The sequence below is a fragment of the Miniopterus schreibersii genome (assembly GCF_964146895.1).
Source record: "Miniopterus schreibersii genome assembly, chromosome: 10".
NCBI classification, from domain to species: domain Eukaryota; kingdom Metazoa; phylum Chordata; class Mammalia; order Chiroptera; family Miniopteridae; genus Miniopterus; species Miniopterus schreibersii.
The window spans coordinates 48,908,380-49,163,551 of record NC_138110.1 but is presented as its reverse complement, the minus strand read 5'-3'; the positions used below and the strand labels follow the sequence as shown (position 1 = coordinate 49,163,551).

At 45.6% G+C, this 255,172-nt stretch overlaps 3 protein-coding genes across 4 annotated transcripts; 1 reads left to right on the top strand and 2 right to left on the bottom strand.

The window, feature by feature from the left end:
- Positions 1-13,198: 13,198 nt before the first annotated feature.
- Positions 13,199-195,170, bottom strand: CHCHD6 (coiled-coil-helix-coiled-coil-helix domain containing 6). Of its 2 annotated transcripts, XM_081149946.1 has the most exons (8): positions 195,003-195,170; positions 183,526-183,646; positions 179,840-179,912; positions 177,786-177,930; positions 103,547-103,627; positions 54,467-54,537; positions 14,757-14,892; positions 13,199-13,410 (listed from the first exon to the last, which is right to left on the bottom strand). In XM_081149946.1, exons 1-8 carry the CDS (start codon positions 195,087-195,089, stop codon positions 13,405-13,407), a joined length of 720 nt encoding a protein of 239 aa, XP_081006072.1. In that variant the 5' UTR covers positions 195,090-195,170; the 3' UTR covers positions 13,199-13,404. The 2 variants fall into 2 exon arrangements, with proteins under 2 accessions (XP_081006072.1, XP_081006073.1); XM_081149947.1 differs by lacking the exon at positions 103,547-103,627 and having other exon boundaries at positions 195,003-195,127.
- A 7,830-nt stretch (positions 195,171-203,000) lies between these two features.
- Positions 203,001-238,979, top strand: TXNRD3 (thioredoxin reductase 3). The gene is made up of 16 exons (XM_081149945.1): positions 203,001-203,434; positions 209,427-209,487; positions 210,509-210,618; positions 211,868-211,972; positions 212,209-212,281; positions 213,738-213,857; positions 217,857-217,999; positions 219,400-219,515; positions 220,492-220,717; positions 221,878-221,970; positions 224,524-224,600; positions 225,179-225,335; positions 229,193-229,300; positions 232,864-232,959; positions 235,065-235,199; positions 235,405-238,979. Exons 1-16 carry the CDS (start codon positions 203,396-203,398, stop codon positions 235,465-235,467), a joined length of 1,722 nt encoding a protein of 573 aa, XP_081006071.1. The 5' UTR covers positions 203,001-203,395; the 3' UTR covers positions 235,468-238,979.
- Positions 238,980-240,675: 1,696 nt separating this feature from the next.
- On the bottom strand, positions 240,676-252,971 carry CHST13 (carbohydrate sulfotransferase 13). The gene is made up of 3 exons (XM_081149948.1): positions 252,837-252,971; positions 245,264-245,346; positions 240,676-242,360 (listed from the first exon to the last, which is right to left on the bottom strand). Exons 1-3 carry the CDS (start codon positions 252,931-252,933, stop codon positions 241,515-241,517), a joined length of 1,026 nt encoding a protein of 341 aa, XP_081006074.1. The 5' UTR covers positions 252,934-252,971; the 3' UTR covers positions 240,676-241,514.
- Positions 252,972-255,172: the final 2,201 nt, after the last annotated feature.

Here is a 255,172-nt window from a genome sequence, read left to right as displayed (position 1 = left end):
TCTCCACTGTCTCCCAGGGTGACGCAGGAGAGATGCTAGGCTCTGGGTGGCAGCCAGCTCACAGTTAACATGGCATCCTCACATCCTATGGTTACCCAACCAGGAACCCCAATGTCTTCCTGAACAGCCTACCCTCCCACAGGGCCCCTGTATCACTGAGCCCCATGGATTCTCTTCGAAAACTTATTATACCAGATTACACTGCTTCCCTGCATCCCCCCTCTGTCCCCTGCTCCTGCTAATATCACAGCTCTGTCCACTCCCCATACAGCAAAGGCAAGGGCTTTCCAAGATGGAAATTTGATTATATAACGCTGGAGCATCACATACAACCATCAATTCCAGGAGAGCCATAGGCCCAAGCACCATGAAGAAAACTGCAAGACTTTTAGAAGACAACAGAGCAGATTATTTTATGACTGTAGGCTAGGGAAGATTTCCTCAACAAAACATCAAAAATAAATAAAGGAAAATATGAATCAATCTGACCACCTTACAACTGGTTATTTTTGTTCATTAAAATTAGAGTTCATTAAGAGGAATAAAAGAGGAAATGACCAGACAGGCCAGGATTTAGGAAAAGATATTTGGGACACACACATGTTTGATAAAAGATGCATATCCAGTATATAGAAGGAACTCCCAAGAATCAGTAAGGAAAAGACAACAATCCAATAGGAGCATGGGGAGAAGACCCCAACAAGCAGTTTGTTGAAGAGAAAATGGGAAATAACTGTTGCTCCAATGAGCCCAGCGCAGCAGTACCTGCGTGCTGGAGCTCTGTCTAACCCAGGGACACCTGCCCTCTTCGCTGCGCATCCCGGAGTGTGTGTGTGTCCTGACTCTGCCCTCCAAGGAGGCCGCCACAGTGCAGATGGAGAGGTGGGAGGCTCAGCTGAATTCACACAAGGCACCATGGGGCTAAATGCATCAGTGGGACAGCTTGGGCCCTTTGTCTCTGGGTTTCCTTTGTGTTTTTGCTTCTGTTGACCAAACAGTTCAGAGGGCACTGGGGTTGTTGGATGGCATGGAACAATTCCTAGGAACGACTCTGATCAGGGCTTAGGAGGAAGTTCTCATCACAGGACCAGCTCCAGGGGCCACTTCTGCATTCTAGCAACTCAGAGCTTTGAGCAAAAGTAGGCTCAAGGGTGCCTTCTTTCCTCCCCAGGGTGGACCTCCACTGCTGATGGGTGAGCAGGAGGCCAGGGGAGGGAGCAGAGGATGTCCAGGGTACCCAAAACCCTTGGGGCATGCCCACTGATCCCCAGCCACCAGGTTCCTGCCTGTCCCTTGCCCCCATGTCAGAACCATTTCTCACCTCCCCCATTCCTGTCACCTCTGTCCTGAGGATGTGGAAACTTCTTCAGTCAGCAGCTCCCACCTGCCCCTCCCCACCCTGCTCTCCACATTGGCTGAAAGCATCTGAGAGAGGAGAGAAGGTGGAGACCCTCCCTGCACAGACCTCCAGGGGTTCCTTTAACACATGGAACACCTCCGCCCCTGACCCCATGGTATGAGTACACACGTGCAGACACACTGGGGGCAGGCTCAAAGCAGGTGCTCCCTGGAGGCTCCTTGATATTTGGTGGGGACTTGCCCTAGGCCTGCTGACTCTGAGCGTCTAGCGCTGTGGGTCATCTTGGCTCCTCCTCACACATCCCTGTAGAGTTGGTGCGACCAGCCTCAGCCCACATGCAGCCACTGTGGACACAGGGCAAGCCACAGTCACTGCTGCAGTCCACAAGCCCACTCTGGCCACTGGGTACAGAGAGGATTGTGGGGCCTCCCCAGGGCCAGGAGCCATTCCCCACACTCCACGCCTTTGGCCTGTTGCTCTAAAGCTGGAGGAGAGGGGCTCACCTCAGGTGCCAGCACTCCGAAGAGAAGACTGCCGAGCCCACCAGCCCGGCCCACTCTCCTGCGACCCCTGCCCTCACCAGCCAGGCACTATTGGTTGCAGGAGACTGAAACTCAACTGGGCTTAAGCTCCAAGAGGCTTATACTAGCTCAGGTGAGCAGCAGGTAAGCATGGCTGGGTCTCGGGCACTGCATGGTCATCGTGGGCTCTGGCCTTGGTAGCTCCAGGCACTTCTTTGCCAATAGGTCCAGGGAAATTCCTCAAATGGAGCCTCATGAAGTGGGCTGGATCAGGTGACCCCCTCAAACCAATCACCGAGGCCAGGGGATAAAACCTGACACTTGGTGGGCCAGGATTAGGGAGGTCTCCAGAGCCAAGGGGTGACACTGGGGAGTGGCTCCCCTGAATAAAATCCAGGTGCAATTATCAAAACAAACAGGCCTGGATGAAGGTAGGTAAAGCATTCAGGATCCCATGGTGCCAAAGGACTACCACCTATCTAAATGCTTCTCCCGTAGTGTGACCAGCATTTTTACCATGCTGAGATTATTATTTTTTCCAGTTTACATTCAATATTATTTTGTATTAGTTTCAGGTATACAGCACAATGGTCAATCATACACTTCACAAAGGGCTCCCCCTAATATTTCCAGTACCCAACCGGGCTCAGTACATACTTCCTACAATATCATTGACTATATTCCCTATGCTGCATTTAACATCCCCGGGACTATTTTGAAACTGCCAATTTGTACTCCTTTCACCTTTTCCACCCAGTCCCTTAACCCCCCTCCCCGCTGGAGGTATCACCTCACACTTGTCAGAATGGCTACCATCAATAAATCAACAAACAAGTGTTGACAAGGATGTGGAGAAAAGGGAACCCTTGTGCACTGCATCGGTCTGTTCTCTGTATCTATATGAGTCTGTTTCAATTTTGTTTGTTTATTTTGTTCTTTAGATTCCATATATATGTGAAATCATATAATATTTGTCTTTCTCTGACTGGCTTATTTCACCATAATACTGTCCAGGTCCATCCACGCTGTCACAAATGGTAAGCTTTCATTCATTTTTTATAGCCGAGTAATATTCCAGATGTACCAAAACTTTTATCCTCTTGTCTGTTGATGGGCACTTGGGCTGCTTCCATATCTTGGTTATTGGAAATAATGCTGCTATAACAAAGGGGTGCATTTACAGGGTGGGGCAAAAGTAGGTTTATAGTTGTGAATATGCAAAACACAGAGTTTACTTTTGCATTATTATATATTAATAATAAATAATAATAAACCTATAAACCTACTTTTGCCCCACCTTGTATTCTTTCGGATTAGTTTTTTTGTGGCTTATTCAGATCTATACCCAGAATTAAAATCACTGGGTCATTTTTAATTTTTTGAGGACCCTGCATACTATTTTCCACAGTGGCTGCATCAGTCTTAATTCCCACCAACAGTGCTCAAGGGGGTCTTCATTCCTCTTGAATTTTCTGCAATAGTTTGAGAAGGATAGCTGTTAATTCTCATTTGAATGTTTGGTAAAATTCACCTATAGAGCCATCTGGTCTAGGGCTTCTGTTTGTTGGGATTTTTAAAAATTACTTCTTCAGTTTCATTAGTTGTAATCAGTCTGTTTATATTTTCTGTTTCTTCTTTAGTTTTGGAAGATTGTATGTTTCTAAGAATTTATCCATTTCTTCTAGATTGTCCAATTTTTTGGCATATAGTTGTTTGTAATATTTTCTTATAGTCCTTTGTATTTCTGTGGTATTGTTACTTCTCCTCTTTTACTTCTGATTTTATTTATTTGGGTTCTCTTTTCTTGATGAGCTTGGTTAAAGGTTTATCAATTTTGTTTATCTTTTGAAATAATCAGCTCTTGGTTTTATTGATCTTTTGCATTTGTTTTAGACTTTCATTAATCTCTGCTCTGATCTTTATTATTCCTTCCTTTTACTCACTTTGGGCCTTGTTTGTTGTTCTTTTTCTAGTTCCTTTAGGTGTAAAGTTAAGTAGTTTATTTGAAATTTTTCTTGTTTCTTTGGGTAGGCCTGTTAATGCTATGAATTTCCCTGGTGCGGGATGTGCGGAAAGCAGCTGATTGATGTTTCACTCTCACATCGATGTTCCCCTCTCTCTCCTGCTCCCTTTGTCTCTCTCTAAAACATAAAAGTCAATAAAAAAAAAAATCTTTAAAGAAAAAAGAAACAAAAAAACCACAGCAACCATTTATTCTCTCTTATGGTTTCTGTGGGGAATTCAGAGAATACAACAGGGAAAGCTTGTCTCTGCCGCACAGCATCTGAGGCCTTGGCTGGGACATGCCCTCTCCCAGCCATTCAAATGAGACTTATCTCCAGAGACCTCTATCAGAACCTCCTGGCTGTGCCCAGCCCCATGCACATCTCTCTGTGGCTGTGCATTGCCTGCCATATGGATGTGGGTGGGTTTAAGGGTGGGAGTGGAAATGAAAAGGGAAGTTGAAATGCCTGGGGAGTCTTTTTGAACTACCTGTGCCCCCTTCCATGACACCCCTCCTGGGAAAACCCTCTCCTGGGGGAAATGGCCCCACCCAAAAGAGCAAAGGCTTTGGAGGCAGAAACACAGGGTGCAGCCCTTCCTGGGCTCCACTCCAGTCATGTCTCCATCCCTCAGTACCTTTTCTGGCTCATGCAGCAAATGGCACCTTCTCCCAGGGTCACTGTGAGGACCAGAGAAAATACTGGGCACCCTCCAGACAGAGAATTCTCCCTGAGGCACCTTGTTTGGCTCTCAATATTACTGGGCAGATAGGGGCTACCACTATCCCCTTTTCACCAATGAGGAAACTGAGGCATGAAGGAAAGTGCCAAGGCCCAGGGGACATGCTGAGGATGCTGTAGTCCCCGTGTTTGACCACTACAAGCCAGGCCTCTGCAACAGCCTGGCCTTGCCGGTTCCCCCCTCCACCCCCTCCATGCCTTCTCCATGCTTCCTCGTAGGGGATCTTGTGATTTCCTTTATTTACCATGAACTTTGCACACGGTGTTTCTTTCCCCTGTCCCTATGAATTCACTCTGCTGATCTTTTCTGAGCAGCCCCAGCATAGGCTCCTCCTTTTCTGGGAAGACTGCCCTGAAGAACCCACCCACCTGCCTGATCAGAAGCAGCCCTGGGCTCATGGGCCCTAGACCTCAGCACTGGATGTCACCGTTTCTGGGCTTGCATCTCCACCAGGTCAGAAGCAGAGGTGTCATGGGTCCCTGGCAGGGAATGTGTCAGGTGTGCACGAGACCAGCCCTTCTCTCCTGTGTCTCTGATGGGTAAGGCTGCAGCCAGCCATGCAGCTGGCCATTTTGGTCACCAGCCCGGAAAGCACAGGCACAGGCCCCACAAGGAAGAGGGGGCAGCGAGGAAGGCCAGTGAGGGGGTGGGACCTGAACACATGCCACCTGGCTCAAGTCCCACTCACTGGAAACCCCCTCTAGGGCAGGCAGGGACAAACACCAGGGGCGACATTCAAAATATTTAACAGCTAGTCATAGTGGACGCCAAACATGAACAATGAACAGGACCAGCTTCAACAAAAACCTAACTTTGCTTCATCCAAAGGGACATTCAGTGACTTGCTTCTCTGAAAGGTCCAAGGACATCTTGCTTAAGGACCCAATAATGTCATCAGCCACCTATTTCTTGGCTCCACCTTCCTCTGTGTGCATTCTCAGGTGATCTCTGCCTGTCTGCTGGTGAAGACCCTGCCAGCTTACTGGACTGATTGGAGTCATATGACTGACCCCTCACCTCTCCTCAGCAAAGTGGGGGTCAGGTGGAGGCAACCCCACTGGTGTGGCAGCTGCTGCTGTCTCCAGACCCTTTGCCTTTCAAGAGGTCTAACCTTTTGGGGGTTTTTAACAACTAAATAGGCTTTTTAGTTATTAAAATATATGCTCATGATTTAAAAAAATCCAAGTAGCGTGTGAAAGGACACACAATGAAAAATCAGTCTCCCTGCTGGGCCCTCAGTTCAGAGACATAGTACACGGCTACAAGCAAATGCAGACACCCACAGATATATTTTTTCTTTAATCTTCACCTGAGGATATGCTTACTGATTTTAGAGAGAAAGGAGGGAGAGAGAGAGGTAGAAACATCGATGAGAGAGAAACACTGATCAGTTGCCTCTCGTACTTGCCCCAACCGGGGATCAAACCCACAACCCAGGTTATGTGCTCTGACCGGGAATCGAACCCACAACCTTTTGGTGTACAGGATGATGCTCCAACCAACTGAGCCACCCGGCCAGGGAGTCCCATGGATATTCTTGCCTCTCTGTTTTCTCAAACGATACAAACTATACACCCTGCTCTGGACCTCCTCCATTTTCTGTCCTGTTACCAACAGATTTTTGGAGATCATTCCACAAGAGCTACTTCAAGATACCGCCCTCTCACTCTTAAACTTGGTAGAAATGGAATCCTCCAGGACTTCCCTCCAGGGAGTCACACTTTTGTGCAACTCTCCCCAAAAGTGTGTGACTCGCTTCTTACCAACAGACTAGGGCAAAGGTGAGGGACCTCTCTCTCAGGGGCACATGAGAGACGCTTTCACTGGCTTTGAAGAAGTCAGTGCCCCGGGAGGGAGGGCCTGTGAGTGAGTCACGGGGCGGGGGCCTCGCCTTCACGCTTCAGCCACGGGGAAGTTCTGCCTGCAGCCAGGGGAGCTCGGGAGAGGAGCCCAGGCCGGCTACGCCTTCTGTTTCCTCATGAGTCCCGAGCTGCGCTGACCCAGGACCATGTGGTTGGAAGCAGCTGGTCTGTGGTCATTTATTAGGAATTGAGAAGCGTGGACTCCTCTCTATGTGGCTTTTCTCGCTCCATGAAATGCGAGAGTCATCCTTGTCATTACGGGACTCCAGTTCGCCCTTTTCATTGCTGGTAGTATTTTGTTGTGTGAATTAAACGCCAGCCTACCCATTCCACTGTCCGCGGACACAGGCTGTTCCGATGAAAGCCTTGTGAGCATCTCTGCCTACCATCTAGACACCGAGCACATTCATTCCCGTGGGTACCGGCCCCGGCGGCAGCGTGAGGGCCCGGGTGTTGCTCGTGCTCCCCAGCACCTGGTATTGTCTGTCCAGGGAGGTTCAGCCAGTGGACGGATGTGCAGGAGTATTTCTTTGTGGCTTTATTGTGCATTCCCCTGATGAGTCATAAGGATGGGAAGCATTTTTTCATATGTTTATTGGCCTCCCCCCAGAGGTTCCTGATATCACTTTGTCAGCTCTAGAGCGATTTATTGTCTTTTGCCTTTAAACACTAAGCTGGAGCTAGAGGGAAAGAGAAACTCTACAAGGCATGAATCACTGGGGCACTTCATGGAGCCCAAGAATGAAGGCCACACAGAGGACAGAGCTGAGAGATAGACGGAGAGAGACCAGGTCCAATCACGGTTTAAGCTCTTAGATCCACTTCTGGACTTTTCAATCACGAGCCAACACACTCTTTTCGCTTAAGTCCGTTTGTAGGGTTCTGTGACTTGTGCTAAAAGGGTCCTGACTGACGCCAGGCCTGAGTCAGTCCCTGTCTGGGTTCCAGTCTGCCCAGTTCTCCAAGACACTGACTTTCTTGAGGCCCACTGAGCTCTGGAAAGGGAGTGGGAGGGGTGGGGGCTCCGAATTCCAGGCCTTCCACCAGCCCCCACCCCCTGCTGTGGTCTGCGCCCCTCATCGCTGTGTGTTTTGAGGCTGAATAGCCATGTAATTGGCTTATTCGTTCCATAGTCGAATTCAGCAAATATGTTTTTTATAATTAGTTGATGTTTATTTAATGGGAATAACTGGCCCATTAAATTTAATGGGGCAGGTTGTCAGGTATGCAGTGGAAGTGTTTTTCCTTAAGAGCAACCTGGGTTCGACTGTGCTGGTTCCAGGGCCACAGAGATGCTGGCAGCTGCCTTGTCTGGGAAGGGGAACCCCAGGGAGCCAGGGTGCAGGCATCCTGTCCTCACCAGAAGTGGCAACCTCCACCTCTGGCACTCCTGGGCTCCCTACTTTTCCCCCATTGCAAAATATCTTATAGTATTGATTTTATCTTGTCAGTGTCCCTTACCGATCTCCAAGGTCCTAGGGACAGGGTACCTCTGTTTGCTCAATGCTGTACCTCCAGCTCTAGAACCATGACTATACAAGGCAAGCATTTGATGCCAATGTTTGTGTAACAAAGATGGATAACTAAGGAGACCCTTCCTTCCCTATGTGTCTGGGGGCCTCCCTCCCGGGACACTTAGGGCCCTGTCTTGTTCCTCTCCTAACTCCACTGCCCCTGCTTAGCAGGTGGAAAAGCTCCTTATTCAAGGAGATCCGGACTCTGTCAAGGGGCCACCATGGGGCCAGAAAGCTCTAGTGAGCCCAGGCCATGGAGGGATGCACCCACCAAGGCATTCAGGAGGAGCTGAGCCTGAGGATTATTTTATAAAAATGTTCAGGTAAATTTAGAACAACAGAAAATATAGTTAAGCATATTTGTTATACACACACACACACACACACACCAAAACACAGCCATAATCTTGTCCCTAGAGAAAACCACTTAACATTTTGGTGTATAACTCTGGCCTTTTTCTTTGTGTGTGTATATATTTTTGCGTATGTCTAGGTGATAAGTTTTCATCCAAAAAATGGGTCATACCAAATACACTACTTACTTTCTTAGAGTATGTGCAGTTCCATGTTAATAACCATACTCCATGTCACTGCTGTTAGTGGCTACAGAGCTATCTTACGGATGCACCACATTTTATCTAATGCATCCCCTATTGTTGGACATTTAGGCTGTTTCTAGTACTTTGCCCTTGTTATAAACACTATGATAAACATAGCAGTCACTTTACCTAGCCAACTCTGGTTCAGCCCTCAGATCCCAGAATAAGTCTCAATTCAGAGAAGCCCTCCTTGACCCCACAGCCTGGGTACCCTGGGCCAGAGCTCCCAGAGCCTCTCCCTAGGGGCCTGCTCACAACTGAGCTCCAATGTCCGCTCTCCTGCTAGACTGTAAGCCCAGAGAGCATGAATCAGGGGTTGTCATAGTTTTCACAGTGCCTAGGATATAATAATAGTAACAGAGAAGCCAAGTCTGAGGCAGAGGCGAGCCTATAGGACATTTATTAGGAGGTGCCCTTGAGGTCAACATTTACCAGTAAGGGGAGGGAGCAGAGGGCAAGGGGACAAGCTGAGCTGCCAAGCAGTCTCACTGAGGCCCTGCTCAGCTTTCTGGTCTGGACAGCCCTGCAATAACTGAATGCAGCCCCTGGCCCCCTAGGGTGTGGCTTTGGTGAAGTGGCTGCTTAGTGAAGGCACTTCTCAGAGGGAGAGAACTCAGGGTCGAGGGCTGTCTAGGCCAGCCCAAAAGGGGATCTGAGTGGAAGGCCCCCTGCCATCACCCTAATGAGCCCTAAACCTGGGACACCTGTCATCACCACCCCCTAAGAGATGGCACCTATAACTGTCTCCCTTTTGTCGATGAGGAAACAGACTTAGAGGTTCGGAAACTGTGCCACTCAGGCACTCCAACTCACGCTGCCTAGCGGGCACTGCAGAGACCCAGCAGGGGCCAGGGCAGACAGCCTGGGACACATGACCTGTGAGCTCTGGTTTCCTCTGAGCTGTTGGCCTGCCACAGCTAGGCAGAGGGGTGCACACTCTCAAAACTCCTATGACAATGGGGGATTTGGCCCTTTCTCCTTTCTGGCCTGTCAGTCTTGCTTCGTGTGTTTTGCTCTTGCACCAGGTGTACACACAGTCGGATTTTTAAGTCTCCTCGCAAGCTGTCCCTGCTACCATTTGAAATGGCCCCCGTGCTGCTCACAGCACACCTTGTCTTGTCCACCACGTCTGATAGGAACATGACCATTCCAGCTTCCTCAGCGTTTGCAGATGTATCTTCTTCTGTCCTTCTATTCTCAACCAACCCACACCCTCAGCATTAAGGTGATGTCTCTCGTAAACAGCTACAGGTGGATTGGGGGGACATCATTTCCTTGCTTTTGTTTTGGGTGTTTGTACACTTCAAAAGGCGTTTGCTGCATTTAACCAAATATGTCCTCCTGAGAGGTCACAATGAGTCACCCCCTCCAGCAGTGGCCACAGTGCAGGGCCCTCTCCATATCTGCAGTGACATGCTGCGCCCTCCTGTGCCCAGTGCACATCGAACAATCTCTCTATGCCCTGCTCTCGCCCCCACCCCAGCTGCCTAGAGTGACTAGGAATGTCAGAGGCTGTCATGGGTAGATAAGGTCGCAGTGTGTGTCTGAGGCAGGGCCCTTCTCCCAGGGGGAAGGAATTGATACCTCAAAGGAGGTCCTGCCCCAGGGCTCAGATCCTGCTCTGGCATTGCTGGGCTCCCCAGTTCAATAATGACGTTGGAAGCAATGACTCTACCATTTCTTCTGCCAGGGGCCACACTCCCTGTCTGGGAAGCCAGGCGAGGAGAGAGTACAAGATTGTGCCCCTTTCAGCTGGGTCCTTGGAACCTGGCCCAGCACATAGCCGGGACCTGCCCCCAAAGGGAGGTGCAGTGCCAGACCTGAGCACTGTGCAATCCGAGGCTAGTTACTCCCATTCTCTGCACCACAGGTCTCTGGTCTATAAAGTGGGGCAGTAACAGTGGTAACTGTTCCGTAGGCCTGTGTGAGGCAGGTGTGGGAGAGTACCGGGCACATGATTAAGTGTCTTATAGGACTGACTGATAGCTGGGACTATTCTTTGCAAGCTGGCCATCATGTGCCAATACAAGCTGCAAATGCACACAGGTGTGTGTACACACTGCCACTGGCACCCACCACTCAGACCCACCCAAGCACAGGCACACATGCCTGCCCAGTGCACCCCAAAGGTCACACTGACGGCCTTCCTGCTGATCTGCTTGCCGTTCTGGGCCTCAGCGCCAGTCCTCCAAGCAAGGGGCAGCTCCGGGGCTGCCTTGCCCTCCAAACCCTGCTAGGTTCAGCCAAGGGGAGACACGAATGAATGGAGGCTGGAGGGTAGGAGGAGGGGAGAGCCTACAGGCAGCACCTATCACAACAGCTGTGTCCCCTTGGTGGCTCCTTCCACTGGGCAATCCTGCCTCTTCCCTTTGTCCCACTAGACCAGGGGTGACAGAATCTTGCTAATTTCTGGGTTACTACACCATCCCATTTGGGGTTTCAGCTCCTCCATCTCCTTTGTGATCAACTCCCTGCATTCAATCCCCTATGTTTAAATAATTATAGAGTGCTTTCTAGTTTCCTGGTTGGATCCTGGATGCCACAGCCAGCATCATCATATTTAATCCCCCACAACTGGGTGGGATGGGTATTAATACACCCTTTGAAGGTCGTGCAGCTGGGACCTGAGCCCAGGAATATCTGCCTCCAGGCCCACACCCTGCTGGACATGCCCCTCACCCATGCAATGCTCTCTCAGGCCTTTCTATTAGGTATGGCGATGTGGAGGGACTGGAGATGCAGGTCCACACATAAGCGGGTCACGTACAGGTGTACATACATATGCACACAAAGCCTGCACCCTGAGAACATGCCCCCTCTCTGCCCCCCACACTGACACTCCAACACAATGGTACAGATGACTCTGGATATATATACCTTAAGTCCCCAGTAGGGGAGGGGTAGACATCAGGCAAGGGAAGCTTGGTTCTGACTCCAGAGGAATCAGAGAAATGAGCTGAGATCCAAGTAGAGAGAAGCTGGGAGCATTAGCAGGTAGTGAACATGGCTGGCTGCCTGTGCACAAACACAAGTACATATGCATACATGTGCACACACACAGAGGCACCTGTATACACACATGCACAGATGAACAGGTATGCATGGACTGTGCACACAGAGCCGTACATACACACACACATGTGCACGCACATAAAGGCACCTATATACCCACAGGCATGGGTGGATAGGTGCACACAGACCCATGTGTCCACACAGCTGCCCCCAAGTGACTCCTGGGTAGGAGTTTGGAGTTATTCTTGTGAGATTTGGATGCTGGACAAAGCCCTGGACACTAGAGGCTTCTAAGAGTGTCTCAGAAGAGCCTTAGCAGTTTCTGGCTGAATGACTGCTCTGATGACACTTAAGATCAGTCAGCCAGGTGACCTGTGAGTCTACCTTGCAGAGGGCCAGCCCCTCCCTGGGCTGCCAGGAGGAGGTTGGGAAGGGCTCAGCTCCTGACCACTCACCTGTGTGGTTTGGTAAGCTAACCCAGAACTGCTAGAGACGGCCACCAGTATGTAGCCTGGCTGAATAAAACTGCTTTATGCTACCTGCTCAGACAAGGGGACACTGCCAAGCCTCAACTGCCCACTTGAGCTTTGTGTATGAGGATTTAGGGAATGAACAGAGATGTTTGGGCCACAAAGCCTGAGTTAAGATTGCAGTCTGTTAGCTCCAGATGGCTGGGGGCTCTCCAAACAAACTTTAGCAGGAAATCCAAGGTCACCAGCAGAGTGGTCAGCAGACCAGAAGCCCCGCCTCAAATTCCTCTTGCTGCCTCACAGAGCGCAGCCCTGGGCTCTCAAAGCGCCTTAGCCTGGGGTGCTGCCAAAGGTCAAGGACTAGTAGGCCAGTGTTTGGACATCAACTGAGCACAGCAAATCTCAAACCCAGCTGTCATCTGCCCCTCTCAATCTGTGTCCCTCACTTCAGTCTGTAGAATCAAGAGCACCCAAGCCAGAAAGTTGGAAATCGTCCTTGATCGCCCTCTCTCCCACTCAAACCCAGAATGCTGTCACTTTAGCTCCTGAGCTCAGCCCTGGTCTGTCCGCTGGCTCACCCCACCAGCCTCTGGTTTATCATGCCTTCAGGTGTCCTGCACCACTTGAGCCCACCCTCCCCTGGGAGTGCAGGTGGCATCACTCCGAGGGACTGAACAGTGCTGCTCCCTGCTAGAGACCCCCAAACCCCACCTGGCAGTTTGGCCTGGCTTCCATCCCATCCTCTGGCCCACACTTTGCTCTCTGCAAACGCCCAGCTGTGCAGAGTCTGTGCTCCCCCAAACCCACATCTAAGCCCCCACTCTAACCAGCCTCTGGCTTGTCCAGCAGGCATCCATTCAGCTTTTGAACTGGAGCTCAGGCAGAGCCTCGGTCAGGAAGCTGGCCTGTTCTGGCTCTGTCCAAGAAACAATCCTTTCCCCTCATTTCGTCTCATACCTGCCTCTGTGGCTGCAGCAGAATCATGGTCCCACCTGTCTCCCCTGCGAGGCTGGGTGCCCCTCAAGGTGTGCAGCCTGTCTCGTCAGCCCACACTGCAGGGCCCAGTACAGGGCTGCACAGAGGAGGCACCAACAACTGTCTGCCAGCTGTAGAAATGACTGAAAACAAAGACAGCTGCTTTATTTGTTTTCAGACAGTAGCACATCCTCCATTTCTTAAGCACATGGTGGCTCCAAGCACACGGGCATCGTGGGCACCCGGCAGAAAATGGCTGTGTCCCGGGGGTCTGCAGGCTGTGGTCCCATAACTGGTCCCTTCAGGGCTCCAGGTCACTGCCAGGGCCAGGAATGATGGCTGCTTCTCAGCCCTACAAAGGAGAACAGGTCAGAGTTCAGTCACAGCCTTCTTCTCCCAGGAACCCTGTTGATCTGTCAGAGGAAAGGTATTCTGTGCAAACTTTTGCAAAGACCTCAGTAGATGCACAGGGGCAAGGAAGAGCCTTCCGCTCCATGAACCACCCGGTGTGGTCTAGCAAGCAGGCCCAGCTTCAGGTTCCTTCTGCCAACAGAGCTGCAGCAATGGTTAGCAGTGTCTTTTCTGCTCAACTTGAAGTCGAGCAAACATCTCTCCATGCTCCCCAGAGAAGAGGAAACTTGACCTCCTACCCAGGCTTTGGGCCTACCTGATCCCATGCAGACATGCTGCTGGGTCCGCTCTGTCTCTGGGCAGGTGTGAGCTGGGTAGAGCCTCAGACAGGATGACACCACTACTCACAGCAGCTTGTCTCCTACTTGAGCAAAAGAGGCTTTTCCACAGGAAAAAGGCCCCACCCCACAGCTCTTTTAATAAACACACCAGTGCTCTGGTAAGTTCAAACCAAGGTGCCCCTAGGTGTTTGTGTGGGGGGCTATGTCCAGTCTGGAACCGCATACTGCTGGGCTGGGAAAGGGGGATGGAATGGTCTAGAAGAGGGACAGGAATTGGGGCAGGTGGGAGGAGGGGAACGGGAACTGGCTGGGAGGGTCAGGAAAGGAGCACAAGGCCTTGGGACCATGTCTCAAGGGAGGGATGCTGCCAGCCTCAGATGTCTAGGATAACTACAGCCCCCTGAGGCCTGGGCCCACTATTACCCTTCCCACTCACCAGAGGCTGGGTCCTACATGCCCCGTCAGGCCACCACAGAAGTAGGGCGGGCAGTGGGTACCCTCAGTCCCCTCCTCTAAGGCAGGCCACACCCGCTCCTTAACCTTGGGGTTCTACCTCCAGAACCCCAAGGCTCTTCTCCTTCCATAGGGCTTCCCTGCCTTTTCCATGACCCCCACCCTACACCATGGGCCCTCCTCCATGCTCCCACCCCCAAGTGCTCAAAGGAAAGAAATGGGTGGCACATGCCTGCTCTTAACTAGGTGGCTGGCCCCTGAAGGTGGGGCCTGATTTTACCCAGTGCTGCTCCTAGACTCGGCCTAGTGGGGCCCAGTGCCCACAAGGCCCTTTTCCTAGCCCAGATTTCCAAGAGCACTGGTGGGAACAGCCAGGCAGGACATCTGAACCAGGAGGTGACTGAGGGAATCTAAGGCCTACTGGTCCCTCACTGTGTAAGAGGCAGAGACCTTGAGGTTAGAATGTGTGGTGTGGCAAAGGTGGCAGACAGCTGTCAGCACTGGCGATGCCCGCCCCCCCACGCCCTCAGAGCCCAGAAGCCCGGGGCTTTACCTTTTGGGCAGCGCTGACACAGTGCTGGTAGGCTTTGACCAGGTCCGAGCACAGGAGCACCTCCTGCAGGTTGTCACGGTAGCAGTGAAGGATCTGAGTCTGCAACCCTGAGCACACGGGCTCCAGCCTGCGGGGCCTGTGGGACAGAGCAGGCAGTCCTTGGGCTCGGTCCCAGCGGGCAGGGGAGGGAATCGGCTCATTCGCACAACACCGTGGGTCATGCAGCAGGCTCTGCACCTCAGCTTCCAGTAACTCCTCAGAGGAAACCAGGGGGCCACAGGGTCTAGCGCTGCGAGGGCGGAGGCTCAACAGCAGCAGACCTCAGGGGGCCTGGGGTCATGCCCTATGGGGACAGGGCCCAGTAGCCAGGCCGGGGACCTTGGTGCTGACGCTCTGCCGCCTCCCAGGGCAGTTCTGGCCTAAGCTGTAAACCTGATGGTGACCGTGTGATTATACACACTGTAGCTACTTTCTCATACAAAGTTGTTTTTCTGATTTCAAAACTATTACACACACAATGAGGAGAACTGGAGTACTGTAGAAATGTCTAAAAAAGAAAACTGTTCAGAATCTCACTTCCTAGAGATAACCACTAGAGTATTTTGGAAGTACTTTATTTTTTCTTTCTTCTTTTTCAAAGGAGGTTTAGAACCTACAAAAACTTAATTTTTTTCTTTTTTAAAATAGGAAACCAAAAGAAAAGTGAAATAAACATTACACTCCAGTTGGTCACCAGTGTCCTTGGGCGCCTCTGACTGGTGTCTCTTCCCGACTCCTTCCCGCCGCTGCCTTCGTGCCAGGCCCACCCTACTCACCTGCTGCTAACAGCTCTGTGCACTGTGCGCTATTATTTATCATCCCGTCACAAATCGGGAAACTGGGGCACAGGCGGGTTAAGTAACTTGCCCAATGTCATACTGAGGGAGTGGGGGAGGCGGGACATATTTTTTTATACAGCTTGGGTCCCACTGGTTCCACAAAGGATTTTCTGACTTGGTTTTCAGGCCAGGTCCACCCAGGAACCTGCGCAGCTCTAGACAGAACCGAAACACCTGCCGCTGCCTTCCAGCATAACCACCACCATGGCTCCGGCGTTCAGTGGGAGCTGTAAAAACGCGGAAAGCCTCTCCCCAAGGTTCTCAGCAATGAAAGCATCACTATATGCTTTATGCGCTCTGCTCCTGTCGCACGGGAGGACTTGTAGGTGGACAGTTCTCCCAGCCCAGGATCTCTATTTTATATTATTTATTTATTTGGTTAATCCTCACCCGAGGATATTTTCCCACTGATTTTTAGAGAGAGTGGATGGGAGGGAAGGAGAGGGGGAAAGAAAGAGAGAGAGAGACTTGGATGTGAGAGAGGCACATCAATTGGTTGCCTCTCACCTGAGCCCAGAATGGGGCCAGGATCGAACCTGCAACCCAGGTACGGGCCCTGGACTGGGAATCGAACCTTCTGTTTCATGGGCCGATGCTCTAACTACTGAACAACACCAGCCAGGACTGATCTCTGTATTTTAAAAATCTAGCCATGCAGTCAGTAGGTGCTGGAACAAAATAACACATTATTTCTTTTAATTAAAAAAAAATATATTGAACTTATAGAGGTAACATTCATTAATAAAGTTATATAGTTTCAGGTGTGCAATTCTATTAATACATCATCTGCATAATGTATTGTGTGCATGTTCACCACCCAAAGGCAAGTCTCTTTCCATCACCATTTACTCCCCCTTTACCCTCCCCTACCTCCCCCCACCCCCTTTCCCTCTGGTAATCACCACACTGTTGTCTGTGTCTTTGAAGGTTTTTGTGGGGTTTTTTGCTTAATCCCTTCATCTTTTCACCCACTCCCAATCCCCCTCCCCTCTAACAGCTGTCAGTCTGTTTTCTATATCTATGAGTCTGTTTCTATTTTGTTTGTTTTTTTATTTTGTTCATTAGATTCCACATATAAGTGAGATCATATGCTACTTGTCTTTCTCTCACTGGCTTATTTCACTTAGCATAAGTCCATTCATGCTGTTGAAAAGGTATGATTTCCTTCTTTTTATGGCTGTGTAGTACTCCATTGTATAAATGTACTACAGCTTTTTACCCACTCATCTACTACACCATTATTATTTTAAGATAACTCAAAGATACTGAGTTCATCAGTTATAAACATAAAGGAACAGAATTCTCAGCTGCTTAGGAAGACAACCAGGATTTACTGTCACACCAAGAGTCTGGAGGTGGCACTTCCAGTGCAGCTGTACCATCAATGACGCCATCTCAGCCCAGATCTCGCTCCTTCCCCTGCACCAAACCAGCACGGTGGCTGTCACCTCAGGTCTGTTGTTTCATGCACATCAGAACTGCGTCATACGCCCACCCCTAAAACCATCACTAACAAGGGGAGTGAAGAGACTATGTTTAGCTAAGACCAGGCCCAAAGCTTGAATAAAAATGATGATTTATAAACTAAAGAAGCTATGCCACGCCCACCTGAAGGTTTGCGACTCAGAAGGTAAAGGGTGTGTGGGGAGAAACAGCCTTTCCCTTTCCAGGAAGGAGGGGGCAGAGGGACAGCCCAGCAGGCCATGATGGCCAGGCTCTGCCCCAGCAGCGCACAATCCCACCAGGCTGCTTTCTGAGGATGTGACCACAGGGAATGAGGCCGTTCTCGCCCCTGAGGACACAGTTCTGGTTCATGTCCACACAGCACAAATGAGGTCTTAGAGATTTCTTACTGGAAGAAGACATGTGGGGTTTCTTCTCAGCACTGGGAGACAGATGGGCTCCTCAGATCAGGGGATCCTCTCACTGGGCAGTCATTTGGGACAGTCAACAACTCGGGTATAGTGGGGTGACCACCTCATTCCTCCAATGCTTGTAGAATGTCTCTCGATTCTTGTATGTAAAAGTTTTTTGACATGGATGTGTCTAATTGCAGGCCTTTAAAAAGAGACCCTTTTCCTGAGGATGCAGGCAATGGGAGGGTAGTCCACCTCAGTCAAGTTCTGCAAACTGCTTCAGTTTCAGCTGTCCCATGCTCTCCCTTAGGAACGCCATGAAGGTATAGATCTTTGCTTTCTGCCCTCCATCCCACTGCCTTCCCCTCTGTGTTTTAATCTCTGATTCTCCATTCTTGGGAGGCAGAGGCCCCTCCTTTCCCATTTCAGACCTGTCCCGCACGGTGTGGCTTATGAGACCGTGTCTTTCCGTGGGCTCTCCTTGGTACCTCTGTTGTCCTTCACACCAGCCCACCTCTGCTCTTTCTCATTGGGTGCTGCCCCTAAAGCAGGAGCACCTGAGGGCACAGGTTTTACTGCACCCTCCTTTGCATTCCCTTGAAGTAGCACCCACCAGCATGTGACTGCCAGGGGGCCCTGTGCCTGGCCGCAGCCTGGTCGCTGGCAGGCACAGCGGGCCTCCTTGGTCAGGAAGCACCAGGCTCAGTAGGGGCAGAGCTGTTCTGAGAGCAGTCCTGTATGAGGCTTACAGGTCTACACAGAGAGGTGTCCTGGAATAGGTCAGGTGGGGCCCGTGGGGCCTGAGCCAGGCAGGGCAGCCGAGTCATCCTAGAACCAGAACCCTGACCCTGAAGAGCCTTGCCCTCTCCAGTACTACAGCAGAGACATGGCTCTCACTTTGCAGGCTGTAAATGGGCAGATCAGTCCCTCTCCCTCTGTCCCCTCCTCATTTGGTTTCAGGTCCCTGAACAAGGGCCACTGTGCGTTTTGAGGGCAGACCTCACCAAACACCTAGCAGGCTCCCAGCTCAGGAGAAACTGGGCCACGTCGAAATCCATCCCCTCTGCACCAGCACCACCTCTGGGACTGCAGAGGCCTCTCTCCTCAGGGATTTATCAGGAACAATATGAGGAGACAGGACGGTAGGCAAATGTCAACTGGAAGAAATTTCACCCATTTGCCTGCAAAACAGCTCTGAATGAGATCTGACAGGGAGAGTACAGCTCGACAAATAAAAGGCTTTCTCTCTCTGAGCACGGCAGGGTTAGGCCTGTAGTCAAACCCTTCATGAAAATAGGCGCATTCTACCCAAGTACAGCTTTACCTGGCCCTGGTCCATGGTAACCTGCATAAGAAACTGCTCAGATTTTCAAAACATTCAGTCTTGTGAACAGTTGCTCTTCAAATGCACACGAAAATGTATCTATAGTGTTCTGTAAATTTTCCAGGGATTGAGATAAGTCCTGTGCCCCTTTCTGAGGGTGTCCGCTGGTTTTGGGGTATTTAACATCACCCAAATCAGAAGCCTCACATGCATTGCTAAGGATGTCACTCACCTCCTTAGCCTTTACTTTTGTCATCTGCACACTGCGAACAGTGCCTGCTGGAGGCTGAAGAGGACTGAAAGAGGGTGCTGTGAAGGACCACTCTCACCAACAACCTGGTTGTCAGTGCGGAACACAAGGTGGGGTAGGGGTCAGATGAACTGGGAAGAGCTGAGGAAGGGAGGCTGAGGTCCTGGTGGCACTTGGTGGAGCAGAGTTGAGACAAGGAGGCTTTGGGGGTTGGGACTCCAGATATGAGTTTGACAATGGAACCCTGTCTCAACATGTCTCTCTCCCTATAACCTGAGCTTCCATACCATTCCAGACCCAGTCCAGAGCTTGCCTAGGCCTCATTGGTGCCTCTTTCCCCAGGAATCTTGGTACCTCTTTTCCCCAGGCACCAATCATGGCATCCCTTCTCCAAGGAACCAGCAGACCTGAGCATGGCACCCTGTGGGGCAGCAGCGAGAACACAAGTTTTGGGGTCTGACAAAGGAGGTCAAGACTCTAGCTCTGCCGCTTTCACTATGTGGTCAGGAATCAGATGGGGAAAAGAGCCCTACCACGCAGAGCAGCTCAGGACTTGGGTCCAGTGGAGTCACGAGTACTCAGGAAACTGGCTGAATATTGCTCCAGCTGCACAAAGGGCATCCACAGCAAGCCCCACCAACAGCTCCGAGTGTGGGTGTGGTGGCTACACGTGGGCACAGGTTAGCAGAGACCACCCGATCCTGCCCTGTCCACTCAGACAACAGCCCTTCTGCTGATCAGTCACCAGGGAGATGAGGCAGATGCTGGGGAGTGTGGGCCCCCAAAAGGCTAACAGGCTGCATTGATGACGTGATGACCTCTGGACATTCAGTATCATGTAAGATGCCTCCTGCCTCCTGTGCCCCCGATTCCATCCCCAGAAATGCTGCCCACGAACCAGAGTTCTGCCTCCTTGGTGGTAATAACATGTTTCCATGGTAAGAGTCATGATAAGAACATCAGAAAAGGCAAAGTATTAGCCAGGAATATAAACACACTCCTCCCTCTCATCCCACAGCACCACACACAGGCCCACGAAGACAGTGAAAAGCTGCCCTTAAACCCTCGAGACTGCAGCCCAGTTCCCGGGCTGAGAAGCGAGTGTCAGTCTCACCACGAGGTATTGCGCACTGGGTACCATTCCACCTCCTAGCTTTTGTGCCCCACCCTACCCAATTTGGGAACAAAAACCCTTTGCTCCTTTCCCTTGCCAAGCAAATCCCTGGGCTAACTTATTAACTACTCCTGCCAACCCCTTAACTTCTCCTCTCCCCATTAAAACAATTAACCCTCTGGATCATAAGTCCCCTGTAGTCCACAGGTCCCTTGAGCCTTCCACCCGAGCTTCCCATGTCCTCAATGGAATTCACCATCTAGCACCAAGGAACCAACTTCTCCTCCCTAATTCCTGTCTTGGTGAGTTGCATCACTATCCCTCCAGTCATCCACCCCAGTTGGACACCTAGTGTCATTTTAGATGTCTCCCTCTGCCTTCATTCTAGATGTCTCCCCTTGTCGTCATTCTAGATGTCTTCCCTTGTCGTCATTCTAGATGTCTCCCCTTGTCTTCATTCTAGATGTCTCCCCTTGTCATCATTCTAGATGTCTCCCCTTGTCTTCATTCTAGATGTCTTCCCTTGTCGTCATTCTAGATGTCTCCCCTTGTCGTCATTCTAGATGTCTCCCCTTGTCTTCATTCTAGATGTCTCCCCCTGCCTTCATTCTAGGTGTCTTCCCTTGTCTTCATTCTAGATGTCTCTCCCTGCCTTCATTCTAGATGTCTTCCCTTGTCTTCATTCTAGATGTCTCTTTCTTGTCCTCATTCTAGATATCTCCAGAGCTCTGCCTTTGTTCTAGATGTCTCCCTTGGCCTTTGTTTTATGTCTCTCTCTGCCTTCATTTTCCCTCTACCTTCATTCCAGATGCTTCCCTCTACCTTTGTTCTAAATGTCTCCTTCTGCCTCCATTCTAGATGTTTCCCTCTTACTTTCTTACTATTCTAGATATTTCCCTCTTACTTTCTTACTATATCAGCCCTGCGTCTCTCCAATCAAAGTGAAAACTGAAGCTTTATCCATTCCAACTCTCAAACAGCTAAGAAACTCATCCTCTTTATCCCTGGTGACTTAACTTACCCTTACCTGGGTTGCTCTAGATGCCCCTTCCTTCTGTCCTTGCCTCCAACTATCCTCCATCCTTCATCCACAGGGACCTTCTATTCCTCTCAGATTTATAGAGGCCAAACCTGCCTGTCTCCTGCCTCCTCTGTGCCCCCCTTCCTCCAATTCTGGGTGGTTCCCAGAGCAGACTCCCCAAGGCTTTCCAAATGGCCAAGACAATCTTTCTAGAAGGTCTTACTCCTTCCTCTAGTGCTCAGGCCTTCCGAGGCCCAGCTCTCCTTGAGCTCCTCCACAGCCTCTCCCTTGCCCTCCCAGCTTCCCTCCCCCACGCCATTCCCTGCAGTCTTAGGATCTGCCTCCCTGGGCTCCCTACCAGGGGCCATCATGCCCTGAGGGCACAGAGGAACCTTGGCATCCCCACCTTCACATACTCCTGCCTCCGCCTAGAGGAGAAGTCCTTCTACAGGGCCAGTCAACAATTCCTTCTCACCCCCAGCACCTGATGGTTTCTCCTACTGGCCTTTCTCTCTCAGACCTTTGCCAGTTCACTTTCTCCACTGAAAACACACTCATCTTTCCAAAAAGTCTAAAATGGTTTCAAACCCAAACAGCTTCTGCTTCTTATCCCTTCCTAAAACGAGGCTTCCAATAGCCATGGCCATGGCCAAGAAGGAAACAAACACATCCTCACACCACCTGAACTTCTTGAACCATTTTTTGCTTTACTGTGGCACAAGCTAATACACTCAATCATTGGCTTATGTTAGCTGGGACTAGGTGTCTCTTACTTGCAGGCAAAAAGGGTGTCTAGAGAAGACAGCGTGGTGAGGTTATGGAGACAAGGGCTCCTGAGGACTATCTGCACACATGAAGGTCAGTGGGTTGGAGAGTCTCACCCCCCTAAGATCATGTCTTTCTTGAAATCTCAGAATGTGACCTTAATTGGAAACAGGGTCGTTACAGATACAATTAGTTAGAATGAGGTCATTCTGGGGCAGGGAGGGCCCTTAATCCAATATGACTGGTGTCCTTATAAGAAGAAGAGAGACACGGAGACACACAGGGAGAAGGCCACAGTGATGAGGAAGGCAGGGACTGGAGGGATGCATCTACAAGCCAGGGAATGCCAAGGAGCTTGGAAAAGAGCACAGGACAGAACCCACCTCCTGCCTTCAGGGAGAGCCAGTCCCATCTTGGCTCTTTGTCACAACAGCCCTAGGAAACGCATGCTGTCAGCCACGCAGGAAAGGGATGTGACCAGGCTTCCAGAGGCAGAGCTGGAAGTGTCAGACTGGTGGGAATTGGTGGTAGGCAGATGAATCACTAGTCACCTTCTAACAGAGCAACATGCTACTTCTATGACATAAGGCTCCTTGGCTACAGCAGCTACCCTTTAAGGAGTATCCAGCAAGTGCCAGGTTCTATGGCCTGCACAGTGTCTGGTCTCTGCCACCCCTGTGGGTTACTATCTCCATTTAGAGAAGAACTGGTTCCTCTGACTTGCAGTCCTTCACCTAACTGGCAAGTGAAGAAGCTGTAATTTACAACCAGGTCTGTGGAGCTGCGCCCTGTGCTCCCACGAAACCATCCCTGGAGGGAGAGATCTGGGTGAAGATCAGGCTACGGGAGGAGAGATGACAAGGGGCACACTTCTATCTTGATAAAGAGTATAGGTGGAAAATCCAACCTCACCTGAGATTACATCTGATGGACGTGTGGTCCTGGTCATTTGAGAACCAATACCTGCCAGGGCCTACTGCATGCCGGGTCCTAGGCATATCCACAATAACCCTGTGAGTGGGGCATTACCGTCCCTTTCTGTAGATGGGGACACTAGTCTCAGAAGGTTAAGTGATCTGCCTGAGGTTGCACAACAGTGAGATGGAGCCAGGATAAGAGCCCTTGTTTTCCACAGTGTGTCCGTCCTAGCTCCATTCTGCCTTTGGGAAATCCCAAAATACTCCAAAGAAGGAACAATCAGGAAAGAAACAAAACAACAAACAAGAAACAAAGGCACTTGCCCCAAATCACACAGTAGTCAAGGGCTCCTGTATGGAGCCAGGAGTTTGCTAACTCAAAGTGGGGAGTGGAAGAGGGGTGGCAGGCCCGGATCCACAGGAGGAGGAGTGAGGGAGGATGGTCATGAACGTGCGGCCATGCAAGGAGGCTGAGAACAAAGGGCAGCGTTACCTGGAAAGGTGAGAAGGAAATAGCACAGGGAGCGAATGGTCCCACCGGTGCAGCTGGCCTGGGCAGGGTGGGGACAGAATGGCCAGCCTCTGAGCTGGCAGGAAAAGGGTCTGCCGCCTGAGTGTGCACAGCATCCTCTTGTGCATAGCCCCAAACTCTTGGTGTGCTCTCTTATTTTATTTAATAAATGAAATCACATCAACTTCTCCTTCTTCTATTATCACTGCTGACATCAATCTGATAATATTGGCCTGGTGTGGAATTGGGCTATTATATGTCCTCCTGATTATTTAATTTCAGAGAAACATCGGCAGGGGATGACTCTATAGAGCAGGCTTTTTATTACACGCAGCACTAAGGAGATTGCAAGTGAATTAGACATTCATCTTCGTCAGCTCCAATCTAGCTGTTCAGGAAAGGTTTCTGCTTTAACCCATAGCTAGGGCTGAGGTGCTGACGAGAGCAACTGGTTACGAAGGACTTGGTTAACTGGCTGCTATCGACGATGTGCCAATCAGCCTGGGTAAGTGGAACCCAAAGATCCCACCATCGATCGACATGTCACGTGGGATCACTATCAGCTGCTGAACGCCGGCCTCCAGCTGCCCCCATCCCGCAGGCTCGAGGCAGCTACTCCAAGAGCCAAGGCCTGGCTAGACAGCCCTACCGCTGAGAGCCGAGGGAGAGCTCTGCTCACAAGAGGATACAAGACACAAATTGGCCCCTTGCTGCTGCTCAGTCAATGAAGGAGAGGCTGCCTGTGACAGAATTCTTCCTGGGACTATCACTTCATGCACACACGTGCATGTACACACACACACACACACACACACACACAGAATGGGGAAGGGCCATTCCTGGCTTTGTTCCTTTGTTGAAAAGACAACAGAGGATTCAGTTTCCCTTAAGGACCCCTCCCAATTCACTAGACGTGTGGGATGGACACAAGCTGGCACCCTCTGGAAACCTGCGATGAGGAAGGAAACAGCAGGGTCACAGTGGTGCCTGGTGTCTGAGAAGCACCATACTGACACCACCTGGGACTGAAGAGCTGTCTGGCACTGTTTCTGCCAATTAGAGGCCCATATTGTAGTCCCTCGGCAGCCTTGGCTATAGAGTGGGGGGTCCCAGGGCCCCAGCCGTGTTCTGCCTGGATCTGCTGAAGGCTTTCAAGACACCACCTCCCCCGGCACTGGCCCTCAGCAGAGGCAGGAGCCAGCATTGTAACTGCATTGAGGGCCTCCAGGACCCCAGTCTGGGAGATGTCACTTCTTTCCCCATCCTTTCCCTCTGAGCCCTCACTGTCTCCCATCAGGACAACTTCAGTCAGCTCCTGACTAGTTTACAACCCTTCTGCTAGTCTGCCCTCCAGCCCACCTCCTGGCCAATGTCAGGTGGAGGGCCCTCTCTAAGCAGAACAGTGCAGGTGCACTGGCCCAGGGCTTCCCTCGGAACGGTGGCCAAATGTCTGGGCCTGGCCCTCCAGCTCCATGCTTTAGCCCCAGCCGTGCCCACAGGCAAGGCTGCTAGAACCAAGGCTGACCAGCTAGCTCCACTCTCCTTGCCCTGTACCTCCCTCCTCCCACGAAGCCTCATGGAGCCTCTGAGGTAGTGAAGCAGAAACACCACACAAACAAATGTGGAGCTATAAACTGGAGGGGAGGCACGCAGCACAGACAGGACTCAGCCTGAGAATCACCCTGGTCAAGGGGACCAGGGCAGGAGGAGGCTGTGCAGGGGGTAGTCCCGCTTACCTGGTTCCCAGCCTCTTAGGTACCTGCTCTCACTTTCTTGTGTCCTCTGTTCTAATTCAGACTCCTCACCACGTGTCATGGTTTCCTAGAGTTTCTCTACTCCTTCCAGCCCACCTTCCACCCAGCCGCCAACGTGACTAACAAGTAATTAGACTGTGAGCCAGTCCCTAGCTTGGCTCCTACTGATGGAACCCAGTGCCCTTTATTAAACGGTGCTCAAAGCCCGTCTGCCCTACTGCCCGTCTGCCCAATCTCCCTACTGCCCTGCACGGGCTCTTGCCACCCTCCAGCCATCGTGTCTGCTCTAACACAGGGATCTGCTGCTGCCCACTGAACACGCTCACTCTCTCGGGCCTCAGGGTCCAAGCACGCATGGCTCCCTCTGCTCCCATGCCCCTGCTTGCCAAGCTCCTGGGCAGCAGGCCGCCTGGCAGAGGGAGCTGCCTTCATGGCACAGCTCCATCCATGGCACAGCTGCAAAGGCCCAAGCCCCTAAGGAAGACCAAGGTGCTTCTGTGCTGGGAACGGCATGCTACAGATACCAGCTGAGGGCCTACTGTCTGCCTATGCTGTGCTTGCGGTTATGCCTGCCAGGAGCCTGCCCATGTGACTCACAGTATGCAGAGCTCTCATGGGCTATACTTCTGTTTGTTCTCTGGCCTGTAAACTCCTCTCACTGCTCATTTATTCCCAGCCCTGGCCAGTGATGCACACAGTAGGTGCTAAATAAACAGGTGGTGAGAGGATGCACTGTGGGCCATCCTCTCCTTCTCTCAAAGTGTCCCACATTTCACCAGTCTACACCTTGGCTCCCACCCTTTCTTCTCCGGAACAACGCCCCCACCTCAAGGTTCTACACCAGTGCAATTTCTGTAGCACTGCTAGCCAAGCTGCGCCTCTCAGCAGGCCACGGTGCACTTTCCGCTGTCTCACGGGCGCCTGTGTCAACAGTGGTCCTGTGTGGGCATGCTGCCAGCCTCCTTTCGATCCAGTGTGCACTCTGCTCTGCTGTCCCACTCGCCTGCAAGGGTGCCGGCCCGGACCATCACCTGCTAGGGCACCGAGCACTCGTGGCCAGGCCTGTGAGGAGCGATCTCCCATTGGCCCGGGAGTGCCCTGAGGGCAGGATCACAGTTTACTACCTCTGTTTCCACAGGCCCTCACCAGCGTAGCATGTGAAGCAGATATTCCACAGATCAGTAGAAGTAGTCAGGGCTCTTCATCCGTAATGAAGAGTCTCTGGGGCTTGTTCTTGCAGAGTCTCTGCGCAGAGCCCATAACCTCCTGAACCGCTAGATGTCTGCCTGGCCTGGCTCGGTGCCCTTGTAACCTGGCAGGCTGGCCTGGGCTGTCCACCCCAAACCTCCTGAAAGAGTGTGGCTGTCCTTAGCCATACTGCGCCCCACTTTCCAGCCTCCTCCTTATCCTGCCTGCTCCCGATCACAGTTCACTCTCCTATTGCTGGCCTCCCTCACATCCAGTCTGGACCACAGTGCCCCACAGAGCTATCCTGTGATTCCTTCTTACCATCCCAACCCCCCAGCTCTGAGGGAAGGCTCCCAAGGGCCTAGCCCTTGCTACTCCTGCTGCGTTCACCCAGCCTCACGGTGGGGACCCGCAAGGCCCACGACACCTTCATAGCAGCCAGGTGCTCAGTAGTGATGGCAAATGAACAAACCAAGGAGCTTCCATCAGGGCTGGGCTGGGCCTCCCACAGCCCTCCCACCTGTCCGCAGCCACATGAGCTAAGACACTCCACCTGGACATAGGATGATATTGCCCTCGCCAGCCTGTCACTCGGGTGCAGGAAAGAGCTTACAGTGTTATGTGCTATAGTGAAAGAGCTGCCCCCACAAGTGACACTGGGACAAAAAGGCCAGAAATGAACTGAGGCTGGGAAGGAACAAGGTAGTCCTGGATCACCTTGTGTCAGAAGGTAAAGAAGTGCTCAGAGAATGAAGAGATGTGTCAAAAGGACAGAAGAATCTGTTTGAAGGACCAAATCTAGGGCATTTTGAACATCAAAATAAATTATAACATATACTACAACTCAATGATTATGAATTGTGAATCCCTGACTCTTTACTAACATAAACAAATAAAAGAATACCTAACTAAACGGGGAAGGAGAGAAAACTCCTCCTTTTATAGAATGTCAATTCATAAATGTAGAAGAAACAATGGAAATAAATAATCACCGTTTAAAGCCATTATTGTGGTGGCTGATTCAGGCAATAGTCATCGCTGGGAGAGGAGGTTGACGGGTAGAGGTCTGCTGAGGATCAGAATGCTGGCATACTATGGAGCATCCACACACAAAATACTAAGCAAACACAAAGGGAACATGCAGGCTTTGTACCACAGAGACCAGGCAGATACCAAAGTAACCAGGTCAAGGTCAAGATCACTAGTGGCAGGACGGGATGAACCGTAAAGGGCACAGCACCAGTTTGGGGGCTTCCTGCCAAGAACACATAGCTGGAGTCCGGTCATGAGAAACATTGGGAAGATCCAGGTTGGGGTCACCCTACAAAAAAAGAGGCTGTACTCTTTAAGACTGTCCAAGTCACAAGAGTCAGGGAAAGACGAAGCAACTGCTCCATACCAAATAAGACTGGTAATGCGTGACCAGTGAGTGCAACACGGGCGCCTGGGCAGGATCCCGGACCAGAAAGGGAAGAGATGATGCTGAGCAGCGGGCAACATGTGCACGCACTTTGTGGCTACATCAGCGCGGGTTTCCTGATTAGAAGAGGTGTGTGCGGGCTGGTGTGTGTGGGTGTGGGTGTGGGTGTGTCCTTGGGAGGTAGGTGATAGACTAGAATACTCAGGGCTGATAGGTCACTGTGTCGGAATAAGACAGTGCTTTTATCTAGAAGGAAAGGTGATAAAGCAAATTCTGTAACATGTAAGCAGTTAGGGAATCTGAGTTAAGGACAAGCAGGGATTCACTGTATAATTCCTGTAAACTTTTTATGGGTTTGAAAATATTTCAAAATAAAACAAACAATAAAGTTGGCGATTTGAGAGGATCTGAGTGCATTTAAAAAGATGCACTTATCCCAAAAAGAGCCCACCATTGCTGCATAATATGTTTTAAACATATTTAAAACAGGCGGATGGGCGCTGAAAAACAGTCTAGAAATAGACCTGAGAAATTTAGCATATGATTGGGTGGAATTTTCTATCATTACTGATGGGGCAAAGGACTCGACAACAAAGGTGGATCTGTGCTTCATATCGTATACCTAAATAAATCACCGGGGGGTCCTCTGGAGCAGCAATTTAATGACAGAAAGTAAAATCAGAGAGGTACTAGTCCTAAAAATACGAATACTGAGGGAAGTAGGTCCCTGGTAATGTAAGTCACAAACAGAAAAGTGAACAACAAGAATATATTTGATCCCTACTCCCAAATCAACCTGCAAAGGGCAAAAATTAAAATATTAACTAGAAAAAAGTTACAACAAAAAATGATACAAGACTAGTAACACCATTATACAAAGACCTTTTAGAAAGGAGTAGTAAGAAAAAATAGGCAAAGGCCATGTAAGGAATTCACAGAAGAAGAAAGATGAATGGCCAATAACATAGAAAAGGTTAAGTTTACTCTAACTAACACTCCAGAAAATGAGGAGTTTCAAAAGTGAGAGGTTTTGTTGATTTGTTTTTGTTTTTGTTTTTGAGATTGGCAAAGATGTTTTAGAAAAGTTATAATCCTGTGCTTGGGGAATTTGGGGAAATGGACACCCTCTAGCATCGCTGTGTAGAGTAAAAATTGGTACAGAACCTCTCTCGTCCAGGAGGGCCAGTTGGTAAGATTTAAGTATATAAATACAAAGGTAGATACATTTTTCTGTGTATATATCCTTTGAACCAATATTTTCCTCTAGAAGGATTTAAACAAGTAAGTGCACAAAGATTAAGGCTGCTTGTCACAGCATTCATATATTGGTGAGAAAATGGGAAAACACCCAAGGATCCATCAATAAGGGACTGGTTACATAAATTCTGCTATAATCACACAGAAGAATAGTATACTAATTAAAAATGAAGATGTAAATATACTTTACCTGATACAGTAAGGGATTCATGGTATGTGAATGAGGGGAAACAGAAGACACTGAACTGTGTGTTTCTCAGGAGCTCATGATCCCACTTCTGTGCAGTTGTGTATCTGTGTTCTTGTGAGCAGGGTGATGTCACCAAAACATAAGCATGGAGAAATTTTGGATTCTCTTAAGTTTATATTTTTCTGCATCATTTCATGTTTTTACAATATTCATATATCATTTTTCAAATGAAAATACAAAACTATTTTTCATTTTGGAAAACTGTGAAGATATATACTCATCTGATTTTTTTTATCAGTGATCATTTTAAGATGCTACAGTAAACAGCAAATCAAACAATGTGTAAACACCAAATGTACACATTGTATATCTAAAGTACTATGCACAGTACCTGGATGGATTTTAGAAGTTTTCTTACAGTGTTATCACATATACGTGCACACAGAGATAACACTGGCAGAGGGTGAAGACAGAAGGGCAGGAGGCGCAGGGTAAGGAGTACTCGCACACCGTAGGAGCTAAATATTTGTTGAACCAGGAGCAAATAAAGGGTGTTTTATCTCTGAAATTCTAAAATAGAAGTTCCAAATCAATTTGCTTACAGATAGAGTAAACAGAATAAGTGTAAATTCTGGCATAGTTGTTAAAAGATCAGTCATGTTATTTTGGCATCCTATCTTGTTCCATCACTGCCCAGGTATGTGAGAGATAAATTCCTGCTTTCTACACTGCCGCAAGTCACAGTTGTCACAAGCCAGTAGCTGCATGGCAGGAAGCCATCTCAAGGCATTCTCCTGGCATACACACCCCCTTCCCCCACCCTACACACACACACACACACACACACACACACGCACGCACACACACACATGCACACACACACGCATAGAGTGAGAAAGGAGCTGAAACAATAGGCAGAGATGAGCACGAAATTGGTAAAGACAAATGTAATTTCCTGCACTGGGGTTTAAAAATAACTGCACAGGATAGGATGGGAGAGTTTGGCTTAACAGACTTAATATGCTACTACTAGTTATCTTCCTAAAACACACATCTGATCATATCATTTCATAACTCAGGTACTTCTGATGGCTTCCCAAACTCCTGGCGCTCAAAATTCCACCACCTGGTCCCGGCTGTGCTCCCTAGCCACACCTCCCTCCGAGGGCGGGCTCTGGAGGCGCCTGGCAGGGGCTGCAGTCTGACTCTCCTGCTCATTAGCTTCATCACCTTGGGCAACTATCTTTAGAATAGGGGTAATAAATGAGATGATATATTCAAAGTGCCCATGGTGCTAGGCCACAGGAAGGGTCTGATAAACAGAAATGCCTTCCAACCAGTCTTCCTCTTCCACCCATGGGAATATTTGCAGGAGCACCAAGGAGCAAAGGGAGAACAAGACAAAGGCAGTGCAGGGAGAAGAGGGGAACCAGACGCCTCCCTGACCCCTTGAGCTGGGAGGCAGTGACGCCTATCCCTGGGGGCGCACAAGCAGAGCTTTGGGAGAGACTCTGGATGTGGGACTGGGGAGGCCTAATGTGCAGGCAGCCCTGAGGGAAGCGGACCCTGAGGAGCTGCAGACCAGCCAGCAGGGCTAACCTCTCCTCCTGTGCCTGGTTGTACTGACTGATGGCCCCAGGGGAAGATGCACTCTCCCGACTAAGCACCGGGGCGTCTTGGGTACTGGGATTTCCTCTCTTATTATGAGAGGCATTTCATTTAAAACCTTATTGGCATGAGTCTTTTAATGGCACAAAAAATTGCAACTTGGAAGTCTGAACTGGCTGCTGGATTTTAGTGCAGTCGACAGCAGTGATAAATAAGACGAGCGGCATTGATCGAGTCCTTACTGTGTGCCAGGCCTCTGCCTCCTCCGTTATATTTTCACTCTCACGTGACCTAAAGGCCAGCGTACTGGGTGGCTGTCTCACCTCCACTTTACAGCTGACAAAATAGGCCCGGGGACACGGTTTAATTTGCCCAGTGTCACAGCACTAGCATGCAGTGGGTCTGGTAGTGAAGTTCAAGGCTAGTGCCTGGACTCCTCTCCCTGCAATGCTGGCCATGAAGAGGGTCATCGTCTTCCTCACACCTAGGCCAACAGTCACAAGCTAATGGCCCCTTGCCAATATGCCCTGATGAAAATGGATTGTTGCAGCCTGTACTTTTATAAGACAGGAGACCAAGGACACAGTGACCTGGATAAGAAGAGCTGTTTCTCTGGGTTCTTAGGGAGGCCCCACGCCTTGCTGCTAGCCATCGGCAGAGCAAAATCATCTGCACCCTGGCCTCTGTGTAGAGCGTGGGGATCCCACACTTTCTCAGTCATGTGGCTTAGAACTCTAGACTTCTGGATCCTTATCTGGGTCTGGGCCCCAGAGGTTATTGCAATTCCAGCTCCCCCAGCAAGAGACTGCAAGGGCCCTGCAGTACTATCTCGCTATACATGCCCCCCCAAACCTTTCAAGCCCATCTGCCTCACACTGTGCTCAAATTCTTACCGATATATGCCCACTGGTTCACCTGAGAATGCAGAGCATGCAGAGCCAAGCACTGTGATGAGAGACCAGTGACTCACAGCACAACCCATGCAGAGATTCTGAACCTTTAGAGGGATGCTACCATGTCCTGAGCACCTGCAGAGAACAGAATTCAATCTTCACACAAATGAAGGCCCTGAACTACAGCAGGTAGAGCGTGCTTGCTCAAGGTCTCCCAGATCAGACTCCCAAACCCACACAGTCCCAGGACAGGGATTAGGAGGTGCCACCTTCCCCCACCTCCCCTAGGCCAGCTGCAGACGCACTGCTCCTGAAGGTTGCACCACATGTAGCTCTATCTCTCATCCAAACCTGCAGTCCATTGCTTGGCCCAAGCTGCTGCTTAGAAGCTCAGTCTCTCCGATTCCACATGGACAATGAGCTCAGTGCCACCTTAGACCCTGCCGCACGTCAGCCAATAAAACGGGGGGCATAGCGGGTAGGGAAATCCCAGGGGACTGGAGCCAGAAAACTTAGGTTGGTTCCTACTCGACTACTAACTGGCTTCCGACCTTAGCAAAGGCATTTCATTTCATGTGGAGCTTCCTCATGTTTAAAATGGGGAAAGAAAAGGGTGTTTTGCAAGATCACTGGTGCCGCAGTTTTCTACTTGCATGACCCAGATCGAATTCCTCAGTTTACGTTACTGTCCAATGGGGATAACACCTGTCCCTGCAAGTCTGCTTTGCAGATGAGGAGGGGGGCTGTGTGAGGAGGCATGGGGCACAGGGCTGGCATCTAGCAAGCTGGGCACCTGTGAGGTGGTGGAGCACTAAGAAGGAAGGGAGGTGGGCAAGGGATGAGGGAAGACAGACCAATAGTAATATGCAACAGAGATAGAATGTAGGCCTTATATGGAATTTAAAATTGTCTAGCATCCACAATAAAAAGTAAAAACAAATGAATGAAGTTAATTTTAATAATGTATTTTACTTAACCAAGTATTATCATCTCAACATGTAAACAACATGTTGAGATATTTTATATTATATTTTTGTGCTAGGTCTTTGAAATGCAATGTAATAGCCACAGGTGGCCAGTGGTGATGATAGTATCTAAAGGGTCCAGGGCTAACAGTTTTGAAGGCCTTGTTTTGTGCCAACCTCTGTACCAGGTGTTCTATAAACATCATCTCCTATTATCCCTGCTCCAGCCTGCAAGGACAGTATCAGCACAACTGAGGAAACTGAGATTCCCAGGACCCAGAGCTAGGGATTCACACAGGAGAAGGATCTGCACCCAGGTTTGCCTGGCTATGGGGCTGCCAGGAATGCTCTGGGGGCTCTGCTACCAGAGGAGACAGGAGAGGCTGATCCAGGGCATCACAGGGCACTATCTGGGTTTCCTGATGCAGGCAATTGTTTGGTCTGGGAGTGCCTTGTACAATACACTTTACATAGGTCAAGTACATCCATGCACTACAGAGGAGTGGCCAAGGCCTTCCATCCATGTGAATTGCTGGGCCATGAACCAGCAACTTCCTGCCACACCAGCCCCAAGTGAAAGCAAAAGCACAGCCTCCCAGCCCAGCACTGTTCTTCCCTCTTCAAAATGCATGTGGACGTGGTATTTTACCTCCTAAACAATTCAGCTTAATCCGTGTTAGAGATTTGCTACGCTGTATAATCACCTTTTCATAATTTTTAATTCCTCAAGATGCATTTCTGCTACTTTTGAAAATACAAACACAGCTTCACTACTCTTTTTTACTGTATGGAAAGTGTCACAAATTTTACATTCATGACTAGCTGCAAGCTTTGTATTACGAACATCCTATTTGTTCCTTTATATCTTCAAACAGACTTTTGGCCTTTGCTTAAATAGGCATTTAGACTAAGCTGCACAGGTTTTGAGCTGATGTGGCAAGAATCTGTACAGTAACAAAACCTGAATGCAAAGAGCCTTTTGTTACATTTGTTACCAGTCTACAATTTCCCACATGGCAACCCAGACTAGGATCATTTTTTTGTGCTTCACCCATGCAGTGTTGTCCTCATCTCTGGAACTTTAGCCTGGGACCTACAGGCCAGTCATCCTGTGAGCCTGGGACTCGAGTACTTGTCACTGAGTGAGCCTAGAACTTAGGGACTAGTCATCCTGTGAGCCTGGAACTTACAGTCTAATCATCATGTGAGCCTGGAACTCGAGGATTAGGCATCAAGTGAGCCTGGGACTCAAAGACTAGTCATTGTGTGAGGTTGGGACTAGAGGACACAATGGTGTGAGTCTGAAACTCCAGGCATCTAGTGAGCTTGAGACTCACGAACCAGTAATTATGTGAGACTGGGACTTAAGGGCTAGTCACAGAGTGAGCCTAGAACTTAAGGACTAGTTGTCATGTAAGCCTGGGACTCTAGGACTAGTCATTGTGTGAGTCCAAGACTAGGATTAGTCATTGTGTAGGTCTGGGACTCAAGGTCCAGTCACTGTGAGGCTGAGTTCAGGTAAGGCGGCATGCCCTGGCAGTGTTCCTAGTTCAAGATCACCCTAGTACTAAGGCTGGACACAGACTGATGCCACACCTCAGACACACTGCCATCCTGCTTACAGGAAACTAAGGCTCAAGGGGCAAACACTGCCAATGGCACTGGCTGAGTGTCTTGAATAGTCCGAGACAGAGCAGGTGATTTGCAGTCACATGTGAATCCCAGAGCACATGGCAAGATACATGCTCTTTCCAAAATGATTCCTAAACTGGCTAGATGTGTCTTAAAAACTGTTTTCTCATCCAGCATCAATGTGGCCACTTTTTCAATCCCCGTTTATAAAAAACAAACACACAAAACTCACAACCACAAACCATTATTTCTAATCCACATTTAGGAACTCACATCCTTTTGAGGTAGACATCAATTCACCTGACCCAAGAAGACAGAAAAGGGCAGCAGTAGTGCAAGGGCTCCCAGCAAAGCCTGGCAGCACCTGCAGCAGTGACACTGTGCTCCCCCCAGCAGTGCCAGCATGCCAAGGCTAGTAACCCAGAGCCAACTGCCATTAACCAAGTCACTGATTAGGGGACTGCTTGCAGAACTAATGGGAAGGGTAGTCATTTGTTAGCTAAGTAAAACTCCCAGGCATTCCTGACAGCTGTCAACTCGGAGAAGTCTGGAAGGCAATTCATCTGTCCCTGAGAAATTCAAAGGAAGAACCTAGAAAGCCAGAGTCATCTTTGACAATACAAAAGTGAACATAACCTCCTTAAGAAATTCGCTGGTAGGAATTTCCTGTGTTTGGCTCCTAACAGATCCCTTTAGCAGCAAATAAATATGTATACATACAAGGGCAGGCACATTTCTATGCTTGCATTCCAGTGGTCTGATTTCTGTGGAGTCAACCTAGTTTCTTTCAGACTTTGAGCCTAGGGAAAGTCCCAGCTAATGTCATTGACAGGAGAATAGCTCTGGAATCCCAACACGAAATGTATAATCTCACTGGGGGCTGGGTGAGCGTGTGTGTATGTATGCGAGATGGTGTGTGTGTGTGAGTGCATGAGTGAGCGAGTTTGTGTACGTATGTGAGTATGTGAGTGTATGAGTATGTTAGCATATATGTGAGTGTGTGTGAGTGCATGAGTGAATGTGTGTGTGTGTTAGCATGTATGTGAGTGCATGAGTGAAAGAGAGAGAGCGTGTGTGTGTGTGTGTGTGTGTGTGTGTGTGTGTGTGGGGAAAGGGGTATTTTGATGCTGCAATCAGCTTTACTTGGTTTGTGTGTTAAAAGGCCAATCAAACTAGCAAAGTTTTCTAAAGATGATTTTATTCGCTCCTTAAGTAAGTTTTAAAAAGCATGAATTGTGAAAAAGAGTATTATTGTTATTGTTGGGGGGGATATTTTTAGGGACAGGCTAAACCAATGTCTAGAATTTAGGGAATTTTTTAAACTCATGAATGTGAGACCTGGAAGAATGAACTATTCTTAATTGTTGTCACCACCAGGATAAAATTTAATTTGCCACCCAAAGCTTCCTGAGCCCTTCTACCTTGGTCCTGCTGGGTACAGGGCTCACCACTCACAAAAGCCACTGGGATGGCCCAAGGGAACGAGGCATCCCCACAGCAGCAGTACAGAAGGAGGCTGCTCTGCAGGCATCACCCAGCTTTCCTGATGTCCCCTCAGCCTGAGACCCTGCCCCCTGAGAAGTCTCCCAGATGCTAACCCCATCCCACTAGGTTGACTCTCCTTTAGGAGGCAGTGAAAGGCAAGTCCTCAAGCAGGGGACCCAGGCCCCTCAGAGGGCAGGAGTTCAGTGATGGTGGCTATACCAGGTGGCTGCTGAACCAATGCCCAGATGGACAGCTCATCACAACCAAAGTGGCTATGCGGCCTTTCTGTCAGTGCCAGGTCTGAGCATGCCCATTGGTGGCAGCCTGGTGTTGCCTGGTCATGGGGTGTACTGGCTGCTCTGCAGTCCTACAAGGCAGCAGGAAAGCTTGGGCCCACCTACGGAACTTGTGCCAGGTCCACAGGCCTCAAGGTACTTGGGGACAGTGTCCCCTCCTGCGGGGCTGTCAGTGACTGCAGGCTGAGGAGGACCTTCTCTTGGGCCTGACCCTGGGGAGGAGTCTGAGCCGGGGGGGGGGGGGGGAGGGAAGGAAGGGCATACTCTGAAGTTGGGTAGAAGAGCTCAGGCCTTCTCTGCAGGCCTCCACACACCAGACCCCTCCACGCAGCAGATCCCCCCTCCCAGCCTCTAGAGCCGTTGGAGCTATTCAGAAACTGGGATGGATTTACTGGCATTCTCTGGGGGCTTTTCTAGGAAATCAAATGTGAGTAATTTGTTGGCTGGAACACATTCACTTTGGCAGCTAATCTGAACTGCAGGGCTCATAACAATCATTAGGGAGCTTGTTTAAAATAATGCAGATTTCAGGCTACCAGCTTGGGGCAGGGCCCTGGACTCTGCATTCCACGGGATTCTGAGATAATCCAAGACTATAGTACATGGGTACAAGAAGATCTATACAACATTGTGCCATCAAGGCTACTGAGGGCCAGAGGGCAGAGCAAAGGCCTTGAAATGACTCTCTCCTCCAAATGACGACACAGAGCATCTTGCCAGAGTCTCTGGATCCAATAAACAGGCACCTTAGTGAGCCTGAGCTCTTGGTGGCTGCAAGATGACACCAACACACCTGGGTTGGGAACAAGAAAGACCAGGCCCTGAATTCTGGCCCTGCCATTTCTTGAACCAACAACCTCAGGCAGGTTACCAGGGCCTCAGTTTCATCATAAAAATGGGGTAAGAGGTTTCTCCCTATTTCAGGCAGATGTCAGTGCTCCATGGAAGTAGAAGAGGCCCGTCTATCTGTGTGGTGTCTGTCCTGGCCCCTCTTTTAAAGGGTCTCTTACCTTTTGGGACAGCATGGATGGAACTGGAGAGTATTATGCTAAGTGAAATAAGGCAGTCAGAGAAAGACAAGTATCACATGATCTCACTCATATGTGGAATCTAATGAACAAAATAGATCCAGAGACATAGATTCATGGAACAGACTGATGAATCTCAGAGGGAAAGTGGGGTGAGCAGAGATTAATTAAAGAACTTATATGCATATATGCATAACCCATGGACACAGACAGTATGGAGGGAGCAGATGTGGGGTGGAGGGGATCAATGGGGGGGCAACAGGACATCTGTAATACTTTCAACAATAAAGATAAATTTAAAAAATAAATAAATAAAGTGCAGAGAACACCAGAGGTCTGTGAACTGGTATGGGAATTAGATACCTTTCTACTTGGAGCAGACAACTGAGAAGGGGAGCTCTAAGAGCTCTGGAGGAGGAGATCTAGAGGGTGGGGTATGGCAACTAAGAAGAGAGGGGAATATTAGGCATGTCCACCTGAAATGCTCTGAGGGATTCTGGCAGGAGGAAAGGCTTCCTGGGCTGATGGAGCATGAGGTCAAAGTTTACCTGCTTCTCAAGCTGCCTTAAGCCCTGAGTTGGTCACAAGGGCTGCACAGTGAGGCACATGTGTTACTGCACCAGTCGTCCTAACAGGGTCCAAACAACAAGCAGGCCTCCAAACACTAGCCTAACCAACCAAGACCAGAGGGAGGGTGGTGATGAGGCTTGGAGTCAGCCATGAAAAACCAGGCCAACTCAATAAACAGGTCTTGAGGGTTTGTGAGATGGACCCAGAATGAAAATGAAAGACATCTAGAATTTTCACTTCCACATGCAAAACTCCAATTAAACTAGTTTAAGCAAAAAGGGCATTTCCCCTAGGAAATCCTGGGGTGACTAGATGAGGGATCCAGGGCCTGGACTTTCCAGTGGGAAGGGCAGAGAGGTTCCAGTCCCACAGGGGCTAGGCCATGCAAGGCCTTGACTGCTGGGCACAATCCAGTGGGAAGCAAATCCTTACGTTTCCCTTGTGCCCTGCTCCATGGAGACCTGTCCCATGTAGCAAGAATGGAGCCTGCAAAGCTGGTTTCCTGAGGACAAGGTGGCCTGGTCTGGGCAGGTGAGAATGACCAGGCAGCAGGAGGGGTACAGTGGGACAGGAAGTCCTTATTCTAGACACTCCAAGCTGGGAGGCTGTAGGGGGCAGGAATAGGCAGGAAGAGCTGCACTCTTGTTTGATTTCTGTTTTGCTTCCAAAGGAGATGGAGCTGTGGGCTGCAGAGGGAAAGGGGATGGGCAGAGGCTTGCTTCCTCCGCCCTTGCAACAGCCCTGCGAGCCCTGCATAGTCACCCTGTTACAGAGGAGAGGACTGGCTCAGAGAGTGGACTTACTGGCCAAGTTTCATGCAGCAAGAGCGAGGCACAACCTGGATTTAAGGCCCATGACTTTCCACTATAACCGACAACCTCCCAGAAGATGAAATGGATGCTAGCCCAAAAATGGAGGTCTTCATAAGTGGGAAGTTGAGCAGAGGGGACCAAGCTCCTATCTGTGCCTGCACACAAGAACACCAAGAGAACTTGAGGTCTCAACCACCTAGGTAAGCTTTAAGGAATCCTCAAGAACCAGGAACACTGGGGTACTGTAAAGGAATAGTCTTCCACTTCATGGTTTTCAAACGGGTACATTCCCTAAAATGTAGGCAGAACTCAGAGAAGTTTCTAGAAGGGTCAGTAAGGAGACTGGTTTAGGAGTGCTTAGAAAAGGAACTGGAGGTCAGTGGAAACCTTCAAGACCACTGGAAACATGTCATTTCACTCCCACCTGTTCCCTGTAACAGATGTCCTGGGTAGGAGGCCAGGGGCGTGCAATGGCCTGCTAGCCCCAGCCTCTACCTTCACAGTCCAACCTGGTGGGAGGGAATAAGTAACATGGGCTGGATGTCCCAGGAAGCACATTAGGATCTAGTTGTATCACTGAACCCACGTGTCGGAGGGGAGCTCTGAAGGAGGTCTCTGCTGGCGTTCTGCCTTCAGCCTTGCGCAACTTAACATTTTCATCAATGACGTGGTTGAAGAGGAGAAGGTACTCTTAGCAAGTTTATGGAAGACTGAGTTGGGAGGGATGGTGCATATGCTGGATGACGGAATCCACATATCCAAATAATCAGCTTGTAGGCTGGGCTGAATCTATCCAAAGAAGTTTATTGGGGATAAAATACAAGGTCCTGAACCCAAGTCCAAATAGAGCACTTAGTAGCTGTGCATGGAGATGAATTTGCAGAAGCTTTATATGAATGGTCGGTGGGGTCCTGCTACAAGACGGTGCACAGTCAAGCTAATACGGTGCTGCAGCCTGGTGAGTGTGCTGCTGACAGAGCCCAGTGTCTAGATAAGGGAGATGCTGGTGCACTGCATTCTGGCTGGTCAGCCTGCTCCGGCTCCCAGAGCCTGTTGCTAACAGGAAACACAGGGAGAGGAGATAAAAACTGGAAGCCCAGATGGAATGGACATGGACAGCTTGGTGAGGAAGAACCCTGTCCACATCTGGTACTGGATTAGATGACCCCAAGGGCCTATCCAGCCAGGGGTCTGTGGTTTCAGGGGTCTGCTACCAGGCAGAGTAATTCAGACCCTAATCTCATTTGTGCATGGGGGGGGGGGGGGAGATGGTAATGCTGATTAGTCATGGCCTAGTGTAGATATCCTCAACTTCCCACAGAGATTGGACTTTATGGGGAAGTCTTAAAATCATGAATCTTGAATCTCTTGGATCTTACTATACCAGAAACAAAAGCCCTTTCCTGTACAATAAAACCAGCTATCAACAGCTACAAGTCAAGTTGCATCTCTCAGGGTACACTCTGGCCTGGACCACAGACTTGGGGAAGGCATGAGTCAAGTGCCAAGTGTCCCATGTGGCCAGTGTATATTACACACACCATTTTGCTAAAGGTGAAGCCTTTAGGGCAGGCCCTCCTGCTGGCACTTGCAGAGACAGAGAGCTCTTTGACAGCAGGGGCAGAGACTCCAACTATTCAGACCCTGCATCATCCCCACCATGGACTTTCTTCCTATGCTCTGGAGACTCAAGATCTTCAAACATAACCACCTGAGATACCTGCTTCCATTAAATGTCAAGGTCTGTTAAAGTGAATACGCTTTTATGGAGTGCTGCAGAGGAAATAAATCTGGAACATCCACCTGATCCTGGAAGAACTAGATACCAAAATGCAGTATGCAGCCTCTGCGATGGTGGGTCCTGCAGGCAGCCTCTTGGGAGCTCAACAGAGCTTTGGTGTTTGCAGAGAGACGTGTAGTGTGGTTAACCATGATCAGATCTGATCATGGGAATTCATCAGCTCTGCCACCATTTTACCACCTAACAATTTCTTGACCCCTGGCCAGGGCTACCTTCTCGGGAAGAAATAGTGTGCACACCACATGCCGCATTGCAGGGTGGGCCCAGGGCCAGGCAGTGCTAATGCCAAGGCCCATCTCAAGTTAGAGAGAAAGGCCCTGCCTCTGACCAGACTGCTACTTCCCACAGCAGAAATAACCACAAAGTAAGCTGAGCAAAGCTTTCTCCTAGGAAGCAGGGCAGGGGAGGCAACAGTACTTGGAAAAATCAATCTAAAGTGCTAGCCTCTTCACTGATTAACACCAAAAAATATTTTTCTCTGTAATAACAGTTAATCCCCAGAAGTTAATCTAAATGTAACAAAATAAAAGTGGCACAAAGGAAAAGAGCCCTAGCTGGGCTTGGGGACGTTGGCTTTATTCCCGAAGCGAGTCCGTTAATAGAGCTGAGAATGAAATGCCAGTTTCACCTTTGTTGAGGGGAGGGGATTAACAAATTGTCATGTCTAAGCCCAGTTTCCCGAGTCATGGATCTCTAGGCAGTATGAAAGCACAGGGTGGAGGCTGCCCTCCCCGTGGAGCCTGCGGCTACCCTTGTCAGAACCCCCTTCAAATTCCCCAGTTTGGGGTCAGGTGTCAGCCCAGGACACTGGCTCCAGGCACTTCAAATCCAACAGGACTTTCGCTGAGCCCACTGTCCCACCAGCAGCTGGGGAGCCCCTTGTCGCCGGCAGCACTGGGGGAGGGAGAGGTGAACAAACCTTTGTGAGGCTCATGCTCATCCCAGCTTCAGCCAAGAGCCCCCTACTCCTCACCCACCCCCCACTGGACCGGGGCCTCCCAGCCTGGTGCGGAGTCTCCCAGTGATTGACTGCGCCCGTGTCAGGTATCTGCACGACCCCTTCTCATCACTCAGTTCCACTCCAGTGTCAGAGACAGTCCCTGATCCTCCATCTAGAAGTTCCAGTCACCCTCTACATGTTACCCTATTTTATCTTCCTCACACCACGTTGTATAATAATCTTATTTCGCTGCTGACCACTTGTCCATCTCACTGCTCTGAGCACAGGAGCCCTCTCTGCCCAACCCCCACTGTACCCTGGAACATGCCCACGCAGAGGCCCTCAGAGTGTGGCTGCTGGCTGGTGGGTCCTCCTGGCTTGCAGTACAGCAGCGGGTCCTAAGTAGGCTTCCTGCCTCCCACCCAGCACCAATGCCGTCTCATTTCCCAAATGCGGTTAGTTATCTTTCTAAAACACAAATCTGATCATGGCAATTTTTTTCCTTAAAAGCTTTTTTATGGCTCACCACTGCCTGTAGGGTGAATTCTAAGTTCTTTTATATGCTTAGAAGGCCCTTTGTATCTGGGACCAGCCTGCCCTTCCAGCCGCATCCAAGCCTCATCCCTACCCCCTCAGATATCTGCTTCTTCCCCCCGTCCCCCGTCTCCACGTAGGTGCCCTACCTTCCTTTAACACCCCACAAGGAAAGACCCCACCCCGAGTCTCTGCTCACACTGACCACTGACAGCAGAGCCTGCCTGGATCCAGCATAGAGGTGAATTCATCTCTCCAGCCCCAGTGCACTCGGGTGGAACTCACTGCTCCACCACCTGTGCTCTGGGAGGGCTTTATTCATACTGCTGTATGATTATCACATGTTATGGCAGATTTCCATTTATTAAATATGTATGGGGCCCTGGGGAAAGGTAAGTAAAGCAAGGTGACTGCCCACAGAAAGTCTGTGTTCCAGTAGAATGTGGTGCTTGAACACAAGTGCAGAATGGTGCTACCAGTGGCCCAGAGGATGTCCCCAGGGCCCCAGGTCCAAGGGGCACAAAGGAGGCATTCTGTCTTAAGGTGGGCAGAGAGACACACTTGAGACAAGGCCAGATGGAGAGAGTGCTGCCCTGGGAGATGGGAAGGCTGCAAGCAAGGTGCCTGGGGAGTGTCTGTGCTCTCCAGTGGAGGCAAAGACCATGTCCATGTCTTATCTGTCATGCATGTGTCCTGTCTGGTTCCAGCCTCAGGAGAGATTCCAGATCACCACCACCTAATCCTCTTTTTAAAGAGAAATGCATATAAAAGACATTAAGGGAAAATAAAGTTACATACAAATACAACCAAGCCTCCTCACTCCCTTCTGTAGATGGTGGCCCACAGTGCCAGAGCTGGTACTTGGGGAATGAGTCACTAGAAGGGGGATGGCCTCCCTGCCCTAAGCAGCGGTCAAGAGAAACCACCAGGAAACTCTTCCCGGGAGAAACCTGGTGGCCAGCTGCCTGCCAGCCAGACGAGGCCGAGACAGAATGTGGACTCCGACGCAGAGGAAGTAGCCCTTCTGTTGTTTGTGATAAGATGGGGAAGAGGGCTGGTACAGCACATTCCAATTACAGTTACACTGCTGCTTTTCCTTAAACATCTCCAGAGGAAGATAAAGGCTGTACAGCTTCATTCCCTCAGTTATCACACTGTAATCTCTCATTGCAAATCAGGAAGTCCTTCTCTAGATCTAACTTAAATTTTCAAACTGCAGCAAGGCCCTAGCCCTGCTACAAGTGGGACTTCTCAGAGGAATAGTTACATGCTCTGGCTGACCTGCTCCCTCCCAGGAGGCATTTACCTACTCAACCCTTCAACCACTGTGGCCTCTCTCCCACTGCGGCCTGCCAATCTCTCTACTGTGTGCCTGAATGGCACAGCAGGAAGCACCAGGCGCCCAGCACTTGACTGATGGTGACACATACAGAATGCAGAACAGAAAACCACTGGCTAATTCCTAAGTTTCCTTTGCTCAATAATTTCATTCTGGATGGAACATTTGGGTATATTTGCCAGCAAAAAGCTACATTGCCTGCCTTAAGGTTCATCTTTCATGGTCTCCCTACTACTATGTGAAATGTTACTTTGGCCCAGACCTGGACAGCGGCACCTGCAATATACTGCATGAGTGTACTGGGCCCTAATGAAGGCAGGGGGCAGGGGGCAGGGGGCCTGGGAGGAAAGGAGCCTACCTTTTACCCAGACTTCCAGCCTCCCAGGAATAGGGTTTCTGACCTAAGGACCTCAGAATGTCCATTCTGGCTTCATCTAGAATCATAGCTTATCTGCGCCTTATGTGTTCACATGTCACATCAGATTTCTTCTGAACATGAGAGCCATAGCTAAAGGACACTTAAAAACCACAGATCTAGTCCAACAGGCTTAGTCTTTGAAGGAACGAAAGTTCAAGGAAAGGGCACCAGAGAGAGTTAGAGGCCAAGCTTTGACCAGAAGGCAATACATGCACACACGCACACACATGTGAACATGCATGTACTCACACATGCACACACATGCTCACATATATATGCCCTCACACCTGTACATGTACACATACTCACACATACAACCCTTCCACACACTCTCACGAACACACACACACACATTTACACACGGACATGAGCATACACACTCACATATATACTCACACTCACAGCCAGGAACACAGTTCCAGGGCCAGCTCTTGCTTCTGTGTGGTCACTGCCAGCTGCAGATTGGGGATCTGATTCCCAACTATACTGTGAACCTCCCTCTCCCTGGGCCCAAACCATCATCATTCCTTCTATTATAATTGTCTTTACATTCTTATTACACAAGCTATACATAATAACATATTCTTTACAAAATCAAAAACATACCAGATAAAGCTAAGTCCCCTTTGGCCCTTTTTATAATTCTGAACACCCTGGAACTGCCCAAGGTAACTACTGTGTTCGTTTGGAGTGTGTTCTCCAGACTTTCTTCTCTTTATCCACATAAATCACACAGACCTACAGAGCAGTTAGAGTGCCAGTGTATATGTGTCCAGTATACATATACACAGTAAACCACAACTTGCTTTTTCACCCAATGAGATGTCTTAGGCGTCTTCCTGTCCCAACATGCAGAGTTCCAGAACATTGTTTTTAACTGCCGTTTTCTATTCCAAAGTCACAAGGATAATGCTTATCCACTGACTTGTTCACAGGCAGTGGGGCTGTTTCCAGTTCCTCACACTTGGAACCAGGGCCACAATGCCTCCTTGCCTGTGGCTGCTTGTGCATACATGGAGGGTCTCTGTAGGACACATCCCCAAAAGGAGAACTGTGGGGTCCCAGGGTCTCCCTTTCCTTCATGGCTCCAGATTCAGACAGTCATTGAATCGCTCTATGTACCTAGGATAGTATCCTCTTTTGGCTACTGCATTCCAATCTCTTTCTCACTGAAATGTGAGTTTCTAAATAATAATACCTACTGTTTATTGAGTGCTTATTATGTGCTTTAACAAATTATCCCCTGATGCCCTCAAAACAAACTTCCAAAGCAAGGGAAGTGTGTCTCAGACAGTTATACCATCTGACACAGGCCACACACCAGGCAGCACTGCTGGGATCTGCACACTCACCGGTTTAACCTCAAAGCCCTGCTCCACACGGGGTCCCTACCCCACACAGGGCCCTGGGCATGCTACAGAAGCCTCCACAGGGAAGGTGCTTAAACAGTGAACTATTTGTTTTTAAATCTTACCCCTAATGTTCATACAACAGGCATCAGCTCATCAGTCTGTCCAGAACATGTTTGGTGGGCATCTATCACAGCTAAGTCCGGAGCTGGACAGTGGGGACGCAGAGAAAAATAAGATATTGGATTGACCTCTGGGTAAGACAAATAGTAAGCAGAAAAGATGCTTAGGTTGAATTTTGAAGTGAGCATAATGTGTAAGGGAAAAAAAGGGAGGATATTCTGGACAGAACATGGGATGTGCAAAAATAAACAACTAAGTAGATTCTGCGTTCTGAAATCAGGAGCCAAGCATAGTCTCAAATTTGAAAACTATCTTTAGGACTCATTGGGTCCACACATAGCAAATGGGTTTCACCTTGACTGTCAACCCTGAAGAGTTGATACCAGCTGCTAGAACATTGCACTGAGGATCCTGAGGCCATGACCAGGTTCAGCAGGAGACTGCTGGGATCCACAGTCTGTCAGGGGTCCGGATGGGGGCGGAGGCAAGAAGCCAACTCCCTCTCCCAAATGACGCCAGTGAGGCTCTACGCAGGTGAGCCACACTCACTAACCCACAGAACCAGCTCAGGGCTTTGGCCTTAGGGAGCACTGTCACCCCACATCTTCCACTTGGACTTTCCATTCCCACACACACACACAAACACTACCCCTGTTCATCCGCTCTCTCTCTCTAGGCATCTTTGTCTCTCAGAACTCTGCCAGCATTGGTATGGAAGTAAATGCCTGCAAACACACACACACACACACACACACACACACACAGTTGTAGGCAGAAATGTTACAGCTCAAGGGAAGTAAGTCAGTCTACTAATCAACAAACAGCTAATCCTCTGTCCTCTAACTTCCTGAGAGAGGGTAAGCATCCCTGTGCAGCAGGAAAGAGCAAATGTAGACTCATGCCCACTTGGTTCAAATCCCACTCTGCTGCCACCTGGCTGTGTGTCCCTGAGCACTTCTGAGGATTTTCACACTTAGTCTTCGGGAGAACCTGAGAGAAATAGGCATCATCACTGTCTGTTTTAAAGACCAGGAAAACGAGCCTGAGAGGTTAAGTGACTCAGTTTCTACATCTGCAAAATGGGACAATGATAGCATCTGCCAAATGAGCTTCCTGTGACCACGAGGCCCTGAGTACTGTGTACACACCTAGCATAACAGCTGTACGGGGTGATGGTCAGTAACTGGTTTTTTAAAAAAGAAATGTATTCACCGAATTTTGATTTGTTCAATAAATTATTAAGTGAGATTTGATTTTTTTAACCTCTCAAAGGGCCACATACACAAGTTTAAACCATATATTTTGGTAAATTTCTGAATAGAAAATGCTCCTTTAAAAAGGTTAGGTAAAATAGGGAAGTAAGAGATAGAAACATCTTTTGAATTCAGACTAATTTGAACATTTTCTGCAATAAAGAATGTTTAGAATGCCATCTTGTTCAAATAAATGACCACAATTTTCATAGGTAATCAATCTGTTATTAGCACTAAATAGATGCAAATTGGGGAAGCTCAAGCCCCTGAAAATAGTTTATTCTTTCAGGTGGGTCCAAACCCCTCCCCCACAGTTTATTTAAGAAGCCTCACTTGCAAGTGATGGTGAGAGCGTATAGCAGCAGCTCGGCTCCAGCAAGTTCCAGTTGGTTGTGTCCACATTAATCAGATCCCTTTGGATCAAAGTCCTTGGAGAACAATGACTCAGTTTCAGGAAACAGTTAATACCCTTCTTCCTTCAACTCAACTGTTCTAACTTCTTTGAGGGCTGGCTCTTTGTGGGGCCAGGGAGGACTGTACAAGTTTCCCGACAGGAAGAAGCCGAGACAGGCTCTGAATGAATCCCACAGGAAGAGGACTGAAGGTTGTCATAAAAAATAGATGTGACACAATAAATGCAGGATGTTCCCTGGGGTCTTAATCTCTTCTTTCAGAAAACCTGAATAATTCCACCTGCTGTGCTGTTGTGAGGTAGAGGGGTGTGCATGTGTGCATGCGTGTGTGGGTGCATGTGCATACATACTCTGAATATTCATTTCCACCCCAACAATAGGATTTTTCCAAGACAAGAGTCCTCAAACTGTTAATGTCAGCCTCACCAACAACACCCTTCAGTCATGAGTTCCCTATCGACCCTCAAATCGGGCAGCCATCTTCTGTTGTCCTGCACATATGCTGGGCTTGACAGGCTTCAGGAAAGCTTGGAGGGCACAAGAAAGGTTGAGATAAGTCACCAGTGCCATTGGTGTCCAATGCTGCTAATGTAGCCAGTGTTCGATGGACTCTACTCTAGTACTTAACTGTTTCTTTTACCTGGCATGGCTATTTTCTGCTTGGCAAACTCTAATCATTCCTCAAAAGCTAAGTCAGGATTTCTGCTCCAGCTACAGTAGAGTAGCTTATGAAAAAACTATGCTCTACTCTGAGAAAAAAATTTTTAAAGCTGGAATAGAAAAAATGTGTTTGAAAGCATCTAAAGACTAAGACAAAGTAGGACTTAAGGGCCAAGATTATGAAAAGAAGGGAACTGTAGAAAGGTAAGCAGTCATTCCCAGAGTCACTTCTACCCTCAGAGTTTTTGCCAATTCTTGGTACAGGAAGGGAGACTGAGAATAGGGCAAACAGCTTCAGCTAAAAAGCAGAAAAACCAGCAGGGCTTTTGGCAATTTCACAGGACTGTAGAGAGACAACATTCCTTTGGAGGCTGAGGCTGCCAAGGCAGCTAGGATTTGAGGGATCAGGAATCTGGAGAGAAGGGAACTAAAAAGAAGTGAGCCAACACTTAGTGGTTTTCCTCTTTTAAGCATTTGTCAGATTCTTGAGTTACTTAATGCAAGACACTAAGGAGCTACGTAAAACGCCACTGAAAGAGTAGTATTTTCAGAAGTCTCACAGAGCTGAAAAAGTAAAAATAGGGGTTCAGAACTCACTAAGAAAGAGGAACCCTGGAAAGCCACACCCTAGGAATAGGGGTAAATCAGAAGTAGCCTGAGCTTTACCAAAACTGCAGTCAAACCTCCATTCAGCTCAGTCCTTCATGGGTTTAAGGCGATCTGCCTGCATTCAGGTGGTCAACAAGGAACAGGGCAGAGCATCTCTGAGTGAGATAACATACTCCAGAACCACTGTACAATGTGTGACATTCGGTCAAAAATTCAGGCACACAAATAGGACCAAGAGAAAAAATATACAACAGCAAAAGACCCTCAGATGACTTCAAAATAACTATAATTAAAATGTTCAAGAAAATAGATGACAAAAACCAGAATCTCACCAGAGACTGAAAAAAAAAAAAAAAAAAAAGCAAACGAAACTTCTAGAATTGAATAAAATACAATAATTGAAACTTAGAATTCAATAAATAGGTTTAAGGCAGACTTGACACATTAAAAAGAGGATTAGTAAAATGCAAGGTCAACAGAAAAAACTCAGGCTACAGCATGGAGATGACAAAAAAAGTGATGAAAATAGAAAAAAAACACACCCCACAAAACATGTGAGACACAGTAATACATGTAACTGAAATTCCAGAGAGGAGGAAAGATACAATAGGGCAGAATGTTATTTGAAGAGATAATGGTTGAGAAATTTCTGAAACTGACAAAAGAAAATCAAACCCCACGACAATAAACCTATGGTGGGGTGTGGAATTTATATCCAGATATAAAGCTATTTCCAGACAATTAAAAATCTGTAATCAGCAAAGCTGTTAGCGTAGGTAGCTAGATATTAATAAAGGAAGGAAGCAAAGGGAATCAGACATAATTAACTGGGGAGCAAGAGCCATCTTGCTTCACCAGGAAGTCAGAGCTTCACACACTCTCCTGGGAACCACCCCATCCCAAGATCACTGGGGAAGGGACAAAACAGTGAAGGGGGAGGTAAGCACCTGTGCAGCAGGAGCCAAAATAGCGACCTCAGAGGCCTGTCAGTGTAGCCTGGAGACAGAATGGATTGGCCAGGGGGTGGTCCCATCAGAAGCCCACCCCCCTTCCTCCCAACCTTGAGAAGCTGATTGGTTATTTTGAATAAACTCTTGGTCCTTCCCAAGCCCAAAATAATCTAATCTCAGGGAACAAAGCCTTCTCTGTGTGTGTGTGTGTGTGTGTGTGTGTGTGTGTGTGTGTGTGCCTCCTCTGTAGCATGAGCTTGTCCCATTCGTTCTCACATTCTCTCCGTAGCAGCCCTGAGGGTCTAGCAGCCATGCAGCTGGCAGCCAGCGGGGCAGGCTCTAAACACAGGCTCGGAGAAAGCCTGGACACAGCAGCACGACGACAGATTGCAGCGGGGAACAGCGCTAAGCTACCTGGACGGCGGCTGAGACGCTTAGTAGCCACCTATGGCCGGGAAGACCGTGTAGGCTCCAAAGGACTAAGCTTTAGTATGGCACAGGATGTCTGTACACTGGCCCTGATTTTCCATGGCAGGATGGACAGAGATGGGACACTGGGAACCCAGGGGCCACCTTCTATTTTCGCCCAAATAAATCTTACTATCAAACCTCATCCTCCCTTGTGGGTCCCCAAAAATGCTTTTTCTTGTGACATGACAAGAACCCTACTTCCACCAGCAGTAAAGCTGCACTAAACTAAATACTGAATGAGTTTTTCAGTCAGAGGGAAAGTGATCTCAGAAAGAAACCATAACTCCATCAATCAGTAATGACACAGAAAATTTAAACACAATGGACTGCCTGAACCTAATAGACAAACACAGAAGATTATACCCATGAACAGAATATACATTCTTTCCAAGGGCACATGGAAGGTTTACCAAAACTTGGTCATAAACCAAGTTTCAAATTTTAAAAGAGGGTTTAGAGTATCTCTGTGGACAAAAAGGGGCCTCATGCTAACCTGACAAGCTCAGGGGAGGCCTATGTGGTGGCCTTGCAAACTCAGAGACCTAAAGTAACCACAAAGGGTGGTCCGAAATCAAACCTTTTTTTTTTTTTTTTTTTAACTAAAAGCAGTTTATGGTGGGTAGTCATGTGCTAGGCTGGTATCTTCTCTGACAAAGGTCAATCTTTACCTTAACTGAGCCAGTCTATTGTCTTTTTGCACCTACGATAACACATCGTTGGAATATCAAAGTAACTTTCCTTTTTTCGGACCCCTTAAAGCACAGGCACCGCTCTAGAGACCACAAATCCCCTCGCTGTCACTGAGTTCATTGTTGACTGGTAACTATCCTGCACCTACCTAAGTAAAAGAATTATGTCGATCTTTTTACTTTTTATCCAATCCCAGAGGTTTCTCTGCTTTGCTTTCTCCTGCCTCCCTAATCTATCACCAATGGATTTCATGTAACCCACTTACATCTCCTCTTTTGATTGTAATGCATAAAATAAGGTGCAAAACTGCCACTCTCTGGAGCATTATCTTAATCTGTTGAGATTTTGCCTCCCGGCAATTGTAGACAGTTTTGGCTCAAATAAACTCACAAAAATTCTTTACAGGTTTGAATGTTTCTTCTGTTGAAACCTCTAATCACAAAATTAAACTAGAAATCAATTATTAGAAAGGTAACTAGAAAATTACCAACTGTTTGGAAATTAAGCAATGCATTTCAAAATACGCTATGAGTCCAAAAGAAATCAGAATTAGAAAAAATCTGAACTTAATTATAACGAAAATACAATGTATCAAAACTTGTAGGGTGCAGCTAAAGCTGTGTTTACAGAGAAATTAATATATCAAATGCATATATTAGGAAAGAAAGAAAGCTGAAATGGTATTTCACTATTCCCAGGATACAAGTAAAACCCTGCCCGGGCTTCTGCTGACTTCTTCCAGCTTCACCCATGTCTCTCTTCATTCATTTCTCTCTAGCCACACTGTCTTTTCAATTCCTTGAATATGCTAAATTACTTCCTGCCCTGGGGCCTTGGTACAGGTAATCCTATTTGAAATGCTCTTTCTCCTTCCTTCCTCTGGCCAACTTCTCATTTTGCATGAGTCAACTGACTCCATTTCCTTAGAAGCCTTCCCAACTTCCAAGTTTGGGTTAGGGGACTCAGACATGGGCTTTTTAATCTAAACTTTGTCTTTCTTTCAGGACTCATTATTGTAATCAATCATTGTTTGGGCAATTGCTTTTTGTGCTATTAATTTAAAAATACTGGTCGTCATTCCCCAAATGCTACAAGCTTGCTTGCTGGTAGAACCGAAGCTGTCTTGTTTGTCATTACATCACCAGCACCTAGCATGGTGCCTGGCAAATAGTAGATACCCTATACACGTGTGTTAAGTAAATGTGTGAATACATGGACATTAATTAACCATCTAAGTACCCATTCAGTTTACTCAAAGTTGCTAAAAGAAGGAAATGCTCCAATATTATTGCTGTCAGCAGCTGGCACTTATTTCTGTAGCATTTACAATGCAATTTACAATCACTTTTAAATTGGGAGAAATCGCCCAATCAAGGACTCTGCCCCACCCCTAATGTTTAAGTACAATAATTTTAACTCTACACTACTGACTTTAATTTGTTTGGAAAAGGCAATTTAAAAAAAAAAATTTTTTTTAGTAAACTCTATTTATTACATCTGTTCCATGGTATGTCAAGCTAGGTGTTGTAAAGGTGATTCAAATGACTGCCATTATTAGTAACAGTCTGTGGACGAAAAAAGGGCCACATTACTAAACCTGATAAACTGAGAGACTGAAAGTAACCACCCAGGATGCTCTGAATATTAAAATTTCTAAGTAAAAGCAGGTCTTGGCAGATAGTTAAGTCTTAGGCCTGTAGCTTCCTTACAACAGCCAATCTTTACCTTGGGTGAGCCTGTCTGTTATCTTTTTGCATCTATAACATACCTTTGAAATGTCAGAGGAATCCCCCTTTCCAGACCCCTCAGGGCACAACCCCCTGCGCCAGAGCAGGAGAGCACAGAAACCCTCATTGCTATCTGTTCCCTACATACCATCTTTGTGTGCTGTAAAGGTTAATTATTAACTATCCTGTACCCACCAATGTAAAAGAAGTGTCTCTCTGTTTTACTTTTTTATCCAGTCCCAGAGATTTCCCCAGTTTGCTTTCTCCCTTCCCCTTCATCTACCAGCAGATTTCAGGTGGTGCTCCTTACATCTCCTCCTGTGATTCTAGTGTATAAAATGCAGCAAAACTGCCATTCTCAGGAGCATTTTCTCAATTCATAGTTTGCTTCCTGACAATTGTCATCAGTTTGGCTCAAGTAAACTTGTAAAAATTCTCTACAGGTTTGAATGTAAATCAAACTATAACAACAACTGTAGACATCATAGGTCCACTTTCTATGTGGCATCTCACTTTAAAGTGGTTGCTCCTCTTTGTTTTATAGATGAGGAAACCTGAGAGGTTAAGTGACTTGCCCAAGGGCACAGAGCCAGTCAGAGAAGCAAGGCTGAGGTGTGATTCCAGGTCAGCCTGACTCCAAAGCCCAGGAAGGCTTTTAGCTCCATCCTGCTGCCCATCTTACGTCCAGAGAGGGCCTTCAAGGGAGGAAGCAAAGACAAACAGAGGCTCCAAAGCAGTCTCAGCTAAGCTTGACCCCAGCCAGGCAGGTAACCAAGTGTGACCGTGGCCAACCTCTCTAGCTTCAGCTCTTCATCAGTGAAATGGAACCAATGATAGTAGATGGGAGCACACAGTTAAAGTGCCTGCAGAGGACCTATCATTTAGTAATGTGCTTAGTAAGGAAGTCATTATCAAGGGATGCTGCAAACAAACAACCCTTCACTTCGCTCAGACTAAAAATATACCTCATACGCCAGCTCCCCTTTGCCTTCAGAGGATATGAGAATGAGAAAGAATATGATGGTACAGTCAAATTCACTAAGCCAGGGACCAGGAGGCCATGAGTCCCAACTCTCAGGACGGCGGGCCGCATGGCAGGTGACCAAATGCATGTCCAGTGACTAAAGCTGCCTGGCTCCTTCCCAGAGCTGCTTCCCCTCCTCCGATGGTTCCATGATCAGGTAAAGAGGGAGGGGCCTCTGGACTCGGAATCGCTGCACCGCAGACACTCCAGGGGGTGGGCCAGGGTAAGGAGCCAATCCTGATTTTGCCCTGTCCAGGGGTCACACTACTAGGAAGGCTGTCACCTACCTACCTCTGAGGTGTGACTGCTTCTCAACCTCTTTCTCTCACTGACTGTGATTCTGAGTATCTATGAGCCCCAGCTGAGCTGGATGGGCTCTCATCTGTGAGGACAGGGGCTTCTGTGTGTGGGGTGGCCAATATACCCGGCAAGGGCAGCTGGAACATTCCATTCCTCGGGGTCCACACAGCTCATGGTGCTCACTCACCCCCAGGCCCTGTGGGATCCCAATGGACAGGCACAAAACCCTTCCTCATCTCCATCTGCTGGCTGGAAAGTTCTTTTTCCCAGTCTCCTATTGCTACTCCAGGACTTGAACTCTTTGGGATAACTGGTTCTCTTTCCCAACCCCCCTGTTTAGTCAGTTCTACCACAATCTGGTGGTATTTCCCCCAGCTTCAGGTGTCCTGTATACACCCTGAGCCTGTACTAAGTGCACTTCTGTCCCCTAGCCCCTCCTGGCTCCTCACATGTTTTTCATCAGCAGCCATGTTCACAAGAACTGTGTCACCTCCTAGTCACCCAAACCTTCTGTTTCCTTCTCGTGGTGCCAGTCCCAACCCCTCACCACTCCGCACTGTGACTGGTTTGCCTGGAAGTCACCTCAACTCACCCTTGAAAGAGACAGACCCATGAGAGAGGAGGAGGGAGTTGGTCGGAGCCCCCAGTTACATTACGAAGGTCTACAGGGTCCCTGGAGACCATCTTCACACAAAAGAACCTTCCCCACAGGAACCCCTCAGACCTTCCCGTGACCTGCACCCTAAACTAAGTGGAACTGCATCTATACTGGACACATTGCATGCACCTCCCATCCCGACGTTCTGGCTCTGAGGCCTCCCCACAGGAGCACAACAGACGGGGGACCGAATGGGGGACCAAACACTACCCTCAATGTTGTGCGACTGGAGTGAGCCATCAGTGTCCCTGAGCCCCAGTCCTTGTGGAGGAAAGCAGGGGTCACCCTGAGTGTCAGCATACAAGAGCTTGTGGCACAGGGCCAGGCACACTGGGATGCCCACAGGGAGCAGACCCACCCCCTGACAACCACCTCCACAAATAGGGGACCAGCAGCACCCCTTCCTTGACTTCCCTGGGGGCCTGATGCTCAGCTCCTGGGCCAGCTCACAGGACACCCGGCCTAGATCAGCCCTGCCAATCTGCCGCAGCCCTGCTCCCATGCTCAGGGTTGTTAGGGGAGAAGTGAGTGCTCATGTGGCCAATTACAGATGACCAATGGCTGCCTCAGAGCCAGGTGAGGGAGCTGAGTAACAGATGGTCCTCTGTGTTATTAGAGAAACTTGAAGTCAGCCAGGTGGTGGCAGGTTTCAAGCCATGTGTGGGAATTTTTACAAACACAGGCAAAGTTTACGAAGAACAATAAATAAATTCTTACTTTATCGTGCCCTCCATTTTCGAAGCTGCCTCATGGAACTGCTGGGAAGATAGTTTATACATCTCAGCATTCTACAAAGAGAAAAAGAGAACTGGTTACCAAAGAATGAAAATTCCCTCCGGCCCTGTCACGGAATGCAGCTGCATTAAAAGTGACGATGCTAGCCCTGGCCACGGAGCTCAGCAGGTTGGAGCATCGTCCTGAACACCAAAAGGTTGTGGGTTCAATCCCTGGTCGGGTTCAGTCCCTGGTTGGGGCACATACAGGAGGCAGCCGATATTTCCATTTCTCTCTCCCCTCCTTCCCTCTCTCTCTCTAAAACCAATAAAAATATATCCTCGGGTGAGGATTTTAAAAAAATTGAGAGATGCTAATTTCTTGACCAGTATCAAAGTAGACTGGTGACTGATTCACAGTTTGAGTCTAGCTCCCACTGTGGACCAACCACAGCTACAGATCCTAGAGGAGCAAAGGATGGAAGGACATGGATCCTCCAGTTTGGTGGCTGGCAACCCACCATCCAAGAGCAAATCCCGGCCTGCCACCTGGTTAGGTACATAAAGTTTTATTGGAATATGACCACACTTAGGATTTGTTTACACACTGTTTGTGGCTGCTTTGTGCTGCAATGGTTCAATTCAGTCTTGGTGACAGAGACTGCATCGCCCACAGAGCCTAAAAAATTTACCATTTTTAAAGAAAAAGTTTTCTGAGTCTGGATCTGGTCCAAGTCTTATATTATAGGTAGACTCTGCTGCCCAGAGAGATGAAGCGACTTACCCAAAGTCACACAGCAAGTGGTTGTGACAGGGCTACAGCCCAGGTGGTCTGATCCTGAGTCAGGCATGTGCCCTGCTGGCTGCCAACACCAAGGTGCTTCTTGGCACCTTGGTAACCATCTGCCCAGAGCCTTGCAGGGGGGTTCCAAAGGCATGTACTTATATCCTTTCTGAGGTTACCTAGTGCATGTGCATGTACAGAGCCAGGCTGGTGTGGGGACAGCCAGGTTTGCAACAGGGTAGAGTTGGATTAAACCCCAGGGGCCACTGCAGTATGACTCTGGGTAAGTCATTCCACTTCTTTGTGCCTCAGAGGCAAGTTGCTCCAGGCTACATAGGCCCAGAATCCAGCACTCTCCTCTTGTTTCCCCGAGGAACCAAAAGAAACACACCAGCTAGCCCCACCTGCCACCAAGAAACACACCAGCTAGCCCCACCTGCCACCAAGATACACACCAGCTAGCCCCACCTGCCACCAAGAAACACACCAGCTAGCCCCACCTGCCACCAAGAAACACACCAGCTAGCCCCACCTGCCACCAAGATACACACCAGCTAGCCCCACCTGCCACCAAGAAACACACCAGCTAGCCCCACCTGCCACCAAGAAACACACCAGCTAGCCCCACCTGCCACCAAGATACACACCAGCTAGCCCCACCTGCCACCAAGAAACACACCAGCTAGCCCCACCTGCCACCAAGAAACACACCAGCTAGCCCCACCTGCCACCAAGATACACACCAGCTAGCCCCACCTGCCACCAAGAAACACACCAGCTAGCCCCACCTGCCACCAAGATACACACCAGCTAGCCCCACCTGCCACCAAGATACACACCAGCTAGCCCCACCTGCCACCAAGAAACATACCAGCTAGCCCCACCTACCACCAAGAAACATACCAGCTAGCCCCACCTGCCACCAAGAAACATACCAGCTAGCCCCACCTACCACCAAGAAACATACCAGCTAGCCCCACCTGCCACCAAGAAACATACCAGCTAGCCCCACCTACCACCAAGAAACATACCAGCTAGCCCCACCTGCCACCAAGATACATACCAGCTAGCCCCACCTGCCACCAAGATACACACCAGCTAGCCCCACCTGCCACCACACTCCCTGCAGAGAACTGTGAGAGCCTGGCCTGAGGGGAATGAACCCCTCCTTTGACAAACCAGAATAGGTGACAGATGCCCAGATCAGAGTCAGGTAGAGAAAGTGCCCTGCCCCATCACCCATCTGCAGGGAAGGTAACCAGGGTGGGGCAGGAAGCACCTCCTCTAGAACCTGTAGAACATCAAAGGTAGAATCTGGACATGAACAAGCCATCACCCCCATCCCTGTACCACAGCCTCAGGGAAGAGCCAAGTGGGAGATCAGCATGGAAGGGTGTGCCAGAGGAGGCACACCTGGGGCAGAGCAGTGTAGAAACTCTGCTCTGGGTGGTGCTGGGGTAAGGCCAATGCCAGGCTTCCACTCCCAGCTACTGAGTGAGCCTGGGCAGTCACATTGCCTCTTCCTGGCACATGTCCTCACCTCTGAACTGGGGAGATAGCCAACACCTCCCTCTGATGACCATCAGGCAGGCACATAGCTGGGAAATGAGAAAGCTCCCACCACAGAACAGATACAAAATAAATAGGGAGTTCTCCTTCCCTCCCAGCCAGGCTGCCCTGGCTCCCACATGTACCTGCTCACTCCCAGTTGTTCATCACATCTCTCTCTGGAGCTGTATGTTTCAGCCAAGAGATCACAATTTTGCCTCAACCAGGCTGACATTCATCTGACACTGACTGTTCTGGACCAGGGAGTAAGGACAGAGATGAGTGAAATTAGGGCCTCCCCTCCGCTCTTCTGTGACACCCTGGTGGGGACTGCTGAGACTCAGTGTGTACCTCCAATTCTTGAGCTCTCACAGAAGATTGCACGATCCAGAGGCCCACGTTTTAACTTTCGCTTTGACATGTGCTGGCTGTGTTCTTTGGGTCACTTACTTCCTTGAGCCTTGATTCCTTGCTGTACAGGGTACTCCCTCCCTCACAGAGTGGCTGAGAGCGTGCCCAGTGGTTCCTGGCTCCCTATCCACGGCAGCCACTAACACTGCACCACAGAGCTTTCTAAAGCTAACACGTGCCTTAGCTAAGCACCCCCCAACTGATCCCAATCTGTTTCCTTTCCCATGAGACAGCCTCACAGCTCAGGCCTTCTCTTCTTTGGAAAAGTGTCAGGTTCCCATCTTCCAGGCCCCCCACTCATCAATGTCCCTTTCCAAGAGAGTATCCACGTCCCCAAAGGGCCCAGTGTGCTGTGGGCTGACAGAAAGCTCATTGCCTTTACGCTGACCCTGTATCCCCAGGCACACAAGCCTGCAAGGGTGAACTCAGTAAGAGGTTAAGTTGACTACAAGCTCAGAATGCACATGTGGTCAGCGAGATTTGTCACAGGAAGCGCCCACAGGCCAAGAAGTGGTTATGATTACCCCACTGCAGCTTCCTCTATTGTCTCACAGAATGACTCAAAGGAAGTCCCCTTCCTGCCCTGACTTGCCCACCCTGCCATCTGATCTGCCTGAGCAGACCTGGGACACACTGGCATTGTGGATGCCCCACTGTTGCTCCTCTGGTACGCAAAGGTCCTGGTCAGACTTTGGGAGTGCTGAGCTGGCTTCCTGTGTTCATGGCCATGTCCACCAGGCCTCCCTGAGGCTTCCAGAAAGCACCCAGACCCCTCTGCTGGCAACAGCAGGGCACTCCACAGACTCCTGGATCACACCACCATCAAGGGGCTTCTAGAAGGACTGGGGGCCACAGACATTCATACTGGGAACCCACTGAGTATTGAGACAAGTGTGCCTGCTCCAGGGCGACATCACAATTACAATAGACATTCGACCAGTCACCCCAGGTGACATAGAGGCACCAAAAAGGACAGCCTGGGACAGAGCATCAGCCTGGCTTCTAAGGAGCTGACCGAAGCCGAAACTTTTTTTTTCACATTAAATAATGTTTTTGAAAAAACAATACATGATTTAAAAAGGCAAAAGCAGAAAGGACGGGGGTAGGTATTGGGTGACCAATAAGCCTCTCAACAAGCCTCTCAACAGCCTGGACCTCAGCACTCCCCCTCCTCTGCTGTGCAAGCCTGAGGGGGCTCACCTATGCACACCCACCTTCCGGCACCAGTTCTGACACGCCTCCCCTTATTCTTCACTTACTTCTCAGAGGCCTCATCCATTTTACCTGCCGAATAATACCTCGTGGTAGGACTTGGTGTCCCACAGCTCACTTTAGCAGTTCCCCACCATGCACTTTAGGCTGTTTCCCATCTTCTGCTATTAAAAACAGTGCTGAAAGGCACAGCATACCTCTGTACTCAAGTGAGCATATCTGATGGTACATTCTAGAAGTCAAATTCTTGGGTCAAAGGGTACATCCACTGTTAATGAACTGAGTCTTATAGGATGAGCAGAAATGAGCTAATAATGAGGGGGCCTTGTAAACAGAGGCAGCAGCAAGAGGGAGCATGAGGGCACCCCAGCGTAGATGCTATAGTCACACCAGGTGCAAGGGCGAGGGAGGAGCTGGAAAGTCAGTCAGCCTGGGACTCAGCAAGGGGTGGGGGGCTGGGGTCTCCACTGCAGGCTCAGAGCCTGGATGGACCTCAGCCCACAGTCAATAAGTGGGGAACAAAGGTTTTCGGTTTTCTTTTTTTTTTAACCTTCGCCTGAGGAGTGAGGATATTTTTTCCCACTGATTTTAGAGAGAGTGGAAGGGAGGGGGTTGGGGGGAGAGAGAGAAACATTGATGTGACAGAGACACACTGATGGGTTGCCTTCCACACGCACCCCAACCAGGGCAGGCTGGGATCAGACCTGCAACCCAGGTACGTGCCCTTGATTGGGAATCGAACCAGCAACCCTCCGGTGCGCAGGCTGATGCTTTAACCACTGAGTAACATCAGCCACGGCCAAAGGTTTTACTTTTTAAGCAAGGGAGTGGTAGGGTCGATTTGTATTTCGGAAAGAACATTCTGGCAGCTGTGTGGACAGTGAACTGCAGGACCAAGAGAGTGTCTGGGTTCCCACAGCACAATCCCACGACGCCTGTGCCTGAAAAGGAGGCCTGCTACCCATTCATAAGTTGCTGGGAAGTCATTCTGAAACGCACTGTACTGAATTTGCACACATTAATTAACACCCACTGATAGTGAACTGTTATTTCTGGGGAATTTTTCTTTCTCATCAGACTCTCCTGATTCCTGATTTTGGAGTCTTTTCCTCTGCCCTATAAATGGCCACCCCTCCTCCTCCTCCTCCAGCTGCTCTGTATGCATATCTGAAACCAGGAACCTGATTTCCATTAATTAAATCTGCCATTAAAAATTAAATAACGTGAGCAAGAAGGTGTGTTATCTCTACGGGTTTCAAAAGTCGCAGTGTTTCTTCAATTACTTCCCAAGCAGTTTTCATATTTCATACTGTCTGATTTCTCCAAGGGCCTGGATTTGCAAGATCAAAAGAGAGTGCAAGGGTGAGGGGAAGCACAATGAAAGGGCTCAGAAGGGGAGGACAGGGAAACAGTCGTGAAAGGCCAAGGAAATGGTCCTGCTGCCCCCACTGAGGAGCTGGGACACAGGAGTGGGGGAGGCCTGAGTTACCCACTAGCCCCATTCTTAGGGCAGGTGTGGGCGATGGGGACAGGAAGATAACCAGGCTCATTCTGATGGCCTGCAAAGGAGTGACTTGGGAACGTAGGAGCCCTGACAGGCACACACCTGCACTGGGTGTCATGGGACATGAAGATTCTATGAGGCATTTCTGCCCTGAAGACAGAGTGAAGGTCTAACAAGTGTGTCAGGATCAAGTGAGAGGCTGCTTGGGTCAGTGAGGATGCATATGGGCCCTGCAGCCAGGTGGGCTGAACTAGGATCCAGCTGCCACAAGTGTGTAAATGTGTGCCAGTATCCAGACTGGGTGTCTTGCCTCCTTGGCTTCTTGTCTATAAAATGAGGACATTAATAGAGCCTCCTTCATACAGTTTTGTTGGAAATGATATAGATGCCAATGAGATAATGCATACAAAATGCTCAGAACAGGGCCTGGCACATGGTAAACTCAACAGATGTTTTAAGAACTTAACACCCAAATGCATATCAACCAAGGAATACATCTGGAAGAGAGACCTGGGAGTGCTCAAAGAGTGAGGAAAGGTTCCTTCAGGATGGAAACTCCACAAAAGGAGGGATTTTCACCTGTCTTGCTTGCTGATCTATCCCCAGAGCCTCTAACACTACCTGGGACATAGTAGGCCCTCGATAAAAAGTTTTAAGTAAATGGAAGGAGGGGTCAGAACCACCAGATCCAAAACCACGATACAGACATGGTCATTAGCTTAGTCAATTGAGAAGGTTTGCTGGGCTGCCACTCCGTGACCGTGTGTGCCGAACACACTCTGCACCGTCAGCAGTGGAGAAACAGACCCTACTGAGTGGGAAACATCCAGGACACAACCCGTGGAAAAGTCAGGAAGGCCGTGGGGATATAAACGAGCTCAGAGGAGTAGTGAAGTTCAGGCTATAAATTCCATAGCTTTTGCTGTAGTGTCTACTCAGGAAGTCTCAGCTGAATACCAAAATCCTCTTTGGCCCTCACCAGACCCCAGCTCCATTAATGATCGATTTCATTTAAATTTCCTCTCCCCCTTTGTCAGACACTCTGCCTCCAGAACTCTCCTCTTTCAAACCCTCATCTTGTGGTTCTCTCATTACCTGTCTGCTCCCTGCATTTCCTGCATTAGTAAATACCACCACTCCTCCTCCAACTCCTGCATGGTGGGAGACCTGTCAGTTATCACTCTTGGGGCGCCCATATCAAGCTGGCAACCAAATGTGAGTAACTCTGCCTCCTGCTTGTCTCTGAAGGCGTTTCCTTTCTTTCCATTGTCACTGCTTTCATTCAACCTTTATTATCTTATGAGTAGACTATTAGGAGGATACATCTTATTCATTTGCCACGCTAGTTCCCCACCATCTGCAGAGTGGCATCCAAGATTCCCCCTTTAAAATTGTCCTCTCTAAGAAATGACTCTGTCACTGCCCCTGATATGCTCGGTACTTCACACCATGACTTATCATTTTCCAAGCCTCCATCATGTTCTCTATGCTGTTTTCTGTGCCAATTCTTCCTCATCCACCTGAGAGAAACTCTAATTCAGGCTTTGAGACCCAACAACGTCCCCATTACTGGGCAGTGTCATTCCTCTCCCATATCCCAGGCAAATTAATGATTCCCTTCTTGGTTTCCTGACTGAGACACACTGTTCTGCAGCACCTTCCAGAGTGCACTGCAGTCATCTGCTAATGTGCCTGCTCCCTCACATGGACTGGGAACCTGTGAGCTCAGAGTCCATACTTGAATAAATGAAGGCGTTATTACTCAGCTCACTCTGATCTCTGGACTCTGTGATGAGGAGGAGTCCACATTCTCACAGTGCTGCCTCAGCATTGCTGTCATTACCTCCAACCTAAGTTGGCCAACAGCTTTTTACCTGGTGGGCCTCCAGTCCCCAACCTAGCCTCCTTGAATCTGTCCCCCTCAAGGCCACAGGGATGTTCCACCTGAAGCACATACCTGATTGTGTAAGGACCCAGCTTATGCCCTTCCCTCTTCTCCAGGGCACTCCCAACCTGTGCTTCCAGGCACCCCTCCATCCCTGGACATCTACTCCATGTCCTATTTCCTAACACCTGGCTGGCTGCCATCTGAATGTCACTCGCTAAGGCGTCAACTGCTAAGTAGAGTGTTGTGACAGTGGCTTTAAGTGAGACCCTCATCTAAGTACTTGCATTTGTGAAAAGTCTAAGGAAAGGAGGCTGTCTCTCTCTCTCTGCTATGCCATTATGAGGAGTCTAAGGCCCAGGGCTGGATTTTCTGGACCACGCCTCTTCTGTGGGTTTGGCGGAGTTGCCTAGCATTTCAGTCGCTTCTGGGTGTGTGTGTGATTGGGGGCAGGGATTTGACTGCTTTTTCCTTACAAGGGAGTGAAAAGTATAGAGCCTTGGGCATCTAGCTATAGGTATGCATACACACACACACACACACACACACACACACACACACACACTTTGCATACTATAAAGCACAAGATAAATGTAAAGTGTGGTAATTAGCAGTAACTGCACAGGTTTTTTACAATTTTGATTTACACTGAACACTAACCATTAACCACCAGACCTCTTTACCCAAGAGCTGTTTTTCACTGTGTGTATGTTTCTGGGTGAGAAGACCCACACCTCTGGAGTAGTATTTGTCAAGACTGGAGGGCTGACGGAATCCTACAGTGCCTCACCAACAAGTTGAGAGATCTGCAATAGAAGGGCTGGTCAGAGGTGCGGGGTGAGCTCCTGTTTGAGTCTAATGGGGAAGACTTTGTGTTTGAGTGTACAGGAAGGGGCTAGAAAAAATGAAGTCAGAGGAGTGGGATTATTCAAGAAAAACTTCATGGAAGAAGTATGATAAACAGTTAAGGGCAAAGAGGTTAAAGTGATGTGTGGGGGAAAATGTTTCTAAAATATCTGTGGTATGTGGAAGATACCACATATCATACAGACCTGGGGCCTGTGGATCAGGATGAAAATCCTGGAACCAAACTGAGGCCAGGGAGTGGGCATTAAAGTAGAAAGGAAGGCAAAGAGCTTTAAACAGCTGCTAAGTACAGAGCAGCATTTAACCTAGACGGACAGAAGCCATGTGAGGGCAGACAGTGAGAGAATTCAACAGTATGCTTGCAATAAACAGGACAGACAAGGTAATCTGCCACTGTAATCACTCCACAGGCAGGGTGTGCAAGGAGGCAGGGCCATCTGACGGGCAGCATCGCTGCTCTCACACAAAAGCTGGGCAGCCAGCCATGCCTTGGCGCTGCTGGTTAGTTGTTTTTTTGTGTTGCCGGGGTTTTTTACATTTGCAGAAACATATTTGGCTAAATGACTATCTAAATAGTTTGAAAACAAAATGCAAAGCACAATAGAAAATAAAAAGGAATAAAAAAATCAATAGACATGAATTTTAATTCCAGTTCTGCAACTCACTGGTGATCTGAGTCCTGCTGCTATGAATTGCTGATTCTGTGCAACAAAGAATAGCAGAGTAAAAATCTCAAGGACAACCCTGAAAGCGTGAAAACCTCTGAAGCTGGGAACTCCATGGTTAAGAAACAGGGAAATGGTATGAAAAGGGGTTTGCGGTGCAGGCCCTCTCAGGCCCTAGTTATATCAGACCTTCAGGTGCTGTGCATTTAGGTCACAGAGGCATTAAACAGATGTTTCGCTTCTTTGTGCTGATCCGTGAACTTCTACGTCCAGATGAACTGCAGAGGCAGGCTCCAGGCATGGCACCGCACTCAGCAATTCTCAGCATTAGGACACTCAGCCCTTGGTGAAGGGGCCAGCTGCACGCTCCTGAAAGCATGCCTTTAGTCCCTCTTGGAAGACTTGCAAGAGAGGGAAGATCCCCTAGGCAGGCAGCTACAAGTTTGGACACCCTGCTGCTTATAGCCTGGGCCTCCCATGGAGCTGAAAGCCGCCTCTCACCTCTCCATTACACCTCCACCTGGCCAGTCTGAGGCAGTGTGTGTGTGTGGGGAGGGGGGGGGCTTGCTAATCAAAGGGAGGCTCATGCACCAGCAGAATCAGCACCGCCTGCACACTTGTTAGAAACTGAGAACACCTCAAACTCTGTCCCAGACCTGCTCTGAAGCCAGATGCCAGGTGACCCATGTGCATGGAAAGTTTGAGAAGCACAGGTGTGCAGAGGTAGGCCTAATATGGCCTTTGTTTCAATAGCATTATATTAACTTTTCAAAAATTTGAATGCCCTTGATTGGCTCCTGCCCTCCTTAGTTCACCACAGTCCTTACACATCACTGTTGTTTTATATCTGCTAATCCATATACCTGAAATTCCTCCCAGGCTTCTGAAGGCAGCTGTGCTGAACATCAGGCCCTTAGCCTGGTGTTTATATTCCAGGCCAGCAGACTCACTGTGGTGGCACATGAGAATTACTGGGCAACTTTCAGAAGTTATGCCTGAGCCCACTCAGGAGAGTGTGAGGATTGGTCTGGGTTTGTACCCAGACATTAGTATTTTATAGAAACTCCCCCAGGGGATTCTCATGTGCAGTTAAGGTTGAGAATCACTGTTCTAATGTCAGGAAAATCTGAGCTTGAGACCTGAAATTAAACCCTGGCTTTGCCACCGACTAGTTGTGCGTCTTTAGGCAAGTTACTTAACTACTCTGTGCCTTGGTTTCCTCATCTATCAAATGAGGACAGTAAGAGTAACTACGTAGTAGGTCTGGTGCCTCCCTCAAAATGACTGCTGTAGGAAAGAGGGAGACAGTGCAGGAGACAGTATTGGTACAATAGCTGGCAATGCACTAGCACTCGCAAATGATAGTGGTTAACTGTAAGCATTCCACTCAGGAGATCGTATAGAAGAACTTGAACCTCCAGTTAACACGATGCTGCTGAGTCTTCTCGTACTAGCACCCAATCCTTCCTCACATGGCGTGGTTTCAAACATTCCCCAAATCCAGCAGGCACTCTTTGGAAAGAGTCTCAGTTGATCTATGCTCCAGAATGGGAAGGGTATCAGTCCAAGATGCAGCCTGACAAGGAAGACGACTGCCTCCTCCCTCACACAGATTATCCCCACAGGAACATGGTCATTATTTTTTCAAATAGGTTTTCAATTTCTTGCGCTCTCTCTTCTCCTTTCGGCACCCCCATAATGCAAATGTTGGTATGTTTGAAGCTGTCCAAGAGGCTCCTTACACTATCCTCATTTTTTGGATTCTTTTTTCTTTTTGCTGTTCTGATAGGATGTTTTTTGCTTCCTCATATTTCACATTGCTGATGTGATTCTCAGCTTCATCTACTCTAATGCTAATTTCCCTGTAACTTATTCTTCATTTCAGTTAGTGTAGCCTTCATTTCTGACTGCTTCTTTATTATGCTATTGATTTTCTCACTAAGTTCATTGAACATCCTTATAGCCAGTGTTTTGAACTCTGCATCTAGCAGATTTCTTGTCTCCATTCTGTTTAGCTCTTTTCCTGGAGTTTTTTGTTGTTGTTGTTCTGTTCTTTCATTTGGGACCTGTTTCTTTGTCTCCTCATTTTGGCAGCCTCCCCGTGTTTGTTTTTGTGTATTAGGTAGAGCTGCTATGTCTCCTGCCTGGGCTTGGCAGAGTGGTCTAATGTAGTAGGTATACTGCAGGGTCCAGAGGCACAGCCCCCCCATTCACCCAAGCTGGGTACTCCAGGTGTGCCCCCATGTGGGCTGGTACACCCTTCTGTTGTAGTTGAGCCTTGGCACGTCAATGGGAGGGGTTTACCCCCTTTTCTTCATGTTGCTACAAAGTATCTGTACAATAAGATTTCTGGAACCAAGTGAAAAAGTCCAACATTTATTCCCCAAAATTTCAATGTAACAAGTTAACAAACATTCAATTTAATGAATATGATCTAGTGAGATTTTTGAAGACTAATTTATCACTGTGATAGTTAGGACCCTGTTGGTTGCAAGTAGTGGAAAATTAGACTCTAAGTGGTTTGAACAACTAAAAGGGATTACTGGCTTACATAACTACAAAGTCCAGTGGTACTTCTGATAAGAATCAAGTGGTTATCGCTTCTTGGCCTTTTGGCTAAGATCAAGTGTAGAATCAAGTGGTTAAATAAAGTCACTAAAAACTTGATTATTTCCAACTCCCCATTCTGCTTTCTTTAGGTAAGCTTCATCCTCGTGTTTGCAAGGTGGCTGCCAGCACCTTCTGGGGGCCCTTTGCTTCTTTCCTTGTTCACATATAGCAGGAAAATAGAGCATCCTTTTCAATACGTGATGGAAGGGCACTCTTGCCAACAGAAAAGGTGAACGAATGAAGCAAGAAAAGACAGCATGCTCTGTGAAACCCAAGGCATCATTCTCCAAGGTTCTCAAACTTCTCTCCTTTGGGTCTATACTGGGTCATGTTATCTGAGTCAACCACTAAGGCCAGTAGGATGGATTATGAAGATTAATTTAAGCCAACAAAGGGAAACATTAGAATTGGCACTGGGTTCACTTCACTCAGAAATACATGGGATATGGGGACAGGAAAGGAAGGTATATAAATGAAAATCTAGACACTGAAGCAAAAAAGAAGAAAAGTGGATTCTAGGCAGCCTCAAACAGCAAATGTCTTTGATAGTCATTCAAAACATTCACTATCCATCCAAGCTTTAGATAATTAACAAATTTGGTATGTGGACTTTCTAAATCTTTAAATCACTAATAAAAATGTTGACTGAGATAGGAGCAAGGAGAAGTCTCTGGGTTGATGTTCATCTGTTCCATAGCATCTTCCTAATGTGGTAATTAAACCTATCACAAAGCAACTTGATCATCTTAAATTCAGCCACCTGACTCAAAAAGATGTCATTAGCCCTACACCAAATATTACACAAGAGTGCAGTTCCAATAAATCCAAACTACTTTCATAGTCTACCATTTTACCTATTCCTACAGGAAACGATGTCAATGTGAGACCCTCACAATATAAGGTGAAACCCAAAGCCCTCTCTGCTTATTCAGTTGTCCACTGGACCCAAGTGCCCCACAGGTCCTCAACATACACATATTTAATGTGCTTCTTCCTCTTTTTCCTCTTCTTATGCTTCATATTTCCTGTTGCTTTTAAATAATTTATTGAGATAAAATTAACATAAAATTAATCATTTTCAAGTGGCATTTAATACAGTCACAAAACTGCACAACTACCACCTCTATAAACATACATGTACACACATTTAGTGCCCGTTCTCAATTCATTTGGGCATATACCTACAAGTCGAACCGACAGATCACATGGTAATTCTGTTTTTAACTTTTTGAGGAACTGCCAAACTGTTCTTCACACTGGCTGAACTGTTTTACATTCCCATCAACAATGCACAAGGGCTCCAATTTTTCCACATCATCACCAACACTTATTTTCCCTTTTTTTTTTTTAAATTACAGGTGGGAAGTGACATCTCGTTGTTTTGATTTGTATCTCCCTAATGACTGACACAGGAATCTTTTCATGTGCCTACTGGCCATTTATGTGTCTTCTTTGGAGAAATATCTATTTAAGTCCTTGGCCCATTTTTAAATTGGGTTGCTTGTCTTTCTGTTGTTGAGTTGTAAGAGTTACCCCTATTTCCTTTTAACTCAATTATTATTCTAGTCAGAACTTCCAGAATATCATCTCTTCACTCCCTCTTTACCCTGAGAGTCACCAATTTCTGTTGTTCTGCCTCAGAAATGCAGCAAATCCCTTTCTTCCTCTCTGCCCTCCCTCCCAAATGCCCTACTTCAGGTCCTCATTGTCTTTTCCCAAGATAATCATGATAGCCTTTTATCTTTTCTCCCTAGCTCCAAATTCCTTCCACATAACTGCTAACTTCCACAGCATAAACTTAATCTTGTTTCTCCTCTGCTAACATTTCCCAATCTTGGCATCTCCTAGGAAAGCCTGAGCATCCTGGCTTGGTGGCAAAACCCTTCTCAGCCTGCTTTCCAGTCTCTTGAGTCCATATGCAGCAACTCTGCTCCATGGAAGCTCCATGAAGTTGAGTGCCATTCAGATACTTGCATGCTCAGTTATGCCCTGGCCAGTATTTCCCAGCCTAGAAAACAGTCCCCTCTGTCTTTCTGGAGGTTATTCTAATTTACCCTATCAGCTCTGGCTCCAAATTCATTTCCTTGGAAAGTTTTGGAGGTGCCATAGCATTATTTTTAATATGCCACTTAAGGGGCCCAGCACACCTAGGCTGCCCTTCCTAGAGACAGTGCCCACTCAGGAAGCTACTCAGGATAGTTGCTAATTGGACCAAGGGTGGGCCGGACCACAGGATGGGAATATGGACTGAAGAACACAGGGCAAGTGGGCTAGTTGAGTTCGAGAGGAGAATGGATAGAATGGAGCAGGAAGGAACAGGAAAACACCATTAAAAAGAGCATGAAAGGGTCACAAGGCAAAACAAGAGGCAGTAGGTTCCTGGGAGGCCTTAGTTACCCAACACCTTCTCACATTTGGGCTGTGGGTAGCCTTAGGGTGGCTTGAGCATAGCTCTAGGCCTCATAACCACAGTGGTGAAACGCAGAACCCCCACAGATGCTTTGTGCTGAGCTGAACTGTGTTCCCCCCAAATCCATATGTTGAAGTCCTAATCCCCAGGACCTCAGATTATGTCCTTATTTGGGAATAGAGTTGTTGTAGATAGAATTATTTAGAGTGAGGTCACACTGGAGCAAGAAACAAACACAATCTCACTCTTGAAGAGTTTACGGGCCAGTGTGGAGACAGACAAGAACATAAATGAGTTACCGCTGTTTATGTGCAAAGGCACAGTGAGAGGGAGGAGTGTCTGAAGTGAAGGCCAGGGCAGGGAGGGGCAGGGAGGACTGTGGAGGACACGATGCCAGGGCAGAGGCCATCAGGCTTCATTCCCTGAGACCAGAGCTATGGGAGGATCTGAAGTAGAGGATAGCACAGGTGGATTACAAGGCTGCTGGGAACGAGGGGCATGCAGAAGAGAAGCATTCGGGAAAACCACTTTAGGAGGCTACCGCAGAGGCTTGGGAGAGGTGACAGGGACCTGCCTTAGGGGTACTCACAGTTTTTCTCCTACTAAACCAGGAGCTTCTAGAGAACAAGGACTGTGCTCACAACAGGTAGCCAAGAAGGATGTGCTGAGTGAAAAATGGAACTCTTTAAAAGGCAGTGGTCACAGGAGCCCACACAGGTGTGAGCAGAACAGAGCGTTCCCAAACCATAACTATGTCATTCTAGTGGAAATATTGCCAGGGAGGCCGGCCAGCTTCCAGAGCACACATTAGAAAACCTCTTCTTCCCTTTGAAGAACCAGGTTCAGTTGGCTGGCGTCAGTCTGCAATACCTCTGCACCCCCATCTCACAACTTCTCTGGAAGCCTGGGGTGTTTTCCCTTGGCACTCGGCCTCCCTCAAGCAGTGTAGGCACCGCTTCCCAAGGTTCCCAGGTTCCTTCTGCTTCTCTAATCCTTTCTGGCTCAGAACAGTTTCTCTAATTTCTTCCTCAAACTTCTGAGAGATAAAACTATCAGCAAGTTGAGTTAGGAGCTCTGCTTTCAGATGGCAGATGCAGGCCCATCGTGGTTAGACTCAACTTGTCTCCATCTTTGTAATGGCATCAAGAAGAGAATCTTATGTTAAGCAAAGTAACTGCATCCATTAGGAAAAACTAGTTCTAGAATCCACCAGGAGAGGAAATACACTGGCCTTGCTTCTGAGCACTGGATGAGTTATAATATGATTGGTAATGATAATATTTTGGCTGGTGTGAGAAGATGAGCTGAGCCAAATCGGCTTTCTTTTTGGAAATAAGCAGAGAAGCAAGTGGAGGTAACAAAAGAGGAAGTCATTAGGGTGGGTCAGGGCCAAGACAACCCAAAGCTATGGGAGAGACTCTGAGAGGCTTGAGTGAACACAGCCAGGCACAGAGGGAAGCACCCACCTGAGCAGCCTGCGGCCCTGCCCACTTGCTGGTTGTAGCTGTGAACATCCTTAAGAAAAACTACCATTTTCTTAAGAAAATCTATACAATCTAACTAAAACACTTTTCAACAAAGTCCCAAACAGCAGAGAGAGAGAGAGAGAGAGAGAACACATGCCCTCCAGGGAACAAGAGGGTTAAGTCTGAAGTTGCCAGAGGCAAGGAAGGATAAAACTGCTTTGAAACTGCCTGTTTTATCTTAAAAAGTAACTTAAACTTTCCATGCTATTCCACAATATCAGTGTTTGCTTTAATATAAAAATAGCATTTCTCCCCCTGAAGCTTCATGTAAAATTGATGTTCCAGGAAGATGTGCCCTTTCTAGTCTGCAGTCTCATCTCCCACACCCTGGCACATGAATGGGCAACCCTGGGAGGCACACTCCCTGGGGTGGGACAAGCTGGCCTACCAGATCTCCATTGGCACTCCTGGCTCTGACCTGCACTGTAAACCATAAGGCTCGTTAACATACAAATATTGGCTTTCAGGCACCTCAGAGGCAAAAGATCCCATCTTCACTGTGGGCAGTCTTGCAGCCACACACAACTGCAGCTGGCAGTTCCCTAAGAAGGCTCTCACTCAACCTCCATCTACAAAAGGTAGGATGCCAGTGGCCATAGGCAGTAAAGGGGTGGAGTCAGAAAATACAGCAAAGGAACAAGTTTGGGGCCAACAGGAGTCATAGCCACCTGCCACTGAGTGCTGCTTCAGTGCCTAACAAGAACTACAAAGAACACACTGAAGATCTGAAGACTTCTAGGAAAACCCTTTGCTGTCCAAATGATGGGTGGGTTGTTCTATTGATGAAGATAGGGGGCTTCTCACTGACACCTGAACACACATTTCTGCTGGCCCAGATGACATTTCTACTCCAGTATCTTGTGAATATACTTCACTGTGTGCAGAAGACATCATTTCCAGCTAAAGGGTTTGTCCTTCTGCTGCCAAGAGCACAGGATGATGGACGTAGATGCTGCTGCAATGAAACGCAGCCGGCCAGCAGCGGCCACTCCTCTCTGTCATCCCTGTTCCCAGCCCCGAAGGAAGCGCTCAGAGGAATCCTCCCCCTCACTAACTCACTGTGCCCTCACTCACTGTGCCCTCCGGCTAGTCACCTCACCTCTCCAGGTTCTAGCAAAATGAGGCAATTAGATCACATTGATTGGAAGGTTCTTTTCAGCTTGAAGAATCTATGATTTGAGCTATGTAATCGTTAACAAGAATGAGAAAAGTTTATATAAGCAACAGAGAAAGAACTCCAAGACATATTATTAAAGTGAAAAAAGCAAGCTGTAGAACAATATACTATGATTCAATTTGGGTAAAATATATGTTTGAATATGCATTAAAAGTTTTTGAAAGGATACACAAGACAGTGTTAACAGTGGCTACTCTCTGGCAAGTGGGATAAGGGGTTGGCAGAAAAGTGGTGTTCAACTTTACATTGTCTTACATGTTTAATCATGTGCACACATGACATTTTAAATTAAATAAATAATGGAGCAGAAAGCACTCTTTGTTCCATGTGTCTTAGCATCGCCTCCAGGTCTTGCCTCATGCTGGAAAGACAGCCCTGCCATGCGCATCTTGCAAAACAGCAAACTAAAACCCTTGTCTGGTCACTAGTCTATCAACATCCTTCCAGGTGCAGCCTCTCAAATACTCATTGGTTCCTTCTGGGCAGGACTCTGGATGGTGCATTCACAACAACGCAGCAGCAGAGGTGAGCCCAAGGCAGAGCCATTTGTGGACCAACAGCCTCCTCCTCTGCCAGTCACTGTCTCCTCTGTATGGGCAGGCACCAGGACATCCAGTGCACCGCCCCCCACCTCCCCGCAGGAGTTGGTCCCCTTTCCCACAGCCTTCAGGTACCTATTTTTGGATGGCCTCTTCCTAGGCTTAAAAGCAGAGCTGCATAGGATGCCAGGATAGTCACTGCCTCTTCCCTCAGCTGAAATGAAGTCAGGTGGCCCCACAGTCCCTCCCCCAAAGCTGCGTTTTACACCACCTCCCCTCAGGGGAGTTTTCAGTGTCTACTCCCAGACAGATCTCCCCAGCTGGCTCTGGACGGTCTTTCCCTACGCAGCATTCCCTTTGGAATCAACCCCTCCCAACTGGAGCCCTGCTATCACTGCACTGGCAGCTTTTTACATTTTGTAGCAGTAACAAAGAACTTGGGCTCACCAGATCAATGCCCATTATAACAACTCCTAAGCAATAAATGGGAACTATTAGGCATGCTCAATATCTGCCCCACCCTCATCCAAGGTAGGCTGGAGCACTGGAAGCAGTGCCACCAATCCCCATAGGGCTAGACAAGGGAGAATATGAGTGAGACATCTCAATGATAGAGAGAAGAGAGGAAAAACCACCTTTACCCAGGAATCCAAATGATTCTGAAATGCTTGATTCAAAGCCTACAGATCAGCCAATTAAAAACAAATCAGCTGAAGAGACTTTTGGGCAATAAGAGCTACTTGAGAAAGGGAAAACCTCTTCCAATCAGCAGTACTTTCACCCGAGACAGATGAAGTGAAAGACAGAAGTGTCAGGGGTGAGGAACAGACACTGTATTACATTGAAGGAAAGGGTTACTTTTTAGGCCTGAAATCTGAGAGGAACAAACTACAATGTCTCCTGAGGAAGGTGGTGACCAGGATCACAAAGTTTCTAGAACTCTCACCTCATATGAAAATGAGACTAAGGGGCTGGAGTCTGGAGAAAGCTTCGTATGGACAGGGACAGACCTGTGCCTCCAGAGGGCAGACCCAGGACTATTTAGTAGAATTCCAAGGATGCCCAACATAAAGAAAGTTCAAACTATCAGAGCTCTAAAGCAAAGAAACGAGCTACATTATGAAGTTGTGAGCACCCTATGTTGGGAAAGATCAAAGTCAGGGGCCATTTGCTGGGGATGTTATGGCAGAAAGTTCTGGACAGTCAGAGGCTGGGCCGAATGACTTCCTTGGATGAAGTTTTCATGGATTTTGGCAATGAAGTTTCCATGGATTTTGTACAGGCTTAGCAGTCTCTTTACGACATTGCACTGCAGCTGAAGAATGGCCAGCTCATCACAACAGAGATTTCCAGGCCTGTGCAAAAATGACCCAGCGGTGGAGCTGAGCTTGCGCAGGCTGGCATGAGAAGACTGATGGCAGACCTCCAGAGAAGAGGCGAGCTGAGACAACAGCATAGAATGCCCCCTCCTGTCTGGCCCAGAGCAGAGGACGTGGGCCCCCGAGAGAAAAGCAGGCAACCATGCAGTTCTGCAAGATGTAACAGCTGACGCCAGCCTGGACCTAGGCCCCATGAAGTGTCTAAGCCACGGGATGTTGCTCCTGGGCCCTGGGCTCGGGGACAATTACAAGCACAGAAGCTCCCCAAATGCCCAAGGGCTTCGCTTTCTTTGCTTCAGGATACATGGCCACCCTGGGAGCTCTGAGTGGTTGGGGGCTAAAGCTTCAATGGATGCTCTGGAACAGGGCTAACGCTCACTTCCACACCCCACGTTCCCAGGCCTTCCATCTCTTCCCACACACATTAGGTAAGGACGAGAGCCTAAAGCCATCCTGGACCCACTCATCTCTCCAATTTAATCCCTCAAACTCATCGTGTCTAGTCATTCTAACCTTGAACGAATTTCCAGTTCACCACCCTCACCACCCCGTCCCCATCCCTGGTCCCAGCCAACATCATCGTGCACCTGGATGACAAGCGAGAGGCGCCTAGCAGGTCTTCCAGCTTCCACACTTGTCCAGCTAGTTTATCGTCCTCAGCGTCCACAGCCCTTTTCCCCAAGTATAGTTACATCTGCCTAAAGCCTTCCACTTACTTCCCACCCCTGCAGGTGACGCCAGGCTGCTTTCCCACAGCCCACTGAGGCCTACCTCGCCCGGCCCCTCCTCCTGGCTGGCCTCACTGCCACCCCCACCCCCTATGGGCTCTGGCCACACTGAACTCTCTCTGCCCTGGGGACATGCAAGTTCATTTCCACCTCAGGGCCTTTCGGTGAGCTCTTCCTTCTGCTCAAAACCTGTCCAGGTATCTGATCCAGATCTGTTCCCCAGACCTTTCCAGAGTTCTGACCCAGATCTGTTCCCCAGACCTTCCCAGAGCTCTGACCCAGATCTATTCCCCAGACCTTTCCATGACTACCACCTCCTTCTTATTCAGTTCTCAACTCAGATGTCATTTTCTTAGGGACAATCCCACAGACCAAGCTAATTCAACACCCCCAAGCCCTTCCTAAAACCTCCCTCCTGTCCTCACTAGCACCTGAAATACTGTTTCCTGGAGAAGAGAACACTGCCTTATTTACTGCAAACTCCCCAGCACCCACGACAGTGCCTGAGAGGCAGTAGCTGCTAAATAAGCCCCATCCCATGCCTCCCCCCGGGCAAATCGAAACCCCATCAATATGTCCCCAAAAGCTCCTCCCCTTCTCCTTCACCAAGAAATTCAAGAGCTGGAGCTCTTGCTTTCCCCATCTCCCTAATCCCCTCCCAAAGCCCTCTGGGCTCCTGTCGAAAGTGAGACAAGTCTCATGGGGAAAGGTCATAGCCCTGAGGTGGGTTAGGAATAGAGAAAAGGGCTGGCTGAGAGCTACTGCTCAGTAATACACCTGGAAAAATCAAGGCACTGAGAGAGGTGAAACTTACTATGTTACATAAGTAATCACAAAACCTTATAATGGTTTGGAGTGAAGAGATGTTGTTCAAATGGGCTCTCTTGCTCAGAAGCCCGGCACATTATAGAAATGTAGGGCACTGCTTTGTGCGAGGTCGGGGAAGGACTCCTCCCACCCAGCCTCCTCTCCCGACCCTGCTGTCCCTGGGAGTCTTCAAAGAGCCAGTGCGCCCACCCCTGTAGTAGGGGGGACACTGCAGCCCCTCAAAGCCCACCCCCCTCAAAGCCCCGCAGGACCACGGTAGTCAAGGAGGGGAGCCAGAGCTGACTCTGCCCTGCTGCTGGTGGAGGGCGAGTGCATGCCTGGGCACTGTCTAGCCTGGAGTCCTTGCTCAGCTATTTATTATCTCACCAAATTGCTGAAAACTCCTGCTTCCCTGCTCTCAGCAGGGCTTCTCTCTGTCACACAGAACCACCCATTTTCCAAGCAGCTGGCATACAATCCAGGGAAGCCCCAGTAATGAGTGAAGCATCTCTGGGGTCACTGCAAAGTCCCTGACTGGCCCTCTCCACACAGGCTATGCAAGCTGCAGGTGAAACAGCAGCTGTGAGGAGCTTGTGGCTTTGACAGAGAGCCCACCCACAGTGTCAGCTTGCCTGGTGAACTATCAACCCAGGGCCGCTGATTCAGCTCCTTTGCTGGACAATCACTCCACCCATGTTACCAGCACACCCACAAACCTGAGCGGGGTCCAGCCAGCTGCTCCCCCCTGTAGTGCTTTCTGTGGACCTACACAGAGACTGCAGACCAGGCACTAGCCATTCACTGGGGTTGCTGTGGCAACAGGCTCCTTCCTATAAATGATGTTCCTGACACTCACAGAATCCCTCTGCTCTGGAGAAGCTGCGGGGAGGAGGTATAGAAAAGCAGAGGGAAAGAATGCAGAGGTGGTGTTGCAGGAATATACTGCTCTAAGTATCCCGAGGTAGCTTGTGAGCATGGCAGCTACGTGTGCCCACTGCATGGAGAGGCACCTGGGCTGGGGCTGCAGAACTCTGGTGGAGCCATGGCCATGGCCGATGAGCACTGACAAGCATGTGTACAAAGGGGGCAACGAGCTCCTGAACTGCAAAGCCCAAAGCAGTTCACCCCTTTAAGGCCAGATACAGCAGTAGGGGTGGCCAGTGTCAAGGCCTGGCCACACCTCATCCTCTGAAGGAGATAAAGGCAGGCTATGCTGGCTACTGTTTCCAGCTCAGTCTTTCTTACCAACACCCCAACAGCTGACATAGTGACTTTTCAGACACCTCAGCTCTGCCCCAAAAGGGCCTTCAGTTGAAATATACACCCCTGAGTGCCCTCACAGCCTTGATCTGGGCCCCTCTTCCCTTCTGCCCACTAGAACTGTGCCTTGAGTGGGTTAATTCCTACACCTTCCTCACAGCCACCTGACACCACCTCCTTCGAGAAGCCTCCGTGGCCAGGCACAGAGAGCCACTCTGGGCTTTTATTTTCTCCACCATGGTGTGTACCCCTCTATGCTAAAATGTGCTAATTCCCTGTCCCTTGCTCCCACCAGGAGGCCAGCCCCTTGCAAGCACTGGAATCTATGTCCCTTGGGACCACATCCTGGTACCGAGCAGACCAGAGGTCCTGCCATGGAGCAAAGCCAACCATCTCCCCCCAGGCACTGCGCTTTGATCTCCCGCGGCTGGGCACTTCACAGTGACAGAGGGCTGACGTGCCCGCTTCCTTCCCATAGCAGAAGTCCCAGCCGATTCACATGGCTGCTTCCATGCACACAGGGCCTACTCAGACTCGGGGGGGGGGGGGGGGAGACCAGCCTGGCCTGAGGTAGGTAAAGTAAGCACAGCTCCTGGGATGCACACAGAAGGCAGACCTAGTTCAGTCTCTGCTGTTTTTTTTGTTACTCAGTGAAGGAGGGCGGGCTCCTGTGCTGGGGAAACTGTGGGCACACGTGACTTTCCTGCTAAATTCTAGCACGCCATCTCTCTTGGGTGCCTGAAATGTCCTCACTGTTTCCCAGAGTACCTCTACTTCCCCTCAGTCCTGCCTAGTAGTCCCAACCCCTCTAAAATGGGGTTACACGGAGGAACCCAAGGGGGACTGAGCACTGGGGTTCTGAGACCACCCCCAGCCCCCACACATACCTCCCTCAGGCCTCATTCCTCCATCTCCAGCCCCTGACAGTGTTGGCGAGCTCTCCCAACACTGCCCGGATAGGACAGATACATCACCAACTAAGCCCCTAGGAGCCCAGGGGCACCCTCCTTTCTCCGCTGGTCTCTGCCCCTCCACGTGGCTGGTGGCCTCCAGGAGGTCCTATCCCACACGAGGGGTAAAGTTCCTCAGAACTCAAGATGTAGCAGGGTGGGGCATGATATGGAAATTTGTCCGTTAATGTCAGCAATATTAATTAAAATGCAGCCATTGGTGTAATACCTGGCACAAAAGAGTAACTCAGTATCTTCTGAATGAGCAATGGTTAAATGGATCAATACAATTAGCTGCAACAGGAGGGGAATTCTTAATAGGGCTTTAGCTTCGATGTTAGATAACAGAGAATGCTATAAGGGGCTCTTTATCAGGTAGGACTAGATTTGGCTACAGATGACAGAAAGCCTATGGTAACAGTGGCTCTAACCACACATAGGAGGCCTCTCCCTTTAATAAAAGAAGCCAGATGCAGGCTGACCTTGTGTGGTGAGGAACCCAGTCAGGAGGGTCTCCGGCTCCCACGACCTACCTGCATTCGAATCCTGTGTAGCCTGTCAGCACAGCTGCCTTCCTTGAGGAGAGGGTGCTGGAGCTCTCCCCGATCCACGCCACAGTTATCCAGAGAGAGGCAGGAAGGGAGGACCCCCCTGAGGGAGTGTGCTCCGAGGCCACGCACGTCCCTCGCTCACGGGCGCTGGGCTAGGAGGTCACGAGGCCATCCTCAGCTGCGGAGAGGCTAGGCAGCTGCACCCACAACTAAGCCCCTAGGAGTCTTTGCCACCCAAAATAAAACTGGAGTTCTGACATCAGAGAAGACAGTAAGAATGAATACTGAGTTGGCAACTAGCAGTTTCTGACCAGGCTCATGCTGCTCTGTGCTCGTGATTCTCATTCCGCTCCAAGGCTGCCCTTAGCTGAGTGGACACCGTGGACTGCAGTATGCCCGATTCAAAGTGGCCCAATGCACGGTGTTTCCAGGAGGCCCCTGGCTCGCCAGGGACACATGGACATTACTGGTGCTCTGGTCAGAGTCTGGAGTGATTTGCAATCCAGAACACAGGACCGCTGGACATGAGAGGCGGAGTGTTACCAGGCCTGGGTTTCAGGCTGTAATCCACCCCTGGGACACTGGGCAACTTGCTAGACTTTTCTGGGAGCAAATGCTTGGGTCTTTACACAGGGATAGCAGTAGTAAGCTAGAGTGTCTTGTATGGGAACCGACTTAGGTCTTCTGACAATGGACATTGCTAGGATATCCGCAATGACTGATAAAAATGACACTCCCTTCCAGAAGCCAAGAAATCTCTGAATGCAAAAAGAAATTAATAATGATAACAACAATGAAAGCTACCATTCATAGGCACTTACTGTGTGCTGGGTTGTTAATCCTTATAACAATGCTGTAAGGCAGACATTATTAACAGCCCCTCTCTATAGATTGAAGAACAAATGATGCTCAGAGGGTAAACAGCCTGCCTAAGGAGCATGGCTCGATGCTATTCTAAAGCAGCTAAAACAGCTGTATCTGGCTGATTCTCCTGTGAATGGCTTTCCCTTTTACCATGCCAATTCATAGCAGATCCAACCAGACGGGGTTTTAATTGAACGCTGGGTAGAATAAATCTTCCTTATGCTATTAGAAACAAGAACAATTCCTAGACCAGTTCTAGTTGATAACCTATTAGGCCAAAGCGCAACCAATGAAAGTCCAAAGGAAACTACAGGGTTGTTGAGAGGAGGGGTGGGGGTAAGACTGGGAGGAAAGTGGTGGCTTCCAACAAGGGTGGGAGCACGAAGAACTAGTACCTGCCCAAGGGAGGCTGCGTCCTGTGACAGGGTGCTGTCTTGGGAAGAAGAGGTGAGAAACTCCTGAGGCGCCTTCCAGCTCCTAGATTCTAAGTGTCCGCTCAGGAAGCATTCTGAGGATGTGAGGGCAAAGATGTGCTGAGATGTAGGGGGCAGGCAGGCAGCGGGGAATAGAGCAGAGGAAATGGAGCCAGAATTCGAGCCATCCAGAAGCAGGGGCAGGTAAAAGGTGGTCTCATGCGCCACCAAACTTGTCTGAGGGGACATAAGAGGGGACTTAACCTGGTTACAGTCCAGGCCCTCAGGGGAAGGTGCCCACCTTGGGAACAAACAGCACCCCATGGTCTAAAAAAGTTACCTCCGAGTAGGGGTCCCTGAGGCCCTTTGGGGCATACACAGGATCCTCCTCGTGTGCTTCAACCAAACAGATCACAACAGACTGAATTCAGGGGGAGATATGGGAATGCAGCTGTCTTCCTATTTAACCAGACACTGAGATTGGCAAAATTTTAAAACAGTGCCATTCTCCTCACTAAACTATTTTTTATTTTGAAAAATAATTATTTTTTCATTAAAAACATTACGTATTTTAACATGTGATAGGCTTATCACTGTTACTTTCAAATGCATGAGTACTGTTTCTAAATGTTCTTTTAATTTTTAATATGGTCAATATGTACAGTTATCACCCACATAAACGAAGCTCTTTGAGGTCCTCAGTAGTGTCTGAGTGTGAAAGGGTCCCAACCAAGCAGTGTGAGAACCACTGCTGGGTATTCTTGAACCACCCCTGAAGCAGGTGGGCTGGCTCTCTATTCCCAGCGCGCCAAGAAGTGCAGGCAGAGACAATGCAAGGCAGCAGGGGAAGTGAGGGGAAAATAAAAGACAGCCGGGGGTAGCCCTTGCCATGGATTCTTAGCTGACACTGCAGGGCAGGCTGGGGCTCTGACTGCCCAGCATCCATTTCCATCTCGACTCCCCCTTGGACTCTGTACTAGAACCACTTACTTCCATCACACATGGTCTGGGGGGATTTAATCAGGGAGTGGCCTGCATGACTCTGGACTTGGAACCTTGAGCAAGGGGCACACATTTGGAGAGCAGCTGGTATGCCCATCTCTGATGGTGCCTGCCTCCCCATGGCTGCTTCCGATTTAGGGTTGCCCTTGTCCTCCAACATGTCTAAGTCTTGCTTCCCACCTTCCTGCCCCTCCTAGGAGTCCAGGTGGTCTTTCAGCAAGCCCCTTCTTGTTATGTTAGCCAGCCCATCCCAGCTGCTTACACCCCCCTGCCCTACTTGTCCCATTCTCATGACCTCTGCTTGCTTTCTGCTCCCCCACCCCCATGCTCACCATCTCAAACATGCCACGCCACCTCACACCTCCTCCGGCGTCCCCCTGGGCCCGACACACCAACTCTTCTGCCTCAGACGCGCCTTCTAGCCAACGCCCACACACGCCTCCAGGTTAGGCTCAAGCACCATCTTCCCTCCTGGCCCCTGAGGAAGAAGCCCCTGTGCTTCCACATGCCCCTCCTGGAGTCCTTTCGTATCCCCCACCTCACCTCGTTGTCACCTGTAAGACTCAGTGCTCCTGGAAGGAGCCCCATCAAACGTCTTCTCAGCACCCCTCCTTCAGTCTATCACAGGTGTCCAATAAATGTTCATTTCTAAATGGCCACATGCCCGACTCACTGAATCTTCCAGGCACGCTCGGATGCCGCCTCCTTCCTCTGGGCTGCTCGACCTCCTGCTGCCCGTGGCTCCCTCATCACGTGCTGTTGCGGGCATCTGTTCATGTTCTCCCCACAGACGGTGAACTGGAGGGCAGGGCGTGGGCCTTGTTCATCGCTGCCCACCTGGCCCCTCTCCTCAGCACCTGGCCCTGTGCCTGGCACCACAAAGGCTGCTGAGCACAGGTGATTTGCAGAGCCCTCCTGGCCCCCTGAGCCCGAGGCAGGGCAGTGTGGATGCTGGAGCTTCTGTACCTTGTGTCAAGGGCATGAAAGGTGAAACACAGTTCCTAACAGAGGTGAGAAACTGCATCTGCTTGGGAATGGCTGAGGGTATTGAGAGGCAAACAGGACCACATACACCTTTCCTGTGCCCCCAAGGGACCAAACTATGCAGAAGCAAGTTGCTAAGCCCAGGATCATCCAGCCCATCTGTCTGTGTGGCACAGACCTGATGTGCTTAATCATTTGCAGACTGAGCAGTGACGCGCCACATGAGGATGAGCCAAAGCTGCTCTTTTCACTTCCAGAAAAAACTACTAAAGTGTGGTTAAAGGCAGACTTTGTAAGAGGCAGAAGTATCTCAACAGTCCCAAAGCATGATACAATATGTCTATCAATAGATGAGGGGGCATTCTCCCTGTTTTTGAACACAAGCACAGAACCTAGCAGGCCTCGCCTAAAGACCACCCATAAGTCCCCTGCCTGAACGTCCAGCGTGACGGTGGGTGTGCACAGCCTTTTACAACAGAGGCAGTGCTCACATGTTTCCACTCAGGTACATGGCTTTGTTAATTCCTACCAAAGTTTGTTAGCAAAGGAGCTTCTGTTTTCAAAACAGAATGAGCCTTGGCAATGGTGTTTCAATTCAGGTGTTCAAATAAATACATTCAAAGAGCAAGCTTTTAAAGAAATCAACGCAATTAGGCAGCCTCTCCCACCCAGAGACCTCGCCTTCTTTCCGGCATCACTTAGAATGCTTCTTTCCACTCACGCTCGGTTTCTCCCCCTGGGTTTTCAGTCCCAGGACTTCACATCGTGGCAGCACGGGCCCTCCTACTTCTCATTTTTGCTATTCTCTTTCCACACTTCCTGCTCACATCAGCCCTCCAAGGTTCCAACTCCTTCCAATGCTCCTTCCCTTCATTTGGGGGCAGCCAAGGAGAATGACAGTGGCAAGGAACAGAGGACATTCAAATTCCCATCCATTTTATGTGCGAATCATGGGCAGTAACTTTCCCTTCTATGTCCCAAAAAGAGAAAATCTCTTTCTCTTCAGAAGCTGCTGGCAACAGATGAGGTGCTGCTGGGCTTAAATAGAATATTTGGTTTTTTAGGTATATGCCGCCTTCCTGAAATCTCACAAATTATATTACTCTCTAAAATAGTTCATATCTTTTACTGTAAACAATTACATTTTGAACCATTTTTTTGCAAAATATTTTTCAAACTGTGATTCAAGTGATTTTGCAACGTGTGCTCTAAATTTATTTCCACTGAGATGCTGGATTCTTCAAAGGAGTCTCCAGACCAATGTGCAGATCACAGGTATCTTAGCAAAAGGGGGCTACCAGTTCTTTCTGCCAAGAGGGGGAAGAAGCTGGAGGAAGCTGGAAGAATGAGGGTGTGGGGCTAGGATGGGATTCAAAAAAAGTAGAGGGAAATCTCAGTGTTCCCAGTACCTGAAGGTCACAACTCTGATCAAAGAACAGTTTTCAAAGGAGCTGGCAGCATCTCTGCGCCTTGAAAAAAAGTGTTAAAAACTCAATACTTCACAAGGAACCCCTAATGACTAGAATTAGAAGGATCAACTGGCCATGCACACTCCTGGCTGCCTAACATCCACACCTCTCCACTCTGGGGAGGGGGGCCTGGAGCTGGGTCTGGGAACATGTCTTGGCATTAACTTTCTTGTATCTGCCCCACGATACCAGGGGTGTCAAGCAACTGACCTCAAAGTCAGCGTTGCTCACCAAGCACCCCCTCTAGCCCGCCCACAAACTGAACCGAGAGAAGTCGGGAAATGCAGAAGTGTGGCCCGGTAACTAAGGACGCCACGTGGGCGCCAAGGGCCAAATTCGTGCTCCCCAAAGAACATTGACTTCTGAAAAATCTGACTTTTGTATTTCAAAATTTGGGAACTACAGTGGGACACCAAAATTTGGTCCTTTGTGTTAAGTTTCCTAGCTGTTTGATAGTTTGTGGTTTGAGACTTTCTTTTAAAAAGAAATCAGAGGAGGAAAGCAGGTTGAAAAAAAGGAAGACAAAACCTGCAGACCAAACTTTGTAATCGGCCATGTATACACCCGCCTCTCTCATGGACCCCTCTGCTCCCCAAAACAATTAGAAACAAGTCCAGTCCCTACAGTCAGTTCCCAGGGAAGATAACAAACCCTGCTTTTGTTTCTCCTTTCCTTCACACAGATGAATTTTCTTCATGGTTTGTCAAGTCCTATGGATTCCAATTTCTATTTTTAGAACAGTTTCAAAATGCTGGTGGGTAGATGGCTTTGTGAGGATAACGTAGCTCAGTGTATACGTAGGATATAAATTGTTACCTCTGTTCAAAAATAATTCCCTCCCTTATTGCAAAAATTACTAGTTATCTCAATTCAGTATTAACTACATAGAAGATCTTGCTAAATGCTTACTAAAGGTTGTAAAAGGCCCTCTGGGGAAACATTTGTGTTTTTTTGCAGGATGCTACCTAATCTACAAGTGAGGGAATTTGCCTATTATGAGCACCTACTACAGGCCAGCCCTAAAGTGCTTTTATATAGTTCACACCATTCCACAGACCAAGACCCTGACTGAGGCTGAAAGCTAGAAAGTGAGTGAGCTAGGACTCAAATCCAGTTGTGTCTCGCCCAAGCCTGCTCTTCTCCATCAAAGAATGATTTTGAAAACTTACAGGCATTTATGCATAATCCATGGACACAGAAATAAGGCAGTGAAGGCCTAGGGTGGGGAGCCAAGTGGAGGGGGGAAATGGGGGAAAAATGGGGGACATCTGTAATACTCTCAAAAATAAAGATAAATAAAAACTTTTCATACAAAGAAAAGTAACAGATGCAAATAAGTATTTTGCTCCCTCTAAAAAAACAAATACCTAGATGAGCTAAGACATGAACTCCATAAATGAGAGCAGAAGATGAAATAAATCTGTAACCATCAGTGTATATTTGCTCTCCAAGCGGTGCAAATGCAAACAGGAAATGTCACAAGTATTGAGAAAGCTGAACAGGTTTTAACATAAGCCTAATGTTTGGGGGCTTCAGAAAGGTATTTTTTTAAAGGTTCTATTTTCATATCTGTAAATACAGCCAGCTCAACATATGTAGAGAGAGCGAATAAGCAATATCTCATAAATAAAAGAGGCCTGGACTTAGAAATCCACAACCCACAGGTGGTGCTGGGCTTGGGGACATTCTCCAACCTGGTCGAAGAAGAAAGGAGCCAAACACAAGGGCGCAGTAGGTGATGGCCATGGCTAGCACACCGGGCTGAAAGATTCTAAGAGCGACTTAGAAGGTCAACAGTAGATTACATAAAATGAATTCTAAAGTATTTAAAAGCTCTTCTGTCCCCAGGAAAGCACACACCGACATAGCACACTGCAGAAGCCTTTGGGAGTTGGGGAGCCGTCTCCTAGGAGACAGTGGCCGGTATGATTAGATCCAGTCCTGGATCTTCCAGAAACCCTGGGCATGTAATGCTGCCTTGGAAAGATTCAACTGCTCTTATATGAAATGGAGGGAAAGTCACTTCCTTACAGATTTCTGTGATGAAAAGAGAAGATAATTTCTGATGTGTGTATATGGCAATAGTCGGTGCTAAAATTAAAGGAATTGCAGCTATCATGGTAATTATTATTACCAATTGATTTGTTAAAGAAATTAATTTATAAGTACTGAAACAATGAATTAGAGAGTTGAGGCAGAGGCAGAGTCTATGTTCTAGGGATGTCGGTGATGAAGACTGTCTGCTAGCTCCACAACCAGAATCTCCACAGCACTGCGCCCTTCACAAAGCACTTCTGCAGCATGCTGATTCCATCCTGATAACAGCTCTGTGTGGCAAGCATCTCCACCTCTGAACATGGAGCTCAGAGAGGCTGAAGGGGGGCTAGCAGCCTAACTGCAGGTAAGAATGGCACCTGGGGACATAAGAGGCAGGAGAAACACTAAACATGGATGGAGTGCTTCAGAATCCCCCAACAGCTCCCACACCACCCAGGACTAAAGTCCCAACTCCTAAGTCAGACTCGGGGACCTTCGGTCTAGCCTTATGACCACTGCTTCCCTCAGACATCCCAGTCACAACCAAGGTCTCCCTTCCAGAAGATGCCATGCCATCCACCACCCTCCACCTCTGCACAGGCTGTTCCTTGCTCCTGGAGTAACCACCACCAGGCCTTCCCAACCCAACTTTGCAGCCTTTACAACCCACTTCACATGCAAATGGCTAATAAACTCAGGAACAGACTCTCAGTCTCAATATTGAAACATACAAACAGGGCACGAAATACATTCTGCCTATCGAACTGGCAGAGACAGAAGCACTGCTCTGCAGGTCCTTTCACACCGTGCTGGGGAGGGTGGGATTCTATGAAATCTGTCTAGAGGGTAGCCTGGCAATGTGTATCAGCATTTCAATGAGCATCTCTTGTCATAAAGAAATAGGTAAGTGTAGAGAGATGTATATTAAAGGATTTTTACTACAGCATTGTTTGCAATAGTAAAAAACTAGTGACTATCAGCAGGGGAGAGTTAAATAAATTATGGTACATCCAAAGAATAAAATACTATGCAGGTTTTTTTTTTAAAGTAAGATATATCAGCCCGGCCGGGTGTGACTCAGCGGTTGAGCATCGACCTAGGATCCAGGCAATCGGGGTTCGATTCCCAGTCAGAGCACATGCCCGGGTTGTGGGCTCGATCCCCAATGACTCTCTCATCATTGATGTTTCTGTCTGTCTGTCTGTCTCTCTCCTTTCCTCTCTCTGAAATCAATAAAGATATATTTAAATAAATAAATAAACAAACAAATAAATAAAAGTAAGATACATCATTATACACTGCCAAGGAAAGAGATCTATGATAAAACATCTGCTCCTATAAAAGTAGTTGAATAAATTTATATATATATGTGTGTGTGTGTGTATATATATATATATATATATATATATATATATATATGAGAGAAAGAGAGACAGAGAGATGTGTGTAAAATACACAGATTGGCAGATATGAGCTGCCTCTCAAGTCAAGTGTCCCCTACAGGAGGACTTCCTGTGTTAACCCGGGCTGTTTGGTGCCTCTGTCCCTGGACTCCTCTCAGAGCACTTCTCGACTTTGCTGTATCATTGAGTGATATGTCCAGGTCCCCCATCAGACTCTGAGTGGCCAATCAGAGCTGGCATGGTCTGAACCTTGTTCAACATTGTGACTGCAGCTCCCAGCACACAGCAAGACATATAATAAGAGGGAGGGTAGATGTGACGGATAAAAGGGAAAAAAATTTCTAGTGTGACCAACACATAGCTTTGCCTTGGGTGAGCCCTGGCCAGGCCATTTAGCACTTTCCCAGGTGCTCTGCCGCCCCAGGTAAGGCACTTTTGTCATGAACTGGGGTACTGGCTCTGTCTGGAGGCTGAACTACTTCCTAACCTAGGCCAAAATAGCCAGGCCTCCCTCACATCTGTGAGTCCCTAGGGCCCCAACAGCATGGCAAATTCAGGCAGTGAGGAAGCAGATATATAAGCCTGGCTGTGCCAGAGCCCAAGGGCCTCAGCTGATGCAGCCTCACTGAGGCTTGCTGATCGGTCACCATGAGTGTCCAGGAGCAGAGTACAAAGTGGGTAGTCAAGCACCATTTCACCCAGCACACCTGCCCCCTGACCTCACAACATTGCCAATCCCTAACTCTCTGTAAGAGGCATCTGCAGTTATACCAGGTGTAAAACTTTCTCCTATCAGCAGAATTATTTCATTATTACATATGATGTTAGCCATATGCTTTTTGGTATATGCTCTTTAAAAAGTTTAGGAAGTCCTTTCTATTACTAATTTTCTAAGAGCTTTTATCATAAATGGCGGTTGATGTTTGTCAAATGCTTTTCTGTGTCAATTAACATGATCACATTTTTTCCCTTAGCTTGTTGATATGGTAGCTTTCATTGATTAGTCAGTCAATGACCCAGCCTTGCTTACTTGGAATAAACCCCAGGTTTATATACACATGGTATATATACATAATGTATAATTCTTTTTATGCATTGCTGGATTTGGTTTGCAAATATTTTGTTGAGGATGTTTGTGTCTAAGTTAATTAGAGATATTGGCCTGTAGTTCTCATCTATCTTTGTCTAGTTTGATAATGCTATTTGTCTGTCAAGGTAATCCTGGCTTTATCAAATGAATTGAAAGTGATGGGCCTGAGATGCCCCTGATGAGAAGGTAGGAAGCCTTTCCCTCTGAATGGACCTGTAGGGGCTGGCCCCTTTGTGGGGTAGGCAAACAAGGCCATCGGTCTCCCCCAGGACTTGTGCTAGGGGACTACAATTTCACAGAGTACTTTTCTCCTGCCCCTTTTTTTCTGCTCTGAATTCTGGATCTCTGGTGCTGTGATGGGAGTTAAGAATCACTTTCCAACCTGGAGCTCAAATTAAGGCAAGAGACTGACCAATATCAAGATGCGGTGGCCAATATGCAGCCTAGGAAACACTGAGCTCTGCAAGGAAGAATCCAGAGAGGCTTCCTGGAGCAAGAAATGGCTCAGCTGAGTCTTAAAGGGGATGCAGAAACAGACCAGGTGAAGTATGGGACAGGGTAGGGGAAGCACATTTCAGATAAGACCCAAGGAAGGAGCACTGAGCATATACCAAAGCAGAAGCAGGCCAGTACTAGTGGTGGGACAGTGTAAGGTGGAGCTGCGGGAACTCTGAGCAGGTGGCAGGCAGAGGCTGAGTGCGCGGGACTGTGAAGCTCAGACTATAAGGATGAGGACCATTTTTTTTGAGCATGGAACCAGCAGAGTCAGTTTGTCGCAATGAGGAATCTGGACTATGGGGACTACTTCTAAAGGCAAGGAAACCATTAGGGATGAGTAATCTCCTCTAGGTAACAGATGATGAGGCATGAGGATGGGGGAGGAGACAGATTTGAACTATTTTGGAAGCGTGGTAATGAACTGAATGTAGAAAATACAGGGACAAGGAGAGAAAAGAGACTAGGAGACCTTGAGTTTTCTAATGCGGTGGGACAAATGGGGCCACACTCTGCACATCTCCAGGGAAAGATGGGGGTCTGAGGTGATAGTGAGCTTTCCACATGGAACTGCCTCCACGTGTGGCCTTGCACAGCTCTTGGCACAGACACGAGCTCCCTGACCCTCAACTCTGACTTTTTCCTCCTGAGTCAGTGGCTCATTCTTCTTCCTAAGGGTTCTTCTGGGTTAGACTTCACTATGATACTTTCACTGATCCGCCGAGCAGGAACAAAACTATAGGCAAACACTGTATCTATTATACCTTGTGTTTAGTACAGGTAAACACTAAACCACTATACAAGTGCTCATGCAACCACAGGTCACCAGAGCAGCTAGGAGCTCCCCAGGCAAGTACTTCACAAGTACAGGACATGACATCAGACAATCTGGAGAGGACACAGTGCGGATGCAGAACAGGCAAGACAACATGGTTGGTTCTGCAGGGCTGTGGCCATTTCCATTTTTTAGGGATACCTACCTGCCCTTTACAAAAATAAACATGCTACAGTTTGAACAGAGGAGGCCAGACTAAAGATTCTTAAATTGGCCAGCCCCAGGTATAAATCCCACCTCTACCACTTATGAGTCTGGTGGCCTTGCACAAGCTTCTTGTAGTTCCTAAGGTCCCAAGTCCTGACCTGTCCAATGGGAATAACTGCATCCACCTTACACGACCTGTGTGATGGCAGATAAAGCCTAAGGGGAGATGCCTGGTTCTTAGGCACCTGACAAATGGCCGGTATGGGCGGTCATCTGAAAGCTGGTGTAAGGCCACAGTGGTGGTGGCTGCCAGGGACAGCAGTGGCCAGCAAAGGGGTGTGGACAACCAGAAGGTTTTATCACGGAGCTCCAGTCAGACCTGGCCCTGTGGATTAGTTCCTTTGGTTGACCAACCTGAACCAGCCCTCAGTTGAACTGGCATCTTGCACCCTGAATCAATAGCACTAGGGGAGGACAGGCACTGAGTGTGCCCGAGGTCTCTCTGAGCTGACAATGAAGTCTTCCCTCCTCAGCTCTCACTCTGCCAACACCGCTGGTGATATCAGTGAGGCATGCAGTGAATAATGGACTTGGAAGAACAAACAAATGAAGCAAGGCAGGGAGAGGGCTTCAGGAGAGAGAGGGGGAAAAAGACAAACCTTGTACATAACGCATTTGAGCAATCACCAGGTCCCCTTCAAGCAACACAGGAAGAGCAAGCAGTACTATGGCCCTGGACCAGCTCCAGCAGTTTCTCTTCTAGAGATGACAGAGCTATGTAGCCTCCACCCCAGGCTCTGAACATCCTAAAATGCTTTGCAACCCCTGATGTTCAAAGTGTATGATGGGAAATAGCCAGTGGAGATATACAAAAGTACTCATATGACTGTGGCTACTTATGACCAACTGTGTTCGAGTAAGCAGCAATAAAAGCTACCCCAGGATTATGGACTTCTCTCACAGTCCCGACTAGAACGTAGAGGCATAGTGGCCCCCTTTCAAAAAATATGTGCCTAACCTCAGAGCTCAAACATGCTAAAACACACCTGGCTTTAGGCTGAAGGTGAGGGGGAAGTAAGCAGTGTCCCGCCTCAAACAGATCATGGTAAGGATGGGGCAGTGGTGACGGGGCAGCATCCTCATCTATCATCCACCTGAAGGATGTCTCACTCGTCCCCGAGGCTTCAGAAAATAGGGATGAAAATCTGGGCTGTCCAAAGAAACAAGATGCTGGACCTAAGTAGGCCCAAGGGGGAAAAAGCCCACTTGAGCCCAGAGTTCCTTACAGCTCAGGAGAGGGTGGGTCTAAATGCAGGGGTGCCCGGGATGCTCACGGGGGAGAAAGACTCCAAGGAATTCCAGGCTCTTACCCAAGATTCTAAAACAGTACTTCTCAAATGGTTAGAATCACCTGTGTGCACTGGTTAAAATGCTGATCTGGGCCCCACCTGGACCAGGACTCTCCAGAGGAAACCTGCACTTGTGAACAGGCACCGTGGCAACAATGACGACCACAGTTAGTAGCACTACTGACATAGTGCTTAGGATGGTGGAGCTATCCTAGGCATGGTAGGATGTTTAACAGCATCCCTGACCTCTATCCACAGGATACTAATAGTACCTTCCCCCAGTATGGGCAACCAGTATGTCTCCAGATGTCCCCAAATGTCCTTCGGAGGGCAAAATCACACCCTTGTCAAGAACCACAGTTCTGTGATGAGAGGACAGCTTAAGAATGACAAAAATCTTTTAAAAACACGTTTCTGAATAATATAATCACCAAGGATCTTAGTAAGGAGAAAAGGACAACGAGCTGTTCTCAGCCCCAGCGCACCTGAAAATCACGACGGGCCCCTTGCTCACTCCTCCAGGTGCATGTCAAATCTTCTGAGCAGGGGAGCTATGACTCGAGATGCAGAGGTGATTCCTGCCCTGTGCTTCCCAGAGTGGAACCCTGTGAGTCCCTGACCTAGGGCGTCTCTGGGGGCAGTGGAGGGAGCTTTCACAGAAGCACATTAACAGAGCACAAGAGGGGGCAGAATCAGCCAGGGACACTAAGGAGTGGCCTAGGCCCTTAAAAAAAAAAGAGTCAGGCAAGCTGAGCTGTTTGGAAAACACACTAAGGACAAAAAAAAAGGGGCTTTTAAAATTGGATTAGGAACGATAGGAACAAGAAGGGATTAGGCCCATATTGGGGTGAAAGGTGTTCAGTTAACAGATGATGGAGAGAAAGAACTTCTAAACTCCCATTTTCTATCAAGGACAACAATCTTCAGGCTGAAAAGGGCGAATCAAACACTGATATGAGGGAATTGAAACGCAGGTTGGGGGAGAGATTGTGAGAGAACATCCAGCCACACTGAATGAATTCAAATCTCCTGATCCAGATGAATTACATCTCAGCTCTGAATTAACTTACGGAACAGACTTGCTCATCACTGGCACTCTCAAGAACGCAAAGAAAACGGGAAGATACCCAAGACAAGACAATGTCCAACTTAGCAAAAGGGAAAAGGTATTTTTGCAAACTACAGTTGGTAACCCGGACTCAGATCCCTGACAGAATTATACAGTCTAAGTACTTATAACAGAAGTGCCAGCCACTTAGACGCCAACCTAGGCAGATAGAAACAGACCCACCTCCCCACTTCTGTCTTAAATTGATGGGGGGCGGCACACTGCCTAGAGTGATGGGGACACTGCCTAGAGTGATGGGGACACTTCCTAGAGCGATGAGGATATTTCCTAGAGCAATGGGAGACACTGCCTAGAGTGATGGGGACGCCTCCTAGAGTGATGGGGGCATTACATAGTGAGAGTCTGTCTGGGTGGATCAAACAGCAGAAGGGAGCTAGAGCGGTATTCCCGTTCTTGGAAGGCTCGAGAAGTAAGGACTAAATGGCTTGTCCATGGAGTGTGGCATCTTCCCCCTCAGCATCATCACGGATGACTAGAAGAGGGAGAGGCAGCATGTGATCAAATGCGCAGGTGACACGAAGATCAGAGGGAGACCAAATACTTTGGATGGATAACAGAATCAGAATCCAAACATATCCTGAAAGGCTGAGCAGCCCTGTCCATCCCAATTAACAGGGACCGGATTAAGGTCCTGTGTGCGTGGGTCCAAAAACCCTGGCCATATGCATGCAGGATGGAGGGAATGTGTCTTCCCAGCAGTGTACACACAGGCAACCAAGGGACCTAAACACAGCCAAAGGCAGCTTAGCAGCCCTGCCAGGGAGAAACGTCCCCACAGAAGGACCAGCGAAGGTGACAGCACAGCTCCGTCCTAGCCCCACCCAATCAAACCTGCCCGCTGGCTTTAGTTCCAGGGCCCCCTGGGGATAGGAACAAACTAAAATCTACCAAAAGAAGAATTGTCATATTACTTCCTACAAGGAATGCCTGAGACAGCTGGAGGTTTAACTGGGGAGGGCACTGGGGGGAGGAAGGGGGGGAGGGAGAGGAGTTCATTCTCTCCTCTCTGGAGCACCACATGGGCTGGTCCTGTAACAACTATTACTGTGCAAGGTAAAAGTTGAACCAGCAAGTCAGAGCTACATGCAGAACACCTGAGCTAAACTCGATACAGAAAACAAGTGCAGTTGTCCATGACAGGGATGGACTACCTCAGGAGGAAGGAACACGACCAGGCATCTATACACGTGAGGACAGGCATGTGGACATGTTTCATGATTGAGTCCTCATTAGTCCAATGAGGTCACTTATTATTCCCTGAAGGAAGTTAGCTCATTTGCCTAAGGTCACACAGTTAGCCAAAACTCAGGTAAAGAGGCAGACCCAGGTATGGATCCAAATCCCATGCTTGTCCAACTGTGGGGACATCAGTCAGTAGCTAAACAATCACCAGCTGGGAGACAACAGGACAATACCTGTACCTGCAGCAGGTCAGAGTCCCTTCAGACAAAAGCTTCTGACAGTGATTAGAGTAGATAAACAGGGTTTCAGAAAACAATGAACACAATCACTCAATCAGTAATAAAAAAAAGTACAAATTCAAAGGACCATTTTTTTTACCCATCAAATCAACAAACTTAAAAATAAATGAAAATGGGGGAGCTTTTAAGCTTATCATAAAATACAGATTATAAATATCAAAATGCCAGTAGCTATATTTACAAAGTTAAAACAAGCAGAACAGGAAAAGACATTTACCATATATATAATAAATAGCAGTTAATTCCCATGTTACATAAAGAAGTCCTATAAATCAATTTTTTAAAACGACCAACTGCCTAATAGGAAAATGGGTAAATAATATGGGGGACAATTCTCAAAAGGGGAAATACAAGATGCCAACAAACTTAGGAAAAGATGCTCAGCCAAATTAATAGCTAAAGAAATGCAAACATTTTAAGGCTGGTAAAAGGCTGTAATGGCATAGATGTGAGGGGAACTCGCCACACATATTTGTTGGTACACATTTCTTAAGAGAAATTTGGATGTATCTATAAAACTAATTGTGAAAGACTGAAAATAGCCCTAAATGTCCGTAAACAGGAAAGTGGTCAAATAATGGTCATCCCCATCGGGCAGTCATTAAAAGGAAAATGGCAGAACTGATATGCAAAGCTGTCCAAGACATACTGTTAGGTACAGGAAGCAAGTTGGAAAATATGAACTATGACCTCCATTTGTAAACAAGAAACCACTTCTGTTCTTCACACAAACAAGGCTCATGTTCTCAAGGATGGCTGGAAGCATGCCTATCAGTGCTCCTTCTGGAGAGTCTGGGCCGCGCTTCATGTGCTTTCATAGCGCTCAACTTCTTGCAAACACGCATTACACTCATAATTAATTTAAAAAATGAAAAGGAAAATAGCCAACGTTGATGAAAGGAAGGGAGCCTGGCACCATCATATACTGCTGGAGGAAGTGTGAACTGTTACAAACTAACTGCACAGCAATCTCAAGGTGTGACAAGCCTGAAGTTTGGACACAATCTATGGTGCAGTAATTGCAATTCTAATGCAATTCTAAATACTTTTTCCTAATAATTGAGTTCAGGCAGTAATAAAGGTGGTCAAAGGAATCCCCAGCCCCCTTTTTTAGGAAAAGCCCAGAGCAACTTAACAGTGCAAAGAGAGGGAACTGGTAGAGTAAGTTATGACACCATCCTAAGAAGGAATAGTGTACAACTAATTAAGTACAGAAATGGATTTGATGGAGAAAAAAGGTCGACAGTGGATTGAGTTTTTAAAAGGTTACCAAGTGACATGGATGGTTATAATCCATTTTGCAAATATTATGTATACCATGACCAATATCAGCACAGCAGAAACAGGTCTGGGCAGTGTCCTCCAAGATGTTAACAATGGTTACCTCTCTAGGTGGGGTGCTGATTTGGCAAAGGTTGTTTTATTCCTTGGGCTTATCTGCAATTTTTGTTTTTTTCTACTGTGAACATGTGTACTTAAGAAATAAGGTTAAGCAATTTTTAAAAAGGCAATGCTGCCCCATGGCTGGTTAAGCTCCAAGCAGACCGCTGGGTAATTCCCATGATGCCATCGCCAAGGCAGAGTTTTCAGGGCTGAGAGGTCCTGGCGCCCTTGGCTAGCACCAAGCAACATGCAAAGAATCACCTCCATCTACTTGCATGCACCACAGCCCCAACAGCCCCACTCTGCTGTTAGCTGCTCTGTGCGGCCAGTGCTGACATCTGTCTTGACTGCTGAGCCACAGTGTCAAGTGTCTACCAGGCACTGAGCTCGCTCTGAGAACAAACCAGCGAGTTAGGATATGTAGCAGGGGGTGCAGAGGGGGAAGCAGGAAGCAGTCAGAGAAGGCCTCCAGGGCGATTCTAGCATCCAGAGAAAGGCCGTAAGGCTGGACAGCATGCCAGGCATAACTGGGGAAGGGCAGAAAACACAGGCAAGGCCAGGCAGAGGAACCCCAGCTTCCTCCTGAATGCAGCAGGGAGACGCTGCTGGGCTTTAGAAAGAGTCCTCCTGCAGCAAGTGGATGCCAGATCATAGGTAGAAGGCCTGGCCAAAAGAACAGCAGCGGGGAGGTGATGGCTACCACTCAAGAGAGAGATTAGCAAGGTGCCAGCACTGTGGAGGGAGGACAAGGGAAGATCAGGAGCCTTAAACTCAAAGGCCTGGACAGGACCTGGTCAATAGTGCAGTAGAGTGGCAGAGCACCAGTAGAGAGGCCAAGTGGTAATTCTGGATTCCCTTCTCAGCATCACACCACCATGGTGGCCAAGTGGGTGAAGGAAAGGCACAAGGGAATTCACTGGGTCAAACTGAGCTGACCAAGGCTGGGAAGGAAAGGGCTGAGAAGGAAAGGAAAGGGAAAGACCATGGAGTACCTATTTAATTAAAATTATTTGTTTAACTGGGTCTTTTCCAGCAGAGATGAGTGGTAAGCTGCATGCATGACTGACAGACACTTCTGGCTCTTTAACCTCTAAGTACCTATTTGGGAGACTTAATGTGCTTGGAGGAAAACCAACAGACATTGACCCTAGGGCAGGAACCACAGCATGTTAATGTAGCTGCCCCCAGGAGCGGTGCAGATACCACTTCAAGAGGAGATAGTGATGGAGCCTGTGCTTAAAAGGACCCTCACACCAGTAACATAGGGAATGAAATAAATCAGCAGCCGTGACAGCCATGAACAACTACCTTACCACTGCGATTTGGCCCTGGCCTGGCATGAAAATTTCCCCTCTTAACACAGGATACAGTCGGCTTTACCCACAGCATTTAAGTTTACTTTTCTGGACTGGGTTCAATACAATGAAGGTGAAAAGGCAGTAAGAACCTAAAGAGTTCTGCAGTAAGTTGTTGGTCTAAAAAAAGGGGGTAGGGTCTGTTCGAGATGATGAGAGACTTACTAGCCTAAGAACCAACAGCAGCATGGTGACTGACGGACCTTGACTTATACCAGAAACAAACAAAAACCCTGGAAACAGGTGGTTTTTTGTTTTCTTGGAGTTTTTTTAGAAAATTGGGGAAATCAATGTTAATTCTCTGAGGCAAGAAACAATATTGTAGTTATGCAAGAAAATTTTCATACTTTTTAGAGACACATATAGAAGTACATAGGGGAAAAGGCATGGTCACTGGGATCTGCTGTAAAGTATTTTAGTGAAGAACAAAGAAGGAAAGGGAATAGATATGAGAAAATGTAGCAAAATTGTTGAGTCTGGAGGACAGGAACAGAGATTCATTTTACTACTGTCCTATTCTACTTAAATTCCATTGTAGATCATTTTAATACAGATTCAAATACTCTGAGTAGCTGATGAATAACTGATCCCATGAATTAGCCTGCCAAGACCTATGGGCAGCAAACTCTGACTGCTCCCCACGATCCCAAATCATTCACGGGACAGCTGCTGCCTATTTCAAAGTCTGTTTCTGTAGCTGTAAAGTGGGGATCTTAACAATTCTTACCTTATAAGGTTGTTTTGAGGATGTAATGAATTAGTACATGTCATGAGTCTAGAACACACCTGGCAGTTTCACAGCAAGGACTCAAACAAGGGCAGTTGTAATTTTATCACCAAGATCACTGGGTTCTTGTGAAGGTCAAAAGAGGGTCTCCCAGTAAGGTGCTTGGCCAGTGCTTTGCAAGTGGAGAGCACTCAGCAAATGTTAGCTACTGAGCACCAAGAAAACCAGCTTTGGAGATAGAGAGCGAGAGTTTGTTAGCAATATTTTATACATTTAATTCTCAAAACTAAAACTACCTTACAAGATAGGAACTACTATTACCCCAATTTTATACATGTGGATTTAGAAAGAACTGTCTAAGTCTTAGATCTGAAATTTAATGGTCGTGAAACCTTATACCATCCCTTAACCTCTCTGAGTGTCCTCATTTTCATCTGTGATATAAACACTCCTCTCCTACTTTCCACTCCCACCGCCATAAAGCCTAAGTGACATAACTTAGGTACTATGCATAGCAAAAAGGAGGCGTGCCACCAGTTCAGCGGGGTTCTTATCCCAGACATCCATCCCAGAAAAGCCCGGCCACAAGGCCGAGGAAAGCCACAGCATCTCCAAATGTGCAACAGAGACTGTAGTCTCTGCTCCCTCTAACCTTAAAGGTTATCATGAAATAAACTACAGGATTTTGCAAAGTATGAGATGCATCTGAGGTAAAGAAACAAACCTTTAGCAAACATACCAGAAGCAATACACAAAGTAGAGGCAGAAAATGTAGAATGAGAATGGGGGTGAAGGGGGTGAAAGTGAAAGTGATGGTGATGGTAGAAGTGATGGTGGAGGTGGAGGTGCGGGTGGTAGAGGTGGTGGGGATAGAGGTAGTGGTGATGGTGAAAGTGGAGATGATGGTGGAGGGGGCAGTGGTGGTGAAGGTAAGAGTGGTGGAGGTGGTGGTTGTGGAGGTGATGGTAGAAGTGGCAGTGGTGGTGGAGGTAAGGGTGGTGAAGGTGGTGGCTGTGGAGGTGATGGTAGAAGTGGCAGTGGTGGTGGAGGTAAGGGTGGTGAAGGTGGTGGTTGTGGAGGTGATGGTGGAGGCGGCAGTGGTGGTGGAGGTAAGGGTGGTGAAGGTGGTGGCTGTGGAGGTGATGGTAGAAGTGGCAGTGGTGGTGGAGGTAAGGGTGGTGAAGGTGGTGGTTGTGGAGGTGATGGTGGAGGCGGCAGTGGTGGTGGAGGTAAGGGTGGTGAAGGTGGTGGCTGTGGAGGTGATGGCGGAGGTGGAAGTGGTGGAGTTGGAGGTGGGGGATAGGGGTGAGGTAATCATTATAGAGGTGGAGGTGGGGTGATGGAAGTCAAGGTATAAAAGCATCTAATTCTAGCACCTATAATTAACAACAACTCTCACCCTATAGTAAAAAAAAATCTATAAGACTAATGGACAGAACAGCAAGAAATCAGAGTCCTAGTTATATTATTAACTAGTTATATGACCTCTGGGGATGATGAGAGTAATGGCAGTTACACTGTATAGCTGGCTGGTAACAGTAATGGCAGCTACATTTATACTATAATATATTACAATAGACTAGGTTCTATGTTATGCCCTTTATCATCTTGAAAATATAATTATTACTGTCCCCTGTAAAAATAAGACACTCAAGGCTCTAGGACTTAAGTGACTTGATCATGCCTATAAAGCCAATGGGTGGTGAAGTTTAATTCAAACCCAGGTAGCGCTAGATCTAAAAACCCAGATTACCAAGTGAGTCTCAAACCACTTAGCCACCTTTGGGGCCTTGTTTTTTTAATCTGTGAAAATAACTGAATTGAAGCAATGGTTCTCAATTTCTTTGATCTTTCCTCCTTTCTCACTGATTACCCTTATCAAAGGCCCTGGGTCCCATTGGCATGGGCATAAAAAGCCCATCCTTGCTAAGAAAGGCCATTCTAGATCTCTTAGCAATATGCTCTTTCACTTATCACTACTGTACACTATTGAGAACATACAAAATGGTCATTTTTATGCTGGTACCATTACCGAAAAGTGGCACTAGTGGAGTAACTGGTGTGCAGGTGCCCTTCTTTACCTCACCTGGTGGAGAACTTCTGGGCTCAATAATCTTTAGAAGCCCTCTGAGCTCAGAACTTTTCGCCAGCTCAGCAGGTAAAGACTGCTCCCCATGGTGATCGGGGGAGACAGGGCCAATTGCTTGCTGTACTGTTTTCAGGTCACTGTTATCTGTTCCCTCCTCTGAATTCTCACTGCTTTGGCAGCTTCTCTCTGCAGGCGTGTCACATTGGGAATACTTGCCTTGTCTCAGTCTTGCATCCTAAATGGTGAGCATGTCTTTTAGTCTCTGGTACAGACTTTGGGCCTGACACAGAACAAGCCTCCCCGCACTCAGGAGAAATGTCTGCTGGCCCTTAGAGGGGTTGGCGATCAGCACTTCTTCCAACAACACACAGCACTCACCACGCAGCTGGGAATCCACTCCACCGCCGAGCAGAAGGCTGACTCCTCTGAGAACGCTTCTCCCAGGTAAAAGTGGCCCTTCTCATTGCACACCCTCCAACCATCTTTGGAAATGGCTTCCCACGGATCCTCCTCAGACACACATTATGAATTCTCCTACTCTCACAAATGGGCTCAATGACTCCCTCTTAGACTACAATGTTCTCTCTTTGTTTGAGGACCCAAATAACCCTACATGTAACAGCTTCAGTCTCCACTGCAATCTCGAAAAGGCTCATTCAACGAAACTCACATGTCTTTCAAAGCAATTAAGAGGCCTCTTCTCATTCCTAGTCCTCTCTGACCTGCAGCCTTGACACTGTCAACTGCGTTCTCCTGAAGCTTTTCTTCCTGAGCTGATTCTGGAGGCAGCATGATGCGGGGGAAAGAGTGGACACACCGGAGCTCTGACTTCACCCAGCAGCTGAATGGCCTCTGGTGGCTTTGTTTCACCTGATCCCAACTTCTTCATTTGTAAAATGTGTAATACAATCCACCTTGCAGGGTTGCTGCAAAGATAAGTGATAACTTATGTAAAAGAGCCTCGCACGCAGCACATGCTCATAAAAATTGTAGTGATTGTCATCTTGTAGGACACAGAACTCTGTCTGACACCTCTCTCATCTGCTGGTCTGCTCTACTTCTTATGGGCATACTTAGAATTACTCAAGTATAGTGGCTCGCTTCAATTTTTCCCTTAATTATTCTTCTGGATATCCCAGCTCCAATCTCTCTCCAACTTACAGCCCTTCAAGAACTCCCAACATTATCCTAAAGGAAGGCCGCACTTGTCAGCCAGTCTCCAAGTTCCCTCACAGTCTGATCCCAACCTATTTTTACAGCTTACCACCCACTGCCAACTGTTATATGGAGCACCTTGGCTGAGGTCGGCATCCACTTCTCCATGTCCTGCTCATTCTCTAAACACAGCTTCTACCAAAAGCCTTTTGGGCAAGAGCTTCCCCCTTTTCTTCCTGGATGCCCACTGTGTATACTTTCCTACTTGTGCACACACACTTTTCTTTCATTATTCTTGCAAACATTTACTGAGCACCTATTGCATGCTGAACATTGTATCCCTAGCTCTTAGTGAAAAGTCACCCTGATGAATCAGACCAACAAGAACTTTGAGCTCCTAGACCTTCCCAGTCTGGGAGGGGAGAAAACCACACAGGCAGGGAACCACAAGACAGTGTGGTGAGTGCTAGAACACATGACAGGGACGCAAGGCCTAGAGGTGTGCAGAAGAGGGAGTGGGTGATTCTATTTGTGCCTCAGGGCAGGCCTGCCTTCCTCAGCTGCATCCAACTTTTTACTAAGTATGATATACTGGCAGAAAAGTGTAAACTCCACTAAGCACAGCTTGATGAGCTCTCACCACTGAGCACACCTGTGTAACCAGCAACCAGGTCAAGGAAAGGAAACTTGCCCCACCCCACAAGCCCCCTGCATGTTCCCTTAGTCACTACTATCCTTAAAAGGTAAGTATCCCTCTTGCTGACACCCCAGATTAGTTTTGCTGTGACTGAACGTCCTATAAATGGGCCCATCCAATGTGCACACACTGTTCTCAGTCTGGCGCTTTTGCTCAGTGCTCTGTGGGTGAGTGTCCCACATCTCTGCCTGGTGCTGAAGCTTGTTCACTGTCCCTGCACGAGCCTCCATGGTGACAACTACTATAATGTATCTATCCTACTGTTGACAGTTTGGGGCTATTATGAATGATGCAGTAATGACCATTGTACAGTGTTTCTTCTAGGGACACACTTCTTTTGGGTACACCACTGCTGGTCACAGGGTATGCCTACGTTCAGCTTTAACAGACACTGGATAGCAGTTTTCCAAAGGGGCTTTGCCAATTTATACCACATCAGCAGTGTCTGAGAGCTTGGGTTAAACCACAGCCTTACCTGCACTTGGTGGTATCCTTTGTTCCCATGTCAGCACTTCTACTGAGTGTATTTAGCCTCATGGCTGTGCCTACATTCTTGCAATGTCTGTGAAGCTGGGTCCTTTTCATATGTTTCCGACCAGTGGGCCATCTTCTCTCATGAAGTAGAATTCCTGTATTAAACTCCCCTTTTCTGAGCCCCAGAGCAGCTCCTATTTTCCTGACAGGCTCTAACTGGCCCCTGCCCTGAGACACCAGGCAGGGAGCTATTTAGTGCTGTCACTGAGAAGGCTGTAGGACTGGCAGGATCACATGACAGTGGTTCCTTAAAAAAAGAAAGCCAGAGTAGAAGCAAAGACAAAAACAGGAGGGAAGACTGGGATGGTGTGTACACCAACAGGAAGGAAGCAAGATCTACATTCTAGGGGAAAGAGCCCGAAATACAGAAAGAACACTTGTATTTCCCAGTTTCTTCCTTTCTCCCTGCCTCAGTCTTTGAAGCTAGACTCCCAAAATGCCCCCTCCACTTCGAAGGTTCTGAATATGGAAAAAAATGAGACTATTTTTACACAACTGGAAGGTCTTCTGGTCATATGCAGCTGGCACATGGGCACCCTCCCATCTGGGGACCTAATCTTCAACATCCCCGCCCCCCTTCCAAACTGGACTTTGAATTTCGAGAAGCAGGAACCACAACTGTCTGAACTATCTCTGGGTATTTAGCAGAATTAAACAAATGTGAGATTAATGAATGGCTACACTAATTAAATAAGGGGAAAGAGGGTGGAAGCAACATGAAAGACAACTGAAAACTTCTATCTCAGGTGCTTTTACAGAAAAGACTATTCATCCCCAAAGCAACGGGCAGGCTGAGTCTTAAAATTCCGGTTTTAAAGCTAAGGGAACTGAAGCTATGGAATTTAAACAACTTGCTCAGTGTCATAAGGCTGTTAAATTACTGAGGCAGAACTAAGGCTGAGGTCTGCTGGACTCCAAAGCCCGTTCGTCTCCCCACCATACCTGCCCCCATGGTGGAGGGCAGAAGAGCTCAGCAGCTATCAGCGTCTGGTACAGAGCCACTCAGCACAAGTCACCCTTAGCCCCATGGGAGCTGAATCCACATGTGATATGGGTGGACGCCAACATTTTTGCAGATGTTACCCTGTCTAATGCCCCCACCTATTCCCTGAAAGAGTTATTATCTCCATTTTACAGATGAAGAAACCAAGATGTGAGAAGGCAAAGTGGCTGCAAAGTGCGATGATACGAGCTGCATGCAGGCCCAGGCCCATCATTAACCTGCGCTGCCCTCTGCTTCACAGCTTGCATGTGAACACCATATGTGGGGTATGCTTCCAGGGGCACAAGACCCTCACAAGGCACCTCCAACAGCTCATTGCTCTCTGTGGGGAAACGGAAAACACCCCTTACTTAGAACTTGCAGTGTGGGCGTGAGGCACAATTACTCAGAAAGATTATAAAGCATAGCAGCCCTACAAAATGTGATTTCCGCACTTAAGAACAATCATCTAGGGAATAAATACTGCAGTACAAAGGGGTCAAGAAGTTTCCTCACCCTTGAAAATGAGTCTGGATTCTGTACAGGCTTTCCCCATAGGCTGAGCACAATGGGCCAGCCCTCGAGGTAGGTATCCTACAGCAGGGGCCGAGCCCCGAGGCCTCCAAGAGCCCAGGCCTCTGCCTCCCCTATCCCAACCTTTTCTCACCTGTAACCAAACACCCAACAATTTGGGGTGGTTGAGGATGATTCAACAACTGTTCCAAGTCTCCCCCTGAACAGGTTTCCACCATCAATTTCTAAACTTAAAAGGAATTGGGGGGGGGGGGGGGGAAGGAAAGGAGCTCAATGATTGGAAGGCCCTGAAGCTGTGTGCACAGGAACTGAAATGTTAAGGTCTGAGAGTATTCAACAAATGAAGGCAGAATTATATAAAAGCAACAGTTAATAAAAGAGACTGTCGGATGCTGTGCTGTCATGCTCCCAAGTCCTTACAGGAATAAAATTATCCAGAGAAAAATGGAAAACTTTTTTCAAAACTGATACAATTAAGCCTTTGACCGCGCCTCCTTGATTCCCTTTCTCCAGCGCCCTCCATGCCCCAGCTCCCTCGCCAGTCTCCAGTTTCCGAGGTGCTGGGGGTTCTTTCCTTCTTTGTATTATCACCAGCAAAATGCTGTTGTTTTAAGAGTTATTAAGGTGATCCTGTTTTTGCGCCTCCTTCTGGAGGCATTCAATAACTGTTCACAAAGACCTAGGAAAACCTCATTAACAACATAAAAGCCTACATCTGCGTACATGAGGAGTTTGGACTTCACTTTATGAGTGGGGCGACCAGATGAGAAAGAAGGGCTCATCCAGGAGAATTTCCTTTCCTTCAGGAAAGCAGAGAACTGGTTTTAAGGAGGAGAACTATAATAGAGAAGGGAGAGGAGAGTGATGAGGGGAAAACAGATTTTAGGGGAGGAAAAAAGCTGTGAGGCTACTTGCCTTCCACCCCAAACAGACACATGCCAAACCCAGAGAGGAAAATGCAGGAGGAGCACAGCAGGAGACCGTAAAATTGCACACATAACAACAAAAAATCTGTGCTTATGAACATATGGGCAACTGTGATAATTAGAGCTATGGCTGGTGGAATTTTTTACCCTTTTCCAGGATCTCAAATCACAATCCTTGTCATTATGGCTATAGTCAAACCTGGGAGGAGTGTTCCAGGAAATATGTGCTTGTTAAGGCCCACCTCTGCAGGCAGCTCGAGGGGCCCCGCCAACCCTCGGCACCACAGGCTGTCACCATCAGCACTTTGAGTTCACATCACAATTCTGGTGGTCCCCTGAACACCTCAAAGAGGGTGGACAGGTGGGGGTGTCCACTAAGCAGGAAGGAAACACCCTCATGTCCCCACATTTCTGCCAGGCTCCAGGGTGGCATGCCACAGGAGAAAACCCCTATGAAAATCAAGCCCCTCAAGCAAACTGTCAATTTCAAAGCTCCAAACCGTGACAAACGATTCTCAAAGATTTGCCTGCAATAAGCTGATGGCTCGGGTTGCTTGGCATGCTGTCTCAGGCAGGAGCGAGAACAAATTTTTTTACCCTCCCAACCATCCCCTCCCACGTTTTAAGCCGTTTCTTTGAAAAATAATCTGTCACAATCAACAAATGAACACCCCCCACCCAAGTAAGCAAGTTAACAAATGAATTTTCAAGAATTGCTGTAGGCTTTTAAAAAAAGAAAGATGACATGTCTTTGAATCTCACTCATTTCAAAGGCTGAGCCTTAGAAAAGGAGCATAGCCGTGGTACACTTTGATCTCCCTGACTCCCAGGAGAAAATCAATAATACAACTTTAATATATTTGTATAGCAAGACTTCACGTTATTATTATTTTTACCCAATGCGGCTTAACTAAAGCAAGAAAGGTATACTGGGTCTCAGCACCGCCCTGTGGTGCAATGATTTTTTTCTAAAATAGAACTATAACAAGCGAGCTCATTCAACAAAAAGATCTCTGTGACTGCCGCTTGTTGGCAGTTTGGGGGTGCCGGCTCGCTGTGGCACACAGGAGGGCATGTCCACAGGGTCACTGGCTATTGGGGCGAATGAGCATTGAGGCCTATGGGTTCCTCTCTCCCCAACAGGGCAGCTAGGACCTGGCCCCCAAAACGGCAGCCAAGTCCCAGCCTTACCTTCCTCTCAATGTGCTCCAGCTGCTCCTTATAGAAGGTGTGGCACCTCAGCTCCGCCTCTTGGCTCTCCAGGTCCCTGGCCTAGTTGGAAGAGAACAAAGCCCGTGTTAACCAGAAGCTGCTGGGCCGGGGCTGCCAGGAGAAACCCATGACGATTTCTGCTCACGGTGACATTAATAATGAGAAGAGTGCGAACGAGCTGAAATCTATGCCATGCTAGACCGCTTACCTGTCTTGTTTTTAATTTCCACCACAAAAGTTAAAGGTAGGTCATTGCTGGAACCCTTTTGCAGATGACCAGCACTAACATTTACTGAATGCTTACTAGTGCGTGTGCCATGTTCTGGAACAAGTGCCTCCCGCAGATTCTTTCATCTGATCCAATTTCTCTAAAAGATGGGTAGGATTATTACAATCCCCTATTACAGATGAAAAAACAGAGGAGCCCAGTGACCCAACGCTCCGAGCTGCGAGGGCAGAGCTGAGGTTTAGACCTCTGCAGATGCAGGGCATGGCTGGGAGCTGTTCTCTGGCCATGGAGTCCTTACACCTGGTACCACACCATGCCACTGACTTACTCTCTGGTTGTAAGAGGCAGGGGTGCCGAAATGCCCTCCTTCTGGTGAGGCAAACTCCCTGCCTTAGGGGTCAGGGATCTGAAAGGTGAGCATATCAGAACCCCAGAATCCTAGAGCTAGAGGGTACAGCTGCTCCCTCACCCACCTGATGGGGAACAAACAGAACTGTTGGTGCACACAGCTGAGGACCCTCCCTCATGGTCACCGTTAGGCTGAGGGGCTTGGTTAATCATCACAAACAACGTGGAGCCAGCTAACCTGGGGCTGAATCCACCCCACCCTTTAGCTGGGTGACCTCAATTTCCTAACTCCTCCAAGTTCCCACTAAGGTATAATATATAAACCTGGCATGGGACCCCACAGGACTCCGTAGAGGTTAAAGGAAACCCCACAGAAAGGGGCATGGTCACCGCAGGTCACAACAATGGGACACCAACATCATGGCAAAGCGGGGTCTGAGAACTCCAGAAGACAAGCCTGGTGTTTGTAGGAGGAATAATGCCATCCATCTGCTCGCCGTCTGCCCTCTGTTCAGGGTTAAGTGTGCTTGGACACCATTCTAGGCTCCTGTGTGACTTAATCCTCATGAACCCAGGAGCTAGTCAACAACTGAGGTGGACCATGAACCTAAGTCAGGGTGATTCTGAGTCCTGGGCTTCTTCCTTCCAACCACACTACGGTATAAGTGCATGGGTTTGAACTGCTCCAAGTACCAGGTAGGACAAGAGCTGATATCTTTGAAAGCTCATATCCTCGGCATTGCTATCCTCCCTGGCATGAAACCTTTCTGAATCCAGAGCAGGAGTGGAGGTGGGAGGAAGGGTGAGGGTTGGTAATGAGGAGCTGATCACACGACAGCATCTGCAGAAAGGCTTGGGTTTAGAGGACCACACGGCTCCCAGGAAAGCTCCAGGCCAGCAGGGTGTGGCAACAGGCTGACCACCTAAGAATTCAGTTCTAATGCCAGCTGGATCACCAAGTAGCCTGTAAACTTGAGCATGTTGCTAGCCTTTTCTTGTGTATTTTCTCCTTACCTGTAGAATATAGAAGAGTAGTGACTTGGCTCCAGAGACAGCTGTAGAATATCTAAAAATGCCAAGAAGGCTTGTGGAATGCCTGTGGAATGCCAACACTTCAAAAAGAAAAAAACTAAATACAAACAGTGAGACTGAATACTGGGGATTTCTCGCAGGATTTTTCAAAGCACGATGCTGAGGCGTGTTCCAGGAATGCGAGCATGGCTAATCCATGCTGGACCCTCCGCAGCCAGCACTCGACAGTGAACTATCCCTGGTGCAATCAGAGAATCTGATACAATAAAGCAGCCAGCACAGAAATTTCTCCCAGGGCCCTGGACCTGCCATTTTCTGGCCAACAGTCCCAGCCAAGCAGGAAGGTGACATCTGAAAGCAAAACTGTCTTGAGGCTCTTCCATAGCCATTTGCTAGGGGGCCAGTGGGGCGGCAGACAAGGAGGCACTTGCACACATCCCCCCACCATCTAACTGACACATCAGGATGCCTCTTTGGGGAAGCAACTCCAGGAATGTTCAGCCCGTGTTGCCAGCATGAACACTGATGTCAGGAATGGGAAGCAGAGTTAAGGCTCCAGGCAAAGCTCCCCAATCGCTGCAGCTTCCTCAGGCCACATAGGGACTGTTCACACAGGAGAAGGTATATTGAGGAGGGGGGGCCTTCTATAATTACATCAATTTGCCACACAACTAAGCTGTTATCAAGTAAGTAAGTGATGAACTGTTTCGATAGCTATGAGTCTGTCTTGCCCACTGGAACAGAAGCTCAGTGGGAGGAAGGGCTTTCCCCGACTCCAGCACATCCCCAAAGCCTTGGCCTCCATCACAGTAAGCCGGCCAGGGGACTAGCACACTGCCTTCACTCCATCCCCTAACCGGCACTATCCACCCACTCTGTTCATCTGAGATTTATAAGGAAATCCAATGATTGACAATAGACAGGAGGTAACATGGATAAGGGCTGAAGAAAATGAACGAGATACAAACATTGGGATGCTAGTGCCTGGCCCAGAGTAGCACTCAGTGACTCGATTCCGATGAATGCAGGTGGGCATCAGACAACGCTAGTCACTCTGCATAGCTGCAGCAGTCCAGTATCTGCTTCCCAGCACCCCTGAGAGGCCATGCAGCAGGCATCGCTCAGCATGACCATGAAATTGGAGAGGCATGGGCAGGTTTCAGCGACTGATTCAGTAATCAACAGAACATTACTGAGTGTCCACCATGTGACAGACACTATGGTAAAGGGGCTGGGGATACAAAAAAAAAAAGAGAGACAAAGTTTCTGTTCCCATGGAGCTTAGATCCCAGTGGGACAGACAAATGTGCGAGCAGATAAATCAGATCATTTCAGAGAGGGATGTGTGCTGGGGAGGCCACAGACAGAATAACTCGTGGGGTAGCAGGTTGCTATTTTCTCTAAGGAGAGATTTCTAAAACAGTCTTCTGGAGGGAAAAATACTGAATAAAGTATGCTATCTCCAATACAAAGGGAAAATATCACCATTATGAAGATCTACTCAGCAGATTACCGTCTTTGACTGGGGAATTGACAGGAACCTTTAGTGGTTTAGTCAAGGATTTCCTCCAGTTAAGACAGCACGAGTCCACACTCTGATGTGTCTACGCTGCTCCAAACACAGAGCGAGGGCAGATCAAGAATAAGAGCACAAGGCCAGAAGGACATCGCGGAGCAGGAAGAGAAAGGAGGGGGAGGAGAGGAACTGGGAAGGAGGGCGGATGTTAGAGAAGAAGGCGAGTGGAAGGAAGGGCAGGGCAGGGCGGGGTAGGTGAAGGCGCGGCGGGGGAAGGGAGCAAGAGGGGCACCTAGGAAGAAAGATGGGGAGTTTGGAGGAAAACGAGGGGAGGAGGAGAAGAGGATGTTCACGGAAAATACCAATTAAAATTACAGGAATAATTGTAAGTCAGTCAGTTATTACAATAAATGTGGACAGCTTCTAAGGTGGACCGCACGCAGTGAACCCTCTCCTGCTTCTCAGGCCCTTGTGTGCTGCCCTGCCCTTGAGCACGGGCTGTGCCTTGTGAGTAACTTCTGATGTGTAGACTATGGCAAAAGTGATAAGATGTCACTTTCCAATTGCCAAAGACAGTGATTTTTGCCTTGCTCACTCTCCCTCACTTGCTCACACTGACGGAGATGCCCCCATGGTAAGGAACTGAGCCAGTGAGAAACTAAATCCTGCCACATGAGGGAAAATGGAAGCGGTGCCTCCCCAAGCAGAGTCCCCCAGTGAGACCGTGAGTGCAGCACCATGAGTGCAGCCCGTGGGAGACACTGAGGCAGAGGAACCAGCCAAGCTGGGCCCACATCCTGGACCCACAGAAACCATGACATAATAAATGTTGACTTTTAAATCACTAAATTTTTTGATGTGTTATTTAGCAATAGGTAACTAATACGTAACGTGAATCAATTAATCTCACCCTTAAGATTGTCATTTTGAATAAAAGAAAAAGAAAATCCAACTATATTCCACTTACAAAAGACCCAACCCCCCATACTAAGGGCCTTACAAAAAAAGAAAACCTTTCACTGGACATAAATATAAATTGCAGACTCTACTGTTTTGTTTTGTTTACACAAAAGATTGAGCATTCAAACGAAACATTTTAAAACACGCACGCACACAAAAAGAAAAAGTAATGAACTACCCTCAGGAAAAAGTACTCAATAGAATCATACATAGCAATACAGATAATAGAATCAACATATAGAGATTTTAAAATAACTATGATTAATACGTTAAAGAATAGTAAAAAAGGGTAGACACCATGCGTGAAAAGATGGAGAATTTCCACAGGGATATGGACACAATTTGGCCTCCATTATTTATGATGAGAAATCAGCTGTTAATCTTATTGAGGGTCCCTTTTATGTGATGAATTACTTTTCTCTAGCTACTTTCAAGATTCCCTCTTTGACTTTGGACTTTTGACAGTATGACTACGATATATCTAGATGTATATCTCTTTGAGATATCCTTGTGCACAGCCCTTTACCTACAAGTGGCCTTCTAGAGTCCCAGGAATATGTCAGAGCTTTTCAAAGCCTCCTACAGGCATCTCATTCTCGAGCTTTTCTTATTAAGATTTTGAGTTACCCTATTGTTTGCCTACACTGTTATCCTTCTCCTCAGGCAGCTGTGATGTTCAACAATTGCCTCTGATTATTTTGACAAATGCCTCCTGGGAAAAAGTGGTTTGCAGCGGACAATGTCTGAGTAACATCAAATAAAGGCAGCCTTGCAAGTGGGGTCTTCCAGAGAACCAGCAGAAAGAAAAAACACTGACAACTCTGTAGGAATGGGGCTTTGAGTGACTCCAGTCCATTTCTGCCCTGTCCAGTGCCTGTCAGGCTGCTGGTTTCACCATGATTGCAGCTGTTTGTTTTCCAGGTTACTGCTTAGTTGAGGAGAAGAGGGTGGGAATACATTTAAAATGCCACGAAGCGTACTGTCCTTACTGAGATTCTGAGATTCACCTTTTTTTTCTTTTTTTTTTTTGAACAAATATTCCTGGATTGCTGAAAACCTTTGGTTAATTTTCAGAGTTCTGAAAAACTAGATTCTGACTATTTTCATTGCTTTTATAGAAGAGAGGCTTTTCAGAGGTCTTTACTCCACCATTTTCACTGACAACACCCAAAACTATAAAATAGAACCAAACAGAAATGCTAGAGATAAATTTCTAGCACAGTATGGCATGAAATCATGGGTTTATTAGAAGACTGGGCAGAGCAAAGAATCAATGAACTTGAAAACAAGTCATTAGAAATTACTCAAATTGAAACAAAAAGATCATGAAAAATGAAATGGAACAGCGCACTCGATATGACAATATCGAATGAAATTGTCATACACTTAATTGGAGTCATAGTAGGAGAATAGAAAAATGGGGCAAAAGAATGAAGAGACAAAGAACAAGAATTTTCCAAAATAATTAAATACAACAAATAACATATATAAGAAGCTCAGAAAAATCCCAAGCAGGATGCTTTTATAAAGTTCTTAAATAATTCCTGAAATAATCAAGTATTTTTTGAACATAGACTATCATAAGGTGTTTTTTTAAAGTAATTTCTAGAGCAGCCACTAAAAAAGTAACAAAAAAGGGCACAAATAAAAAGTCAATAGAGGAGATAAAATGGAACTCTAAAATATATTGATTCAACCTCCTCCCTCCCCCCACACAAAACCTTCAAGAAACTAGCAACAGAGGAACAAAGGACAGGTGGAACAAACAGAAATTAAATGTCAAGACAGCAGATTTAAATCCAATCATATCAATAATGACATTAAACATAAACAGACTTAACCCCCCAAAATAGTTTCCTATTTTGTAAGAAATTACCAAAAAACTTAGTGACTTAAAACAATACAAATTTATTCTCTTATAGTTGTAGAGGTCAAAAGTCACAAATAGATCATATTTGGCTAAACTCATGTTATTGGCAGGGCTGTATCCTTCTGAATGCTCTAGAGAAGAATACATTTACTTGCCCTTTCCAGCTTCTAGTGCAGGGGTGGGGAACCTTTTTCTGCCAAGGGCCATTTGGATATTTATAACATTATTGGTGGGCCATACAAAATCATCAACTTAAAAATTAGCTATGAAGAAACTCCTAGATTTATTGAATTTCGAGTCCCACCTGCAGTTGTCTTGGCAGGGCCAGACCAAGTGACTTCGCACAGGCTGGACGTTTCCCACCTCTGTTCTAGAGGCTGCCTGCATTTCTTGGCTCATGGCCGGACATCACCTGGGCCTGTGCTCCTGTCATCATCTCTCCTTCTCTGACAATACCATCTCCCTTATTCCCTGATAAGGACCCTTGAAGTTATATTGGACCCACCTGGATAATACAGGACAATATCTCCATCACATATCCTTAACTTAGTCACATCTGCAAAGTCCCTTTTACCACATAAAAGAACATATTCATAGGTTCTGGGGGTTAGGAGGTGGACATTTGGGGTGGGGGGCATTATTCTGCCTATCATACCCCCCCAGTGAAAAAGAAAAAGGCAAACTCTATGTTATTGATAAGAAGTACATTTTAAATATAAAGATACAAACAGGTTAAAAAAAAGAAAAGAAAAAGATCTGTTTAAAAAAATATGTAACACAACTAATAAGGTATCTGAGAGGCAAGTTAATGGTCTTAAATGCTTTATTTTTAAGAACTGAGACAAACAAAAAGATTCCTCATTTCATGTATGAATAAAAAAAGACTCAGATTAAGTGACTTGCTCCAGGTCACAAAGATGTAGGGCTATAAATACAGGTTTCCTGGCTCCCAGTTAGCCAGCCTCACAACATTTTGGGACCATGTCATCCCATCCTGAATTATGTTTTGATAATGTAAACTCACTGAATGATCATCGAACTGGATGCCTCTAAAATTATGTATTATAACAGTGCTTCTCAAATGTTTAATGCACATTTGAATCACCTGAGATTTTGATAAAATACACATTCTGAATTATAGGTCTGGGAAGGGCCCGAGATTACACATTTCTAACAAGCTCTTAGGTAATGTTACTTTGAGTAACAAGACACTAGATCATGACTATAGGAAGATAAATGGTTATAATGACATCTCAAAGACCTTACAAGTTCCATGATGGGTCTAAATTATGTTTCACACACCCCTTCCTTTAAATTAATAATAATATATTCTAATTTTAAAAGATGATAGAATAGTGGTGTAAGAGAGCAGGGTTTAGAGTTAGAAAAAAGCTAGATTTAAATACTAGATCTGCCACTTCCCTAGTGACCTTGGCCAAGTCAGAACTTCTCTAAGTCTCAGTTTCCTAATCTATACAATGGGGAGATTAACACCATCTATATTTCATAAGGCTGTAATGAAGTTAAATAAGATTATGCACATAAAGCATTAAACACAGCATCTAGTACACTGTAGTTTAAAGAAAATAAATGGCAGCCAAGAATGATTATCATGATAATAAAAGTGTTATTATTAAACTCTGAACCAGAAAAGAAAATACACCTATCCACAACCATAACGGATAGCAGATTTTTAATGTAAAAAGGCAAATCTCAAAAACAAATATAACTTTGAGATGATCTGAGTTAATATCTGCCCTGGAACTGATACGGGGATGCTCTGAGATGCTCTGTGTCAACTTCCCTCTCATGTAGGCACATATCAGTATTTACGCTCCCTCATTATACATATATGTCTATCTACAGTTACTGATATCTTCTTTTTTAAAATGTTATTGGATTTCTCTATTGATATATAGTTCACATACCATAAAACACATCCTTTTAAAACTTACAATTCAGTGGTTTTTAGTATATTCACTAAGTTATACAACCATACCCAGTATCTAACTCCAGAATATTTTCATCACCCCAGAAAGAAACTCTGTGTCCATTAGCAGTCAGTCATTTCCCCCTTTCCCCTATACCCAGGCCCTAAATGTCCATCTGGATTAAAAACATGTGATATATATCCACACAATGGAATATATTCAGGCATAAAAATGACTGAAATACTGATAGATGCTACAACACAGTTGAACCTTGAAAATACTATACTAAATGAAATAAGCCAGACACAAAAGACCACATTATTATAAGATTCCACTAATATAAAATATCCAGAATAGGCACATCCATAGAGAGTAAGAAGCAGGTTAGTGGTTTCCAAGGGCTGGAGATACTGTAGTGGAGAATGTGGCCTAACTCCTGAGGGGTATTGGGTTTCTTTTTGAGGTGATGAAAATGTTCTAAGCTTAGATTGTGCTGATAGTTATACAATGCAGTCAATACACTAAAAACCACTGGATTGTATACTTTAAATAGGTGATTTTATGATATATGAATTATATATCAATAAATATATTAAAAATACATAGGATTACAAAAAAAACCAACTGTTCTGAAATAAAGTTATCAAAATATTAAGAAAAAAAGACTTCAGGTTGGAAGACCAGTTAGAAGGTCTATGCAAGAATCCAGGTTACAGAAGACAGCAAGGACCCGAACAGAGGCTAGCAGGAAGGGGAAAGAGGTCCCACAAGAGAAGACTGCCTGATTAAATGGAAGGCGGGAGGCAGGGAAACACAGGTTGCTGGCCTGAAAATGGGGAACTATATCTACCTAGATTGTGAAGACAAATGAAATAGTGCACCTTGCACTTACGTGTATCATCTATACTAGCTACATATATTCACACAGCTAATATGGTATTTAGCACATGGATATGCTTACATAAACTGCTGAGTCTTGTCAGGTGCCAGCTTGCACAGTGTAGAAACTTGTGTGTATACAGAGATGCATTCCAAGGTGACAAATTGTATACCTACTGGTCTGTTTACCAGCCTATACCCCTTCTAGACTGTAAATTCCTGGAGGTCAGGGGCATGGCTGTGTTTGCTGCCTTATCCCCAGAGCCACACAGGAAATATTCGTTCAAACAATAAAATGAATGACGTTAATTGGGAAGTGCATTTGGGCGGGGAAAGAGATGCTAATCTCTACGAAGATAGTACACTATGATGTCTAAGAGCTTGATCTAGATTCTGGCTCTAACAATTACTTGCCACAAGACACTGGATGCTTCATTTGTCTGAACCCAGGTTTCCTCATAAGGTTGCCATAAGAGTTTGCTGTCCTTCATTGACTATCAAATGGGTCCTGTCCAGGCCAGAGCCCAGAAGAAGAGTGGGGAGGGTCAGAGTTGTCTGTTGACCCCAGAAACAAGTCCCAACTCCTCAGGAGAGGCCACTTCTCTAGGATTACCTTCCTAACTTTCCAAATCAGCTATTGTGCCAGGAAAGAGAGGGCAACTCAGCAATGTGCCACTTTTTTGTTCCTCATTACTTAATGCACATTTTCTAAGAATCTCTGATGTCTCACAGCAAGCTTTGAAAAAATATTCTATTACAAGACCATCTGCTGAAATATTGTAAGCTCTCTCTGAAGCCCCCATTTCCTTTTATTACCAGGGAAAGTTGCATGAAAATGGTCTCATTCTGAAGGCTCGTGTCTGCTCATGCTGCTTCCTTCCCAGTCTCTACCCACGGGCTGCAGTGCTGAGACCCCCATCCAAAGTGTGGACACAGTTCCCATGTCCAGAGGACCAGAGACAGAAACTTCGGGTGCAAGGGACCACAGGAGATGGCCTCTGAGGCAACTGAAGCCTGCTGTTCCACATAGCCCAAGTAGAAAATAATAAGAGCACAAGGAAGGATACCATGGAAAATGCTCAATGCTGGTCAACTCACACATTTGATCCAGCCCTCCTTCCTCTTAGCAACACCTAGGTACTGAGTGAAAAGTATAATCTCGGTTATAACAGAAACAAGAATCAGCACAGTCTCATGAAACAATCATGGGCAAGTCAATAAAAGCAGCAGTGACCATTTACTAACAGCTAATAAATAATTACCTAAGTGATCCTTTAATTTACACAACAGCATGGTGGGGTAGAGAACTATTATTAAACCCACTTAAAAGGCAAGAAAAATTAGGTATAGAGTAATTAGGTCACCCAGAGCCACACATGGTAGAGCTAAAATTTTTAAGTAATGGACCTCATCTACCAGAGTAATAAAGTCCTACCTGGTATAATTTTCTAAGCAAGATCATCTTAAGAAGCCAGGATATCACCTCTGCCATTTCTAATCAAGTTCTAGAGCACAGGAATGATGAGGGTTGGAAATTAAACATACCACTCAGGTGCGGTGGCAGAGAGGGGGTGGGCAGGAGGAACCCCAGGCTAGCACAGAGCAACAATGAATCACACATTTCCTGCTTGTGAAAGCCCCAAGTGACAGCCTGATCTCCTCTGGAAAAGTAGGCTGGCCGGGCACCCTCCTCTGTCCCAGTCATAACATTCAGCATTGTATTGGACTGTGTATTTGCCCCTCCCATGGACCATGAACTCCCCGAGGACAGGGGACTTTCATCTCCATATCTGAAGCTCTAAACTCAGGGTCACCAAGAATTTGCTGAATGGATAAAAGAATTAGTCAGGAAAGGAAAGTCAAGCTAGTGGCCCATGAACTACATAATCCTATTTTGTTTGGTCTGCTGGATGGTTTGGGTTGGTTTTTGACTGAATTAGTCACCAGCATTTACAAAATCATAATTTTATACAGAAAAAATTTTGACCTCCATATGAAAAACTGGAAAATGGTCATTAACAAATTGTGGATGAAAGCTGCTATCTGTGGAGAGGAAGTGGACTCCTGTGGCCATACCCTGCCACAGCTGTCCTCAGGGAGACGGGTGCTCCCTGGAGCTGAGTACCTGGTGTGGTCTCAGTAGGTCCCCCCTGAAGATGCCCTCTCTCCTCTCAGCATCTCCACACCATCCCTGCTATGGCTTTTGCCTCTCCTTGTAAAATGTCCCCGATGCTGACATTCGGTCACACTCATTCGGTCAGCTGGGGTCAACAGACACTCATGATACACTCATTCAGTCAGCCAGTCGGTCACAAAAATGTCCTCGATGCTCATGTAGCCAGACTATTCTTAGAGCAAGGGGTGCTGCGATGAATGAGGGGATGGACAGAGAAACTCAAACTATAAAGATGTTGGATGGTGATGAGGGGCTGTGAGAACAGAGTGACAGGCCAGAGAGGTAGGGTGAGGCCTAAACGACCAAACGAGGGCCCTCTGAAGAAGTGACATCCGAGCTGACAGCCAGAGGAAAGGAAGGAAGGCTCACAAAGATGCAGGGAAGCTGGTTCCCAGCAGAGAGAACACAAATGTGAATGCCCTTACCTGGAAACAGATGTGACAGGTTTCAAAGCACGGGAAGAACAGAACAAACAACACGACACACAGCAGAGAGGGAGAGGCCATCTGCGTGGGGCCTCAGAGTGTACACTGCCTTCTCTGAGCAGTGGGGAGCCACTGGAGAGTTTTAAGCAGGAGAGTGATATGATCTGATTTATTTATTTTTTAAATCCAGTTCATAAAAGCTGAACTGGAAGGCTGCTGCCCAAGAGGATGGCCTGATTATCTTAATCTTCCTGCACCGTGCACTTGCAAGCACAAGCACACAAAATATCAACTGTGGTTATGACAGCTGTATGCTGCACAAAGGCGGCAAGGAGAAACCTTTACAGAGGAAATAATATGCAATTTTCTAGCTGAACACCTTTTAAAAAGTAATGATGGAGAATATAATCCCTGCCTGTGAGTGAGGCAGAGGCTGTCGTTCAGGGAGGGGTAACAACATGCCACTTGAAATAAGCTGGTGGGGGCAAAGCGAGCTTACCCATGTATCAAAATCTGCAGGCTGAAAAGACAGAGGGAGAGGGAAAAAGGAGCCAGGATTCCACTCAGCTGCTGCTGCTTCTCGCTGAGGCTACAAATATTGAGTTCAGAGACGGTGCTTAAACATGAAGTGTGACTGAACTTGCCTCCTAGCAGAAAATAAGGGTCGATCTATAGCTCCAGCTCCAGGTCATAAGGCAAGACACAAACTGAACAGAGCCAGCCATGGGTGAGTGTGGGGCTCTTGCATGCCCAAAGACTTCCAGAACAATACCTCCCTGACTTGATATGAAACTCAAACCTGAAAGTCAGGTGTGCCGATGGGTTAGAAGATGTGTCACAGAATCTTGAGGTGGAGGAGTCAGAGAAGAGCTCCCAACTACCCGGGAGCAGGGACCCAGGTCCTACCCTAAGCCTATAGCTGTGCCAGCAGGCAAGCTGGCCAAGATTCACACATACTAGAGAGATCATGGGCTCTGTGCAGCATTATCCCACCTCCACCATCGGCACCTACGACCTGAGCTAAAACGATGACATCAGGAACATGGAACAGCTGCCCTGAAGCCAGCATAGGACTTACTGGGCTCTGGGTCAGCTCCTGTGGCACTGCCCAGAGGCCGAGCTGCAGAAGATGGCAGCAGCCATTCTGATGGCCTTCGAGATTCTGGGAGTCACTCAAAAGTCTGCTCCAACTCTGTGGGTCCATCATTAATCCATGACTGCACTACCGCTGGGGATAACAAATATGAGAAACTAAAGTAATACTTTTCTTAGACCTAGCCTCACTCACCTAGAAAATACTGTCCATTTCACACTGCAACTCTCCCTCAAACGCCAGTTTCCATGGCATTTGCTTTTGGCTCCTACTGTTCTTTGCCAGAAAGCCCTCTTTTTCTATACCCTGCCTGCCAGCCTGACATGTTCTTCAAGGGCCCACCCACGTGCTCTGCTGTTCTTTGATTATCCAGGCCCCAATCAACCCTTCCTTCAGCACCCTCTAAAACCCCACCTTGGAGCCTTGGGGGCCAATGGGAGGTGCTGTACTATTTCTAGGTGGGGGCAGGGCTGCTCTGCCCTGAACTTGTCAGGGGTGGGCAGCTGGCTGGGGCTCTGACAGTCACTGTCCCATGAATCTAAATACTGAAAAAGTAACACAGAATGGAGGGACTGACAGAGACCACAGGGACAGCAATAGGAATAGCAGTACAATGAGGAACCAACTGGTAGGGCTTCAGAACCTAGGCCTGCCTGAGGCTCCCTTGCTTCCAAGCCATTCCCTAAACCTAGCCCTTCAGCCTCAGGTCCACCAGCAAGCCCCCAAGATGCCTCTGTGAATTCCCTCTTTGCTTAAGACAGCCAGAGCTGTTTTCTATTGCTGCAGTTGAAATCCTGACTGATGTCTGGCTAGTGTGGCTCAGCAGTTGAGCATCGACCTAGGATCCAGGAGATCAAGGTTCAATTCCCGGTCAGGGCACATGCCCAGGTTACAGGCTCAGTCCCCAGTGGGGGGCATGCAGGAGGCAGCCGATCAATGACTCTCTCATCATTGATGTTCTCTCTCTCTCTCCCCCTCTCCCTTACCCTCTCTGAAATCAATATATATATATTTTTAAATCCTGACTGACATATTTTTTCCTTCTCTCTCCATCCAAACAGAACTATTTCTCCCCTCTGCACTCCCAGTGCACTTAAATATATTTTTAAATTATTCTACTTATTGTTATACTAATTGATCTATAGTTATTGATCCCCCTGCAAATATAAAAGCTTCATGAGAGAAGCCCCAAGTCAATTCTGTTTGTCTGGCATAGTACCTGGTAGGTAGACACTTCAATGTATATTGAAGTGAATTTGTACTTATAACTTAGGCCACCTATAATAATGCTGTAATCTTCAAGAATTCTGGGGGGAGGTTACATATTTATTCTCTAACAAATATGTATTATTATTGCCACTATCATGATGGCATGATGGATGTGGATGCCAGATGAGGACCCTGAACGTGAACTCACACAGCTATTAGATGGCAGAGCTGGGCTTTGAACTTAGGTTTGCATGATTATGAAGCCCACATTCTTACTACCTCCCCACACTGCTTCCCAATAGTCTTTATTAAAGAAATACTACAGGCAAGGCACTGTGTAAATTATTCTAACAAATCTGCTGCTGATCAAAATAGTGTTTAGAAATAGTTTTTGAATTAACATGTTTATGCATATCTTTTATAGTGGCAAATCTATCTTTAAGAGTGGTATCAAGTTTCTGGAAAGAGCCCATCTGGTATGGCTCAGTGGTTGAGCATCAACCTATGAACCAGGAGGTCACAGTTCGGTTCGATTCCCAGTCAGGGCACATGCCCGGGTTGCGGGCTTGCTGATCAATGACTCTCTCTCATCATTAGTGTTTCTCTCTCTCTCCCTCTCCCTTCCTCTCTCTGAAATCAATAAAATTTTAAAAATTAAAAAAAAAAAGTTTCTGGAAAGAGCTAAGGAAGGAGGCCAGGTGTCCTGCTGGGGGAAGGCCCAGCCATAAAATGTGGAGTGTGCAACCCTATCGCAGGAGGAAACTGACTTCCCTCATACAGCTCCTTACCTAGTAAGTCCTAGGAGTGAGTGCAGAATTTTAACTCTCCTTAGAGCTAAAAAGTGCGTGTATGTGTGCACACATGTGTGCGTATGTGTGTGGATGAATGCATGTGTGCATGTACACAGAGGACACTGATTACCTCCCATTAACCCCCTGGTTACACACCTATGGGAACTGTGCCATTGTGTGCCTTGTCTGGCCCACTAAACTTTTAAGCCACTGAAGGGGCTCCCAGCACAGTATGAAAGCTGGATCTATAAACTGCTGGGCCCAAAGTGATAACTAAGGAAGACAAGATGCTAAGGTAAGAATTCTCCGCCATCCTTCCAATATCAGTAGACCTTGCATGGGGTGAAGGCTCACCTTGTGTGGTTCCTCATCCTTCTGAGAGGCACTGTAGTGGCCCTAACTCAGCTGCCTCTGATCAATTCTGGTCCCACACCAGCACCCGCCTCACTGGGTCAGACCACCAGGATGTACTACTTGAGTCCTGTTCCCAAGGATGCCACACAGCAGAAAGAAAACATAAAGCACGCAATCCCAAGAGCCAGAAGACTCTCCAGGCATCCTGTGTCCTCGTCTTGGCAAAGGGAAGAAAGACTACAGCTCCTCCTCTGTAAAGCAGGCACTGAGAACTTCACAGCTCCGAGTCCTAGATGTTTCAGCAGAAAACAAGCAGCACACACTGCAGGAAGAGTCCTGCCAGCTTTAGTTGTGGATTCCACAAATACTCAAAAGCAGCTACTAGATGACTAGTGCCAGCTTGATGTGGACATGGTTGAGACCGTGCAGAGGGCCTGCACAGAGGGCTCTGCCGCTGCTAAAACAACACAGCCCCTGGCATTCAAGGGTGGTCTCTCACTGTTGGCAGATAAGGCTACCACAAGAAAAGGTAGCATGTGTTCGGAAAGAGGAAGAGATAGATGCTCATTCAAGTGCCTATGATGAACCATTAGACACACTGAATGTGCCATTAGATACCTTGAGCCAGACACCTGTTTTGGAATCCCGACTCCAAACCCTACTATGTGCAGGGCCCTGAGAAAGTCAGCTCCCCTCTCAGTGCCTCAGTTTCTCTATGTACTGTGGTGAACACTAACAAAATCATATGTGAAAAGCTCCTGGCACATCATAAGAGCTCAATAATCATAAGTCCTTTTTTCTCTTTAATTAGTACCTGTTGGCTGCATGTTTTTATATACTTTTGCAGAGGCAACATTTTCTTTCCTTCATCTTTGAGCCAAGAGACACGAAGTACAGTGAGAGGCACACAACAGGCCTTCAATAGGTGAAGATGTTATCAGCATTAACATTTCCTGAGGGCCCCCCGAAGCGTCTGGCACTGGACTACAGATTGAAGCCACAGGATACAGTCATTCAGCAAAAATGTATTGGGCCTATCGTGTGCCGGTCACTGTTATTGGTGCAAAGTTAGGGAAGAAGGGGCTTTGAGCAAGAAAATAAATAAATAGCCTGGCTGGGTGTGGCTCAGCTGTTGAACATCGACCTAGGATCCAGGAGATCAAGGTTCGATTCCCAGTCAGGGCACATGCCTGGGTTGTGGGCTCGATCCCCAGTTAGGGGCGTGCAGGAGACAGCCGATCAATGACTCTCATCACTGATGTTTCTCTCTCACTCTTCCTTTCCCTTCCTCTCTCTGAAATCAATAAAGATATATTTAAAATAAACAAAACAAAAAATAAAATAAATAAAACTTTCAATCCAGCCCAGACAGTAAAGCAAGAACAAGGTTTCAATTCCAGCAAAGGGGGGAGGGGAGAGGAACAGCAGAGGTAAGCTAACTGAGTTTGAGAGACCTGCAAGCGTCTCAGAGACGTCAAGTAGACCACTGGTTATGCAGGCCTGGAGCTAAGGATGTTCTGAACTTAAAATCACAATCGAAACTGAGACAGGAGACCACATTTTCTGGGGAACCACAAAGACTGAAAATATAAGAGGCTGAGTATGTAAGACTGGGGGCCCAACATTTAAGGTGGGAAGGAGAGGAGGACAGCAGAAGAGATTAAGAAAGATGAGGCTGAGGAGGAGTGGCAGAGACCGCAGAGGAGAGTGGCATCTTAGAAGCTTGGGGGAAGAAGGGTCCTCAGTGTCCGCACCCAAGGAAGGGTTAAAGGGGATGAAGCCCCCTCACCAAGCCACTGATTTAGGCTGGTGTTTTCCAAATCATGTTCCCTTAGAGGTACCCCAGGGGGCTACTGCAGCACAGAAAAGGCAGTGAGGTGGGCCCTCCACAGCTATTTCAACCAGAGCAACTCCATTTTCATTTTAGGTTCTTGTCTTTACCTCTCATCCCCCTTCTAATCACTCAACAAATGCTACTGATTTTTCCTACTAAATATTTCCGGAGCCATTCTCCATTTATTTCCCATCCATCACTTTGACTCAGGTCACATTAACTGCCTCCTGGATTACGACAGCAGCTGGGAACTGCTCTTCCTTCCTTCAGCTTTCCTTCACTCTGCAAAACTCCTCATTTTGCAGCAAGAATCACCTTACCAAAACGCAAATCTCATCATGTTGTTTCCCTGCATAAAAGCCTTCAATAGATTCACAATGTCCACAGAATAAAGTCCAAGTCTCCTTAAAGTCAATTTCAATGCCTAAATGATGTGGTTCCTGCTTAGCACCCAAGTCTCATCCTGCCCCTCTCATTTGCTCATCTCCTGGCACAAAGTCACACACTCTCCTTTTCCTGGTTGGTTCTTCCCTCCCTCTGCCCCTCCCAACATCTTTTATTTGCAACCTCTACTTATTCTTCAAGTCCCAGGTCTCATTGCCTCTGGGAAGCCTTCCCTGCTTCCTCAAGTCTAGGTGTCTTTCCCATGGAGCACCAAAACTCTCAGCTTCCCCTACCATTACAGTCACTCGCTGGATCTAGTCTTAGCTCTTGTGCAAAAACTGGCCCCAGGATAGGAGTAAAAACTGTAGCCATGCCCTGGAAGAAGCCTTACTAGTAGACTACTATTGTCAACAAAGTGTGGTGAGAAACATCTGTTTTGGAGTCAGAAGACATGGTTCTGAGTCTCTACTTTTTATTAATTAGATATAAGACCCTGGATAAATGACAAACTGATCTCTCTTGGTCTCAGTTTTCCTACCTAAACTCAGGTTATAGGGATGCCTTCTTCATGTCGCCATTATGACAATGCAATTTATAATACACATGGAAAATCTAACATAATAGTATGCACTTGCCCAAACTAACAGAATTGTACACAACAAGGTTAAATTTTACTGTTTGCAAATTACACCTCAATAATCTTCACTTTAAAAAATCAATTATAATTCACCACATTAATGGAACAAAGGGGAAAAAGACATGGTCATCAATAGATGCAGGAAAGTATTTGCCAAAATTCTAAACATACTCATGATAAAAACTCAGCAACTCAGGCATAGAAATCTGACAAAGAATATCTATAAAAACATATAGCTAACATCATACTTAATGGTGAAATATTGATCATTTAACACTTAAGAGAAGAGCACCCACTATAATAATTTCTATTCTAAATTATACTAGAGGTCCAGTCAGTATAACAAGGCAAGATAAATGAAATTTTTTAAAATTCCAATCTTTGGAATGGAGAGGAAAAAGTAAAATTGCCATGATACTGAGATAACCAGACCATATGTAGAAAAACATAAGAAAACTACACAACTTATTAAAATTAATTTTATTTCCATATACTAGAAATAAATAAAATAAACAATGAAAAGCAATACCATGTCATTAGAAAGAAAGAGAGGAAGAGAGAGAGAGAGAGACAGAGACAGAGAGAGAGAGAGTAAAAAGAGGAAGAGGGAGAGAGATTGGAAGACTCAAGAATGTTAAGATGTCAGTATTCTCTAAAGAGATGTTAATCTGACAAACTTATTCCAAAACTGATAGAGAAATGCAAAGGACCTAGAAAAGCCAAGATAATCTTGGAAACAACAAAATTGGAGGATAATAAGATCTACTATAAAGATATAATAATTAATAAAGAGTATTATTGGCACAAGGCAAAAAACAGATCAACTGAACTGAATAGAGTCCAGAAACAGCCTTTGCATATATGGTCAACTGATTAAGGACAAAGGTCCTCCTGAAATCCAGTGAGGAAAGAATTATCTTTTTTTTTAATGTCTTTATTGATTTCAGAGAGAGGGAGGGAGGGAGAGAGAGAGAGAGAAACATCAACAATGAGAGCGTCATTGATCAGCTGCCTCCTACATGCCCCCTAGTGGGGATCGAGCCTGCAACCCAGGCATGTGCCCTGACCAGGAATCGAACCTTGATTTCCTGGATCATAGGTAGATGCTCAACTGCAGAGCCACGCTGGCCAGGCAAGAATTACCTTTTTAATAAATAAATAAAGCTATGTGATACCTTATATAAAATTTAATTCACAATGGATGAGAGATTTAAGTGAGAAAGATTTTTTTAAAGAATCTGAAATACAGTATCAGTACAATCCCTATCAAAATCTCAGCTGCCTTTTTTCTTTTGCAGAAATAGAAAAGTACATCCTTAAATCATATAGACTCTCAAGGGATTCCAAATAGTCAAAAGTGTCAAGAAAAAGAACAAAACTGGAGGATTTACACCTCTTGATTTCAAAACTTACTACGAAGCTCAGTAATCAAGACAATGTATGATGTATTATAGAAATGTACACTTGCAATCTATATAATTAACCAATGTCATCCCAATAAAGTCAATAAAAATTCATAAAAAGACAGTGTGGTACTGATATATGGATAGACATATAAACGAATAGGATGAAATTCAGAGTCTAGAAATAAACTCTTATATTTTAGTCCATTGATTTTGAAAAGGATGTCAAGTCCTAACAATGGGGAAAGAACAATCTTTTAAACAGATGGTGCTGATACAACGGTACGTCGATATACATAAGAAAGAACTTGGATTCCTATTTCACAAACATATGTAAAACTAACTCAAAATGGATCGAAGACCTAAATTTCAGAGCAAAACCTGCAAAACTCTTAGAAGAAAACATAGGGATAAACTTCAGTGACTCTGAATTTGGCAATGGATTCTTAGATATGACACCAAAAGTACAAGTAATCAAAGAAAAAATAGACAAATTGAACTTCATCAAAATTAAAACTTTTGTGTTTCAAAGGACATCATCAAGAAAGTGAAAAGACACCCATAAAGTGGGTAAAAATATTTGCAAATCATTTCTCTTATATGGGACTTATATTCAGAATATATAAAAACTCTTACAACTCAAAAATTTAAAAGGCAAAGGATTTGAATAGACATTTCTTCAAAAAAGATATACAAGTGACAAATAGGCACATAAAAAGATGCTCAATATGACTAATCATTAGGGAAACCCAAATCAAAACCATTTCACACCCTCTAGACTAGCTACATTCAAAAGGACAGCCATAACAAGTGTTGACAAGGATGTAAAGAAACTGGAAGCCTCATACACTGCTGGTGGAGATGTAAAATAGTACAGCCACTTTGGAAAACAATCTGATCATTCCTCTAAAGGTTAAAGTTAAGAGTTAACTTATATGTGAATAACTCTATTAAGTAATAATTATACAAGTGATTGAAAACATATGTCAACAAGAACTTGCTTATGAATGTTTTTATAAGCATTATTCATAATAATCAGACAGTGGAAACAACCTAAATGCCATCAACTGATGAAAGGATAAATAAAATGTGGTATATCCATATTTGGAATACCAATGGAATATTATTTGGCCACAAAAAGGGAATGAAGCACTGATATATGCTACAACATAAATGAACCTTGAAAACATTATGCTCAGTGAAAGAAGCCCGGTACAAAGGCCATATGTTATATGATTCTTTGAAATGTCCAGAATAGGCAAATTCATAGGTATAGAAAACAGATTAATGGTTTCCTGAAGCTAGAGATTACATGGTATAGAGGGATACTGCTAATGAGTATGGGATTTGGGAGGATGGTATGAAAATGTTCTGAAATTAGAGAGTGGTGATTATTACAAAATTCTATGAATATACTAAAAACAATTAATTGTACACCTTAAAAGTGTGAAATTTTTTATGAATTATACATAAAGCTTTTTTTTTTTTAAGTGATTCTAGAAGAAAATAGTAGATATTGGAAAATATCTTCAGCACCACAGTATGGGCAAAGATGTTCTAAACAGAACATCTTAAAAGCACTAAATGTACAAGAAAAATTTGACAAATGGGACTTAACAAAAAAGATTATTAAGAGATTGAAGAGAAAGGTCCCAGACTGGGAAAAGATACTTGTATTACATATTTTCAACAAAGGGCTCAATTCAAAATATACAAAGAACTCCTACAAATTGATTTTTTTAAAAGACAATCCATTTTTTTTATAAAATGAGCAAAAGAGTTGAACTGACAGTTCACAAAAGAGGGTATCTAAAGGACCAATAAACATTTGAAAAGTCACAACCCTCAATAATCATCAAGAAGTGTGAATTAAATCCACTGTATCTCTACCAGAATAGTTGAAATGAAAACAACTGACAGTATAAAATTATGTTGAAGATAAGGAGTAAGCGGAACTCTCATACATTATTTAAGGAAATTTAAATTGATACAACCACTTGAGAGAGCTATTTAGCAATTTTACTTCTGGGTAAATACTCAACAGAAACAAATACTTATGTACACCAAAACACATGTACAAAAATATTCATAACACCATTATTCCTAATCGTCCCAAACTAGAAACAACCTAAATGTCAACCATGTAGACTTGGTCAATAAATGGTGGGCCCAGTCGGTGTGGCTCAGCGGTTGAGCATCAACCTATGGTCCAGGAGATCGAGGTTCAATTCCCGGTCAGGGCACATGCCCGGGTTGCAGGCTTGGTCCCCAGCAGGGGGCGTGCAGGGGGCAGCCGATCAACGTCTGTCTCATCATTGATATTTCTATCTCTCTCCCTCTCCCTTCCTCTCTCTGAAATCAATAAAGACATATTAAAATAAATAAATGGTGGTATATTCAGACAATAAAATACTACATAGCAATGGAAAAGGAAAAACTATTGCTTGATACAAGAATATGGATAAATCTCACAGACAAAATGAAAACCCAAAGAAGATGGAAAGAAAAGAATGCTGTACTATATACTTCCACATATACAAAGCACAAGAACAGGCAAACCAAATGTGGTAGTGGAGGTCAAAATAGTGGCTATCTTTGGGGAGTACAGATTAGGACAGAACCCACAGAAGTGATGTAAGAAATGATCTATACCTTGGCCCAGGTAGTGATTACACCCATGTAAACATGTATGGAATTGTTGACTTAAGATCCAAGCATTTATTGTCATATACTTCAATAATATGTATATTTAAAAATACCTTGATCAGCCACTGTGACAGGTTGACCAAAGTAAGAAGCCAAAGCCTTCATTAGAAAGAAGTGCCTTTAGCAGAGGAGAAGAGCAGTAGGTCCCATCTCCCCACATGCACACTCAAAAGCAAACACTCTCTGACATGCATGTGTGTGTGTCCATTTAGACATCTGTCTGCCAAAAGAGGCCGCAATCAGCTGTGGCCACTCATGATCTCAGTCAGCTCAGAAACACCAAGGGCCAAGGACTGCAGACTGGGAAGACTGGCCAGCTGGTTTCCATGCCTCCATGACAGTCACAGCTGGGGTATAGAGGCAGCTGAGCCTCTTTATGGGAGGGACCCAGAGGGTAAATGTATCTTTTTCTCTAAGAACCTTCTAGTTTTGCCAATGTTTACCAAAGCTGAAAGTATCTTCAGCAATAACCAAAAGCTTGGCCAGTGAGGCACCCTTTGCAGTTAAGTAATGGGCAAAGGAAGTCAAACCGCCCAGGAACAGGTACTGGCCATACACTATTCTGAGCAAAGGGATGGGCTTAAAGAACGCCGCCATGCCTGCCTGGGCGGCTGTCAGAATTCAGGTCCATTGTACCTGCACCTGGTTTTAATGCGTTCTGGTACCAAAAAATATATACATACATTTTTTTCCTGGAAAACCAGGAGCTTACAACCTCACCTGTCCATCAGGACCTAGTGAGGCAGGGGCTCAGAGGACAGGCTGGTTTTGCAGAAAGAGAAGCTGGAGTCTGCCACCCATAGACTGCACTGGATGGGGACAGCCAGTGAAAATGGAGGTAGCTGAGAGATAAAACAGAGCTGCTCATATCGTACTAGGAGCTTCAAGCTGACGTGCTAAACCGAACGTTAAAAATCTATCCTCACACTTTCCCGGCCTCTGTATGGGAATGGGAGCAGACACAGGAGGTATGCCCACCACAGACCTGCTACCCGATATTCCTGTCAGCTCACCTTAGGCCTTCTTAGACCTACTGACAATGCCATGAGGCCCGTGGCAGGGAGGACCAGGTTGTCACAGTGAAGGGAATTAGACAATAGGGAGACAGGGGATTCAAGGGGACAGGGCTCCTGTCTGTTAACCCCCAGCCAAGGAAAGGTTCCTGGTAATGAGGTCCACTGTCTTTCAGGAAAAGACCTCTGCAGGGAGCACTGGGTAAAACTGTGGCCAATCCACTTAGCATCTGTAGGCAGGAGAGTTCATCTTCTTAACTGGTAAAATGTGAAGGCCACCATGTTGCCATGGTGATCTGTATTAGAGAACATTGGAGCCCACATGGATAGGCTGTCGCTTCATATGCCTTCATTTATTTCCTCTTAAAATATACATTTTAATATAGAGTCAAAAACAGTGCAGGTAATAAACATAATGAAAGCCATGCTGGCTGTCTCCGAGGGAATCTGGTCACCTCTGGGAGACTGACTTGCAACTTAGCGTATGGTCATGCACACAGCAAGCATGTATAAAGCCAGGAAACCTGGTGAGGAGCTGGGCTTTGTGGGAGACAAAGTCAATGTCTGCAAAAACACATGAGAAGGTGAGAAGCTCATCCAGAATAATTACACTAAAGGTGGGAAGTTCCAAGTACTACCATTAGGGCTACCAAAAGCATAAGAACTCAGAGGAGGAAAAGATTCTTAGTTATGAAGATTAGGAAAGAGGGCTACATTTCAAAAAAAAGAGAGAAGGGAGGCATTCATGAACACCTCCCACTGACAAGTTGTGATATACAGACGATCTCACTCCATCCTAACATGCACCAGGGCAATCGTGCCACCTTCTACAGGGGAGAAGCTCTGAGGGAAGAGGCGAACTGCCCAAAGAGCTGGATGGCAGCGAAGTCAGGATTTCAACCTGGACTGTCCTCAGCACATTCTATGGCCCCAGTGTCATACAACCAAGACCCAGAGAGACTACATTTCAAGTAAGAAATGGTGTGCGGGCACCCAGGCTGACAGCAGAGGCCCAGACTCCCAGCAGCAGTGCAGCACAGGGCACAGAGGAGAGAGGAATGAAGGCCAGCTGAGGCAGAAAGTTCAAGGAGAGGAAGAGGAAGGCTTAAATGCAGCCTCGAATGCCACCTACGAAGCTGGGAACTGCATGGAGTTCAGCAGAGAGAAGGACAGCAAGGCTATGAACTAGTGAGCTGTATAGCAGTTGACTAACCCTGGTACCGGATGCCCTGCAGGGTGGATCATGGACCAGGAGGCATCTCTGAACCAGGGACTCCCAGGCACTTGGCCTTCTCTAGATGACAGTGCAGGTGTGGAAACACAGTCAGCTGATAAGGAGAGGAAGCTTAGGCCTCCCCCCCCCCCCCAGACATCTGCCAGGAAAGCTTTTCACTTAAAAAAAAAAAAAAAAAAAAGGCAAGAGAAAAATCTATCTGGCAAAAATCCCAAGGTACTCGACTGTAAAGAGAAAACAAAACCGCATTCCTCTTTTCTATAGTACTCTGCTGCCTTCTGGCTTTCAGTCATTAAAACAGACAGGCAGGAACATTTTGCAGATGTATATCCCTGAGCTCGCTTGCCATCATCCACTCAGGGAGAGGGGTAGGTGATTCTGCGAGGTATAGAAGCTTCCATACCCTTAAAAAAGGGTCCCCAGCAGAACTTCTTTCAATAGCAAGTTCCCCAGTGCCTATGAAAGATTCCCTGCTCCCATCAATGTAGGTAAGTCTGTTTAAAGGATAGAGCTCAATGCTCTGACTGGATAGCTCAGTTAGTTAGAGCATCGTCCCAGTACACCAAGGTCGTGGGTTCGATCTCCAGTCATAGCACATACAAGAAGCAACCTATGAATGCATAAATAAGTGGAGCAACAAATTGATGTTTCTCTCTCCCTCTCTCTCTCAAATCAATAAATTTAAAAAAAATTTTTTAAAAAAGCATAGAGCTCAAGAACAGGCTGATGGGAACCTCCTCTATCCCAATCTTTCAGGCCCACACCCAACATCTCAAAGAATCCCAACATTCTGGAAGCCAGATCCTTCCAGAAGGGAGACAAGCTTCCTTTACCAATGATAGCTGGCTGGCTCAAAAAGTCAATCACTGGGCACATCTTCTGTAAAGGAAATGTGAGCTGTGAGAAATCTAGGTGGTCACCCCAACAAAGCCAAGCAATGGCTCCCAGGTCCACACAACCACCTGCACGTTGGCTGTTTGTTTAGTCATGTCCAGCGTGACAAAGCCTGTGTGCCTGGCTCTGTGCTGGGCTCTTGTCATTCTCCTGACAAATCTGCTTCAAGCACACAGTTTACTTCAGGTTCATGGGTCAGTGCTCAACCACCGAAGCACACCCGCTGGGATCTCCTAATGTTCTGGGTGTTCATCAGAGCCCCACCCTAAGTCCTTTCCTTCTCTCCTCTCACACTCATTCCATGGACACATTCCATCTGCCCCCCATCAATAACCCACAAACGGGTGGCTCACACTCCTAGGTCTCTAATCTGGAGGTCCTGTCTAGAGGACAGCTGATGTACCTGGATATACAAACTTCTCTGAAGTGTCAACCACTGAGCCTGTCCTCTTCCTCACCCCACCCATGCACACAACCTGCTTGTCTTCTTGTGTCCCTAGCTCAAGAAGTACCCACCATCTACTCAGTAGCCTGAGAGCATCAACACTGAGCCTTCTTCATATTGCCTTTCTCTCTTTATCCTCGAATAATCTTTCTAACTTGGAATAAGTTTAAATGGACAAAAAAGTTGCAAAGAGAATAGAGTTCCTACATTCTCCTCACCCAGTTTCCCCTGATGTTAACATTACTATGGTACTTTTGTCCCAACAAAAAAGCTAACTTTGCTATTAAACTCAAGACTATTCGAATTTTACATTTTTCCACTATTGTCCTCTTTCTGTTCTCCAGAATCAAATCCCAGATACTGTGCTGCATTTAGATGTCCTCTTTTTAAAGTTCATTTCTATTAACATCAAACAGTATGTAAAGCCTATCTACGTTTGCCTCACCTCTCCCCATTTCCCCAGAGACCACTGAGATTATTTTAGCTATTTCTTCTAATTCTGCCACCTACTGACTTACTACTATGAAAGGTGAGGATTTAGCTCCCTCACACATACCTCCATGTATATCTCCCCTTGCCCCATCATCTGAATGGGTGTGATCATAACATTTACATAGCTCAATATTTACAGTGTAAATATTATTCGTAAGTGAGCAATTATATTTCCTTTCTAGTATAACTTTGTTTTCTCTGGAATTAAATGTTTATTCCTTTAGGAATTGTGAAGTCATTGCTCCATTGTAGCTTCCAATGTTGCTATTGTCTGAAGACATTCTGATTCTTAACCCTTTGCACATACCTCTTCTCTTTTCCTTTTGAATGATGTAGCCTTCTAAGGTGGCCCCATGATCCCCATCTCCGGTGTTTGCACCCTTGTAACTCCTCCCCTTGATCAGGAACTGGACTTAGAGACTTGCTACTAACAAAGAATATGATAAAAGTGATGGGATGTTACTTCCAAGGTTACAAAAGACTATGGCTTCTGTTTTGCTCATGCTCTCTGGAGCCTGCTCAACTCTGATGAAGCAAGCTGCCTATGGAGAGGACCGAGTGGCAAGGAACCGAGGCCCTTAATGCAATGGCCCACAGGAACTGAACCCTGTAAACAGCCACATGAATGGGCGAGGAAGCAGATCCACCCCAGCCAAACCTGGTTGGATCTTGGCCCTAACCAGCACCTTTAGCAGCTTGTGAGACCCAGAGCTGAATGACCCAGCTAAGCCGCAGAAACTGAGAGACATGACATTGTTGTTCTAAGCCAGGGTTGGCAAACTATAGCCATGGAGTGACCGTGTGCTTTTGTAAATAAAGTTTTATTAGAACAAAGTCATAACCACTCATTTAGGTATAATCTATGTCTGCTTTTGTGCTGCAGCAGCAGAGCTGAGTAGACTGTGTGGCCCATAAGCCTAAAATAGTTTAAGAAAAGGTTTGCCACTCCCTGTTCTAAACCACTGTTTGGGAGTAGTTTGCTATGCAGCAGTAGATAACATGTCCTTCGCTCTGGAAACTTGTAGGATCAGTTTTGGTACTTTATGTTCTAAAAGTTCATGAAGATGTAGCCAGATATAAATCTATTCTGAAAAGCTGATAGAATGGGAATGAATGGGACCTATAAATCTGGAAGCTCTTATTCCTCAATTCTGGGAAACTTTCTAAAATCATTTCATTAGTAATTTCTTTAGTTCTCTCTTTCTGGTACTGCTATTATTTAGTTGTTTGACCTCCTAAACAAAGTAGCTAGATGATCCTAATGTTTCTCTCACAGTTTCCATCTTTTTGTCTTTTTGTTCTAATTTGTGGTAGAATGCTTCAACTCTATTTTCTGGCCTTTCCATTGAATTTTTCATTTCTGGTATTGTATGTTTAATTTCTAAGAGCTCTTTTTTTCTAAGTGTTATTTTTTAACAGTTCCTCTTCTTATTTTATGAATATGTATTTCCTCTAATCTGAGGGTTTTAACTGTAAAAAAGTTTCCTTCTATTCCCCCGCATTGTTTCCTGTGTTCCTTTTTTCTCTATTTGATTGTTTGTTTGGAACTCTAGAGGCTGATTGTTTTAGTCTTATATTTATACTGGTTTATATTTTGATAATGTCAGAGAAAGTTAACCAATGTCTGATCTCTTGATGGGATCGTCCCCTCATATTTAAGAATGAAGCAGTAACAAACTGTTGCTTTAGGCTTGGGTAAGGAGTCAAGGTAAATCGTTGTGTTCAATAGAGTAAACCCTCGATTTTGCGGGCCTCAATTTAACAGACTTCAGATTTAATGGACAAAATTTCTGGTTCATATGTCATATGTGAAAATTAACACCCTGTTAATTTTAAAACGCTTTTAACCAAGATTTGCTTATAATTACATTAACAAGTTATTTTTTTATTAATTCACTATTATTTTTAACAAATTTTAGTGAATAGACCATATGTTGGGAAAAAACTAGTAATTTCGCTGACATAAATATTATATATCTACAACTATAGTCTACATCTTTAAATCCAAGAGTCAGTGCTTGTAAACAATGTTGGATAAATGATTAGCACGTGATCACATGCATCTTGAGGTAATTGGCTCTGTTGTCACCTCGAGTGGCTTTCTGCAGCAGTTTTAATGTGCGCTAAGCCCCGCCCCAGCAGTGTGCATTTGTTTACTTGCGACTGGTGAATGCATGCACTTACTAGACCTATTCAGTATAAATTTAAAATTACAGTAATACACATAGAAAACTTCTCTGTGAAATTAAACTTTTCATACACACTTAATTTTAATTACGCAAATGTGTCTTCATAAGTAAAAACAGGTAAACTAATTTGTCAAATTTTTAACATACGAATTCGGAAAACCTATTTTATTACATAACAGAATTTTGGCTTTAACAGACACCCCTGTGCCCAAATTTGTCCGTTATATTGAAGTTTTACTATATGCCATTTATAACAGAGAGCGGGGTGCCCTCAGTACTCACAGGCTTATAATCACTGAGTTCTATAATTCTGTTTCCTTGCTATCTCTTTGATCATCCGTTCCTCTGCCAGTCCACTGTCATTTTTCCAGGCCAGGCCCTTATCTCTCACTGAAGTACAGCCAGTTTCCTTGTCTCCTTGCCTCCAGTCTCTCCTTCCCTCCAAGCCACTCTCCAATATTGTCAGTTTAAAATGCAAGTCACTTCCCAACCATTATGGGCTAAATTGTGTACCCCAAAAATTTATATGTGGGAGCCCTAACCCCTAGTCTCAGAATGTGACCTTATTTGGAGATAGGATCTGTACAGAGGTAATTAAGTTGGTATGAGGTCACTAGGGTGGACCCCAATCCAATATGACTGTTGTCCTTATAAAAAGGGAAAATTTTGGACTTAGAGATAGACACACACACAGGAAGAATGCCATGTGAAGGGGCACAGGAAGAAGACAGCCATATGTAAGCCAAGGAATGGCTGAGGCTGCCAGAAGCAAGAAGAGAGGCCTGGAATGGACCCTTCCCTAGCACTTTCACCTTGCCAACACCACGGTTTCAGACATCTGGGCTCCAGAACTGTGAGGTAATAAATTTCTGTTGCTGTAAGCCACCCCACTTATGGTACTTTGTTACACAGGCCTCAGAAACTAATACACAGACTTAAACAATTTGATGAGTTCCCATTGCCCTCTGAAAAAAGGCTTTCATTTGGATTGCAAGGTCCTGATTTGGTCAACCTCCTTTCTTTCAATCCCCTCTTCTACTTCATGTTCCAGCTATCATGAGCATCTCTGAATTCTTCTAGCTTGCCTATTTCTTCCTCATTTTCAGGTTTTTGTATAGGCTGTTCTCTCTAGCCTGAAATATGTCTCCCTGCCTCCACTTTTCTAAGTCTAACAGGCTAACTCCTCAATCTTATGGTCTCTTTCAGGCATCATGAATTCTGGATCTCTCTCCTGACAATGCCTCCATCTCTCTTACCAGCCCACACTCCCAAACAAACATTCACGGGCTCTGTGTTTCTCCAGTGTATACTCTGTGATTTCCATATCCATAACATTTATAACATATTGCAATTGCCTAATTATTTCTCATATTCTTCCCCAGCATGGAAGCTTTAAAAGGGCAGAAGCATGGTCTAGTGACAGCTTGCCTCCAGTACACAGGAAGCACACAGAAAGTATTCCATTGCTGACTAGATGAACAAATCAATATGAGAAACAGAGGTCTGCGCATAAGTAATTCTGTCCAAAAAAATTTAAGGGATTCCATACTACAAAGAGGCTAATATTCCCCAATTGAAATTGTACATAAACAGACTTTTTTCAACTTGAAAAACTAATTCTGAAATTTAGCAAAATAAATGTGTAAGAACAATGAGGGAAATTTAGAGGAGAATGGAGCAGGCTGTATCCTACCAGATATTAAAATGTATTCTAAAGCTACGGTAATTAAAACAGTTTAGGTCTCCAAGATAATGTTGTTAAAAAAAAAGAAAGTACAGAATAGTATGTACAGTATGCCACCATATATATAAAAAGGGTAAAAATAAAATAAATTTTCATTTTTGCTTAAATGTGCATTAAAAATCTTCAGCAAAAACACAGAAAAAACTAGTAGCAGTGGTTCCTTATGGAGGAGGGTGGGAACTAGGTAGATAGGTTAAAGGATGAGCGAGATTTTCCATTGTCTATCTTTCTATACATTTTAAATTTTTCGATCATGTGACTGCTTTACTTAATAAATTAAATTTTAGAATTTTGAAGCATCATAGCACAAATACATTACAGGTACATGAAGATTATGTGAATAAAGAGTCAAGAAACAGAATAACAACCTCAACTAAACATGGAAAATTAATCTATGAAAAGAAAGTTACTTCAAATCAATGGATCAATTAAGAATGTCTTAATTAGTAAATAATATTGAGACAACTACTAATCAATTTGAGGGGGAAAAAGAAGTTGGCCACTTACTTTATACCATCACTAAAATACATTTCAAATAAAATGAAGAGTTACAGGTTAACAATAAAACCACAAAATTACTAGAAAAATTATATATAATACACATATATATACACATACACAGTAAACTATTTTTCTAGATATGTTTCTTAGAGAATAATCTAAAAATATGTATCAATTTTAAATGTGTATATGCTTTGACTATGCAATACCATTTTAGGAATTTAACCTAAAGGAAATATGGACAAAAGAAGCTAAGATGTAGATGTATATTTTGCACAGTGTTGATTTTAACATTGAAAATGGGAAATAAATGTATCATAATAATAGAAAATTGCTTTAAAAATGACACTTATCCAATTACGAAACAGTATGCGGCCTTTAAAAACGTTGGTGTAGATCTATATTTAATGACATGAAAAATACCCACAAGTTTCAGTTAAATGAAAAAGGACCATTTGCAAAAGAGCATATATAAACCAGGATGTTATCATTCTTCTTTCTTTCTAGACAGTGGAATTATAAGTGTTTACTTTCTTCTTTTCGTTGTTTCACTCTCTTTCTCCCCCAACCCCAAACTCAGGAAAGGAAAAGGTCTCAAGGCTCAGGGTGTGGCTGTCAGCAGGGCACGGGAAAGGCGCCCGGGAATATAGGGTGTGTCTGTTAACAGTGGAAGTGGGGGATCCTTGTCCCCAGCTATTGATAGTGGGGTAGATTTCTTGCAATATACGGAGAAAAAGAATTTTCTCAGACTTGCACAGGAGGATGAGGTATTGTAAAAAGCTTTACTTCTGTGAATCAGACCCCTGAGTTTCCAAGGTTCCATTTCCTTCTTTCTGTCCCACCATGAAGGAAGTCCCATTTCGACTTTATCAGGGCTAAAATCAGAGCCAGAATTTCTGTTCCAAAGTTACACACCCCAGTTTAGCATCAGGCTAGCTCAGCTTGTGTTCCCAGCTGCAGTCCATTAATCCATTGCGTGTGGGGTCAAATGCAAGGAAGCAGATACAAGAAAGCCCTACAATCAAGAGCCAAGAGAGAGAACTCCTTTGTTTAGGAGATTATGTATTTCCAAATTTTTGTGAGCTTGTAGTAGCCAAGCCCATTCTGGCCAATGATCTCTGTTCCCAGGTGTGACTAAAAGGCAAGTACCTTCCCTAGGTCACCCCAATTTTGCTGGGCATGCATCTATTTCCTGTTTGTTGGATCCCTTTCCCCAGTGATTCTGCGGGGAAAGGGCCAGTGGATCCCTGGTGAAGCTGCTCAAATGAGATGCCTGTAATGTCTTGCCTTCCCTTTGCTTCTTTCCTACTATTAATAACTAGCTAATTAAAATGGTATCATGGACAGTTGCATGAATCTCCTCCCCAGGAGTCAGGACAAGCTGGTTCATCTACCAGCCTTAGTCCTGCTAAGAAGACCACTTTGGGCTGTCATTTTTCCTTTGCTTCCATTTTCTAAAGTAATGCAGTTCACGTTTTATCCCAGGAATGCTGTGATAACAAATATGACCAGACCACAAAGAAAGAAGTATCTTTTAGAACAAAGGTCATGCAGCTTGTCTGGGCTTCTCCAGACCCTATCCCATCAGTTCAGATCCAGCAAACTTTCTCCTTTGCAAACATGTTTAACAGCTCATAGCATCCAGTATCTGCTAAGCATAGCTGGAGACAAGATTCCTTTAGTCATTCCATACCTTTTTTCTTTTTTTAGTCCCCACCAAGTTCCTGACTGAAAGCTTGATTCAGAGATGACTCAATCACAGACTCCGCCTTCAAAGAATTTGTATTCTAGATAATGGGAGAGAAGCACCATGGTAAGCAAAGCTTGGAGCACCGTGTGGCAGAAACCAACCCTGGGAGGTACAGCAGTGCTTCCTAAAGGAGGACCATCGAGGCTGACCCTGAAACTTTTCCTGTTCAACTGGGGAGAGCAGAAACTGGGACATTCCAGGATATGGAAACAATAGGCCAAGGCCTAAAATCACTTGGAATTCTCAGAAACACCGTGGCTTTTGTCTGGATGAATCAGGCAGAGGCTCACACTGAATACAGAGCAACACAGACCACAGCCCAGCTTTAACTACAGAGACTGGGCAGCTGTTACCTGTGAATGCCTGAGGTCCTCACTGACCATAAGGTCCAGGAGGCCATGTGCTGGATCCTGGGGGGGACAAAAAAAGTGACTCAGGCCCAGCCCCTGCCTTTGGGAACACACAGACTGGCATGAGGGACCAGGAGCAGAGCTCAGCACTTTTCAGGAAGCAAAGAGAGAGAACATTCATTCACACCCTGTGACTGCCGCCTGCTACAAAGGGAGAACCAGCTGGGAAAAGAGAACAGGAGGTATCCATTAGAAAGGACAAATTTATTTTCCAGATCAAATTGAGGCTGATCCTGAGAGCAAGAGAAGCAGACTGAGCCCACGTTCTTTACTAGAACTACTGTTTGTTGTTTTACAAATGGCAAGGCTTTATCAGGCTCGTGTCTTTCCCTCTCTACACAGATGGTTGAAGAAGAAAACCCGCTCAGGAAACAGCACTGTGACCTCCTATCTGCCATGGCGTGCGGGGACCCTTCTGGCTTGGAGACCTGAACAACTCCTCTTTGGAAATAAGGCCTGGTCTTTGCGATCAGTGCCCTCTCACCTGCCCTGGCAAGGGAGGTGAGGTGAACCCCTGCTGAGCTGATCTCCTTATGGGACTTCCAATGCACTATTTGGTTTTCCCTCCTGCTGCCCCTCTGGTACAGTGCTGTGCTTCAAACTGTGAAGCAAAAATTTTAGACATTTAAAAAAGAGGGAGAGAAATTTTATCAAATACATATTAGCAGCATACAGCACAAGGCTTGAGAAGGAAAGAAAAGAACAGCGGGGGGAAAGATTATTCATCTCTTCCCAACATCCTCGCTTGACAAAGATGACAAAGCTGCTCTGTCATTTTTCTCCTTCTTCCTCCCAAAGGCAACCCCACCACACCAGAGAGCCCCTCCCACACCCAGCCCTGAAGGGGGAGGTCGAGTGGCCTGCTGAGCTCACACCAGGTCTAGACCCTTTGGCGGAACATAAACATTCAAAAGATTCCACAGTGATCCCCATTGGTCCCTTCTCCATAGTGAGCCTGGGAGTGGCATGAGGGCAAGAAGGCTTTAATTTTTTGTTTTAGAAACTTCTGGGGATTCTTTAAAAGTTTTTAATGAACATGTATTACCTTTTTAAAGTATGCAGCCCTGCTGTATTTAAAAGAATACATTTACAAAAAAGCATCCTAAGGTGGGCAATAAAAAGTCCCTGAAGTCCCAAGGCACACCACATTTTCTAGCCGCAAATAAGTGGGAACAAGAAACTAGAAACAGACAATTTGGGCAATTCTCTAGCTCAAACCAGAAACTCAGTGTTTTCAGTAAATTTAGGGAAACATCAACTTCCTGGAAAACTAAATGTCAAATGTGGGAGATTTTACACAGGTTCATTTATTCTTGTGCTGTGAACAACCCCTCCCTCCCTTACAGCCCCAACCCCCCTCATCATCATCATCATCATCATCGTCATCATGTTCAACATCTCACTGCCTTCATCATCTTTCCTTAGTATTCATAGCAGAAGAAACAGAAGCATGAGGTTTTCCCCCACTAAAACAACAGAATTCTTCCACATGTCCCTGTGGGCACCCATCTCTCTGTCCATCAGCTCAAAGACCTCAGAGGCCTCCTCTCCTCTGCACCCCCCAGAGACTCAGGGGTACAGGCCAAGACACTGACACGTCAGTCTCCACTCTCCCACTGCCAGCTGTCCAGGGACCAGATGCAGCTCATACATCTGAGTCGCTGGAAAACACAGAGACGTGGGCAAGGAACAGAAAAAAGGAACTTGGGCATGGGGAGAAAAGTCCCTGGGAAGGCAGTTTTCCCAGAGCTTCCCTGGCAGTCACTCCCCGGGGCTCCCAGAGCTTCCCTGGCAGTCACTCCCCGGGGCTCCCAGAGCTTCCCTGGCAGTCACTCCCGGGGGCCCCCAGAGCTTCCCTGGCAGTCACTCCCAGGGGCTCCCAGAGCTTCCCTGGCAGTCACTCCCCGGGGCTCCCAGAGCTTCCCTGGCAGTCACTCCCGGGGGCCCCCAGAGCTTCCCTGGCAGTCACACCCCGGGGCTCCGGGCCCTGCGTGCCACCACCTCCTCCTGACTCTCAGGTCTGCTGAGGGAGCTAAGGAGATGAGGAAAAGGCAGCACATTCTACTTTAGCCAGACTGAAAGGCTCAGGGCAGGCCCAGATCAAAGGCCTCCCAGCCCACCTCGACACAGAGACTCTGTCAGGGTGACAAGGCAGCAGGATTCCGACGAACCATTACCCACATGAGGGGCAGAATCCTAACCCCGGGAGCACGATTCCGAGGCCTCGCCTGGAGGGTACTGATGCCAGCCACGCCACCTCACAAGCCCACTCTGCTAGAGATGGTCCGCAGTGTATCCGAGGAGTGAGATTCTCGTAGGAGTAAAACTTCTCTCTGAAAAGCCACGTAAGTTAGCCCAGCAACGGGTCTCCGAGAAGATGACTAGACATTCTGCTAGAAGTGCGTAGGCAACTGCTGCGAGAAGGTGAGAGGCTAAAGAAGTGGGGAACAGGCAATCTGAGGGGGTACAAGAAGATTCACTTCAGTGGCGAGGGAGGAGAGCCACCCGCATACAACAAACAGGGAGGATATAAAGTAGCGATTTCAGCTCATCTCTGCTCACAATCTTTCTCCTACACACACACGCACGCACACACACTCTCTCTCTCTCTCTCTCTCTCTTAGCAAGGAGGCCTCTCCTGCCATGAAACAGAAGGTTAATTAAACCATCTTGACTTCCCTAAAGAATGTTCTGTCTGGAAGAGGGAGAAGAGACGCACAGGTCAGGAGAGGAGCAGGTCTAATGAACACGGGCTGCTTGACGCTTGAGAGCTCTCACACGGCCGTCCCTCGGCTCTCGAGCGTGATCCGCTCGGAAGACCGTTCAGCTCTGAAACGCTCGGAACCCGAGGGACCGCGGCCGACAGCTGGGCCTCAGGGCCTGCCCTCAGCGGAAGCCCGGGCACGGTCGACTTCCGAGGCCTGTTCGGAAACCGAAGCATTTCCTTCCGGGTTTACGGCGGTTTGTAAACCGAAATGTTTGTCAACGGAGACGTTCGAAAACGAAGGTGCCACTGTACTGGTTTTGTTACTCACCGTGGTAGGCTGAGTACCGTTATTTAACCTCCAAGGGACCCAAGTTACCTCACCTACATGATAAGATGACACCAACAGCCCTCGCCAGTTTGGCTCAGTGGTTAGAGCGTCGGCGCACCGACTGAAGGGGCCCGGGTTCAAGTCCAGAAAAGGGCATGTACCTCAGTTGCAGGCTCGGTCCCTGGGGCACATGTGGTGGGCAACCGATCGATGTGTCTCTCTCACATCAATGTTTCTCACTCTCTCTTTCCCTTCTACTCTCTCTGAAAAGCAATGGGAAAAATATCCTCGGGTGACAGGGAAAAAAAAAAAAGATGACACCAAACAAAAAACCTACAATCCAAAAAAAACTTTCCAAAAAGCCACCCCCCCAAAAAAAAAATCTCAAAACACCAAAATCTTGGAATTGAGTAGGATCTTCAAGGATTAACCATTATCCTCTGCCTCTGTGTTATATTACTCTGGAAAACATTCTGAGGGGATGTGTAAATGTGCTATGCACAATTCTTAAATCAGCCAAAAGAAAGTTCTCCAGCTTCCTAAAATATGTGTTGAAAAGAATGAAGATTCACTGAATGTTGAGTACTTGTCAAGTGCTTTATATATGCTTTCTTATTTAATACTTCCAATGCCAGTGAGATGTGGATTGCTAAACTCATTTTATGCAAGAGAAAACTGAGGTAAAAAACAGTCAATACCCTGTCTTCATAAAGGGCAGAACTAGAATTCACACCCAGGTCCTCCTGTGCTTTAGAAATTCATTTGCATGTCTTTACCAGACAATGTGCTCATGGTGGACAGGAAACACTGCAGGGGTTCCCTGTGGTAGCCAGCCCAGAAACAAGCTCAGATCTTCTAGTGCAATGAGACTACTCTCCCCATCTTTGCCGTGCAATAGCCCTCAGCCCCTCAGGTTGAGCACATCTCTCTATTGCTAAAAGTTATTTTTCAGTCAAAAAATAATATCAATACTAAGCAAGACCAGAGGACCAAATGTATCAGTTGATATGCCTCTCCTGATATACCTGTTTTCCTCATTTCAATCCAATGCCACAATCACTTGCTGACATGTCATTTATGGAACACTGTGCTAGGGGCTGGATTTACAAAGATTAACAGGACAATGCCCCTGCTTTCAAGGCACTGTAGTGGGGAAACCAAAGGTGAACACAATAATCTAAGGTTTTGTTACCGAAAAGGGGGCCTGGCCCTGAGCAGGTCAGCCTGGGGCTGGCCAGTACTGTATGGGTTCTTGACTTCATGCAGGAAAGATTTTACAACACAAGTCCAGGTGATTTTTAGAGCACATTTATTAATGCTGGGGACAGTGAAACAAGGAAGGGCTTAGGATAGAAGCAACAGGATAGGGATTAGGTGGGAAAATGAGCCTAGGCTGGGCTACTTTGGCTCAGTAAGAAGTCAGAGAAAAGGGGGCTTTGAGGACAGGTTCAGGGGGTTAGCCTGGGCTGAGCTGTCATTGCCCATTGCTCCCACATTGCAAGTCTAGTGGGGTCCCTTAGAGTTTAGGAGATGCATGCCTGTGGGGAAGGAAAGGGGGAAGGGAAAGGCACGAGTGTCCTCCTAGTGTTACAGGCAGTTAGACAGACGTGAACAGAGCAAGAAGGATGGGCCAGGTACAGAAACTCACCAGGACAGAAAGCTCAGGATGCCTAGCAAGGTGCAAAAGTGAGAAAACAAGAACCTCACCCGCAGGGTAACCTGTCCTCCCCTAGCATATCACAGGTCATGCTGTTTAGACCCCCCTGAGCATTCCTCCTTAAAGATAACATCTAGGCCTCAGTTGTTTTTCAGCTCCAGGCCCAGAAAAGCAGCAAAACCACACAAGTGATGCCATGGTTGCCTCAGGACCAGCTGCATTGACTAATGACCCCTTGCTCTGGCACTGATCAATCAGTGGAGACCACTACCCTGAAAGAGCTCACCTGGAAAGCTGATGAATATTCTATTGAGACTCTCCCCTGAGACCTCCCCTAAGATTTCCACCTGCGAAAGAGAAAGACGCTCAGAATGAAGTACTCAGTGTGGGCTCTCCCCCAGGGGAACCTGCCCAGGCCGTTACCTTCCCCACTTCTTCCCTCTAAGGGGCCCCACAAGACCTGCAACCAAGGAGCAATGGGCAGCGGCAGCTTGTCTGAGATAACACCAGTCTTCAAGGCCCCCTTTTCTCTCTCTGACTTCTCAGTGAGCCAAAGCAGCCCAGCCTAGGCTCTCCTGCTGCTTCTTCTATGCCCTTCCTTGTTTCACTGTCCCCAGCTTTAATTAACATCCCAACTGAATGTGCTCTTGCTGAGGCAATAAATTCTCACTTGCTTTGCTGCACTTTGTCCCTTGATAGAAACCTTTCCTTTAAGAAGACAAGAACCGAGGTCTCATCATCTTGCCAGTAACATTACGAGGGAGAGTGCGCTGGGACCTTTGTTTTGAGGGGTTTTAAAGGCTAGGAGTTTAGCCTTGGCTAGGTGGCTCAGTTAAATGGAGCAGCAGACAAGAGGCAACCAGCTGATGTTTCTCTCTCACATTAATGTTTCTCTCGCGCGCTCTTCCTCTCTCTCTAAATATCAATAAAAACATATCCTCAGCTCAGAAATAAAAAATAATAATAAATTACTTTTTTAAAAAGCTAGGAGTTCAGGGGAGGATCTCAATAGAATATTCATCAGTGTTATGCTGATGTGCCTAAATGAGATTTATTCCCTTAACTTCATCTGTCCTTGGGTGTGGTTGGTAAATGGCACTAATTGGATTTCTGCTATCTATCTCCCAGAGTAGGGTGATTTAAGCTATTTACCCTCTGGTTGGGAAGAAGAAGTGTAAACCATTTAGTCTTAAGTGGCCTTGGTTACAGAAGATAGGATTTTGTGATTTACTAGATGGCTGTAAACTGCTTGAACGTTTAACTATCTGACTCAGTTTCGTATTCCACTTGTCCTGGCTTACCAGCCTGTCTCAGTTTGTTGTGAAAAGTAAGATAGTAAAAAGGATGATAAAACTGCAAGATCTCACTGGTAATACCAGAAGACAGGGCAGAAATAGTTTTAAAGTATTGGGCTAAAATTACTTTCCCTAAAAGCTTTCCCAAGAAGCCCCTAGAAGTTTTATAAAATTACTGCAAAGTGAAAAACATAAGAATAAAGTTTTTAATAGCTAAACTTTTTCTGAAAGAAATACTTGAGGAAGCACTCCAGCAAAATAGGTAATGAACCCAATAGAGAAAAAAGACACAGGGGGATAAAATAGTAGTAATTCCTTAATGGAGAATGTAAATTTACATAAATAATTGATATATACATATAAAAATACAACTTTTAAAAATATATAGTTAAAATAAAAAACTTGGGGAAAATACACAAAACACAAAGAATCATTAGAGTCCGGAGGACAAAAATGGGGATGCGTATTAAACCTGACAAGCTCAGGGGAGGCCTGAGTAAACCATTTGTAATGGCAGCCTTACAAACTCAGAAACAGAAAGTAACCACGAAGGATGGTCTGAAATTTAAACTTTCAAACTAAAAGCAGTTCATGGCAAGTAGTCATGACTTACGGCAGCATTTTTATCTAACAAAATTTAATCTTCACCTTATCTGAGACTGTCTGTTGTCTTTTTTTATCTAAGATAAAATGCCTGATAACGTGCCTTTGGAATAACAAAGTAATTTCCTTTCCAGCAATGGAGCAGAGACCACAAATCCCTTATCAGGTTAATTGCTGACTATTAACTATCCTGTACCCACCTTTGCAAAAGAAGTACGTTTCTATTCCTTTCCCTCACCTCCCACCCTCCCCTTCGCTTTCTCCGCTACCCTAGCCTATCACCAATGAATTTCAGGTAAACCCCGTAAGCCTCCTCATTTGATTGTAATGTGTGAAATGATGCGCATAACTCCCATTCTCCAGAGCATTTTCTCAATCCGTGGAGATTTTGTTTCCAGGCAATTGTTGTCAGTTAGGCTCAAACTCATAAAAAATTCTTACAGGTTTGGGCGTTTCTTACATTGACATTTACTTAGAGCCCTTTTTCAAGGGCTCCAAACAGAAAGGAGAAAAAGTATAATACAGAAAAAGTATTTGCAAAAATAATGGTTTAAAATGTCCTAAAGTTGACCAAAACAAACAAACAAAAACCCTACAGATTCAAGAAGCTGAGTGAACTCCAAAAGGATAAACTGAAAGAAATACATTCCGAAACAAATCATAATCAAGAATTTTAAGACTGAAGACAAACAAAAAACCTGGGAAGTAGCCAGAGAGAAATGGAATATTACCTATAGGAATGATTCAAGTAAGAGTGGATTTCTCAACAGAAACTATGGGGGCCAGAAGTGTAGTGGCAGTGAGACAGACGCGAGCAGATAGATCAAGGACTATGGGCCAGGTACAGAAGGTTACCAGGGTAGAAAGCTCTGGGCCCCAGCAACAGGCAAAACTGGGAAAACAAGGACCTCACGCCCCGGGTAACCTTTCCTCCCCTAGCATATCTCTGGTCTTATGGTTTAAACTCCCATGACCTTTCATATCGATGGCCATGCAGTCTGGACCCTCTCTTGACCTTTCCTCCCCTGGCACGTTGCTAGTCATGCTGGTTAGATCCCCTTAGGGGGGGAACAAAAAAGGTGACTGGAGAATAGCCTGTAAGCATTAAAGCCCCAGGACAATGAGGTTCTAACCCACATCAAATACATTTAGGCCTCAATTGTGTTTCAGCTCCAGGCCCAGAAAAGCAGCAAAACCAGTCAAAGACCAGCTGCATTGAGTAAGGATCCCCTACCCTGGTGCCAACCAATCAGTGGAGACCACGACCCTGAAAGGATACACCTGGAAAGCTGATGAATATTTTACTGAGATCCTCCCCTGAGACCTCCCCTAAAATCCCTGCCCTTAAAAGCCCTTAGAACCTTCCAGGAGCGCACCCAAGCCTTTTCCCTTCCCCTTTACCCTTTTCTCTCCCCCCTCCCCCACCCAGTGCCTTACCTTTACCTCTCCTCTCTCTTAAGCTCCAAGGGTCCTTCTTCTGCCTCTGTAACTTTTTTCCTGAGTCCATGTCTTCTATTGCTCACTTCTACCTCTGTGACTTTCTAAATAAACTTTCTCTTATAGTTTGAGCCTTGGCTCTGAATTCTTTCCTAGCCAGAACACAAGTACTGAGGTTGCTGAACCAAGATCTGGTCTGACCCCACAGGTCTAACACCTGGTACCGTTCTCACTGCCAACAGAAGGAAGTGGCACAACAAATTTCAAGGCTGAAAAAAGAATTAACCCAGAAGTCGGGATCCTGTGAAAATATTCTTCAGGAATAAAGGAGAAATAAAGACTTAATCAGTGAAGGAAAATGAATCCATCTACACCAGATCTGCTCTAATTATTAAAGGAAGTTCTTCATATAAAAGGAAAATAATTTTCAAAGAGAAAAAAAGGAGGGAGGGAGGAAGAATGGAAGAAAGGAGAAGAAGAAGGGAGGGAGGGAGGGAGGGATTTGGAATATTAGAATAAAGAAAGACTAAAGGAAAGGGTAAGTATAATAAACAATGTTTCTCTTAAATTTTAAAAGTTATATTTGACATTTGAAAGCAAAACATTACAACACTTTCTGATATGGTTCTCAATATATACACAGGTAATGTTTAAGATAACTATATCCTTAAAGGGGTAGTAAAGAAACATAAATGTTGATAAGGTTCCTATATTCCACTTGAAGCGGTAAAATGTTAATACTAGTAGGCTGTGGTAAATTAAATAGGTATATTATAATCTATAGAGCATCCACTAAATTAACAAAGCAAAAAGATATACTTTAAAAATTCTTTAAATCAAAATGACATTTTACAAAATATTCAAGTATCCTACAGGAAGGCAGGAAAGAAGAAACACAGGAACAAAAAACAGTGGAAACAGAAAACAAATGATAAAATGGCAAACTTAAATCCTACCACATAATTAATTACATTAAATATAAATGACCTAAAAGCACATTAGAAGATACTGTCAGAATGGATTTTTTTTTAAAAAATGACCCAACCATATGCTAGCAAAGAAGTTTATGTGGGAAGATTATACGTTAAGGTATCAAAAAGATATATCATGCAAATACTAATCAAAATAAAGCTGGACAAGCTAAATTAATTTCAGACAAAGTAGATTTCAGAGCAAAGAATATTTGGACCAGCTGTAAAGTGGGACATTACATAGTCATAAAAGGGTCAATTCATTAATACAGTATAATAATCCTAAATGTGTACATGCCAAACAACAGAGCTCCAAAACACTTAAAAAGCAGATAAAGCAGAACTGAACATAGAAATAGGCAATTCTAGAATTACAGCTGGAAACTTCAAAGAAAATTCTGCTAGAAAGAAAATGAGCAAGAATATAGAATAATTGACACAACCATAAACCAACAGAAGCTTTTTAATATTTATAAGACACTTCACCTAAAAAGAATAAACATTAGTTACACACATACATGGAGCATTCACCAAGATAGACCATCTCTTGAGTCATAAAATAAACTTTAACAAACTGAAATGAATTGAAATCATGGAAAATATGTTCTCTGACCAGCAGTACTAAGTTAAAAATCAATACTAAAAAGGTAACAGGGAAACTTTCAGGAACTTTAAACACCACACTTCTAAATAATCCATGGGACAAAGAGGAGGTCTCAAAGAAAATTTAAAAGATATGTTTTTGTTACTGAACCAAATGGAAAAAAACACACAAAACAATACATCAAAATCTGTGGGATGCATGGAGATACTGAAACCCTTGTGCATTGCTGGTGGGAATGTAAAATGGTGCAACCATTGTGGAAAACAGTTTGGCGGTTTCTCAAAAGCTTAATCATAAGACTACCTTATGATCCAGTAATTCCACTTCCAAGTATATACTCCAAAGACTTAAAAGCAGGGACTCAAATAGATACTTGTATACCTATATTCATAGCAGCATTATTCATAATAGTCAAAAAGCACAAATAACCCATATGTCTATCAACGGATGGATAAACAAAATGTGGTATATACATATAATGGAATATTATTCTGTCTTCAAAAGGAAGGAAATTCTGATACATGCTAAAACATGGATGAACCTTGAAAACATTATGCTTGGTGAAATGTCAGATAAAGGACAAATGAGGTTCCTAGAATATACAAATTCACAAGACAGAAAGTAGTAGAGGTCCCCAGGGGCTGGGGGAAGAAAGAAAGGGAGAGTTATTATTTAATGGGGACAGAGTTTCTATTTGGAATGATTAAAAAAAGATCTGGAAATGGATAGCAGGGATAGTTGCACAACATGGTGAATGTACTTAATGTCAATGAATGGTACAGAAAAATGGTTAAAATGGTACAATTATGTTTTGTATATTTTACCATAATTTTTTTTTTTTAATCCTCACCCAAGGATATTTTTTCCATTGATTTTCAGAGAGAGTGGAAAGGAGAGAGAGAGAAACATCGATGTGAGAGACACACATCAATTGGTTGCCTCCTGCACTCACCCCAACAGGTGCCAGGGATTTAGCCTGCAACCGAGGTACGTGCCCTTGGCTGGAATCAAACCTGGGACCCTTCAGTCAGTGGGCCGATGCGCTAACCACTGAGCAAAACTGGCTTGGGCTATTTTACCATAATTTTTTTTTTAAACTCTGAGTTGCATATATACAATGGAATATAACTCTGCCATAAAAAGAATGAAATCTTACCATCTGCAACAACATGGATGGTCCTAGAGAGTATTGTGCTGGACAAAATAAGTCTGACAGAGAAAAACAAGTGCCAGATGATTTCACTTATACTCTAAAAAACAAAATAAATGAACAAGTAGACCAGAAACAGACTCATAAATACAGAGAACATTTTAAAGGTTGCCAGATGGGAGGGGATTGGAGGGCTCGCGATTTAGAAGTACAAATTCATAGTTACAGAATAGTCATGGAGAACAGGATGATCCCCCATAGGGAATACAGTCAATAATAATGTAAAAACTAAGTACGTGGATAGGTGGATACTAAATCCTAAATAAGCACATGAAAGAGTATTCAACACCATTAGCCATTAGAGAAGTGCAAATTAAAGCTGCAATAAGATACCACATATCTATTAGAATATTAGATTATTTTTAAATTTTATTATTAATTATTTTATATACTGACACTCTTATTTTAAATACTTTAAATTATTTTAAATACTGACAGTTCCAAGTGTGACAAGGATATAGAGATACCGGGTCACTCATACATTGCTGGTAAGAATGTAAATGGTACAGCCACTCTGGAAAACACTTTGGCAGCATCTTACAAAGTTGAACATATACTTATCAAATGACTCAGCAATCCCACTCCCGTGTATTTATTATGTAGAAATGAAAGTTAGGTTTACACAAAGAAAAGTGCATGCATATATATAGACAGCCACTTTATTTGCAACAACAAAAACTGGAAACAACTCAAATGTCTTTCAAACAGGTGAAAGGTAAGAAGGTAAGGTATACTCATATAAAGGAATACTATGCAGCAATATAAAGGACCCAACTGCTGACGCACACAATAACTTGGATGAATCTCGAGGGCATTATACTAAATGAAATAAAAGCCCATCTTAAATGGTGACATGCTGTATGATTCCACTTACATAACACTCTCAAAATGACAAAATTATGCTCACAGAGAAGACGCAAAGGATCGCTAGGTTAATAGTAAAGGAGAGGAGTTTCTTTGGGGTGGATGGAATAGTTTTGCATCCTTGACTGTGGTGGTAGCTACATGAATATATGTGTGTGTGTGTGTATATAGATATACACACACGTGTGTACATATACGTGTGTATGTGTATATATGATAAATATATAAAATTTGACAGAACTTTTACCAAAAATTAATAGTAATAAATAACAAGGAGTGCAGGTGAATACTGATGAAATCTGAACAAGGTCTGAAGGTTTGTTAATGCACTGCAGCAATGTCTATTTCCTGCTTGTGATCACTGTACTGTGACAGTGATGGCAGGCAGAATAATGGCCTGTCAAAGATGTCTACACCCTAATCCCTGGAAACTGTGAATCAGAGGAGATTATCCTGGATTATCCAGCGGGCCCAAGGTCACCACGTGAGCCCTTAAAAGCACAGAACTTTTTCTAGCTGGCGGTAAAAAAGAAATTGTAGATTCAAAGAATGAGAAGAATTAGACACTTGCTGCTGGCTTGAAAAACAAAGAGCCACATACAAAGCACGGGAAGGAACTGGATTCTGCCAACAATCAGTGTGAGTTTGGAAGCAGACTCTTCCCCAAGAGCCTCCAATGAGAACCGCAGCCCTGGCTAACACCTTGATTTTAGCCCAGTAAGACTCTGAGCAGAGAATCCAGCCACAGCATGTCAGGCTTCGAACCTAAAGAGTTAAAAGGGGGTAAAATTCATGTTGTTTCACGCCATTAAGTAAGCGGTAATTTGTTACTGTAATAAAAATCTAACCCACAGTAGTTTTCAACTGGGTGATTTGGGGACATTTGGTTACATCTGGAGACACTTTTGTTTGTCAAACCTGGGGGAGTGCCACCAGCATCTAATGGGTAGAGGCCAGGGATGCTGCTAAACATCACACTATCCAGAAGACAGCACCCCACCCTCCAACAAAGAAGCATCTAACCCAAAATGTCAATAGAACTGAGGTTGAGAAACCCCACACTACGGTTATGCAAGATGTCATCATTGGGGGAAGGGCACATGGGAATCTCTATACTATTTTTGAAATTTCTATGTGATCCTAAAACTGTTTCAAAATTTAAATTTTTAAAAAATATATAAGCATAGCCCTGGCCAGGTAGCTAAGTTGGTTGGAACATTGTTCCATACACCAAAAGGCTGCAGGTTCAATTCCGGTCAGGGCACTTACCTAGGTTGTGGATTCGATTCCCAATTGGGGCAGTATGGGAGGCAAACGATCCATGTTTCTCTCTCACACTGGTGTTTCTCTCCTCTCTCTCTCTTCCTCTCTCTCTCTAAAAATCAATTTAAAAAACATACCCTCTGGTGAGGATTATAAAACACACATATAAGTATAATCTAAAGGGCAATAGAAGGATGCACAGCTTCTATAACACTAGAAGTAGGTTAAAAACATTGTAAGGTGCTTTGGGAATTTGGACAAATAGATAAGAAGGAGGAGTCAGTAGGGAGGAAAAAAATGTAAACAATAAGCAAGAAGAAGGACAATGGCAGACGAAAGTCCCAGATAAGTCCTTTCCTCAGAATCCAATCAAGATCACAGGTTCGCCCAGCTGGCGTGGCTCAGCGGTTGAGCATCGACCTAGGATCCAGGACATTGAGGTTCGATTCCCCGTCAGGGCACATGCCCAGGTTGTGGGCTCGATCCTCAGCAGGGGGCATGCAGGAGGCAGCTGATCGATGACTCTCTCATCATTGATGTTTCTATCTCTCTCTCTCCCTCTCTCTGAAATCAATAAAGACATACTTAAAAAAAAAAAAAAATCACTGGTCGGAGAGGGCAACACTGAGTGAAGTCAGAGATGCTAATGTGAAAGGGAGAAGCTGTAAGAGTTCAGATGAGAAGGCCTCCTTTCTCAGTGAGCTGCATAGCAAAGGTGTTTGCTGGGAATGAGGGGTACCTGGGAGGGGAGAGCTCTGAAAAGCTGCTACGGGGAGTCAGGGAGGATCAGGCAGAGGCACTCCTGAACTGTACACATTGACTCCTGAGTTTTCTCCAGCAGCACTCCAGCTGGGGGCAGACCTACAGTGAGTCCTAGAGAGAGGAGAGGTGAAACCACATGCTCACTGGGATCTGCCCTGGGTAAGAAAACAAATGATACCAGAGAGATTACAAATTGGGAAAACAGGGAAGTTTTGAGAATGCAATGAAAGCAAAGAGAAAGTTCCAGAGGAAAAAAGAGCAAAAAGAGCAAAACAGACGGTGGATGAGTGGTCAGGGAGAACATTGTTCAAGATCTTAAAGGCAGAAGAATCCAGGAGATCAGGTCGAAGCTGAGCTGGGTTTCTTACCTCAAATGAAGACAGGAATCGCTAATGAGAAGAAAACCCTGAGGCCAGGAGCTGTAAAATGGGTTCTTACCCACTACACATCCACTGGCAATCACAAAACCTTCAGGCAGCTTTCAAGACTCTGTACAAAGCATGGTGTCTCCCAAGGGAGATCAAGAGAAAAATGGATCTATGGGAATCCGAAGAAGTTCAATTAGACTCTTAGTCTGTTCGGGCTACTAAAACAAAAATACCATAGACTGGGTAGCTTGTAAACAACAGAAATTTATTTCTGAAAGAAATAAATATCAAAGTCTCAGGAAAAAAATACATCCAGAGGCTTAGAAATCCAATGTCAAGGCACCTGCAGATTTGGTATCTGGTGAGGGCCCACGTCCTGGCTCATCAACGGGAATCTTCTCACACGGCGGGAAGGGGCAAGGGACCTCTCTGAGAGCACTAAACCCATTCAAAGGCTTCACCCTCATGACATAACCACCTCCCTAAGTCCCCACCTCCAAATGTCATCACACTGGAAATTAGGTTTCCACACAAGAATTTTGGGGAAGGTACAAACATTCCGTCTGCAGCACACCCCTACTCAGAAGAGTGCCCTGCTACTCTCTCTCTGAAAAGTACTGAATCACTTTCCTTTTTCTGATCCAGTTCCTCAACAAAGAGGCCAAGATCATGTATTTGGTTGCAGTGTGTACCAGAGAGCACCCCCCACCTGCACTGGGGGCCAGCAGCCAGACTGTGGCCCCAGCCTACACCTCTCACACAACCTGCTAGCTTACAAATGATGGTTGCCGATCAAAACGGTGTACATGGCTCCACACTATGTATCTTCATGACTGGGAAAATCATACCACACAGAGTATGTGACTGTTTTTTGAGAGGCAGGAAGTATCCAGGGGGACACATCCAGCATAAGGACATCCACAGGGTTTCTTAAAAATACAAAGTCTTTCTTACACACCTCATCCAAAATGACAATGAATCTGCTCAGGAGTTCCCAGTGCCATACGCAAAAGGATGTTACTGGAATGCCCAGGAGTAGCCATTTGAAGAGTGTGGTTCCTGGACCCCAAGGCCAGCAAATAAGGCTGCAAATTCCAAAAGGAAAATGCAGAATGGTGTCCACAAGAAAGGAAGGCCAGAACCTTGCTGACGCAGACCTGTGGACTCCCTCTCCACAGTAGGAACACTCTCTTCTGTGACTGAAAAGAGGTGATCATCCAGAGGTTGAGGACAGGGCTTGTAGAGGGTTGCCCACCAAACATTCCTGCTTCTGGTAAAGTGGGCACAAAGTGACCCACCCTTCACTGCCAAGGGTGCGACTGGCTCAAGAATTTGAACCAATCCAGTGTGAAATGACAGACTAGAAACTCTAGAGCCCAGTCCTGTCCCAGTGCCCAGCAGGGATTAACTGCCTACTGTCCTATAGAGACTAAGTGCCCTCACCTGGACCCTGGTTTTAGCTCTCTTCTTTCAAGGCCAGCTTCTCCAGCTTTCCCTTGGACTCTGTGGGCTTCCCGATATCCTTCCAATAAATTCATGTTCTTTTGCTTGAATTAGCCAGAACAGACTTTTGTTGCTGGAAGAGAACTTAAAAAGCACCATCAGATTGGAGTCAGAAATCGCTGGTGTCCCTTCTCTCTAGAGAATGTGACATCAGCCTACGCCTTACTCACCGTGAATGAAAAGTGATGCCAGACAGCTTGCTATTAGAAGGCCAGAAGAGGCACTAAAATCACCAGGGGAGTGGGCATCATCCAAAGACTGAGAGAGACAAAAGGGCCTGGCATTGCAGAAATGCAAGGGCAAAAACAGAGCACAACAAACAGGCAGCCCCTTCATTATTCAATTACTCACTCTGTAAATTGAGAATTAATGTTCACGGGTTCTGGTGAGTGACATAATTACAATTTAAAAAGGGCAATTAATCATCGGCTTGTTCACTGCCTTGCCGGGAGCCTCTTGCTTCATGAACACCAGTAAAGCCACAAAAGGCTTAAACACACAAATGAGTATGACTACCAAATTCCAGCCTTCTCTGGCCCCCCTCTCCTTGCAACTCCCTTGACTAGGCTCAGCCACATAGGATCTCTGCATCTGTTTCTCATTCCTGTGACATTCCTCCAAACTTCCCCAAGTCTCCACCTTCTGAACAGTGTTCCTTCCCTTCACGGCTGATGAAAACAACAGAGCTACCTAAAGTTGTGCACTGCAAGAAAAAGAAAAAAAAGACCTTGGGCCTCTAGCTCTCTGTTCTACAGGGCTAGAAAGGAGAGAGTACAAAAGGAGTTGAGTGAGATAAGGACGGGAAGGAGAAAAGAAAAGAGAGGCAGAAGAAGGGGTGAGACAGGAAAGACTAGGCTCTCAGCAAGGGCACAAGAACGCTAACGTCAGGCTCTGATAGGGCAGGCCAGCATTTTCTCAGGACCAGCAACTTCTGTCCACCGAAGTACCCAGGTGCTCAATCAGACTCCAAGAATCCAGGACCGAGCTAGGAGGGAGCAGAGGCATTTCTGGTTTCTTCTAACAGAAAGACTGGAACAAAGAGTTCTCCCAAAGGATGTAAGTCCCAGGAGGGAAGAAACTTTAAAGTTTCTAAAGGAAGAAAACCTCAGGAATCTAGTTTATCTGCATAAAACTTGGGGCAAAAATGAGTATTTTTGTCTCTGCTGCTTTCTTTTTTTTTAATTTTATTTTTTAATCCTCACCCAAGGATATTTTTTCCATTGCCTTTCAGAGAGAGTGGAAGGGAGAGAGAGAGAGAGAGGGAGAGAGAGAGAGAAAGAGAAACATCGATGTAAGAGAGACACAATGATTGGCTGCCTCCCGCACGAGCCCCGACCAGGGCCAGGGATCGAGCCTGCAACCGAGGTGTGTGCCCTTGGCCAGAATCAAACCCAGGACCCTTCAGTCCGCAGGCCAACGCTCTAACCACTGAGCCAAGCAGGATAGGGCAATGTCTCTGCTGCTTTCTAACAGAGTGGCCTGGGGTAGGATACTTAACCTCACGTGCCCCAGTTTCCTAATCTATGAAATGGAAATAACACCCAATTTAATTGAATCTAAAATTACAATGCCATCAACTGTAAGATGAACTATTATTCTATTACCACTAAGGAAAAAAAATCAATTATAAGATGTCACTAATTATAAAATCTCAGAGATGTTAAAATGTGAAAAAGATGTTCACCTCAGAATGGATGCAATACAGTAATGATAACTACTTACAAAGTTGATGTGAGAATTAAGTGAGTAATTATATGTAAAAAAAAAATACTGTTGCCGCTGCTACTAATATTAATTTAACAAAAACGTATTGAGCAAGTCCCCTCAGGCCCTGTGAATATGAACAAATACCCAAATACGGTCCAGTCCATAAGCAAATGGGGACAGGTGAAGATGAGACAAGATGTGTGCGTACAAGCTCCAGACACAGGAGCCTCTGTTTTGACTAGAATATAAACTGAAGACTCATCTTACTCGACTGAGAAGTCAAGAAGAGGTAGGTTCTACAGTAAAGAGACAATGAGATATAATTAAAATTACCCCTAAAAGCCCTTAAATCCCCCGTGAAGTACACATACATATACATTCTTACATCTGATTCGATATGACAAGACATTTGTAGTACACACATACCACACAGTACAGTATACAAATAGAATATATAATTAAGGACCATGTTGTACAAAAAAATTTAACACTAAAATGAGGCTAAATATGGCAAGATGTTCAAACTATGGGAGAAACAAAAATGTAGATTTATGTTTCCCACCCCATATTCAGCAAAGGCAACAACCACTGGGGAAATGGTAGCCAAGCTCTCGGCCACTGAGATCTTGGATCTCAGATCCTAGCGTACCTTCCACACTGAGCTCTGTGATGCTGAGCCTAGGACCCTGCAAATCACATGTAGATATGAGAGTCTCTTCATTAGGGGGCACTAGAAGGAAACTGCAAGGATGGAGAAGAAAGAAACCAGCTCCTTTGTCTTCAGTGCTTCCTCACTTCTTCCTGTTTTGAGAAGCATCATCCCAGCAATGCTCCTTCACCAGAAGCACAGTGCTGACTCCAGTTACTCCAAAACCTGAAGAACAGACTTCATCACACATTCTACTGCTGGAGACAAAAGCCCCAACCTACCAGTCCCACTCCTTGAAACGCTTGAGTTTCCATGGGGTCCTTTCCTTCACCCAAGTTGTTTGGTTTTTTTTACTTTAAATAATTTTTTATTTTTCAATTCCAGTTGACATGCAATATTATATTAGTTTCAAGTGTACAATGCAGTGATTAGGCATTATGTAACTTATTAAGTGATCACCGTAATAAACCTACTACCCTTCTGACACATACAGAATTATTATAACATTGTTGACCATATTCCCTGTGCTGTACTTTACATCTCCTATGACTATTCTGTAGCTACCAATTTGCACTTCTTAATCCCTTCACCTTTTTTACCAAGCCACCCAACACCGCTCTCATCTGGCAACCGTCAAAATGTTCTCTGTACCTATGAGTGTTTCTGGTCCGCTTGTTTGTTTTTTAGATTCCCCATATAAATGAAATAATACACCATTTGTCCTCCTCTGTCTGACTTATTTCACTCAACAATACCCACTAGGTCCATCCATGTTGTTGCAGATGGCAAGATTTCGTTCTTTTTTATGGCTGAGTCCTATTCCATTGTATATATGTACCACTTCTTCTTTATCCATTCATCTATTGATGGACACTGAGGTTGCTTCCATACCTTGCCTATTGTAAATAATGCTGCAATGAACATATGAATGTATATGTCTTTTTGATTTAGTATTTTGGATTTCTTCGGATCAATACTCAGAAGTAAAATTGCTGGGTTCATTTTTGTCTCTTATTATAGCCTTTGTTTTAAAGTTTATTTTGTCTGGTATAAGTATTGTTACCCCAGCTTTTGTTTGTTTGCTTCCATTTTCATGAAATATTTTTTCCATCCCTTTACTTTCAGTCTGTATGTGTCTTTTCATCTAAGTGAGTCTCTTGAAGACAGCATATGTAAGGGTCTTGTTTTACTACTCATTCAGCATTCATATGTCTTTTGATTGGAACATTTAATCCATTTGCTTTTAAAGTAATTGGTGATAAATATGTATTTATTGCCATTTTATTATTTATATTTTTATCTTTTCTTTTTCTTCTTCTTAAAGAAGACCCTTTAACATTTCCTGTAACTGGTTTGGTGGTGATGAACTGCTTTAGTTTTTTCTTTCCTGGGAAGCTCTTTATCTGTCCTTAGATTCTAAATGATACCTTTGCTGGGTAGAATAATCTTGGTTGTAGGTCCTTGCTTTTCATCACTTTGAATATTGGTTGCCAATCCTTTCTGGCCACCAAGGTTTCTGTTGAAAAATCAGCTGACAGTCTTATGGGAGCTCCCTTATAGATAACTGCTTTTCTCTTGCTACTATTAAGATTCTCTCTTTGTCTTTAATCATTGGTATTTTAATTATGATGTGTCTTGGTGTAGGCCTCTTTGGGTTCATCTTGTTTGGGACTCTGCACTTCATGAACTTGTATGTCTACCTCCTTCACCAGGTTAGGGAGGTTTTCCATCATTATATTTTTTTCTTTGTTAATCTTCACCCAAGAATATTTTTTCCATTGACTTTTTTAGAGAGAGAGGGAGGGAGGGATGGGGGGAGAAAGAGAGAGAAACATTGATGTGAGAGAAACACATCAATTGGCTACCTCCCACACACGCCCCAACTGGGCAAGGGATCCAGCCTGCAACCAGGTACATGCCTTTGGCTGGAATCAAACCTAGGACCCTTCAGTCCACAGGCTGACACTCTAACCACTGAGCCAAACCCACTAGGGCCTTATATGGCCATCTTGGCCAGAACCCCCACCCTTCACCACCTGAGTTTTAAAGACTGCAACCTTTTCCCTTTGATCCTCCAGCTCTAGAAGTAGGAGTTGCTTCCTGGGGTCACTATCTCCATAACACCTCAGTGTTCTTGTCTTACACTTTTAATAACCTGGTTAACCTTATATCTAGTTATCGATTCTTGATATTAAATTCTCTCTGTTCAAATAATTGCTGTGGTTTCTGCCTCCTGGCTGGACCATAACTAATACAGCAGCAGATTACCCCTCTCTTTCAATTTTCAATTCTCTTTTTCTCTCTTTCTCTCAGAGGACATGAAGATGCAATTCGCAGGAAAAGAAAAACTCAGGCTGATAAACATGAATCTATTCAACCTCCACTTGAAACCAAAGAAATAAAAATTAATACTATGAGACATTAATTGCTACCTATCAGATCAACAGAGGTTAAAAAGGCCAATAATATGCAGTGCTGACCACATGCACCGTCATACAGTGTTGGCAGGAATGTATACTGGTATTGCCATTTTATGGAGAGAATTCTGACAGTATGTGTCAAAATCTTTAAAATTTAAGTCTTAAAAACAGACATTCCAGGAGGACATACACTTCTTCCTATTCCTTCTGGTAATACAGCTAAAATTCTGGACATTATATACACAAAACAAACAGAGAAGATCCTGAAAGGTGGAGAGAAAGAAGGTGTCAGTCTGGCTAGGGGCATCGGGATCCAAAGAATGACATGGCAGTGAATTGCCTAGTTTTCTCCTTGCCTCATTTATCCTGGACTAGGGTCTCCAGGGGATGTCAATGGGTATAAACAAAAAGACCCCAGAAAAGCCTGCTTTTTTTAGCCAAAGATTCAGGAAAGAAGCAGTCGAGCAGTCGAACAAAACAGAAACTTTTTAGATAACTACACTACTCCAGCCTAACACCACAAAAAAAAAAAATCACCCTGCAGCCACAGGCCTACCGGAGAGCCTGAATGTCCACCTTCACCAATCTGTGACAAGATGCCCTGCCACCTTCCCTGCTGGGGTGCTATCAGAGAATAACAGGTGAGAAAGCAGGTCCTTGACCACTATCCAGCAGAATCAACACCTCTCCCACTCCTGCAGTGTCAGTGGAGACCAGGTAGGAAACAATAACAAGAATCCCCCCCCCCCCCCCCGGCTCCCACCCAAACCAGGGTGGTGTTGCCAGAGACCTAGGAGGGAATCTAAACTCCTCATTCCAGGAATGTATACATGTGATAAAATGACACAGAACTATACCTACATTGTACCAATGTCAGTTTCCCACTTTTGATATCGAATTGCAGTTATGCAAGATGTAACCTTTGGGGACACTCCATGAAGGGTACATGGGGCATCTCTCTATGTTTGCAATTTCCTGTGAAGCTATAATTATTTCAAAAATAAAAGGTAAAAACAAAAAAGCCATTGCAAAGGAGCATGGGAGAAATTTCTGGGGAGAAGGACATGTCCTATAACTTAACTGTATTATTTTCCATACGAATAACTATATTAGAAACAGAGTATGATCATTTTATTATAGCTAGGTAGAAATGTTCTTGTTGTTAGGAGGTGAGATACGAGCTAAAGTAGTTAGGGATGAAATGACAATGCCTGCAGGTAACTCAAATGACTCAACAATAATGACACTGTCAGACATGGAGAACATTCTGGATTTGGCAGGCAGGACGAATCACTGGCATCTCTGAGAGAATCACTGTAGAGGAGTAATGATAAGGCCAACCATCAGATTACAAAAACTCCACAAATGAGCAGGCAATCAGAGCTACAAGCCATTGGTAAAAGGAGGGATGCTGGAGGATCAGTGGTGTGGGACTGGAGAGGTCAGGAAGATCTAACCACAAATTCAACAGAGCGTGTGAGAAGACATTGGAATCGAGCACAAAAGTGAAGGCTTACTCTGGAAGGGTGCTTATCACTTATTCTTTACTGAAGATCAATCAAAAGGTAAGGAGCTTAAATTACATAAGTGATAAGGGTTAGACAGAAGGAAGGACTTTCTGAAATACCACATTCAACCACTGACCTAGAAGGGGAGTTCAGGGTAGTTTCAGAGCAGCCCTTCCTCCAGGGTACCTGCTAGGGGACAGTCTTGCTGGGCCCTAGCATCCTCCTCCAGCACTTCAAAGGCTGCACATACCTCCTTGCTCAAGTACAAACCTGAGTAGTGGCTTGAGAATTAAAGCCAATTGCTAAAAATGAGTCAGCAATAAACTGGCTTAATAGAGACATAAAACCCAGATCTTAAGGTAAAAGAAAAAAGTCAGCTGCTTAAAGCAATCCCACATCCACCCCATGAGACCCTCTTTACAGAGGCCTCCGTTTAGCCAACTCGTTTCCTCTCAAGAAGAAAGCAATCATCCTCTACTGTGCCTACTTTCAGACTGAATGGATGGTCAAGAAGACACAGTGTAACATGCTTTGATTTGCTCTGGGAAATGAGATGCAGTTCAACACCACTATGATTTGTAAAGCCATTTACATAATTAAACATACAGACCAGTGACATGAGGAGGTAGATTTGGTTAATGGAGTTACAGTAGAGCTAAAAATAGCAAACAGCTACAAGCTGGAGGGACACTGGGGACAGCACCTGCTGATGGACACTGATGTCCATGGGAAGACTGTCAATTCACCAAGGGTGTCCTTTCTACTTAGCTGGAGCCTTTTAATTAAAATTTTAAAGCTCCCCATGGACATAGAGCAGCTGGTGGTGGCCTGTTTTACAGATTGCAAACTTAAGGTTATCAACAGGGCCACAGAGGGTTTGCAGGAGAGTTCACCCAGTCCTGAATTAAAGCTCAAAAACTAACAACCTGCATTCTCCAAAAGACTTGAGGGTATGTTCATCTGAATGGAAATTTGAAACTTGGTGGGCCTTTAGAGCACATTTAGCCTTTAGATTTACTTCATTTGTACCACACAATTTCTTTGCTCTCCTTCAATTCCTTCTCTTTTTTTTAAGTCTGAATATCTGCTGACATTTTAAAATTCCCATAAGACCCTGTATCTCCAGCTGAGCACTGCTAGGCCCATACTCCAGATCAACAGCAGGCTGCCCCGTTGAGAGGCTATGTGAGCTCCACAGTGCCCCAGTCCTCACCACCCCCTGTTATCTTCCATTGCCAATTCTCACCTGCATCTGTGGCCTGGTTGGCCCTGGAAAGCATTTACATGTGTAACTTTTGATCTAAACATTACTTAAAACTGGCTCAGGTTTCTAGCCTGTGCCACCTCATGGTGTTTACCCCAAGATATCTCCGTGCTGTGTAAGAGTAGCATTTCCTATTCAATCTTTTAAAAATACTTCCTGGCTCTGGTTTCAGTTTGGTGAAGGAATCTGCACTCTCTCTACTTCCCAACGATCTACACATGGTAAACAATGCAGCTCTGGCCTTACAAGGTGCAGAAACCTTTTGTTTGCTTTTTATTGTCTTTCCTAGTAATGCATTCCAATTTCCCTTTTACCCCTTCCTACTACCACCTCATCCCTGGGTTACCAATTTCAAGTATCTTTCCCTGGACCTGCCCAGACAGGTTACACCTTCTTTTCTGCAGGGAATGTCCCCAAGTACAACCTGAAATTTTATCATGGAAAACATAAATATTTGTTTGATTTTTTAAAGGTCTTTTTCTAAGCAGAAACACACAGAAGAAAGAGATAGAAATCTATAATACTATTAGTCAGTTCACAGGTATACAAGGTAGAAAAACCAAACATATGCAACATGATCGTTGCTTTCATTAACAAGATGCATGCAGATAACCAGACTAAGACTAAACCAAGAAGTTATGATTTGCAGACTACCAAGAAGGAAGCCAGAAAAGATGCTGTGCCCCTAGTGAGCGCCAGCTGCATGCCCAATATGCCACTGAGACGCTCCACCTCTCAAGGCTCCCTTGGTCTCCTGGATCTGATTGCTGTGGCCTCCGCAGGCCCTCCCACCTCACTTCCCACAGCTCTCCCCCACTCACACTGAGCAACCCTCTGGCCTCTTTGTTAGTCTTCAAGTTCACCAAAGCACCTCTGTACCTCAAGGTCTCCCCACTTGCTGTCCCCTCCACCTGGAAATGTCCTGCCCTAGATATTTTCCTGGGTCACTTCCTCATTTCTTTCACATTTCTGCTTAAATGTCACCTTTCTATATAAAGGTGACACCCCCTTTGGGGGTGACAAAAATGTTTTGGAGTTAGGTAGAGGTAATGGTTACACAAGAATGTGAATGTACAAAATGCCACTGAGTTAACACTAACATGTTATGTGTATTTCACCTTAGTAAAAAAGAAAAAAGCACCCTTCACTCTCCATCCCTCTTAAAACAAACCTTGTTTTTCTTCATATTTAGCATTTCACCTATTATCTATTTGTTTACTGTGGGTCGCCCTGTACTTATATTCCATACAACTCAAATATAAGCTCAAAGGATAAGAATGTATTCTGTCCACGTCATATCCCAGTACCAAGAACAGAGCATGGTGTACTCATGCTCTCATTTGTTGAGTGAACAAGTAAATGAATGATTTCTCATTTAGTCTTCACACTCTTCGAAGCTGCTAGCTGTTACAGATGAGGAAACTGAGGCCTTCTAGCCCTTCCAGCCTCTAGTGTGGGTATGACAGAGTGAAGGGAGAGCTCAGTTTACAAAGGAGATGCAATTCTGAAAAAACAACAACTGGTGAGACACAAATTCCATTTCCCCCCTGACCCGCGGCATACAAGTCAGGGTGGAGAGCCCTCCTGGATCCAGGAGGCATGAGCAGGCTGTTAAAGCAGCCGCTGCCTCCTCAGGGTGCCAGATTCTCCAGCAGCCTAGGGCTCCCCCAGCAGTTCTTTTGGAGACTAAGGAGAAGCGTTTTTTAATAATGTTCATCTTTCTCCTTCTACAAAAACTATCGATTCTCAATAGTGGGCATATTTAACAGAATCACCCAGGAGGCCTCTGCAATCTCTATTTCCTTTCTCCACCTCCCTCCGCCCCAGATTCTAATGCACAGCGGGGTTGTGGGTAAGACAGGGGGTGGCTGAGAATCCTGGCCACAGCCAGATAAGCCTGAAGGCCTGCCTTGTTTTGCAGCTGCAATTTTCATCTGGTTCTCCAGCATCAATACCTAGGGACCAGCTGCTGTGACTTGGGTTCACCTCCCTGAGCCTCAGTCATTTACAGAACAGACTGAGACTGTCCCTACCTAGCAGGTTAATTGTGAGGATAACTGAGAAATTACATGCCAAGCACCTAAACCAGGACCAGGCATAAGGAGTGGCTGTGTCTACACACACAGGCGTGGGCGTGCACATACATACAGACACAGTAGAGTACCTTGCACATCGAGCATTTCACAATAGTAACATACAACTGTTCCCATTTTATAAACTTAATGATAACACATTTTAATACATTGAGTTTACAAATAAAAGGAATGACCAGTATTCTTTTTTTAGACTAATGGAATGTTTCTTTTTCTTTTTTTTCCAAGCCACACAAGTATATCTGCCTTTAATGAGACAGTTGTGCCTACCTGTCAGGCCTAAATAATCGGGCTGCCAAAAAAAGAGCTACAGTGACTCAAATACAGATATATTGCAGAATCCCTGGGGAGCTTAGTGAAACTACAAGATTTCAAGGAACAGTGTGAAAGATGCTTCCTGATGCTATGCTGTGCAGCAGAGCCTCAGAGACGATTCTCCAGCTAACACTACCAAACAAGAGCTCAAGACAGATGCCCAGGAACTTTCAGACATGTGAACTAGCTCAGGTCATTGGGCAGGCCACCTAACCTCATCTAGGCTTCAGTTCTCCTGTACAGTGAGTGACAGCTGAGTGAGATGAACTCAGAACCTGTTCCCAGCTCTGGTAATTTATAATAATACATCTCCTTCCCTACTAAAGATAGTTCTGCTGCATGCCAGCCAGGACAGATCCTGCTCAGAGAGAAGAGTTTTACTCAACTCTAATTTCTTTTAACCCTTCCCCCTCCTCACATTCTCTCCTGGTACCATTTATGCCTGGTGAGCCTTCTTCTGTTCTCCCTGGAACCAGAACAGCTGGCTTACTCTTTTCTAGGCTATCATTCTTCATATACTTGAGGAGCTCTGATCCTCTCTGCAGTCTCCCTTTCCTCAGGATCTTAGAATATGACCACTCATTACCTCCGCTGGGAAGATGCCAGACCCAGGAAGACTGACAGCAGCCTCATTTCCTCCTTGTGGCCATCTCTTTGTCTGCTTTCAGCTTTTAACCTGGGGATCCTTCCAGGGTCAGCCTCCAAAGCCGAAAGACCGACGGTGCCTACCTTCATCTTCAGGGCTCCTAAACATGTCTAAAAAAGGTAGAGAATGGACTCCGTGGTGGCTGAAAACAAAATTCATCTGGTGATCCCTAAGGAGAGAGACATCAGGGTTCCCAGCGGCAGTTACACAGGCAAAAATCAATCTCCCCTGAAAACCAATTAGAGCGAGCACGCAGAATTTTCACTTTGGCAGTTGAGCTGCTCGAAGCAGCCTGCTTTGGAGAGGAAACATCAAGAAGAATGTTCCTGGACAGGCTGGGCTCCTTGCCCCAGCTCCCTCCTCTGCCAACAGCCAGCACCTTTGAAAGAGCTCCCCCAAGAGGAATGCCCCTGGGTGTCTTGGCATGGATGTGTGCAGGGCAGTTTGAACACTCCCCACGGGCTGACTCCCTGGCTTAGGAGCTGGCAGAAAGGAAGCGCTGACCAGAAGCCAGGTGCTGGAACGACCTCCAAGATGGAATGAAAGCTTACTGAGGACTTAACACATGCAAAGCACCAAGCAAGGCACTTTGAATATGTTTATACTCTGTCTGCAACAATCCTGTAAAGTATTATTCTCCCCATTTTACAGATGGAGTAACTAATGCCCAGACCACACAAATTGCCTAAGTATTTTCTGGATGTTCCTACCACTCACTACTTCTCTCTTAGAACAGTTTAGACTATGATTGGAAGACCTGGAGCTCTATTTGCTGAGACTATTTTATGGACTAACTGTAAACCAGAGATTATAGACCAAGGTCCCAGGGATTTCCGTGGTACTATGAACTCTTTAAAGATGCACATGGGTAATTCTAATAGGATCCCCCACTATACCTAGAATTTGCACACCACCTTCAAAGCTGTATTTTCCCAATAAAGGCTCTGGGGCAGGCAATCTCTATCCTCCCCATCCCCTCAGGAAAGCGGCCCCTAGTGAGTTTTGGATGGGACCAACTTCCAGTGGGGCTTGGCATCTATGTGTTCGCACCATCAAGACTCATGCTAGAGTGTCATAGCCCACCGAGCAGAAAGAACAAAGCCTGTTGGCACTTTCTTAGCCCACTGCTACGGAAAGGCTGCCCATGAAGGCTCTGGGCCATGTGCCTATAGGCCAGAAAGAAGGAGGGAGAGGCAAGGGTGGTGGGGAGAAGAAGATAAACACAGAAAAGAGAGGTAGGGGTGTCTATCTGGGAGAAGAATGCCAAGGGCGTGATAAGGCTGAGACAGCTCAGCAAGCTCTCCTAGAAGCTGTTTCCCCATCCAGTGATTACTCAGGATCCATCTGGATCGGATGGGCGAATGCTCTGCAAGCCAAGCTCTGGCAGGCATGGAGCTAAGGCAGGCATTCGGGCAGGCCGCAGCACGCTCACCGGAATATCATTAGGATGATCTGCACCGGGCCATGAGTCCCTGCACAACCCTCCTCTCCTCCTCCAGCAGGGCTCCTACTGCCAGGACCTTGGCTTCTCAGTAGAAATAACCAAGAAAGTCCGCGTTTGGACACCAACTTCAGGCTCCTTAAACCCAACAGCTATTTGACATGGGAAGTTAAAGTCACCACTATGTTAGTTGATTTCTCCAAGTCCCGTCTCTGGGCCTTGAAAAATCTCTTTGGCTGCCAAAACTGTGGCAGTCCATCCACCCACGGCAAAGTCAGAATCTGCTTGTTTTGCAAAAGAGAGCCAAAGAAAAGGCACACTGGGGGGTGAGGGTGGGGGTGGGGGGGAGGCACCAGTTCCAACAGGAATCTTCCTATCTTTCCTCCCATGTGAAGAAGACCACAGACTTGACTCTTAATTTGGCCTTAACTTCGGGTAATTGCCAAAGAGAAGTAATGTGACTTATCAGCTCTGGGAAGAAAGTAACCTGTGGTTAAGGAGTGAATGCCCCAGCGGGCCCAGCCCAACCCATCCTAAAACCCCAACATTTCTTATTCCTCATCTGCTCCCAACTGTTACTCCTCTACATTTTCGGCATCCAAGCCAAGCCATCAGCAACTTTCTGGATGAGGAGTAGAATACTGCAGGAGAGGAGGGGAGCCCCCCCACCCCACACACCCCCACACACCTCCACACCACAGGCCACTGAAGGGGCTGGAAGGCAGGATGCCTCCCCACTGGGCAGCCTCATCCAGTAATCTGCACCAGTTCCCAGGGCAGCCACAACAAAGGGAAGCTTCAAGGGACAGACAAAGGCAAAACCCTGGGTCTCCCAACAAAAGGTGAAGTGGGTAATGGGAAATCCAGCTCAGAATAATGGGCCTTTGGAGCATTCTTAGCTAAATCCAGGCCCTCAAATGGAGCACATCAGGGGAAGGGGTCTGCCCTCCCTGCCTGCTCCCAGGACTCCCAGCCAAAGGCTGGCCCAGGACTGCCACCTAGAGGGCCCAACACACAGTACAGGGAGAGGCTCCAGGACAACAGGGCCTCAGACTTCATTTAGAAAGCACAGTGGTTTTCTCACTGTGGCAACAACCAAAATCGTTACCACACACTTCCCGGGGACCAGTGGCAGGAAGAAAAGTGGGAAGGAGTCAGGTGATTTCTTCCCTACCATTCCTAAACCTGGACAAGCAGCACCTGCCCCAGAGCCTTCCCCAAGCGAGCACCAGTAATGCAACGGGCAGATACACAGCAGCATGCTGACCTCCTGCCCCCCAAAACACAGGATCTGAGCTCTAACTTTTAGTGCTAAGATTTTGGTCCAAACCCCGATGTAAAGTCCTTAGAACAGAAAATCCTTTACATGGCCATCAAATGAGCAGTTGGGCAGAGAAAGGAGCCTTGGTGGAGAAGAGCCTGGTAAATAGCAGAGAGCTGTGCAGACATATGGGACCTGTGTAGCCCCTTCAACTGTGAACAACCATGAGGACATTTACTGAGTCCTAGTGCATGTCAGGCACTCCCCTAAGCACTTTATATACATTATTGCAAGAAATCCTAGTAGCAATCTAGGAAATGGGCAAAACTGTAATCCCTGTTTAACAGAAGGGACAACTGAGAGGTGAAAGGACTTAACCAAGGAGCACAGCTAATAAGCAAGACTTGATCCTAGTCAATCTAGCCTGAGTCCAGGCTATGCCAATGCGTCCAATTCCAATTCCAGCTGCTGGATATAACAAAAAACTCTTGACCTTAAAATTCACAAAACCCAGGTCTGCTCTGACCAGAGGGTCCAACAAAGGAGCAGAATCCTATAATTCTAGGGGAGCAGAGATAAGAATCCAGTTAGGCAATGCAGGCAAATTCTTCTTAGGAAGAAAAAGCAACTATGTTCAAAGAAGTGCTATTAGAGGCCAGGAGGAAAACACCAGTCTCCCCAGAGGCCCTGCCAGGCTGCACAAAAGATAAATCACACATTCCCTTTCTCCAGTCCTGGTGGTGACTCTAGGGAAAACCAAAGGGCAAGACAGATAAGAATGCCCTCCTCCACACAATCTCTCTCTCCCTTGCTTCCAGAGCCTCTGGAGGTCAAGAGGGTCGTACTGGGGTCAGTACAAAGCACCAACAGCCTGCCCTCTGTCAGCTGCATTTTCCCATGGAGGAGGCCAAAGCTGAGGTTGTGACAGTGCCCCTGGTCCCTGGACAAATTTCATAGTCTTTATTAGCCTGGGAGAACTGCCTGTTAGAAGAACTTTTTGTTTATGGTGACAGATGGGGCAGTGCTAATGGGTTGCCTTTAACTGGAATGCAGGAAGTTCAGGCTCATTGCAAAGGGAATTAGCATTAAAGCTGGGTGGGTCTGCTCACTCAGGGGAGGGCTTGGTAGGAAGCTGGGGACCTCACACTCCAGAGGCGGCAATGCTCAACCAGGCCCAGGCCCTCCAGTGAGCCTCCAGTGCTAGTGGTCCACGCCAGCTTGGACCCCTAGTCCATCTCTTCTTCCAGGTTCAACTTCCAGGAGGGAGTCTCTAGTCCTGGAGGACTTCTCCTCTCTCACTCCATCTGATCTGCTGGAAAACACCGTCCCCCTGTGAGTTCTGGCCAGGCCCAACTGTGGACAGATGGTCAGGGAAGAGCCTGTCTGAGGTTTCAGTGAAAGGCTTCAAGGCCAGCTGCCTAGAAGGCCTGCTGACCACTAGGAAGGAAAAATCAAAGACAACTCAACTCTGCAGGAATATCCCCCTTTGCTACTCAGAACCACCTCCCATGAATGGGTGGAGCCAAGAGCATTATATCTTCTCTGGGGCCCTTTACTGCTAAACGTAGAGAACTGAGCAGTTATCACAATAGCAAAAATAGTTTGTAAATGACTGAAGCACATGTTTAGGAAGAAGACAGGTTATGTTCTGGACATCTTCAGTTGGAGGTACCTAAAGGCACCAGGAGAGACGTGTCCAAGTAGCACCTAGAGACGCAAAGCCCTGAGCAGAGGTCCGGCCCAAGGCAGATGTAGGGGGCATCTTTGAGAGAACGATGCCACAGACAATAGTGGCTGATTTCCAACTGTCCCCTGACACCCATTCTTCCCTTCTTCCAGTGAACAGTGTTTCGGGGGCACCCAGCTAGACTACATTTCTTAAGCAACCTGTGGCTAGGTGTGGCCATGTGACTGCCTTCTGGAAATAAGCTATGGCCAGAAATAGCATCCAGGTCTCACCCTTAAACAACTGAGTGGGTGTAAGCCCTCTTGGCCTCTTCCCTTTCTCACAGTCTGGGAACCAGAAAAACTGGAGCAACCACCTTAAACCCACTGGTGCTGAGGCTGGCAGAGCCCCCACCTGCCCTGAACTACCCACCCACCTCTAGACTGTCACATGAAAGAGGAATAGATGTATCTAGGGGCCTCTTTGTTATAGCAGCTCAGTCTCTGCCCTAACTGATACTAGGACCATGTGTGGACAGCACATCCATTTGAGTGGGTAGAGGCCAGAAGAGCAGAGATGGTTCATGCCCCTAGGTAACCCTTGTCAGCAAAAAGCATCCAGCTCCAGCCAGAAGTTCCATTCTTCCTCTAGGTCTTAGCTCACATGTCTGTTCTTCAGAGAAGCCGTTGCTGATCTCTATCTAAATTAAGTCCCTACCGTTTCTCTCTCTCTAAATACCTTGTTCTTTAACAGCATCCTACTTACCTTAGTTTATAATTCAATGGATGTTTACTTGTTTAATGTCTCTCTCTCCAACTGGGCCAGGACATGTCACTTCTGTGTACCGGCGATCGTGCCCTTTGGTAAACATGTGTTGAATGGATAAAGCATGCAGAATGGAAGGCACAGAGGTTGACAAAAGTGAGAGTTTAAAAACGGGGTAGCTCCTCAGTGTCAAATACCCCGTGGAGGAAACATGAAGAAGGAAAGTTGTCAGACTTATTGGAAAGAAGAAAGTGGTAGTTTCTGAAAACAAAGTATTAATGGAAGCGAAAGCCAAATTATAATAAGTTTGAGAAGTGAGGTTATGATTTTATCACTATAATTTCAAAACACTACAATAAAGGAAAGACCCAGGTTGCAACTAGAGAAGCTGCTGGAAAGTGTGCACTGGTTTCAGACAGGGAGGAGCTCAGTTTGGGGAGCGGGAAGGAAAGAGGGCAAGCTCTAAGGGCATAGGAAGGGCTAGATCCACACTGGCAGCGGATGAGGCACCTTTGAAGACGATGAGAAGAGGGTGGCGAGGCAAGGACAGAGAAAGCTGAGTTGGAGCTAAATAAGACAGTGGATGCGGTGAAAATACCACAGAAGCCAGCTGGAAAGGAGTGACAGGAGGGATGAGCCAGAAGCAGAGAGGAGGTCAGAACCCATGACCCAGGCCTGGTGTGTAACTTCCTCTTGTGGCCCTCAGGAGCCTAGGCCCAGTGCAGAAAAAGCCAATGGTGGGATTTACCCATGACTGAAATCTGGCAAAGTGGAAGTAGAGGAAGGACATCGGAATGAAGGGAAGGAGGGAAGGGAAAGAGGGGGCCGGCTGTAACTAGCTGTCAGTACAGTTCCTGCAAGGCAGGGAGGTGCCTGGGGCCAGGAGACACAAAAAGGGTGAAGATAAGGGTTCAGGGGAGTGAAAGAAAAGCGTTTCAAAAGAAGGTTTCTGATTTAAGATGTACCAACAGAAAACTTAGCTGTACTAGAAGGAAGACTGAGAAATATAATCAGCTTTAGACCTCGCTAAGAAAATGTTTAATGACTCTTGTTGAGGACCTACTACAATGCAGACATTTCCCTAGATGCTAAAATACTAAGCCTATGGCCTGCATGCATTGTTGCTTCTCACTTACAGCTGGGGAAACTGAAGATGCACGAAGATATCCACACGGTAATCAGTAGAGAGACACAAGCACAAGTCTCTCTACAACACCTAGAGGACCACTGTTGACCATATCAAGGCCCAGATATTCTAAGTCATTCTTCTCCTGGGTTTTATAGACTCCAATCAGAAAAACTGGGGCCTCACTAGCAGCTTTAGAGGAGGAATAAGGAGATGAGATGAAGGAGAAAAAAGAAATGGCTCCAAAACTTCAAACGTCTCCAAAGAGAAGCCAGTGGTCCCAGCAGCCCTATGCGGTTATAAAGGGTCTTCCCCGTGGACTGGGACCAGGATGAGAAACTTGGGGCAAGATAACCAAGACTGGGGTAAAGGTTCTCCTGGTCCCCCTGGGCCACCTTGAGACCCCACAGACCCCCCCAAAAAAGTCCAGCCAGGCCCTCCTGTCAGTGCCAGCAGAGCTCACACAGCAGTGACATAAATAAGAAGCCCTGAGGCGGCAAAGCCCGCTGCTCGGGGAGCAAAGATTAAGGAAGCACTGCAGAGAAGCAAGAAGGGGAAAGGGAAAAAAGGGAAGAAAGGAAACCTGCTGCAAACCCAGCTTCCTAGAGTTAACAGTCTTACTCATTTCTCTTCAAAAACCTCTTCAGAAGAGGTTAAGTACACAATAGGCTATCGAAAGCACCAGCCCGCACGGCTGCTTGAAATTCCACACGTGCTCCCTGGCTATGTATTTCTATTAATGTCCAGTGTGTGTCAGCATGAAGATAAGGTGCCGACATCATGTCCGACTAGTCAACTAGAGAATGGGCCCCATGTTCCACATTGTCTGACACTCGGGAACCCCAAGAATAGAGGCTCTTCAGCAGAGCTTGCCCTGCGCTCACTGGCACACCTACTGTGGTGGCCAGCAAGGATGGAGGTGCAGAGGAGAAAGTCGGGGCCATAGCAGGGGAGACGGCGGGGGCTATGGGAAAAATCCACGTAGGGCTGTGTTGGGAAAGGGTACGAGACAGGGCAGAGTCAGCACAGTAACAGGAGAATAGGAATGGGTGACTGACTGCCCTGCAGCTGGGTGAGGCTAATGTGGGGGTGGAGGTGAAGGTGGGGGTGGGGAGGGTGAGCCAGTGAGCTCCTGAGAGCCCCTCCATGGAGACTCCTTCCTGGCGGCTAGTCCCAGTGGCATCAGAGCTCTGTTGGGTGTGAATCACACAAAAGCCTTGCACACAGAGCTGCTCTGCTGGGCTCTCCCCCTTAGCTGCTCCCCACCCCACCCCCCTCAGGCCCAGCAAAGAGCAAAGCACCAGAATCCTGCAGAGAAATCCTGCTGGACTCAGCAAAGCAAGGAGGGAGGAATTGTTGCCAAGAGTTGGGGTGTTCTGACTCCACTAAGAATGAGTGCAAGTGGGCTCTCCCCTCAGCCTCACAAGCCCAGGACTCATAAAAAACACTTCAATCTGGGCCTTGAGGAGAACACAGACCAGGATGCTGGAGACATCAGAGCAGCAGCACCTCCTCTCCCAGCTCAAATGGACCTTGGGAGTCAGGAGATAATCCCAGTAGAATCTGGATGGTCTGCTTCAGGATAAAGGAGCACAAGGTAGAGAGGGATGTGCTACTGGTACTGCTGATAATGACACCAGCTCAGGTGAAGGAAGCCAGGACTCAGTAACAGCCACCATGCCTGCCCTTCGTGTCTTGTCTCTTCTCCGCCATGGTAAAAAAAACAACAGTCCTCTCTTCTATCTTTTGGATACGGATTAGTCACCTGTTCAGCTTCTCTTCCCCTGCATTTGGGGGGAGTTGGCACAATGCAAAGAAAATGAACTGGCTATCTTCCATTAGCCGGCCAGCATGCGGGATATTCTGCTTACATTATGTCACTGAAGCATCCTAACAACTCTAGATGTTTTCCATTCGACACGTGAGGAAACTGAAGCTTGCAGAGGTTAAGTAACATGTCCAGCATCACGGAGATAGTACTTGGGGAATCTGGGTCCAAATCTACAGGGCTCCTTCTGCACGGCCATGCTATAGAAGATGCTGCTCACTCCCTGACCAGTGTCCAGCCCCTTCTTCATTAATTACATAGCCCTAATTGTTGGGGGGGGGAATCAAGTGTCCAGCTAAAATTACTATCCTCTTTCAGCCAAAGGTTACCCTGTGACACAGTTCTGCTAGTGAGAGTCCCTGGGGAAGGTATCCCTCCTACATAAAACAATAAAACTTCACTAGGAAAAGGCTTTTGGCCCTTCTTTCTTCCAGACTAGAAATCTGCCATGATGCCTGGAGGCACAGTAACCATCCTGCAGCCCTGAGAAGAGCCGCACTGAGGATGGCGGGTCAGAAGGAAAGGAAGATGACAGTGGATCCCTCCTGATGCAATGGGCCACCACACCTGCCTCGGCTCTCTGCCCTGGACTTCTTGTTTTCCTATGATGAACAATCCCCACTGTTCCAGCCACAGCCACCTGGGCTGCCATTACAGCCAAAACTGCTCCTGATTGGTACACATTTTGCTCTATCTGAGAGCAATCATCTTGGCACCCAGACACGGGAGATGGGGACCTATCTCAGCCACTGAGTGGACAAAGAAGTAAAGGGAAAAATTTGAGACTTTTCTCCTGTCCCATTTATTGGAGTTTGCCAGCCAAATAATCCCTTTTCAATTCTTTACCATGCTAGTAGCCAGCAATGGCATCTATCCAAGAGGGCAAACACATTCTGCTTAACTGACAAATCTAAAACATTTTTTCACAAAAAGAAAGAGGCAGAATGATAGTTCCCCAAAGACTACATGAATAGAAAACACAAATAGACTTAAAATAAACCATGCCCTGCTAATATTCCCAGCCCTGCTAATATCCTAGGGGCACGCATGGAAGTCGGCAGGCACCAGCCAGATTTCACACAAGCAGGACAGAAAAGGAGAATATTTTGCTGCCAAGATCATTTAGGGCTATAGGGTCAGCCCCCTTGAACCATGGGCAGAAGAGAGTGGCAGGGCTGGCGAGCAACACTATTCCAAAGAAGAGGAATGGAATGGGTACAGAGCAGGCCCAAACAGCAGGCACTGCCTCAAATGGCCTGCACCCTTTCAGAGGCCAGGACGGCCAGCACACACTGTCTGACTCCAGCTATGAGGATGGCTCCAGTTCTGAGGTCAGGTTTCCCTACAATTTTAGGCTTACACACAGCTGCACAAGAGCTACTCAAAATACAAAAGCTCCAAACTCTCAGTAGGTCAGTCAAGTGCCACCTGCTGCTTGGATGCCTCTGGCAGCTGGCTCAGGTCACCCCCCTCTGCTGGTGGGTTTTTGCAAGGAAGTCTGTAGCTCAGATCCCTTGGAGCCCGTCAGGCACACAAAGGCCAAGAAGCCTGGCTGAGGTCAGCAGTTGAGTCCCTCAAGAGGCTTAAGAGAAAAAGCTTCTTTCATAGTTCTCTCCAGATCCCAGCCCTAGCTGTCAGCCTCTTTAGCTCATCCCTGGTGCTAACAGACATTTTGGTAGAAATGCGATCTGCTAATTAGAAACAATGACGCCAGGAATGGAACCGCAATCATCCATTTGCCTAACAAAGTTAACAGATAATGAGGATTTCCAGCTTCTGTCAGCACACAGCAGAGGTCACCTGAGCTAGCATGAGAGCCGGGGAGGGGAAAACAAAAGGCATCTGCAGATCTGTGAGGAGGCAAAGGGAAGGAGGCTGCACAGATCCTAATCAGCCCAGGCTGAGACACCTACTTGGAATTCCAGCTTACCTAGAAGAGTACTCAAGCACATCTTGCACTACCCCAAAGTGTTGGGATCTCCCTTCCCACCTCAGGGCCATTCTGGAACAGTCAGTTTCTGAAATCCCCATGTTTTAATCTGACAAGTCCACAGAGCAATAGTTTTCTTTAAAGAGGAGTCCACAAGTTTTCCACTTTCTACTAGGATTCAAACAGCTGGAGACCACTATTCAGTGGTGCTCCACTGAAAACATCCTGGTGACCCTGTCCAGACGAACCCTGGGCCCCTCTCAACCCCATCTCTCTACCCATCCCCTCACTCTAGTCCTGCTCCTCCTCACTACCAGGGAGACCACCACCTTCTGGGTGGCACATAAAACAGCTGACAGAAAGGCAGACTTATTTACCCCAAGGACATCATCACAGTGCACTTAATGAGGTGCACAAAAAACAAGAACTGAACAGGCTTTTCAGGGATAACCTTCGGGTCTGTTGGGCCGCCTGGGGGCCATGTCCCCATCACCAGAGAAGCAACTACACTGCAGCCCCCTCCTGTGCTCCGGTGGCTTGTGAGTCCAACAGGCCTTATGAAGGTTTCTTTCGGTTTCTGCCACATGCCTCCAGCATTACAGGGGCTGCTGCTGCAAGGAACCGAGAGCCTGGGCTCTCACACAAGTCAGGTTATTGCTGGGAGTCTGATGGGTGCCATTTGGCATCCCCCATGTCCCATGACAATCACCACCTGGCCTCTAGCAACATTTTCTTATGCCCAGTCCCCTAAAATGCTGAGTCTAGCTCACCCAGACCTCTCCCAGGGCATATGGTACCAGCAGACAGCTGATTCTCTTTCCTAGCTATCCTCACCAAAGAAAAAAGTTCCTGCTTTCCTTTGAGGCTGAGAAGTCTGATAAAGGCATCCAGGTGGTCAGCAAACTGTGTCAGGGACAGGGCCATTAGTTACCTGATGAATGTTTCAAACAGCAGAGTCCCTGCCCAGGGAGCCACAGCATCAATGGGAACACTCCATATCCCTTAGTGGTCCAGATAGCAAAAGGGGCTGTGAGTCCCTCCCTCTGGTGTCCCTGGCTCCCACTGTTAGCCCAGGAGCTAGCTCTGGCCCTGTTGTGCCAGCACCACATAGGAGCTGTTAAAAACACAGATTCCAGGGTCAGGGCAACAAAGAATCTAACCCAGTTGTTTCCAGAGTGAGAACCAAGTGTGTATTTCTACCGAATTTCCAGTTGATTCTGACGCACAGCGGCTGAGACGCTGGGCAGAGATGGACAAAGAGCGAAGTGAAGTAGGTAAGACAGTTGGCAGCAGCAAAGCCACCGTAGGGCCCTCATTCTACACCTGTAACACACATCTGGGAAGCCCCAAGGCCTCTACTCATAAAAAATGTGTTTCTGTGAGGCTCTACCTCTCTTTTCAGACAAATGGTCAGAGGCCTACATGGCTGTTCTGTTCTAAGAATCAGTTCACATCAACTCTGTGTCCTGGGTACACAAGTGGAGGTGAAGAAGAGAACAAATTATAACACTGCCAACAATGTGAAACCCTGTCTACCCCCATTCCACAAAGAAGGAAACAATGTAACGGAGTAAAAGGATCCCAGTAGCAGGCATTTGGATGCAGTGCTCTGTCTGCCTCACTGTCCCAGAATAACCTGTCCGCTTCCTCAAGCACCTGGGTGCCAGCAATTAGGTTACCTGCTCTCCTGGTCGATCCTCACAACCACCCACAAGACGGGCACCCCAATTCAGTCTTCACACACGAAGGGCCATCCCTGGACTTAGTGCCAGACTCAGGCTGTGAATGGATGCCATGTCCGGATTTTATGCCCTCCCTCTCCGCCAATTTGTATAAAATATATGAGAAAGAAAATCTAAGTTCTTTTTTTGGTGTGCAATTGGCTAAAAATATAGTTGAACCATTTTTCATGCAAGCCTATCTGTAGTTTCCTTTTCTCCAAGGCCAGATTACTTTAACTTTGACCTTAATAAATAAAAACCCAGGAGGCCTCACAATGCTCCTTCCAACTAATTATTCCACCTCTCTAAAATAATGAAATGTACACACCATTGCTCTTTGAGCAAATGTGGCTGCAGGAGCATAGAGATGGTCTGCTGCGTGGTATGTCCCTTTATACCTGGCTCTGGGAGATTCTACCTGTCCTGTAGATGGACTGACCCTATACGTTAGTTGCCATATGGGCCTAAACATTCAGAAAAGGAATGAGATAAGTCATTTTACTTTGCCCTTTTCATTTTCCCTGGGGGGTGAAGAGTGCTTCAAAGCAATGATAATAACAAGGAAGAGTGGAATAAATTCGGTTATCAGAATCTTCTTTTTTAACTATACTGTATAAAAGACTTGGATGTGGGGAAGAACTGAATGAGCACCCTCCACGCACACCCCCAAGGAACAGGTGCACAGGGCCTGCTGGCACCTGAGAGCCAGGCAGGAGATGGAGAGAAGCCCTATGGTACTCTATTCTTTCTTATTTCTCTCTAGAATGTTTTGGACTCCAAAACATTGATTTGGACACCAAATTTCCTCCCCTAATTCAGAGAGAAGCACACCTCACACAGGCTCCATTGACATCCAGGGCCATCGCCCCAGTTATAACTGGGGCTTTACCAGTCGGCAAGTGGAAAGAATCAGGCATAAACATGCTCAAAAACAGTTCATCACTGATGCTCTAGAGGGGAAATCATAACACGTCTCATCAGAAGTAGGTTATAAAAATTATTACCTTTCCTTGTCATTAATTTTATGAACTCTTTCCAATAATGAGCTGAAACATTCCTTCATGCAGAAAGGGATTAAAAAATCAATATTGTAAAAGTCAGAGGCAAAGAGACAGGGCAGAAGCGCACATTAAATGTCAAACTGCACTCAGGCAACACAAAAGGAAACCCTTCAGGCAAGGCTGCAGGTTCACGGGTGCGGGGCTTGAGGACACTAATCAGAGGAGCCACCAAGAACAAGTGGGCAGCCAGCTCATTCAGCCAGCGACCATGCCTTGTCTCCCTTGGGGTGCAACCAGCTCATTCAGCCAGCGACCGTGCCTGGTCTGCCTCGGCGTGCAGCCTGGCCTCCTGGTGAGGAGGACATGCTGTGATCCCAACACCCTTAAGTGCTCTGCCTAGCAAGCTCCTTCAATCCTTGTATCTGGAAGACGCAGGTGAAGAAAGAAAATTCTCTGTGCTTCTGTTCAGGTTCTTCTCTCCATCTTTCTCCTCCTATTTAAATCCTACAAAGCACAGTTTTGAAATTATCTCCACAAAAAGCACATGCTAATAACTACACCAACCCACTATGGAAGTGATGGCTACAGCTTCACTCAGCATCTAGGTGAGTACCTCGTGCCCCTAATGACTTACAGAACAGGGCCTGGTACTAGCTTCCCTTCTCTGTTTGCACTGAGTTTTGAATGTGGTTGTAAGCCTTTAAAACTGGGCTCTGCATCTGCTATAGCACCAAAACAGAAACCAACACCAGCTAACTGAAACAAGGGAGAGTTGATAGCAGGTTACCAGCAGATGATCCAATCCTCAGGAAGGCCAGAGGACCAGACAGAAACCAAGGGCAGCCTCACAGGATGACAATCCTGGTCAGTCATGCAACAAAAAAACCCACCCTGGCCCCCTACCCTGGTCTCTTCACTCAGTCAAAACTGAAAGTCCCCGGAGAGAGGACCTGACTGGCTGCCCTTGGGCCAGTGCCCAGATCCTGCCTGTACCATGGCAGGGGGAAAGAAGAGACCTAGCTTCCATAGAGGAAGTTGGGCATTAGAGTTGCAATCCCAGCAAGATGATGCAACATCAGGAAACAAGTAAGTTCCCAAAAGAAAACAGGGCAACCAAAGGCATGAAGAAATGGATGCTGAAGTCAAAAAAATGGGAACGCCCACCAAAGTAGTTGCTAAACATCTTCAAAACGAAGGAGGTCGCTTGCTTCGCTATGCCCAGGAACTCTGGTTCCGAAGCCCATACTCATCCAGAGATCTGGGGGCGGGAGTCAAGTAAGGATGTTATCTCCTTTACTACAAAGTCACCCTTTATTTAAAAAAACCTACTGAAGGTCATTTGTGTTGCTTCCCACTTATACAGGTTCTCTTGCAGGGACATTCTGAGAAAGCAGGGCCCAGCTTTCTCCTTTGCAGGTGGAGAAGGGAAGCTGTAATTAACACATTCACTGTAATTAACACATTCCAGGTGAGAATAGATACCACACCTGGAGGCTGCGATTTTCCATGCTAGATCACCGTCCTAGGTGGCCAACTTCCATTGCTCATGCCATATTGATTAACCCTTCATCTCCAGGACCAGGGTCCTTCTGACTTGGTTTTCAGGCTGCCTGCAAAGGGGTGACAACCTGCCTGTCCCTCAGAGACTAACTGCAAGAGCCTCTAAAACTGTGTTCTCACTCCAGTTTCTCTCTACATTAATTGATTCTTCACCAGGATGCCACGGGGTTCTAAAAACATAAGTCAAATCGCATTGTTCCCATCCTTATGAATTGGGAATCCTCTGCAGTTTCAGAGTCACTGTGGGCTATATTGTGGGTGAACCACTCAAGGTATCCGAGGCCTTCCCTAATCTGTCTTCATACCTCACTCACTTCTCAGTGTCCTATCAACTCCAGGATATGCACCTGTCTCAGCCCAGCTGCTCCCTCAGCCTGGGGGCTCCACATTGTTCAAGGCTGAGGTCAAATGCCATCTCTTCCACCAGCAGTTGGCACCACTGCCTTAGCATTCCTAAGCATATTACCTTTACCTCCATTTCACACTTAATGTAACCAATTTGGCCTTTTCCAAAGTGTTTGGTATAAGTCTATCTTCCCCACTAGACTGAAAATTTCCCAAGGGAGAGGACCCTACATTGTTCGTATTTCCCAGAGGGCCCAGTCCAACCAGAATTTCTTATGTGACTACTGCACACTTTGAACATCTGTGCACTTACAGCAGAATGGCTCCTAACTAACAGTCTCCCATCAGTTAAATGTATTAATAACAATAACAGCAGCAATAGCACACATTCATGATGTGCCGGGGAGCACTAAGCTCTGCACAGTCACTTATCACCTCCACTGACCCCTTAGGCAATGCTGTGTATAAACATCCTAATCCTTGGCCAAGGCTCATGGACACTAGAGGATGTGCCCATGCTAACAAGGAGACAACTAGGATTCACACCCGGGCTGCCTATCTCTACAAACTTAACATCTCATTTACTACATGGCCCCAAGACTCAGTCCTCCCCCTTCACACCCTTCTGGCACACATACCACTGTAGCACTTACACCTGTCAAGTTTCAGAGCAGAACCAGGCCATCGAATGATCCAGCCCTTACACTATAGACCTGACATCCCCAGAGATAACACAGACCAGAGGTAGCAAAGTTTATCAGTACCAGAGCAAGGATTACAAGAATTCAAGCTCCTGGTCCCTAAAAATACACCCTTTCCACAAAGATGACTAGGAGGACATCGAATGGGCAGCTTGAGCCCCGGGATTCAGAGAGATCAGGCCCCAGCCCGACCTCTGCTTCCCTGTACTGCGAGAGCATAAAAGGCCAGCTCAGGAAGATATGCACTCACCAGCAGGGCTGACTTCTGCTTCTCCTCGTCAATGCTGCCCTCCCCTCCATGCAGGCATGCGCTCCAGGGTTCCTTGGTTGCCTCTCTTTCCCTCCTCAGCGCCTGAAACAGCTCATCCTGGATTATAGCCTGCTGCTGTTTATACCTGTGCCAGGAGAGACATGGGAGAAGCAGGTGCAGATATAATGACTTGGCAGAAGGTAGCCAAGAAAAAGTTTGTGCATTCACTTCAGCTGCGCAGGGGACTGGGACCTGTGGGCCAGTGGAACTCTGAGGGTGGCCAGAGAGAGTACTGTGAAAGCCCACACTGCCTGACCCTTTGGAGGTTAGGCATCAGTGACAGCCCCCAAGGCAAGGGGATTGTGATACTTTGTGACAGTGACACTTTCTCAGCCAGAACAATATAGATTAGAAACAGAAGGAAAGCTGACCACTGAGTGAGGAATCAGGCAGCCATATGCCAAATGAGAAATTCTTGGGGCAGGGTTTCAATCCCTCGCTAGTTACTCTTTAAAAAGTGGGTAGGAAGGGTAGGAAGCCCACCTTCCCTGCCTCCACTTGAGAGCTTGAAGGTTTTTAGATAGCAGCAGCCCTTTGTTTTGAACATGTAACTCTTCATTCTGAATCTGTTCCTAACCTTTTACTATTGCTGGGCTTTCTGCCCAGTAAAATAACACTAAAGAGAGAGAGAAAGCTACTAGTACTCAGATGTTGTTAGTAGTATTATTTATTATAATATAAAAAATGCACACAACTGAAATACCTTTTAACTTGACCTTGATTGTTAGACATTTGGTATAATCACACAATGGCATATTATATCATCATTAAAAAACACATTATTTGATTTGTCTATAGGTTGGATCTAAAAATTGAGAACTAATAAACTACTTTAAGCAATAAAAATGTTTATAAAGCATGTGTAACAAATGGAAAAAATTATAATACTAAGTGAAAACAGCAAAATAAAAAATTATATATGACTGAAAAAATAATCCCAAACTAGGGAAAAGAACACATTTTAAAGAAACACTCCAAAATACTAACAATGGTTGTCTAGAAATGATGAATCCATGGATGGCTTTTTTCATTTTATGTATTTTCTAAGTCTTTCATTAGCATGTATTACTTGGTCACTTTTTAACTGTCTAAAAGTATCCAAAAAGGGGGTTCAGGTTAGTTATTCTTGGAGAGGCCTCTTAGGATTAGTGAGGTGAGACTCTTAGGATATGGATCTTAATCCATCTATGGGACAGACCCACATGGCTGACCTACTGGAAGGAGAAAACCAACTGTGGCTGACACTGCGCCTCTTGAAACAAATTTACTTGGCCCCTCTGTCACAGAGGCCAGTGTCTTCAAGGGTGTTGAAGAAATTGATTGGTAACAACTAACTAGCATTCACTGAGAACTCTGGGTGCCAGGCACTGTGTGCTTTGAATGTATTAACATATTTAATCATGACAATACTCCAATGAAAGAGGTACAGGAATTACCTCCTCAGAGGCCTCAGAGAGAAACAGTGCTTTTCCATGGTCACATTACCCGTGAGTTGGAAAATCAAAATGCAAACCTGCACTCCAGGAGGGCCTCTGTGCCTTAACCACTGTTCTGCAAGCCCTGGGAGGGGAGCAGGTCCCAGTTCAGAGTACTGGCTTGTGCTGATGGGAAGTCGCCAGCATCCTGAAGCCTCGTCCATCTCACCAACTACAGTTAGAATTGTGAGGGCTCCACTTTCTCCTTCATATCTCTAAAAATATGCCTGCCTGCACATGCACACAGGCCCAGAAAGTCCAGACACTCAACTATTTAGTCCTGGCTTTTTCAAGTGAATTTTTGAAAACATTAGCAATCAACTCCCACATGCCCCTTTTGGTGTTTCTTCATCTTTAATCAAGGACCAGTACCACCTATATCATAGGGCAGTCGTGCAATCTAAATAATACAAAATATGTGAGACAAATCCTAGAGCCTTCAGGCCAGGGAAAGGTCCCCAGTGAGGAAAGATCATTCAGCCAGTACAGAGCCAGGGGTGAGCAGGCACTCACACTTACCTGTTAGGGAGATCCTCCGCAATTCCCGAGGGCTGCTGGCCACCGCCGTACCCCGACCTGGGCAGTTTGGAGTCTGCAAAGGGACGAGAAGAAGAGGCCTGTCAGCAGCACCCCAGGATAAATGGTGGTCATCCAGGAAAGGAGCTCAGGAGTGCACTCCCAGGGATGGACAGTCCCCAGGGATGGACACATCCTTGATCCAACTATTCTGGAGTGACGGCCCAAAGGCCTTCCACTCCCTCATTCTGCACCAGGACCTCTTATTGCATGGGACTGGTGGCAAGCAGAACTATTTGAGTGCAGTGTTTCAAATCCATCCCTACTCACTCTACAATTACCTGGCCCCTAGGTCATCTACTAAACAGAGGCCAAGAACAGCTGAGGAACCACTTCACGCTTTATGTTGAAAGGACAGTCTCCAGGGTCTGGGTGTGACATGGGAGACAGGAGGGGAAAGGAGGTTCCTTAAATCTTGTTTCCCTTAGTACCCCATTCTACGAATTTCTAATCCTGAATGTGGCAAACACCCCCTATTAATGGTATTTTATATATCATTTTACCTGGATCACCTCTAGAATTATTGGGTTCTTTAAGTTGTCACAGTAGGTCTACCTTTTGATGGCCATGAACTTGGAGATTTCTGAGTATTTCCAACTCACTCTACTCTCGTCACTGCTTAGTGACTCTGAGGGTTTTGTTCTTCTCCCTCCCTCAGGCTTTATACTTCTCAAACCACCTCTCAGCCAAATTTCAACACTTTTCTGTGGCCTTGGCCAAGTGTCCTACACCTCCATCACAGGCTTCTAAAAGCAGCAGTGAGTAGGACTGCACAAAATATTTTAGAAGAAGTAGGCTTTGTGAAAGAATATGTGGGGATTTGGCATTTCACTCCCAAGACCTTTTAAAGCATGCTGAACTCACAGGCTGCAGCACGCAACCCTTCAGAGTCATTTCCAAAAGTAACCATCCTATGATTCACACTTTCAGACTCTACAGAAGGATGGGCGCAGCCGAGCTCCAGCCTGCAAGGAGGGCACACCTAAGTGCTCCAGAGTAACATGACAGTTTCTCGAATGGAAATAAAAAATAGTATACTGCTGACCAGTTCTTATTTTGACATTAATGTTCCCCATTCTTACTTATTTGTTACGACAGCTTTACTGAGGTATAATTTATCCTATTTTTGCTTCTTATACAATTTTCCTTTTTTATCGCTACAAAAATATCAGTCCGTTGTAGACAATGTAAACTAATCCACACTCCCACCTTCCATCCATGTACAAGCCTGCCCTTTTCCCTGCCCCCATGGTAACTCTCATTACTTAATATGTGTCTTTGATCATTAAGAAAGTTGAGAATCTCATCACATGCATATGACCATTTGTGTACATTTTCTTTTAAGAATCTTTAAAATTTCTTTATATATTAAAACCACCAATACTCTGTCATATTTTCCCAGTTTATTATTCATACTTCATTTATTTTTTCTAAATTGTTTCTAATTTCTTATACTTACATTACTCACTTTTCTTCATAATTTAGGGTTTCTTTACTTGATGTAGTGCTTAGAAAATCTACTGATTGCACTTTTATGTACCATTGTAATTTTATGGCTTCAATTCTTATATTTAAATCTTGTATTGCCTCTGACATTTGTTTTGAGGTATGGTACAACATAAGGGTTTAATTTTAACTTCTTTTTCTAATTTGTTCTATCACTAAAATAAAAGCAAACACTGATTTTAAAAGTAGAAATATTTTAAAATTAGTCAACTTCAAGACAGTCCATTTATGCTGACTTGAAGCATTCAGAAACTCAAAACTCATACTCATCAATCATTTAAACAGCAAAACGCTTTGTTATAACTAAAACCAAATGACAAATGAGCCACAATTCTTGCTTCTTAAACTACTGAAACTTACCAAAACTGAAATGAGTGCTTCTTTTATCATCCAAAGCTAAAATTGATGTGTGCATAATATATTTTAGCAATTTTGTTTTTCTCATCACTTCTCCCTCTCACCAGTTAATGCAGTTTATTAAAATGCCCTGGGTTAAGTTTGACCCACTTCAACTCATCAGTCGGCTAAAGAAATCATGGGAGCTAGCCCTTTTGATAAAGGACAGGGTATCTTGTGTGGATTTTGAGAACATCACTCAGCCCCTTCACTAATAGAATATTCATAAAGATCTTGGGGCAGATCCAAATCCAGGTACTGATTTGCCCTAAAGCTCAGGAAGCCCTGAGGTAGACAATACAGGGGCAGAGGTGTAGAAGGCCTGGCCTGCACCCTGGCCATGAGGATGAAGTCGGAGCTCTCTGGCCACTGTGCGGAGGTCTCCAGGACCTGGCTCCTGAGCACTGCCCTGACACCTCCCCTTTCCTTCTACTTTGTACTCCAGAGATAGCAAACCGTCTCTAGGTCCCCAAACAGGCCAGGTTGTGTCATCTCTGGGCCTCTGCTGATGCTGTTCACCAAGCCTGAACCGCCTATCTATCACTGCTCTTTCAAAATCCAGTTCAAAAGTCAACTCCCAGGAGTCCTGCCCTAAAATAATGAGTCACTCGCTCCTCTGTGCTACCTTAGACTTTAAGCATGTTGCATAGTGTTGCAACATCACATGATGCATGTGACCCACAGGGTTATATGTATATCTGGCTCCTTAACTAGAGCTTTGGGTGTCTACCTGTCACTGTGTCCCAGTATGAAGCACACGTCCTGATCCCTGATTAGCTTTCAGAAAATGCTATGTTCCTGCCTTCTATAATCTTACAACTTAATAGGGAGGATTAGCAGAAAAGGCAACTCTAATGCAAGGCCACATACAATACAATGAACAGTTATCCACTGTAAGACAGAATTTATACTCCACAGTGCCATGGCTCCTCCAGTCAATTGGTAAAAAATAAAATACATCAGGTTACAAATGATAGCTAAGACCCAAATTCTCATAAACAAGTATTTATTGAGTAGAACAGCAATTGTCTCAAGACATTTTTGGTTTGTAATAGCTTTATATTTTTGTACCTTACACCTTCTGCTTAAACGTTTTGTTCCATAAAGTTTGCTGAAAGTAGTTATTTAGAGAAAAACACAAATTTCTTTATTTGTGATGGGCACCAAAGAGTAGGGAACAAATCAGCTTTGAGCCCTGCATGGATGCAAAAAGAACTCGTGGGAGGTACAGAGTGGAAGCCACTCTTAGAAGGAACAGGACGTGTAGGCCAGGTTAGAGTTGCTGAGGCTGACACCAAAGTCATCGACTCAATCCCCCCTAATTGTCCCATCTCACGTAAACCCCTACCATTCTTTGGACCACACCAACATTACTGATCATGCTTCGCTTATGAATCTTTAAAAGCAACTTCTTACAGGAGCTGTCAAACCAAGCCCTTTTGCCTTATTTTTTTACATAGAGAGAAACTGAAACAATAAGGCAAAAGTTTGGCCCCACTCACAGAAGCTCTGACTAACCTGTGCTGCTGCTGTTATACCAGACAGCATCTGTAATGCACGGAAGCCACACTCCCCTCAAAAGTCATTATCAGAAAGGAGATGTTGACATCACCCAGAAACAAACTGGAGCCACATTAGCTGTCAAATATGTTCTGACAGGTGCATAGTTTGGCACTCCTTTCACACTCTACTCCAGCTTTCCACAGAATCACTACAACCTGCCGTACCTTTCTCCGGGCCTTTAGAGGTGCCAAATGTGGAAGATGGAGGAGCAGGAGGAAAAGTCAGCTGGCCCACTTTGCAAGGCTGGCTGGGATCCTTCATGCGGTTAACCACATTTTCAGAAAGCTAAGGGAAGAATTGAAGAATGGGAAAAAGTTATATCATAGAAACCTCTGGAAATGAACACTATCCTTTATCCATGCCCCAGACTGACCACTGACACCACTTCCTTAAGACCAATTCCAATAATATAATTCCATTTCAAAACCTCCTGTAATGGCCCAGCACCTACCAGATTAGTGCCAAACCACCGTCTAGATTCCAGACCCATCACAGCAGGTCCCTTGCTGGCTCTCTAGCTTCATCTCCTGCTGCTCCCTGCCCACACCCTGCACTCGGTGGAACCCGACTTCTCACTTTTCTCATTCCCTCTCAATTCATTACACTGCTCCTCTGCCAAGATCCACCAGCAGCCCCCCACCCCTGGTACACCTCTACCGGCCCAAATCTTACCTTTCCTTTAAGGGCATCTCAGTGTCCCCTCCTCTGTGAGATCTTCCCTGATAGTACCCAAGTGAAGCAGCATTTCTCGTCTTCCTTAACATTCCCATTAGAACTCATGTGTGCCTCTTAAGGACGTACCACACATGCTACCTGCACCATCCTAATGGTTTGTAAATACCTTGAGGGCTGGGGCTTCCACTTACTCACCTCTGCGTACCCCTCAGTGCCACACATACTCATTTCACCTTAGTTCCCTCTAATGAAGACTGGATAACCAAACTTCCATTTATTTTAGAGGAAGTGAAATAGGCATGAGGGTGTCATAAAACAGTTTACTGAAATGAAATAACAAGCTAAGGATAAATCAAGAACAAAAACCCTTAAGCATTCACTTCAGTAAATATTTACTAAGTGCCTAATATGTGCAAAGCATCATAAAGCACAGTTGAGGGGAAAATGTAAAAATGACTTTAAAGAAAAAAAGCCACGATCAGTAACTCCACTTCCCAGTATCCAGCTGAGAAAAGTGCTCCCACATGTACACAGAAGTATTGGAATAGAAAAAAAGGAAAGAAAACAATATAAATATGCAACAATAGAGAACTGATTAAAGAAATGATGCTGTATACCTTCTATGAAATATTATGGAACCATTAAGAAAGAATGAAGTATGACATATAACTGTCACAAAAGGATATATGAAATATACTGCTGATTTTGCAAAGTCATAGAACACTTTGTATATCTCAATTTTGTAAAAAGAGATATACAATCATCAAAAACATGCAGGCATACAAATATAAATAGGTCAATACATGCATATGTATATTCACAAATGTGAAAATGCATTTGAATTTTCACTTATATGCATACACACAAAGATATGTATCTGTTCAGATGTTAAAGTCTAAAAGACCACATAAAAAACACAAAGTCCTGCAAGTAGGGACAGGAGCAGCTGGGGCAGGAATTTACTTTTGGCACTTCTGCATTTTAATTTTTTAGCATGAACAATTTTTTAGCAACTAAAAATAATAATAATAATAATAATAATAATAATAACAGAGTCCTTCTAGTATTTAAGATCCATGCAAATCAAATAGCTAATTAATAACACAGGACAAGAGAAGACCAAGCATATACAGCAGTGAAAGAAAATTGAGAATCTAGAAATAAACCTATTTATCTATGGTCAATTGACAAAGATGCCAAGACAATTTAATGGGGAAACAATAGTCTCTTCAACAAATGGTGCTGTACAACTAGATTTACACATGTAAAAGAATGAAGTTGAACACCTACCTCATACCATATACAAACAGATCAGAGATCTAAATGTAGGAGCTAAAACAATGAAACTCTTATAAGAAAATATAGGGGTAAATCTTTTCTTTTACTTAGGGGTTAATCTTTATAATCTTGGCTTTGGTAGTGGATTTGTAGATATGATACCAAAAGCAGGAAAAATTTAAAAAAAAAACAGATATACTGAACTTCAACAAAATTAAAGTTCTGTATACCAAACGACACAATCAAGCAAGTCAAAAGATAACCAAAGGAATGGGAGAAAATATTTGAAATCATATATCTGACAAGGGATATGTATTTAGAATATATAAAGAATTCCCACAAATCAATAATGCAAAGAAAATAATTTGATTAAAAATGGACAAATGATCTGACTAAATATTTCTCCAAAGGAAATATACAAAAGATGCTCAATATCATTAGTTATTAGAAAAATGCAAATTCAAACTACAATGGATACCATTTCACACCCGCTAGGATGGTAATAATCAAAGATAATAACAAGGGTTGACAAGGATGTGGGAAATCAGAAACCCACACATTGCTGATAACAACATAAAATAGCACAGCTGCTGTGGAAAACAGTCTGGAAGTTACTCAAAATGTTAAACATAGAGTTACCTAGCAATTCCACTCCTTGCTATCTACTCAAGAGAAATGAAAACACATGTCTACACAAAAATTTGTATATGAGTGTTCGTATCCATAACAGCCAAAAAGTGGAAACCACCCAAATATTCATCAACTGATGAATGAATAAGTAAAATGTGACACATCTATACAATAGAATATTTAGCCATAAAAAAGAAATAAGTACTGACACATGCTATAAAATGGATAAACCTGTAACCATTATGCTAGGTGAAATAAGCCAGACACAAAAGGCCACATACTATATGATTCTGCTTATTTGAGATGTCTAGAATAAGCAGATCTCCAGAGACAAAAAGTAATTAGTGGTTACCTTGGACTTGGGGGACTGGGGACTGATAACTAAAGGGTAAGAGGTTTTTTTCTGGGGGGTGGAGGGTGATAAAAATGTTCTAAAAACTATTGTGATGATGTTTGCACATATCTGATTATTCTAAAAACCACTGAATTGTACACTTTAAATGGGTGAATTGTACAGTATGTAAATCACCTCTCAATAAACCTGTTATAAAGAGAACCAAAAAAAAAAAGTGAGCAGTCCAGACCGGATGTCACTTAGCAAAAGCAAGATATCCTAAGGAACGTACACCTGTGTGTGTTCCTGAGGGCAGGAGCAGGATTTGGACTGAAGAGAAGCGACAGTGTGGGGAGGGGGAAGGGAGGTAATCTTGCACAGTGCTGGGCTGGGCACATGGGAAAGACACACAGCCAGCCAGAGACCGGTATGCTACAGGCACACCGGTCTCTGGAAGGTGTGGATTGAAAAGGTGGACTTGGATGGAGCTGGTACCGACAGGAACTTCAAAGTCAGAGGACTCAAACAACTGTGGGCACTGCTGAAAGTTTCTGAGCCAGGGAAGAGCATAGGGGGTGTTTTTGGAAGGTGAATCAGCAGTGTCACAGGGAGCACACTGGAGTGGGGAGCGTGCCCTTAGTCACGAAGTGACAAGGGCCTGCGGCAGCAGCAGTAACATGCAGTAACAGGCTTTTTGTCTGGTGCTACCTCAGTGGTGAGGAACAAAGGAGAGCACAGAGTTAAAGAAAAAGAAGTTCTGATCTTAGGTTAATGGAAGAGCTTGAGGGAGAATGACAGAAAGGGGCAAATCAAGAAAAGAGAGGCCATTTTGAGAAAATAGCAAATTAGCTTGATTGTAGATATAAAATCTCAGGTTATAAAAGGTAAAGAACCCTTAAAATCCGCTGGCTCACTCACTCCTTTTTACAGCATAACAACTAAAGCCTGTAATGAGTCAATGTTTTGGAAAGTCAAGAGTAAACTCTGCAGTACAGTCAAGTGCCCATTTCTTGCTCAAGTCAGCTACACAGAGGGTCAAGGTGGGACCCCTGATTGGGTGTGAGGCGACAGCAAGGCTGAGATGGAATGATTTTCCAGGCAGGCAGGGACATGGAGCTGGCATTCAAGAGTAAATCTGCATGGAAAAAAGATTTGGGTGTCCCAAATCTTTTGTGTGCTAGAAGTGGCTTGCAAGACCTCATTTTTTAAAAATATATCTTTATTGATTTCAGAGAGAGGAAGGAAGAGGGAGAGAGATAGAAACATCAATGATGAGATCACTGATTGGCCGCCTCCTGCACACCCCCTACTGGGGGTTGAGCCCACAACCCGGGCATGTGCCCTGACTAGGTATCGAACAGGTGACCTCTTGGTTGATGGGTTGATGCTCAACCACCAAATCACACCAGCCTGGCACAAGAGGTAATTTTTAAATTTTCAGAAGTTTTGCAAGCTGGTTGACTTCATAACCAGCTTGAAACTGGCCACGGATATTTTTTTTGAGACCTGGTACTTTTTTTTAATTCAAATACAGTTGTTCTACAGCATAGCATAAATTAAAGATCAAACATATACATACATATCAGAGATTTAGCTTAAAAAGCCACAGAAATCAGCAAATGCTACAGATCAGGGCACTGTCTTGGGAGAAAAGCCAGGTGTTAAACACATACCAGCACACCAAGAGGCATCGCTCCCCTCCTCCCTACCTCATATCCCAGTGGACTCTCTGAGATGTACCAGCCTCTGAGACGTGGGAGGGAGGAGAGCACTGAGTGGTCCTGAAATCCATGTGGGTATGGGTGATCAATGTGTGATGTGCATGAAACAGGCAGTCCCCTTGGTAATGGTCATGCTGTAAAGGGTCATGTGACCAGGAAGAACAGGTGCTGGCACACTTAGAAAGGAGGCCCTGGGGACCAGGGGAAGTAGCCTGGCCAAGGACAACATAATTCTAACCCATTTTCCCTCAGCAAGTACTTGTTTGTTAAGTACCCACCGTGTGAGAGCAATGTTCTAGGAGCAGTAGGTGAAAGAAACAGCAATGGAAGAGACATGGTCCTTGCTTTCATGGAGCTTACATTCTAATGGGAGATGACACAATAAATAAGTAAACAATTTTACAAATAAGATTTTGACCATCCAACATAAGATAATCTAAAACAGTTATAAATCACACCATTATTTTTACATAGCCTGAAGACAAAAACACCAATGAAATTACCATTCCACCTGTTTTATGACATCCCTATTTCAGAGATGTTAAAATGTGTCTTAAAAATCAGTGACGTATGGTAGTGATAAGTGCTAGGAAAGAATAAAATGCAATATTGCAGTTATGGAATGTATGCAGGAAGCCACAGGCATTGGGAAAGACCTCTTAGAGGAGATGACACCAATGTTAAGACTCCTGCCTCCACATTTACATCTTGAGATCCAGGAGAAAATGATCTAGTTCTAAGCAGAGGAGAGGATAAGTACAAAGTCTCTGAGAAGAACTGAAGCTGGCATGTCCAAGGGCCTGACAGAAGGCCACTGTGTAAGAAGGAGAATAGGACCAGATGATCAGGCCAGAGAGGCAGGCAAAGGCAAGACCATACACCCTGGCAGATGAAAGTTAAAAGCTCATATCTGCTCCAAGGGCCAGAACAGCTACGGTGCGGTTCTACACAGGTGAGTCACAGGCTCTCATTTCCTAGTCCCAGTCCAGGTGGTATCATCTGAGCCATACTACTTGGTGAGTGACGGGTTAAGGAAAACATTGGCATGCTTCTTGTTGGCAGTAAGAGATTTGTAATATTTTTTAATGTTGCTACAAAATAGAGCAAGTAATATTTTTAATCAACAAATATACATATACACACAGTAGTCATGTGAGAATAAACACCATCTGGGCAGTGCTCCCTGTACCAACAGAACCAGAATGGAGGCCTCCAGAGCCAGACGGGTCTGGAACTCAGTGATGAGGCCCACTGGTCATTGTGCCCTCAGAGCTGGCTTGAAAAAATTAGATATCTCATGCAAAAAAAGATGGATTTAGATCAGGGTTCAACAAACTCTAGTGCTAGAGCCAAATCCAACCAAATACTTGATGTTGTAAAGAAAGTTTTAATGGAACATAACCACACCCATTCATTTGCATATTGCCTATGGTTGCTTTCAAACTACAACGGCAGAGTTGGGTAGTAATGATAAAGATCTTCTAGTCGGCAAAGCTAATGTATTTATTATCAGATTATTTACAGAGAAATTTTGCCTACCTCTGATTTAGAGCCTTACCTCCCAACAAATGCAAAAATTAATTCAAAATGGATTACAGACCTACATTAAAAAGTCAAAACTATAAAACTCTTGGAAGAAAACAAAGAGGAAATTTTCCATAACCTTAGATTAGGCAGAGATTTACAAGATATGACACCAAAAGCACAATCAATAAAAGAAAAAAAAATGATAAATTAAACTTCATCAAAATTACAAATGTTTGCACTTCAAAGACACTACTAAGAAAATGAAAAGACAAGCCACATATTGGGAGAGAATATTTGCAAATCATAATATGATAAGGAACTAGTATCCAGCATAAAGAAATCTTTTAACTCACTAATAAAAAGACAAACAACCCAATTAAAAGTGGGCAAAAGACTTGAACACACACTTCACCAAAGAGAATATATAAATGGCAAATAAGCACATGAAAAGATACTCAACATGATTAATTATTAGGGAAATGCAAATTCAAACCACAATAAGATACCATTTCACACACACCAAAATTGCTATAATTAAAAAGACAAACAATAACAAGTTTTGCTGAGGATATGGAGAAATTGGAGCCCTTAGATATTGTTGATGGGAACGATGTAAAATGATACAGTCACTTTAGGAAACAGTTTGACAGTTTCTTAAAAGGTTAAACCTAACACTCATCAAATTCATAAACAGAATGTCCCAGCAATTCTACTCTTAGGTATCTACCCAAGAGAAATGAAAACATATGTCCACCAAAAAACTTGCACATAAATGTCCACAGTGGCATTATTCACAATAGTCAAGAACCAGAAACAATTCAAAGTCCTTCAACTGGTGACTGGATAAATGAAATGCAATACAGCCATACAGTGAGATACTATTCATCAACAAAAAGGAAATACTGATACATGCTACAACATGAATGAACCAACACCAAAAACATTGTGCTAAGTGAAAGAAGCCAGCAGTAAAAGATGTATGAGTGCATTTACATGGGATGTCCAGAAAAGATAAATGCATGGAGGCAGAAGGATTAATGGTGACCTGAGGCTGGAAGTGGGAGTGGGGAGTGATTGCAAATAGGCACAATGAATCTTTTTAGGTCTTGCAAATGTTCTAACATCCTATTGTGATGACAGTTGCTCAACTTTATTAATTTGCTAAAATATCATTGAAATGGTGAATTTTACATATAAAATACACCTCAATGAAGCTGTTTAAAAAAAAGAAAGAAAAATCACTATCATCAGCTACAATCTTTGCAAAGCCCTACTCCTGATTAGAGAAGTAGAAGTAGTTACTCCTGCAGTGTTGCCTCCAGGGTAACATGTAAACAGCTCTCTCTGGCATTCAGGGCCCTTTACGTGTCTGGCCTCATCACCTTGCCAATGTTCCCCAACATCCCAGTCTGTGTGGCTACCACGCACATAAGTGATGGAGTTGGAACGTTTGAGCTTCCAGCTCTACCACTAACTCACTGTGACCTTGGGTTACTTCACCGCCTTGAAACTGTTTCCTCACCTCTGAGAGAGGGATGATATCTCAGGTCAGCGTGGGCAATATCTGAGATACTGCTCCTAAAACACTCAGCAAAGAGTAAATATGTGCATTTCTCCTGGCTGGCTCAGGCACATCTTCCAAGTCACCTCCTCAGAGCAGCATTAACTATCACACCTTGAGCAGGTGGCCCCATTACTCTTTGCATCCTTTGTTTCCTTCATAGCACTTGCAGTTTTTTTATTCCTTTGCCTCTTTTTTCTCTCTTTCTTTTGGTCTGTCCTCCCTACTGGGCGGAGGTCTCCATGAAGGCAGGGACCTTATGCTTTGTCCCTTATTGTCTCTGCAAACCCAGGCCCGATGTCTGGCAAGTCACACATTCACAGCAAGCAGTTTACTGAGGTGATGAATAGGCAATAGCTATGGGTGCGATGCTCAGCATGTGGCGTCTCTGGTTTTGGCACGGTTGGGAACTGTTTCTTGTGTGCCTAACTACACCCTCCTTGATCTTCCCCTCAGTGGCCCAGACTCACCTCACAGGAGCAATAAATGATAGAGGTGATACAGCCAGGAGGGTGCAATGAGCCTGGGGACACACCTGACACAGCAGGCTGGGGAAGTAACTAGGGAAGAGCCACCTAGCGGTTGGAAGGGAAATGGCTGAAGACAGGGAGGAGTCTGGATGTGGAGGAGCAACCATTTCAGTTGAATCCCCAACATGGCTGCTCACCGGGGCAGAGAACAGGCAGTGGGCAGACACAGGGCATTGCTGCCACGTGTGCCTTTTTGTCTTATTGGAGGATGGGGTTAAACATACTGGTTGAAATGCAATCTTTATGTATTTCACACATGCTTGCTCTGAAAATGAGTTGAATATAATTGCAGCACTTTGTATTAAATTTACCTTCCAAGGAAATAGGGCTGGAACTCACCATGTAAATTTATGCAAGTAAGTGTGCAAACTAGCAAGGCCCTAGCATTTCATTTTAAAGGAACTAGAGCACTTTCCAGGCCCAGGCCCAGGCCCAGGGGGTTAAACACAAGTGGTCTTTATGAATATTTAACTTTCTCTGAAGGAGCAGGGGCAGATATTCCTTGGCATCTACCTCTATTAAATTAACTTCTTGTTGTGTTCATCCAATGATCTCTTCTACTGATTTTTACTCACCTGCCTAATAACAAAGTGGACTCCCCAACCCTCAAGTAACTTTGCGAACAAAAAAGTCACTACATACACCAAAACACTTCATTGCTGTCACCTCCTTTTCTCTGATCTCCAGGAACATAAGCAGGAGGGAGAGAGAAGGAAAGGGGGGGAGAGAGGGAGGGAGGGAGGGAGGGGGGGAGAGAGGGAGGGAGGGAGGGAGGGAGGGAGGGAGGGAGGGAGGGAGGGAGGGGCTGTAATAGCATGGGGTCATGCACCCCACAGTGTGACTCAGGGCAAGTCATTTATTCTCTCTAATGAGTTTGTCCAGCAGTCAACCTGTCGCCAAAGCTCTCTTTCATTTTAACAACCTCCGGTAGAACAAAGTGAGGCACCAGCACCCTATCAGGACAGATGGAGGCTTTGTCACAGAATTTTCTTGCTGTTTTGCATCAGTGGTAGGGAAGGAGCTGGAGTACTGAGAAAAAGATCTGGATTAAAGTTCCAGAAGTTACTCAGGTAACACATTGGACAAATTCCTTAACCTCTCTAAGCCCAATTCTCCATCTTTAAAGAGAATTTATACTTTGCAGAATTGTCAAGAAAACTAGAAATAAAATGTACCTGCCTGATATCCAAAAAGTTGATGTTCCTCTGTCAACTCAAAGGAAATCACTTCCCAAGGGACTCCCCTGAACCTTAGAAACTCCCAGTGACCTATCTTTCCAACATTCCCCAAAGCAGGATACCAGGTGACAAAGGTGGGAGAGCACCCAAATGTAGCCAAGGATATCTTTCTCAATTTCAATTCAGGCTCCTGCCTCTCAACCTTCCAACCTCATTTTGCCTTTGCCATGAGTCAGGTCAAGATTAGATAACACCAGCAGGCACCAAATGTATTTACCAAGTACTATGACAGGCAAAGAGTAGAGGCCCCCACTCTATTATAAAAACACTCTCCTTTCTCTAACCACTTCAACACACAGTTGTGGGTGGGAAGGTACTTTAGATTAAGTGGTCAGGTAAGGATACTCGAATATTTTAACTATAACAAGAATGGTAAGAGCTTGATATACGAAAAGCTGGGGGTGAGGGTGGGGGTGGGAATAGGGCCTGGAAAGGAAACCTTAACCAGAACCTTGATGCAGCCAGCAGACTTAATAGGTAAGCACTGAAACAGACTAAAGCCAAGGGGCTGAAACAGAGACTGCTCTGCCTCACCTTGGCAATGGACGTTAATCTGGAGGGAAATGAAAGCATCCGGTACAATGGCAAGGTGGTTGGCAACACCATGTCTGGAAGCCACAGTTATAGTGTCCAGGTGAGTCGGGTTTTTGCATACGTCCCTATAGAGCTAAGTAAGACAGGACAAGTGGAAGTTGGACTATCAGGCAAACATTACCCAGCAATCATCATACAAGAACTCTTGGTATTGAAGGAACCAACCAGAAACCAGCTTCAGAAAAATGTTGGAAAGGGCACAATTTGAAAAAGACCTTCAACAGTCAACTAAATTGTGATTGCTATATGACTGTATTCAAAATTATGATTTGTAGGGAAATAGGGAAAACCAAGGATTTATTTCAAAATCATTAAAATCTAGATTTAGAATCTTAAAACCTCCTGTTTTCTCAGCAAGATACATTAATAGATTCATGCTTTACATTGTGATGTCAAATGAAGTAATTAGAAATTAATGTTTTTATTATCCTATATTGTTGCCTATGAAATTCAATTAGTAAAACATTTAGGTGTTTGCTAATGTACAATCATTATTACAACAGAATTAGAGGGCATTATATAATTTTAGGCACATATGCATATGGCTCTTATTAGCTGAAAACAAATAAATTTTTAAAAAAATATTTTTAAAGCTGGGGGAGACAAACAGCAAATGCAGAGGTCCTGTGCTTGAAGCAAGCTGACATCTTGCTGGGACAAGGAGGTCCTGAGGCTAGTGAATGGGGGGGGGGGGGGGGGTTGTGAAACGTGATCAGAGAGATCAGCAGCACAGTTTTGTAAAACAAGGTAAGGTCATTCCTTTTCATCTTAAATGCACTAGGCATTCATTAAAACCCTTCCTTAGGTTCTGGCCAGGTGGTTCAGTTGGTTGGAGCATCGTCCAGTACACCAGAAGGTTGTGGGTTCGATTTCTGGTCAGGGCACATCCCTAGCGTATGGGAGGCAACGGACCATGTTTTTTCGCACACCGACGCCTCCGTCTCTCTCTCTCTCCCTAAAAATCAAGCAACAAGTCCTCCCATGAGGATTTTAAAAAACACCAAAACAACAACAAAAAACCCTTGCTTGGGATTTTAAGGAGAAGGGTCTATTATTTGAATTACAACTTTTAAAGTGCCCCTTTGGCTGCAGTGTTGAGAATCCGAGAGCCCCTAGTTAAAAGGCTGTTGCAGTTGTCCAGGGTCGGTAGCAGCATATCATGTACAGAGAACAAGACGCATGCACTTGGTGTGCGGTGGAACAGATTCAGGTCAGTAACAAGTCAACTGGGGCTGGATGTGGCCTCACCATCTCGCTCGCTCTCCAATTATTTCCCCCTGATGCCGGCGTAGTGGTGAAGCCCGAAGGCGGCCACTCCCTGCACGGGGGACCCTGGGCATTGTCCCGAGCCTCACCTTCCCCGTTTACTGCGCAGGGGGAGAGATGCTCACCACCATTGAGTAGGCAATGCTCCGCGAGCGAGGCGCGCCCACCCGGTGCTCTCGGCCCGCACCTCCCCTGATGCCGGCCCGGCCTCCGCACCCTCAGGCGCCCTCCACGCCCGCCCTGCCCCGGCCGTGCTCGCTCCTTGCGCCTGCCGGCGGCCAGCTCACCCGGATGCCCTGCAGCACCCGGACCCGCTCCTCCTCGTCCATGCCGAAGGACACCCTACGGCTCTCGCAGCTCTCGGTTCCCCCCATGGCAGGAGGCGGGCAGGCAGGTGGTCACGCGGCCCGGCTTCCGAGCAACCAGGCAGACGCTGAACTGTCGCTTCCGGGACTGCACAAGCCAACAAAACCATGTTTTATTGGACGCTGCCGAAAGCTCAACCAATCATGTGGCGTGGGGCCGCAGGGCATTTTGGGGATTGTAGTCCCGCCGGTCGGGCTTGCCCTTCTGTATCCCCGTAGCTAGGGGAGGCGTGGTGTCGGGGGCGTGGAAAACGCCTGGAAAGTGAAGCGGCGGATACCTAAGCGCAGAGATTCTCCAATGGCACGCAAAGAAGCTGGGGAGAGATGGACAGTACTTGCTTTGGAAAGGTCACCCTTGAAGCGGAGCTGAGGGTGCTGTTCTCAGGCCAGGAGACCACTGAGGGGGCCGAACCAAACTTGTGAAGGTGAACTTGCGGTTCTCGGCTTGTTTCATTCAGGACACTGGTACTGAACACCAAGCAAGCATTGACCTAGCCGCGGGGAATACGACTGATAAGATGTGTCCTGCCTTCCTGCTTTTTACGTATAATGGAGGAAACAAATGAAAAGACAAGCAAGCATGCAAATAAACTTAATAACCACTGAGCTACATGCTATGAAAGAAGTTAATAAGAGGAGTCCTCCTATAATTTGAGAGGTCAGAGCAACCTCTCTGAGAAAGAAGCATCTGAATTGAGAACTAAGGTCTAGTAAGGAGTTAGCCAGGAAAAGATGGGGAAAGGACTTTGCTGGGGACCAACCAGTGCAAAGGCCCTGAGTCAGGAAAGACCTTGCCACACTCAAGAAAGAAAGGGGATCTAGCTGCATGAATGGGAAGAGAGAAGCAAGCAGAGGAGAGCCAGAGACAAGGAGGTCAGACCAGTAGGACCTTGTAGTCCAAGGTCAGAGTTTTATTCTTAGGTCCTAAGCATTTAGGAGACATTATCCAAGGAACATACACACCATACATTGCACGCAGTATGTTTGCTTCTCACACAGAGTCATGTGTGTAATGGAGGAACACAAATGATTGCTATTCACAGCCACAGCTGCCATGAATGAAGGCCCCTCTTGTTCGTCTGAATTGCTGAAAGGCTTTGATTTGCCAAAGCGGGCCTGGAGTTAAGTTTGGAATCTAGAACTGGGGAACACTGGATGTCTACATGAAATAGCAAGAATAATTTGGAGCTCCTTTTGGAAACCAGGAAAGAAAGGAATAAGGAAGAGAGTAAATGAGAGACCAGTGAGGTACTCTGATATGAGAACAGCTTGAGTGAAGAAGCCAGTGAACATTCCAGATGTGGGGCAGCCAGAGGATTTTTATGGACAAGGACATATGCTAGTTTTATTCAAAATATTTTGCTTTGAAAATCTCCATCTCTTCTGCCCTCCATTTCTTTCCTATAAGCAGGGCCTGAGTAGGGGATTCTGGGGCAAGTAGTTTATTTGGGGAGTGCCTTAGGAGAAAGGAAGTGAAGGAACAGAATAAGCTAAGTAAAGATGTAGTCAAAGCTGGAGAGTAGCTTCAGTGTGATCCCACAGGATTCTCTGGAGCACAAGTTATGGCCAGAAATAGTCTCACTGTGAGGCAGGGGAACCAGCCTTATCTCCCACATGTCAGTAATTGGCAGCCCAGGACAATTCCCCAGTGAAGGGGGCATCTGTGAGTTGCCAACACCCACAGCAGCTAGGGGATAGCCTCACTAACCAAAAAAATTCTGGGTGGGGCACTTTTGGCACGCACTACATGCTCCCCATATTTTTCAAGGCCTCCTGAACACCCAAACATCTTCTATGACTGGGAAGGTGTTATCATCATAATTAGCTAGTTAATAAAGGAAAGAGAGCAAAGGGGATGCCAGATGTTATAAGCATGGTCATGTGAGCAGCTTCACCAGGAAGCTACAGCTTCACACTCCCCAGGGAACCACCAGTCCATTCCCTGCAGATCACTGGGGGAAGGGATAGAACAAAGGGGGAGATGGGCACATGAGCAGTAAAGTCAGGGTGATGTAGGGAAGGTTCTTGACTGTCAGTCTAGTCTGGAAAAAAGGTCATTGGCTAGGAGGGTGGAACCACTGAAAGAGCTCAAAATCATAAAGAGTTCATTGATTAGTTTGAAGAATCTCCTTGTTAAAAATCCCAAAGAGTTCCCTTGCTCTTGTTCTCAGGCTTGATCTCTTTCGCTCTGTGCCCCACACTGGCCTGTGCCCTCACCTGTTCTCTCTCCATAGTCATGTAGCCTTAAGCAGCCACATGGTCCATGGTCACACAAACCCCACACGCACTAAAGTCCAACTCGAAACACAAGCTAAACTAGCCAGATACTGGACTGGACTTTAATATGGACAAAAAATCTGGGCAGTGACCTTAATTCTGGCCCTACTGAAGCCAAGATTGGACTTCTTGCATGGTGGGATGAACAGAAATGGGACCTTGGAGGGGAACCCCCTTAATTTTACATCATCAATAAATCTTTCCACGGGGGCCTCAGGAAATTCTTTTCCTCACAGCACCCCAAGAACTCCACTTCCATTGATAATAAAGGGGGGTTGTAAAACTTGAAAGAAGAGAGAGATTTCACTTTCTGGGCCAGATGATAAAATAATTAACACACAGCTAATTCAGAAAACATGGGTCAGAGCCACAGGTGACCGTGAGACTGTGTGCGCCCCCCCACCTTACCCCTCCCACCTTACCCCCCACCCCCCCACCCCCCCACCCCCCCACCCCCCGGAAGACACACACACACACTATCTGCAAAATCCTGGGAGAGAATTGGAAATCCACAAGACGTAGCATGGAGTTTACAATCACAGCAGCATAGCTAAGCCTCATGACGACCCAACAAGTTCTGTGTTCCTATTTCACAGACAAGAAAAATAAGCTGCAAATAGGTGAAGATAATGTGACATAAATGCAAACAAAGTAGTATGAAGATCTAAATAGAGGCAGTGGCATAGGAAGGATGGGAAGGGAAATTTTACTTTTAGCACCTTCTCTGTGTCAGGCTAGATGACATAGGCACACATGCTTTTCATGCAGTCAATCCATGACCAATTTATTTAGCCTTGGAAATCATCCTGAGAGTTATTACACCATTCTAAAGCCCAGGAAACGGAGGCTTTGGGGAGATAAAGTGGGACAAGCCCACTAGTTGCTGGCCAGTAACCATTTGCCTCTTCCTTACAACAGAACCCCAATTTCCTTTGGTGCAACAATGTGCTTGGTTAGAAAATTTGCCTCTTAGGCTCCCACTGGCCAAACTTGGGACAATTTGAACATTATAACATTTGACAGTGTGAGTTTATAACAATTAACTTTTATTTTTAATATGCCTTTATTGATTTCAGAGAGAGGAAGGGAGAGGAAGAGAGAAACATAGAAACATCAGTGATGAGAGAGTCATTGACTGGCTGCCTCCTGTGTGTCCCCCTCTGCACCCCCCGCGGGGATCGAGCCCAACACCAGCACGTGCCCTGACCAGTAATCTAACCGAGAGATCTCCTGGATTGTAGGCCCATACTCAACTGCTGAGCCATGTGGGCCGGGCAACAATTACTTTTTTATCATCCAATGGTCCATGGGGAGAGTGGAAGAAAGAGAGAGGATAGAAAAAATGGGGAAACTTCTGTACAAAAGAATACCAGCAAATCAATGTGAGATTTTAAAATTGCCATTTGCAGGATGCAAGATGGCTGCAGTCTAAGGAAGTTTCATCTGCTTGCTCTCAGCGCCAGACCAGACTTGTGGCTAAACTGCAGAACATTTGACTTGAAAAACCAGCTGAAAAATAGATGATCTGAAATACTGCGAGTGGGGAACTCGGAGAGGGAACAGGAGAAGACGGGGAGTGGGGGAGCAAAAGAAACAAAATGTAAAGCTAAAGAAAAAAGACGGATTTGAAAAGAAAGGAGACTCACTGATAAACATATTCAGCAGAGATACATCCAGAAAAGATGAAAAATAGATGCATACCCAATCACAGAGAGAGGGAGAGAGAGAGCTTGAAGGAGAGAGGGAAGATGAAGAAGGAAGGGGGAAGAGACCTTAAAGCAAAAGAAACCAGCAGCAAATGCAAAGGGAGCCCAGGGTATGGGAGAACATATTTGCCAATGATACATCTGATAAGGGGTTAATTTCCAAAATATATAAAGAACTCATACAACTCAACAAAAGGAAGACAAACAATCCAGTTTAAAAATGGGCAGAAGACCTGAATAGACACTTCTCCAAAGAGGACCTACAAATAGCCAAGAGACATATGAAAAACACACTCAGTGTCACTAATCATCAGAGAGATGCAAATTAAAACTACAATGAGGTATCAACTCACACCTGCCAGAATGGCTGCCATGAATAAATCAGCAACAACAAGTGCTGGTGAGGGTGCAGAGAAAGGGGAACCCTAGTGCACTGCTGGTGGGAATGCAAACTGAGGCAGCCACTATGGAGAACAGTGTGGAGTTTCCTCAGAAAATTAAAAATGGAGCTGCCTATATAACTCTTTCCTTCCATTCTCCTTTCTCTTCCCCTTCCCAGCACCCCTTCCCGTTGCTCCAAAATAGTAATTCCTTTAAGCCTTGGTAGCCCCCATTAGGGAATTAGTTGTTGGATCCTTGAGAGGCAAAGGTAGATCAAGGTGTCTTCCTGGTTGGGGGGTGGAGGGTGGGGTGCAGGAGAAAGCCAGGAATGTGAAAATCCCTTCAAAGTGCCAAGAGTTGAGCCAAGAAAATAAGATCAGTTGACCAATCCAATATGCAGAAGTGGCCAAAAAAGGGAAACCCTATTTTGGGTGAAGAATAAGCTTGGACACAGGTGAATGTGGCGGGGAGGCAAGGAAGTTTTCCCCAGGTGGTTCCTTTGGGCGCTGTTCAGTGATCATGTCTGCCCTTGATGGGCCATTGGGGGACTGAGAGTGGATGGGGTTTTTTTGGGCCAAAGGTTCTTGGTGGGATGGATGAAACTTTCAGCCCCAGACCCATTCCTACAGGACAGGTCCTGGAATCCCCCTTGTTGAACTCCCAAGTCTTCCCCTTTCTGCTTTTTCTAAGAATCAGGCTTTGTGTCTTGGGTTTCTCTGTGACTGGGATACAGAATAATCCTGATTTTATACACTTTGTAAATGGAGAAAACTTAAGATCTTCATCCAAGCCCAGCCTTGATATCTTTGCAACTTAGAATTTCAGTCTCATGAATGTTATAAACATGTCTGCCAGATCTAAGAAATTCGCCCCTATTCCCTGGCTGGCTGAGTTTTCTTCCCCGAGCCTATAGATATTCTTCATCACAATATGACAAAAGAGAGGTGCTTTGAGGTATTTTATAAGTTTTCTATCTACAGTTTTGTTGCCCATTACAGTCATCTGTCAGGTTCATAAAGCAGTAGTATGTACTCATTCCTGTTGGTTGATTTTATTTAGGCACTAATTCTCGTAGCTGTTAAAAAAGGGAGAAAGGCAAAGGCACCAAGGAGAACACTCAAAATTCTCACTCATCACAGTTTAAGGACGAGAAGCACACATAATGCTGCAAGAGAAATAAAAATAGAAATAAAACCCATGAAGATTCTAGTAATCAACAATTACTATTTTCCCAAATTAGATACTGGAACTTGCAGAAACTAGTCACATCTTCAATAACTGTTACTATCCATCTTTAACCAGGAGGTGATGCTTCTATGGTTGAAGAATAAATACATTCTTGTAGGTGAAATGATTCCTGCAGGAACCAAATCAGAGAGGCCAATGTGCTGGCTCCAGCTTTATGAGGCCAGTCCCTGGAGGAGAAGAGATACAGCAGAGACTCTGAGACAGAGTCCTGGGTGATTCCTCCCATCACAGGAACACAGCCAGCTCTGTCACCTCCTGGTCACACCCCTGAGACAGCCATTCCAGTGAAATGGGATGGCTGCACTTAGATATTTCCCAGCTAGAAAACAGCTAAAGCTGCAGCAGAAAAAATAAGGCCTCAAAGAAATCATCAATCTCGTTCCCTCTTTTCTATGAACACTTTCTACAACCAATGAGTATCACTCCAGCTCCTATGTGCTGAAAGGACACACATGCACTCAAAGAGAAAGTCAGGGTCTGAGATAGAAAGAGGGGCTGATACCAAAGAGATTACTGTGCAAATCACACCCCCAAAGTTCCCCATCCCACATCCTCCCCATGGTTGACTTTCTGCTGTTTCATTTCATTCCTACTACTCATGAGTGTCAACCATGCGCTAGCAAGCAGTCTGCACTGATGACACAGCGGTGAACACCTGGCATGCTCCCTGCCCTTGCAGAGCTTCCACTTTGTGGGGGAAGGTGCCAGACATTAATCAGAAAATCACATAAATGTAGCATTACAAACTGGTAACTTTAAAGGCTCTGAGAAGTCTGGGCTCGTAGAAGCATGTGCTCCCAAGTTGTCTGCAATGGGAAAGGCCAGCAGGTCCTGGACCTGGCTCCCAGAGGTCACCAGGCCCCCCCTACCCAGGCCTCTGGGAAGAGGGGCCGTCACATGCTGGTGGCCTCTGGTTGTGGGCTGTGGAAGTGGTCCCAGACTGCCTCCAGAAGGCATCCTCTCCTTGCCTCCCAGCAGGCATCCTTCACGCCTCGCAGCCCCCTATCACTTTAACTCACCTCCCTCCAGTGTCTCCCTGCCTCTTCCACCCCACCCTCTGATTACTTCCATTCTGCATTCCCCTTGGCCACTTACTAAGATATGGGCTCCAGCAAGTCAGAGCTTCTCTGTAAAATGGGGGATAATCACAGTAACTCAGAGAGAATTAGAGGCCTTACATTTATATAACTTAAGGAAACGCAAAAGACCGTAAGGCAAATCGTTCCCAGGTGATTTAAGGTCTCCATTCATAGGGGAGAAGCTGCATAATTTTAAGTTTGTGTCCCTTAGAGGGATTAGGCCATGCCTGCTGGTCCTGTGCTTGAGCCCCTCTCTTTAGCAGGATTTCATTCACTCGCTGCAGGGCATCCTTGTAGCACAGGGGGCTGTAAGTCATCATGATCAAGTTTAGCCCTGAGACCCTCCGCCTACCCATCCACCCAAATAATGGATACAGGGTTCCTGTCTGGCGCAGATGATTTCAGGGTCTCTTTGTTAGAGAAGCCTCCAGAATTCTATGTACAGTGGTATCTTGGTTTTCCAACACCTCTGTTGACGAACATTTCGGTTTAGGAGCGCTGTAAACCCAGAGGTAAATGCTTCGGTTTCCAACACGCCTTGGGAGTGGAACATGCCACGTGGCTTCCGCTGAGGGCAAGATCCTGAGGCCTCGCTGTCGGCTGTGGATCCTTCGGTTTTCGAACCTTTCAGAACTCGAAAGGTCTTCTGGAACCGAGTACATTCGAAAACCGAGGTACCACCGTAATGGGCAGAGACTTAGAGGTAGGAATCTAGGAAACTCATTTAGAACTGCGTTGTGATAGGGAACGTATTTTTTAGTTTGCGGTATTTAAAAAATACCATTATTCACAATTTCCATAACATTCAGACATCCTTGTGGAGATTACAAGTTGTGGAAAGTCCTCCGCAGAGGGCACCTATGGGCAGGTGCAGAGGGCACCCGTGGGCGGCTCCAGGATGATGACAGGGATAATGAGGGTATGCAGTGCCCACCCATTTTTTATTAATATTTTAATTTTTTAAATTGATTTTAAAGCGAGAGTGAGGCATGAATTGGGTGGGGGGAGAGAGACACGGACGCGAGATCGATAGGTTGCCTTCCGCACACCCCCTACCGGGCTGGATCGAACCTGCAACCCAGGTGCGCGCCTCTCCTTGACCCTTCGGTGCGGGAACCAACGCTCTGACCGCTGGGACGCACCGACCAGAGCCCCACCCCCTTTCGAGGGGTGGGAGACGCCTGCGCAGCCGCCTGGTACGCATGCGCGCGGGGCAGAGCGCCGGGGGCGGGGCGGCGTCGGGGGCGGGGCCAGCAGCCGCGGGGGGATAGCGGCAGGTGCGGGCTTGGGCGGTGTTTGCGGTTCCTTATTCCAACCTTAGGCGGGGCGCTGCCGCCCGCGTACAGGTCTTTCTGAGCAGACCAGGCCCGGCCCGGCCGGGAGCGACGCCGAGGCCCTGGCGCAGCCGCCGCCGCCGCCACCGTCGCGGGGGCAGAAGTCGGTGGGGCCCGTTAAGGTGGGCGCCGTCCCCGACCGCCGCCTGGGCGGTGTCCATGGCGTGCCCGCGTCGTCGCTGCCCGGGCGCCGGGCCCGCCTGTCGTCCCCCGGGACCAGCCGCTTGTCTCCCGAGGCCCGCGAAGAAGTACGGCGGCGTCTCCAGGGCCTCATCGAGGGCAACCGAGTGATGATCTTTAGCAAAAGCTACTGTCCGCACTGCTCGCGGGTAGGCGGGGCGGGGGCGGGGCGGGCTCGGGGGAGGCTGTGAGAGCCGGGGGGGCGGGGTCTTCCCGCATCCCTGCTTATCCTTCCTCTCGTGCCCCTGGACCTCCGGCCGAGCGATGCCTCGTCCGACCTCAGACTCACCCCGCGAGGCCCAACAACTTCTCAGCGGGCTGGGACTCGGGACCCGTTTTCTGGGGTGTTACACGAGGCCAGGACAGGGACCTTTTCCTCGGCTCCTTTGGCTCCGCGGGGGAGGCGGCCGCGCGGTCCGTCCGCGGCGAGTAACCGCGCCCGCCTAGACTCCGCAGGCTTGTTCTGGGACCGCGGCTCGTGGGGTTAACCGCGCGTCCTCTCGCTCCTGGTTGTCAGCCTGATGCTGGCTTATTTGTCAAGTGTTTATCCGGAAGAATAAAATACATTTCTAAAGACGTTTGGCCTGATAAGTGTAGGGCCAGGAAAGGCCAAGACTTGGGAGTGGTAGACTAGAGTTGGAGTCAGAGCCAACTTCCTAACTGCGTGACCTTGACCAAGTTACAGAACTCCGCGGAGCCTTGGTTTCCACGTTTTGTAAAATGAACGTGAGGAATGGTGTGAGGATGGTACGAGGGGATGGGTAACTTCAGCAGTATTCCATATTACCTTAACTTGAAGGGGCTAACTGGGAATCCAGCCTTTTTGTGGACAGATTTGTTCTGAGTTTTAAAATAACCCACTTAGAAATAAACCTTTGGAAGATAACCCCATCGAATGATAGGACTTTTAATATTTTCAGTTGTACCTCACATTATCAGAAAGTTGCAATGGAATATGCAAATGCATAAATTATTGGGTAGGTTTCATGAAATTATAGGCTGTTTTTTTCAAATTTGTTTTCAAGTTTACATTGCCTTATATATTGTTTCAAAAAGTATGCATATCATGAAATACATCTTAACGAGTAAAGAAACTAGTACTCTGGAAGCCTCCTTGGATGTCTGTGTCTGATTACATTCTCCTCTCTCCACTCGGAGCGAACTACTATCCAAAATTTCTTGCTTTTCTTTGCAGTTTCACCAAATACACATATAATTCTGAAAATATTTTGTTCCTTTTGGCCCGTTTTGGTACTTTATGTAAGTAGAATTATACATATGTATTCTTTTGCTATTTTTTTCCCTCAACAGTTATGTTTTACAGACTCATGCATGTTTCTGTAGCTGTGGTTTGTTAATTTTCATTACTGTTAACATTCCCTAGAATAAATAATACTACCGTTTATTGATTGTTTCTACTTCTTTGCTCTTAAAAGCAATACAGCTATGCCTGTTCTTGCACATATCTCCCAGTGCATATGTAAGACTTATTTTACAGTAGATATATTGAAGTTGAATTGCTGAGCCATAGAGGATGCATGATTTCTACCTTAACTAGGTGATGCCAAAACCGGTTTTTTAAGTAGTTATACCAATTTACTCTCCCACTGGCAGCCTGAAACAGTTCCCATTTGCTTCATGCTCTTGACAACAGTTGATATATTTAATTATTGCCATTCTGGCAATTATGAAATAGTACTTTGTTGTGGCTTTAATTTTACATTTCCTGATGAAGTTGAACATCTTTTCATGTGTTTATGGGTCATTTGAGTTTCCTCTTCTATGAAGCTTTCATTCCTTTTGCTTTTTTCTCTGTCAGGTGGTTTTATTTTTGTACTGATTTGTAGGTGTACTTTATATGTTTTGGATATCAATCCTTTGGTTATATGTATTGGAAAATCTCCCAGATTTGTTTCTTCTTTTTACACTATGGGATCTTTTGGTAACTGAAGTTTGCAAGTTTAATGTAGTCAAATCTATTACTTTGTTCCTTTTATGGTTTGTGCTTTTTGTGTCTTATTTAAGAAACCTGTTTCTACTCTGAGGTCATAAAGATAATTCTCCTGCTTTAGTTCTTGAAAGTTTTACAGTGTGCCTTTCACACTCACCTTTATGTCACCTGGACTTGATGATGTGAGTAGGGACACAGTTTATTTTATTTATTTATGACTTATCAGTTGTCCCTTCTTCATTTATTGGTGAGTCCATGCTTTCCACCAAAAAGCACCAAGAGGTCAGAACTGTGCCTGTTTACTGCTGTGTCACTGGGGCCTAGAATGTGGGCTGGGGTACGTTATATGGGTTGAATGAATAATTGGTCTTAGATCATTCTAGTCAAACCTTTGCTGATGCAGAAAATTATAGGACAGATATTTTTCATTCTGTGTATGTCAACACTTCCAGTAATGTGGACAATACTTTGAGTCCCATTACATAATTGGATAGCTCTTATTATTAGATTTTTTTTTAAATGAGCAAAAATTTGTCTCCCTGAATCATTTACTCACTTTTGGAGGTGAGTGTTGCTCTAGTGTGCAGATGACAGATCTTTCAGTATTTTCCTTGCCTGGCTAAGCAGCCCACTTTCTTATGTGTTCATATCATCTGTCTTTATATGTTTGTGCAAAGTCAAGTAGAGAGGTTTGTTCCTTGATGTCATTTACTGTGTTACTGTGTGCTTAGTGTTGTGGGGACACAAAAGTGAATAAACCGTGGTTTTGCCTTCCAAGTACTCATGGTCTAATTGAGCTGTAATCCACCAGCTTTCATGTACAGAAAGAAATACCTGTGGAAAACAAGCGTAGTGGGAATGAGAGACAAAAACAATTGCTTCTGTGGGGGATCAGAAAAATTTAAGGAAATAATATTTAAGCTGATCCATGAGAGAGAAATTAGATGTCTGTAGGTAAGGAACAGCATCTAGTGAAGGAAGTAGTATATAGGCAGATAGGAGTTGATCTAATAAAAATAGTGGGGTTGAACTTAGGGTATATGAAAGGAAATCAGGATAGTAAATTGGAAAATGGTTGAAAGTTTAGTTTCAGAGTCATATTGAGGAGGTCTTAAAATGCTAAGTGTGGACTTAATAATGCATACTTTTGAGAAGAGGAGTGAAGGGTCTGACCTGTGATTTGAAATTTGGCAGTAGTATGAAAACTAGACTTCATATGGAGGCCGCTAGATTAGTCAGGAAGTTACCATTAGTCAGATACAAAATAATGGCCCAAACTAAACGGTGAAGAAAATGCCCCAATTTTAAAAAAACCCTTCCCCACATTAATTTTAAGCCAATTCTGATTCATACATTTGTGGGTTAAAAAATGTATACTTCCATTGGTCGGCTTTTTTACTATTTTAACCTTTTTTTATAAAACTTTTTTTTTTAACATATTTTTTCATTGATTTTAGAGAGAGAGGAAGGGAGAGGGAGAAACATCAATTGTCTGCCTTTTGCAGCCTCCTACTGGGAATCAAGCCCACAACCCAGGCATGTGTCGTGACTGGGAATTGAACCTGTGACATCTTGGTGCATGGGACAAGGCTCAACCAACTGAGCCACACTGGGCTATTTTAACCATTTTAAAGTTCAGTAGCATTATTACATTTACATTGTTTTGCAACCATCACCACCATCTATCCACAGAACTTTTTCTCATCTTCTCCAACTGAAATTCTGTATCCATTAAACAGTATTGTCCCCTTCCCCCTCCTCCAGGCCCTGGAAACCACCATTCTACTTTCTGTCTACATGAGTTTGACTACTCTAGTTACCACATATAAGTGGAATCATGCAATATTTGTCCTTCCGTGAAAGACTTATTTCACTGAGCCATAATGTCCTCAAGGTTCATCCATTTTGTAGCCAGGGCAGGAGGGATATCTTGGCTGTGGACGTCCCCTCTGAGGAGCGAGAGTTCCCAGCCCTACAGCAGGGCCCCATTCTAGGGTTCCAGTGCCGGGAAGAGAAGTCCTCGTAACTTCTGGCTGTAAGAACCAGTGGGTATTATGGCTACCTCAGGAATCCCAGGCCTTCCTCTCACTTGGACTCACTCCCTCTGAGCTCCAGTGCTGGGGCAGCAGCTCAAAAGGCACAGGAACATCTGGGAGGAACAGAATTGTCTGGATTTGGGGCAAGGGTTGGAGGGGCAGCTTTTTCCCTGATGGAAGTGCTGGCAGAGGGTGTTGTTCCTTTGCTGAGCTCTCCCTCTGAAGAGCCAACAGGTGGGGGCCATATCTGAGTCTCCATCAACCTGCCTAATACTGTTTGCCCCACCCTAGTGATTCTCTGATATCTTGCCCCATCCAAGTTGTAAGTCCAACCCAAGATGTTTCCAGCTGCTTTTCTATACATAAGGCTTTATGATCAGAGCTCTGGGTGGGGCAGTAGCCTATGATCTTTTTGGCTTACCTTGCCCAGCCTGAAACTTCACCCTGCAAGTGGGCTGAGGCAAGGCTGATCAGGTCCCCAGTATTTTCAGCCTCGGGTAAAGCCTTTGATCTCTAAGTGCAGACTGGGTAGAGGAAAGCGCCCCCATGTTTTTGGCCACCCTTGTCAGGAATGTAGCCTTTGCCACTTAGAGCCGTGAGGAGACTGAGAAATGCTGGTGGTCTGCCCCTTCTGGTGACTAGATTTCAGGGACTAGGGAACCTCATGTACTTGGCTGTTCACTCGAAGTGGAGCTTCTACCAAGCTGACCTAGGATAGAGGAGGGAGGGTGTAGGTTTCGACTTAAGTGCCTCAGACTCTCCCTGTTTTTATTGACAGCTATTAGATTTTCTTGAATACATGTTTCTTCATTTGTTGTGTGCCCTCAGGACAATTTCCAGAGACTTTAAATTGTTGTTTTTAAAATAATTTCACCAGTTGTGGGTGTTTTGTTAGGGAGTGAATCTGCCAGACTCCTTATGCCTCCATCCTGGGATCAGAACCTCTGGGCTTAATTTGAGGGAGGACCTTAAAGAGTTTAAGTAATGGTGAAAAGTGGGCTTTGGAAGATCACTTTGGCTGCAATTTAGAGAACTGGAAAGGACAAAGCTGGATGCAGAGATAACTCCTAGGATGTTACTGAGAAATTGCTCAAATTAAGATAGCAACTGTTGGGAACTAGAAAGGTGAACTAGTTCAGCATAGAGAAGTGATAAGACTTAGTAATTAGTTGGATGGGTGAGGAGTTAGTGTAGGGTAGGAAGATGTTGCAAGAGAGGGAGACATTAAAATGACTCATAGTGCTTCGCACAGTTGTCAAGATGCAGGCTCTGATCCAGGGCTTGATTCTGCATGTCTGACAAGCTGCTAGGTGATGCCTGTGCTGCGGCTTTTTCTCTGTCCCCTGTTTGAACAGCAAGGCCCAAGGGTTTCTTGTTCAGGCACTTGGCGAACAGTGGTGGTGTGAGTTGTCAATTTGTCTGTCTCTTTCCCCTACTAGAGGGCAGGGATTGTGTCTTATTCATTGTTATATCTTGACTACATAGTAGATATTTGATGGATAAATATTTGTTGAATGATACAAGATTGTTTAAAGGAAGCATAGAAAGAGGGAAATGTATGTGGGAGAAGATGAGTTTTATTTTGGGCATATTGCATGTGAGGTGCCTGGGGACATTCAGGTGAAGAAATATTTTTGCCTGTCTTGAGTAGAGAAGACGGATTAGGGCAAAAGTTACAGAGTTGGAAGACGAGGATACAAATGGAAAAAGAAGGGAAGAGATGGGCTGAGGTTATTCTGGGAAGATGGGGAGAGGAAGGGAATAAAAAAATAAGCCACCCTGACTGGGTGGCTCGGTTGGTTGGAGTATCAGTCCACACACCAAAAAGTGGAGGGTTCGATTCCTGGTCAGGGAACATACCTAGGTTGTGGGTTCGAATTCCCTGTTGGGGCACATATGGGAGGCAAACGATCAACGTTTCTCTTTTACATCGATATTTCTGTCCCTCCCCACCCCTCCCACTCTCTAAAAAACAAAACAAACAATAAAAACACATCCTCCAGTGAGGATTAAAAGCAACAACAAAAAGCCATAGGCCAAAGCTCATATTTCTGAAGAACATTTACTTTGGACATACTTTATTACTGTGTCCATATTTCATAACTCTATTGAATCTTTATGAGAGTAAAAACTTAAGTATAATTTTTGTTACAGGTTAAAGAACTTTTTTCTTCTTTGGGAGTTGAGTATAATATCTTGGAACTTGATAAAGTGGGTAAGTGGAATGATTAGTACATACTGTTGTTTCAATAAATGTCAACAAGATTGACTTCTTTTCATTTGCTTTGTTCAATTCAATTTACTCTTGTCTCTGGGTTAGATGAGCTATTTTTGTCTACATTCAACTATGTAGAAAATGAACCTCTATATGACAGATAATTTGGTGTAGTTTTTTTATTTATATATTTTTGTTACTTGAGGAGAGGGAGTGGGAGGAAAATGTATAAGCTGCTAATCTTGAAGCACTTCACGCATTTGAGATGTATCTGATAACTTTCTAGCAAAATAGATGAAGCTGTAATAAATGAAAAGAATCTGCCCCTATTTCCTGATTTCATTACCTATGAGGTAGAACACATAGTCTTTTAGCTTTACAATTTGAATTCTTCTCAAACATGCATTAATTGATCTAATACTAATTGAGCACTTTACACATACATGTGTTTTGCAGAGGGAGACAGAGTGATGAACAGAAAAATATTGATGTCTGCCTTGATGGGACTTCACCAACTCCTTCTAGCCAGGCACCTTAATAAGTGAAATGTTCTTAAATCTTTGAGACTTTTCTAAAGAGTATATCAAATAGTCTTAGGTAGTTGTGGCCTGGTTTCATTGTTAGGGATAGAGGACAAATTTTGTGCTATGATCAAAAAGATTTTTCAAATATAATTGTAGAAAATACTTTGAGTTATTACCATTGAAACAGATTTTATCTTGATATTTGCTCTTTAAAGAGGATTCTCATCTATTTGCCTGGCATAACCATTGAATTATATATCAAAATCTAAATTAGAAAGGTTTATTTTAAAAGGAATCAGTAGATAGGTCTTTATTCTCTAAGGTTTCTCTTGAAAACCTGGATGTTTTGCCTCTTGAGTCATTATTTCATAAAGTTATATAACACGCTGACCTTGTATGGGTGTGTACGTGGCAGCATTTGAGTGTTGTAACATTTCATTTTGACTCAAAAAGGTTTGGAACCCTTTCAGTGTTTTTATATATTTTTTATTCTTTAGATGATGGGGCCAGTGTTCAAGAAGTGCTGTCAGAGATCACTAATCAGAGAACTGTGCCCAGTATTTTTGTGAATAAAGTACATATGGGTGGATATGACCAAACTTTCCAGGTAATAATGGTATTATGTGTTTTTAATGTTGCTTGTTCAAGTTTTGTTTTTAAAAATATTTAAAAGGGGATAAAATGGTTTTTAGGAGTCCATTAGTCTTTTGAAATTTGTAAGATGGGAAGTGTATAGGATGGTTATCAGGTAACCTTGATTATTACTTTGATGGAAATTAACTTTTCTACCAACTCAAACTTCAGAAACTAAGAAGGAGAAGGTTTTGAGCGAGGTTGTCAGACCACCAGGTGGGCCATCCTGGAGACCTTGTTGTCTTTCCTGATGTGGAGAGAAACAAGGGCTATTCTCTCTTTCCGGTTTATTAAAATGAGGTCAGTGCTAACATTCTTGGCTAGGTTAAGTAGAATTCCTGTCAAGGCTGCTAACCATGGGAGCTTTGCAAAGATTTCTCTAAGGGCACCTAAATGTAAGGAGGCCAAAGGAGTCTGTTTTAGAATGTGCGGAAAGCCTCCGCTGGCATCCATCCTTCAGTGGGCCACGTGGCATCTATTGAGTCCTGTAGTTTCATAGCACTTCTGTTGTGCTTCCCAGGATGAGCTGGTTCCAGCATGGCGTTTCCAGAGCCAACATAATAAAATTGAGCAACTGACTTCATATAAGGAAAACTATTGCTAAATTGAATATTGAACCTCTAACCTCACCATCTAAGCTGCTTCTGATCACAGGGAGTGCCAAGTGAACAAGAGAATATAGTGTAGAGCCAGGCTTATGACCATTGCTAAAAGAAAAAGCAAAAATGTTTGTTTTATGTAGGAAATTATCAGTAAACTGCAAATTTTAGGTCAATTTATGAGAAACCATGAAAAATTTGAAGCGCATGTCCTGCTGAGGAAGCATAAGAATTATTTTCCAAATGAATCCTAGCACCAGTGAACAAAATATAGAGGATCTTGAAAAATGGTAGTTGGCTATTTTATTGCACTTGGGTATAATATTTCAAAGATTAGACCAAGGAAAAGGACCTCATCTGACAGACAGAAAGCCATGACCTCTGGGCCATTTGACACGTGCCTACCCCTCAGGAGATAAGGAACAAACATGTACTTTGGCTTATGTTCTAACTAGTTGGACCTTATTTGAATACCATTCAGATAAACTTACAATTCCAATTTACATGAATTATAGGTTGTTTGTAAGATTTTTATAAAAGAAATCCATGCTGATTAAACATAGGGTAAAAAGAACCAGTTTTAAAACAAGTCATACCATTTTCTCTCCTTTCATGAAACCATAGGCACATCAGAGTGGTTTGTTACAGAAGCTTCTTCAGAGAGATGCGGCATATGATTATGACCTCATAGTCATCGGTGGTGGTTCTGGTGGTCTTGCATGTGCTCAGGTATGAAAGAAATGAAACTTGAAGATAATTTCCCTGATGATTGCCATAAGAATTTCTTTTGATACTTAAAAAAAAGCCAATCTTGATGTTATAGCCTAAGCTTTTATTGTAATAGCTGGTTTAATAAAGTGAAAGACTATGTTATGACACAAACACAGCCTTTTTATTTAGGGAATAGAAAAATTGGGGGAGTGTCAGGAAATGACAAGGTCTTTTTATTTCTCTTTTTTCCCTAGGAAGCTGCCATTTTGGGAAAGAAAGTAATGGTGCTAGATTTTGTGGTCCCGTCACCTCAGGGTACATCCTGGGGTAAGATGTTTTTCTTTGTTGTTCTCTGCTCTTCACATACATTTTTGGCTTTGTTTAATCTCATTTAATCCTCACAACAATCTCAGGAGGTATAACTAGCCTGGTCCGTAGGTGAGGAAATGGTCTCAGTGAGGTGAAGTAACTGGCCTAAGACCATCTCATAGTTAACAACTGCTGATTTGGAAAGGTAACATCAAAATAATTAGGGAAGATTTTGCAAAAGAAAATTCCATGACCTAGTATTCCAACACTTTTGCCATAATAATTTTTGCACACACGCATTAATATTTTCACATAGTTGTGGTTGTACTGTGGACTGTGTCATGCTCACTTAAGTTTGCTGTAATATTTTTTTTGTTTCTGCATTGATTTCATAACTGACTTTCATGGCTACATGATGGTCAGTTGAATAGTGTACGTGTGATCATTCCAGTCAGTTTAATGAAGTGCACAGTGAGCTTCCAGGCCTGTGACTTTGTTATAGATGAGAGTGCTCACCTTTCCATTTCTTTTCACTGTAAAATAGAACACATAGAGTTTGTGCTGGATATTTTTTGTTTGTGCTTCAAATCCATTCATCATGGTCTCTACCATGCTCTATGTCACAGAAGGCTGATGAATTGGTATCCTTACCCTCTGGCTTCTGGCTGGGCTTGGCCAGTTGGGGTAATGGGAGGAGAGCAAAAGGAGGGAGGAGAATGGAGTTGGGGGGGGGTCCTCATTTTCTTGGCTCCCTCCCTGCTGGTTGCTGCAAGCTGTGGCTCCATCCCCTATGGAAGGCCACAGCCCCTCTTTGGTCTGTGGAACCTGCTTGGTGTGCTTACCCCTTCGTGAGGGGTTGATGATGAGCCTACTGTTAATAGTTTTTACTATTTTTCTGTCCCTCCTTGCTTTGCTTGCCCACACCCCAGTACTAATTTCTCTATAAACTTTCTCTAGTTACCCAGCTTGAGACTGTCATCTGTTTCCTGCCAGAACCCTGACAAAATATGAAAAATATTTTTAAAAATTCAAAATTACTCAAAAAATTATAGCTAAGAATTTCATATTAGTAAAGCTAATTTACCTTGCAGTGGACCTACTATTGGCTCAGAGGAGTCAGAGTTACAAAGAGTAAAGTCTGGGAGCTGGAGTTCTGGCCATTGGTGTGGTATATAAGTAATCTAATACAGTTCTGATCCCTTTGTAGGTCACTCAAGTGAAAGTTTTGAACAGTGTCCCCAGAAAACTATTCAAATGCACATCCACATTTTTGCTCATCCTTGGGCCTCCTTCACAGACCTGTGATTAAAAAGTTTGGATTAATCATTTGCATATTATTGTGGGCTATGATGTTGACCCCACAACCATTTGAATTTGTCATTTCCACATTTTAATAACACTGACTCTGCACGTGTGTAAAACCACACACACACAGACACACATGAAGCATTAAAGCTATTCTTTTCTTTCTCAGGTCTTGGTGGTACTTGTGTAAATGTAGGTTGTGTTCCTAAGAAACTGATGCATCAAGCTGCCCTTTTGGGGCAGGCATTAAGTGACTCAAGGAAATTTGGCTGGGAGTATAATCAACAAGGTGAGTAATAGTATATAAAAATAAAGATTGGGAGAAAAGAAGAAAGAATGGATTTCTTAGAGAGAATTAATATTTGTTTTTTTCTTTTGTTTTCTTATAATATGTCTTTATTGATTTCAGAGAGAGGAAGGGAGAGGGAGAGAGAGAGTGTGAAACATTAATGATGAGTCATTGATTGGCTGCCTCCTGCACGCCCCCTACTGGGGGTCAAGCCTGCAGTCTTGGCATGTATCCTGACCAGGAATTGAACCATGATCTCCTGGATCATAGGTCAGTGCTCAACCGCTGAGCCACACCGGTTGGACTATTTGTGTTTCTATAGCTGAGTTTAAAATTTGTTTAGCCCGGCCGGCGTGGCTCAGCGGTTGAGCGTCGACCGAGGATCCAGGCGATCGGGGTTCGATTCCCGGTCAGGGCACATGCCCAGGTTGCGGGCTCGATCCCCAGTTGGGGGCATGCAGGAGGCAGCCGATCAGTGACTCATCATTGATGTTTCTATCTCTCTCTCTCCCTCTCCCTTTCTCTCTCTGAAATCAATAAAGATATATTTAAAAAATAAATAAAACATACACTTTAAAATTTGTTTAATAAGTGTTCATTAGGAATCTCCTGTGTGTCAGTCACAGACAAAGAACTCAGAGAAGGTCAAGTAAACCTGGCTTGGCTCTCATGGGCCTTACTGCCTAGGAGGGCATTGTTGCAGCTATAGCACATTCTAAACCCTTAGTAGAATGTGAGGGAGATATCCCTATTTTCAGATTTCTTTCAAGTATAAAGAAACTAGAATGGCAAGGGTCAATATTTAGATCTTTTCCCATTATTGTGATAACACTTTGTTTTATCATTGGTTATGTGTGTCTTTAGTTAATGAAAGATGGATAACAAATTCATCCAATAAGCACTTACTGGTTAGGCTTTGAGGATATAGATATGAGGAAAATACAACTCCTGCCCTTAAGCAGCACATAGTGTACTTGAAAAGGAGAGAGGCCATTCAGTGCACTATAATTTATGGTGCAGTTTTGAGCATCAGCTTGAGGGGCACTTAATGTAGCCTTTAGGGTTGGAGATGGGGTAGTGACCTGCATCTTGAGCTGCATCTTGAAGGTGACAGGGAAGTAGGACATTTAAGACAGGAAGCAGTTTGACCCAAAACTATGGAGATATGAGAAAACAGGAAGTATTGGGGGTGGGGTAGGTAAGTGATGGACTGGAATAAAGAATGGGGGAGGGATGTTGGTAGAAATGAGATTACAGAGGTAAGCAGGTCACAAAGGCTCTGAAATGCTGTTTTGAGGAATTAAAGTTTATCCCAAAGATAGCAAGAACTGTTGAGGAGTTTCAGCAGGAGAGGGGCATGAACCACAGTTTGGGTTCTGGATCCCTCTGATGGCATCAAGGAATTTAGAAAGCTAGAAGTGAGATGGGGAGCTATTGCATAACCCAGAGGAGAAATGATGAGGCCTGGACAAAGACAGTAAAGTCAACTGGAGAGAATGGGAGATGTATTTAGAGGATTTAAGGCATGAGATTCACAGGCTAGATGTGCAATTCTGATCTTGTATCATTAGAATAATGTGGAGTTAAAAAAAATTACAATAATTTGTCTCTTTCCCCAGAGATTTTTGACATGATGATACAGAAAAATAGTGTAAAAATAGAAAACTGTAGTCCATAGAGGTGCCAAAACTCTAGAAAAAGCATTAGCAAATCCTCTAGCATTCTACTAAAAGAATGCACTGCAACTTAATGAGGATTCATTCTGAGGATGCAAGAATGAGTCAACATTTAGGAAATCGTGGTAGAATACATAAAATTCACATGTTGACCTGGATTTCAGCTGCAAGGGCATTTGATAAAAATCTCACATCCATTATTGCTTTTAAAAAAACCACACCTGTTAGTGAAATAAGCAAAGAAATGGACACTTCCTTTACATGATGAAGAAAAATCAGAAGCAGATATTTAATGGAGAAAATTTTGAGGCATTTACATTAAAGTCAAGAATAAGACACAGCTGCACACTTCCACTGCTAATATCCGCATTGTCCTGGTGCTTCTGCCAATGTACGAAATGGAAGAATAGATAAGAAAAAGTGCACACATTTAAAAAGAAGGAAGAATGAGATTTTGTAAATTTAAAATATGAATTACATACAATATACCTAGAATGTACAAGATACTGAATTAAAAATATTAAAATTAGCAAGAGTTCAGTAAGTTGCTTGTTAATGTGCAAAAATCAATAGCTTTCTTACATATCAGCAATACTGTTAAATGGATAATGGAAAATTGCAACAAAAATGGTAGAATAATATGGAATAAATTTCATCAGAAATGTACAAAATATATAAGAAAAGAATGTACAAGCATAAAAAATATACTGTAATTTTGGAGGGGATCAATATTTCGAAGCCATTATCTCAAACTTAATTTGTAAATTCTATATAAGTCTGTGAAAATAGCAAAAGTTTTCTTTTTAGCGCTAACAGATTATTCTAAAGTTCTTACTGAAAAGTACGTAAGGATAGCTAATCTTTGAGAATGTGTAGAGAATGACTTTTCTCATTAGTATTTAAAATTATGATACAGTTACAGGACTATACAGATTAATAAAATAGTAGAGCAAGTGGTTCCAAAATGCCAGTTCATGGACTTGACATATTAAAATCTCCTGAGGGAACTTTTTAACTGTATGGGTTCTGAGATCTTGCTCCTGATTGCATAGGTTTGAGGTGGGTCCTAGAATCTGTACATTTTAACATGATTCCCAGGGGTCCTGATGTGCAGCCATGTGTGGGAACCTCTAATACAGAATGTCTTTTACAACAAGGATATGAAGTTGAACTTAACTGACAAAGTCCTTGGGATAAATGCTTCCTTAAGGGTTGGAAGAATAGCTTTTCCAGTTCTTGAGGGAGTGAGGCAGAGTTATCTTAGGATATGAGGGTATGTGCCATTGTGGAAAGGGTCATCACTGCTGGGTCGTAACCTCCTGGGATCATGGGGTGGACGTCGGGTAATGTAGTAACCAGAATCACCCTCTGGATTGCAAAGTCCTATTTGACTTTGTTATACACTGGCATCCTAGAAAGGGTGATGTGACTTCTGGGACATAATCGTGTACATTGGCTAAGCCTTTCTGCACTGTGACTTCTTTCCCTTGCCTGCATTGTAATGTCCCATGTCCCTGGTGATTAGTGATGGGGCCTTTCTTCATAGTGCTAGATGGGGTGAGTCTCCAAATATGACCAGAGGGTGAACCCTCAGTTGGCTGGGTTTGTCTTCAGGGATCTCATGTAGGTTGATGGGAGCCCCAGGCTGGCTTCTGTGTCTTATAAACATGGTGATGCATGGAGACAGCGTCTCCTTTGGGAACCAGCATCAGCAAGTAAGGTGAATGCCTAGAAATAAGATGCAGGGATGATGAGAAATCTAATTTCACAAACTCCCATCCCAACTTCAAAAAGAAGTGGGTAAACATTTTAATACAAATGGTTGCAACAGTGAAGACTAGCCTCATTTATTCATATCATAAAACCACCGCCAGGTGAACCAAATGGGAGTAGCCTAGCCTGTCTGGGGAGGTGAATATGCAGTGCTCGCTGACATGAGCTTTGCTTCCCTTCACATGCAGAAGGCCATGTGCAACAGGCCCGCAGTGTGAAAATGTCCTTGGTGCTCCCGAGTAGAGATGATCTTCTTGCCTCATAACTTTGCATGCATGGCCGTAAGAGAGCTAGTTTTCCCCATTCTGTCCTCCATGGACTTTTTTCCAGCTTTATTGTTTTCAGAACTATGCTTTTTTGCATGTTTCGTAATATAAAAGAGGAAGAAGTATAGACCATAACTGGTATAAAAGAGGTTTAGGTTGCTAATTATCTTTTGTTCATTTTTTGATTTTTAAAGCAATATATCATGTGGCTGATGTGGTTGTGTATAATTTACCATTTACAGTAAGATTCACTCTATGACTTCACCCTGGTTACTTATTTTCAGTGAAGCACAACTGGGAGACCATGGCAGAAGCTATTCAAAACCACATTGGCTCTCTAAATTGGAGCTATGGGATGTCTTTGAGGGAGAAGGCTGTGGCCTATGTAAATTCCTATGGAGAATTTGTTGAACACCATAAAATAAAGGTACTCTTTGAATATTTTGTCTTGTTTATTGCTTTTCCTTTACTACTGCTTATACTTGCCTTGAACTAAAGTTCCATGTCCATGTTAAGGACTGTAGCTAATGCATGCTAGGTTGTGTGTGCACCTGTATTTCCTCCATTGTTAGTGCATTTCACATGCCTGGATGAATTAGAAATTGCCTTTTAAAGAACTCTTAAAGTTATTTGCCTTTTGGTTTCATTGCCATCTTGCAAGAGAAAATGTTTAAACAGTAAAAAAATCAAAATTTTAGTAGTGTTAAGTTATTTTTAAAAATGAAACCTTAATTAGAATGTTAGTATATATTATTCATAAAAGTATTAATAAAAATAGCATAAGAATTAGTGTATTTTATAAATTTATTTTTGTAACGTTTCTGTATTATAAGGTCAGTGTGTAAGGAAAATGAGACCATTTTGATGAACACAAAACTTTCAATAATCAAATATCATCCTCAACACCTCATTTGTTTTTGTACTCTGCTTTTGTAGCACAGTGTGCAATGATCTGACAGGATTGGAGGGTATTTTGTAGTCATTTCTTGTTTCTAGAAAGGTGTGAGGTGGTCTTTTTACAGCTACCCCTTTAGAGCTGTACATGGGCTGATTTGAATTGCATCATTCACATGAAATACAAGCCAGTCAGTTTTAGTTCTCAAACCATCATGGGTGGTCTGGTTGGTTGAATAAGCCGAGCATTCCCAGCCAGACCTACCTCTCCTATGCTTCCTTATTTAGTGATACCAGTGTCTTTTCAGTTACTCCAGCACGAAACTTCAGGTTCCTCCCACTTCACCCTCACAGCTTGCGCTTGTTTGTCTGCTGCAGAGCCCTGTCTCCAGGCTGCCCTCTCTGTATCCCACGGAAACCACCCCCTTGTTAAAGGCTTTCATAGCTTTTTGAATTTTTAAAATGTGAATTTATTTATGATTTACTAGTATAATTGAAAATAAGCAATGAACAACCTTTGTTAATACTCCATAGCCAACTTTTCCTCTGACACATAACCTCTCCTGTCACTTCTTGCCACTTGCTGTTCCCCAGACTCCAGCTGCTTTCAGGCCTGTGCATTTTTATGTACTGTTCTCCCTTTAGGTTTCCATTTTTCTAAAATTTTTTCACTTTTCTCATCTCCACTTAAAATGTTACCACCTGTGAAGCCATTCTTGCCTAGCTTTCCAGTCCCCTACTCCACTCCCTTCTGGTATTTTGGTTAATATTTTGTAAAGACATCTATTTTCTGTGGTGGTGCTTATCACACTGAATTATTTTTGCTATTTCTGTTGATGGGAAGCTCCATAGAGGGTGGTAACTAGGTTGTCCATAGTGTCTGGTACTTTGTAGTGTTGATTGAAAAGTGAAGTTTACTTTTCTTTTTTCAAGGCAACCAATAGAAAAGGACAGGAGACTTATTATACTGCTGAAAAATTTGTCATAGCAACAGGTGAAAGGCCACGGTATTTAGGAATCCAAGGAGATAAAGAATACTGTATTACTAGGTAAGTTTAAATAGGCCACTTAACTGAATTGTATTGTGTTTGTGTTTCCAGTTTATTCCCTGCCTATTTCACAAAGATTTGAATTGATGAATAAAGGCACATATATACAATGGAAGAAGCTACATAGTTAACAGTGGAGCAAAGAGAAAATAAGGTTAGGTAAATAATACGGTCAAATTTACTCACAAAAATATGCTGTATGTTTCTAGGTTATTGCTCTGGGAATTTGCCTCAACTTCCGAAAGGCCAAAGAGAAGAAGCCAATACAATTAGCTTTAGGTCTTAGTGCCTAATATAATAACAAGTCAGCTGATCAGGAGAATTGTGGCTATTCCTAATACTAAGGTTTAATAGAGATCTCCCCTGGATGGTTATACAGAGGTCAGTGTATAATGTAGTTCAGTGACTTTCCAGCTTTTTTTTTTTTTTAAATATATCTTTATTGATTTCAGAGAGAGGAAAGGAGAGGGAGAGAGAGACATAGAAACATCAATGATGAGAGAGTCATTGATCAAGCCCGCAACCCAGGCGTGTGCCCTAACCGGGAATTGAACCCCTATCGCCTGGATCCTAGGTTGACGTTCAACCGCAGAGCCACACCTGGCTGGGCTCCAGCTTTTTTGACCAGATGCACATTAAGAAATAAATTTTTTGTTGTGCTGTTACTCAGGTGAACACACACACGTATCCAAAACAAACAAAATAATATTTTTCTTATCACATATAATGTAGTCTAATGTTTTCTCTTCTGTTTTTTAAAAAACTTTGCTTGTGATCCACTAATTTGATTTTGAAAAAATGAGGGCTACTTCTTTCTCCATAGGAGAAACTATTACAAACTCCTAAAGGCTGTTTCTTCTAGTGTTTCTTCATTCAAGCCCCAAATTGCAATTCAGCCCACAAAAGACCATTGAAACCTAAGTAACCCATTTCATTTTTATTGCCTAGTATTCTTTTTCTTATTTTTATTTTTCAGTGATGACCTTTTTTCTCTGCCTTACTGCCCTGGCAAAACATTAGTAGTCGGGGCATCCTATGTGGCTCTGGAATGTGCAGGATTTCTTGCTGGTATTGGCTTAGATGTCACAGTTATGGTGCGGTCAATCCTTCTTCGTGGCTTTGATCAAGAAATCGCAGAGAAAGTGGGTTCCTATATGGAACAACATGGTGTTAAGTTCTTAAGAAAATTTATACCTGTGATGGTGAGTCTGAATGACATTTGGAATTCCTTTTATTTTCTTTTTTCTCTCTTTAACTTTTTATTTTACCCCTCCTTCATTTTATTAAATAAATTGGCCTGCACTCAGTAGGAAACCTTGAAGATAGTGTTCCCACCTGGAATCCACAAAACTAGCCCCCATTTGTCCCTGTCTTCTCCTCCTCTGATAATGGAGGTGCCCTTGCTCCTCTCAGCTTGGATTTCCTCTTCTCTCACTGTTTCCCTCACCTCTCAGCTTTTCAGGGACATCCCATCTTCAGCTGATTGTCTTCTTTTTTTCCTCTACAGGCCTCTCAGTGTCTCTCATCTTTTAACAGATGAGCTCTCCCTTCCCTCTCTGCCTTTCTGGCTGGGTCCCCATTTTTCTTTTTCCCTTTACAAGAAAACTTCTGTTCACGCTACTTCTCATTTCTTACCTTATTTCCCACTGCCTCAGACTCAGCTGCTTCCCTTTCTGCCACCCCTTTGAAACTGCTTGTCACATTCTGTATCCCTGTTGTCAAAGCCAGTGGTTACATCTCTGCCCTTATCTTACTGGGCCCCTGGCAGCATTCGGTGAAGTTGACATTCTTTCCATTTGAAGCATACTCCTTTCTCTACTCCGGCCCCACATGTGGTCCTGTGGTTCCACATGTACTCAACTTGTAAATATCAGAACACCTGGTCCCTCTTCATTTCTCTGCCCTCTTTACCTGGGCAGTCTTCTTTAGACCCACACTTTAACTTAATGCTGGTGGCTCTCAGATTTATATATCCTGCTCAGGCATCTGTCCTGAACTCCATACTCATTTGTGCAACTGCCTACTGAATATCTCCACTTGAATTCCTCAATGCATTTCAAATTTAATGACAAAAATTAAACTCTTGATTTTCTACCTAAATGTATTCCCTTGCTAATCTTTCTGGCCTATCATTAAATGATACTACAGTCCACACAATGTAAGCCAACACCTTAGTAAGCATCCCTTCATTCTTCCTTTTATGCTACCTCCAACTAATACATTAACTTAGTTCTACCTCCAAATTGTATCTTGTGGCACACATATACACACATGTAAACACCTACACAGATGTGTACACCCTAGGACCCATTTATTTTCTGTCCCCTTTAGATCGAATCATTACATTGTTTATCCTCACTAGATTCAACAGTTGGAGAAAGGTTTACCTGGAAAGCTGAAAGTAGTGGCTAAATCCACGGAAGGACCAGAAACTATTGAAGGAGTGTATAACACAGTAAGTTTTTATTTTATAAGCAGTAAGTGGTTGAACACACTCATAAATTAGCACAGAAGAAGCTTATGGGAAAATTATACCAGGCTTAACTTTTTTGGATTCTTTGTAAGAGTATAGTAAATATGGAAGGTAGGTAGTTGGCCTGTTGACATTTTTTTTTTTAATCCTCGAGGATATTTTTTTTATTTTCAGAGAGAATATGGAAGGGAGAGAGGGAGAGAGAGGAACATCTATGTGAGAGACATATCGATTGGTTTCCTCCCGCGCATGCCCTGACCAAGGCCGGGGATCGAGCCTGCAACCAAGGTACATGCCCTTGACTAGAGTCAAACTCAAGATCCTTCAGTCCTTGAGCCAATCCTCTGACCACTGAGCCAAGCTGGCTAGGGTGGTCTGTTGACATTTGATAATGGTATATGAAGAATACCATGCTAAAATACATGTATATGTGTAACTATGCATAGAATAAAATCTGGAAGCAGATATATCTGACTGTTATTAGTATTTAGTTCAGGGGCATTAGATACCTTATACATTTCTGCATTTGAATAGTTTTGCAATAAACATTGAATCTTTTATAATAAAAATAATAAATATATTTTTATTTTTAAAAAACAAACAGTATGAAACATCCAAAAAATGTGAATAGTCCATGGACTGCTTTGGATGGCAACAATTCTAATTCAAATTGCTGATGTTTGGATGCCAACATTTCTTTTGTAAACTGTAGTTTGTAGCTTTAACACAAACTATACATTTATGTTTTATATACTTTTATATACTTTTTTTAGTTAAAAAAGGAAATGTAGAGAGTCAACAAAATAAAAAATATATTAGAAAATAAAAGGTCTTACTTGATAATTTATTCTTAGATTCTTTTGAATTTTCTTTGTACATATTCATATTTGTAAATAACAGTTTTGTTTCCTCTTTTCCACTCTCTTCCTCGTTACTTCTTTTTCATGCATAAGTACACTAGCTAGGACCTCCAGTACATTGTTAACCAGAAATGGCTATGGTGGCCATTCTTGTCTTGTTCTCAATATCAAAGGAAAGTTTTCTGTGTTTCATTATTTAAGAATGTTTTCTGCCTGATCAGTGTGGCTCAGTGGTTGAGCGTCAACCCATGAACCAGGAGGTCACAGTTTGATTCCTGGTCAGGGTACATGCCTGGGTTGTGGGCTCGATTCCAGGGAGTGTGCAGGAGGCAGCTGATCAATGATTCTCTCTCATCATTGATGTTTTTCTCTCTCTCCCTTTCCCTTCCTCTGTCTGAGATCAATAAAAAATATTTAAAAAAAAAAATGCTTTTTCCATATCTATTGGGATGATTAAGTTGTTTTCTTCTTTATTCTGTTAAAATGGTGAATTACATTGATTGTTTTTTGCATGTTAAACCAAATTTTTATTTTGGGGACAAACTGGTCCCAAATTTGGTCATGATCAGTTATCTTTTTTATATATTGTTATATTTGAATTTTGCATTTGTGTTCATGAGGATATTGACTTATAATTTTATTTAAATATTCTTGTTTGATTTTGGTACCAGATATTTATGCTGGCCTTATAAACAGGAGTTGGGAAGGCTCCCTTCTCTTTTTTCTGGAAGAGTTTGTGTACCACCAGTTTTATTTTTTACTTATGTGTTCATTAGACTTTACAAGTGAAGTCATCTGGATCTGGAGTTAATTAATGGGAAGTTTACAAATTGTGAATTCAGTTTCCTTAATGAGTATAGGATGTATTAGTCAACTAGGGCTGCCATAACAAAATACTACAGATAGGGTGGTTTAGGCAAAGGAAATTTAGTTTCTTACAGTTCTGGAGGCTGGAAGTCTGAGACCAAGGTGTTGGTAGAGTGGTTTCTTCTAGTCTTCTCTCCTTGGTTTGCAGGTGGTTGGTTGCCTTCTCTCTGTGTCTTCACGTAATTGCTCCTCAGTCTGTGCTGTGTGTGCTAATAAGAACACTAGTCATATTGGATTAGGGCCTACCCTAATGGCCTCATTTTTCCTTAATTACCTCTTTAAAGGTCCTGTCTCCTAATCAGTCACATTTTGAGGTATTGGGGATTAGGACTTCAACACATGAATTGGGGGGCATAATTCAGCACATAACAAAGGGTTATTCAGATTTGTGTGTACGTTTGGTAAATTGTGTCTTCCAAGAAGTCTATTTTGGGCATGTACTATACTGTATGTTTGAAAGTTACTAAGAGAGTAGATCTTACAAATTCTCATCAAAACATAAAATTTGGAACTGTGTGGTGATGGATGTTAACTAGACTTACTGTGGTGATCATTGCACAATATATACAAATATCTAATGATTTTGTTATATATCTGAAGCTAGTATGTTATATATCAATTATACCTCAATTAAAAATGCATTTTGACCTCAAAAAAAAAGGACTCTATTTTATCTAAGCTGTCAAATTTATTGGCATAGGGCATTCACAATAGGTATTAGTATTTTAATGTCTGAAAGATCTATAGTGATGTTCCCACTCATTCCTGATATTGATAATTTGTGTTTTTGATCTCTCTCTAAATATAGGTTTTGTTAGCAATTGGTCGTGATTCCTCTACAAGGAAAATAGGCTTGGAGAAGATTGGTGTCAAAATCAATGAGAAGTATGTATATGTGGGATCATTTCTCTGTTGATGCACAAAGCAAAATGTTTCTACAGATCACCTCTTAAAATTCTCATTTAATTACTAAGGTGCAAAATTTTAATGCTTTAAATTTATATTATAGGAAGTACTGTCCCAGCTCTGTGTTATCAATTTTTTCATTAATCAATCAGTAACTGTTGTGTGCCTTAAAGAGCTCATGCATGATTTAAAAAAAAAAAAAAAAAGGTGGAAATGTATTCACCTACTATCTGATTTAGAGTGAATTTTATGTCCTTGGTCAGGCAAGGAGAAAAATATCAAAGCTCTAAGTGCAATTCTTGGGGGAAATTTGGGAATATCCTCAACATCCAAAAAACAAGCATGGTTTCATCAACTAGCAAGGTGTTTTCTTTTGGAGCTACAGATACCTTTGTTATTGTAAGCTATTGGTCTTATAGGCAGGTAATGATGTCAGGTGCATGAGTTCTTAGAGGGAAGTCTTTTCTCTATGCACTTAGTTCTGTTAGAATAGTGTTAGTCATCCAGCAGTACAGAGTTAGTCATAATATATATTTTTTCCTTTCAAAATCTAATAGGACTGGCAAGATACCAGTAAATGACATGGAACAGACCAATGTGCCCTATGTTTACGCTGTTGGGGATGTTCTGGAAGGTAAACTTGAGCTCACTCCTGTTGCCATACAGGCAGGCAAGCTGTTGGCTCGAAGACTTTTTGGGGGTCGTTTAGAAAAGGTAAGTTTTTTACTGTTTTGTTTTTTGTTTTTAATATAATCTTTATTGATTATAGAAGGGAGAGGGAGAGAGAGAGTTGAAACATCAATGATGAGAGAATCATCATTGATTGGCTGCCTCCTGCATGCCCCAGACTGGGGATCGAGCCCACAACCTGGGCATGTGCCCTGACCAGGAATAGAACGGAGATCTCCTGGATCCTAGGTCAGTGCTCAGTCACTGAGCCATGTCCGGCCGGGCCTTACTGTTGTTTTTGAGGTAATATGTAAATAAAAATTATGACTTTAAGAAAATCAATACAAATAAAGTGTGTGTGCTTGTTTTGCAAGTAAAGGGTTCTTCCCAAATAAATCATTTGCAGTTGATTTATTATTTACTAATGGTTTTCAAAAATATTTTTTTAATATCTGTATGTGTAAGGTGTTGTGCTGGGTAATATACAAAGGATTGGCACGGTTCCAGTGCCAAGGGGCTTACTAGGTTGATGGAGGTCATGAATAAGAGGAGAAGCAATTAATTCTTACTGAAGAGATCAGTAGAGGCCTCCCAGGTGGACAGTGGCACTGTCTCAGAGTAGGAGGGACACTCAGAGTGGATCAGGATGCTGGCCCTGGCTTCAGTGCCTGCTTAGTGTGTTAACCTGGACAAGCCATTTCACTTCTCTTCACCTCAGTTTCACCATCTGCAAAGCTGATGGTGTGAATCAGGTGATTTCTACAGTCTCCTCCACCTTTCATAGTCTTTGATTAAAGATCTGGGATGGGCTTTGTAGGATGAGCAATCTAAAATTGAGGAAGCAAAGGGCTCTTTTGATAAGTAGATAATTCAAAGAAAAGCCCAGAGCTCGGCAGTGCTTGGCTTTTTCAAGGACTGTGAGCAGTCTCAGGAGTCCCCAGCTGGGGTAGGCCATACTCTGCTCCATCAGGAGCACTGTGGGCGTGTGGAGGTGTTGGTGGATGACGAGTGACTGAGGAGGTGGTTTTCCCAGGTGGGCGTCAGGAATGCTAACCATTCTGTTACACACAAAGAATTGTCTTAGCCACAATTCTTACAACATTTCGAGGTAGATGCAGGCAGAGCGATTGGTGATAGAGGAGTACAACTGGAAATGAGGCTGGAAAATTGATTTGGTACCAGGTCATCAGAAATCTGTGATGTGGCAGTAAAGAATCAGTAGGGCCTTCTCTAGGCAGTGGGAGCTGTTGAAGATCTTTATTTTCCCCAGCGTTTCATTTAGAAAGATGTCAAACCACAGAAAGAACAGTAGCAATCACCCATATTATCCTTTCACTCAGATTTCCCAGTTATTAACACTTTGCCATTTTTGTTCTCTCCTTTTCTGAAGATGTGTGTATGTGTGTGTATACAATGCATGCAAATTTTTATATGCTGAGCTATTTGAAATAAGTGGCAGATATCAATGATGTTTTCCTCCTGAATACTTCAACACGTATCTCCTAAGAACAAGGATATTCACCCACATAACCACAATTCCATTACTGTAGCTGAGAATTCAACAACAATGCAGTAATAATTCACATTTCCTCAGTTGTTCATTAGTACATATACATGTGTTTTGATTCACACAGTACATGCTCTTCTGTAGTCCTAAGTCTTTTAACCTGCTATGGCCCTCTGCCTTGATTCAGCTGTTTGTTTGCTTGTTTTACTTTTTATGACTGACTTTTGATGAATCCAGGCTACTTTTCTTATAGAATGTGTCTTGTAGAATGTCTCACATTCTGAATTTCTCTGATTGTTTTTGCATGATTAGGTTAAGGTGAAAAGTTTTGGGGCATCCCATATTCTTCATAAGGGATGCAGGTGCCTTGTAAGGTTGTGAATGAAGACCTTGTACACGTGTGGGGACATGGCACTGCTGACGTTAATGGGTGGGGCCAGGAATGCTAAATGTACAAAGAAGAATCATCCCATCCAAAGTGCAACAGCATTTCAAGATGTGTGGAAGCAGAATAGTTGCCTAATGCTTTAAGAAGTCAGTCGTGGTGGCTGTCAGGTAGAGAGATTAGAAGACACACCAGTGTGTGTGTGTAAAAAGAGAGGGTAAAGGTACAGGACTGAAAGGAAGGCTACAGGTAGGGCAAGATGAAGTCAAGTTCAAGTGGAGGAGATAGTATAAGATGTGGAAAGAGTGTTTTAGATGAAAGGGAGGAAAGTTGAGGAATTACCTGTTGATTTTTCTTCATTGATACGAAACAGGAGACAGAGGCATCTGTTGAGGATGAGGCTTCCACTATAAGCCATGGGATATGGGACCAGCTGCTGGTCAATTAATGGACTAATGGGCATTTGATGGCCTAAGAAGAGCCAGAAAACCAGGCAGTCCACGTGGTTATGTGATTTTCTCTATCCATGTTGGAAAAAAGAACACAAATGCTTCATGATTTGCCATTAGCAAATGTAAAATGGAATGAGAGCGTAATTTAAGTTAAAGACTCTAGGCTGATGCGTATGGTACACAAATCCCTCATTGATGGAAGTGTACCTGTGATGTTTTGATGTGTTTTTCTTTTTGGGTAAAATACAAAGTCACTCAACCTAGGCAGACTGAAGGAGTTTCCATAAGGATGAAACAGATGAGTAAGTCACATTGCAGTGACTTAGAACAAGGACCGTGCTAGTGCTGGGCCTCACTGCAGATGGAGCAGGGCCGGGCATGGGTGTCACAGCGGCTCTGGGGCCCTGTACCTGGATGGGGGCTTCACAGGATGCCCTTCCATTAGCCTAACTTGGCCACAACTCTGTTTTTTCCTGTCACACGCCACCTGGAGTATCCTCTCTTGCTCCTGGTTCATTTTCCTAGAAAAGAAACAATTGATGAAGCCAACCTTTTTTTGCATAGGTAACTGGCCAGCTTATAGATTACCTTTCTTTGGGTTAGATGTCACCCCTGACCCAATAAGCTGTAACTTGTTCTCTGGGGTTTGGGGGACATGTTGTGCTCTGGGCAGTGTCACCCCCTTGAGGGCTATGGATGGGCAGACACAGAGATGTTCATCCCTGGTTATACCCTCCATTCTTTCTCTGACCCTGTACACTGTTTTCTCACCACACACACACTTGTGATGATGCTTGTGCCAACATGTTCCAACTCTTCTTCACATCGTCACAAACACACTGTCTTCTCTAGGCAGGGATGCCACTTGCCCTGGAGCTCGCTTTCCCATGGGCAGATGCATGGAGCTGCTGGAAGATTTTATGTAGGGTCCAGAGTCTGCAGTCTTCCTGTGCTGTATTTCAGTCAGATAAGGGCTCTGAGGGGTTCCTTGGTAACCATGGGACTCATGCAGTCCTGGTCCCCAAGTACATATGTGTACTTGACTGTCCCCTTGACTGTCCAGGGCAGCCACTCAGCCCTACACTATTGAGCTGCTGCTTTGCTCACCATCTCAGGACAGCATTAAATGAAAAGGCCAAGGGTGGTCTAAGCTTCAGGTGGAATAGTGTAATCCTCTGTCATCTGGTAGAGGTGCTTCAGAAAAGTAGGGTCCACACGGGAATGGAAGGAGAAAATTTTAGAAAGTGTCTGTAGGGGCCACAAAGTGCAGCACCTCCTCCTGTACTGAGTGGTTTGCAGACCAGAAGTCTGAGGATAGGGCACTGGGAGAGCTAGTCCTGGTCGTCAGTCACTGGCCAGCGTGTGGCCTCTGCCCTGTAGTCGGGCTCGCCCCATCCATCCCCTTTAGTGTAACTTAGAATTCCCTGAAGTGATGATGTGTCAGAATCAGTTACACTGAACTGGACTGACTTAGTTCCCTTTTATAAATGTATGCGATAGAGATTTTTGCTGTAAAAAAATGTGTCACAAAATAACATGTACTTTGTTTATCTTTCAGTGTGATTATGTTAATGTTCCAACTACAGTGTTTACTCCCCTGGAATATGGCTGCTGTGGATTATCTGAAGAGAAAGCTATTGAAATATATAAAAAAGAGAATTTAGAAGTAAGATTGTGTTTTGTTTACTTTTTAAGAATCTTTAGAATCAGCTGTCTTCTCAGTCATTTTTTTATATTGTCATTTTGCAAGTTGTTATAATGGTTATATTATAGGAAATCATCCTGTTTTAGGAAAATTAGATTAAATAATTTGAACCCTGTCTCTCTTGCAAACTAATAATAATATAGTTGGGGGAAGAGAGATGTATAAGGTATGCATTAGGACTTTTGAATTACAAGTAACAAATATCTACTTGATTAAGCTTACATAAGGAAGCACAAGTTATTATGAGATCTTTTGGGAATTCAGGAAGGTCTCAAGGCCTTAGGACGGGCTAAGAACCAGGAATTGGAAGACTGTCTCACTTTTTTCTTTTACTTGCTTGGGGTTTGTGTGTGCACATGCAGTTCATTCCTCTGTTCCTGCAATTAGACCTTATTTGCTCCTGGAATGCTCATAGCAGCCAAAATATGGCCTTTCTTTTGCTCCCCAAGTTTATCTGATATTTCTGGTCTTAAGAGGAACTGATTGACTTACTGTTTCTTAGTCTTAGTTCTGAACTGGTCTGAGTTGGGTCAACCATCTAACCACTTCCATTTGGTATGATGGTAGCAAGACTCATGGAATGTCAACATGGCTCTGGGAACCTTCACTGTCGATGGACTCTAGGTGGGGAAGATGGGCAGGTCCCAAGGTTTTTGTGGGCTGTGGGCCATTCAGACTCTGACAGAGGTGTCCACACATTTTGTTCCCACCTCCCCTTCACCACTGTCCCTTTTAAATACAACCACCTTATAAATATTCTCTTACATTTTGGTGGGTGGCTTGAGTGTCTTTTTTCTGCACACCCTCCCAACATAGTAGGGATAGGGAGAGAAAAAAAGAGTTAGAGGATTATTACTACTTGAGGTTTTAAGCAATAGAGGTGAAATTTCAGTTCTCTCCCTCAAAGACAATTTCTTACTGGGAATTTCTTTAAACCATAGCACTGATATTTCCTAGTTAAATGGCCTAATGACTTTCTGAAACTCTTACTTACACTTCTGGTGTTGGGAAATGTATGATTAAAACTTTATAATGTTATTTTAGGTGGTTGCTTTCAGTGAGACATTTACATTATAAAGGACATTGGTCAGTGTTTATGATGATCTTGTGATAATGAGTCATCCTTTTTTTTTTTTAAATATATCTTTTTTTTTTTTTAAGCATATCTTTATTGATTTCAGAGAGAGGAAAGGAGAGGGGGAGAGAGAGAGAGAAACATCAATGATGAGAGAGTCATTGATCGGCTGCCTCCTGCACGCCCCCTACTGGGGATTGAGCCTGCAACCCGGGCATGTGCCCTGACTGGGAATCGAACCCTGGTTGCCTGGATCCTAGGTCGACGCTCAACTGCTGAGCCACTCCTGGCCGGGCAAGCCAACCTTTCTGCAATGGTGAATGTTCACTTGGGTGTTGGAAAATTGATGGTAACAATTATGGATTTAACACTTTGTTGTAAGACTTTTTTATATTAATGAGAATTAGGATAGACATGCAGGAAGGATGTAGAAGGCCATATCCTAGTTAAAAAAATACCTTTATAGGTAAAAAGTTTCCCAGGTTTGTGGGATTTCTTTAAGGTCTTCATCCTAAGGTTCATTGCAGCTCAACTCACGTACTTTATATATTTATTTATTTATTTCACTTGACAGAATTGAAAATTTGATGTATTAGTATTTTTTTAAATTCCTGTTAAAAAGAAATTGGAGGAAGTCTCTCAAAAATACATGTACGATATTTTTTAAGTGAGGAAATCAAGGTAAAAAGAGAATGTAGAAAAAATAAGATGATGTTAGAAAAAAAATTAATTTGTTGGTTCACAAAATCAATGCTATAAAGTCTTACAGTCCTGCTTTAGGATTATGCCGAAAATTGAATTTAACCCCTAAGCTTCCTACTACCTGTCTAGAAGAGGGAGAATTGAGAGATATATTTCTTAATGTTCTTATAAAAGGGGCATTGAGGTATGGTGAATAATACCTTTAAAATACATCATTAGTAAATACAGTAATGGATTTTACAGGAGTGTTTATTAGATCCAGAACTGCAGTCCCATGACACAATGCCACAGCACAGTATAATAAAAAAGCAATTCCTAAAGGGGCCAAAATAGGGCTGTGCTCTCTGTTGTCCTGACTTAATACAAAGTTTTAGAGTACAGGCAGACCTCAGAGATATTGAGGGTTTAGTTCCAGAACACTGCAAGAAAGAGAGTGTTGCAACAAAGTGAGTCACATGAATTTTTTTGGTTTCTCAGTGCATATAAAAGTTATGTTTATACTGTAGTCTATTAAGTGTGCAATAGTATTTGTATCTTAGGGAATAGGGAGGCCCAAGGAGAGGGAGAGATGGGGGAACACCCACTTAGTGGAGCAGTGAGAACACACACATTTATCAATTAAGTTTGCCATCTTATATGGGTGTGGTTCATGGCGCTCCAAAACAATTACAATAGTAACATCAAAGATCACTGTTCACACATCCACATCACCATAAAAAACATAATAATAATGAAAAAGTTCTAAATATTTCAAGAATTTCCAAAATGTAACACAGAGACCAAGGAGTAAATGCTGTTGGAAAAATGGCACTGATAGACTTGCTCTTCCCAGGGTTGCCACAAACCTTAAGTAAAATAATGCAATATGTGTGAAGCACAATGAAGTGAAGCACAGCAAAACGAGTGTGCCTGTACAGTTGAGCAAAATAATCTCGCTGCGGCTTCCTAGCATCACAAGATTGTGTCTTACCACTTGTAGCTAGCCTAGGGAAAGATCAAAATTCAAATTCTGAAGTACCGTTTCTACTAAAAGCATATCACTTTCACACCATCATAAAGTCAGAAAATCGTAAGTTGAACCATTTTAACTCGGGGACCATCTGTAGTTTAGAATTCGTTTCTTTATCCTGGCACCAAACATTAATCTGTTGCCTTCTGTATGGAGAGATGAGGAGGAACAACATTGGGAAAATGTAGCTGCTGTGAGCAGGATGGAGGTCACATTGTGTTTTGCTCTGGGTCTTAGATGATTGTGCCAGATTGAGGAGCCCGAGTGGTATATTTGGGGTGCTGGGGTGAAGGCTTTAAAGTAGCATAGGTAATGTTCTTAGTATCTTTTAATGGGGTTGAACTGTTTTATCTCTTCTGCTTTTCCTAGATCTGGATTGAAAATGAACCTTGGAGGCAAGTTATGAACTTGTCACAGCAGGATCTAAGTATTTATCTTTTCAATTCACACACAGCCTAGTTCATTGCCTCGGATGGCAATACTCTATAAATGTTTGAAAACTGAATTTAGTTAATAGATTTTTTTTTTTTTGGCATAACAATAGAGCAAAACAAAGGTCAGCACACTTGTTCAGGTGGTATTTTAGGAGCTCTGGTTACATAAAGTTGGGATTGTGGAACTTTAAATTTCTGAAAGCTGGTATAGAGATTATCGTGTTTATATAATTAAAGAGTATACCAAGGAGTGATTTTCATATATACTAATCTCGGCCTCTTTCTCTCTCTCCTTGTCTTCCAGGTATATCATACTTTGTTCTGGCCTCTTGAATGGACAGTAGCCGGCAGAGACAACAATACTTGTTATGCAAAGATAATTTGCAATAAATTGGACAATGTACGTAATATGATGGGAAGCTGAAATGCTATAATTTTAAAATGTAGCTTTTATTCTAGTATTTGGGTTTTTACAGTCTCTTTAAAGGTAGTTTTCAAGGAAAGGCATAAATCCTTCAAATTATTACCCAGGTAATGCTTTTGCAGGGGTTGAACAAGTGATAGATTGTAATTGAGGGTTACCAGTACCTTCTCAAAATAATCATTGAAAGTTGTCTCTTCCCAGACCTAACTCGGCAGTTTAGAGCTAGATCATCTGAAAATTTTGATCATCAACTAATAAAATGTAAGGTGTATGTCTGTGTGCGTTTTGTCAAGTGAATGTGTATCACAAACCTTTTTCAAGGAGATGCTTACACAAAGTGAAAACTGTAATTAATGAACTAATGCCTAATGAAGCCATTCATTAAAGAAGAATCAGTGGAGGGGACAGTCCACTGTTGGAGGCTTCTGCCTTCCCTGTTATTGAGGTGAGCATGAAACTGATAACAGATGCCCTGATTATTGGAGTTTAAAGCACAGTTTATTTAGGACTGGTTTTATAAAGAACACTGAGGGTAGAAGAAGGCAGTGTTAGCACTTGGGTGCCTCCCTTTTAAAGAGTTCATAACTTATCTGGGGAGATAAAACATAAAATTAGGTACATATGAACAGCAACAGCTAACATGTAAAGTTGACAGTAATCTGAGGTTACTGTCATGAAGTTGTGAGTGCCTTTCCAAAAGGAGCAGGCAGAGACTGCACGGAGGCCCCTAACGTGAGCAGGATCCCCATGTGCCCCCCACACATGTGCTCACTGTCATCAGTAGAGCTTATTAATTTCTTTTACTCCTGTCCAAATTTCTGTTTCTAGTGGACCATCCTACTATGTATTTTACTGTGGCTATGTGGTAAAAATTGTGCATTAGGTTTTCCCTCTCACAGAGCCTGCCTTCATTTTCATTTTTAAATGGGGGTTTTCATCAGATGTTTTTACTCTGTCTGGGTTGCCTGCCTTTTCCCAGTTTGCTGTATGTACAATGCACCGCCTCAGAGATTCCATTTCAGTCTCCTTTTGTGGGGCCCTGGGAACTCCACGTTTCACCCAGAGCCCCTGTGGCCAGTGACTGTCCTTGGAGAAACACTGCTCCCGGAGCTCTCCATTTCAGCACCCACCAGTTGATGTGGATGAGTTAGCTGCTTTGAACCATTGTTCTTTCTCTAGAATGTGAGGAGGCAAAAACTTCCGCCAGCTTCAAGATCTCTGATGCCCTTTCTCTCTATCTGTTGTACACTTTTACTATTGAAGATCAAAACAATAATAGAGTCTGATGAAAAAACACGGACAAAAGGACAGCCTAAATGCAGTGTACCTTGGAAAGACACTGAATCTTTTTAAAAAATATATTTTTATTGATTTTTTTAGAGAGAGAGAGAAACATCAATGTGAGAGTGAAACATGGATTGGCTGCCTCCTTCATGCCCCCTTCTGGGGATTGAGCCTGCAACCTGGGCATGTGCCCTAACTGAGAATTGAACTGGCAACCTTTCAGTGCATAGGACAGTTTCCAACCAACTGAGCCACACCGGCTGGGGCTATACTGTGAATCTTGCTTTCTATCTCAGTGGTCTGCTCATCACATGTGCCTTGCACCTACCAACATGTAATCCTAGGGAAATGCCTTGCCCACCAGCTACTCCTTGATCTTCCCTTAGTTATGTTGGGAGCCAGGCTACTTGCTTCCTGGACCAGGAATCACTGCAGTGCCAGTGAGACCTACTGCCTTAGAATTATTCCAGTGTTGGACTTTAATTCAGATTTGTATGTTGTTTAGCACTATCTCAACATAGTTCAAACATTTCTACCATACAAACTAATGAGCTTCATGTAGTGGGTAAGTTGCTTGTTTCTAGTAAATCTGAGTGCAGATTACTCTGGATGTACATTTATTGGCTCATTTAACAGATTCGTACAGTGGCTCAGTTTCATGGTAATGTTCTATGCTGAGTTCAACATTGGTTCTTGTAGTAGATGCTGTCAGTTTGAACTGTGAACTTGCAATGATTAGATTCCTATTTAGATCATTAACCTACTGGGCTTCCCTTTGTTTTGTTTCTCTATTAAAGAACCGGGTGATAGGATTTCACATTCTTGGGCCGAATGCCGGTGAGGTTACTCAAGGATTTGCAGCTGCAATGAAATGTGGGCTCACGAAGCAGCTACTTGATGGCACCATTGGAATTCACCCTACATGTGGTGAGGTACAGAAACAGGAGTTTTTTTAAGTTGACTTCAGTGGGTTTAGTTTGAAAAACTGTTATTGAAGCACATTGTCAAAGTTTTTCTATTAGTAACTACTATGCATATTTTAAAGGAGAATAGATGTAATGTTCAGAATGTGTTTTCTTAAAGCAGTACTGAAATATTTTTGGCTAAACACAAATTTATTTTCTTCCTTTCGAACAGGTATTCACCACTTTGGAAATAACAAAGTCATCGGGACTTGACTTCTCCCAGAAAGGTTGCTGAGGCTAGACCCGCTGCTATCTAGTCTCCCTTGTCTACTCCCATTTCTTTCAAAGATAACGCTCTCAGATCAAGTGCGTGGGGCCCAGTGCAGGGCTTTCTTCACAGCACGCAGATGAGAACATAGACAAGGAGACAGGCAGCAGCGGGTGTCTGCTCAGCAGTCTCAGCTGACTGGTAGAGGCAGTTACGCTGCTTCCTTGACGTCTTAGCTCGGAACCTCCATGTGAAGTGAGCTAAGACCGATGTTCTTTCAAGTCAGAACTGAGCTTTTAATCACATAACTAATCTAAATCAATTTTTCTGGTTGCAAGGGTTTTTATCTCCTTGCTTTTGTTGTTTCTATGAAAATATTTTCTCAGTTATGAAACTATAAAATGGCGATCTTCCAATGGCGTGGAATTCACATGTGGTCATTGGTGAGTAGTGCCTGTGGAAATGCCCTCAAGTAGCTGGCTGCAGAGGACTGGGGCACATTAGTAGAAAGTTGCACACACTAAATAGAGTTTAGTAAGCTGTTTTCTCCTTTGAGTACATTTTTACCCACTGCTGGGAACATACCTCACGCTTCACTCTCTCCTGGTTTCCTGATGGTAACCACGTGGGAGCCATTTTCCCCTTAGTGTCTCTAGACTGAGCAGACTATCTCATGTCAGAGAGAGATGCTTGTAATTCTTTTTCATGTTATTAAGAGTAATATTAAAAAGTTTTCTGTACTGTATTTAACTTTAAAATGACTCAGTCTGCAATCTATTTAATTACAGTCAAATGAACAGGTGATATTAGGAAATTCCATTTGAATTTATACGCCTGTCAGCATCTAAAAGGCCCTTGCAGTGGGAGGCCTATCCCAGTCCTTGGAAAACCTTGTTTTCTTAAGGAACATAGCACACAGCAGCCTAACTCAAGGCTCTTTTAGATAGCACTTGCTCTCTTGAGCAGTGCACTAGCCATTAACCCACTGCCGTAGGATTGAGTAGTTCTATGGTCAGAATTCTAAGAATATGTTTTAAGAGAAAAAAATCTAAGCCAATAAACAATTGGGAACTCCTTCTGTAGAGGGGACATTTTGCTGCCCTCTCTGGAGGCAGAGAGTGGAGTGGGAATAGGGACCCAAAGATTAACTGACATGGAATCCCATTATTGAGTTGCTTTTTTATTGGGTAAAGTAAAATATAAATATAACTGTCAAAAAAGTGAGGCAGGGTATGATAACTGCTATAACTGATGTGGAACATTGTAGTGGGAAAGGGGAAGATGTTATTTCCATTGGATGTGAGGTAGGGGTGGGATAATTGAACAGAGTTTACTGAAAACAGCTACATTGCAACTGATCTTGAGGGATGACTAGGGTTTCAAAGATACGGAGAAGGCTCCGAATGATACTTTCAATAAATTCAGCTAAAATACTAGATAAAATAATTTAAAAATTTTCTTCCTGAATTGCTGAGCCACATGCACATACACAATTAAATGTTTCCAGAACCCCAAATGAAATGAAACCAGGAAGCATAGAAGTCTTTAGTCTGCTTTGCATTGGGCATAGGACACTAACCTAGAGCCCAGCCTACCCAGGTCGACTTTCTAATAAGATCTGTGTGTAAAGCTGGGACCCCAATGGGCTATTACCGCCAGTGGAAGGGTGATTAAAATGCACTTTGCTTCATAGAAAGAGGCAGCAAAGAAAGTTTTTAAAATACGTTTTTATTGATTTTGGAGAGAGGAAGAGAGGGAGAGAGACAAACATCAATGATGAGAGAGTCATTGATCAGCTGCCTCCTGCATGCCCCATACTGGGGATTGAGCCTGCAACCCGGGCATGTGCCCTGACTGGGAATCGAACCGTGACCTCCTGGTTCATAGGTCGATGTTCAACCACTGAGCCATGCCGGCCACGTGCAGCAAAGAAATTTGCCGGTCTCCTCACTGGTGTGGGTGGGAGAAAATAATCCACCCAAAGAATCTGTAACCACTATGCAGGTTATAGGCCATTGGAATGGCTGGTTATGTTCCCTTAGTAAGAAGGAGGGAAGACTTGGATACAAACTTGTCTGTAACTGGCTCCCCCAAACCCTTCTCCCCGCTCCCTGCCCCTCCTTACTTTACCTCTTTCTCTACCTTTCTCTCTTCTCTCCTGGAGTAAAGACGAGCTCTATAGAATGGTGCGAGATCCACTTTACCTGGAGGATACACCTTGTATAGATATAATAGTATAACAGATGCATATAGATCTACAAGAAAATACTAACATCCTCCATTATAGTACAGATTTTAATGTACCTCACTAATTTATTAGATCAAACACAAAAAATATCAGTAAAGATACAGTTTTGAATAGCACAATTTACAAACTCAGTTTAATGAACTTCTAAAGAAGACTATTTAACATAAATAGTTACTCATTGCAAGTGCACATGGAATATTTATGAAATTTTGCCAACTCAGCAAATTTCAAAAGACTGGTATCATATGGAGATTTTAGCTGTAGGACTAACACTAAGAACCCAGAGACCTTACAATCCATACAGTATGATGAAAGTGGAGTATGGAGTATTGTGAGGTGAGTGAGGGGTTAATGGGAGCTCAAGCTAGAAAGAGGAGGGTTAGAGCCAGGAACCAGTCACAAGAATCAGGGAATTGTGGAAAGCTCCTGGACTTTGAAGAATAATAGACTTGCGAATGCCCAGTCCCATGACTTACTAGATGTATGAAAAAATAAATTGTTTAACTTTTTCTATTCATTTATTAAGTGTTGACAGTATTGGGTGTTTCACAGACTTATAACAATTGAATATTTATTAAGCTTCCAACTGTAATATAGCATATTGGTGTAGAGTATCTTGGCTTCCACTATGATGAGTAGGAGCCTTATTTAAGGAAAGCTCTTACAGACACACAACAGTATAGCCAATAGATAGATAAAGAGACCTATTGACAAATCTGTGCTTTGGTAGACATCACTATAATAGGCCGCCTCTGAGTTGAGCCCCAGGTTGGATTCTCCAACTATGGGTAGTCACATCCTTGTATAGTCCCCTCCTGTAATGTACCAAGGTTGGTCTGTGTGACCAGTACATGTGGCAGAAGTGATGGTTTCTCACTTCTAAGATTATTGTTATCAAAGGACTGCAGCTGAAGTTTTGGTCACTCTCATGCACTCTCTTGGATCACATGTTCTGGGAGAAGAGAGCTGCCATATCATGAAGACTCTCAGGAATCCTATGGAGAGGCCCAGATGATGAGGAACTGAAGTCTCCAGCCAACAAGAAAAAACTGAGGTCTGTCAGTATCTATGTGAATGAGCTCAGAAGTGAATATTTCCCCAGTCAAGCCTTCCCCTAGCCAGTAGCTTGACTGCAATCAAGACTCTGTGGACCAGAATAATCCAGTTAGGCCACTCCCAGATTCCTGACCATCAGAAACTGGGATAATATTTTTCAAGCTATTATGTTTTAGAGTAATTTGTTGCACAATAATATGTTCATGGAAAATTAGTACAAATTTTATCAGGTAACTATGTCTTGGGTTCTTTTCCCAGGGCAGACAAACCTTGTGCAGATTTGGGATCTCATCAAAAAGGGATTAGAGCTCAGACTTGGCAGGGAAGCTTTAGGGGCCTTAGTGGAGAACATTCTGAATATGTGGTCTTGGGCTTTGGCTTTGGTGGTTTCCTGCTGAACTTTCTTGGAGCACCCATGATTGTCAAAGCTCATGAAAGACTGGGAAACTGTTCAGCTTAGCAAGGGAGAGTAGTACCTTTAGTCTCACCTCAGATAGGAGTTAGGGAAGGTACTTACTGTATTTAAGAGTATTGGAGGGGAGGGGCTAGGGTTAGTCAAGGGGTGGTTATTTGGCAGAGGTAGGTAAATGGGTCTGGGCAGCAATTGGTCAGAATTTATAAACCAATTGCTGGAACAGTGTCGGTGTTCTTTAGAATTTGGGATATATGAGACCATATTGTGTTCCTGTTACTGTAATCTTCTCTTGGAACATACAGGTCCGAATGAGCTAGTGTTAAAACAGCCCAAGCTTTGGTAATTTGTATGATGTGACAAGAGGCAGCATACAGGAGGCTCTGAATGGATGGGAGCTGATGGTGTGATGGCAAAGGGTGACTTCTAGTTGTGATGCACCTGGGGGTGTGACATCTGGATGGAGGTTAACTTTCAGCAAACAAGACACATCAGAGAGTGTGGGTCCTGAGTGAACTTGGAACAAAGGCGTCACCGAAGCGGATGTTTAACAACCGAGCATGAAGTGGCATGTAACAAACATGGTGTGTGCATAGCATCTGAGGGAGTGTGGGTAACAGGATTGTAAGAGAGATGGCAGCCCCAGGGTGTATCCACAGGCCCAGCCTCTCCCTTCTTAAGCCTAGCTTAGCATGGTAGGGCTGTTATCCAGGGTGTCCTGGTAACTGTCCAGGGCCCAGGCTTTCTACATCCCTCCAGTGGGGTGAGGCTTCATGGAGAGCCAGTGGCAGCCCCTTCCCAGGCCATAGGAGTTGGCTGCTGGTGACCCACATTGGGAGGACCCATAAACAGTGTGTCCTGAAGGCCTTGGGCAGGTCCTGAGGAGGAGGGAACCAAGGACCAGCCTGGGGAAGGAGAGCATCATAGGCAGGGGAACATTAGCAAAGGCTGGAGCATGAATGTGGCTAAGCTGCCCATCCCTGACCAGTCTGGCCCCCATAGGCCAGCACAGCACTCATGAGACCTCACCACAGGGTGTAGAGGCACCACAGCTGGTTCAGCCTCATCCCTGCCAAGCTGCCCTTTCTCAGTTATGTTCTGATTCCTGGTTTTCAAAACCTTAAGCGTACCCTGCCCTGTTCTTCCCAAAGTTCTGGCTTTTTTTTTTTATCATTCAAGGACACCATATATTCAACAAGTCACTAAGGAGACTTTCAGTCCTTCCTAAAGGACCCCCATGGCTGGCTGTCTCCCCAAAGCTTAAAGGTTGGATCCTCATTGCCAAGTGCCCAACACATGCTTCAAACCACACACATAGGTGGGAGACGGCCCAAGGCACAGGGCTTCACTGAACTGGTTTGGGTTTTAATCTTTGGCCCAGGCAAAGATTAGATTTCTCCCAAGTTGTGACCCCCCCCTCACAATTTAGCACCGCCCCCAACATGATGCACTCCCTCAATACCCCACTACTCATGTAGCCCCTCACACTTGTGTGCTGCTATGAAGGTAAGCCAGGCTCTCTATCTCATCTGATTTCCATAACCACCTGGCATTCTCAGGCCATTTGGCAGCAGTGGAAACAGGCTCAGAGACTCAGTGAGATGCCAAGATCAGACAGCCCCGTGCCCCAGAGCAAATGCCAAATGAAGTGGAGAAACTAAACTGTCAGAAAGTAACAAAACACATTTATTTCAATAACATGAGCTGCCCGGGTCACCAAGGTACTATACAACCTGCCATCATATTGCACCCTGGGCTTCGTGGGCATACACAGGCAACCTAGCATCTGGCCAGACTAAGACCAAGGGTGGGGCCAGGCCTGGGCCAACCAGAAAGGCGGCCCTGCTCTGTGATAGGGAGAGTGAAGGCGGCTTACAGCTGGCTCCTGTGCCGTGTCCATGGACAAGGATGGCCCAGCCTGAGTCCTGCAGGGGAGGGCTTCTCTCCTTGACCAGAGCTGGCCTTTCCAAAGCGGGTGAGATGGGAGGATACTGGGATGGCCACGAGTTACCCTGAGCCAGCATTCTGCCATGGACAGGTACAGAGACAGCTGACAAAAAATGGCCTCTCTGCAACTTAAAATGCTATTACCCAATACTCACCCACCCCAGGATCCCGGGGAAGTACCTGTCAGCTAGAGCACTAGAGGAAGCAAGCATCAGGCGATGGGCAGGACAGGTGGTAGGCACACAGTTGTACAGCACCTGAGGTGGGCTGCACCCAAACCGGGCCAGGTGTGATGCTGGCCCAGCGCAGTGGCTGTCAGAGTGGGGTCCCGGGCCGGTCAGAAACTCCCGCTCTCGGGCCCCGCCCGTAGCCTCGAACCTCCGCAGTGTGCCAGGCTGGGGGCACTGCGGGCTAGTGCAGCCGCAGGTAGGAGGGGGCGGAGTAGTTGAAGAGCAGGAAGTCCATCTTGTAGAGGTCGAAGAGGCGCCGCTGGTAGAAGGGGCTGATGTCCTGAAAGAGGCGCACGGCCTGGGCCTGGGTGGCGGCTGCCTTGGCCCGGGGCGGTGGCGCGGGGAAGCGCAAGCCGGGCGCGCCCACCAGGCCCAGCACGAAGGCCGCATCCTCCGCCAGGGTCTCGAACTTGCCCACGACGTCGTAGCGCAGGCGGCACGGGTGGCAGAGCGCATGGGCGCGCTCCCAGTGCTCGTTGAACGGCTCGTCGCGGCGCGTGCGCGGGTCCAGCAGGTAGGCCAGGAACTCGGCGAAGCGCACGTCGTGGCCGCGGGCCAGCGCGTCGGGGCGCGGGCGCGGGCGCAGACGCCGCACGATGCGCGTGCCGTACAGCCGCTGGAAGGCGGCGCTGTAGGGCCGCGCGAACTTGTTGCGGTAGGCGGAGGCCAGGCGCTCGAAGGGCTCGCGCACGAAGAGGAAGGCCAGGTAGGCGCGCAGGCGCCGGTTGATCTCCGGGGGGCTGAAGTCGGCCAGGGAGGGCAGGCGGCCCGGCGCGTGCGCCTCGTGCGCGGGTATGGCTTGCGGGTCCGCGCCCCCGGGGGCGCTCAGCGCCAGCAGCACGCGCTTCCAGTTGGTGCAGGCCACCTTCGGCACGTAGCAGTAGAGCAGGCCGTGGGCGTCGTCCACCAGCACGTGCCGCAGGTCCTCGGGCTGCAGCAGGCGCTGCCGGCGAGTGTGGCGGCCGCAGGCGCGGCGCAGCAGGTTTCGCCGCTGCCGGTGCACCTCGGCCAGGGCCGAGCTGGAGCCCTGTGGGCGGCGGGGTCGGGTCAGGGCTGCTGCCGGGCGTGGCAGCGCAGTGCCGCGTGGGAGCCAGGCCCAGGCAGCAGGGAGGGGCCTGCGCTGGAATACCGGGGGGGGGGGGGGCGCGTCGGGATGAAACAAGATTGGACAGGCGTTGGTCATTGTTCAGACTGGGTGATGGGAATGTGAGTGTTCGTCGTACAATTCTCTCTACTTCTGCATATGTTTGAATTTTTCAAAATGAGAAGTTAAAATAGAGTGAGGACATACGTAGCTGTAGGGGAGATTTTGAAAAGGTAACATGAGCACATGATAGAGCATTCGATGCTGTATACATGCCCAGAACATGCCTGGAAGGATTCACGGGCAGCTGGTCGCTTCCACAGGTAACGGGCCAGCGCGGGAAGGAGAGGCGCCCTTCTGTGTACACTCTGTGGGAGTTAGAATGCCCCATCGTGCTTATGCTACTTTTTCAGATATCTCTGTCGGGGTGGCTGCCAAGCTCAGCTGTGGCTGTAGGGGGCCTGAGGGCACTTAGAAAATTGCATTCCCACCCAGAGACTTACAGGATTGGCCTCAGAAGCCTGACTCCATGTGGGTGCCAGGAGAGGACTGTAACCAGGTGCCCCACAGCCAAGGTCTGCTTTCAGCTTCCAGACAACCCAACACATTTCTCATGGTGGGAAATGTTGGCCATCCACCCACCTGTCAGTCTCCCTCCTTCCTTGCCAGCAGACCCCAGCTATGTCAGGCCATGTACCCTGCCTCAGGGGGAAACCAGTCACACATTCATTAAAGTGATGGGTCCAGGGGTGGCAGATGGCCTGGTTCTGACCAAGGAGACATAAGGAGAAGTCTGCTAGATGGCTCCAAAGAAAGACTTTCCTTCAGGAGAAAAAGTGAGTGCTCCTTAAGGAAGAAAACCCTTTGCCTCACCCCCTCCCCTTCTGCTTAGGATGCTATCCTGTGAGGAGATGTCAGGGCCCAGCATTCACCTTACAGCTATGAGGCAACAAGGCTATGACAGAAGCCAACATCCACAGGATGTTGGTGGGCAGAGTGTTGCTGCTGTCCATGGGGTGCTGGTCTCTGAGTATCTTGGTGAGAACACACTGACCATCCTAAAGGCTTAATGTATTCTCAGTTGGCTTTTCTGTTGTTAGCAGCCCCATGAATACCTAGATAGTCAATGCTATCTCCATTTTACAGGTTAGAACACTGAGGCTTAGAGGAAATGAATGGTCTACAGCTCTCTGGTAGGGAAGCTCCAGCTCGAGTCCCTTGGGATTCAAAAGCCGGAGCTGGTCTGGAACTGCGTCCAGCAGCGACACCCTCATCCCTCCCAGCCTGGCTAAATTCAGCTGCTTGGATCCTTAGCCTGGGTCTAGTCTCTGTGGCCTCTGTGACCTTCTCAGGGTCCTTAGCCTCCCCATGCCTCAGTTTCTTCATCTGTAAACAGGGATAACAGCAGCCCCTCACAGGACTTCTGTGAGGACTGAGTTCACACAACTAGAGAACCTGGCACAAAGCACTTGTCCAGATTGTTCTTACTACTATTATTTCTTCACCTGTAAGATGCTAAGCTTCCAGGGCCTTGACACCCCAAGGTTACTGGGTCCTCAGGCTGTGAGGGGGCTGAGCCAGCCCCATCTGCTCCTCAAAAGTGTGTGGAGCTAGCGTTCTGGGGGCCTGATGAGAGCCTGCCTTACCCTTGGCTTTCAGTGTGGCCCAGGGCAAGCCATTCACTCTCTCTAAACAAAGGGCTTTCCCACCTGCAGCCTAAGGGCATGGGCCAGATGAGCTCCATGTGCCCTTTTGGCTCAGTCCTTGGGTATTCAGTAAGTAGCACTTTCCCAAACCCAGTCTGATCATTCTCCCTGGCTTAAAACCCTCTATGGCTCCCTATTGTCTTTGCCTCACTTGCCAGGCCACACCAGGCCGCTGCTCATCCCTGGCTCACCTCACATGCCTTTTTCTGTCTTCTGCTTACCTCCAGCTATTTGGCCTCTACTGTTTGCTTCTTAACTCTTCCTCTGCAGGGCCCAGCTGCAATGTCCCTTTCTCAGAGAGTCCCTCTCCCCCATCTAAACTAGGACCCTCCTGGTAGAGCTCTCATTGTACCTCATACTTCCCCTTTAGACACAAATCAGTCACAGGTTAGTGGAGGCAGTGATCAGATACTGTCTCTGTCCCCCCGCCCCCCACTGGACTGTCAGCTGCACAGAGGCAAGGAACCAGCCTACCTGGATGTGGCTGGATCCACAGCTTCCTGAGCACAGTCTACATACAGTAGGCGCTCAACACATGCTACCTGAATGGATGCCCTGAGTGTGGCTGTTTGGGTGGGTGTGGTGTGAGCCAGGGGGTGTGACTCTCAGTGGGGTACAACAGTATGTGTGTAGGGGACAGTGTGTGGTCCTAGTGGGGCAAAAATCAGAAGTGAGGTTCATGGACCAGCAAGCTACCTGGTCCATTGCCTGAGAACGGGTGAGGCAGGGACTCCTTCGCGTTTCCCTATTGCAACTGGTACTAAATTTGGGGGTTCACTTAATTACTGTCTCCCTACTAGACTGTCAATTCCCTGAGGGCAGACTCAGCATCTGTTTCACTCTCTTTCATATCCACAACACATAGAACAGTGCCTGTCAAAGTGGACCCAGTCTGTTGAGCAAATGATGGACAGGTAGGGGTGTGTGTAGAGACACCAGATCTCTCAGCTTGCCCCAAGATTTGCCCTTGTCACATCCCCAGGCATTCTAGTCTCTCAACAGAGCCTGGATTTGCAGAGGATGCCGGTCTGTCCCCAATGTGGGTTCCAGTCCCATGACTGTAGATCTACATTGGGGCTCTAGGGTTCCTATGTCTGGAGACAGAGGGAGGGGTCCCAGGTTGGGTGTCTGTCCACCTACCTGGTCTAGGTCATACAGCATCTGCAGGGGACTCCTCTTCTTTCCACCAAGCCAGCCAGAGCCCAGGGCCCTGTTTTCAGATTCTGTGGAACATAAAGAGAGAGGTGTCATCGCTGTATCAGTTGAAATGGCTTTGGTGCTGAGGGGCTTGTCCAGCTCACCTAGGGTGCAGCTTATCCATCTCTGAGACTCAGTTTCCCTCCTTTCCCACCTGCCTCGGGATGGGGGTGGGTTGGTGGAGTGTGGAGAAGCACTGACAGGGCCCCTAATCCATCAGGGCAGTATGCTTGGTGTCACTCCTGCTCCTATGTCCTGCCCTCTAGAGTTGGAGGGGGCCAGATAGGAGGGGATGAGAGGAAAGGTGGTACCCAGCCCATAGCCCTCTGGGAAAGGCCTGATAACCCAACCTCACCCACTTCAATCTCCCCTCATCTCATGCCCTGCCCAGGCCAGCCTCATGACCGAAGGGGCTCAAGAAGCTACCTATCTGTCCAGAAATGGATGGGCAATAGTGGAAGTGGCACAGCCAGACTTCAGGATCCCCGCTGACCCACTGTGAACGCCTACAGCAACCTGTACTTCTCTGAGCAGTGTGCATGCTCCCTCATGGTAAATACAGCTTTAGCTGTCTCCCAGACTGGATGCCCCTGAGGGCAGAAATACTGTCTGTCTCAGTGCCAAAATTTTCAGTCTTCCTAAAATTACCAAAAACTCAGCTTGCTAAGTTTATTCTTCACTCAAAATGTATTTTAAGGACTATCTTCTTAAACATATTCAATTAATATGAAAATATCCAATCAGATAAGCAAAAAGAATAAAAAAAATATAAGGATAGTTTAAGGTGCCTACAACATTAAGCATACCAATATTTGCATCATAGGGTACCAGGAGAAGAGAGAAGGGTATTGAAAACCTTTTTGAAGAAATAATGATGGAAAACTTCCCTAACCTGGTGAAAGACATAGACATATAAGCTCCAGAAATGCAGAGTCCCAAACAAGATGAACCCAAAGAAGCCCACACAAAGACACATCATCATGAAAATGTCAAAGGTTAAATACAAAGGTAAGATCGTAAAAGTAGCAAGAGAAAAGCAGTTAGTTGAGAGCTCCCATAAGACTGTCAGATGATTTCCCAATAGAAACTTTGCAGGTCAGGACGGATTGGCGTGAAATATTCAAAGTGATGAAGAAGCAAGGACCTACAACTAAGATTACTCTATCCAGCAAAGCTATCATTTAGAATCATAGGAAATAGAGCTTCCCAGATAAGGAAAAGCTAAAGGAGTTCATCACTACCCAACCACCAGTATTACAAGAAATGTTAATAGACTTCTTGAAAAATAAGAAGAAGGAGAGGGAGGAGGGGGAGAAGGAGGGCAGGGGGAGAGGAAGCAAGAGGAGAAGGAGGAGGAGGAGAAAAAGAAGAATTATGACCCCATGTTCACAACAGTGTTATTTACAAGAGCCAAGATCTGGAAACAGCCCAAGTGCCCATCAGTAGATGAGTGAATAAAAAGCTGTGGGACATTTGCACCATGGAATACTACACAGCTGTATAAAAGGATCTATTACCCTTTGAGACAGCACAGGGGGACCTGGAGATTATTATGCTAACTAAAATAAGCCAGTCAGAGAAAGACAAATATCCCATGATCTCACTTATATGTGGAATCTAATATGGAATCTGATGAACAAAATAGGACCAGAGGCATGGATACATGTAACAGAATGACAGATCTCAGAGGGGAGGAGAGGAGGGGGATGGGAAGAGATTAACCAAAGAACATATATGCATAGGCCATGGACACAGACCATAATGTGGTGAAGGCCTGAGGTGGGGTGAGGGCTGGGTGGAGGGGGCAAAATGGGGGAAAACGGGGGACATCTGTAATACTGTCAACAATAAAAATTTTTTAAATGTCCTCTATATACACAATGGAATAATATACACAGCCTTGAAAAGGAAGGAAATTCTGACATATGCTTCACATGGATGAACCTTGAGGACATTATGCTAAGTGAAATAAATTAGCCACAAAAAGAATAAAATTGTATGATTCCTCTTATGTGAGTGCCTAGAATAGTCCGATTCATAGGGACACAAAGTAGATTAGTGGTTCACAGGGGCTGCAGGTGGGTGGGCACTGGGAAGGGGGAGAGCCTGATGATGGCTAACATTCTGGAATTACACGGTAGCAATATCATGCAACTTTTGAATATGCTAAAAGCCACTGTCTTGTATACTTTAAAAAGTGAATTTTATGCAATGAGAATTATGTCTCAATGAAAATAAATAAAAACATTGATCATGAAAAATGAATATATCCAAGAACATTTTATGTAAATCTAGTTTAAAAATTTAAATATATTCAGCCCTGGCCAGTTTGGCTCAGCAGTTCAAACATCAGCCCACGGACAGAAGGGCTGTGGGTTCGATTCCCGTCAAGGGCACCTATCTGGGTTGCAGGTTGAATCTCTGGCCCCAGTTGGAGGCAGCCAATCAATGTTTCTCTCTCACATTGATGCTTCTCTCCCTCTCTCTTTCTTTCTCTCTCTCCCCGCCCTTCCATTCAATCTAAAAATCAATGGAAAACATATCCTTAGGTGACAATTAACAAAACAAAAAAATTAAATATATTCAGTGGCTATCTTAATATATTCTTGAACTCATAAGAATGTTGGATATTCATAAGAAGAATGTCTTCAAGAATTTGGGAACACATGAGAAAAGAATATATCCATAAGAAGAATGAATGTTTCCATTTCAACAAAATGAAGTATTTATTTTTTTAATTTTTAAAAAATATATCTTTATTGATTTCAGAGAGAGGAAAGGAGAGGGAGAGAGAGAGATAGAAACATCAATGATGAGAGAGTCATTGATCGAACCCACAACCTGGGCATGTGCCCTGACCGGGAATCGAACCCTGATCGCCCGGATCCCAGGTCGATGCTCAACAGCTGAGCCACGCCCGGCCAGGCAAAAATGAAGTGTTTAAAATGCTGCTAAGAATACATTCATTGAAAAGATTTAAGACTTTTCCTTAAGATAACTTTTTGGTGAACAAATAAAATTGGGTTATTTGATGAACTGCTCTCTTTGCAAACAGACCATGAGCAGTGGTTCTCAAACTTAGGTTTGCATGGGACCTGTTAAAACAGGTTGCTGGGCCCCATGCGCAGTTTCTGGCCAAGTAGGTCTGAAGTGAGGCCCCCAAATCTGCATTTCTATAGTTCCCAGGTGCTGCTGCTACTGTTGGGAAGCAGACTGAGAACACTGGACTAGAACAGTGCCTGGTGGGTAGAACAGTGCCTGGATGGAGGGTGTGCTCCTTAAAGAGGCTGGTTAAATGAATGAGTGAATGAATGGCAGCCAGGCTGGCCTTGCCCTGGCCTCCAGACCCTCTGTGCACACCTAAAGCCGACTGTCCAGGGCCCCTACCACACCTCAGGCAGCCTCAGGCCCTCCCCCACTCCAGTGTCCCCAGGGCACGTGGTAGAGGTGAGGCCCTGAGGGCCTGCCTGTGTCTTAGGATTTATCAGTGGTCCCAGCACTTTAACTTCTGTCTCTAAACCCAGGCCCAGGGATCTCTGTGGCAGTTGGACATGTCCCAGGAATGCCACAGTCATCAGAAAATGAGCTGACCGGAGAGGGCAATAATGTTGGCTAGTCCCTCAAAGTAAGGGAGGCCCCAGGCTGGGGGCTGGTGGGTCCGGCCACCACTGCTGGCCTAAGTGTGGCAACAGCCATGAAGAGCTGCTGGTAGCACAGTTGCATAGCACTTCTCACAGCCCTGAGTGGAGGGGGACCTTTCTCACCATTTTGCAGATGGCAAGGTGGAGGCTCCAAGGGATGTTACCTCTGGCATGAGGTCACCCAGTGACGAGCTCCTCTTGGAACCACAGTGGGGACTGAGGAAGGGCTGGTGCCCACCAGGGGTTGTGGGAGGAGAAACCTCAAGTGACAGAGGAGAAACCTAGGCCCGTCTCTACACCAGGGCTCCATAACTCGGAGACTTCCAGAAACACCAGCCCTTGGGAAAGGCCTGTCATTTCCTGGGCAGACCACAGCCTGCAGGAGAGTGGGTCCCACACCAGACTCCAGTGGCTAGTGGGTGGAGTGCAAGAGGAAATGGGCACCAGAGAAGGGCCTAGAGTAGCTGTGGCCAGTGATTACAGGGCTGGGCCATCCCCACGCAGCCCTCCCACACAGATCAGAGGAACCCAGGTCTGCCAGGATGGGCAGGCTGGCCATAGAGAGGGACAGATGGGTCTAGGGGGTCAAAGCAGAATGCTTGAAGATCCCAGGATTCAGCCCCCCACTCTGGATAGCTAGAGGCTGGGGCTCTAGAGTAAGGACTCGCCCCAAATAGGGCCACCCTGAGGTCTCCCCCAACCTCCACTGCCATGACCCAAGCCCCACCTTGGCCTGTTTCTCTTCCCCGCAGCCCTTCCACTGGGCTCCATGTCCCAGGGCCCCTGCCTAGGGCACTCTGGAGAAGACAGGCCAGAGATTGTCAGGTGGGCAGGCCCCAGTCTCGTGGTCAGGGAGGGTCCTGGGACTAAGCCGAAGAATTCCACCCGCCCAGAGCAACCACAGGCAAACCACACGGGGGTTCTGCTTTGAAAAAAGGAAACAAAAATAGCAGGAGGTTATGGAGAGAAGAGAGAGAAGAGAGAAAGGGCAATAGGAGGGAGAAAAAGAGGGACTGGGGTGCCAAAGACAGAGACCGAGACTCAGAGAGAACTACAAAAAACGACAGGGACAGAGGCTGGGAGGAGGAGAAACAGAATCAGACAGATAACAGCAGTGAAATCGCAAGATTTTAAAATAGCTCAGACAAACGAGCTGGGTTTGAAGGGGAGGCAAGCACTGGGGGATGAGCTGCCAGCAGTCTGGGAGAGCCAGGGGCCCATGCCCATGGTGCCCAGGCCATTGACACAGTGCAGCTCAGACTTGCAGATAGGCTGTGGTCCCAGACCAGTGGGCCAGCATGAAGATCAATTCAACACCCTGAGGTGTCCAATGCTTGTGGGCCACAAGCAGCAGTAAGTGAGGGAGGCCAGGCTTTGGCCTGTTTGAGGGGGCCAGGCCCACAGATTTCCCGGCAGGCACCATGCCCTGTATTCAGTGATTTGTGTACATTAATGCTTTCTCCTATTGAGTAGTAACTATTATTATCCCCACCTGACTGATGGGGAAACTGAGGATCAGAGAGGTAAAGAAACATGCCTGAGGCCTCACAGCAAGTAAGGGCCAGAAACAGGATTTTACCCTAAGCCACAGCATAGGTATGTCCTTAATGCAAGCCATGCCATCCTGCCTCTCAGGCATCCACTCTGCCCTGCACAAAACCTGATTCACAGCACCCACAGGCCAGTGGGTGAAATGTCACACAGAGAAACCAGACAAATTGTCCTGGCACGCTCACCCCCAAGGAAGGGCTCAGTACCCTCTTTTATGGGGGGAGGTGCAAGTTGTTGCATGGGAGACTTGAGGCTTCACCATTTGCTTACCAGACAGGAGATCATCACTGTCTGGTAAGCAAAGGTTACGACATAAGGTTTCTAGTTAATAAGTTCTAGCTGGGCTAGTGTTGCAAGGCCAGATAGGCAGGAACCCCAGGCCTTGCTGCTCGAGTCTGCCTTAACCCCCTCACCCCCATGGTGACCTAGGCCTTCTGGAGTGACCTGTGTGCCCCTGGATCAGGGACATTACCTCTGGTGATCAGGCTGAACAAGGAACACTTTGACAAACCCTTCATAAGTAAAAAGCAATTCTGCCTCTTTTTTTGGAGAGAAATAGTGATCTCTCCACTTGAATTTAAAATTCATACTCCACACTGAACTCCACAAACCACATGGAATGGAAACCTATCTGATCAGATCATTCTTGGGTATCAGTCACACCAGCTCTGTCTCCAGAGCCATCAAGAAGCTCCCCACATCTGCTTCCTCCACAGTAGCCAGCCCAGGGCAAGCCCCATCTACTCTTCCCAAGAAAATCACCAGTCTCCTCAACTGGCTTCCTATTTCTGCTTGTTCCATCTTGGTGACTTTAAAACCTACATGGCTTCCCAGTGGTTAAAAGTAAACTCCAATTCCTTCCCAAGGCCCTCTAGGTGCCTCTCCCACCCTTCCCACACTGAACATATTAGGTGCATTCCCACCTCTAGGCCTTTGCACTAACTTTTCCTTCTGCCTGGGAAGCTCCTCCAGGAAACCTTACACTTTGGGGAAGATACTTCTCATTGTTCAGATCTCAACTCAAATGTCCCATCCACACCAGGATCTTTCCCGTCTCTCCTTGAGAGACAGCGATGGGAGAGAAACATCTATCGGTTGCCTCCCATATGCGCTCCCACTGGGGATCGAACCCGCAACCTTTTTGGTGTACAGGACAGACACTCCAACCAACTGAGCCACATGCTGGAGCTCCCAATCTCTCCTTTTAATGTATTCACACGTATTACTGCTGAAATAATCTGACTTGTGTGTGGGTTGATAACTGGCTGTCACTCTGGCAGGTTAGTTCTATAAGGAAGAGGACTGTCTTGTTTCCTTGTAGCCCCTATACCTCACCTAGTGTCAATGAATATTTATTTAAAAGATATTTACTTATAGGCCTCTCATGGCTATAAGGAGAGTACCCTTGTTCCTAACCTGCCATTCAAGGCCACCTATAACCGGGCCCTAACTTATAGCACCTTTCTGGCTTCCACCCCACCTCTGCCTCATGAACCCTGAGTGCCGCCCACAGCACATCCCTTAACACACCAGGCCATTTCACACCTTCATACTTTTGTCTGTTCATTCCCTCTGTTCACCCCTTTTTCCATTTTCCCACCCGGCAAACTCCTATGCAGCCTTAAAAGCCCAACCCAAATACCCCTGCCCTGTAGAATGAAAAGCCCAGGGCAGACTGTGCAACCGAGTTAGCCATCCACACCCATCCCTCCACTTCTCTGGCCTGCTCCTCCTCGGTGAAATGGGTTGGTGAGAGAGTCTGAGGTGTTGACCTGAGAGACATCTCAGCACATGCCCAGCCTGGAGCAGGTACTCCACACTGTGAAGTCCTGACTGGCTGCCTCAGTTTCACCAACCAGACCATGAGGTAAATGCAAAGGACCCCAAGTCTTTGTCAGTGTGAACTTCAGGGTGGAGCAGGTCACTCCAGGTAGCAGCGCCAGTTGCACAGAGGAGCCACCCTGGGGACGCAGGGGCTTCAAGCTCTCTCCCACGCACCTGGGGTTCACCCGGCGGGGGCTTCGGGCGCAATGAGGGTGGGGCGAAGTAAAGCAAACTCCCTTCCCAGGTGGGCCAAACCCACTCCGCCACCCACCGATGACCCGGCTCCCCAGGCACAGGCTGTGGAGGCCCTAACGGTCCCCACTCCGAGCTCTGGGAGACCACTTCTTGGGAGCAAGAACTTGCAGGGAGCTGGGCCACAGGCGGGGCATCTAGAGCCTTTCTGGGCCTACTCACCCCTATCCCCACAGCTCGGGAGCGGGCAGCAGGTGCCCCTGCCCCGTCGAGGGGTCTGGCCCCGCCCCGGCCCGGCTGGCACTCACCCGGGAGTAGGGCGCGGGTCGCGGCGCCCAGAAGCAGCAGCGCAGCGCTCAGACACGCGGCCCCCAGTGCGCGCCGCCGCCAGCAGCGCCTCCCCATCCTGCGCGGAGCGCGGGGCTGCAGTCCGGGTGTCCCTCGGGCGGCGGCGCCCGCCCAGGACCCGCCCCGGCCCGGCCCGGCCCGCCCGGCGGCCCATACCAAGGCGCGGCGCGGGGGTGCGAGGGCCTGCTCGCGGCCGTCGCGGGGGCACCGGGGGCACGGCGCTGGCCTCTGAGGACTGCAGAGGTGGGCAAGGGCGGGTCGGCCCGCCTGGTCCAGTCTCCGTGCCCCCACCCACCCACCCAGAGTCACGGCCCAGGGCGCGAAGGGTGGAGCTGGGGTGGAGGGAGCCCTGTTGCCCCTTCTGTTTTTGCTGTACAAGCCGGGAACTGCACAGACTCCCCAGGAGTCTCCATTCCCAGGACAGTGTCGCTTCCTTCTCCCAAGGCCACCCGGTAGCCCTGTTTTCCACAGGTGTCTCCAGGGGCCACCTGAATTCGGGCTCATGCAGGGCCCAGCCAGGCTCAGGGAGGAGGGGTAAGGTCTCAGTTCACATCCCCCATGGGCATCAGAACCGTTGTGCCTCACCTGGGTTATCCACAACTGCTCCAGACTCACGGCGAGCACTGAAAACTTGCTGAGGACCCCTGTGTGTGAGGGAATGAAAATAAAGTCCCGCCTTGGAAAAATAAACCCACCCAGCTAGCCCTGTGGAGTGAGAAGACCAGGACTGATCCCTGGATCTTGCTGCCCAGAGGGCAGGCTAGCAGGGACCTGCGGGTGCAGCTGCTGCTGTGTGCATCAGTGTGTGCATGTGTTCACTTGAGCTAACACTTAGCAGTGTGTGTGTGTGTGGGGGGGGGCTGCTGCAGTAAACTCCAGTTTTTTGACAGCTCTTGAAAAATCTGGTGACTCCAAACCCTACTGGTGCTACTTATTAGCTGTGTGAGATCGGTTCACTGTGCAGTGGGGTAGTACTAGGACACATCTCATGGTCTTGTGAAGACTAAATGAGACACATGTTTGCAACAGCATCTTGCACTCAGTGACTCCCATCTAAGTACCATAGCTTAGTGATTATTAACTTTTATAGTTACTGCCTGTTTCTGACAAATTACAATAGCGATATAAAAATTCCTTGGCTTAGCTGAATGCATAGATAAGTGGAACAACTAATCGATGTGTGTGTGTGTCTCTCTATCTCCTTCCATTTTAAAAAATCCCTTCCTATTGCATTTATTTAAGTTTTAAAGGTCCATTTAAGGAAGCATGGCAAGTAAATAATAGTTCTTTTGGCTTAAATATATAGCTCCAAACCACAATGATAGGTCTCAAATAGCAGAGGGGTGGGAAACCCAGCTCTCAGATAAAAACAGAAGCTTTTTATTATGGCTTTCCAGGCGACTTGAACAGAGAGCCTTGGGGAGCGTCTAACTCACCTCTGAACTGGCCTGCAGTCAGGGCTGCTGCTGTTCTGGCCCCAGGACCCAGGGATTCCGATCATCTATACCCCCAGCAGGCCCCAAATCTAATCTACACCTGCATTCCTGACCCTTCCCCCAGAAGGGCATTCTCTGTCAGGAGTCTCAGCCCTTGGAGTCCTTAGGGCTAATCTTGGCCTCCTGGGCTGCCACCTGGTGGCCAAAGTTTAGAACAACATCTCAGCCCATCCCTGTCCAGAAAAATCCGCGGAAGCACATGGCAGAGGGCCGGTGTTGGGTCTTGGAGTCCGAGGGTGAATATGCCCCCCCGGACGCCCAGGGCCTCAGTAGTTTGCCTGAGAAAGCGCCCTCTGCAGCCTCTGTCCTCTCACAGAGGTCACATTCATTCATTCATTCATTCATTCATTCATGCAACAGTTACTGAATGCCCACTCTGTGCTAAGGCTCCAGTGGCAAGAATAAGGCAGATACACTCTTTGCCCTCGTGGAGTTTTCAATATAGATGGATGGGAGCATAGAAAACAGGAATAAATATATAAAATTATGACACGTGGTAAATGGTGCTGAGAAGGAAATAAAGCAGAATAAAGGGATGGGAAATGTGTATGTGGCACACACAGGGTGGTAGAGGCAGGCCTCAGGGAGGAGATGACATTGAGCAGAGATGTGAACCAGGTGTGGAGGACCAGGCAGGTATGGGGGCAAGGAGGAGAAGCTTTCCAGGAGAGGAAAGGCCCTTATGGGGGCTCTGAGGCAGTGATCCAATTGCTGTTGCTAAGTAACAAACTGCCCTAAGATTTAGCAGCTTAAAACAACAATTTACATTTTGCTCACAATTTTGTGGGTCAGGAATTGGG

Excerpts from the sequence above, each read along its gene's own strand:
- CHST13 (XM_081149948.1), bottom strand. The coding sequence starts at position 252,933 with ATGGGGAGGCGCTGCTGGCGGCGGCGCGCACTGGGGGCCGCGTGTCTG. Across the intron at positions 245,347-252,836 it reads GACCCGCGCCCTACTCCCGG|AATCTGAAAACAGGGCCCTG; the intron begins GTGAGTGCCAGC and ends TATGTTCCACAG. Across the intron at positions 242,361-245,263 it reads TGCTGTATGACCTAGACCAG|GGCTCCAGCTCGGCCCTGGC; the intron begins GTAGGTGGACAG and ends CGCCGCCCACAG.
- CHCHD6 (XM_081149946.1), bottom strand. The coding sequence starts at position 195,089 with ATGGGGGGAACCGAGAGCTGCGAGAGCCGTAGGGTGTCCTTCGGCATG. Across the intron at positions 54,538-103,546 it reads TGGAGCACATTGAGAGGAAG|AATGCTGAGATGTATAAACT; the intron begins GTAAGGCTGGGA and ends TTCTCTTTGTAG. Across the intron at positions 14,893-54,466 it reads AAAATGGAGGGCACGATAAA|GCCCCGCAGGCTGGAGCCCG; the intron begins GTAAGAATTTAT and ends TCTGTCCCACAG.
- TXNRD3 (XM_081149945.1), top strand. The coding sequence starts at position 203,396 with ATGATCTTTAGCAAAAGCTACTGTCCGCACTGCTCGCGG. Across the intron at positions 203,435-209,426 it reads ACTGTCCGCACTGCTCGCGG|GTTAAAGAACTTTTTTCTTC; the intron begins GTAGGCGGGGCG and ends TTTTTGTTACAG. Across the intron at positions 218,000-219,399 it reads TTGAACACCATAAAATAAAG|GCAACCAATAGAAAAGGACA; the intron begins GTACTCTTTGAA and ends TCTTTTTTCAAG.